Source organism: Rhynchophorus ferrugineus, unplaced genomic scaffold (assembly GCF_030347505.1).
Source record: "Rhynchophorus ferrugineus isolate W39M unplaced genomic scaffold, kcgeb_rfMv2 rfM17, whole genome shotgun sequence".
NCBI lineage: Eukaryota > Metazoa > Arthropoda > Insecta > Coleoptera > Curculionidae > Rhynchophorus > Rhynchophorus ferrugineus.
This window is the reverse complement of record NW_027472596.1, coordinates 1,929,066-2,136,163: the sequence shown is the minus strand read 5'-3', so window position 1 is coordinate 2,136,163 and position 207,098 is coordinate 1,929,066. Positions and strand designations below refer to the sequence as shown.

General features: G+C 35.6%; 11 protein-coding genes, 6 long non-coding RNA genes and 1 pseudogene across 22 annotated transcripts; all 18 read left to right on the top strand.

Annotated features, from left to right (window-relative positions):
• The first annotated feature begins 2,108 nt into the window (after positions 1-2,108).
• Positions 2,109-14,845, top strand: LOC143205854 (piwi-like protein Siwi). Its single transcript, XM_076418871.1, is given in 14 exon segments — positions 2,109-2,235; positions 2,336-2,633; positions 2,693-2,759; positions 2,819-2,935; positions 2,999-3,244; positions 4,182-4,438; positions 4,496-4,679; positions 4,742-4,975; positions 7,925-8,236; positions 10,233-10,457; positions 10,510-10,609; positions 11,022-11,215; positions 11,269-11,734; positions 14,520-14,845. Coding segments are annotated over 13 exon segments (2,736 nt in total). The 5' UTR covers positions 2,109-2,235; positions 2,336-2,342; the 3' UTR covers positions 14,563-14,845.
• Positions 14,846-16,432: 1,587 nt separating this feature from the next.
• LOC143205819 (piwi-like protein Siwi) lies at positions 16,433-31,083 on the top strand. Its single transcript, XM_076418839.1, has 16 exons — positions 16,433-16,711; positions 16,768-17,001; positions 17,061-17,313; positions 17,372-18,871; positions 18,931-18,997; positions 19,057-19,173; positions 19,237-19,482; positions 20,420-20,676; positions 20,734-20,917; positions 20,980-21,213; positions 24,163-24,474; positions 26,471-26,695; positions 26,748-26,847; positions 27,260-27,453; positions 27,507-27,972; positions 30,758-31,083. The coding sequence occupies exons 4-16, from the start codon at positions 18,581-18,583 to the stop codon at positions 30,798-30,800; spliced, it is 2,736 nt and encodes a 911-aa protein (XP_076274954.1). The 5' UTR covers positions 16,433-16,711; positions 16,768-17,001; positions 17,061-17,313; positions 17,372-18,580; the 3' UTR covers positions 30,801-31,083.
• Positions 31,084-32,575: 1,492 nt separating this feature from the next.
• On the top strand, positions 32,576-33,384 carry LOC143205820 (uncharacterized). Its single transcript, XR_013007936.1, has 3 exons — positions 32,576-32,858; positions 32,915-33,148; positions 33,208-33,384. It is a non-coding gene; the product is annotated as an uncharacterized LOC143205820 (long non-coding RNA).
• A 1,210-nt stretch (positions 33,385-34,594) lies between these two features.
• Positions 34,595-52,917, top strand: LOC143205853 (piwi-like protein Siwi). Its single transcript, XM_076418870.1, has 15 exons — positions 34,595-35,018; positions 35,078-35,144; positions 35,204-35,320; positions 35,384-35,629; positions 36,569-36,723; positions 39,185-39,198; positions 41,376-41,389; positions 42,993-43,184; positions 43,232-43,306; positions 46,213-46,524; positions 48,521-48,745; positions 48,798-48,897; positions 49,310-49,503; positions 49,557-50,022; positions 52,809-52,917. Exons 1-15 carry the CDS (start codon positions 34,728-34,730, stop codon positions 52,849-52,851), a joined length of 2,511 nt encoding a protein of 836 aa, XP_076274985.1. The 5' UTR covers positions 34,595-34,727; the 3' UTR covers positions 52,852-52,917.
• Positions 52,918-54,747: 1,830 nt separating this feature from the next.
• On the top strand, positions 54,748-55,993 carry LOC143205818 (uncharacterized). Its single transcript, XR_013007935.1, has 4 exons — positions 54,748-55,047; positions 55,104-55,337; positions 55,428-55,649; positions 55,708-55,993. It is a non-coding gene; the product is annotated as an uncharacterized LOC143205818 (long non-coding RNA).
• A 798-nt stretch (positions 55,994-56,791) lies between these two features.
• LOC143205852 (piwi-like protein Siwi) lies at positions 56,792-60,379 on the top strand. Its single transcript, XM_076418869.1, has 5 exons — positions 56,792-57,210; positions 57,270-57,336; positions 57,396-57,512; positions 57,576-57,821; positions 58,761-60,379. Exons 1-5 carry the CDS (start codon positions 56,920-56,922, stop codon positions 59,003-59,005), a joined length of 966 nt encoding a protein of 321 aa, XP_076274984.1. The 5' UTR covers positions 56,792-56,919; the 3' UTR covers positions 59,006-60,379.
• A 1,729-nt stretch (positions 60,380-62,108) lies between these two features.
• Positions 62,109-75,819, top strand: LOC143205817 (piwi-like protein Siwi). Its single transcript, XM_076418838.1, has 13 exons — positions 62,109-63,608; positions 63,668-63,734; positions 63,794-63,910; positions 63,974-64,219; positions 65,157-65,413; positions 65,471-65,654; positions 65,717-65,950; positions 68,900-69,211; positions 71,208-71,432; positions 71,485-71,584; positions 71,997-72,190; positions 72,244-72,709; positions 75,494-75,819. The coding sequence occupies exons 1-13, from the start codon at positions 63,318-63,320 to the stop codon at positions 75,534-75,536; spliced, it is 2,736 nt and encodes a 911-aa protein (XP_076274953.1). The 5' UTR covers positions 62,109-63,317; the 3' UTR covers positions 75,537-75,819.
• A 1,612-nt stretch (positions 75,820-77,431) lies between these two features.
• LOC143205816 (uncharacterized) lies at positions 77,432-78,702 on the top strand. Of its 2 annotated transcripts, none has more exons than XR_013007932.1 (4): positions 77,432-77,713; positions 77,770-78,003; positions 78,063-78,315; positions 78,374-78,672. It is a non-coding gene; the product is annotated as an uncharacterized LOC143205816 (long non-coding RNA). The 2 variants fall into 2 exon arrangements; XR_013007933.1 differs by having other exon boundaries at positions 77,435-77,713; positions 78,094-78,315; positions 78,374-78,702.
• A 739-nt stretch (positions 78,703-79,441) lies between these two features.
• On the top strand, positions 79,442-83,435 carry LOC143205851 (piwi-like protein Siwi). Its single transcript, XM_076418868.1, has 6 exons — positions 79,442-79,873; positions 79,933-79,999; positions 80,059-80,175; positions 80,239-80,484; positions 81,424-81,737; positions 83,110-83,435. The coding sequence occupies exons 1-5, from the start codon at positions 79,583-79,585 to the stop codon at positions 81,666-81,668; spliced, it is 966 nt and encodes a 321-aa protein (XP_076274983.1). The 5' UTR covers positions 79,442-79,582; the 3' UTR covers positions 81,669-81,737; positions 83,110-83,435.
• A 1,040-nt stretch (positions 83,436-84,475) lies between these two features.
• Positions 84,476-98,498, top strand: LOC143205815 (piwi-like protein Siwi). 2 transcript variants are annotated; one of them, XM_076418837.1, is made up of 15 exons: positions 84,476-84,728; positions 84,787-84,829; positions 85,989-86,286; positions 86,346-86,412; positions 86,472-86,588; positions 86,652-86,897; positions 87,835-88,091; positions 88,149-88,332; positions 88,395-88,628; positions 91,578-91,889; positions 93,886-94,110; positions 94,163-94,262; positions 94,675-94,868; positions 94,922-95,387; positions 98,173-98,498. In XM_076418837.1, the coding sequence occupies exons 3-15, from the start codon at positions 85,996-85,998 to the stop codon at positions 98,213-98,215; spliced, it is 2,736 nt and encodes a 911-aa protein (XP_076274952.1). In that variant the 5' UTR covers positions 84,476-84,728; positions 84,787-84,829; positions 85,989-85,995; the 3' UTR covers positions 98,216-98,498. The 2 variants fall into 2 exon arrangements, with proteins under 2 accessions (XP_076274952.1, XP_076274951.1); XM_076418836.1 differs by lacking the exons at positions 84,476-84,728; positions 84,787-84,829 and adding an exon at positions 85,753-85,888.
• Positions 98,499-99,991: 1,493 nt separating this feature from the next.
• On the top strand, positions 99,992-114,667 carry LOC143205813 (piwi-like protein Siwi). Its single transcript, XM_076418835.1, has 16 exons — positions 99,992-100,293; positions 100,350-100,585; positions 100,676-100,897; positions 100,956-102,455; positions 102,515-102,581; positions 102,641-102,757; positions 102,821-103,066; positions 104,004-104,260; positions 104,318-104,501; positions 104,564-104,797; positions 107,747-108,058; positions 110,055-110,279; positions 110,332-110,431; positions 110,844-111,037; positions 111,091-111,556; positions 114,342-114,667. Exons 4-16 carry the CDS (start codon positions 102,165-102,167, stop codon positions 114,382-114,384), a joined length of 2,736 nt encoding a protein of 911 aa, XP_076274950.1. The 5' UTR covers positions 99,992-100,293; positions 100,350-100,585; positions 100,676-100,897; positions 100,956-102,164; the 3' UTR covers positions 114,385-114,667.
• Positions 114,668-116,163: 1,496 nt separating this feature from the next.
• On the top strand, positions 116,164-130,787 carry LOC143205812 (piwi-like protein Siwi). Of its 3 annotated transcripts, XR_013007930.1 has the most exons (16): positions 116,164-116,442; positions 116,499-116,732; positions 116,823-117,044; positions 117,103-118,602; positions 118,662-118,728; positions 118,788-118,904; positions 118,968-119,213; positions 120,125-120,381; positions 120,439-120,622; positions 120,685-120,918; positions 123,868-124,179; positions 126,176-126,400; positions 126,453-126,552; positions 126,965-127,158; positions 127,212-127,677; positions 130,462-130,787. XR_013007930.1 is itself a non-coding variant. In XM_076418834.1 (14 exons), the coding sequence occupies exons 4-14, from the start codon at positions 118,312-118,314 to the stop codon at positions 127,218-127,220; spliced, it is 2,289 nt and encodes a 762-aa protein (XP_076274949.1). In that variant the 5' UTR covers positions 116,168-116,442; positions 116,499-116,732; positions 116,823-117,044; positions 117,103-118,311; the 3' UTR covers positions 127,221-127,371. The 3 variants fall into 3 exon arrangements, 1 of the variants encoding a protein (XP_076274949.1); XM_076418834.1 differs by lacking the exon at positions 130,462-130,787 and having other exon boundaries at positions 116,168-116,442; positions 126,965-127,371; XR_013007931.1 differs by lacking the exons at positions 116,164-116,442; positions 116,499-116,732; positions 116,823-117,044 and having other exon boundaries at positions 118,078-118,204; positions 118,305-118,602.
• On the top strand, positions 127,233-128,103 carry LOC143205850 (piwi-like protein Siwi pseudogene; annotated as a pseudogene).
• A 1,602-nt stretch (positions 130,788-132,389) lies between the features above and the next one.
• LOC143205811 (piwi-like protein Siwi) lies at positions 132,390-147,032 on the top strand. 2 transcript variants are annotated; one of them, XM_076418832.1, is made up of 16 exons: positions 132,390-132,667; positions 132,724-132,951; positions 133,042-133,263; positions 133,322-134,821; positions 134,881-134,947; positions 135,007-135,123; positions 135,187-135,432; positions 136,370-136,626; positions 136,684-136,867; positions 136,930-137,163; positions 140,113-140,424; positions 142,421-142,645; positions 142,698-142,797; positions 143,210-143,403; positions 143,457-143,922; positions 146,707-147,032. In XM_076418832.1, the coding sequence occupies exons 4-16, from the start codon at positions 134,531-134,533 to the stop codon at positions 146,747-146,749; spliced, it is 2,736 nt and encodes a 911-aa protein (XP_076274947.1). In that variant the 5' UTR covers positions 132,390-132,667; positions 132,724-132,951; positions 133,042-133,263; positions 133,322-134,530; the 3' UTR covers positions 146,750-147,032. The 2 variants fall into 2 exon arrangements, with proteins under 2 accessions (XP_076274947.1, XP_076274948.1); XM_076418833.1 differs by lacking the exons at positions 132,390-132,667; positions 132,724-132,951; positions 133,042-133,263 and having other exon boundaries at positions 134,255-134,423; positions 134,524-134,821.
• Positions 147,033-149,284: 2,252 nt separating this feature from the next.
• LOC143205810 (uncharacterized) lies at positions 149,285-149,627 on the top strand. Its single transcript, XR_013007928.1, has 2 exons — positions 149,285-149,419; positions 149,478-149,627. It is a non-coding gene; the product is annotated as an uncharacterized LOC143205810 (long non-coding RNA).
• A 6,084-nt stretch (positions 149,628-155,711) lies between these two features.
• On the top strand, positions 155,712-156,054 carry LOC143205809 (uncharacterized). The gene is made up of 2 exons (XR_013007927.1): positions 155,712-155,846; positions 155,905-156,054. It is a non-coding gene; the product is annotated as an uncharacterized LOC143205809 (long non-coding RNA).
• An 818-nt stretch (positions 156,055-156,872) lies between these two features.
• Positions 156,873-169,582, top strand: LOC143205808 (piwi-like protein Siwi). Its single transcript, XM_076418831.1, has 14 exons — positions 156,873-157,006; positions 157,107-157,404; positions 157,464-157,530; positions 157,590-157,706; positions 157,770-158,015; positions 158,956-159,212; positions 159,270-159,453; positions 159,516-159,749; positions 162,699-163,010; positions 165,000-165,224; positions 165,277-165,376; positions 165,789-165,982; positions 166,036-166,501; positions 169,257-169,582. Exons 2-14 carry the CDS (start codon positions 157,114-157,116, stop codon positions 169,297-169,299), a joined length of 2,736 nt encoding a protein of 911 aa, XP_076274946.1. The 5' UTR covers positions 156,873-157,006; positions 157,107-157,113; the 3' UTR covers positions 169,300-169,582.
• A 5,890-nt stretch (positions 169,583-175,472) lies between these two features.
• LOC143205806 (uncharacterized) lies at positions 175,473-186,401 on the top strand. The gene is made up of 4 exons (XR_013007926.1): positions 175,473-175,522; positions 186,183-186,196; positions 186,256-186,322; positions 186,382-186,401. It is a non-coding gene; the product is annotated as an uncharacterized LOC143205806 (long non-coding RNA).
• The last annotated feature ends 20,697 nt before the right edge of the window (positions 186,402-207,098 follow it).

Below are 207,098 nucleotides of genomic sequence, written 5' to 3'. Positions count from 1 at the left end.
ATATACAGCTGGCGGCAAATGTATAAATCCGCCACTATACCCCCATTTATATATATATATATATATATATATATATATATATATATATATATATATATATATATATATATATATATATATATATGTATATATATATTTATATATAATATAATAATACTAATTTAACATATCGGCAACATTGCAGATGGCCCTCGAATGACAGTGTTTCAATGGTGTAAACAGCCGCTAGTATTCTTTTGTTTATAACCATACTTTTCACGATGGCATACCATAATAAAATGCCTTGTGAAACATTTTTCGACGGTACGTGTAGTTTTCTTTTCCTAAAAAACAATGTTTATTGCTAAAATAATATGTACCGTCTAAGAGTTTTTAAAAGAGTATGAAATTATTGTAAGTATGGCTGGTAGCATAATAAACAGTTATGATAAGGAAGAAAATACTAATAATATTGAAATTCACCAGGTTTGAAGTTTATGGTAAGAATATAACATAAAACTCTTATGTTTATACGGCTTTAGTATTCTATTTATAGATTCGTGAAGAGATTTCAAACATATACATTTCTGTAACAATTACAAAATGATCCAAATTCACCAGAGGAGTCCCAAGAGAAAATAATGTATATGTGTAAATTTCCCGATGAGGTAGACATAATGAAACCTTAAATTTAGAATATTACTTTTATGTTGTGGCACAAAATGTATAAATGTCAATCAGGCAATTCATCCGTCAATGATATGGACAAAAATTATATAAACTAGTATGAATTTATATTTACTGCATGATGTATTTTGTATATATTTTATTGCTATTTTGTAGATAATTGTTTACTGGGTTTAAATTATTTCAGACACTATTGCTATGTAGTATGAAAAAATAAAAGCTATCAAGTGCAAGATGATTTGGATGGAAGAGTGACAGTCCTTATAAGAGGATATTATGCTAGAATCCTTTCAAACCATAAAGTAAAAAATAAACTTCATAACAAGCACATTTGAGACATACCTTGGAGAAAATGAAGGATTAACACCTTGAAACCAGTGATATATTTGCTGTCTAAAGAATAACATAGGCAAGTGACTCTTTTCTCTAAAACTGTTGTGTTTAATAATTTTTATTTTATATTTTAGGTTGAAGATATGGCTCTTTTTATAAAAAAGCTAAGAAGCGATTGTTAAGTATAGTGCGTTTAATGGGTGGTTATTTTTACATGTTGATCTGTTCGTCACATTTTAAAATGTTTGCATTGCTTACAATATTTTAATTAATATTGCAAACTTAATATTTTCATGTTGTTAATAATTATTTTATATGGGGCTATTATTAAACATCTTTTCTCGTACTACTTGTGTAATACTTTTTCCATATTATTGTAACAAATTTCAAAGTTAAATATTCCAGATTCCTGCAAGTTATATATAAATATTTTAATTTTTCGTATTTTTATGGGGTTTTTATATAATTATATGTTTTATTATTATTAATCATTAATAGATATAAAACACGTAGTTATCATTCAAAATCATCTTTATAGTAATCATTAAATTAAAAGGAAAAACAGGGTTACTTTCTCGAAATCAAAACATGTCATTCATAATCGCCAATATTTTCCACGTTCACTCAAATTTGTTAACTAAATCCGTTCGTCCTGTTTGTTCTGTATCCTGCGTTCTGTTTGTCGCCAAGCGCCGAAAGTTATTGTGGCGAACACTGGAACTAAGCAAAGAGAATTCAGTTCTGCTCGTGCGCATTTTCAATTTTCACAGGAAATTCGCCCCGAATGCTCAAGTCTGTACCCACCATTCTATATCCTAAAATTGTTCATTTGGTTCTAAATGTATTGTTTGATATTTTGAGATATTTAATTTAAATATCATCTGTGGTGGTGTATATATCTGAGATACATTGGAAAATCGGGTTTATAACTTATAAACTAAATTATAATCATATTATTATTATCAGAATGAAGGAATTACAATTGAAATATTTTAATTTATTCGAATCTATATATTATGTCCAGCGCTAATTGCTAACTTCATTAGAAAGAAAAGTAAGAAAACTTATTTACCGACTGAAACGCGAGGGAATTGTCATTCATTTTCCCTCGCTTCCGTATAAGGGCTGATTGTATTTTTGTATTATTCGCCTATTTATATTAATATTTGCTGAGATTTACATGATTAATGAGTTTAAAAACTTGTGAGGGTTTAGTTTTGTTTGTTTCTTTAACAGGTAAGCAGTTTTCTAATATTTTTGTCCGTTAAGCAGCTTTGTTCTTTCTTAAAATTTATTCGTTTCTATTTACGCGTTAAAATCAACGAAATTTGTATAGGTTTGTAATGGAAAACAGACCGAGGGGCAGGGCTCACGGCCGAGCCAGAGGCGAACATCAGCAGGGCCGAGGCAGCGGCCCCAGACCGGGTCCCTCGCAAGGCTCATCTCGTCAAGGTGGCTCCAGAACTTTTGCACCGCAAGGAGCCTGGGGCACCCGAGGAGCTTCGCAACAACATCAAGCACCACAGGGCCAGTGGGGCCCCAAAGTCCAACAATCTCAGTCCCAGCCCCCGCCGCAAGCGTCAGGTCAACAGAGTCAGTGGGGCGCTCGCGGACCTCCAGATTCCCTTCCGCAGGTGAGACGTTGTTGATAACGTTATGAGTTATTGTGGGTGATATTATGCATAATTTGCAGCAATCTGCGGGACGTGATCCAGGAACTATATGCGTTGAAGAACAACAACAAGCCTTGACAGCTCAAGGTAAGATTGTCTCTGATTCATTTTGTAGATGAGTAGTATTAGACATTATTGATTTATAGTTCGACAGACTGGTGGTACAGGCGACGAGAAACGTGGCGGCGGTAGGGGAGTTAAAGGAAGAACTAATCGGAAAGGAATCGTGGACTCGAAGCCCAAACATTATGCGACCAAACAAGGTTAGGACCTCTAAACGTACTTAAGACACAACAGATGATGGTTGGTGATTTTCTATTTTGTAGGCTCGGATGGAGAGAAAATCTTGCTCAAAGCGAACATTTTTCCGCCGCTGAGCGCGACCAAGTGGGGACTGAATCAGTACCGTGTCGATTTTAAACCGGAACTGGACAATACAAAAACACGACGGGCCCTAGTTCGCAGAGCCTTCGTAAACAAACTTTCTTCAGGCATATTGTTTGATGGTGCTGCTCTCTACACCCCAACCAAGCTCCAGCCAGATCCCTTGGAATTGGCTGTTGCTGATGATGGTAAGTGCTAAAGGACTACAGATTGTTTTTCATGATTTTAAAAGCGAATATATTTATACATTTATTGAGCGTATCAATTTGATCGATGAGCTTTTCCCACTTTTCTGGTAATATCATGATTTTGGCAATTTCTGGATTTTCTGAGCGAAAATCTAAACCAAATGATCTTCACAAGATCCTTTTAAAGTGAGATTTGCTCCGTTAGTATGAATAAATAACAATCTTTCTAGTTTAGGTTATATAGTAAACATATGGTTGCGCCAACCGATTTTTCCGGAGCTACTAAAGATGTGTATGATCTAGGATGTCTGTGATGGAATATTTTTTAATCCCATATTTCAATCGCGTCATTTGTTGATAGCAGAAAGTCAAATTAATGGTATAAAACATATGAATATGTGTCAATGGTTCAAAACCTTTTCGTTGTGCACATTTGGTTGACTGGATCTACACCGATATGTTTAAAAATGGCCAGCTAGTAACTCAATGATTCTGTAGCTAATTTAGCTACCAATTAGTCCCTTCGTCCTATAATTCAACATTATCCAATATCAATAACTGCAAACCTTCAACTCGACTCTCCTCTTGTTTTTTAATTTGGTATCAGTTTTATATATTTCCTCTCCCACGATGAGAAATCTATTCACTTCCAGTCTTTTAGCTAGTTCTGTGCTCTTACAGGCTATAGATTTTTGGAGTATTATTAAAAAAAAATTAAAAGCATGATCGCTAGTCTTTACATGCTGATACCAACATTGGAAGGTCTTTGTTATTTCTGTATGATATATTTTTGAAAATACCGAGCAGGTCATGTTTCGTCAAAAGAAGCATTAATCAAGAGGGATAACGTCTGGTAAATACGCCAGGTCATGCCGATTGTGTTAGCCGGGTTTATTTTCAAGTTTCCGTCGACTCATTGGCGAGTGATGTTTTGCAGATAACGTGAAATACTTGGTGTCCATTCGCTTGGTGGGAGAGGTGAACTGGGGCGACTGGCACTACCTGCAGATCTTCAATCTCATCGTCAGGCGTTGCCTGGAGTCGCTCGAGTTCAAGCTGCTGGGGAGAAATTATTTCGATCCTATGTACAAGGTGACTATACCGCAGTATAATCTGGAGCTGTGGCCCGGTTATATCACGTCGATGAGGCAGCATGAAAAACAGATCATGTTGAACATCGATCTAAACTTTAAGGTGCGTTCTAGGATATTTCGGCCAAGACTGAAGCTTATCACGTTCGTATATTTGCAGGTCCTCCGTACCGACAACGTCTATGACCTTCTATTGGAGTGTCAGAACGATCGTAACGCCAGGAAAGAGTTCCAGCAACGGGTGATGGGCTGCATCGTCATGACCTACTACAACAACAAGACCTACCGGATAGACGACGTCGATTACGATCAGAACCCAGATAGCAAATTCAAGAAACGCGATGGTAAGATTATCGGCGCGATTCGGGGACTCGTCGTGTGATTATGCCGTGCCCGTTGTTTGTAGGAACCGAAATTAGTTACCGCCAATATTTCGAAGAGAGATACCGCGTCCGCATAACCCGCAATAATCAGCCAATGCTCATTTCCCGGTCCAAACCGCGAGAAATCCGAGCCGGAATGCCAGAGATCGTCATGCTGGTGCCCCAGCTATGCACGATGACGGGTCTGACGGAGAAACAGAGAGAGAACTTCCAGCTGATGAAGTCCCTGAGCGAACACACCCGTATCGGATCAAGTGGTAAGTATAGTCTATTCAAAGTGTTTTTAGTAATGCGTCATAGATATTTGTGACATCGAAAATAAATGAAATAATTGAACAAAAATGTCATTAAATATAATTTATTTTAACATTCAATACATATATTATCGAAGGACTTAAAACTACAATTTGGAACACAGGTATAAGTTTGTACGTTAGATTTGTTTTGCTTCCATTAAACTCTTTTCCACAACACCCACCCAATTAACAATTGTATACATTAGAGACGTATTTTACTTTCATTCGAGAGCATATTTACCTTTTTTAGAAGTCATCTTGGTATCACTGTATATTTTATTTCTTCTGCTACCATCTATGTACACCATTCTTCATAAAATTAATCACTGAATTATGTCTAATACATCTACCATATCTACAAAGCAGTATTTATTCTCTCCTTATACGTTATAACCTAATGCCCATATTTAATTTTGAACAATTACAATCATATCTGTGCATACAAACCTTTCACGCCCTACAATACCATTTTCTACAGTTATATTCAGTTAATATATAATTAATTACCATGCATACCTTTAGCTTTTTCCACTCCCATCACACTGTCTCAGGAATTTCCAACATTGCACAGCATTACCTCATATCCTTAAAGTTTCCTTCAGTCAATTTCACTTTCCGACTCACTGTCCAATCCAATTACCAAACTGTTAATTTCTAATCACAATTTATCAATTTCTTCCTATGTATGTCTTATCGAGTTCATCCAAATCGAAAGTGCTATGGTTGACTATGCTTTCTTCCACATACCTAAACAGTTTTTGATGGAATATCCTTCTCCACTAGCAATATATCTGCAATTAATTGTTAATAAATATAATGACTAACTAAACCTAATCGAATACTATTGCAACTTTTACCTTTTTCCTTTTTCCATCAATTTTTGTTGTCTCTACACTTTTTTGTTACTTTCTTGCCAAGAGTGCCACAATGAACCTTTATGAAATATTCAATATAAGTTTCATCAAGATAAACACAAATTCAAATAGTTTAAAAAATTGAATTATTTTTACAACTGGCAGTGGATCTTCACAGCATTTAAACCATATGCCCTTGTAAGAGTGTATGAAAGGATGTCTTACATCCCTCAAAAAGCTGCATGTCCTTTATGTATATCTGAGAAGTGAAGATTGGAACTTTGTAAAATGGTAGAAACTAATGGGATTATTTATGGTTTATTCGAGTGATTGACCTTTTTCATAGTTGACGACATAGCTATTCGAGGGAGCCCGGAGAAAGAGACCGTCGAACTTTGCACATTAATATTTGGGTCTGAACCCGTGTTGTTCGTCTGATATGATATGGTTCTGCTCTGCAAAAAGCTGAGAGCTTTTTCAGTTGGAATACTGATATTTCATCGTATCCAGGTGCCTTTTTGGGCTTCAGTTTGCTGATGATTTTTTGTAGCATTTTTGGTGAGACTAGATGGTTTTGGAGAGAGTTTGGAGGCATTATTTTCACTAGATTATTGGCCTCTCTGATGACGTTTTTGTTTCGAGTGGCGCCACTTCCTTTTTTAAAAGGTAGGCATCCCATTAGTTTTTCGAAGGATTCGGCAAGGAGACTACGAAATTTCCTGACCATGCAGATTTCAGGGGGGTGAATGTCTTTTTTGACTTTTCGAGATTCTCCAGATGTCTGCGGGCGCTGCTGGGTTTCCAGTCTCAGCTGCATAAAGATGAGGAAAATAGAATTACTAGCTCTCTAGATTCGCCATTTCAAATGGATTTAGCGCACGAGAAATTAAGGGTCAATAAAGTTGCCATAAAGCCAATGAAACAAAATCAACGCATATAACGTTTACCCTGCGTGGAAGAACATGTCCACCAGTGAATATCAATCATCGTCAACTCCCCCAAGCAGAGCATGTTAAATATCTTGGTATGCACTTAGATCGACGCCTAACCTGGAAGAAGCATATACTCTCTAAACGGAAACAACTGGGACTAAAATTATATCAAATGTATTGGCTCATCGGGCGCAAATCCAAATTATCATTAGATAACAAGGTATTGCTGTGTGAGTCTATACTCAAGTCCATTTGGACATATGGAATCCAACTATGGGGTACCGCTAGCAATTCTAATATACCCATCATTCAACGGTTCCAAAATAAGGTGTTGCGTGTCATTGTTGATGCTCCGTACTATATTTCAAATAAAATGATACAACGCGATATTCCTCTAGAACCTATAACGAGTGTAATTCAACGTGTTTGTGTGAAGTACTTCGAAGGAGTGTCAGTGCATCCCAATGTACTCGCTAATCAGCTAAATATGCGACGTGATAGTGAAGTGCGTAGACTAAAACGTTTAACACCACCTGATCGGATTACTAGACATATGTAGACTTTAGAATAAGACTAATTAATTAAGATAATATTTTATACAGAAGATTGCTTAATGAAGTGATTTTCTACATGCCATGTATATATAATATAGACATAAGAAATACTTATTGCCAATAGGGCAGATTGTGGACTCACGAGGAGTAATAAAAAAATATATTGAGACATTTTTTCGGTAAAGTCCAACTTAACCCAATCCAAAATGGTTGTCGGCTCCGCATCGAGTTGCAATATTGCGTTCTAGGGATGCAGAAAATATATCGATATTTTCTGAAAAAAATATCCATATTTTTGGTCGATCTATCGATATTTTTTGATATTTGTTCGAAATAGATTAAATATCGTTATATTAGTAATATATTAACTATATTATTACAATTGTAAAGGTTTAGTGAATTTTGGTAGTTAATTTTAAAGTTCCGCCAAACATTTTTATTATTTAAAAGAAATATATATTTCTTTACTCTAATATTTAACTGTTTTTGCTTTTTCTTAGAAATATCGATATTTTTTTCGGTGGCTAACACCCCCAATAGCGTTCTCATTCTCTATCTGCTCCACTCTAGCCCGGATGAACAAACTGCGCGAGTTCAGCGCGAAGCTGCAAAAATGCCCGAAGGCTATTGAAGAACTCAAGAAATGGGACCTGAAGCTGGCCCAGGACCTGGTCCAGTTCACAGGACGCGTGTTACCGCAGGAAACCCTCGCTGGCGGCTCGGGTTCGCTCATGCCCGGACCTCGTGCCGATTGGACCGGCAACCTGAAGACTGCCACCATGTTCGCGCCTGCCAAGTTGGACGCGCTGGTGGTGGTGTGTCCGGTACGGCTCAAGAAAGCCACCGGCGAGTTTGTCGCCAGCATACAACAGGTCGCCCGAGGTGAGTAATTTATCACCCCATACCATGTTGATTTGAGTGTTCAACTTTGCCAGTTCTCGCAAGTCATATGTAAATTCGAAGAATGTAGTATAAATAAAATAAATTATCTCGAATTTTTTAAAGTAGTGTAGGTACCCAGAAACTAAGATTGTGGCGTATATCAGACACATCCTGTATTTTTGACCTTGTTTACCCATGCTTCAACACTTGTAGCATCGCTTTTATATTTTGTACCTGTGATATTCAATTGATTTGCTTGCTGAATATTATATAAATCTTTATGAGTCAATAAGTCCAATCTTTTCAAATTGCCACTGGTCAGGTTTATTAGCTCGGGTTTCATACAATATGATATCTATTGCAATTTTAGCAGGGAGACTTGGCTTTGGCTTTGGTTAAAATGATACTTTTATCTTATTTTATTAACGCTCACCTCCCACCTTTGGATACAGTCTTATGAATTCCAGATCGATTAAGCTAAAATTTATAAATGCTAATATTTTTATGATTTTAGTTTGCTTTATGATCAACGAGCTGGGATTTTGATGGGATATACTCACGTAAAGAACATTGAGTCATATTTATGTGAACTTTTATATTCGTATGGTCAATTATATATATAGTGGGTGAAAGTTTTTTAACACTATTTACAGGTCATTGGTTTATATATTAATATCTACTATTTATGATTAAAATATGAAGTGTACAAAAGTAAATAAATTATAAACAACAAGATTCTTAACCTTACAAAACAATATAACAAGCCTAGGAACTATCGACTGAAAACAGACGATAGTCGTAAAACAGAAAAAAAAAGTCGATAGTCAAAAAACTAGCGACTAAAATTAGTAATTACTATTCAAAAATTCAAATGCACGGTTCGACATTTTTTTTCCAATTCGTGATGTCGACGAAGATGTACTGTGATTATATTTTCTAACGGTAGTATAAGCGAGTCGGAGATGTAAATATTCCCTTACGTAATACCTTTAAAAAAGACGAGAAGGAAAAAAATAATTACTGAATACTATTAACATGCAATTTAATATTTCATTTTAAACGAAATAGAATTACTTTTATATTGGAATGTTCTGTGGATATGTAAAAACGAATTGAATTTTTCTATAGAATGGTATAAGACCCCACACATGTTTTATCGTATTTTAATATGTTAGTTTTAAAAATGATCCCACAATAACTACTAGAGCTTTTTTAAATAAAGTAAATACTTTATTATTGAACGAAAGTATTTTTTAACAAAAATCGAGGGAGTAATCGAAATATTACCTATTAGTGCCGTAAAAAGTCAAAAATATTTTACTATTTATCATTCACAATTTTAATCTTTTTGCCCTATTACATTAACAATCTTGAAAAATATCGTTCCAAAATGCTGCTATATTAATATACAACATATTGTTATTTACAAGCAAATTACCACAAAATTATAAAACTATATATATTACATATAAATCTATGGAAGCATAAACTGGGTAAATGTTTGTCAAGGTCGCGGCTACTACGACAGAGCCAGAAGAATCAGTCGAATGAAATTAGTAGAACCAAAAATAGTAACTAAAAGTACCCGACAAAAAAGTCGATAGTAAATAATGACAAAATCAGTCGGGCCGAAAATAACGATTGAAACAGTCGATAGTAAAAAGTAGTCAATTATTAAAAAGTCGATAGTCGTTTTCATTCGATAGTTCCCAACGCTAAATATAACGCTTAAGCTAACTTAATGTATGAATATATAATATAATAATATAGGATACCATACAAACAATTAAGTGATACTAAAACTCCAACCAGCGCCAGGTTTGAAACAAAAGTGGCTGCCGCAGTCGTTGTTGGATTCAACCTTTCGATCGCTTGTGAACGGCAACGCCGCAAAATCAAGCGTAAACTGTGGAAACTCGCCGAATGCTGACTATGATCATGCAAAATCAGCTGCTACTGTCGCTTACGGCTAATGAATGTCTGTTTCGTTTTCCAGTGATGAAATTCCAAATCTCGGGGGTAAAAACCGTCGATTTGGGGGACGATCGGGCGCAGAGCTACCTGGGCGGTTTGGAATACGCCATGTCGACCCTCCACGCCCAGCTGGTGTTCGTGGTACTCACCAGTAATTCCCACGATAAATACACCGCGGTGAAGAAGAAATGCTACGTGGATAGGGCGATGCCGTGCCAGGTGGCCGTAGCGAAGACCGTTCAGAAGAGTAGGTGCTCATGGAATTCGTGATATCGGCGCTCAGTCTCGTTTGATTTCAGATAATCGGTCGGTAGCTATGAAGATCGCCATACAGATGAACTGTAAGCTTGGCGGGTCGCCGTGGGGTTCTACCATGCCTAGATTTACGATGGTCGTAGGGTAAGTGACGTAACGTTGTTTCAAACGATGACGGTACTCAAATGAGTACCCATATTTTCAAAACTCCCATGGGTACGAATTAAAACCCGCTGTTTTAACATAAGATGGCTCCAGGGAAACCTGGCCATGATATGTCAAGGGAAGACTGTAATATGACGTGATGTTTTTTAGGATCGAATTTTTCCACTATTTGTTTTCTCTGCAATTCTGTTAGCGACTCATCTACTACTTATTTTAGACGACTTTCTGTAATATTGCCGTATATTTAAACAACGGCGCACTACAACGGTATAATTATTATAGCCTCTTTTATCTTTTTATATGTATCGGAACAATACAGGCTATTTACCAAACTTGCGGTATTTATTCCTTTTCCCATACTCCATACTAATTCTTTTGCGCCTCCTTTCAGTTACGACGTCTGCCGTGATACTGCCAACAAAGGGAAGAGTTTCGCCGGAATGGTGGCCTCCATTGATGTAGGATGCTCACAGTATTTCAGCATGGCAGTGGAGCACGCGCAAGAGCAAGAGCTCAGCAGTAACAGAGCCGCCTTTGTCACGTTGGCCTGCGAACACTTCCAGTCGCGGAATGGTGTATATCCATGTAAGGACGCGGTGTCCGGTACCACCGACGATTTTCATCTTATATCGTTTCAGAACGCATAGTGGTATACAGAGATGGTGTGGGCGACGGTCAGATAAAATACGTGAAGGAACACGAGGTGGAATTGCTGAAGGAGAAGCTGAAGAGCGATCTGTTCAAGGACCGACCCCTGAAGCTGGCCTTCATCATAGTATCGAAGCGTATTAACACCAAAATTTTTAGGGCCCAAGCGGACGGGCTGAGCAGCAATCCACCGGCGGGTACGGTCGTCGACGACGTCATCACGTTGCCGGAACGGTACGACTTCTTCCTGGTGTCCCAGTGTGTCAATCAGGGAACCGTAGCGCCTACCAGTTACAACATCATCGAGGATACATTGGGCATAGACGCCAACAGGATCCAGAGGTTCACCTTCAAGCTCACGCACATGTACTTCAATTGGTCCGGTACCATCCGCGTGCCGGCTCCCTGTCAGTACGCCCACAAACTTGCTTTCATGACGGCCCAATATCTGCACAGGTGAGTTTTTGTGTCGATTAAATCTTTGTGTCTTGCCGCCGCATTCACTATTTTATTTAATAGTATTGTGACTTCTCTTAAAAGTATAGTCTATTCAAAGTTTTTTGTCATGGATATTTGTGACGTCGAAACATTGCAACGTTGCCGCATCAACTCTGTGTTTTAATTCAATTTAGCTTTGACATACAAGAAAATTCTAATCTAAATAAAATAATTGAACAAAAATGTTACGAATACAATTTATTTTAACATTATAGTACATAACATAATACATATACTATTGAAAGACTTAAAACTATAATTAAGAACATTGGTATAATAGTTTGTAGGTTAGATTTGTTTTGTTTACATTGAACTCCTTCCACGCCACCCATGAGGCAGAATTTCTAGGCGCGTTTTTTTTTATGTAGTGGTATCCCCTGGTAGAGGCCTAATCATCTACCTAATTAACAATTATATATCTCAGAAGCGAGTTCATTCTAGAGCATATTTACCTTTTTACGTTTAGTTCTTCCTTCGATGGTGTGTTTACTTGTTAAGTCATCTTGGCATCACTGTATATTTTATTTCTTCTGCTACTATCTGTGTACACCATTCTTCATAAACTTAGTCACTGAATTCCGTCTAATGCATTTACCATATCTACAAAACCAGTTGTATTCAATCTCTACTCATACATTCTAACTTATTGCACATGTTTAATTTTGAACAATTACAATCATATCTGTGCACACAAATCTTTCACGCCCTACAATACCATTTTCTACAGTTATATTCAATTAATTATGTGCATACCTTTAGTTGATTACACTCTCATCACTCTGTCTCAGGAATTTCTGGCACTGCACATTCCAGCATTATCACATATCCTGAATGTTTCCTTCAGTCACTTTCACTTTCCGACGCAATCACTAAACTGTTAATTTCTAATCTGTCTAAAACATGTTCACGATTCCACCATTTATCAATTACTTCCTCTGTATGTCTTACCAAGTTCATCCAAACTGAAGGTGTTATAGTTGACAATGCTTCCTTCCACATATCCAAACAGTTTTTGTTGGATTATCCTTCTTGACCAGCAATATATCTGCAATTAATTATTAATAAATATAATACGCGACATCGGTAATTCATAAGACCATTTTCCAATTTTGGCCCAAGTTAGAAGCAGAGCCAAAATTGTAAAATTTCGATAGTCCATATCTCGGAAACTATAAGAGATAATGCAATTTGGTAATCGACAACGTACTTACCATGCCGAATTAGCAATATATCTGCAATTAACTATTAATAAGTATATATAACCAACAAAACCTAATCGAATACTATTGAAACTTTTACCTTTTTCCATCAATATTTGTTGTCTTTACACTTTTTTTGTTACTGTCTTGCCAAGAGTGCCACAATGAACCATTTTGAAATATTCAAGTTTCTTATATTATTTTAATTTTAAGGTAATATCTGGAAGTTCCATTAAACCTATCCGAGGGTTATCTTTACACCGTTTAAAATCTATACCCTGTAAGAGTGTATACCTCAAAAAGCTACATGTCCCTAATTCTTTTATGTATACTTTCCAGAGAGACAATTTTCTCTAACGTATTATTCTTCATTTTGTAAGCGATGTTATTCACACTACCCACAGTAATATTTAGCACGCCGGCACACTGCTAAAACACATATTCATTAAAATTGTAGGGGCTTATATTATTTAATATCATCAATAATTACCTCTCTAACGAAATTTACCGGCAAAGAGGGCCTCCGTTACCCCGTTTCTTTTCGAAATAATCTATTAAAGCCGCAATCAATTTGTGACCCTGAATATCTGAAGTAATATGATATATTACGGAGCGACTTAAAATTTATCAAAATAAAGGGCTAAAACCTGTAATAATAGGTTTATAACCTGTAATAATTATATGTAATGTTTTGAGTAATTTAGCGTACATCTGACAACCGAACGGTGACCACCTGTCAGACATATGCAAAATTCTAGAAAACAATTATGATACGAGGTTTTAACTCTTATCTATAAATTATTGTGGCTGTATAATTAACTGTAGTTTTTAGATATATTATAATGTTAAAATAAATTATATTTGGTAACATTTTTGTTCAATTATTTTATTTAGATTAGATTTTTTTTATGTCAGTGCCAAACTGAATTATAACTTAAGAGTTGTTAAGAGGTTTTAACCCTTACCTATAAATTATTGTTGCTTTATTTTTGTTCAATTATTCTATGTAGAATAGAATATTCTTGTATGTCAAAGTCAAACTGAACTAAAACTCAGAGTTGATGTGGTAACATTGCGATGTTTCGACAACACAAATATACATGGCGCTTTACTAAAAAAGCTTTGAATAGACATTATATTAAGTTGCTTTTGTTCAAAATAACCGATTATAGATCTAGTCTTTTTCTGACTATCTAATGGTAATCATAATATGTAAATTATCATAAATATTTTGTATTGTACTGCATTGCCCATCAGAAAGTCATAAGGAAACCAAGGCTCATTATCCCTGAGATATTTGGAATATTGACATTATTTTAAAAAATTACAGTTCCAAAAAAAAAGTTAATTTAATTTAATCTACTGTTGTTGTTTAGGAAGAGTGGAGGAAGGTTAACGGAAATGATCACCGAAAGGGGTCACCATGTTTATAATATTGTATTTGCCATATTATTTGATAATTTCGCATTCACCATATTATTTATAATTTAGCATTCGTCATATTATTAAATAGTTGATGAAATCGTTTTTTTTTTCTTTAATAGACCTGCCATAGCCGGATTGAACGAGACCCTATATTTCATGTGATGGATCTATGCATGTGAACAAAGTTGTTTCTTTTAGGAGAAGAATTTTTTGTTTTGTTTTTAAGAGATCTCAGGTTTTGTTTTTATTCACACATACCTAAACGATGTAGTTCATAAAGGCACTTTGGAAGTTCGTCCACCGTACCTGATTTAAAGTTATATGTTAGTTAATATAGGATTACATTTTAGAATTAAGACATGAATGTACATTCTTTTTTAATATCATAAGAGTTTTGACATTATTTTCATAATAATAAAAACTATATAACAATAAACAACAAAAATATTTGTTTTATTCGAACTTCCAGTCCAGGATCTTCAGGTAGGCGGCCTCGGCCCTCTCGTTTACTTGCCAAGCCTCCAGGTGCATCTAAAACTATAAGAAAAAACGCTACGCTCTATAGCTATAGGGTTATAGTGAGTACAGACATGAAGGAAGCGAATGGTTCTGTCTCTGGGCGTATATTGTAATCGGCAAACGTATTCTCCGTAGCGGTATTTTCTCGTGATCGAAATTAACTCGAAAATTCGGGTCCACCAAATTTATTTAAAGGTTTGGTTCGGAGGCGCGTATACTTTTCACAATAGCATAAGAAAGAAATTATGATTGGTTATGGTAAGATAGAAAATACGAATAATATTGAAATCTAACTCATTTGAAGATTATGGTAATAAGACATAACACTCTTATGTTTATACAACTTTAGTATTCTACTTATCGATTCCTAAAGATATTTCAAACATTTACAATTCTGTAATGACTAAAAAATAATCTAAATCATCAGAAGATATATTCAGCCGAAAATAAAATACCGTATATGTTGAAATTTCACTATGAGGTAGACATTATAAAAATATAAATTAAAAATATTACCTTTATTACTTTATACCTTTACTTTATTACTTTACAAAAGTCCTTTTGAAATTCATTTATAGTATTTCTGGTCAAAAACATAAGTGAAAAATGAAGTTCGTTAAATAAACAAAGTATGTATTTTATTTTTTTATCCTCTGAGTATGTTGCATTGTTGCTTTAGGCGAGTTAGATGGTATGGCCTGTTTTGGTGACTGTAAGTTCCTTTTTTCTCCCAGTGCTGGATACATTTTTTTTGCAACACTTTATGGACTAGGCATCCCCTATAATTTGCAGGATGGTCACCGTCAGAGTTAACACATTTTACTTTGTCGTCACGTGTTTTGCGTGTGCAATTATTGGTCGCATGCTCTCCTACGCATTTCACGCATCTACACGACTTGCAACAATATGTTTTAATTTCCCATATGCTTGACATCTGGCGCATTGTGGGTTGATTCTTTTTGTGTTTGGTGGCTCACATTTAATGACATTGTGGTCCAAATCATCAATCTCCTAAACATGTTTATTATTTCCTTTTGGCTTCAAATCAATATAAAATATTGGTAGTTGCACGACCGGTCACAAATCTATTGTAGGCAAATTTAGATTATTTGCGATGATACATTTTAGTTCAATTGATTCAATTGTGTTATTTTTGTGCTTGGTTGCACAGGACCATTTTTTTACTATCAAATATAATAAATAATCCAATTTAAATCGAAGCGCCCTAAAATTTTAAATGTTGGAATGCGGAAAAATAGAGAAAACGAGACTAAAACAATAAATACAAATCTTACTACTATGCAAAACTATATTTTATTGAATATTGCAGTTATTCAATATACAGCTGGCGGCAAATGTATAAATCCGCCACTATACCACCATTTATATATATATATATATATATATATATATATATATATATATATATATATATATGTATATATATATTTATATATAATATAATAATACTAATTTAACATATCGGCAACATTGCAGATGCCCCTCGAATGACAGTGTTTCAATGGTGTAAACAGCCGCTAGTATTCTTTTGTTTATAACCATACTTTTCACGATGGCATACCATAATAAAATGTCTTGTGAAACATTTTTCGACGGGACGTGTAGTTTTCTTTTCCTAAAAAACAATGTTTATTGCTAAAATAATATGTACCGTCTAAGAGTTTTTAAAAGAGTATGAAATTATTGTAAGTATGGCTGGTAGCATAATAAACAGTTATGATAAGGAAGAAAATACGAATAATATTGAAATTCACCACGTTTGAAGTTTATGGTAAGAATATAACATAAAACTCTTATGTTTATACGGCTTTAGTATTCTATTTATAGATTCGTGAAGAGATTTCAAACATATACATTTCTGTAACAATTACAAAATGATCCAAATTCACCAGAGGATATACAGTCCCAAGAGAAAATAATGTATATGTGTAAATTTCCCGATGAGGTAGACATAATGAAACCTTAAATTTAGAATATTACTTTTATGTTGTGGCACAAAATGTATAAATGTCAATCAGGCAATTCATCCGTCAATGATATGGACAAAAATTATATAAACTAGTATGAATTTATATTTACTGCATGATGTATTTTGTATATATTTTATTGCTATTTTGTAGATAATTGTTTACTGGGTTTAAATTATTTCAGACACTATTGCTATGTAGTATGAAAAAATAAAAGCTATCAAGTGCAAGATGATTTGGATGGAAGAGTGACAGTCCTTATAAGAGGATATTATGCTAGAATCCTTTCAAACCATAAAGTAAAAAATAAACTTCATAACAAGCACATTTGAGACATACCTTGGAGAAAATGAAGGATTAACACCTTGAAACCAGTGATATATTTGCTGTCTAAAGAATAACATAGGCAAGTGACTCTTTTCTCTAAAACTGTTGTGTTTAATAATTTTTATTTTATATTTTAGGTCGAAGATATGGCTCTTTTTATAAAAAAGCTAAGAAGCGATTGTTAAGTATAGTGCGTTTAATGGGTGGTTATTTTTACATGTTGATCTGTTCGTCACATTTTAAAATGTTTGCATTGCTTACAATATTTTAATTAATATTGCAAACTTAATATTTTCATGTTGTTAATAATTATTTTATATGGGGCTATTATTAAACATCTTTTCTCGTACTACTTGTGTAATACTTTTTCCATATTATTGTAACAAATTTCAAAGTTAAATATTCCAGATTCCTGCAAGTTATATATAAATATTTTAATTTTTCGTATTTTTATGGGGTTTTTATATAATTATATGTTTTATTATTATTAATCATTAATAGATATAAAACACGTAGTTATCATTCAAAATCATCTTTATAGTAATCATTAAATTAAAAGGAAAAACAGGGTTACTTTCTCGAAATCAAAACATGTCATTCATAATCGCCAATATTTTCCACGTTCACTCAAATTTGTTAACTAAATCCGTTCGTCCTGTTTGTTCTGTATCCTGCGTTCTGTTTGTCGCCAAGCGCCGAAAGTTATTGTGGCGAACACTGGAACTAAGCAAAGAGAATTCAGTTCTGCTCGTGCGCATTTTCAATTTTCACAGGAAATTCGCCCCGAATGCTCAAGTCTGTACCCACCATTCTATATCCTAAAATTGTTCATTTGGTTCTAAATGTATTGTTTGATATTTTGAGATATTTAATTTAAATATCATCTGTGGTGGTGTATATATCTGAGATACATTGGAAAATCGGGTTTATAACTTATAAACTAAATTATAATCATATTATTATTATCAGAATGAAGGAATTACAATTGAAATATTTTAATTTATTCGAATCTATATATTATGTCCAGCGCTAATTGCTAACTTCATTAGAAAGAAAAGTAAGAAAACTTATTTACCGACTGAAACGCGAGGGAATTGTCATTCATTTTCCCTCGCTTCCGTATAAGGGCTGATTGTATTTTTGTATTATTCGCCTATTTATATTAATATTTGCTGAGATTTACATGATTAATGAGTTTAAAAACTTGTGAGGGTTTAGTTTTGTTTGTTTCTTTAACAGGTAAGCAGTTTTCTAATATTTTTGTCCGTTAAGCAGCTTTGTTCTTTCTTAAAATTTATTCGTTTCTATTTACGCGTTAAAATCAACGAAATTTGTATAGGTTTGTAATGGAAAACAGACCGAGGGGCAGGGCTCACGGCCGAGCCAGAGGCGAACATCAGCAGGGCCGAGGCAGCGGCCCCAGACCGGGTCCCTCGCAAGGCTCATCTCGTCAAGGTGGCTCCAGAACTTTTGCACCGCAAGGAGCCTGGGGCACCCGAGGAGCTTCGCAACAACATCAAGCACCACAGGGCCAGTGGGGCCCCAAAGTCCAACAATCTCAGTCCCAGCCCCCGCCGCAAGCGTCAGGTCAACAGAGTCAGTGGGGCGCTCGCGGACCTCCAGATTCCCTTCCGCAGGTGAGACGTTGTTGATAACGTTATGAGTTATTGTGGGTGATATTATGCATAATTTGCAGCAATCTGCGGGACGTGGTCCAGGAACTATATGCGTTGAAGAACAACAACAAACCTTGGCAGCTCAAGGTAAGATTGTCTCTGATTCATTTTGTAGATGAGTAGTATTAGACATTATTGATTTATAGTTCGACAGACTGGTGGTACAGATGACGAGACACGTGGCGGAGGAGGGGGGGTTAAAGGAAGAACTAATCGGAAAGGAATCGTGGACACGAAGCCCAAACATTATGCGACCAAACAAGGTTAGGACCTCTAAACGTGCTTAAGACACAACAGATGATGGTTGATGATTTTCTATTTTGTAGGCTCGGATGGAGAAAAGATCTTGCTCAAAGCGAACTTTTTTCCGCTGCTGAGCGCGACCAAGTGGGGACTGAATCAGTACCGTGTCGATTTTAAACCGGAACTGGACAATACAAAAACACGACGGGCCCTAGTTCGCAGAGCCTTCGTAAACAAACTTTCTTCAGGCATATTGTTTGATGGTGCTGCTCTCTACACCCCAACCAAGCTCCAGCCAGATCCCTTGGAATTGGCTGTTGCTGATGATGGTAAGTGCTAAAGGACTACAGATTGTTTTTCATGATTTTAAAAGCGAATATATTTATACATTTATTGAGCGTATCAATTTGATCGATGAGCTTTTCCCACTTTTCTGGTAATATCATGATTTTGGCAATTTCTGGATTTTCTGAGCGAAAATCTAAACCAAATGATCTTCACAAGATCCTTTTAAAGTGAGATTTGCTCCGTTAGTATGAATAAATAACAATCTTTCTAGTTTAGGTTATATAGTAAACATATGGTTGCGCCAACCGATTTTTCCGGAGCTACTAAAGATGTGTATGATCTAGGATGTCTGTGATGGAATATTTTTTAATCCCATATTTCAATCGCGTCATTTGTTGATAGCAGAAAGTCAAATTAATGGTATAAAACATATGAATATGTGTCAATGGTTCAAAACCTTTTCGTTGTGCACATTTGGTTGACTGGATCTACACCGATATGTTTAAAAATGGCCAGCTAGTAACTCAATGATTCTGTAGCTAATTTAGCTACCAATTAGTCCCTTCGTCCTATAATTCAACATTATCCAATATCAATAACTGCAAACCTTCAACTCGACTCTCCTCTTGTTTTTTAATTTGGTATCAGTTTTATATATTTCCTCTCCCACGATGAGAAATCTATTCACTTCCAGTCTTTTAGCTAGTTCTGTGCTCTTACAGGCTATAGATTTTTGGAGTATTATTAAAAAAAAATTAAAAGCATGATCGCTAGTCTTTACATGCTGATACCAACATTGGAAGGTCTTTGTTATTTCTGTATGATATATTTTTGAAAATACCGAGCAGGTCATGTTTCGTCAAAAGAAGCATTAATCAAGAGGGATAACGTCTGGTAAATACGCCAGGTCATGCCGATTGTGTTAGCCGGGTTTATTTTCAAGTTTCCGTCGACTCATTGGCGAGTGATGTTTTGCAGATAACGTGAAATACTTGGTGTCCATTCGCTTGGTGGGAGAGGTGAACTGGGGCGACTGGCACTACCTGCAGATCTTCAATCTCATCGTCAGGCGTTGCCTGGAGTCGCTCGAGTTCAAGCTGCTGGGGAGAAATTATTTCGATCCTATGTACAAGGTGACTATACCGCAGTATAATCTGGAGCTGTGGCCCGGTTATATCACGTCGATGAGGCAGCATGAAAAACAGATCATGTTGAACATCGATCTAAACTTTAAGGTGCGTTCTAGGATATTTCGGCCAAGACTGAAGCTTATCACGTTCGTATATTTGCAGGTCCTCCGTACCGACAACGTCTATGACCTTCTATTGGAGTGTCAGAACGATCGTAACGCCAGGAAAGAGTTCCAGCAACGGGTGATGGGCTGCATCGTCATGACCTACTACAACAACAAGACCTACCGGATAGACGACGTCGATTACGATCAGAACCCAGATAGCAAATTCAAGAAACGCGATGGTAAGATTATCGGCGCGATTCGGGGACTCGTCGTGTGATTATGCCGTGCCCGTTGTTTGTAGGAACCGAAATTAGTTACCGCCAATATTTCGAAGAGAGATACCGCGTCCGCATAACCCGCAATAATCAGCCAATGCTCATTTCCCGGTCCAAACCGCGAGAAATCCGAGCCGGAATGCCAGAGATCGTCATGCTGGTGCCCCAGCTATGCACGATGACGGGTCTGACGGAGAAACAGAGAGAGAACTTCCAGCTGATGAAGTCCCTGAGCGAACACACCCGTATCGGATCAAGTGGTAAGTATAGTCTATTCAAAGTGTTTTTAGTAATGCGTCATAGATATTTGTGACATCGAAAATAAATGAAATAATTGAACAAAAATGTCATTAAATATAATTTATTTTAACATTCAATACATATATTATCGAAGGACTTAAAACTACAATTTGGAACACAGGTATAAGTTTGTACGTTAGATTTGTTTTGCTTCCATTAAACTCTTTTCCACAACACCCACCCAATTAACAATTGTATACATTAGAGACGTATTTTACTTTCATTCGAGAGCATATTTACCTTTTTTAGAAGTCATCTTGGTATCACTGTATATTTTATTTCTTCTGCTACCATCTATGTACACCATTCTTCATAAAATTAATCACTGAATTATGTCTAATACATCTACCATATCTACAAAGCAGTATTTATTCTCTCCTTATACGTTATAACCTAATGCCCATATTTAATTTTGAACAATTACAATCATATCTGTGCATACAAACCTTTCACGCCCTACAATACCATTTTCTACAGTTATATTCAGTTAATATATAATTAATTACCATGCATACCTTTAGCTTTTTCCACTCCCATCACACTGTCTCAGGAATTTCCAACATTGCACAGCATTACCTCATATCCTTAAAGTTTCCTTCAGTCAATTTCACTTTCCGACTCACTGTCCAATCCAATTACCAAACTGTTAATTTCTAATCACAATTTATCAATTTCTTCCTATGTATGTCTTATCGAGTTCATCCAAATCGAAAGTGCTATGGTTGACTATGCTTTCTTCCACATACCTAAACAGTTTTTGATGGAATATCCTTCTCCACTAGCAATATATCTGCAATTAATTGTTAATAAATATAATGACTAACTAAACCTAATCGAATACTATTGCAACTTTTACCTTTTTCCTTTTTCCATCAATTTTTGTTGTCTCTACACTTTTTTGTTACTTTCTTGCCAAGAGTGCCACAATGAACCTTTATGAAATATTCAATATAAGTTTCATCAAGATAAACACAAATTCAAATAGTTTAAAAAATTGAATTATTTTTACAACTGGCAGTGGATCTTCACAGCATTTAAACCATATGCCCTTGTAAGAGTGTATGAAAGGATGTCTTACATCCCTCAAAAAGCTGCATGTCCTTTATGTATATCTGAGAAGTGAAGATTGGAACTTTGTAAAATGGTAGAAACTAATGGGATTATTTATGGTTTATTCGAGTGATTGACCTTTTTCATAGTTGACGACATAGCTATTCGAGGGAGCCCGGAGAAAGAGACCGTCGAACTTTGCACATTAATATTTGGGTCTGAACCCGTGTTGTTCGTCTGATATGATATGGTTCTGCTCTGCAAAAAGCTGAGAGCTTTTTCAGTTGGAATACTGATATTTCATCGTATCCAGGTGCCTTTTTGGGCTTCAGTTTGCTGATGATTTTTTGTAGCATTTTTGGTGAGACTAGATGGTTTTGGAGAGAGTTTGGAGGCATTATTTTCACTAGATTATTGGCCTCTCTGATGACGTTTTTGTTTCGAGTGGCGCCACTTCCTTTTTTAAAAGGTAGGCATCCCATTAGTTTTTCGAAGGATTCGGCAAGGAGACTACGAAATTTCCTGACCATGCAGATTTCAGGGGGGTGAATGTCTTTTTTGACTTTTCGAGATTCTCCAGATGTCTGCGGGCGCTGCTGGGTTTCCAGTCTCAGCTGCATAAAGATGAGGAAAATAGAATTACTAGCTCTCTAGATTCGCCATTTCAAATGGATTTAGCGCACGAGAAATTAAGGGTCAATAAAGTTGCCATAAAGCCAATGAAACAAAATCAACGCATATAACGTTTACCCTGCGTGGAAGAACATGTCCACCAGTGAATATCAATCATCGTCAACTCCCCCAAGCAGAGCATGTTAAATATCTTGGTATGCACTTAGATCGACGCCTAACCTGGAAGAAGCATATACTCTCTAAACGGAAACAACTGGGACTAAAATTATATCAAATGTATTGGCTCATCGGGCGCAAATCCAAATTATCATTAGATAACAAGGTATTGCTGTGTGAGTCTATACTCAAGTCCATTTGGACATATGGAATCCAACTATGGGGTACCGCTAGCAATTCTAATATACCCATCATTCAACGGTTCCAAAATAAGGTGTTGCGTGTCATTGTTGATGCTCCGTACTATATTTCAAATAAAATGATACAACGCGATATTCCTCTAGAACCTATAACGAGTGTAATTCAACGTGTTTGTGTGAAGTACTTCGAAGGAGTGTCAGTGCATCCCAATGTACTCGCTAATCAGCTAAATATGCGACGTGATAGTGAAGTGCGTAGACTAAAACGTTTAACACCACCTGATCGGATTACTAGACATATGTAGACTTTAGAATAAGACTAATTAATTAAGATAATATTTTATACAGAAGATTGCTTAATGAAGTGATTTTCTACATGCCATGTATATATAATATAGACATAAGAAATACTTATTGCCAATAGGGCAGATTGTGGACTCACGAGGAGTAATAAAAAAATATATTGAGACATTTTTTCGGTAAAGTCCAACTTAACCCAATCCAAAATGGTTGTCGGCTCCGCATCGAGTTGCAATATTGCGTTCTAGGGATGCAGAAAATATATCGATATTTTCTGAAAAAAATATCCATATTTTTGGTCGATCTATCGATATTTTTTGATATTTGTTCGAAATAGATTAAATATCGTTATATTAGTAATATATTAACTATATTATTACAATTGTAAAGGTTTAGTGAATTTTGGTAGTTAATTTTAAAGTTCCGCCAAACATTTTTATTATTTAAAAGAAATATATATTTCTTTACTCTAATATTTAACTGTTTTTGCTTTTTCTTAGAAATATCGATATTTTTTTCGGTGGCTAACACCCCCAATAGCGTTCTCATTCTCTATCTGCTCCACTCTAGCCCGGATGAACAAACTGCGCGAGTTCAGCGCGAAGCTGCAAAAATGCCCGAAGGCTATTGAAGAACTCAAGAAATGGGACCTGAAGCTGGCCCAGGACCTGGTCCAGTTCACAGGACGCGTGTTACCGCAGGAAACCCTCGCTGGCGGCTCGGGTTCGCTCATGCCCGGACCTCGTGCCGATTGGACCGGCAACCTGAAGACTGCCACCATGTTCGCGCCTGCCAAGTTGGACGCGCTGGTGGTGGTGTGTCCGGTACGGCTCAAGAAAGCCACCGGCGAGTTTGTCGCCAGCATACAACAGGTCGCCCGAGGTGAGTAATTTATCACCCCATACCATGTTGATTTGAGTGTTCAACTTTGCCAGTTCTCGCAAGTCATATGTAAATTCGAAGAATGTAGTATAAATAAAATAAATTATCTCGAATTTTTTAAAGTAGTGTAGGTACCCAGAAACTAAGATTGTGGCGTATATCAGACACATCCTGTATTTTTGACCTTGTTTACCCATGCTTCAACACTTGTAGCATCGCTTTTATATTTTGTACCTGTGATATTCAATTGATTTGCTTGCTGAATATTATATAAATCTTTATGAGTCAATAAGTCCAATCTTTTCAAATTGCCACTGGTCAGGTTTATTAGCTCGGGTTTCATACAATATGATATCTATTGCAATTTTAGCAGGGAGACTTGGCTTTGGCTTTGGTTAAAATCATACTTTTATCTTATTTTATTAACGCTCACCTCCCACCTTTGGATACAGTCTTATGAATTCCAGATCGATTAAGCTAAAATTTATAAATGCTAATATTTTTATGATTTTAGTTTGCTTTATGATCAACGAGCTGGGATTTTGATGGGATATACTCACGTAAAGAACATTGAGTCATATTTATGTGAACTTTTATATTCGTATGGTCAATTATATATATAGTGGGTGAAAGTTTTTTAACACTATTTACAGGTCATTGGTTTATATATTAATATCTACTATTTATGATTAAAATATGAAGTGTACAAAAGTAAATAAATTATAAACAACAAGATTCTTAACCTTACAAAACAATATAACAAGCCTAGGAACTATCGACTGAAAACAGACGATAGTCGTAAAACAGAAAAAAAAAGTCGATAGTCAAAAAACTAGCGACTAAAATTAGTAATTACTATTCAAAAATTCAAATGCACGGTTCGACATTTTTTTTCCAATTCGTGATGTCGACGAAGATGTACTGTGATTATATTTTCTAACGGTAGTATAAGCGAGTCGGAGATGTAAATATTCCCTTACGTAATACCTTTAAAAAAGACGAGAAGGAAAAAAATAATTACTGAATACTATTAACATGCAATTTAATATTTCATTTTAAACGAAATAGAATTACTTTTATATTGGAATGTTCTGTGGATATGTAAAAACGAATTGAATTTTTCTATAGAATGGTATAAGACCCCACACATGTTTTATCGTATTTTAATATGTTAGTTTTAAAAATGATCCCACAATAACTACTAGAGCTTTTTTAAATAAAGTAAATACTTTATTATTGAACGAAAGTATTGTTTAACAAAAATCGAGGGAGTAATCGAAATATTACCTATTAGTGCCGTAAAAAGTCAAAAATATTTTACTATTTATCATTCACAATTTTAATCTTTTTGCCCTATTACATTAACAATCTTGAAAAATATCGTTCCAAAATGCTGCTATATTAATATACAACATATTGTTATTTACAAGCAAATTACCACAAAATTATAAAACTATATATATTACATATAAATCTATGGAAGCATAAACTGGGTAAATGTTTGTCAAGGTCGCGGCTACTACGACAGAGCCAGAAGAATCAGTCGAATGAAATTAGTAGAACCAAAAATAGTAACTAAAAGTACCCGACAAAAAAGTCGATAGTAAATAATGACAAAATCAGTCGGGCCGAAAATAACGATTGAAACAGTCGATAGTAAAAAGTAGTCAATTATTAAAAAGTCGATAGTCGTTTTCATTCGATAGTTCCCAACGCTAAATATAACGCTTAAGCTAACTTAATGTATGAATATATAATATAATAATATAGGATACCATACAAACAATTAAGTGATACTAAAACTCCAACCAGCGCCAGGTTTGAAACAAAAGTGGCTGCCGCAGTCGTTGTTGGATTCAACCTTTCGATCGCTTGTGAACGGCAACGCCGCAAAATCAAGCGTAAACTGTGGAAACTCGCCGAATGCTGACTATGATCATGCAAAATCAGCTGCTACTGTCGCTTACGGCTAATGAATGTCTGTTTCGTTTTCCAGTGATGAAATTCCAAATCTCGGGGGTAAAAACCGTCGATTTGGGGGACGATCGGGCGCAGAGCTACCTGGGCGGTTTGGAATACGCCATGTCGACCCTCCACGCCCAGCTGGTGTTCGTGGTACTCACCAGTAATTCCCACGATAAATACACCGCGGTGAAGAAGAAATGCTACGTGAATAGGGCGATGCCGTGCCAGGTGGCCGTAGCGAAGACCGTTCAGAAGAGTAGGTGCTCATGGAATTCGTGATATTGGCGCTCAGTCTCGTTTGATTTCAGATAATCGGTCGGTAGCTATGAAGATCGCCATACAGATGAACTGTAAGCTTGGCGGGTCGCCGTGGGGTTCTACCATGCCTAGATTTACGATGGTCGTAGGGTAAGTGACGTAACGTTGTTTCAAACGATGACGGTACTCAAATGAGTACCCATATTTTCAAAACTCCCATGGGTACGAATTAAAACCCGCTGTTTTAACATAAGATGGCTCCAGGGAAACCTGGCCATGATATGTCAAGGGAAGACTGTAATATGACGTGATGTTTTTTAGGATCGAATTTTTCCACTATTTGTTTTCTCTGCAATTCTGTTAGCGACTCATCTACTACTTATTTTAGACGACTTTCTGTAATATTGCCGTATATTTAAACAACGGCGCACTACAACGGTATAATTATTATAGCCTCTTTTATCTTTTTATATGTATCGGAACAATACAGGCTATTTACCAAACTTGCGGTATTTGTTCCTTTTCCCATACTCCATACTAATTCTTTTGCGCCTCCTTTCAGTTACGACGTCTGCCGTGATACTGCCAACAAAGGGAAGAGTTTCGCCGGAATGGTGGCCTCCATTGATGTAGGATGCTCACAGTATTTCAGCATGGCAGTGGAGCACGCGCAAGAGCAAGAGCTCAGCAGTAACATAGCCGCCTTTGTCACGTTGGCCTGCGAACACTTCCAGTCGCGGAATGGTGTATATCCAGGTAAGGACGCGGTGTCCGGTACCACCGACGATTTTTATCTTATATCGTTTCAGAACGCATAGTGGTATACAGAGATGGTGTGGGCGACGGTCAGATAAAATACGTGAAGGAACACGAGGTGGAATTGCTGAAGGAGAAGCTGAAGAGCGATCTGTTCAAGGACCGAGCCCTGAAGCTGGCCTTCATCATAGTATCGAAGCGTATTAACACCAAAATTTTTAGGGCCCAAGCGGACGGGCTGAGCAGCAATCCACCGGCGGGTACGGTCGTCGACGACGTCATCACGTTGCCGGAACGGTACGACTTCTTCCTGGTGTCCCAGTGTGTCAATCAGGGAACCGTAGCGCCTACCAGTTACAACATCATCGAGGATACATTGGGCATAGACGCCAACAGGATCCAGAGGTTCACCTTCAAGCTCACGCACATGTACTTCAATTGGTCCGGTACCATCCGCGTGCCGGCTCCCTGTCAGTACGCCCACAAACTTGCTTTCATGACGGCCCAATATCTGCACAGGTGAGTTTTTGTGTCGATTAAATCTTTGTGTCTTGCCGCCGCATTCACTATTTTATTTAATAGTATTGTGACTTCTCTTAAATGTATAGTCTATTCAAAGTTTTTTGTCATGGATATTTGTGACGTCGAAACATTGCAACGTTGCCGCATCAACTCTGTGTTTTAATTCAATTTAGCTTTGACATACAAGAAAATTCTAATCTAAATAAAATAATTGAACAAAAATGTTACGAATACAATTTATTTTAACATTATAGTACATAACATAATACATATACTATTGAAAGACTTAAAACTATAATTAAGAACATTGGTATAATAGTTTGTAGGTTAGATTTGTTTTGTTTACATTGAACTCCTTCCACGCCACCCATGAGGCAGAATTTCTAGGCGCGTTTTTTTTATGTAGTGGTATCCCCTGGTAGAGGCCTAATCATCTACCTAATTAACAATTATATATCTCAGAAGCGAGTTCATTCTAGAGCATATTTACCTTTTTACGTTTAGTTCTTCCTTCGATGGTGTGTTTACTTGTTAAGTCATCTTGGCATCACTGTATATTTTATTTCTTCTGCTACTATCTGTGTACACCATTCTTCATAAACTTAGTCACTGAATTCCGTCTAATGCATTTACCATATCTACAAAACCAGTTGTATTCAATCTCTACTCATACATTCTAACTTATTGCACATGTTTAATTTTGAACAATTACAATCATATCTGTGCACACAAATCTTTCACGCCCTACAATACCATTTTCTACAGTTATATTCAATTAATTATGTGCATACATTTAGTTGATTACACTCTCATCACTCTGTCTCAGGAATTTCCGGCACTGCACATTTCAGCATTATCACATATCCTGAATGTTTCCTTCAGTCACTTTCACTTTCCGACGCAATCACTAAACTGTTAATTTCTAATCTGTCTAAAACATGTTCACGATTCCACCATTTATCAATTACTTCCTCTGTATGTCTTACCAAGTTCATCCAAACTGAAGGTGTTATAGTTGACAATGCTTCCTTCCACATATCCAAACAGTTTTTGTTGGATTATCCTTCTCGACCAGCAATATATCTGCAATTAATTATTAATAGATATAATACGCGACATCGGTAATTCATAAGACCATTTTCCAATTTTGGCAAGTTAGAAGCAGAGCCAAAATTGTAAAATTTCGATAGTCCATATCTCGGAAACTATAAGAGATAATGCAATTTGGTAATCGACATCGTAATTACCATGCCTAATTAGCAATATATCTGCAATTAACTATTAATAAGTATATATGACCAACAAAACCTAATCGAATACTATTGAAACTTTTACCTTTTTCCATCAATATTTGTTGTCTTTACACTTTTTTTGTTACTGTCTTGCCAAGAGTGCCACAATGAACCATTTTGAAATATTCAAGTTTCTTATATTATTTTAATTTTAAGGTAATATCTGGAAGTTCCATTAAACCTATCCAAGGGTTATCTTTACACCGTTTAAAATCTATACCCTGTAAGAGTGTATACCTCAAAAAGCTACATGTCCCTAATTCTTTTATGTATACTTTCCAGAGAGACAATTTTCTCTAACGTATTATTCTTCATTTTGTAAGCGATGTTATTCACAGTACCCACAGTAATATTTAGCACGCCGGCACACTGCTAAAAAACATATTCATTAAAATTGTAGGGGCTTATATTATTTAATATCATCAATAATTACCTCTCTAACGAAATTTACCGGCAAAGAGGGCCTCCGTTACCCCGTTTCTTTTCGAAATAATCTATTAAAGCCGCAATCAATTTGTGACCCTGAATATCTGAAGTAATATGATATATTACGGAGCGACTTAAAATTTATCAAAATAAAAGACTAAAACCTGTAATAATAGGTTTATAACCTGTAATAATTATATGTAATGTTTTGAGTAATTTAGCGTACATCTGACAACCGGACGGTGACGACCACCTGTCAGACATATGCAAAATTCTAGAAAACAATTATGATACGAGGTTTTAACTCTTATCTATAAATTATTGTGGCTGTATAATTAACTGTAGTTTTTAGATATATTATAATGTTAAAATAAATTATATTTGGTAACATTTTTGTTCAATTATTTTATTTAGATTAGATTTTTTTTATGTCAGTGCCAAACTGAATTATAACTTAAGAGTTGTTAAGAGGTTTTAACTCTTACCTATAAATTATTGTTGCTTTATTTTTGTTCAATTATTCTATGTAGAATAGAATATTCTTGTATGTCAAAGTCAAACTGAACTAAAACTCAGAGTTGATGTGGTAACATTGCGATGTTTCGACAACACAAATATACATGGCGCTTTACTAAAAAAGCTTTGAATAGACATTATATTAAGTTGCTTTTGTTCAAAATAACCGATTATAGATCTAGTCTTTTTCTGACTATCTAATAGTAATCATAATATGTAAATTATCATAAATATTTTGTATTGTACTGCATTGCCCATCAGAAAGTCATAAGGAAACCAAGCCTCATTATCCCTGAGATATTTGGAATATTGACATTATTTTAAAAAATTACAGTTCCAAAAAAAAAGTTAATTTAATTTAATCTACTGTTGTTGTTTAGGAAGAGTGGAGGAAGGTTAAGGGAAATGATCACCGAAAGGGGTCACCATGTTTATAATATTGTATTTGCCATATTATTTGATAATTTCGCATTCACCATATTATTTATAATTTAGCATTCGTCATATTATTAAATAGTTGATGAAATCGTTTTTTTTTTCTTTAATAGACCTGCCATAGCCGGATTGAACGAGACCCTATATTTCATGTGATGGATCTATGCATGTGAACACAGTTGTTTCTTTTAGGAGAAGAATTTTTTGTTTTGTTTTTAAGAGATCTCAGGTTTTGTTTTTATTCACACATACCTAAACGATGTAGTTCATAAAGGCACTTTGGAAGTTCGTCCACCGTACCTGATTTAAAGTTATATGTTAGTTAATATAGGATTACATTTTAGAATTAAGACATGAATGTACATTCTTTTTTAATATCATAAAAGTTTTGACAATATTTTCATAATAATAAAAACTATATAACAATAAACAACAAAAATATTTGTTTTATTCGAACTTCCAGTCCAGGATCTTCAGGTAGGCGGCCTCGGCCCTCTCGTTTACTTGCCAAGCCTCCAGGTGCATCTAAAACTATAAGAAAAAACGCTACGCTGTATAGCTAGAGGGTTATACTGAGTACAGACATGAAGGAAGCGAATAGTTCTGTCTCTGGGCGTATATTGTAATCGGCAAACGTATTCTCCGTAGCGGTATTTTCTCGTGATCGAAATTAACTCGAAAATTCGGGTCCATCAAATTTATTTAACGGTTTGGTTCGGAGGCGCGTATACTTTTCACAATAGCATAAGAAAGAAATTATGATTTGGTTATGGTAAGATAGAAAATACGAATAATATTGAAATCTAACTCATTTGAAGATTATGGTAATATGACATAACACTCTTATGTTTATACAACTTTAGTATTCTACTTATCGATTCCTAAAGATATTTCAAACATTTACAATTCTTTAATGACTAAAAAATAATCTAAATCATCAGAAGATATATTCAGCCGAAAATAAAATACCGTATATGTTGAAATTTCGCTATGAGTTAGACATTATAAAAATATAAATTAAAAATATTACCTTTATTACGTTACACCTTTACTTTATTACTTTACAAAAGTCCTTTTGAAATTCATTTATAGTATTTCTGGTCAAAAACTAGTGTAAGAAATAATACGTAAGTGAAAAATGAAGTTCGTGAAATAAATAAAGTATGTATTTTATTTTTTTATCCTCTGAGTATGTTGCATTGTTGCTTTAGGCGAGTTAGATGGTATGGCCTGTTTTGGTGACTGTAAGTTCCTTTTTTCTCCCAGTGCTGGATACATTTTTTTTGCAACACTTTATGGACTAGGCATCCCCTATAATTTGCAGGATGGTCACCGTCAGAGTTAACACATTTTACTTTGTCGTCAAGTGTTTTGCGTGTGCAATTATTGGTCGCATGCTCTCCTGCGCATTTCACGCATCACACAACTTGCAACAATATGTTTTAATTTCCCATATGCTTGACATCTGGCGCATTGTGGGATGATTCTTTTTGTGTTTGGTGGCTCACATTTAATGACATTGTGGTCCAAATCATCAATCTCCTAAACATGTTTATTATTTCCTTTTGGCTTCAAATCAATATAAAATATTGGTAGTTGCACGACCGGTCACAAATCTATTGTAGGCAAATTTAGATTATTTGCGATGATACATTTTAGTTCAATTTATTCAATTGTGTTATTTTTGTGCTTAGTTGCACAGAACCATTTTTTTACTATCAAATATAATAAATAATCCAATTTAAATCGAAGCGCCCTAAAATTTTAAATATTGGAATGCGGAAAAATAGAGAAAACGAGACTAAAACATTAAATACAAATCTTACTACTATGCAAAACTATATTTTATTGAATATTGCAGTTATTCAATATACAGCTGGCGGTAATAATACTAATTTAACATATCGGCAACGTTGCAGATGGCCCTCGAATGACAGTGTTTCAATGGTGTAAACAGCCGCTAGTATTCTTTTGTTTATAACCATACTTTTCACGATGGCATACCATAATAAAATGTCTTGTGAAACATTTTTCGACGGGACGTGTAGTTTTCTTTTCCTAAAAAACAATGTTTATTGCTAAAATAATATGTACCGTCTAAGAGTTTTTAAAAGAGTATGAAATTATTGTAAGTATGGCTGGTAGCATAATAAACAGTTATGATAAGGAAGAAAATACGAATAATATTGAAATTCACCACGTTTGAAGTTTATGGTAAGAATATAACATAAAACTCTTATGTTTATACGGCTTTAGTATTCTATTTATAGATTCGTGAAGAGATTTCAAACATATACATTTCTGTAACAATTACAAAATGATCCAAATTCACCAGAGGATATACAGTCCCAAGAGAAAATAATGTATATGTGTAAATTTCCCGATGAGGTAGACATAATCAAACCTTAAATTTAGAATATTACTTTTATGTTGTGGCACAAAATGTATAAATGTCAATCAGGCAATTCATCCGTCAATGATATGGACAAAAATTATATAAACTAGTATGAATTTATATTTACTGCATGATGTATTTTGTATATATTTTATTACTATTTTGAAGATAATTGTTTACTGGGTTTAAATTATTTCAGACACTATTGCTATGTAGTATGAAAAAATAAAAGCTATCAAGTGCAAGATGATTTGGATGGAAGAGTCACAGTCCTTATAAGAGGATATTATGCTAGAATCCTTTCAAATCATAAAGTAAAAAATAAACTTCATAACAAGCACATTTGAGACATACCTTTTAGAAAATGAAGGATTAACACCTTGAAACCAGTGATATATTTGCTGTCTAAAGAATAACATAGGCAAGTGACTCTTTTCTCTAAAACTATTGTGTTTAATAATTTTTATTTTATATTTTAGGTCGAAGATATGGCTCTTTTTATAAAAAAGCTAAGAAGCGATTGTTAAGTATAGTGCGTTTAATGGGTGGTTATTTTTACATGTTGATCTGTTCGTCACATTTTAAAATGTTTGCATTGCTTACAATATTTTAATAAATATTGCAAACTTAATATTTTCATGTTGTTAATAATTATTTTATATGGGGCTATTATTAAACATCTTTTCTCGTACTAGTTGTGTAATACTTCTTCCATATTATTGTAACAAATTTCAAAGTTAAATATTCCAGATTCCTGCAAGTTATATATAAATATTTTAATTTTTCGTATTTTTATGGGGTTTTTATATAATTATATGTTTTATTATTATTAATCATTAATAGATATAAAACACGTAGTTATCATTCAAAATCATCTTTATAGTAATCATTAAATTAAAAGGAAAAACAGGGTTACTTTCTCGAAATCAAAACATGTCATTCATAATCGCCAATATTTTCCACGTTCACTCAAATTTGTTAACTAAATCCGTTCGTCCTGTTTGTTCTGTATCTTGCATTCTGTTTGTCGCCAAGCGCCGAAAGTTATTGTGGCGAACACTGGAACTAAGCAAAGAGAATTCAGTTCTGCTCGTGCGCATTTTCAATTTTCACAGGAAATTCGCCACGAATGCTCAAGTCTGTACCCACCATTCTATATCCTAAAATTGTTCATTTGGTTCTAAATGTATTGTTTGATATTTTGAGATATTTAATTTAAATATCATCTGTGGTGGTACATATATCTGAGATACATTGGAAAATCTCGGGTTTATGACTTATAAGTTAAATTATAATCATATTATTATTATCAGAATGAAGGAATTACAATTGAAATATTTTAATTCATTCGAATCTATATATTATGTCCAGCGCTAATTGCTAACTTCATTAGAAAGAAAAGTAAGAAAACTTATTTACCGACTGAAACGCGAGGGAATTGTCATTCATTTTCCCTCGCTTCTGTATAAGGGCTGATTGTATTTTTGTATTATTCGCCTATTTATATTAATATTTGCTGAGATTTACATGATTAATGAGTTTAAAAACTTGTGAGGGTTTAGTTTTGTTTGTTTCTTTAACAGGTAAGCAGTTTTCTAATATTCTTGTCCGTTAAGCAGCTTTGTTCTTTCTTAAAATTGATTCGTTTCTATTTACGTTAAAATCAACGAAATTTGTATAGGTTTGTAATGGAAAATAGACCGGGGGGCAGGGCTCACGGCCGAGCCAGAGGCGAACATCAGCAGGGCCGAGGGAGCGGCCCCAGACCGGGTCTCTCGCAAGGCCCATCTCGTCAATGTGGCTCCAGAACTTTTGCACCGCAAGGAGCCTGGGGCACCCGAGGAGCTTCGCAGCAACATCAAGCACCACAGGGCCAGTGGGGCCCCAAAGTCCAACAATCTCAGTCCCAGCCCCCGCCGCAAGCGTCAGGTCAACAGAGTCAGTGGGGCGCTCGCGGACCTCCAGATTCCCTTCCGCAGGTGAGACGTTGTTGATAACGTTATGAGTTATTGTGGGTGATATTATGCATAATTTGCAGCAATCTGCGGGACGTGATCCAGGAACTATATGCGTTGAAGAACAACAACAAGCCTTGACAGCTCAAGGTAAGATTGTCTCTGATTCATTTTGTAGATGAGTAGTATTAGACATTATTGATTTATAGTTCGACAGACTGGTGGTACAGGCGACGAGAAACGTGGCGGCGGTAGGGGAGTTAAAGGAAGAACTAATCGGAAAGGAATCGTGGACTCGAAGCCCAAACATTATGCGACCAAACAAGGTTAGGACCTCTAAACGTACTTAAGACACAACAGATGATGGTTGGTGATTTTCTATTTTGTAGGCTCGGATGGAGAGAAAATCTTGCTCAAAGCGAACATTTTTCCGCCGCTGAGCGCGACCAAGTGGGGACTGAATCAGTACCGTGTCGATTTTAAACCGGAACTGAACAATACAAAAACACGACAGGTCCTAGTTCGCAGAGCCTTCGTAAACAAACTTTCTTCAGGCATATTGTTTGATGGTGCTGCTCTCTACACCCCAACCAAACTCCAGCCGGATCCCATGGAACTGGCTGTTGCTGATGATAGTAAGTGCTAAATGACTACAGATTGTTTTTCATGCTTTTAAAAGCGAATATATTTATACATTTATTGAGCGTATCAATTTGATCGATGAGCTTTTCCCACTTTTCTGGTAATATCATGGTTTTGGCAATTTCTGGATTTTCTGAGCCTAAATCTAAACCAAATGATCTTCACAAGATCCTTTTAAAGTGAGATTTGCTCCGTTAGTATGAATAAATAGCAATCTTTCTAGTTTAGGTTATATAGTAGATATATAGTTGCGCCAACCGATTTTTCCGGAGCTACTAAAGATGTGTGTGATCTAGGATGCCTGCGATGGAATATTTTTTAATCCCATATTTCAATCGCGTCATTTGTTGATAGCAGAAAGTCAAATTAATGGTATAAAACATATTCATATGTGTCAATGGTTCAAAACATTTTCGTTGTGCACATTTGGTTGTCTGGATCTACACCGATATGTTTAAAAGTGGCCAGCTAGTAACTCAATGATTATGTAGCTAATTTAGCTACCAATTAGTCCCTTCGTTCTATAATTCAACATTATCCAACATCAGTAACTGCAAACCTTTAACTCGACTCTCATCTTGTTTTTTAATTTGGTATCAGTTTTATATATTTTCTTTCCTATGATGACAAATCTATTAACTTCCAGTCTTTTAGCTAGTTCTGTGCTCTTACAGGCTATAGATTTTTGGAGTACTATTAAAAAAAAATTAAAAGCATGATCGCTAGTCTTTACATGCTGATACCAACATTGGAAGGTCTTTGTTGTTTCTGTGTGATATATTTTTGAAAATACCGAGCAGGTCATGTTTCGTCAAAAGAACAAGCATTAATAAAGAGGAATAACGTCTGGTAAATACGCCGGTAATGCCGATTGTGTTAGCTGGGTTTATTTTCAAGTTTCCGTCGACTCATTGGCGAGTGATGTTTTGCAGATAACGTGAAATACTTGGTGTCCATTCGCTTGGTGGGAGAGGTGAACTGGGGCGATTGGCACTACCTGCATATCTTCAATCTCATTGTCAGGCGTTGCCTGGAGTCGTTCGATTTCAAGCTGCTGGGGAGAAATTATTTCGATCCTATGTACAAGGTGACTATACCGCAGTATAATCTGGAGCTCTGGCCCGGTTATATCACGTCGATGAGGCAGTTATATCACGTCGCTGGTGCTGAGATCTGACGGAGAAACAGAGAGAGAACTTCCAGCTGATAAAGTCCCTGAGCGAACACACCTGTATCGGATCAAGTGGTAAGTATAGTCTATTCAAAGTGTTTTTAGTAATGCGTCATTGATATTTGTGTAGTATTTTTAGTATTAGTATTTTTTTAAGGCCGGAATCAATTTGTAACCCTGAATATCTGAATTAATATGATATATTACGGAGCGACTTAAAATTTATCAAAATAAAGGGCTAAAACCTGTAATAATAGGTTTATAACCTGTAATAATTATAAGTAATGTTTTGAGTAATTTAGCGTACATCTGACAACCGGACGGTGACCCGCTGTCAGACATATGCAAAGTTCTTGAAAACAATTATGATACGAGGTTTTAACTCTTACCTATAAATTATTGTGGCTGTATAATTAACTGTAGTTTTTAGATATAGTATAATGTTAAAATAAATTATATTTGGTAACATTTTTGTTCAATTATTTTATTTAGATTAAATTTTAAAATTTTTTTATGTCAATGTTTCTTTTCGAAATAACCTATTAAAGCCGAAATCAATTTGTGACCCTAAGTATCTATTGTTTTCGACATTTTCAAACTAGGTAAAATATTACGGAGCGACTTAAAATCAAAATATTCAAAGAAACAAAATAATGTTTGCCGGTTTATATCCTGGAGTAAACTCTAGTAATTATAACTAATGTTTTCAACATTTTAACGTACATTTGACAACCGGGCGGCGACCAGTTCTCAGACGAATGCAAAATTCCTGAAAGCAATTAATGATAAAAGTGATAAGAGGTTTTAACTCTTACCTATAAATTATTGTTGCTTTATAATTAACTTTTTTTATGTATACTATAATATTAAAATAAATTATATTTGATAACGTTTTTGTTCAATTATTTTATTTAGAATAGAATATTCTGGTATGTCAACGTCAAACTGAACTAAAACTCAGAGTTGATGCGGCAACATTGCGATGTTTCGATAACACAAATATACATGGTGCTTTACTGAAAAAAACTTTGAATAGACAATATATTAAGTTGCTTTTGTTCAAAATAACCGATTATAGATGTAGTCTTTTTCTGACCATCTAATGGCAATCGCAATATGTAAATTATCATATATATTTTGTATTGTATTGCATTGCCCATCAGAAAGTCATAAGGAAACCAAGCCTCATTATCCCTGAGATATTTGGAATATTGACATTATTTAAAAAAATTACAGTTTCAAAAAAAGTTAATTTAATTTAATCTACTGTTGTTATTTAGGAAGAGTGGAGGAAGGTTAAGGGAAATGATCACCGAAAGGGGTCACCATGTTTATAATATTGTATTTGCCATATTATTTGATAATTTCGCATTTACCATATTATTTGTAATTTATCATTCGTCATATTATTAAATAGTTGATGAAATTGTTTTTTTTTTCTTTAACAGACCTGCCATAGCCGGATTGAACGAGACCCTATATTTCATGTGATGGATCTATGCATGTGAACAAAGTTGTTTCTCTTAGGATAAGAATTTTTTGTTTTGTTTTTAAGAGATCTCAGGTTTTGTTTTTATTCACACATACCTAAACGATGTAGTTCATAAAGGCACTTTGGAAGTTCGTCCACCGTACCTGATTTAAAGTTAAATGTTAGTTAATATAGGATTACATTTTAGAATTAAGACATGAATGTACATTCTTTTTTAATATCCTAAAAGTTTTGACAATATTTTCATAATAATAAAAACTATATGACAATAAACAACAAAAATATTTGTTTTATTCGAACTTCCAGTCCAGGATCTTCAGGTAGGCGGCCTCGGCCCTCTCGTTTACTTGCCAAGCCTCCAGGTGCATCTAAAACTATAAGAAAAAACGCTACGCTGTATAGCTAGAGCGTTATAGTGAGTACAGACATGAATTTCGAAATTTTCGAAAACGAGACTAAAACAATAAATACAAATCTTACTACTATGCAAAACTATATTTTATTGAATATTGCAGTTATTCAATATACAGCTGGCGGCAAATGTATAAATCCGCCACTATACCCCCATTTATATATATATATATATATATATATATATATATATATATATATATATATATATATATATATATATATATATATTTATATATAATATAATAATACTAATTTAACATATCGGCAACATTGCAGATGGCCCTCGAATGACAGTGTTTCAATGGTGTAAACAGCCGCTAGTATTCTTTTGTTTATAACCATACTTTTCACGATGGCATACCATAATAAAATGTCTTGTGAAACATTTTTCGACGGGACGTGTAGTTTTCTTTTCCTAAAAAACAATGTTTATTGCTAAAATAATATGTACCGTCTAAGAGTTTTTAAAAGAGTATGAAATTATTGTAAGTATGGCTGGTAGCATAATAAACAGTTATGATAAGGAAGAAAATACGAATAATATTGAAATTCACCACGTTTGAAGTTTATGGTAAGAATATAACATAAAACTCTTATGTTTATACGGCTTTAGTATTCTATTTATAGATTCGTGAAGAGATTTCAAACATATACATTTCTGTAACAATTACAAAATGATCCAAATTCACCAGAGGATATACAGTCCCAAGAGAAAATAATGTATATGTGTAAATTTCCCGATGAGGTAGACATAATCAAACCTTAAATTTAGAATATTACTTTTATGTTGTGGCACAAAATGTATAAATGTCAATCAGGCAATTCATCCGTCAATGATATGGACAAAAATTATATAAACTAGTATGAATTTATATTTACTGCATGATGTATTTTGTATATATTTTATTACTATTTTGAAGATAATTGTTTACTGGGTTTAAATTATTTCAGACACTATTGCTATGTAGTATGAAAAAATAAAAGCTATCAAGTGCAAGATGATTTGGATGGAAGAGTCACAGTCCTTATAAGAGGATATTATGCTAGAATCCTTTCAAATCATAAAGTAAAAAATAAACTTCATAACAAGCACATTTGAGACATACCTTGGAGAAAATGAAGGATTAACACCTTGAAACCAGTGATATATTTGCTGTCTAAAGAATAACATAGGCAAGTGACTCTTTTCTCTAAAACTGTTGTGTTTAATAATTTTTATTTTATATTTTAGGTCGAAGATATGGCTCTTTTTATAAAAAAGCTAAGAAGCGATTGTTAAGTATAGTGCGTTTAATGGGTGGTTATTTTTACATGTTGATCTGTTCGTCACATTTTAAAATGTTTGCATTGCTTACAATATTTTAATTAATATTGCAAACTTAATATTTTCATGTTGTTAATAATTATTTTATATGGGGCTATTATTAAACATCTTTTCTCGTACTACTTGTGTAATACTTTTTCCATATTATTGTAACAAATTTCAAAGTTAAATATTCCAGATTCCTGCAAGTTATATATAAATATTTTAATTTTTCGTATTTTTATGGGGTTTTTATATAATTATATGTTTTATTATTATTAATCATTAATAGATATAAAACACGTAGTTATCATTCAAAATCATCTTTATAGTAATCATTAAATTAAAAGGAAAAACAGGGTTACTTTCTCGAAATCAAAACATGTCATTCATAATCGCCAATATTTTCCACGTTCACTCAAATTTGTTAACTAAATCCGTTCGTCCTGTTTGTTCTGTATCCTGCGTTCTGTTTGTCGCCAAGCGCCGAAAGTTATTGTGGCGAACACTGGAACTAAGCAAAGAGAATTCAGTTCTGCTCGTGCGCATTTTCAATTTTCACAGGAAATTCGCCCCGAATGCTCAAGTCTGTACCCACCATTCTATATCCTAAAATTGTTCATTTGGTTCTAAATGTATTGTTTGATATTTTGAGATATTTAATTTAAATATCATCTGTGGTGGTGTATATATCTGAGATACATTGGAAAATCGGGTTTATAACTTATAAACTAAATTATAATCATATTATTATTATCAGAATGAAGGAATTACAATTGAAATATTTTAATTTATTCGAATCTATATATTATGTCCAGCGCTAATTGCTAACTTCATTAGAAAGAAAAGTAAGAAAACTTATTTACCGACTGAAACGCGAGGGAATTGTCATTCATTTTCCCTCGCTTCCGTATAAGGGCTGATTGTATTTTTGTATTATTCGCCTATTTATATTAATATTTGCTGAGATTTACATGATTAATGAGTTTAAAAACTTGTGAGGGTTTAGTTTTGTTTGTTTCTTTAACAGGTAAGCAGTTTTCTAATATTTTTGTCCGTTAAGCAGCTTTGTTCTTTCTTAAAATTTATTCGTTTCTATTTACGCGTTAAAATCAACGAAATTTGTATAGGTTTGTAATGGAAAACAGACCGAGGGGCAGGGCTCACGGCCGAGCCAGAGGCGAACATCAGCAGGGCCGAGGCAGCGGCCCCAGACCGGGTCCCTCGCAAGGCTCATCTCGTCAAGGTGGCTCCAGAACTTTTGCACCGCAAGGAGCCTGGGGCACCCGAGGAGCTTCGCAACAACATCAAGCACCACAGGGCCAGTGGGGCCCCAAAGTCCAACAATCTCAGTCCCAGCCCCCGCCGCAAGCGTCAGGTCAACAGAGTCAGTGGGGCGCTCGCGGACCTCCAGATTCCCTTCCGCAGGTGAGACGTTGTTGATAACGTTATGAGTTATTGTGGGTGATATTATGCATAATTTGCAGCAATCTGCGGGACGTGGTCCAGGAACTATATGCGTTGAAGAACAACAACAAACCTTGGCAGCTCAAGGTAAGATTGTCTCTGATTCATTTTGTAGATGAGTAGTATTAGACATTATTGATTTATAGTTCGACAGACTGGTGGTACAGATGACGAGACACGTGGCGGAGGAGGGGGGGTTAAAGGAAGAACTAATCGGAAAGGAATCGTGGACACGAAGCCCAAACATTATGCGACCAAACAAGGTTAGGACCTCTAAACGTACTTAAGACACAACAGATGATGGTTGGTGATTTTCTATTTTGTAGGCTCGGATGGAGAGAAAATCTTGCTCAAAGCGAACATTTTTCCGCCGCTGAGCGCGACCAAGTGGGGACTGAATCAGTACCGTGTCGATTTTAAACCGGAACTGAACAATACAAAAACACGACAGGTCCTAGTTCGCAGAGCCTTCGTAAACAAACTTTCTTCAGGCATATTGTTTGATGGTGCTGCTCTCTACACCCCAACCAAACTCCAGCCGGATCCCATGGAACTGGCTGTTGCTGATGATAGTAAGTGCTAAATGACTACAGATTGTTTTTCATGCTTTTAAAAGCGAATATATTTATACATTTATTGAGCGTATCAATTTGATCGATGAGCTTTTCCCACTTTTCTGGTAATATCATGGTTTTGGCAATTTCTGGATTTTCTGAGCCTAAATCTAAACCAAATGATCTTCACAAGATCCTTTTAAAGTGAGATTTGCTCCGTTAGTATGAATAAATAGCAATCTTTCTAGTTTAGGTTATATAGTAGATATATAGTTGCGCCAACCGATTTTTCCGGAGCTACTAAAGATGTGTGTGATCTAGGATGCCTGCGATGGAATATTTTTTAATCCCATATTTCAATCGCGTCATTTGTTGATAGCAGAAAGTCAAATTAATGGTATAAAACATATGAATATGTGTCAATGGTTCAAAACCTTTTCGTTGTGCACATTTGGTTGACTGGATCTACACCGATATGTTTAAAAATGGCCAGCTAGTAACTCAATGATTCTGTAGCTAATTTAGCTACCAATTAGTCCCTTCGTCCTATAATTCAACATTATCCAATATCAATAACTGCAAACCTTCAACTCGACTCTCCTCTTGTTTTTTAATTTGGTATCAGTTTTATATATTTCCTCTCCCACGATGAGAAATCTATTCACTTCCAGTCTTTTAGCTAGTTCTGTGCTCTTACAGGCTATAGATTTTTGGAGTATTATTAAAAAAAAATTAAAAGCATGATCGCTAGTCTTTACATGCTGATACCAACATTGGAAGGTCTTTGTTATTTCTGTATGATATATTTTTGAAAATACCGAGCAGGTCATGTTTCGTCAAAAGAAGCATTAATCAAGAGGGATAACGTCTGGTAAATACGCCAGGTCATGCCGATTGTGTTAGCCGGGTTTATTTTCAAGTTTCCGTCGACTCATTGGCGAGTGATGTTTTGCAGATAACGTGAAATACTTGGTGTCCATTCGCTTGGTGGGAGAGGTGAACTGGGGCGACTGGCACTACCTGCAGATCTTCAATCTCATCGTCAGGCGTTGCCTGGAGTCGCTCGAGTTCAAGCTGCTGGGGAGAAATTATTTCGATCCTATGTACAAGGTGACTATACCGCAGTATAATCTGGAGCTCTGGCCCGGTTATATCACGTCGATGAGGCAGTTATATCACGTCGCTGGTGCTGAGATCTGACGGAGAAACAGAGAGAGAACTTCCAGCTGATAAAGTCCCTGAGCGAACACACCTGTATCGGATCAAGTGGTAAGTATAGTCTATTCAAAGTGTTTTTAGTAATGCGTCATAGATATTTGTGACATCGAAAATAAATGAAATAATTGAACAAAAATGTCATTAAATATAATTTATTTTAACATTCAATACATATATTATCGAAGGACTTAAAACTACAATTTGGAACACAGGTATAAGTTTGTACGTTAGATTTGTTTTGCTTCCATTAAACTCTTTTCCACAACACCCACCCAATTAACAATTGTATACATTAGAGACGTATTTTACTTTCATTCGAGAGCATATTTACCTTTTTTAGAAGTCATCTTGGTATCACTGTATATTTTATTTCTTCTGCTACCATCTATGTACACCATTCTTCATAAAATTAATCACTGAATTATGTCTAATACATCTACCATATCTACAAAGCAGTATTTATTCTCTCCTTATACGTTATAACCTAATGCCCATATTTAATTTTGAACAATTACAATCATATCTGTGCATACAAACCTTTCACGCCCTACAATACCATTTTCTACAGTTATATTCAGTTAATATATAATTAATTACCATGCATACCTTTAGCTTTTTCCACTCCCATCACACTGTCTCAGGAATTTCCAACATTGCACAGCATTACCTCATATCCTTAAAGTTTCCTTCAGTCAATTTCACTTTCCGACTCACTGTCCAATCCAATTACCAAACTGTTAATTTCTAATCACAATTTATCAATTTCTTCCTATGTATGTCTTATCGAGTTCATCCAAATCGAAAGTGCTATGGTTGACTATGCTTTCTTCCACATACCTAAACAGTTTTTGATGGAATATCCTTCTCCACTAGCAATATATCTGCAATTAATTGTTAATAAATATAATGACTAACTAAACCTAATCGAATACTATTGCAACTTTTACCTTTTTCCTTTTTCCATCAATTTTTGTTGTCTCTACACTTTTTTGTTACTTTCTTGCCAAGAGTGCCACAATGAACCTTTATGAAATATTCAATATAAGTTTCATCAAGATAAACACAAATTCAAATAGTTTAAAAAATTGAATTATTTTTACAACTGGCAGTGGATCTTCACAGCATTTAAACCATATGCCCTTGTAAGAGTGTATGAAAGGATGTCTTACATCCCTCAAAAAGCTGCATGTCCTTTATGTATATCTGAGAAGTGAAGATTGGAACTTTGTAAAATGGTAGAAACTAATGGGATTATTTATGGTTTATTCGAGTGATTGACCTTTTTCATAGTTGACGACATAGCTATTCGAGGGAGCCCGGAGAAAGAGACCGTCGAACTTTGCACATTAATATTTGGGTCTGAACCCGTGTTGTTCGTCTGATATGATATGGTTCTGCTCTGCAAAAAGCTGAGAGCTTTTTCAGTTGGAATACTGATATTTCATCGTATCCAGGTGCCTTTTTGGGCTTCAGTTTGCTGATGATTTTTTGTAGCATTTTTGGTGAGACTAGATGGTTTTGGAGAGAGTTTGGAGGCATTATTTTCACTAGATTATTGGCCTCTCTGATGACGTTTTTGTTTCGAGTGGCGCCACTTCCTTTTTTAAAAGGTAGGCATCCCATTAGTTTTTCGAAGGATTCGGCAAGGAGACTACGAAATTTCCTGACCATGCAGATTTCAGGGGGGTGAATGTCTTTTTTGACTTTTCGAGATTCTCCAGATGTCTGCGGGCGCTGCTGGGTTTCCAGTCTCAGCTGCATAAAGATGAGGAAAATAGAATTACTAGCTCTCTAGATTCGCCATTTCAAATGGATTTAGCGCACGAGAAATTAAGGGTCAATAAAGTTGCCATAAAGCCAATGAAACAAAATCAACGCATATAACGTTTACCCTGCGTGGAAGAACATGTCCACCAGTGAATATCAATCATCGTCAACTCCCCCAAGCAGAGCATGTTAAATATCTTGGTATGCACTTAGATCGACGCCTAACCTGGAAGAAGCATATACTCTCTAAACGGAAACAACTGGGACTAAAATTATATCAAATGTATTGGCTCATCGGGCGCAAATCCAAATTATCATTAGATAACAAGGTATTGCTGTGTGAGTCTATACTCAAGTCCATTTGGACATATGGAATCCAACTATGGGGTACCGCTAGCAATTCTAATATACCCATCATTCAACGGTTCCAAAATAAGGTGTTGCGTGTCATTGTTGATGCTCCGTACTATATTTCAAATAAAATGATACAACGCGATATTCCTCTAGAACCTATAACGAGTGTAATTCAACGTGTTTGTGTGAAGTACTTCGAAAGAGTGTCAGTGCATCCCAATGTACTCGCTAATCAGCTAAATATGCGACGTGATAGTGAAGTGCGTAGACTAAAACGTTTAACACCACCTGATCGGATTACTAGACATATGTAGACTTTAGAATAAGACTAATTAATTAAGATAATATTTTATACAGAAGATTGCTTAATGAAGTGATTTTCTACATGCCATGTATATATAATATAGACATAAGAAATACTTATTGCCAATAGGGCAGATTGTGGACTCACGAAGAGTAATAAAAAAATATATTGAGACATTTTTTCAGTAAAGTCCAACTTAACCCAATCCAAAATGGTTGTCGGCTCCGCATCGAGTTGCAATATTGCGTTCTAGGGATGCAAAAAATATATCGATATTTTTTGATATTTGTTCGAAATAGATTAAATATCGTTATATTAGTAATATATTAACTATATTATTACAATTGTAAAGGTTTAGTGAATTTTGGTAGTTAATTTTAAAGTTCCGCCAAACATTTTTATTATTTAAAAGAAATATATATTTCTTTACTCTAATATTTAACTGTTTTTGCTTTTTCTTAGAAATATCGATATTTTTTTCGGTGGCTAACACCCCCAATAGCGTTCTCATTCTCTATCTGCTCCACTCTAGCCCGGATGAACAAACTGCGCGAGTTCAGCGCGAAGCTGCAAAAATGCCCGAAGGCTATTGAAGAACTCAAGAAATGGGACCTGAAGCTGGCCCAGGACCTGGTCCAGTTCACAGGACGCGTGTTACCGCAGGAAACCCTCGCTGGCGGCTCGGGTTCGCTCATGCCCGGACCTCGTGCCGATTGGACCGGCAACCTGAAGACTGCCACCATGTTCGCGCCTGCCAAGTTGGACGCGCTGGTGGTGGTGTGTCCGGTACGGCTCAAGAAAGCCACCGGCGAGTTTGTCGCCAGCATACAACAGGTCGCCCGAGGTGAGTAATTTATCACCCCATACCATGTTGATTTGAGTGTTCAACTTTGCCAGTTCTCGCAAGTCATATGTAAATTCGAAGAATGTAGTATAAATAAAATAAATTATCTCGAATTTTTTAAAGTAGTGTAGGTACCCAGAAACTAAGATTGTGGCGTATATCAGACACATCCTGTATTTTTGACCTTGTTTACCCATGCTTCAACACTTGTAGCATCGCTTTTATATTTTGTACCTGTGATATTCAATTGATTTGCTTGCTGAATATTATATAAATCTTTATGAGTCAATAAGTCCAATCTTTTCAAATTGCCACTGGTCAGGTTTATTAGCTCGGGTTTCATACAATATGATATCTATTGCAATTTTAGCAGGGAGACTTGGCTTTGGCTTTGGTTAAAATCATACTTTTATCTTATTTTATTAACGCTCACCTCCCACCTTTGGATACAGTCTTATGAATTCCAGATCGATTAAGCTAAAATTTATAAATGCTAATATTTTTATGATTTTAGTTTGCTTTATGATCAACGAGCTGGGATTTTGATGGGATATACTCACGTAAAGAACATTGAGTCATATTTATGTGAACTTTTATATTCGTATGGTCAATTATATATATAGTGGGTGAAAGTTTTTTAACACTATTTACAGGTCATTGGTTTATATATTAATATCTACTATTTATGATTAAAATATGAAGTGTACAAAAGTAAATAAATTATAAACAACAAGATTCTTAACCTTACAAAACAATATAACAAGCCTAGGAACTATCGACTGAAAACAGACGATAGTCGTAAAACAGAAAAAAAAAGTCGATAGTCAAAAAACTAGCGACTAAAATTAGTAATTACTATTCAAAAATTCAAATGCACGGTTCGACATTTTTTTTCCAATTCGTGATGTCGACGAAGATGTACTGTGATTATATTTTCTAACGGTAGTATAAGCGAGTCGGAGATGTAAATATTCCCTTACGTAATACCTTTAAAAAAGACGAGAAGGAAAAAAATAATTACTGAATACTATTAACATGCAATTTAATATTTCATTTTAAACGAAATAGAATTACTTTTATATTGGAATGTTCTGTGGATATGTAAAAACGAATTGAATTTTTCTATAGAATGGTATAAGACCCCACACATGTTTTATCGTATTTTAATATGTTAGTTTTAAAAATGATCCCACAATAACTACTAGAGCTTTTTTAAATAAAGTAAATACTTTATTATTGAACGAAAGTATTTTTTAACAAAAATCGAGGGAGTAATCGAAATATTACCTATTAGTGCCGTAAAAAGTCAAAAATATTTTACTATTTATCATTCACAATTTTAATCTTTTTGCCCTATTACATTAACAATCTTGAAAAATATCGTTCCAAAATGCTGCTATATTAATATACAACATATTGTTATTTACAAGCAAATTACCACAAAATTATAAAACTATATATATTACATATAAATCTATGGAAGCATAAACTGGGTAAATTTTTGTCAAGGTCGCGGCTACTACGACAGAGCCAGAAGAATCAGTCGAATGAAATTAGTAGAACCAAAAATAGTAACTAAAAGTACCCGACAAAAAAGTCGATAGTAAATAATGACAAAATCAGTCGGGCCGAAAATAACGATTGAAACAGTCGATAGTAAAAAGTAGTCAATTATTAAAAAGTCGATAGTCGTTTTCATTCGATAGTTCCCAACGCTAAATATAACGCTTAAGCTAACTTAATGTATGAATATATAATATAATAATATAGGATACCATACAAACAATTAAGTGATACTAAAACTCCAACCAGCGCCAGGTTTGAAACAAAAGTGGCTGCCGCAGTCGTTGTTGGATTCAACCTTTCGATCGCTTGTGAACGGCAACGCCGCAAAATCAAGCGTAAACTGTGGAAACTCGCCGAATGCTGACTATGATCATGCAAAATCAGCTGCTACTGTCGCTTACGGCTAATGAATGTCTGTTTCGTTTTCCAGTGATGAAATTCCAAATCTCGGGGGTAAAAACCGTCGATTTGGGGGACGATCGGGCGCAGAGCTACCTGGGCGGTTTGGAATACGCCATGTCGACCCTCCACGCCCAGCTGGTGTTCGTGGTACTCACCAGTAATTCCCACGATAAATACACCGCGGTGAAGAAGAAATGCTACGTGGATAGGGCGATGCCGTGCCAGGTGGCCGTAGCGAAGACCGTTCAGAAGAGTAGGTGCTCATGGAATTCGTGATATCGGCGCTCAGTCTCGTTTGATTTCAGATAATCGGTCGGTAGCTATGAAGATCGCCATACAGATGAACTGTAAGCTTGGCGGGTCGCCGTGGGGTTCTACCATGCCTAGATTTACGATGGTCGTAGGGTAAGTGACGTAACGTTGTTTCAAACGATGACGGTACTCAAATGAGTACCCATATTTTCAAAACTCCCATGGGTACGAATTAAAACCCGCTGTTTTAACATAAGATGGCTCCAGGGAAACCTGGCCATGATATGTCAAGGGAAGACTGTAATATGACGTGATGTTTTTTAGGATCGAATTTTTCCACTATTTGTTTTCTCTGCAATTCTGTTAGCGACTCATCTACTACTTATTTTAGACGACTTTCTGTAATATTGCCGTATATTTAAACAACGGCGCACTACAACGGTATAATTATTATAGCCTCTTTTATCTTTTTATATGTATCGGAACAATACAGGCTATTTACCAAACTTGCGGTATTTGTTCCTTTTCCCATACTCCATACTAATTCTTTTGCGCCTCCTTTCAGTTACGACGTCTGCCGTGATACTGCCAACAAAGGGAAGAGTTTCGCCGGAATGGTGGCCTCCATTGATGTAGGATGCTCACAGTATTTCAGCATGGCAGTGGAGCACGCGCAAGAGCAAGAGCTCAGCAGTAACATAGCCGCCTTTGTCACGTTGGCCTGCGAACACTTCCAGTCGCGGAATGGTGTATATCCAGGTAAGGACGCGGTGTCCGGTACCACCGACGATTTTTATCTTATATCGTTTCAGAACGCATAGTGGTATACAGAGATGGTGTGGGCGACGGTCAGATAAAATACGTGAAGGAACACGAGGTGGAATTGCTGAAGGAGAAGCTGAAGAGCGATCTGTTCAAGGACCGACCCCTGAAGCTGGCCTTCATCATAGTATCGAAGCGTATTAACACCAAAATTTTTAGGGCCCAAGCGGACGGGCTGAGCAGCAATCCACCGGCGGGTACGGTCGTCGACGACGTCATCACGTTGCCGGAACGGTACGACTTCTTCCTGGTGTCCCAGTGTGTCAATCAGGGAACCGTAGCGCCTACCAGTTACAACATCATCGAGGATACATTGGGCATAGACGCCAACAGGATCCAGAGGTTCACCTTCAAGCTCACGCACATGTACTTCAATTGGTCCGGTACCATCCGCGTGCCGGCTCCCTGTCAGTACGCCCACAAACTTGCTTTCATGACGGCCCAATATCTGCACAGGTGAGTTTTTGTGTCGATTAAATCTTTGTGTCTTGCCGCCGCATTCACTATTTTATTTAATAGTATTGTGACTTCTCTTAAATGTATAGTCTATTCAAAGTTTTTTGTCATGGATATTTGTGACGTCGAAACATTGCAACGTTGCCGCATCAACTCTGTGTTTTAATTCAATTTAGCTTTGACATACAAGAAAATTCTAATCTAAATAAAATAATTGAACAAAAATGTTACGAATACAATTTATTTTAACATTATAGTACATAACATAATACATATACTATTGAAAGACTTAAAACTATAATTAAGAACATTGGTATAATAGTTTGTAGGTTAGATTTGTTTTGTTTACATTGAACTCCTTCCACGCCACCCATGAGGCAGAATTTCTAGGCGCGTTTTTTTTATGTAGTGGTATCCCCTGGTAGAGGCCTAATCATCTACCTAATTAACAATTATATATCTCAGAAGCGAGTTCATTCTAGAGCATATTTACCTTTTTACGTTTAGTTCTTCCTTCGATGGTGTGTTTACTTGTTAAGTCATCTTGGCATCACTGTATATTTTATTTCTTCTGCTACTATCTGTGTACACCATTCTTCATAAACTTAGTCACTGAATTCCGTCTAATGCATTTACCATATCTACAAAACCAGTTGTATTCAATCTCTACTCATACATTCTAACTTATTGCACATGTTTAATTTTGAACAATTACAATCATATCTGTGCACACAAATCTTTCACGCCCTACAATACCATTTTCTACAGTTATATTCAATTAATTATGTGCATACCTTTAGTTGATTACACTCTCATCACTCTGTCTCAGGAATTTCTGGCACTGCACATTCCAGCATTATCACATATCCTGAATGTTTCCTTCAGTCACTTTCACTTTCCGACGCAATCACTAAACTGTTAATTTCTAATCTGTCTAAAACATGTTCACGATTCCACCATTTATCAATTACTTCCTCTGTATGTCTTACCAAGTTCATCCAAACTGAAGGTGTTATAGTTGACAATGCTTCCTTCCACATATCCAAACAGTTTTTGTTGGATTATCCTTCTCGACCAGCAATATATCTGCAATTAATTATTAATAGATATAATACGCGACATCGGTAATTCATAAGACCATTTTCCAATTTTGGCCCAAGTTAGAAGCAGAGCCAAAATTGTAAAATTTCGATAGTCCATATCTCGGAAACTATAAGAGATAATGCAATTTGGTAATCGACATCGTAATTACCATGCCTAATTAGCAATATATCTGCAATTAACTATTAATAAGTATATATGACCAACAAAACCTAATCGAATACTATTGAAACTTTTACCTTTTTCCATCAATATTTGTTGTCTTTACACTTTTTTTGTTACTGTCTTGCCAAGAGTGCCACAATGAACCATTTTGAAATATTCAAGTTTCTTATATTATTTTAATTTTAAGGTAATATCTGGAAGTTCCATTAAACCTATCCGAGGGTTATCTTTACACCGTTTAAAATCTATACCCTGTAAGAGTGTATACCTCAAAAAGCTACATGTCCCTAATTCTTTTATGTATACTTTCCAGAGAGACAATTTTCTCTAACGTATTATTCTTCATTTTGTAAGCGATGTTATTCACAGTACCCACAGTAATATTTAGCACGCCGGCACACTGCTAAAAAACATATTCATTAAAATTGTAGGGGCTTATATTATTTAATATCATCAATAATTACCTCTCTAACGAAATTTACCGGCAAAGAGGGCCTCCGTTACCTCGTTTCTTTTCGAAATAATCTATTAAAGCCGCAATCAATTTGTGACCCTGAATATCTGAAGTAATATGATATATTACGGAGCGACTTAAAATTTATCAAAATAAAGGACTAAAACCTGTAATAATAGGTTTATAACCTGTAATAATTATATGTAATGTTTTGAGTAATTTAGCGTACATCTGACAACCGGACGGTGACGACCACCTGTCAGACATATGCAAAATTCTAGAAAACAATTATGATACGAGGTTTTAACTCTTATCTATAAATTATTGTGGCTGTATAATTAACTGTAGTTTTTAGATATATTATAATGTTAAAATAAATTATATTTGGTAACATTTTTGTTCAATTATTTTATTTAGATTAGATTTTTTTTATGTCAGTGCCAAACTGAATTATAACTTAAGAGTTGTTAAGAGGTTTTAACTCTTACCTATAAATTATTGTTGCTTTATTTTTGTTCAATTATTCTATGTAGAATAGAATATTCTTGTATGTCAAAGTCAAACTGAACTAAAACTCAGAGTTGATGTGGTAACATTGCGATGTTTCGACAACACAAATATACATGGCGCTTTACTAAAAAAGCTTTGAATAGACATTATATTAAGTTGCTTTTGTTCAAAATAACCGATTATAGATCTAGTCTTTTTCTGACTATCTAATGGTAATCATAATATGTAAATTATCATAAATATTTTGTATTGTACTGCATTGCCCATCAGAAAGTCATAAGGAAACCAAGGCTCATTATCCCTGAGATATTTGGAATATTGACATTATTTTAAAAAATTACAGTTCCAAAAAAAAAGTTAATTTAATTTAATCTACTGTTGTTGTTCAGGAATAGTGGAGGACTGTTAAGGGAAATGATCACCGAAAGGGGTCACCATGTTTATAATATTGTATTTGCCATATTATTTGATAATTTCGCATTCACCATATTATTTATAATTTAGCATTCGTCATATTATTAAATAGTTGATGAAATCGTTTTTTTTTCTTTAATAGACCTGCCATAGCCGGATTGAACGAGACCCTATATTTCATGTGATGGATCTATGCATGTGAACAAAGTTGTTTCTCTTAGGATAAGAATTTTTTGTTTTGTTTTTAAGAGATCTCAGGTTTTGTTTTTATTCACACATACCTAAACGATGTAGTTCATAAAGGCACTTTGGAAGTTCGTCCACCGTACCTGATTTAAAGTTAAATGTTAGTTAATATAGGATTACATTTTAGAATTAAGACATGAATGTACATTCTTTTTTAATATCATAAGAGTTTTGACATTATTTTCATAATAATAAAAACTATATAACAATAAACAACAAAAATATTTGTTTTATTCGAACTTCCAGTCCAGGATCTTCAGGTAGGCGGCCTCGGCCCTCTCGTTTACTTGCCAAGCCTCCAGGTGCATCTAAAACTATAAGAAAAAACGCTACGCTGTATAGCTATAGGGTTATAGTGAGTACAGACATGAAGGAAGCGAATGGTTCTGTCTCTGGGCGTATATTGTAATCGGCAAACGTATTCTCCGTAGCGGTATTTTCTCGTGATCGAAATTAACTCGAAAATTCGGGTCCACCAAATTTATTTAACGGTTTGGTTCGGAGGCGCGTATACTTTTCACAATAGCATAAGAAAGAAATTATGATTGGTTATGGTAAGATAGAAAATACGAATAATATTGAAATCTAACTCATTTGAAGATTATGGTAATAAGACATAACACTCTTATGTTTATACAACTTTAGTATTCTACTTATCGATTCCTAAAGATATTTCAAACATTTACAATTCTGTAATGACTAAAAAATAATCTAAATCATCAGAAGATATATTCAGCCGAAAATAAAATACCGTATATGTTGAAATTTCACTATGAGGTAGACATTATAAAAATATAAATTAAAAATATTACCTTTATTACTTTATACCTTTACTTTATTACTTTACAAAAGTCCTTTTGAAATTCATTTATAGTATTTCTGGTCAAAAACATAAGTGAAAAATGAAGTTCGTTAAATAAACAAAGTATGTATTTTATTTTTTTATCCTCTGAGTATGTTGCATTGTTGCTTTAGGCGAGTTAGATGGTATGGCCTGTTTTGGTGACTGTAAGTTCCTTTTTTCTCCCAGTGCTGGATACATTTTTTTTGCAACACTTTATGGACTAGGCATCCCCTATAATTTGCAGGATGGTCACCGTCAGAGTTAACACATTTTACTTTGTCGTCACGTGTTTTGCGTGTGCAATTATTGGTCGCATGCTCTCCTGCGCATTTCACGCATCTACACAACTTGCAACAATATGTTTTAATTTCCCATATGCTTGACATCTGGCGCATTGTGGGTTGATTCTTTTTGTGTTTGGTGGCTCACATTTAATGACATTGTGGTCCAAATCATCAATCTCCTAAACATGTTTATTATTTCCTTTTGGCTTCAAATCAATATAAAATATTGGTAGTTGCACGACCGGTCACAAATCTATTGTAGGCAAATTTAGATTATTTGCGATGATACATTTTAGTTCAATTGATTCAATTGTGTTATTTTTGTGCTTGGTTGCACAGGACCATTTTTTTACTATCAAATATAATAAATAATCCAATTTAAATCGAAGCGCCCTAAAATTTTAAATGTTGGAATGCGGAAAAATAGAGAAAACGAGACTAAAACTATAAATACAAATCTTACTACTATGCAAAACTATATTTTATTGAATATTGCAGTTATTCAATATACAGCTGGCGGCAAATGTATAAATCCGCCACTATACCACCATTTATATATATATATATGTATATATATATATATATATATATATATATATATATATATATATATATATATATATATATATGTATATATATATATTTATATATAATATAATAATACTAATTTAACATATCGGCAACATTGCAGATGGCCCTCGAATGACAGTGTTTCAATGGTGTAAACAGCCGCTAGTATTATTTTGTTTATAACCATACTTTTCACGATGGCATACCATAATAAAATGTCTTTTTGCTTTAATAAAATGTCTTGTGAAACATTTTTCGACGGGACGTGTAGTTTTCTTTTCCTAAAAAACAATGTTTATTGCTAAAATAATATGTACCGTCTATGAGTTTTTAAAAGAGTATGAAATTATTGTAAGTATGGCTGGTAGCATAATAAACAGTTATGATAAGGAAGAAAATACGAATAATATTGAAATTCACCACGTTTGAAGTTTATGGTAAGAATATAACATAAAACTCTTATGTTTATACGGCTTTAGTATTCTATTTATAGATTCGTGAAGAGATTTCAAACATATACATTTCTGTAACAATTACAAAATGATCCAAATTCACCAGAGGATATACAGTCCCAAGAGAAAATAATGTATATGTGTAAATTTCCCGATGAGGTAGACATAATGAAACCTTAAATTTAGAATATTACTTTTATGTTGTGGCACAAAATGTATAAATGTCAATCAGGCAATTCATCCGTCAATGATATGGACAAAAATTATATAAACTAGTATGAATTTATATTTACTGCATGATGTATTTTGTATATATTTTATTGCTATTTTGTAGATAATTGTTTACTGGGTTTAAATTATTTCAGACACTATTGCTATGTAGTATGAAAAAATAAAAGCTATCAAGTGCAAGATGATTTGGATGGAAGAGTTACAGTCCTTATAAGAGGATATTATGCTAGAATCCTTTCAAATCATAAAGTAAAAAATAAACTTCATAACAAGCACATTTGAGACATACCTTGGAGAAAATGAAGGATTAACACCTTGAAACCAGTGATATATTTGCTGTCTAAAGAATAACATAGGCAAGTGACTCTTTTCTCTAAAACTGTTGTGTTTAATAATTTTTATTTTATATTTTAGGTCGAAGATATGGCTCTTTTTATAAAAAAGCTAAGAAGCGATTGTTAAGTATAGTGCGTTTAATGGGTGGTTATTTTTACATGTTGATCTGTTCGTCACATTTTAAAATGTTTGCATTGCTTACAATATTTTAATTAATATTGCAAACTTAATATTTTCATGTTGTTAATAATTATTTTATATGGGGCTATTATTAAACATCTTTTCTCGTACTACTTGTGTAATACTTTTTCCATATTATTGTAACAAATTTCAAAGTTAAATATTCCAGATTCCTGCAAGTTATATATAAATATTTTAATTTTTCGTATTTTTATGGGGTTTTTATATAATTATATGTTTTATTATTATTAATCATTAATAGATATAAAACACGTAGTTATCATTCAAAATCATCTTTATAGTAATCATTAAATTAAAAGGAAAAACAGGGTTACTTTCTCGAAATCAAAACATGTCATTCATAATCGCCAATATTTTCCACGTTCACTCAAATTTGTTAACTAAATCCGTTCGTCCTGTTTGTTCTGTATCTTGCATTCTGTTTGTCGCCAAGCGCCGAAAGTTATTGTGGCGAACACTGGAACTAAGCAAAGAGAATTCAGTTCTGCTCGTGCGCATTTTCAATTTTCACAGGAAATTCGCCACGAATGCTCAAGTCTGTACCCACCATTCTATATCCTAAAATTGTTCATTTGGTTCTAAATGTATTGTTTGATATTTTGAGATATTTAATTTAAATATCATCATACGTGGTGGTACATATATCTGAGATACATTGGAAAATCTCGGGTTTATGACTTATAAGTTAAATTATAATCATATTATTATTATCAGAATGAAGGAATTACAATTGAAATATTTTAATTCATTCGAATCTATATATTATGTCCAGCGCTAATTGCTAACTTCATTAGAAAGAAAAGTAAGAAAACTTATTTACCGACTGAAACGCGAGGGAATTGTCATTCATTTTCCCTCGCTTCTGTATAAGGGCTGATTGTATTTTTGTATTATTCGCCTATTTATATTAATATTAGCTGAGATTTACATGATTAATGAGTTTAAAAACTTGTGAGGGTTTAGTTTTGTTTGTTTCTTTAACAGGTAAGCAGTTTTCTAATATTCTTGTCCGTTAAGCAGCTTTGTTCTTTCTTAAAATTGATTCGTTTCTATTTACGTTAAAATCAACGAAATTTGTATAGGTTTGTAATGGAAAATAGACCGGGGGGCAGGGCTCACGGCCGAGCCAGAGGCGAACATCAGCAGGGCCGAGGGAGCGGCCCCAGACCGGGTCTCTCGCAAGGCCCATCTCGTCAATGTGGCTCCAGAACTTTTGCACCGCAAGGAGCCTGGGGCACCCGAGGAGCTTCGCAGCAACATCAAGCACCACAGGGCCAGTGGGGCCCCAAAGTCCAACAATCTCAGTCCCAGCCCCCGCCGCAAGCGTCAGGGCAACAGAGTCAGTGGGGCGCTCGCGGACCTCCAGATTCCCTTCCGCAGGTGAGACGTTGTTGATAACGTTATGAGTTATTGTGGGTGATATTATGCATAATTTGCAGCAATCTGCGGGACGTGATCCAGGAACTATATGCGTTGAAGAACAACAACAAGCCTTGACAGCTCAAGGTAAGATTGTCTCTGATTCATTTTGTAGATGAGTAGTATTAGACATTATTGATTTATAGTTCGACAGACTGGTGGTACAGGCGACGAGAAACGTGGCGGCGGTAGGGGAGTTAAAGGACGAACTAATCGGAAAGGAATCGTGGACTCGAAGCCCAAACATTATGCGACCAAACAAGGTTAGGACCTCTAAACGTACTTAAGACACAACAGATGATGGTTGGTGATTTTCTATTTTGTAGGCTCGGATGGAGAGAAAATCTTGCTCAAAGCGAACATTTTTCCGCCGCTGAGCGCGACCAAGTGGGGACTGAATCAGTACCGTGTCGATTTTAAACCGGAACTGAACAATACAAAAACACGACAGGTCCTAGTTCGCAGAGCCTTCGTAAACAAACTTTCTTCAGGCATATTGTTTGATGGTGCTGCTCTCTACACCCCAACCAAACTCCAGCCGGATCCCATGGAACTGGCTGTTGCTGATGATAGTAAGTGCTAAATGACTACAGATTGTTTTTCATGCTTTTAAAAGCGAATATATTTATACATTTATTGAGCGTATCAATTTGATCGATGAGCTTTTCCCACTTTTCTGGTAATATCATGGTTTTGGCAATTTCTGGATTTTCTGAGCCTAAATCTAAACCAAATGATCTTCACAAGATCCTTTTAAAGTGAGATTTGCTCCGTTAGTATGAATAAATAGCAATCTTTCTAGTTTAGGTTATATAGTAGATATATAGTTGCGCCAACCGATTTTTCCGGAGCTACTAAAGATGTGTGTGATCTAGGATGCCTGCGATGGAATATTTTTTAATCCCATATTTCAATCGCGTCATTTGTTGATAGCAGAAAGTCAAATTAATGGTATAAAACATATTCATATGTGTCAATGGTTCAAAACATTTTCGTTGTGCACATTTGGTTGTCTGGATCTACACCGATATGTTTAAAAGTGGCCAGCTAGTAACTCAATGATTATGTAGCTAATTTAGCTACCAATTAGTCCCTTCGTTCTATAATTCAACATTATCCAACATCAGTAACTGCAAACCTTTAACTCGACTCTCATCTTGTTTTTTAATTTGGTATCAGTTTTATATATTTTCTTTCCTATGATGACAAATCTATTAACTTCCAGTCTTTTAGCTAGTTCTGTGCTCTTACAGGCTATAGATTTTTGGAGTACTATTAAAAAAAAATTAAAAGCATGATCGCTAGTCTTTACATGCTGATACCAACATTGGAAGGTCTTTGTTGTTTCTGTGTGATATATTTTTGAAAATACCGAGCAGGTCATGTTTCGTCAAAAGAACAAGCATTAATAAAGAGGAATAACGTCTGGTAAATACGCCGGTAATGCCGATTGTGTTAGCTGGGTTTATTTTCAAGTTTCCGTCGACTCATTGGCGAGTGATGTTTTGCAGATAACGTGAAATACTTGGTGTCCATTCGCTTGGTGGGAGAGGTGAACTGGGGCGATTGGCACTACCTGCATATCTTCAATCTCATTGTCAGGCGTTGCCTGGAGTCGTTCGATTTCAAGCTGCTGGGGAGAAATTATTTCGATCCTATGTACAAGGTGACTATACCGCAGTATAATCTGGAGCTCTGGCCCGGTTATATCACGTCGATGAGGCAGTTATATCACGTCGCTGGTGCTGAGATCTGACGGAGAAACAGAGAGAGAACTTCCAGCTGATAAAGTCCCTGAGCGAACACACCTGTATCGGATCAAGTGGTAAGTATAGTCTATTCAAAGTGTTTTTAGTAATGCGTCATTGATATTTGTGTAGTATTTTTAGTATTAGTATTTTTTTAAGGCCGGAATCAATTTGTAACCCTGAATATCTGAATTAATATGATATATTACGGAGCGACTTAAAATTTATCAAAATAAAGGGCTAAAACCTGTAATAATAGGTTTATAACCTGTAATAATTATAAGTAATGTTTTGAGTAATTTAGCGTACATCTGACAACCGGACGGTGACCCGCTGTCAGACATATGCAAAGTTCTTGAAAACAATTATGATACGAGGTTTTAACTCTTACCTATAAATTATTGTGGCTGTATAATTAACTGTAGTTTTTAGATATAGTATAATGTTAAAATAAATTATATTTGGTAACATTTTTGTTCAATTATTTTATTTAGATTAAATTTTAAAATTTTTTTATGTCAATGTTTCTTTTCGAAATAACCTATTAAAGCCGAAATCAATTTGTGACCCTAAGTATCTATTGTTTTCGACATTTTCAAACTAGGTAAAATATTACGGAGCGACTTAAAATCAAAATATTCAAAGAAACAAAATAATGTTTGCCGGTTTATATCCTGGAGTAAACTCTAGTAATTATAACTAATGTTTTCAACATTTTAACGTACATTTGACAACCGGGCGGCGACCAGTTCTCAGACGAATGCAAAATTCCTGAAAGCAATTAATGATAAAAGTGATAAGAGGTTTTAACTCTTACCTATAAATTATTGTTGCTTTATAATTAACTTTTTTTATGTATACTATAATATTAAAATAAATTATATTTGATAACGTTTTTGTTCAATTATTTTATTTAGAATAGAATATTCTGGTATGTCAACGTCAAACTGAACTAAAACTCAGAGTTGATGCGGCAACATTGCGATGTTTCGATAACACAAATATACATGGTGCTTTACTGAAAAAAACTTTGAATAGACAATATATTAAGTTGCTTTTGTTCAAAATAACCGATTATAGATGTAGTCTTTTTCTGACCATCTAATGGCAATCGCAATATGTAAATTATCATATATATTTTGTATTGTATTGCATTGCCCATCAGAAAGTCATAAGGAAACCAAGCCTCATTATCCCTGAGATATTTGGAATATTGACATTATTTAAAAAAATTACAGTTTCAAAAAAAGTTAATTTAATTTAATCTACTGTTGTTATTTAGGAAGAGTGGAGGAAGGTTAAGGGAAATGATCACCGAAAGGGGTCACCATGTTTATAATATTGTATTTGCCATATTATTTGATAATTTCGCATTTACCATATTATTTGTAATTTATCATTCGTCATATTATTAAATAGTTGATGAAATTGTTTTTTTTTTCTTTAAAAGACCTGCCATAGCCGGATTGAACGAGACCCTATATTTCATGTGATGGATCTATGCATGTGAACAAAGTTGTTTCTCTTAGGATAAGAATTTTTTGTTTTGTTTTTAAGAGATCTCAGGTTTTGTTTTTATTCACACATACCTAAACGATGTAGTTCATAAAGGCACTTTGGAAGTTCGTCCACCGTACCTGATTTAAAGTTAAATGTTAGTTAATATAGGATTACATTTTAGAATTAAGACATGAATGTACATTCTTTTTTAATATCCTAAAAGTTTTGACAATATTTTCATAATAATAAAAACTATATGACAATAAACAACAAAAATATTTGTTTTATTCGAACTTCCAGTCCAGGATCTTCAGGTAGGCGGCCTCGGCCCTCTCGTTTACTTGCCAAGCCTCCAGGTGCATCTAAAACTATAAGAAAAAACGCTACGCTGTATAGCTAGAGCGTTATAGTGAGTACAGACATGAATTTCGAAATTTTCGAAAACGAGACTAAAACAATAAATACAAATCTTACTACTATGCAAAACTATATTTTATTGAATATTGCAGTTATTCAATATACAGCTGGCGGCAAATGTATAAATCCGCCACTATACCACCATTTATATATATATATATATATATATATATATATATATATGTATATATTTATATATAATATAATAATACTAATTTAACATATCGGCAACATTGCAGATGGCCCTCGAATGACAGTGTTTCAATGGTGTAAACAGCCGCTAGTATTCTTTTGTTTATAACCATACTTTTCACGATGGCATACCATAATAAAATGTCTTGTGAAACATTTTTCGACGGTACGTGTAGTTTTCTTTTCCTAAAAAACAATGTTTATTGCTAAAATGATATGTACTGTCTAAGAGTTTTTAAAAGAGTATGAAATTATTGTAAGTATGGCTGGTAGCATAATAAACAGTTATGATAAGGAAGAAAATACGAATAATATTGAAATTCACCACGTTTGAAGTTTATGGTAAGAATATAACATAAAACTCTTATGTTTATACGGCTTTAGTATTCTATTTATAGATTCGTGAAGAGATTTCAAACATATACATTTCTGTAACAATTACAAAATGATCCAAATTCACCAGAGGATATACAGTCCCAAGAGAAAATAATATATATGTGTAAATTTCCCGATGAGGTAGACATAATGAAACCTTAAATTTAGAATATTACTTTTATGTTGTGGCACAAAATGTATAAATGTCAATCAGGCAATTCATCCGTCAATGATATGGACAAAAATTATATAAACTAGTATGAATTTATATTTACTGCATGATGTATTTTGTATATATTTTATTGCTATTTTGTAGATAATTGTTTACTGGGTTTAAATTATTTCAGACACTATTGCTATGTAGTATGAAAAAATAAAAGCTATCAAGTGCAAGATGATTTGGATGGAAGAGTCACAGTCCTTATAAGAGGATATTATGCTAGAATCCTTTCAAATCATAAAGTAAAAAATAAACTTCATAACAAGCACATTTGAGACATACCTTGGAGAAAATGAAGGATTAACACCTTGAAACCAGTGATATATTTGCTGTCTAAAGAATAACATAGGCAAGTGACTCTTTTCTCTAAAACTGTTGTGTTTAATAATTTTTATTTTATATTTTAGGTCGAAGATATGGCTCTTTTTATAAAAAAGCTAAGAAGCGATTGTTAAGTATAGTGCGTTTAATGGGTGGTTATTTTTACATGTTGATCTGTTCGTCACATTTTAAAATGTTTGCATTGCTTACAATATTTTAATTAATATTGCAAACTTAATATTTTCATGTTGTTAATAATTATTTTATATGGGGCTATTATTAAACATCTTTTCTCGTACTACTTGTGTAATACTTTTTCCATATTATTGTAACAAATTTCAAAGTTAAATATTCCAGATTCCTGCAAGTTATATATAAATATTTTAATTTTTCGTATTTTTATGGGGTTTTTATATAATTATATGTTTTATTATTATTAATCATTAATAGATATAAAACACGTAGTTATCATTCAAAATCATCTTTATAGTAATCATTAAATTAAAAGGAAAAACAGGGTTACCTTCTCGAAATCAAAACATGTCATTCATAATCGCCAATATTTTCCACGTTCACTCAAATTTGTTAACTAAATCCGTTCGTCCTGTTTGTTCTGTATCCTGCGTTCTGTTTGTCGCCAAGCGCCGAAAGTTATTGTGGCGAACACTGGAACTAAGCAAAGAGAATTCAGTTCTGCTCGTGCGCATTTTCAATTTTCACAGGAAATTCGCCCCGAATGCTCAAGTCTGTACCCACCATTCTATATCCTAAAATTGTTCATTTGGTTCTAAATGTATTGTTTGATATTTTGAGATATTTAATTTAAATATCATCTGTGGTGGTGTATATATCTGAGATACATTGGAAAATCGGGTTTATAACTTATAAACTAAATTATAATCATATTATTATTATCAGAATGAAGGAATTACAATTGAAATATTTTAATTTATTCGAATCTATATATTATGTCCAGCGCTAATTGCTAACTTCATTAGAAAGAAAAGTAAGAAAACTTATTTACCGACTGAAACGCGAGGGAATTGTCATTCATTTTCCCTCGCTTCCGTATAAGGGCTGATTGTATTTTTGTATTATTCGCCTATTTATATTAATATTTGCTGAGATTTACATGATTAATGAGTTTAAAAACTTGTGAGGGTTTAGTTTTGTTTGTTTCTTTAACAGGTAAGCAGTTTTCTAATATTTTTGTCCGTTAAGCAGCTTTGTTCTTTCTTAAAATTTATTCGTTTCTATTTACGCGTTAAAATCAACGAAATTTGTATAGGTTTGTAATGGAAAACAGACCGAGGGGTAGGGCTCACGGCCGAGCCAGAGGCGAACATCAGCAGGGCCGAGGCAGCGGCCCCAGACCGGGTCCCTCGCAAGGCTCATCTCGTCAAGGTGGCTCCAGAACTTTTGCACCGCAAGGAGCCTGGGGCACCCGAGGAGCTTCGCAACAACATCAAGCACCACAGGGCCAGTGGGGCCCCAAAGTCCAACAATCTCAGTCCCAGCCCCCGCCGCAAGCGTCAGGTCAACAGAGTCAGTGGGGCGCTCGCGGACCTCCAGATTCCCTTCCGCAGGTGAGACGTTGTTGATAACGTTATGAGTTATTGTGGGTGATATTATGCATAATTTGCAGCAATCTGCGGGACGTGGTCCAGGAACTATATGCGTTGAAGAACAACAACAAACCTTGGCAGCTCAAGGTAAGATTGTCTCTGATTCATTTTGTAGATGAGTAGTATTAGACATTATTGATTTATAGTTCGACAGACTGGTGGTACAGATGACGAGAAACGTGGCGGAGGAGGGGGGGTTAAAGGAAGAACTAATCGGAAAGGAATCGTGGACACGAAGCCCAAACATTATGCGACCAAACAAGGTTAGGACCTCTAAACGTGCTTAAGACACAACAGATGATGGTTGATGATTTTCTATTTTGTAGGCTCGGATGGAGAAAAGATCTTGCTCAAAGCGAACTTTTTTCCGCTGCTGAGCGCGACCAAGTGGGGACTGAATCAGTACCGTGTCGATTTTAAACCGGAACTGAACAATACAAAAACACGACAGGTCCTAGTTCGCAGAGCCTTCGTAAACAAACTTTCTTCAGGCATATTGTTTGATGGTGCTGCTCTCTACACCCCAACCAAGCTCCAGCCAGATCCCTTGGAATTGGCTGTTGCTGATGATGGTAAGTGCTAAAGGACTACAGATTGTTTTTCATGATTTTAAAAGCGAATATATTTATACATTTATTGAGCGTATCAATTTGATCGATGAGCTTTTCCCACTTTTCTGGTAATATCATGATTTTGGCAATTTCTGGATTTTCTGAGCGAAAATCTAAACCAAATGATCTTCACAAGATCCTTTTAAAGTGAGATTTGCTCCGTTAGTATGAATAAATAACAATCTTTCTAGTTTAGGTTATATAGTAAACATATGGTTGCGCCAACCGATTTTTCCGGAGCTACTAAAGATGTGTGTGATCTAGGATGTCTGTGATGGAATATTTTTTAATCCCATATTTCAATCGCGTCATTTGTTGATAGCAGAAAGTCAAATTAATGGTATAAAACATATGCATATGTGCCAATGGTTCAAAACCTTTTCGTTGTGCACATTTGGTTGACTGGATCTACACCGATATGTTTAAAAATGGCCAGCTAGTAACTCAATGATTCTGTAGCTAATTTAGCTACCAATTAGTCCCTTCGTCCTATAATTCAACATTATCCAATATCAATAACTGCAAACCTTCAACTCGACTCTCCTCTTGTTTTTTAATTTGGTATCAGTTTTATATATTTCCTCTCCCACGATGAGAAATCTATTCACTTCCAGTCTTTTAGCTAGTTCTGTGCTCTTACAGGCTATAGATTTTTGGAGTAGTATTAAAAAAAAATTAAAAGCATGATCGCTAGTCTTTACATGCTGATACCAACATTGGAAGGTCTTTGTTATTTCTGTATGATATATTTTTGAAAATACCGAGCAGGTCATGTTTCGTCAAAAGAAGCATTAATCAAGAGGGATAACGTCTGGTAAATACGCCAGGTCATGCCGATTGTGTTAGCCGGGTTTATTTTCAAGTTTCCGTCGACTCATTGGCGAGTGATGTTTTGCAGATAACGTGAAATACTTGGTGTCCATTCGCTTGGTGGGAGAGGTGAACTGGGGCGACTGGCACTACCTGCAAATCTTCAATCTCATCGTCAGGCGTTGCCTGGAGTCGCTCGAGTTCAAGCTGCTGGGGAGAAATTATTTCGATCCTATGTACAAGGTGACTATACCGCAGTATAATCTGGAGCTGTGGCCCGGTTATATCACGTCGATGAGGCAGCATGAAAAACAGATCATGTTGAACATCGATCTAAACTTTAAGGTGCGTTCTAGGATATTTCGGCCAAGACTGAAGCTTACCACGTTCGTATATTTGCAGGTCCTCCGTACCGACAACGTCTATGACCTTCTATTGGAGTGTCAGAACGATCGTAACGCCAGGAAAGAGTTCCAGCAACGGGTGATGGGCTGCATCGTCATGACCTACTACAACAACAAGACCTACCGGATAGACGACGTCGATTACGATCAGAACCCAGATAGCAAATTCAAGAAACGCGATGGTAAGATTATCGGCGCGATTCGGGGACTCGTCGTGTGATTATGCCGTGCCCGTTGTTTGTAGGAACCGAAATTAGTTACCGCCAATATTTCGAAGAGAGATACCGCGTCCGCATAACCCGCAATAATCAGCCAATGCTCATTTCCCGGTCCAAACCGCGAGAAATCCGAGCCGGAATGCCAGAGATCGTCATGCTGGTGCCCCAGCTATGCACGATGACGGGTCTGACGGAGAAACAGAGAGAGAACTTCCAGCTGATGAAGTCCCTGAGCGAACACACCCGTATCGGATCAAGTGGTAAGTATAGTCTATTCAAAGTGTTTTTAGTAATGCGTCATAGATATTTGTGACATCGAAAATAAATGAAATAATTGAACAAAAATGTCATTAAATATAATTTATTTTAACATTCAATACATATATTATCGAAGGACTTAAAACTACAATTTGGAACACAGGTATAAGTTTGTACGTTAGATTTGTTTTGCTTCCATTAAACTCTTTTCCACATCACCCACCCAATTAACAATTGTATACATTAGAGACGTATTTTACTTTCATTCGAGAGCATATTTACCTTTTTTAGAAGTCATCTTGGTATCACTGTATATTTTATTTCTTCTGCTACCATCTATGTACACCATTCTTCATAAAATTAATCACTGAATTATGTCTAATACATCTACCATATCTACAAAGCAGTATTTATTCTCTCCTTATACGTTATAACCTAATGCCCATATTTAATTTTGAACAATTACAATCATATCTGTGCATACAAACCTTTCACGCCCTACAATACCATTTTCTACAGTTATATTCAGTTAATATATAATTAATTACCATGCATACCTTTAGCTTTTTCCACTCCCATCACACTGTCTCAGGAATTTCCAACATTGCACAGCATTACCTCATATCCTTAAAGTTTCCTTCAGTCAATTTCACTTTCCGACTCACTGTCCAATCCAATTACCAAACTGTTAATTTCTAATCACAATTTATCAATTTCTTCCTATGTATGTCTTATCGAGTTCATCCAAATCGAAAGTGCTATGGTTGACTATGCTTTCTTCCACATACCTAAACAGTTTTTGATGGAATATCCTTCTCCACTAGCAATATATCTGCAATTAATTGTTAATAAATATAATGACTAACTAAACCTAATCGAATACTATTGCAACTTTTACCTTTTTCCTTTTTCCATCAATTTTTGTTGTCTCTACACTTTTTTGTTACTTTCTTGCCAAGAGTGCCACAATGAACCTTTATGAAATATTCAATATAAGTTTCATCAAGATAAACACAAATTCAAATAGTTTAAAAAATTGAATTATTTTTACAACTGGCAGTGGATCTTCACAGCATTTAAACCATATGCCCTTGTAAGAGTGTATGAAAGGATGTCTTACATCCCTCAAAAAGCTGCATGTCCTTTATGTATATCTGAGAAGTGAAGATTGGAACTTTGTAAAATGGTAGAAACTAATGGGATTATTTATAGTTTATTCGAGTGATTGACCTTTTTCATAGTTGACGACATAGCTATTCGAGGGAGCCCGGAGAAAGAGACCGTCGAACTTTGCACATTAATATTTGGGTCTGAACCCGTGTTGTTCGTCTGATATGATATGGTTCTGCTCTGCAAAAAGCTGAGAGCTTTTTCAGTTGGAATACTGATATTTCATCGTATCCAGGTGCCTTTTTGGGCTTCAGTTTGCTGATGATTTTTTGTAGCATTTTTGGTGAGACTAGATGGTTTTGGAGAGAGTTTGGAGGCATTATTTTCACTAGATTATTGGCCTCTCTGATGACGTTTTTGTTTCGAGTGGCGCCACTTCCTTTTTTAAAAGGTAGGCATCCCATTAGTTTTTCGAAGGATTCGGCAAGGAGACTACGAAATTTCCTGACCATGCAGATTTCAGGGGGGTGAATGTCTTTTTTGACTTTTCGAGATTCTCCAGATGTCTGCGGGCGCTGCTGGGTTTCCAGTCTCAGCTGCATAAAGATGAGGAAAATAGAATTACTAGCTCTCTAGATTCGCCATTTCAAGTGGATTTAGCGCACGAGAAATTAAGGGTCAATAAAGTTGCCATAAAGCCAATGAAACAAAATCAACGCATATAACGTTTACCCTGCGTGGGAGAACATGTCCACCAGTGAATATCAATCATCGTCAACTCCCCCAAGCAGAGCATGTTAAATATCTTGGTATGCACTTAGATCGACGCCTAACCTGGAAGAAGCATATACTCTCTAAACGGAAACAACTGGGACTAAAATTATATCAAATGTATTGGCTCATCGGGCGCAAATCCAAATTATCATTAGATAACAAGGTATTGCTGTATGAGTCTATACTCAAGTCCATTTGGACATATGGAATCCAACTATGGGGTACCGCTAGCAATTCTAATATACCCATCATTCAACGGTTCCAAAATAAGGTGTTGCGTGTCATTGTTGATGCTCCGTACTATATTTCAAATAAAATGATACAACGCGATATTCCTCTAGAACCTATAACGAGTGTAATTCAACGTGTTTGTGTGAAGTACTTCGAAGGAGTGTCAGTGCATCCCAATGTACTCGCTAATCAGCTAAATATGCGACGTGATAGTGAAGTGCGTAGACTAAAACGTTTAACACCACCTGATCGGATTACTAGACATATGTAGACTTTAGAATAAGACTAATTAATTAAGATAATATTTTATACAGAAGATTGCTTAATGAAGTGATTTTCTACATGCCATGTATATATAATATAGACATAAGAAATACTTATTGCCAATAGGGCAGATTGTGGACTCACGAAGAGTAATAAAAAAATATATTGAGACATTTTTTCGGTAAAGTCCAACTTAACCCAATCCAAAATGGTTGTCGGCTCCGCATCGAGTTGCAATATTGCGTTCTAGGGATGCAGAAAATATATCGATATTTTCTGAAAAAAATATCCATATTTTTGGTCGATCTATCGATATTTTTTGATATTTGTTCGAAATAGATTAAATATCGTTATATTAGTAATATATTAACTATATTATTACAATTGTAAAGGTTTAGTGAATTTTGGTAGTTAATTTTAAAGTTCCGCCAAACATTTTTATTATTTAAAAGAAATATATATTTCTTTACTCTAATATTTAACTGTTTTTGCTTTTTCTTAGAAATATCGATATTTTTTTCGGTGGCTAACACCCCCAATAGCGTTCTCATTCTCTATCTGCTCCACTCTAGCCCGGATGAACAAACTGCGCGAGTTCAGCGCGAAGCTGCAAAAATGCCCGAAGGCTATTGACGAACTCAAGAAATGGGACCTGAAGCTGGCCCAGGACCTGGTCCAGTTCACAGGACGCGTGTTACCGCAGGAAACCCTCGCTGGCGGCTCGGGTTCGCTCATGCCCGGACCTCGTGCCGATTGGACCGGCAACCTGAAGACTGCCACCATGTTCGCGCCTGCCAAGTTGGACGCGCTGGTGGTGGTGTGTCCGGTACGGCTCAAGAAAGCCACCGGCGAGTTTGTCGCCAGCATACAACAGGTCGCCCGAGGTGAGTAATTTATCACCCCATACCATGTTGATTTGAGTGTTCAACTTTGCCAGTTCTCGCAAGTCATATGTAAATTCGAAGAATGTAGTATAAATAAAATAAATTATCTCGAATTTTTTAAAGTAGTGTAGGTACCCAGAAACTAAGATTGTGGCGTATATCAGACACATCCTGTATTTTTGACCTTGTTTACCCATGCTTCAACACTTGTAGCATCGCTTTTATATTTTGTACCTGTGATATTCAATTGATTTGCTTGCTGAATATTATATAAATCTTTATGAGTCAATAAGTCCAATCTTTTCAAATTGCCACTGGTCAGGTTTATTAGCTCGGGTTTCATACAATATGATATCTATTGCAATTTTAGCAGGGAGACTTGGCTTTGGCTTTGGTTAAAATCATACTTTTATCTTATTTTATTAACGCTCACCTCCCACCTTTGGATACAGTCTTATGAATTCCAGATCGATTAAGCTAAAATTTATAAATGCTAATATTTTTATGATTTTAGTTTGCTTTATGATCAACGAGCTGGGATTTTGATGGGATATACTCACGTAAAGAACATTGAGTCATATTTATGTGAACTTTTATATTCGTATGGTCAATTATATATATAGTGGGTGAAAGTTTTTTAACACTATTTACAGGTCATTGGTTTATATATTAATATCTACTATTTATGATTAAAATATGAAGTGTACAAAAGTAAATAAATTATAAACAACAAGATTCTTAACCTTACAAAACAATATAACAAGCCTAGGAACTATCGACTGAAAACAGACGATAGTCGTAAAACAGAAAAAAAAAGTCGATAGTCAAAAAACTAGCGACTAAAATTAGTAATTACTATTCAAAAATTCAAATGCACGGTTCGACATTTTTTTTCCAATTCGTGATGTCGACGAAGATGTACTGTGATTATATTTTCTAACGGTAGTATAAGCGAGTCGGAGATGTAAATATTCCCTTACGTAATACCTTTAAAAAAGACGAGAAGGAAAAAAATAATTACTGAATACTATTAACATGCAATTTAATATTTCATTTTAAACGAAATAGAATTACTTTTATATTGGAATGTTCTGTGGATATGTAAAAACGAATTGAATTTTTCTATAGAATGGTATAAGACCCCACACATGTTTTATCGTATTTTAATATGTTAGTTTTAAAAATGATCCCACAATAACTACTAGAGCTTTTTTAAATAAAGTAAATACTTTATTATTGAACGAAAGTATTGTTTAACAAAAATCGAGGGAGTAATCGAAATATTACCTATTAGTGCCGTAAAAAGTCAAAAATATTTTACTATTTATCATTCACAATTTTAATCTTTTTGCCCTATTACATTAACAATCTTGAAAAATATCGTTCCAAAATGCTGCTATATTAATATACAACATATTGTTATTTACAAGCAAATTACCACAAAATTATAAAACTATATATATTACATATAAATCTATGGAAGCATAAACTGGGTAAATTTTTGTCAAGGTCGCGGCTACTACGACAGAGCCAGAAGAATCAGTCGAATGAAATTAGTAGAACCAAAAATAGTAACTAAAAGTACCCGACAAAAAAGTCGATAGTAAATAATGACAAAATCAGTCGGGCCGAAAATAACGATTGAAACAGTCGATAGTAAAAAGTAGTCAATTATTAAAAAGTCGATAGTCGTTTTCATTCGATAGTTCCCAACGCTAAATATAACGCTTAAGCTAACTTAATGTATGAATATATAATATAATAATATAGGATACCATACAAACAATTAAGTGATACTAAAACTCCAACCAGCGCCAGGTTTGAAACAAAAGTGGCTGCCGCAGTCGTTGTTGGATTCAACCTTTCGATCGCTTGTGAACGGCAACGCCGCAAAATCAAGCGTAAACTGTGGAAACTCGCCGAATGCTGACTATGATCATGCAAAATCAGCTGCTACTGTCGCTTACGGCTAATGAATGTCTGTTTCGTTTTCCAGTGATGAAATTCCAAATCTCGGGGGTAAAAACCGTCGATTTGGGGGACGATCGGGCGCAGAGCTACCTGGGCGGTTTGGAATACGCCATGTCGACCCTCCACGCCCAGCTGGTGTTCGTGGTACTCACCAGTAATTCCCACGATAAATACACCGCGGTGAAGAAGAAATGCTACGTGGATAGGGCGATGCCGTGCCAGGTGGCCGTAGCGAAGACCGTTCAGAAGAGTAGGTGCTCATGGAATTCGTGATATCGGCGCTCAGTCTCGTTTGATTTCAGATAATCGGTCGGTAGCTATGAAGATCGCCATACAGATGAACTGTAAGCTTGGCGGGTCGCCGTGGGGTTCTACCATGCCTAGATTTACGATGGTCGTAGGGTAAGTGACGTAACGTTGTTTCAAACGATGACGGTACTCAAATGAGTACCCATATTTTCAAAACTCCCATGGGTACGAATTAAAACCCGCTGTTTTAACATAAGATGGCTCCAGGGAAACCTGGCCATGATATGTCAAGGGAAGACTGTAATATGACGTGATGTTTTTTAGGATCGAATTTTTCCACTATTTGTTTTCTCTGCAATTCTGTTAGCGACTCATCTACTACTTATTTTAGACGACTTTCTGTAATATTGCCGTATATTTAAACAACGGCGCACTACAACGGTATAATTATTATAGCCTCTTTTATCTTTTTATATGTATCGGAACAATACAGGCTATTTACCAAACTTGCGGTATTTGTTCCTTTTCCCATACTCCATACTAATTCTTTTGCGCCTCCTTTCAGTTACGACGTCTGCCGTGATACTGCCAACAAAGGGAAGAGTTTCGCCGGAATGGTGGCCTCCATTGATGTAGGATGCTCACAGTATTTCAGCATGGCAGTGGAGCACGCGCAAGAGCAAGAGCTCAGCAGTAACATAGCCGCCTTTGTCACGTTGGCCTGCGAACACTTCCAGTCGCGGAATGGTGTATATCCAGGTAAGGACGCGGTGTCCGGTACCACCGACGATTTTCATCTTATATCGTTTCAGAACGCATAGTGGTATACAGAGATGGTGTGGGCGACGGTCAGATAAAATACGTGAAGGAACACGAGGTGGAATTGCTGAAGGAGAAGCTGAAGAGCGATCTGTTCAAGGACCGACCCCTGAAGCTGGCCTTCATCATAGTATCGAAGCGTATTAACACCAAAATTTTTAGGGCCCAAGCGGACGGGCTGAGCAGCAATCCACCGGCGGGTACGGTCGTCGACGACGTCATCACGTTGCCGGAACGGTACGACTTCTTCCTGGTGTCCCAGTGTGTCAATCAGGGAACCGTAGCGCCTACCAGTTACAACATCATCGAGGATACATTGGGCATAGACGCCAACAGGATCCAGAGGTTCACCTTCAAGCTCACGCACATGTACTTCAATTGGTCCGGTACCATCCGCGTGCCGGCTCCCTGTCAGTACGCCCACAAACTTGCTTTCATGACGGCCCAATATCTGCACAGGTGAGTTTTTGTGTCGATTAAATCTTTGTGTCTTGCCGCCGCATTCACTATTTTATTTAATAGTATTGTGACTTCTCTTAAAAGTATAGTCTATTCAAAGTTTTTTGTCATGGATATTTGTGACGTCGAAACATTGCAACGTTGCCGCATCAACTCTGTGTTTTAATTCAATTTAGCTTTGACATACAAGAAAATTCTAATCTAAATAAAATAATTGAACAAAAATGTTACGAATACAATTTATTTTAACATTATAGTACATAACATAATACATATACTATTGAAAGACTTAAAACTATAATTAAGAACATTGGTATAATAGTTTGTAGGTTAGATTTGTTTTGTTTACATTGAACTCCTTCCACGCCACCCATGAGGCAGAATTTCTAGGCGCGTTTTTTTTTATGTAGTGGTATCCCCTGGTAGAGGCCTAATCATCTACCTAATTAACAATTATATATCTCAGAAGCGAGTTCATTCTAGAGCATATTTACCTTTTTACGTTTAGTTCTTCCTTCGATGGTGTGTTTACTTGTTAAGTCATCTTGGCATCACTGTATATTTTATTTCTTCTGCTACTATCTGTGTACACCATTCTTCATAAACTTAGTCACTGAATTCCGTCTAATGCATTTACCATATCTACAAAACCAGTTGTATTCAATCTCTACTCATACATTCTAACTTATTGCACATGTTTAATTTTGAACAATTACAATCATATCTGTGCACACAAATCTTTCACGCCCTACAATACCATTTTCTACAGTTATATTCAATTAATTATGTGCATACCTTTAGTTGATTACACTCTCATCACTCTGTCTCAGGAATTTCTGGCACTGCACATTCCAGCATTATCACATATCCTGAATGTTTCCTTCAGTCACTTTCACTTTCCGACGCAATCACTAAACTGTTAATTTCTAATCTGTCTAAAACATGTTCACGATTCCACCATTTATCAATTACTTCCTCTGTATGTCTTACCAAGTTCATCCAAACTGAAGGTGTTATAGTTGACAATGCTTCCTTCCACATATCCAAACAGTTTTTGTTGGATTATCCTTCTTGACCAGCAATATATCTGCAATTAATTATTAATAAATATAATACGCGACATCGGTAATTCATAAGACCATTTTCCAATTTTGGCCCAAGTTAGAAGCAGAGCCAAAATTGTAAAATTTCGATAGTCCATATCTCGGAAACTATAAGAGATAATGCAATTTGGTAATCGACAACGTACTTACCATGCCGAATTAGCAATATATCTGCAATTAACTATTAATAAGTATATATAACCAACAAAACCTAATCGAATACTATTGAAACTTTTACCTTTTTCCATCAATATTTGTTGTCTTTACACTTTTTTTGTTACTGTCTTGCCAAGAGTGCCACAATGAACCATTTTGAAATATTCAAGTTTCTTATATTATTTTAATTTTAAGGTAATATCTGGAAGTTCCATTAAACCTATCCGAGGGTTATCTTTACACCGTTTAAAATCTATACCCTGTAAGAGTGTATACCTCAAAAAGCTACATGTCCCTAATTCTTTTATGTATACTTTCCAGAGAGACAATTTTCTCTAACGTATTATTCTTCATTTTGTAAGCGATGTTATTCACACTACCCACAGTAATATTTAGCACGCCGGCACACTGCTAAAACACATATTCATTAAAATTGTAGGGGCTTATATTATTTAATATCATCAATAATTACCTCTCTAACGAAATTTACCGGCAAAGAGGGCCTCCGTTACCCCGTTTCTTTTCGAAATAATCTATTAAAGCCGCAATCAATTTGTGACCCTGAATATCTGAAGTAATATGATATATTACGGAGCGACTTAAAATTTATCAAAATAAAGGGCTAAAACCTGTAATAATAGGTTTATAACCTGTAATAATTATATGTAATGTTTTGAGTAATTTAGCGTACATCTGACAACCGAACGGTGACCACCTGTCAGACATATGCAAAATTCTAGAAAACAATTATGATACGAGGTTTTAACTCTTATCTATAAATTATTGTGGCTGTATAATTAACTGTAGTTTTTAGATATATTATAATGTTAAAATAAATTATATTTGGTAACATTTTTGTTCAATTATTTTATTTAGATTAGATTTTTTTTATGTCAGTGCCAAACTGAATTATAACTTAAGAGTTGTTAAGAGGTTTTAACCCTTACCTATAAATTATTGTTGCTTTATTTTTGTTCAATTATTCTATGTAGAATAGAATATTCTTGTATGTCAAAGTCAAACTGAACTAAAACTCAGAGTTGATGTGGTAACATTGCGATGTTTCGACAACACAAATATACATGGCGCTTTACTAAAAAAGCTTTGAATAGACATTATATTAAGTTGCTTTTGTTCAAAATAACCGATTATAGATCTAGTCTTTTTCTGACTATCTAATGGTAATCATAATATGTAAATTATCATAAATATTTTGTATTGTACTGCATTGCCCATCAGAAAGTCATAAGGAAACCAAGGCTCATTATCCCTGAGATATTTGGAATATTGACATTATTTTAAAAAATTACAGTTCCAAAAAAAAAGTTAATTTAATTTAATCTACTGTTGTTGTTTAGGAAGAGTGGAGGAAGGTTAACGGAAATGATCACCGAAAGGGGTCACCATGTTTATAATATTGTATTTGCCATATTATTTGATAATTTCGCATTCACCATATTATTTATAATTTAGCATTCGTCATATTATTAAATAGTTGATGAAATCGTTTTTTTTTCTTTAATAGACCTGCCATAGCCGGATTGAACGAGACCCTATATTTCATGTGATGGATCTATGCATGTGAACAAAGTTGTTTCTTTTAGGAGAAGAATTTTTTGTTTTGTTTTTAAGAGATCTCAGGTTTTGTTTTTATTCACACATACCTAAACGATGTAGTTCATAAAGGCACTTTGGAAGTTCGTCCACCGTACCTGATTTAAAGTTATATGTTAGTTAATATAGGATTACATTTTAGAATTAAGACATGAATGTACATTCTTTTTTAATATCATAAGAGTTTTGACATTATTTTCATAATAATAAAAACTATATAACAATAAACAACAAAAATATTTGTTTTATTCGAACTTCCAGTCCAGGATCTTCAGGTAGGCGGCCTCGGCCCTCTCGTTTACTTGCCAAGCCTCCAGGTGCATCTAAAACTATAAGAAAAAACGCTACGCTCTATAGCTATAGGGTTATAGTGAGTACAGACATGAAGGAAGCGAATGGTTCTGTCTCTGGGCGTATATTGTAATCGGCAAACGTATTCTCCGTAGCGGTATTTTCTCGTGATCGAAATTAACTCGAAAATTCGGGTCCACCAAATTTATTTAAAGGTTTGGTTCGGAGGCGCGTATACTTTTCACAATAGCATAAGAAAGAAATTATGATTGGTTATGGTAAGATAGAAAATACGAATAATATTGAAATCTAACTCATTTGAAGATTATGGTAATAAGACATAACACTCTTATGTTTATACAACTTTAGTATTCTACTTATCGATTCCTAAAGATATTTCAAACATTTACAATTCTGTAATGACTAAAAAATAATCTAAATCATCAGAAGATATATTCAGCCGAAAATAAAATACCGTATATGTTGAAATTTCACTATGAGGTAGACATTATAAAAATATAAATTAAAAATATTACCTTTATTACTTTATACCTTTACTTTATTACTTTACAAAAGTCCTTTTGAAATTCATTTATAGTATTTCTGGTCAAAAACATAAGTGAAAAATGAAGTTCGTTAAATAAACAAAGTATGTATTTTATTTTTTTATCCTCTGAGTATGTTGCATTGTTGCTTTAGGCGAGTTAGATGGTATGGCCTGTTTTGGTGACTGTAAGTTCCTTTTTTCTCCCAGTGCTGGATACATTTTTTTTGCAACACTTTATGGACTAGGCATCCCCTATAATTTGCAGGATGGTCACCGTCAGAGTTAACACATTTTACTTTGTCGTCACGTGTTTTGCGTGTGCAATTATTGGTCGCATGCTCTCCTGCGCATTTCACGCATCTACACAACTTGCAACAATATGTTTTAATTTCCCATATGCTTGACATCTGGCGCATTGTGGGTTGATTCTTTTTGTGTTTGGTGGCTCACATTTAATGACATTGTGGTCCAAATCATCAATCTCCTAAACATGTTTATTATTTCCTTTTGGCTTCAAATCAATATAAAATATTGGTAGTTGCACGACCGGTCACAAATCTATTGTAGGCAAATTTAGATTATTTGCGATGATACATTTTAGTTCAATTGATTCAATTGTGTTATTTTTGTGCTTGGTTGCACAGGACCATTTTTTTACTATCAAATATAATAAATAATCCAATTTAAATCGAAGCGCCCTAAAATTTTAAATGTTGGAATGCGGAAAAATAGAGAAAACGAGACTAAAACAATAAATACAAATCTTACTACTATGCAAAACTATATTTTATTGAATATTGCAGTTATTCAATATACAGCTGGCGGCAAATGTATAAATCCGCCACTATACCACCATTTATATATATATATATATATATATATATATATATATATATATATATATATATATATATATATATATATATATATATATATGTATATATATATATTTATATATAATATAATAATACTAATTTAACATATCGGCAACATTGCAGATGCCCCTCGAATGACAGTGTTTCAATGGTGTAAACAGCCGCTAGTATTCTTTTGTTTATAACCATACTTTTCACGATGGCATACCATAATAAAATGTCTTGTGAAACATTTTTCGACGGGACGTGTAGTTTTCTTTTCCTAAAAAACAATGTTTATTGCTAAAATAATATGTACCGTCTAAGAGTTTTTAAAAGAGTATGAAATTATTGTAAGTATGGCTGGTAGCATAATAAACAGTTATGATAAGGAAGAAAATACGAATAATATTGAAATTCACCACGTTTGAAGTTTATGGTAAGAATATAACATAAAACTCTTATGTTTATACGGCTTTAGTATTCTATTTATAGATTCGTGAAGAGATTTCAAACATATACATTTCTGTAACAATTACAAAATGATCCAAATTCACCAGAGGATATACAGTCCCAAGAGAAAATAATGTATATGTGTAAATTTCCCGATGAGGTAGACATAATGAAACCTTAAATTTAGAATATTACTTTTATGTTGTGGCACAAAATGTATAAATGTCAATCAGGCAATTCATCCGTCAATGATATGGACAAAAATTATATAAACTAGTATGAATTTATATTTACTGCATGATGTATTTTGTATATATTTTATTGCTATTTTGTAGATAATTGTTTACTGGGTTTAAATTATTTCAGACACTATTGCTATGTAGTATGAAAAAATAAAAGCTATCAAGTGCAAGATGATTTGGATGGAAGAGTTACAGTCCTTATAAGAGGATATTATGCTAGAATCCTTTCAAATCATAAAGTAAAAAATAAACTTCATAACAAGCACATTTGAGACATACCTTGGAGAAAATGAAGGATTAACACCTTGAAACCAGTGATATATTTGCTGTCTAAAGAATAACATAGGCAAGTGACTCTTTTCTCTAAAACTGTTGTGTTTAATAATTTTTATTTTATATTTTAGGTCGAAGATATGGCTCTTTTTATAAAAAAGCTAAGAAGCGATTGTTAAGTATAGTGCGTTTAATGGGTGGTTATTTTTACATGTTGATCTGTTCGTCACATTTTAAAATGTTTGCATTGCTTACAATATTTTAATTAATATTGCAAACTTAATATTTTCATGTTGTTAATAATTATTTTATATGGGGCTATTATTAAACATCTTTTCTCGTACTACTTGTGTAATACTTTTTCCATATTATTGTAACAAATTTCAAAGTTAAATATTCCAGATTCCTGCAAGTTATATATAAATATTTTAATTTTTCGTATTTTTATGGGGTTTTTATATAATTATATGTTTTATTATTATTAATCATTAATAGATATAAAACACGTAGTTATCATTCAAAATCATCTTTATAGTAATCATTAAATTAAAAGGAAAAACAGGGTTACTTTCTCGAAATCAAAACATGTCATTCATAATCGCCAATATTTTCCACGTTCACTCAAATTTGTTAACTAAATCCGTTCGTCCTGTTTGTTCTGTATCTTGCATTCTGTTTGTCGCCAAGCGCCGAAAGTTATTGTGGCGAACACTGGAACTAAGCAAAGAGAATTCAGTTCTGCTCGTGCGCATTTTCAATTTTCACAGGAAATTCGCCACGAATGCTCAAGTCTGTACCCACCATTCTATATCCTAAAATTGTTCATTTGGTTCTAAATGTATTGTTTGATATTTTGAGATATTTAATTTAAATATCATCTGTGGTGGTACATATATCTGAGATACATTGGAAAATCTCGGGTTTATGACTTATAAGTTAAATTATAATCATATTATTATTATCAGAATGAAGGAATTACAATTGAAATATTTTAATTCATTCGAATCTATATATTATGTCCAGCGCTAATTGCTAACTTCATTAGAAAGAAAAGTAAGAAAACTTATTTACCGACTGAAACGCGAGGGAATTGTCATTCATTTTCCCTCGCTTCTGTATAAGGGCTGATTGTATTTTTGTATTATTCGCCTATTTATATTAATATTTGCTGAGATTTACATGATTAATGAGTTTAAAAACTTGTGAGGGTTTAGTTTTGTTTGTTTCTTTAACAGGTAAGCAGTTTTCTAATATTCTTGTCCGTTAAGCAGCTTTGTTCTTTCTTAAAATTGATTCGTTTCTATTTACGTTAAAATCAACGAAATTTGTATAGGTTTGTAATGGAAAATAGACCGGGGGGCAGGGCTCACGGCCGAGCCAGAGGCGAACATCAGCAGGGCCGAGGGAGCGGCCCCAGACCGGGTCTCTCGCAAGGCCCATCTCGTCAATGTGGCTCCAGAACTTTTGCACCGCAAGGAGCCTGGGGCACCCGAGGAGCTTCGCAACAACATCAAGCACCACAGGGCCAGTGGGGCCCCAAAGTCCAACAATCTCAGTCCCAGCCCCCGCCGCAAGCGTCAGGTCAACAGAGTCAGTGGGGCGCTCGCGGACCTCCAGATTCCCTTCCGCAGGTGAGACGTTGTTGATAACGTTATGAGTTATTGTGGGTGATATTATGCATAATTTGCAGCAATCTGCGGGACGTGATCCAAGAACTATATGCGTTGAAGAACAACAACAAGCCTTGACAGCTCAAGGTAAGATTGTCTCTGATTCATTTTGTAGATGAGTAGTATTAGACATTATTGATTTATAGTTCGACAGACTGGTGGTACAGATGACGAGAAACGTGGCGGAGGAGGGGGGGTTAAAGGAAGAACTAATCGGAAAGGAATCGTGGACACGAAGCCCAAACATTATGCGACCAAACAAGGTTAGGACCTCTAAACATGCTTAAGACACAACAGATGATGGTTGATGATTTTCTATTTTGTAGGCTCGGATGGAGAAAAGATCTTGCTCAAAGCGAACTTTTTTCCGCTGCTGAGCGCGACCAAGTGGGGACTGAATCAGTACCGTGTCGATTTTAAACCGGAACTGAACAATACAAAAACACGACAGGTCCTAGTTCGCAGAGCCTTCGTAAACAAACTTTCTTCAGGCATATTGTTTGATGGTGCTGCTCTCTACACCCCAACCAAACTCCAGCCGGATCCCATGGAACTGGCTGTTGCTGATGATAGTAAGTGCTAAATGACTACAGATTGTTTTTCATGCTTTTAAAAGCGAATATATTTATACATTTATTGAGCGTATCAATTTGATCGATGAGCTTTTCCCACTTTTCTGGTAATATCATGGTTTTGGCAATTTCTGGATTTTCTGAGCCTAAATCTAAACCAAATGATCTTCACAAGATCCTTTTAAAGTGAGATTTGCTCCGTTAGTATGAATAAATAGCAATCTTTCTAGTTTAGGTTATATAGTAGATATATAGTTGCGCCAACCGATTTTTCCGGAGCTACTAAAGATGTGTGTGATCTAGGATGCCTGCGATGGAATATTTTTTAATCCCATATTTCAATCGCGTCATTTGTTGATAGCAGAAAGTCAAATTAATGGTATAAAACATATTCATATGTGTCAATGGTTCAAAACATTTTCGTTGTGCACATTTGGTTGTCTGGATCTACACCGATATGTTTAAAAGTGGCCAGCTAGTAACTCAATGATTATGTAGCTAATTTAGCTACCAATTAGTCCCTTCGTTCTATAATTCAACATTATCCAACATCAGTAACTGCAAACCTTTAACTCGACTCTCATCTTGTTTTTTAATTTGGTATCAGTTTTATATATTTTCTTTCCTATGATGACAAATCTATTAACTTCCAGTCTTTTAGCTAGTTCTGTGCTCTTACAGGCTATAGATTTTTGGAGTACTATTAAAAAAAAATTAAAAGCATGATCGCTAGTCTTTACATGCTGATACCAACATTGGAAGGTCTTTGTTGTTTCTGTGTGATATATTTTTGAAAATACCGAGCAGGTCATGTTTCGTCAAAAGAACAAGCATTAATAAAGAGGAATAACGTCTGGTAAATACGCCGGTAATGCCGATTGTGTTAGCTGGGTTTATTTTCAAGTTTCCGTCGACTCATTGGCGAGTGATGTTTTGCAGATAACGTGAAATACTTGGTGTCCATTCGCTTGGTGGGAGAGGTGAACTGGGGCGATTGGCACTACCTGCATATCTTCAATCTCATTGTCAGGCGTTGCCTGGAGTCGTTCGATTTCAAGCTGCTGGGGAGAAATTATTTCGATCCTATGTACAAGGTGACTATACCGCAGTATAATCTGGAGCTCTGGCCCGGTTATATCACGTCGATGAGGCAGTTATATCACGTCGCTGGTGCTGAGATCTGACGGAGAAACAGAGAGAGAACTTCCAGCTGATAAAGTCCCTGAGCGAACACACCTGTATCGGATCAAGTGGTAAGTATAGTCTATTCAAAGTGTTTTTAGTAATGCGTCATTGATATTTGTGTAGTATTTTTAGTATTAGTATTTTTTTAAGGCCGGAATCAATTTGTAACCCTGAATATCTGAATTAATATGATATATTACGGAGCGACTTAAAATTTATCAAAATAAAGGGCTAAAACCTGTAATAATAGGTTTATAACCTGTAATAATTATAAGTAATGTTTTGAGTAATTTAGCGTACATCTGACAACCGGACGGTGACCCGCTGTCAGACATATGCAAAGTTCTTGAAAACAATTATGATACGAGGTTTTAACTCTTACCTATAAATTATTGTGGCTGTATAATTAACTGTAGTTTTTAGATATAGTATAATGTTAAAATAAATTATATTTGGTAACATTTTTGTTCAATTATTTTATTTAGATTAAATTTTAAAATTTTTTTATGTCAATGTTTCTTTTCGAAATAACCTATTAAAGCCGAAATCAATTTGTGACCCTAAGTATCTATTGTTTTCGACATTTTCAAACTAGGTAAAATATTACGGAGCGACTTAAAATCAAAATATTCAAAGAAACAAAATAATGTTTGCCGGTTTATATCCTGGAGTAAACTCTAGTAATTATAACTAATGTTTTCAACATTTTAACGTACATTTGACAACCGGGCGGCGACCAGTTCTCAGACGAATGCAAAATTCCTGAAAGCAATTAATGATAAAAGTGATAAGAGGTTTTAACTCTTACCTATAAATTATTGTTGCTTTATAATTAACTTTTTTTATGTATACTATAATATTAAAATAAATTATATTTGATAACGTTTTTGTTCAATTATTTTATTTAGAATAGAATATTCTGGTATGTCAACGTCAAACTGAACTAAAACTCAGAGTTGATGCGGCAACATTGCGATGTTTCGATAACACAAATATACATGGTGCTTTACTGAAAAAAACTTTGAATAGACAATATATTAAGTTGCTTTTGTTCAAAATAACCGATTATAGATGTAGTCTTTTTCTGACCATCTAATGGCAATCGCAATATGTAAATTATCATATATATTTTGTATTGTATTGCATTGCCCATCAGAAAGTCATAAGGAAACCAAGCCTCATTATCCCTGAGATATTTGGAATATTGACATTATTTAAAAAAATTACAGTTTCAAAAAAAGTTAATTTAATTTAATCTACTGTTGTTATTTAGGAAGAGTGGAGGAAGGTTAAGGGAAATGATCACCGAAAGGGGTCACCATGTTTATAATATTGTATTTGCCATATTATTTGATAATTTCGCATTTACCATATTATTTGTAATTTATCATTCGTCATATTATTAAATAGTTGATGAAATTGTTTTTTTTTCTTTAACAGACCTGCCATAGCCGGATTGAACGAGACCCTATATTTCATGTGATGGATCTATGCATGTGAACAAAGTTGTTTCTCTTAGGATAAGAATTTTTTGTTTTGTTTTTAAGAGATCTCAGGTTTTGTTTTTATTCACACATACCTAAACGATGTAGTTCATAAAGGCACTTTGGAAGTTCGTCCACCGTACCTGATTTAAAGTTAAATGTTAGTTAATATAGGATTACATTTTAGAATTAAGACATGAATGTACATTCTTTTTTAATATCCTAAAAGTTTTGACAATATTTTCATAATAATAAAAACTATATGACAATAAACAACAAAAATATTTGTTTTATTCGAACTTCCAGTCCAGGATCTTCAGGTAGGCGGCCTCGGCCCTCTCGTTTACTTGCCAAGCCTCCAGGTGCATCTAAAACTATAAGAAAAAACGCTACGCTGTATAGCTAGAGCGTTATAGTGAGTACAGACATGAATTTCGAAATTTTCGAAAACGAGACTAAAACAATAAATACAAATCTTACTACTATGCAAAACTATATTTTATTGAATATTGCAGTTATTCAATATACAGCTGGCGGCAAATGTATAAATCCGCCACTATACCACCATTTATATATATATATATATATATATATATATATATATATATATATATATATATATGTATATATTTATATATAATATAATAATACTAATTTAACATATCGGCAACATTGCAGATGGCCCTCGAATGACAGTGTTTCAATGGTGTAAACAGCCGCTAGTATTCTTTTGTTTATAACCATACTTTTCACGATGGCATACCATAATAAAATGTCTTGTGAAACATTTTTCGACGGTACGTGTAGTTTTCTTTTCCTAAAAAACAATGTTTATTGCTAAAATGATATGTACTGTCTAAGAGTTTTTAAAAGAGTATGAAATTATTGTAAGTATGGCTGGTAGCATAATAAACAGTTATGATAAGGAAGAAAATACGAATAATATTGAAATTCACCACGTTTGAAGTTTATGGTAAGAATATAACATAAAACTCTTATGTTTATACGGCTTTAGTATTCTATTTATAGATTCGTGAAGAGATTTTAAACATATACATTTCTGTAACAATTACAAAATGATCCAAATTCACCAGAGGATATACAGTCCCAAGAGAAAATAATATATATGTGTAAATTTCCCGATGAGGTAGACATAATGAAACCTTAAATTTAGAATATTACTTTTATGTTGTGGCACAAAATGTATAAATGTCAATCAGGCAATTCATCCGTCAATGATATGGACAAAAATTATATAAACTAGTATGAATTTATATTTACTGCATGATGTATTTTGTATATATTTTATTGCTATTTTGTAGATAATTGTTTACTGGGTTTAAATTATTTCAGACACTATTGCTATGTAGTATGAAAAAATAAAAGCTATCAAGTGCAAGATGATTTGGATGGAAGAGTCACAGTCCTTATAAGAGGATATTATGCTAGAATCCTTTCAAATCATAAAGTAAAAAATAAACTTCATAACAAGCACATTTGAGACATACCTTGGAGAAAATGAAGGATTAACACCTTGAAACCAGTGATTTATTTGCTGTCTAAAGAATAACATAGGCAAGTGACTCTTTTCTCTAAAACTGTTGTGTTTAATAATTTTTATTTTATATTTTAGGTCGAAGATATGGCTCTTTTTATAAAAAAGCTAAGAAGCGATTGTTAAGTATAGTGCGTTTAATGGGTGGTTATTTTTACATGTTGATCTGTTCGTCACATTTTAAAATGTTTGCATTGCTTACAATATTTTAATTAATATTGCAAACTTAATATTTTCATGTTGTTAATAATTATTTTATATGGGGCTATTATTAAACATCTTTTCTCGTACTAGTTGTGTAATACTTTTTCCATATTATTGTAACAAATTTCAAAGTTAAATATTCCAGATTCCTGCAAGTTATATATAAATATTTTAATTTTTCGTATTTTTATGGGGTTTTTATATAATTATATGTTTTATTATTATTAATCATTAATAGATATAAAACACGTAGTTATCATTCAAAATCATCTTTATAGTAATCATTAAATTAAAAGGAAAAACTGGGTTACCTTCTCGAAATCAAAACATGCCATTCATAATCGCCAATATTTTCCAATTTCACTCAAATTTGTTAACTAAATCCGTTCGTCCTGTTTGTTCTGTATCCTGCGTTCTGTTCGTCGCCAAGCGCCGAAAGTTATTGTGGCGAACACTGGAACTAAGCAAAGAGAATTCAGTTCTGCTCGTGCGCATTTTCAATTTTCACAGGAAATTCGCCCCGAATGCTCAAGTCTGTACCCACCATTCTATATCCTAAAATTGTTCATTTGGTTCTAAATGTATTGTTTGATATTTTGAGATATTTAATTTAAATATCATCTGTGGTGGTGTATATATCTGAGATACATTGGAAAATCGGGTTTATAACTTATAAACTAAATTATAATCATATTATTATTATCAGAATGAAGGAATTACAATTGAAATATTTTAATTTATTCGAATCTATATATTATGTCCAGCGCTAATTGCTAACTTCATTAGAAAGAAAAGTAAGAAAACTTATTTACCGACTGAAACGCGAGGGAATTGTCATTCATTTTCCCTCGCTTCCGTATAAGGGCTGATTGTATTTTTGTATTATTCGCCTATTTATATTAATATTTGCTGAGATTTACATGATTAATGAGTTTAAAAACTTGTGAGGGTTTAGTTTTGTTTGTTTCTTTAACAGGTAAGCAGTTTTCTAATATTTTTGTCCGTTAAGCAGCTTTGTTCTTTCTTAAAATTTATTCGTTTCTATTTACGCGTTAAAATCAACGAAATTTGTATAGGTTTGTAATGGAAAACAGACCGAGGGGCAGGGCTCACGGCCGAGCCAGAGGCGAACATCAGCAGGGCCGAGGCAGCGGCCCCAGACCGGGTCCCTCGCAAGGCTCATCTCGTCAAGGTGGCTCCAGAACTTTTGCACCGCAAGGAGCCTGGGGCACCCGAGGAGCTTCGCAACAACATCAAGCACCACAGGGCCAGTGGGGCCCCAAAGTCCAACAATCTCAGTCCCAGCCCCCGCCGCAAGCGTCAGGTCAACAGAGTCAGTGGGGCGCTCGCGGACCTCCAGATTCCCTTCCGCAGGTGAGACGTTGTTGATAACGTTATGAGTTATTGTGGGTGATATTATGCATAATTTGCAGCAATCTGCGGGACGTGGTCCAGGAACTATATGCGTTGAAGAACAACAACAAACCTTGGCAGCTCAAGGTAAGATTGTCTCTGATTCATTTTGTAGATGAGTAGTATTAGACATTATTGATTTATAGTTCGACAGACTGGTGGTACAGATGACGAGAAACGTGGCGGAGGAGGGGGGGTTAAAGGAAGAACTAATCGGAAAGGAATCGTGGACACGAAGCCCAAACATTATGCGACCAAACAAGGTTAGGACCTCTAAACATGCTTAAGACACAACAGATGATGGTTGATGATTTTCTATTTTGTAGGCTCGGATGGAGAAAAGATCTTGCTCAAAGCGAACTTTTTTCCGCTGCTGAGCGCGACCAAGTGGGGACTGAATCAGTACCGTGTCGATTTTAAACCGGAACTGGACAATACAAAAACACGACGGGCCCTAGTTCGCAGAGCCTTCGTAAACAAACTTTCTTCAGGCATATTGTTTGATGGTGCTGCTCTCTACACCCCAACCAAGCTCCAGCCAGATCCCTTGGAATTGGCTGTTGCTGATGATGGTAAGTGCTAAAGGACTACAGATTGTTTTTCATGATTTTAAAAGCGAATATATTTATACATTTATTGAGCGTATCAATTTGATCGATGAGCTTTTCCCACTTTTCTGGTAATATCATGATTTTGGCAATTTCTGGATTTTCTGAGCGAAAATCTAAACCAAATGATCTTCACAAGATCCTTTTAAAGTGAGATTTGCTCCGTTAGTATGAATAAATAACAATCTTTCTAGTTTAGGTTATATAGTAAACATATGGTTGCGCCAACCGATTTTTCCGGAGCTACTAAAGATGTGTGTGATCTAGGATGTCTGTGATGGAATATTTTTTAATCCCATATTTCAATCGCGTCATTTGTTGATAGCAGAAAGTCAAATTAATGGTATAAAACATATGAATATGTGTCAATGGTTCAAAACCTTTTCGTTGTGCACATTTGGTTGACTGGATCTACACCGATATGTTTAAAAATGGCCAGCTAGTAACTCAATGATTCTGTAGCTAATTTAGCTACCAATTAGTCCCTTCGTCCTATAATTCAACATTATCCAATATCAATAACTGCAAACCTTCAACTCGACTCTCCTCTTGTTTTTTAATTTGGTATCAGTTTTATATATTTCCTCTCCCACGATGAGAAATCTATTCACTTCCAGTCTTTTAGCTAGTTCTGTGCTCTTACAGGCTATAGATTTTTGGAGTAGTATTAAAAAAAAATTAAAAGCATGATCGCTAGTCTTTACATGCTGATACCAACATTGGAAGGTCTTTGTTATTTCTGTATGATATATTTTTGAAAATACCGAGCAGGTCATGTTTCGTCAAAAGAAGCATTAATCAAGAGGGATAACGTCTGGTAAATACGCCAGGTCATGCCGATTGTGTTAGCCGGGTTTATTTTCAAGTTTCCGTCGACTCATTGGCGAGTGATGTTTTGCAGATAACGTGAAATACTTGGTGTCCATTCGCTTGGTGGGAGAGGTGAACTGGGGCGACTGGCACTACCTGCAGATCTTCAATCTCATCGTCAGGCGTTGCCTGGAGTCGCTCGAGTTCAAGCTGCTGGGGAGAAATTATTTCGATCCTATGTACAAGGTGACTATACCGCAGTATAATCTGGAGCTGTGGCCCGGTTATATCACGTCGATGAGGCAGCATGAAAAACAGATCATGTTGAACATCGATCTAAACTTTAAGGTGCGTTCTAGGATATTTCGGCCAAGACTGAAGCTTATCACGTTCGTATATTTGCAGGTCCTCCGTACCGACAACGTCTATGACCTTCTATTGGAGTGTCAGAACGATCGTAACGCCAGGAAAGAGTTCCAGCAACGGGTGATGGGCTGCATCGTCATGACCTACTACAACAACAAGACCTACCGGATAGACGACGTCGATTACGATCAGAACCCAGATAGCAAATTCAAGAAACGCGATGGTAAGATTATCGGCGCGATTCGGGGACTCGTCGTGTGATTATGCCGTGCCCGTTGTTTGTAGGAACCGAAATTAGTTACCGCCAATATTTCGAAGAGAGATACCGCGTCCGCATAACCCGCAATAATCAGCCAATGCTCATTTCCCGGTCCAAACCGCGAGAAATCCGAGCCGGAATGCCAGAGATCGTCATGCTGGTGCCCCAGCTATGCACGATGACGGGTCTGACGGAGAAACAGAGAGAGAACTTCCAGCTGATGAAGTCCCTGAGCGAACACACCCGTATCGGATCAAGTGGTAAGTATAGTCTATTCAAAGTGTTTTTAGTAATGCGTCATAGATATTTGTGACATCGAAAATAAATGAAATAATTGAACAAAAATGTCATTAAATATAATTTATTTTAACATTCAATACATATATTATCGAAGGACTTAAAACTACAATTTGGAACACAGGTATAAGTTTGTACGTTAGATTTGTTTTGCTTCCATTAAACTCTTTTCCACAACACCCACCCAATTAACAATTGTATACATTAGAGACGTATTTTACTTTCATTCGAGAGCATATTTACCTTTTTTAGAAGTCATCTTGGTATCACTGTATATTTTATTTCTTCTGCTACCATCTATGTACACCATTCTTCATAAAATTAATCACTGAATTATGTCTAATACATCTACCATATCTACAAAGCAGTATTTATTCTCTCCTTATACGTTATAACCTAATGCCCATATTTAATTTTGAACAATTACAATCATATCTGTGCATACAAACCTTTCACGCCCTACAATACCATTTTCTACAGTTATATTCAGTTAATATATAATTAATTACCATGCATACTTTTAGCTTTTTCCACTCCCATCACACTGTCTCAGGAATTTCCAACATTGCACAGCATTACCTCATATCCTTAAAGTTTCCTTCAGTCAATTTCACTTTCCGACTCACTGTCCAATCCAATTACCAAACTGTTAATTTCTAATCAGAATTTATCAATTTCTTCCTATGTATGTCTTATCGAGTTCATCCAAATCGAAAGTGCTATGGTTGACTATGCTTTCTTCCACATACCTAAACAGTTTTTGATGGAATATCCTTCTCCACTAGCAATATATCTGCAATTAATTGTTAATAAATATAATGACTAACTAAACCTAATCGAATACTATTGCAACTTTTACCTTTTTCCTTTTTCCATCAATTTTTGTTGTCTCTACACTTTTTTGTTACTTTCTTGCCAAGAGTGCCACAATGAACCTTTATGAAATATTCAATATAAGTTTCATCAAGATAAACACAAATTCAAATAGTTTAAAAAATTGAATTATTTTTACAACTGGCAGTGGATCTTCACAGCATTTAAACCATATGCCCTTGTAAGAGTGTATGAAAGGATGTCTTACATCCCTCAAAAAGCTGCATGTCCTTTATGTATATCTGAGAAGTGAAGATTGGAACTTTGTAAAATGGTAGAAACTAATGGGATTATTTATGGTTTATTCGAGTGATTGACCTTTTTCATAGTTGACGACATAGCTATTCGAGGGAGCCCGGAGAAAGAGACCGTCGAACTTTGCACATTAATATTTGGGTCTGAACCCGTGTTGTTCGTCTGATATGATATGGTTCTGCTCTGCAAAAAGCTGAGAGCTTTTTCAGTTGGAATACTGATATTTCATCGTATCCAGGTGCCTTTTTGGGCTTCAGTTTGCTGATGATTTTTTGTAGCATTTTTGGTGAGACTAGATGGTTTTGGAGAGAGTTTGGAGGCATTATTTTCACTAGATTATTGGCCTCTCTGATGACGTTTTTGTTTCGAGTGGCGCCACTTCCTTTTTTAAAAGGTAGGCATCCCATTAGTTTTTCGAAGGATTCGGCAAGGAGACTACGAAATTTCCTGACCATGCAGATTTCAGGGGGGTGAATGTCTTTTTTGACTTTTCGAGATTCTCCAGATGTCTGCGGGCGCTGCTGGGTTTCCAGTCTCAGCTGCATAAAGATGAGGAAAATAGAATTACTAGCTCTCTAGATTCGCCATTTCAAGTGGATTTAGCGCACGAGAAATTAAGGGTCAATAAAGTTGCCATAAAGCCAATGAAACAAAATCAACGCATATAACGTTTACCCTGCGTGGAAGAACATGTCCACCAGTGAATATCAATCATCGTCAACTCCCCCAAGCAGAGCATGTTAAATATCTTGGTATGCACTTAGATCGACGCCTAACCTGGAAGAAGCATATACTCTCTAAACGGAAACAACTGGGACTAAAATTATATCAAATGTATTGGCTCATCGGGCGCAAATCCAAATTATCATTAGATAACAAGGTATTGCTGTGTGAGTCTATACTCAAGTCCATTTGGACATATGGAATCCAACTATGGGGTACCGCTAGCAATTCTAATATACCCATCATTCAACGGTTCCAAAATAAGGTGTTGCGTGTCATTGTTGATGCTCCGTACTATATTTCAAATAAAATGATACAACGCGATATTCCTCTAGAACCTATAACGAGTGTAATTCAACGTGTTTGTGTGAAGTACTTCGAAGGAGTGTCAGTGCATCCCAATGTACTCGCTAATCAGCTAAATATGCGACGTGATAGTGAAGTGCGTAGACTAAAACGTTTAACACCACCTGATCGGATTACTAGACATATGTAGACTTTAGAATAAGACTAATTAATTAAGATAATATTTTATACAGAAGATTGCTTAATGAAGTGATTTTCTACATGCCATGTATATATAATATAGACATAAGAAATACTTATTGCCAATAGGGCAGATTGTGGACTCACGAGGAGTAATAAAAAAATATATTGAGACATTTTTTCGGTAAAGTCCAACTTAACCCAATCCAAAATGGTTGTCGGCTCCGCATCGAGTTGCAATATTGCGTTCTAGGGATGCAGAAAATATATCGATATTTTCTGAAAAAAATATCCATATTTTTGGTCGATCTATCGATATTTTTTGATATTTGTTCGAAATAGATTAAATATCGTTATATTAGTAATATATTAACTATATTATTACAATTGTAAAGGTTTAGTGAATTTTGGTAGTTAATTTTAAAGTTCCGCCAAACATTTTTATTATTTAAAAGAAATATATATTTCTTTACTCTAATATTTAACTGTTTTTGCTTTTTCTTAGAAATATCGATATTTTTTTCGGTGGCTAACACCCCCAATAGCGTTCTCATTCTCTATCTGCTCCACTCTAGCCCGGATGAACAAACTGCGCGAGTTCAGCGCGAAGCTGCAAAAATGCCCGAAGGCTATTGAAGAACTCAAGAAATGGGACCTGAAGCTGGCCCAGGACCTGGTCCAGTTCACAGGACGCGTGTTACCGCAGGAAACCCTCGCTGGCGGCTCGGGTTCGCTCATGCCCGGACCTCGTGCCGATTGGACCGGCAACCTGAAGACTGCCACCATGTTCGCGCCTGCCAAGTTGGACGCGCTGGTGGTGGTGTGTCCGGTACGGCTCAAGAAAGCCACCGGCGAGTTTGTCGCCAGCATACAACAGGTCGCCCGAGGTGAGTAATTTATCACCCCATACCATGTTGATTTGAGTGTTCAACTTTGCCAGTTCTCGCAAGTCATATGTAAATTCGAAGAATGTAGTATAAATAAAATAAACTATCTCGAATTTTTTAAAGTAGGGTAGGTACCCAGAAACTAAGATTGTGGCGTATATCAGACACATCCTGTATTTTTGACCTTGTTTACCCATGCTTCAACACTTGTAGCATCGCTTTTATATTTTGTACCTGTGATATTCAATTGATTTGCTTGCTGAATATTATATAAATCTTTATGAGTCAATAAGTCCAATCTTTTCAAATTGCCACTGGTCAGGTTTATTAGCTCGGGTTTCATACAATATGATATCTATTGCAATTTTAGCAGGGAGACTTGGCTTTGGCTTTGGTTAAAATCATACTTTTATCTTATTTTATTAACGCTCACCTCCCACCTTTGGATACAGTCTTATGAATTCCAGATCGATTAAGCTAAAATTTATAAATGCTAATATTTTTATGATTTTAGTTTGCTTTATGATCAACGAGCTGGGATTTTGATGGGATATACTCACGTAAAGAACATTGAGTCATATTTATGTGAACTTTTATATTCGTATGGTCAATTATATATATAGTGGGTGAAAGTTTTTTAACACTATTTACAGGTCATTGGTTTATATATTAATATCTACTATTTATGATTAAAATATGAAGTGTACAAAAGTAAATAAATTATAAACAACAAGATTCTTAACCTTACAAAACAATATAACAAGCCTAGGAACTATCGACTGAAAACAGACGATAGTCGTAAAACAGAAAAAAAAAGTCGATAGTCAAAAAACTAGCGACTAAAATTAGTAATTACTATTCAAAAATTCAAATGCACGGTTCGACATTTTTTTTCTAATTCGTGATGTCGACGAAGATGTACTGTGATTATATTTTCTAACGGTAGTATAAGCGAGTCGGAGATGTAAATATTCCCTTACGTAATACCTTTAAAAAAGACGAGAAGGAAAAAAATAATTACTGAATACTATTAACATGCAATTTAATATTTCATTTTAAACGAAATAGAATTACTTTTATATTGGAATGTTCTGTGGATATGTAAAAACGAATTGAATTTTTCTATAGAATGGTATAAGACCCCACACATGTTTTATCGTATTTTAATATGTTAGTTTAAAAAATGATCCCACAATAACTACTAGAGCTTTTTTAAATAAAGTAAATACTTTATTATTGAACGAAAGTATTGTTTAACAAAAATCGAGGGAGTAATCGAAATATTACCTATTAGTGCCGTAAAAAGTCAAAAATATTTTACTATTTATCATTCACAATTTTAATCTTTTTGCCCTATTACATTAACAATCTTGAAAAATATCGTTCCAAAATGCTGCTATATTAATATACAACATATTGTTATTTACAAGCAAATTACCACAAAATTATAAAACTATATATATTACATATAAATCTATGGAAGCATAAACTGGGTAAATTTTTGTCAAGGTCGCGGCTACTACGACAGAGCCAGAAGAATCAGTCGAATGAAATTAGTAGAACCAAAAATAGTAACTAAAAGTACCCGACAAAAAAGTCGATAGTAAATAATGACAAAATCAGTCGGGCCGAAAATAACGATTGAAACAGTCGATAGTAAAAAGTAGTCAATTATTAAAAAGTCGATAGTCGTTTTCATTCGATAGTTCCCAACGCTAAATATAACGCTTAAGCTAACTTAATGTATGAATATATAATATAATAATATAGGATACCATACAAACAATTAAGTGATACTAAAACTCCAACCAGCGCCAGGTTTGAAACAAAAGTGGCTGCCGCAGTCGTTGTTGGATTCAACCTTTCGATCGCTTGTGAACGGCAACGCCGCAAAATCAAGCGTAAACTGTGGAAACTCGCCGAATGCTGACTATGATCATGCAAAATCAGCTGCTACTGTCGCTTACGGCTAATGAATGTCTGTTTCGTTTTCCAGTGATGAAATTCCAAATCTCGGGGGTAAAAACCGTCGATTTGGGGGACGATCGGGCGCAGAGCTACCTGGGCGGTTTGGAATACGCCATGTCGACCCTCCACGCCCAGCTGGTGTTCGTGGTACTCACCAGTAATTCCCACGATAAATACACCGCGGTGAAGAAGAAATGCTACGTGGATAGGGCGATGCCGTGCCAGGTGGCCGTAGCGAAGACCGTTCAGAAGAGTAGGTGCTCATGGAATTCGTGATATCGGCGCTCAGTCTCGTTTGATTTCAGATAATCGGTCGGTAGCTATGAAGATCGCCATACAGATGAACTGTAAGCTTGGCGGGTCGCCGTGGGGTTCTACCATGCCTAGATTTACGATGGTCGTAGGGTAAGTGACGTAACGTTGTTTCAAACGATGACGGTACTCAAATGAGTACCCATATTTTCAAAACTCCCATGGGTACGAATTAAAACCCGCTGTTTTAACATAAGATGGCTCCAGGGAAACCTGGCCATGATATGTCAAGGGAAGACTGTAATATGACGTGATGTTTTTTAGGATCGAATTTTTCCACTATTTGTTTTCTCTGCAATTCTGTTAGCGACTCATCTACTACTTATTTTAGACGACTTTCTGTAATATTGCCGTATATTTAAACAACGGCGCACTACAACGGTATAATTATTATAGCCTCTTTTATCTTTTTATATGTATCGGAACAATACAGGCTATTTACCAAACTTGCGGTATTTGTTCCTTTTCCCATACTCCATACTAATTCTTTTGCGCCTCCTTTCAGTTACGACGTCTGCCGTGATACTGCCAACAAAGGGAAGAGTTTCGCCGGAATGGTGGCCTCCATTGATGTAGGATGCTCACAGTATTTCAGCATGGCAGTGGAGCACGCGCAAGAGCAAGAGCTCAGCAGTAACATAGCCGCCTTTGTCACGTTGGCCTGCGAACACTTCCAGTCGCGGAATGGTGTATATCCAGGTAAGGACGCGGTGTCCGGTACCACCGACGATTTTTATCTTATATCGTTTCAGAACGCATAGTGGTATACAGAGATGGTGTGGGCGACGGTCAGATAAAATACGTGAAGGAACACGAGGTGGAATTGCTGAAGGAGAAGCTGAAGAGCGATCTGTTCAAGGACCGACCCCTGAAGCTGGCCTTCATCATAGTATCGAAGCGTATTAACACCAAAATTTTTAGGGCCCAAGCGGACGGGCTGAGCAGCAATCCACCGGCGGGTACGGTCGTCGACGACGTCATCACGTTGCCGGAACGGTACGACTTCTTCCTGGTGTCCCAGTGTGTCAATCAGGGAACCGTAGCGCCTACCAGTTACAACATCATCGAGGATACATTGGGCATAGACGCCAACAGGATCCAGAGGTTCACATTCAAGCTCACGCACATGTACTTCAATTGGTCCGGTACCATCCGCGTGCCGGCTCCCTGTCAGTACGCCCATAAACTTGCTTTCATGACGGCCCAATATCTGCACAGGTGAGTTTTTGTGTCGATTAAATCTTTGTGTCTTGCCGCCGCATTCACTATTTTATTTAATAGTATTGTGACTTCTCTTAAATGTATAGTCTATTCAAAGTTTTTTGTCATGGATATTTGTGACGTCGAAACATTGCAACGTTGCCGCATCAACTCTGTGTTTTAATTCAATTTAGCTTTGACATACAAGAAAATTCTAATCTAAATAAAATAATTGAACAAAAATGTTACGAATACAATTTATTTTAACATTATAGTACATAACATAATACATATACTATTGAAAGACTTAAAACTATAATTAAGAACATTGGTATAATAGTTTGTAGGTTAGATTTGTTTTGTTTACATTGAACTCCTTCCACGCCACCCATGAGGCAGAATTTCTAGGCGCGTTTTTTTTATGTAGTGGTATCCCCTGGTAGAGGCCTAATCATCTACCTAATTAACAATTATATATCTCAGAAGCGAGTTCATTCTAGAGCATATTTACCTTTTTACGTTTAGTTCTTCCTTCGATGGTGTGTTTACTTGTTAAGTCATCTTGGCATCACTGTATATTTTATTTCTTCTGCTACTATCTGTGTACACCATTCTTCATAAACTTAGTCACTGAATTCCGTCTAATGCATTTACCATATCTACAAAACCAGTTGTATTCAATCTCTACTCATACATTCTAACTTATTGCACATGTTTAATTTTGAACAATTACAATCATATCTGTGCACACAAATCTTTCACGCCCTACAATACCATTTTCTACAGTTATATTCAATTAATTATGTGCATACATTTAGTTGATTACACTCTCATCACTCTGTCTCAGGAATTTCCGGCACTGCACATTTCAGCATTATCACATATCCTGAATGTTTCCTTCAGTCACTTTCACTTTCCGACGCAATCACTAAACTGTTAATTTCTAATCTGTCTAAAACATGTTCACGATTCCACCATTTATCAATTACTTCCTCTGTATGTCTTACCAAGTTCATCCAAACTGAAGGTGTTATAGTTGACAATGCTTCCTTCCACATATCCAAACAGTTTTTGTTGGATTATCCTTCTCGACCAGCAATATATCTGCAATTAATTATTAATAGATATAATACGCGACATCGGTAATTCATAAGACCATTTTCCAATTTTGGCAAGTTAGAAGCAGAGCCAAAATTGTAAAATTTCGATAGTCCATATCTCGGAAACTATAAGAGATAATGCAATTTGGTAATCGACATCGTAATTACCATGCCTAATTAGCAATATATCTGCAATTAACTATTAATAAGTATATATGACCAACAAAACCTAATCGAATACTATTGAAACTTTTACCTTTTTCCATCAATATTTGTTGTCTTTACACTTTTTTTGTTACTGTCTTGCCAAGAGTGCCACAATGAACCATTTTGAAATATTCAAGTTTCTTATATTATTTTAATTTTAAGGTAATATCTGGAAGTTCCATTAAACCTATCCGAGGGTTATCTTTACACCGTTTAAAATCTATACCCTGTAAGAGTGTATACCTCAAAAAGCTACATGTCCCTAATTCTTTTATGTATACTTTCCAGAGAGACAATTTTCTCTAACGTATTATTCTTCATTTTGTAAGCGATGTTATTCACACTACCCACAGTAATATTTAGCACGCCGGCACACTGCTAAAAAACATATTCATTAAAATTGTAGGGGCTTATATTATTTAATATCATCAATAATTACCTCTCTAACGAAATTTACCGGCAAAGAGGGCCTCCGTTACCCCGTTTCTTTTCGAAATAATCTATTAAAGCCGCAATCAATTTGTGACCCTGAATATCTGAAGTAATATGATATATTACGGAGCGACTTAAAATTTATCAAAATAAAAGACTAAAACCTGTAATAATAGGTTTATAACCTGTAATAATTATATGTAATGTTTTGAGTAATTTAGCGTACATCTGACAACCGGACGGTGACGACCACCTGTCAGACATATGCAAAATTCTAGAAAACAATTATGATACGAGGTTTTAACTCTTATCTATAAATTATTGTGGCTGTATAATTAACTGTAGTTTTTAGATATATTATAATGTTAAAATAAATTATATTTGGTAACATTTTTGTTCAATTATTTTATTTAGATTAGATTTTTTTTATGTCAGTGCCAAACTGAATTATAACTTAAGAGTTGTTAAGAGGTTTTAACTCTTACCTATAAATTATTGTTGCTTTATTTTTGTTCAATTATTCTATGTAGAATAGAATATTCTTGTATGTCAAAGTCAAACTGAACTAAAACTCAGAGTTGATGTGGTAACATTGCGATGTTTCGACAACACAAATATACATGGCGCTTTACTAAAAAAGCTTTGAATAGACATTATATTAAGTTGCTTTTGTTCAAAATAACCGATTATAGATCTAGTCTTTTTCTGACTATCTAATAGTAATCATAATATGTAAATTATCATAAATATTTTGTATTGTACTGCATTGCCCATCAGAAAGTCATAAGGAAACCAAGCCTCATTATCCCTGAGATATTTGGAATATTGACATTAGTTTAAAAAATTACAGTTCCAAAAAAAAAGTTAATTTAATTTAATCTACTGTTGTTGTTTAGGAAGAGTGGAGGAAGGTTAAGGGAAATGATCACCGAAAGGGGTCACCATGTTTATAATATTGTATTTGCCATATTATTTGATAATTTCGCATTCACCATATTATTTATAATTTAGCATTCGTCATATTATTAAATAGTTGATGAAATCGTTTTTTTTTTCTTTAATAGACCTGCCATAGCCGGATTGAACGAGACCCTATATTTCATGTGATGGATCTATGCATGTGAACACAGTTGTTTCTTTTAGGAGAAGAATTTTTTGTTTTGTTTTTAAGAGATCTCAGGTTTTGTTTTTATTCACACATACCTAAACGATGTAGTTCATAAAGGCACTTTGGAAGTTCGTCCACCGTACCTGATTTAAAGTTATATGTTAGTTAATATAGGATTACATTTTAGAATTAAGACATGAATGTACATTCTTTTTTAATATCATAAAAGTTTTGACAATATTTTCATAATAATAAAAACTATATAACAATAAACAACAAAAATATTTGTTTTATTCGAACTTCCAGTCCAGGATCTTCAGGTAGGCGGCCTCGGCCCTCTCGTTTACTTGCCAAGCCTCCAGGTGCATCTAAAACTATAAGAAAAAATGCTACGCTGTATAGCTAGAGGGTTATACTGAGTACAGACATGAAGGAAGCGAACAGTTCTGTCTCTGGGCGTATATTGTAATCGGCAAACGTATTCTCCGTAGCGGTATTTTCTCGTGATCGAAATTAACTCGAAAATTCGGGTCCATCAAATTTATTTAACGGTTTGGTTCGGAGGCGCGTATACTTTTCACAATAGCATAAGAAAGAAATTATGATTTGGTTATGGTAAGATAGAAAATACGAATAATATTGAAATCTAACTCATTTGAAGATTATGGTAATATGACATAACACTCTTATGTTTATACAACTTTAGTATTCTACTTATCGATTCCTAAAGATATTTCAAACATTTACAATTCTTTAATGACTAAAAAATAATCTAAATCATCAGAAGATATATTCAGCCGAAAATAAAATACCGTATATGTTGAAATTTCGCTATGAGTTAGACATTATAAAAATATAAATTAAAAATATTACCTTTATTACGTTACACCTTTACTTTATTACTTTACAAAAGTCCTTTTGAAATTCATTTATAGTATTTCTGGTCAAAAACTAGTGTAAGAAATAATACGTAAGTGAAAAATGAAGTTCGTGAAATAAATAAAGTATGTATTTTATTTTTTTATCCTCTGAGTATGTTGCATTGTTGCTTTAGGCGAGTTAGATGGTATGGCCTGTTTTGGTGACTGTAAGTTCCTTTTTTCTCCCAGTGCTGGATACATTTTTTTTGCAACACTTTATGGACTAGGCATCCCCTATAATTTGCAGGATGGTCACCGTCAGAGTTAACACATTTTACTTTGTCGTCAAGTGTTTTGCGTGTGCAATTATTGGTCGCATGCTCTCCTGCGCATTTCACGCATCACACAACTTGCAACAATATGTTTTAATTTCCCATATGCTTGACATCTGGCGCATTGTGGGATGATTCTTTTTGTGTTTGGTGGCTCACATTTAATGACATTGTGGTCCAAATCATCAATCTCCTAAACATGTTTATTATTTCCTTTTGGCTTCAAATCAATATAAAATATTGGTAGTTGCACGACCGGTCACAAATCTATTGTAGGCAAATTTAGATTATTTGCGATGATACATTTTAGTTCAATTTATTCAATTGTGTTATTTTTGTGCTTAGTTGCACAGAACCATTTTTTTACTATCAAATATAATAAATAATCCAATTTAAATCGAAGCGCCCTAAAATTTTAAATATTGGAATGCGGAAAAATAGAGAAAACGAGACTAAAACATTAAATACAAATCTTACTACTATGCAAAACTATATTTTATTGAATATTGCAGTTATTCAATATACAGCTGGCGGTAATAATACTAATTTAACATATCGGCAATGTTGCAGTCCCTCGAATGACAGTGTTTCAATGATGCAAACAGCTGCTAGTATTTTTTGTTTATAACCATACTTTTCACGATGGCATATCGCAAAAAAATGTTCTTTTTTTGCTATGATAAAATGTCTTGTGAAACATTTCTTGATGGGACGTGTAGTTTTCTTTTCCTAAAAAGCAATGTTTATTGCTAAAATAATATGTACCGTCTAAGAGTTTTTAAAAGAGTATGAAATTATTGTAAGTATGGCTGGTAGCATAATAAACAGTTATGATAAGGAAGAAAATACGAATAATATTGAAATTCACCACGTTTGAAGTTTATGGTAAGAATATAACATAAAACTCTTATGTTTATATGGCTTTAGTATTCTATTTATAGATTCGTGAAGAGATTTCAAACATATACATTTTTGTAACAATTACAAAATGATCCAAATTCACCAGAGAATATATACAGTCCCAAGAAAAAATAATGTATATGTGTAAATTTCCCGATGAGGTAGACATAATCAAACCTTAAATTTAGAATATTACTTTTATGTTGTGGCACAAAATGTATAAATGTCAATCAGGCAATTCATCCGTCAATGATATGGACAGAAATTATATAAACTAGTATGAATTTATATTTACTGCATGATGTATTTTGTATATATTTTATTACTATTTTGAAGATAATTGTTTACTGGGTTTAAATTATTTCAGACACTATTGCTATGTAGTATGAAAAAATAAAAGCTATCAAGTGCAAGATGATTTGGATGGAAGAGTCACAGTCCTTATAAGAGGATATTATGCTAGAATCCTTTCAAATCATAAAGTAAAAAATAAACTTCATAACAAGCACATTTGAGACATACCTTGGAGAAAATGAAGGATTAACACCTTGAAACCAGTGATATATTTGCTGTCTAAAGAATAACATAGGCAAGTGACTCTTTTCTCTAAAACTGTTGTGTTTAATAATTTTTATTTTATATTTTAGGTCGAAGATATGGCTCTTTTTATAAAAAAGCTAAGAAGCGATTGTTAAGTATAGTGCGTTTAATGGGTGGTTATTTTTACATGTTGATCTGTTCGTCACATTTTAAAATGTTTGCATTGCTTACAATATTTTAATTAATATTGCAAACTTAATATTTTCATGTTGTTAATAATTATTTTATATGGGGCTATTATTAAACATCTTTTCTCGTACTAGTTGTGTAATACTTTTTCCATATTATTGTAACAAATTTCAAAGTTAAATATTCCAGATTCCTGCAAGTTATATATAAATATTTTAATTTTTCGTATTTTTATGGGGTTTTTATATAATTATATGTTTTATTATTATTAATCATTAATAGATATAAAACACGTAGTTATCATTCAAAATCATCTTTATAGTAATCATTAAATTAAAAGGAAAAACAGGGTTACCTTCTCGAAATCAAAACATGTCATTCATAATCGCCAATATTTTCCACGTTCACTCAAATTTGTTAACTAAATCCGTTCGTCCTGTTTGTTCTGTATCCTGCGTTCTGTTTGTCGCCAAGCGCCGAAAGTTATTGTGGCGAACACTGGAACTAAGCAAAGAGAATTCAGTTCTGCTCGTGCGCATTTTCAATTTTCACAGGAAATTCGCCCCGAATGCTCAAGTCTGTACCCACCATTCTATATCCTAAAATTGTTCATTTGGTTCTAAATGTATTGTTTGATATTTTGAGATATTTAATTTAAATATCATCTGTGGTGGTGTATATATCTGAGATACATTGGAAAATCGGGTTTATAACTTATAAACTAAATTATAATCATATTATTATTATCAGAATGAAGGAATTACAATTGAAATATTTTAATTTATTCGAATCTATATATTATGTCCAGCGCTAATTGCTAACTTCATTAGAAAGAAAAGTAAGAAAACTTATTTACCGACTGAAACGCGAGGGAATTGTCATTCATTTTCCCTCGCTTCCGTATAAGGGCTGATTGTATTTTTGTATTATTCGCCTATTTATATTAATATTTGCTGAGATTTACATGATTAATGAGTTTAAAAACTTGTGAGGGTTTAGTTTTGTTTGTTTCTTTAACAGGTAAGCAGTTTTCTAATATTTTTGTCCGTTAAGCAGCTTTGTTCTTTCTTAAAATTTATTCGTTTCTATTTACGCGTTAAAATCAACGAAATTTGTATAGGTTTGTAATGGAAAACAGACCGAGGGGCAGGGCTCACGGCCGAGCCAGAGGCGAACATCAGCAGGGCCGAGGCAGCGGCCCCAGACCGGGTCCCTCGCAAGGCTCATCTCGTCAAGGTGGCTCCAGAACTTTTGCACCGCAAGGAGCCTGGGGCACCCGAGGAGCTTCGCAACAACATCAAGCACCACAGGGCCAGTGGGGCCCCAAAGTCCAACAATCTCAGTCCCAGCCCCCGCCGCAAGCGTCAGGTCAACAGAGTCAGTGGGGCGCTCGCGGACCTCCAGATTCCCTTCCGCAGGTGAGACGTTGTTGATAACGTTATGAGTTATTGTGGGTGATATTATGCATAATTTGCAGCAATCTGCGGGACGTGGTCCAGGAACTATATGCGTTGAAGAACAACAACAAACCTTGGCAGCTCAAGGTAAGATTGTCTCTGATTCATTTTGTAGATGAGTAGTATTAGACATTATTGATTTATAGTTCGACAGACTGGTGGTACAGATGACGAGAAACGTGGCGGAGGAGGGGGGGTTAAAGGAAGAACTAATCGGAAAGAAATCGTGGACACGAAGCCCAAACATTATGCGACCAAACAAGGTTAGGACCTCTAAACGTGCTTAAGACACAACAGATGATGGTTGATGATTTTCTATTTTGTAGGCTCGGATGGAGAAAAGATCTTGCTCAAAGCGAACTTTTTTCCGCTGCTGAGCGCGACCAAGTGGGGACTGAATCAGTACCGTGTCGATTTTAAACCGGAACTGGACAATACAAAAACACGACGGGCCCTAGTTCGCAGAGCCTTCGTAAACAAACTTTCTTCAGGCATATTGTTTGATGGTGCTGCTCTCTACACCCCAACCAAGCTCCAGCCAGATCCCTTGGAATTGGCTGTTGCTGATGATGGTAAGTGCTAAAGGACTACAGATTGTTTTTCATGATTTTAAAAGCGAATATATTTATACATTTATTGAGCGTATCAATTTGATCGATGAGCTTTTCCCACTTTTCTGGTAATATCATGATTTTGGCAATTTCTGGATTTTCTGAGCGAAAATCTAAACCAAATGATCTTCACAAGATCCTTTTAAAGTGAGATTTGCTCCGTTAGTATGAATAAATAACAATCTTTCTAGTTTAGGTTATATAGTAAACATATGGTTGCGCCAACCGATTTTTCCGGAGCTACTAAAGATGTGTGTGATCTAGGATGTCTGTGATGGAATATTTTTTAATCCCATATTTCAATCGCGTCATTTGTTGATAGCAGAAAGTCAAATTAATGGTATAAAACATATGAATATGTGTCAATGGTTCAAAACCTTTTCGTTGTGCACATTTGGTTGACTGGATCTACACCGATATGTTTAAAAATGGCCAGCTAGTAACTCAATGATTCTGTAGCTAATTTAGCTACCAATTAGTCCCTTCGTCCTATAATTCAACATTATCCAATATCAATAACTGCAAACCTTCAACTCGACTCTCCTCTTGTTTTTTAATTTGGTATCAGTTTTATATATTTCCTCTCCCACGATGAGAAATCTATTCACTTCCAGTCTTTTAGCTAGTTCTGTGCTCTTACAGGCTATAGATTTTTGGAGTAGTATTAAAAAAAAATTAAAAGCATGATCGCTAGTCTTTACATGCTGATACCAACATTGGAAGGTCTTTGTTATTTCTGTATGATATATTTTTGAAAATACCGAGCAGGTCATGTTTCGTCAAAAGAAGCATTAATCAAGAGGGATAACGTCTGGTAAATACGCCAGGTCATGCCGATTGTGTTAGCCGGGTTTATTTTCAAGTTTCCGTCGACTCATTGGCGAGTGATGTTTTGCAGATAACGTGAAATACTTGGTGTCCATTCGCTTGGTGGGAGAGGTGAACTGGGGCGACTGGCACTACCTGCAGATCTTCAATCTCATCGTCAGGCGTTGCCTGGAGTCGCTCGAGTTCAAGCTGCTGGGGAGAAATTATTTCGATCCTATGTACAAGGTGACTATACCGCAGTATAATCTGGAGCTGTGGCCCGGTTATATCACGTCGATGAGGCAGCATGAAAAACAGATCATGTTGAACATCGATCTAAACTTTAAGGTGCGTTCTAGGATATTTCGGCCAAGACTGAAGCTTATCACGTTCGTATATTTGCAGGTCCTCCGTACCGACAACGTCTATGACCTTCTATTGGAGTGTCAGAACGATCGTAACGCCAGGAAAGAGTTCCAGCAACGGGTGATGGGCTGCATCGTCATGACCTACTACAACAACAAGACCTACCGGATAGACGACGTCGATTACGATCAGAACCCAGATAGCAAATTCAAGAAACGCGATGGTAAGATTATCGGCGCGATTCGGGGACTCGTCGTGTGATTATGCCGTGCCCGTTGTTTGTAGGAACCGAAATTAGTTACCGCCAATATTTCGAAGAGAGATACCGCGTCCGCATAACCCGCAATAATCAGCCAATGCTCATTTCCCGGTCCAAACCGCGAGAAATCCGAGCCGGAATGCCAGAGATCGTCATGCTGGTGCCCCAGCTATGCACGATGACGGGTCTGACGGAGAAACAGAGAGAGAACTTCCAGCTGATGAAGTCCCTGAGCGAACACACCCGTATCGGATCAAGTGGTAAGTATAGTCTATTCAAAGTGTTTTTAGTAATGCGTCATAGATATTTGTGACATCGAAAATAAATGAAATAATTGAACAAAAATGTCATTAAATATAATTTATTTTAACATTCAATACATATATTATCGAAGGACTTAAAACTACAATTTGGAACACAGGTATAAGTTTGTACGTTAGATTTGTTTTGCTTCCATTAAACTCTTTTCCACAACACCCACCCAATTAACAATTGTATACATTAGAGACGTATTTTACTTTCATTCGAGAGCATATTTACCTTTTTTAGAAGTCATCTTGGTATCACTGTATATTTTATTTCTTCTGCTACCATCTATGTACACCATTCTTCATAAAATTAATCACTGAATTATGTCTAATACATCTACCATATCTACAAAGCAGTATTTATTCTCTCCTTATACGTTATAACCTAATGCCCATATTTAATTTTGAACAATTACAATCATATCTGTGCATACAAACCTTTCACGCCCTACAATACCATTTTCTACAGTTATATTCAGTTAATATATAATTAATTACCATGCATACTTTTAGCTTTTTCCACTCCCATCACACTGTCTCAGGAATTTCCAACATTGCACAGCATTACCTCATATCCTTAAAGTTTCCTTCAGTCAATTTCACTTTCCGACTCACTGTCCAATCCAATTACCAAACTGTTAATTTCTAATCAGAATTTATCAATTTCTTCCTATGTATGTCTTATCGAGTTCATCCAAATCGAAAGTGCTATGGTTGACTATGCTTTCTTCCACATACCTAAACAGTTTTTGATGGAATATCCTTCTCCACTAGCAATATATCTGCAATTAATTGTTAATAAATATAATGACTAACTAAACCTAATCGAATACTATTGCAACTTTTACCTTTTTCCTTTTTCCATCAATTTTTGTTGTCTCTACACTTTTTTGTTACTTTCTTGCCAAGAGTGCCACAATGAACCTTTATGAAATATTCAATATAAGTTTCATCAAGATAAACACAAATTCAAATAGTTTAAAAAATTGAATTATTTTTACAACTGGCAGTGGATCTTCACAGCATTTAAACCATATGCCCTTGTAAGAGTGTATGAAAGGATGTCTTACATCCCTCAAAAAGCTGCATGTCCTTTATGTATATCTGAGAAGTGAAGATTGGAACTTTGTAAAATGGTAGAAACTAATGGGATTATTTATGGTTTATTCGAGTGATTGACCTTTTTCATAGTTGACGACATAGCTATTCGAGGGAGCCCGGAGAAAGAGACCGTCGAACTTTGCACATTAATATTTGGGTCTGAACCCGTGTTGTTCGTCTGATATGATATGGTTCTGCTCTGCAAAAAGCTGAGAGCTTTTTCAGTTGGAATACTGATATTTCATCGTATCCAGGTGCCTTTTTGGGCTTCAGTTTGCTGATGATTTTTTGTAGCATTTTTGGTGAGACTAGATGGTTTTGGAGAGAGTTTGGAGGCATTATTTTCACTAGATTATTGGCCTCTCTGATGACGTTTTTGTTTCGAGTGGCGCCACTTCCTTTTTTAAAAGGTAGGCATCCCATTAGTTTTTCGAAGGATTCGGCAAGGAGACTACGAAATTTCCTGACCATGCAGATTTCAGGGGGGTGAATGTCTTTTTTGACTTTTCGAGATTCTCCAGATGTCTGCGGGCGCTGCTGGGTTTCCAGTCTCAGCTGCATAAAGATGAGGAAAATAGAATTACTAGCTCTCTAGATTCGCCATTTCAAGTGGATTTAGCGCACGAGAAATTAAGGGTCAATAAAGTTGCCATAAAGCCAATGAAACAAAATCAACGCATATAACGTTTACCCTGCGTGGAAGAACATGTCCACCAGTGAATATCAATCATCGTCAACTCCCCCAAGCAGAGCATGTTAAATATCTTGGTATGCACTTAGATCGACGCCTAACCTGGAAGAAGCATATACTCTCTAAACGGAAACAACTGGGACTAAAATTATATCAAATGTATTGGCTCATCGGGCGCAAATCCAAATTATCATTAGATAACAAGGTATTGCTGTGTGAGTCTATACTCAAGTCCATTTGGACATATGGAATCCAACTATGGGGTACCGCTAGCAATTCTAATATACCCATCATTCAACGGTTCCAAAATAAGGTGTTGCGTGTCATTGTTGATGCTCCGTACTATATTTCAAATAAAATGATACAACGCGATATTCCTCTAGAACCTATAACGAGTGTAATTCAACGTGTTTGTGTGAAGTACTTCGAAGGAGTGTCAGTGCATCCCAATGTACTCGCTAATCAGCTAAATATGCGACGTGATAGTGAAGTGCGTAGACTAAAACGTTTAACACCACCTGATCGGATTACTAGACATATGTAGACTTTAGAATAAGACTAATTAATTAAGATAATATTTTATACAGAAGATTGCTTAATGAAGTGATTTTCTACATGCCATGTATATATAATATAGACATAAGAAATACTTATTGCCAATAGGGCAGATTGTGGACTCACGAGGAGTAATAAAAAAATATATTGAGACATTTTTTCGGTAAAGTCCAACTTAACCCAATCCAAAATGGTTGTCGGCTCCGCATCGAGTTGCAATATTGCGTTCTAGGGATGCAGAAAATATATCGATATTTTCTGAAAAAAATATCCATATTTTTGGTCGATCTATCGATATTTTTTGATATTTGTTCGAAATAGATTAAATATCGTTATATTAGTAATATATTAACTATATTATTACAATTGTAAAGGTTTAGTGAATTTTGGTAGTTAATTTTAAAGTTCCGCCAAACATTTTTATTATTTAAAAGAAATATATATTTCTTTACTCTAATATTTAACTGTTTTTGCTTTTTCTTAGAAATATCGATATTTTTTTCGGTGGCTAACACCCCCAATAGCGTTCTCATTCTCTATCTGCTCCACTCTAGCCCGGATGAACAAACTGCGCGAGTTCAGCGCGAAGCTGCAAAAATGCCCGAAGGCTATTGAAGAACTCAAGAAATGGGACCTGAAGCTGGCCCAGGACCTGGTCCAGTTCACAGGACGCGTGTTACCGCAGGAAACCCTCGCTGGCGGCTCGGGTTCGCTCATGCCCGGACCTCGTGCCGATTGGACCGGCAACCTGAAGACTGCCACCATGTTCGCGCCTGCCAAGTTGGACGCGCTGGTGGTGGTGTGTCCGGTACGGCTCAAGAAAGCCACCGGCGAGTTTGTCGCCAGCATACAACAGGTCGCCCGAGGTGAGTAATTTATCACCCCATACCATGTTGATTTGAGTGTTCAACTTTGCCAGTTCTCGCAAGTCATATGTAAATTCGAAGAATGTAGTATAAATAAAATAAACTATCTCGAATTTTTTAAAGTAGGGTAGGTACCCAGAAACTAAGATTGTGGCGTATATCAGACACATCCTGTATTTTTGACCTTGTTTACCCATGCTTCAACACTTGTAGCATCGCTTTTATATTTTGTACCTGTGATATTCAATTGATTTGCTTGCTGAATATTATATAAATCTTTATGAGTCAATAAGTCCAATCTTTTCAAATTGCCACTGGTCAGGTTTATTAGCTCGGGTTTCATACAATATGATATCTATTGCAATTTTAGCAGGGAGACTTGGCTTTGGCTTTGGTTAAAATCATACTTTTATCTTATTTTATTAACGCTCACCTCCCACCTTTGGATACAGTCTTATGAATTCCAGATCGATTAAGCTAAAATTTATAAATGCTAATATTTTTATGATTTTAGTTTGCTTTATGATCAACGAGCTGGGATTTTGATGGGATATACTCACGTAAAGAACATTGAGTCATATTTATGTGAACTTTTATATTCGTATGGTCAATTATATATATAGTGGGTGAAAGTTTTTTAACACTATTTACAGGTCATTGGTTTATATATTAATATCTACTATTTATGATTAAAATATGAAGTGTACAAAAGTAAATAAATTATAAACAACAAGATTCTTAACCTTACAAAACAATATAACAAGCCTAGGAACTATCGACTGAAAACAGACGATAGTCGTAAAACAGAAAAAAAAAGTCGATAGTCAAAAAACTAGCGACTAAAATTAGTAATTACTATTCAAAAATTCAAATGCACGGTTCGACATTTTTTTTCTAATTCGTGATGTCGACGAAGATGTACTGTGATTATATTTTCTAACGGTAGTATAAGCGAGTCGGAGATGTAAATATTCCCTTACGTAATACCTTTAAAAAAGACGAGAAGGAAAAAAATAATTACTGAATACTATTAACATGCAATTTAATATTTCATTTTAAACGAAATAGAATTACTTTTATATTGGAATGTTCTGTGGATATGTAAAAACGAATTGAATTTTTCTATAGAATGGTATAAGACCCCACACATGTTTTATCGTATTTTAATATGTTAGTTTTAAAAATGATCCCACAATAACTACTAGAGCTTTTTTAAATAAAGTAAATACTTTATTATTGAACGAAAGTATTGTTTAACAAAAATCGAGGGAGTAATCGAAATATTACCTATTAGTGCCGTAAAAAGTCAAAAATATTTTACTATTTATCATTCACAATTTTAATCTTTTTGCCCTATTACATTAACAATCTTGAAAAATATCGTTCCAAAATGCTGCTATATTAATATACAACATATTGTTATTTACAAGCAAATTACCACAAAATTATAAAACTATATATATTACATATAAATCTATGGAAGCATAAACTGGGTAAATTTTTGTCAAGGTCGCGGCTACTACGACAGAGCCAGAAGAATCAGTCGAATGAAATTAGTAGAACCAAAAATAGTAACTAAAAGTACCCGACAAAAAAGTCGATAGTAAATAATGACAAAATCAGTCGGGCCGAAAATAACGATTGAAACAGTCGATAGTAAAAAGTAGTCAATTATTAAAAAGTCGATAGTCGTTTTCATTCGATAGTTCCCAACGCTAAATATAACGCTTAAGCTAACTTAATGTATGAATATATAATATAATAATATAGGATACCATACAAACAATTAAGTGATACTAAAACTCCAACCAGCGCCAGGTTTGAAACAAAAGTGGCTGCCGCAGTCGTTGTTGGATTCAACCTTTCGATCGCTTGTGAACGGCAACGCCGCAAAATCAAGCGTAAACTGTGGAAACTCGCCGAATGCTGACTATGATCATGCAAAATCAGCTGCTACTGTCGCTTACGGCTAATGAATGTCTGTTTCGTTTTCCAGTGATGAAATTCCAAATCTCGGGGGTAAAAACCGTCGATTTGGGGGACGATCGGGCGCAGAGCTACCTGGGCGGTTTGGAATACGCCATGTCGACCCTCCACGCCCAGCTGGTGTTCGTGGTACTCACCAGTAATTCCCACGATAAATACACCGCGGTGAAGAAGAAATGCTACGTGGATAGGGCGATGCCGTGCCAGGTGGCCGTAGCGAAGACCGTTCAGAAGAGTAGGTGCTCATGGAATTCGTGATATCGGCGCTCAGTCTCGTTTGATTTCAGATAATCGGTCGGTAGCTATGAAGATCGCCATACAGATGAACTGTAAGCTTGGCGGGTCGCCGTGGGGTTCTACCATGCCTAGATTTACGATGGTCGTAGGGTAAGTGACGTAACGTTGTTTCAAACGATGACGGTACTCAAATGAGTACCCATATTTTCAAAACTCCCATGGGTACGAATTAAAACCCGCTGTTTTAACATAAGATGGCTCCAGGGAAACCTGGCCATGATATGTCAAGGGAAGACTGTAATATGACGTGATGTTTTTTAGGATCGAATTTTTCCACTATTTGTTTTCTCTGCAATTCTGTTAGCGACTCATCTACTACTTATTTTAGACGACTTTCTGTAATATTGCCGTATATTTAAACAACGGCGCACTACAACGGTATAATTATTATAGCCTCTTTTATCTTTTTATATGTATCGGAACAATACAGGCTATTTACCAAACTTGCGGTATTTGTTCCTTTTCCCATACTCCATACTAATTCTTTTGCGCCTCCTTTCAGTTACGACGTCTGCCGTGATACTGCCAACAAAGGGAAGAGTTTCGCCGGAATGGTGGCCTCCATTGATGTAGGATGCTCACAGTATTTCAGCATGGCAGTGGAGCACGCGCAAGAGCAAGAGCTCAGCAGTAACATAGCCGCCTTTGTCACGTTGGCCTGCGAACACTTCCAGTCGCGGAATGGTGTATATCCAGGTAAGGACGCGGTGTCCGGTACCACCGACGATTTTTATCTTATATCGTTTCAGAACGCATAGTGGTATACAGAGATGGTGTGGGCGACGGTCAGATAAAATACGTGAAGGAACACGAGGTGGAATTGCTGAAGGAGAAGCTGAAGAGCGATCTGTTCAAGGACCGACCCCTGAAGCTGGCCTTCATCATAGTATCGAAGCGTATTAACACCAAAATTTTTAGGGCCCAAGCGGACGGGCTGAGCAGCAATCCACCGGCGGGTACGGTCGTCGACGACGTCATCACGTTGCCGGAACGGTACGACTTCTTCCTGGTGTCCCAGTGTGTCAATCAGGGAACCGTAGCGCCTACCAGTTACAACATCATCGAGGATACATTGGGCATAGACGCCAACAGGATCCAGAGGTTCACATTCAAGCTCACGCACATGTACTTCAATTGGTCCGGTACCATCCGCGTGCCGGCTCCCTGTCAGTACGCCCATAAACTTGCTTTCATGACGGCCCAATATCTGCACAGGTGAGTTTTTGTGTCGATTAAATCTTTGTGTCTTGCCGCCGCATTCACTATTTTATTTAATAGTATTGTGACTTCTCTTAAATGTATAGTCTATTCAAAGTTTTTTGTCATGGATATTTGTGACGTCGAAACATTGCAACGTTGCCGCATCAACTCTGTGTTTTAATTCAATTTAGCTTTGACATACAAGAAAATTCTAATCTAAATAAAATAATTGAACAAAAATGTTACGAATACAATTTATTTTAACATTATAGTACATAACATAATACATATACTATTGAAAGACTTAAAACTATAATTAAGAACATTGGTATAATAGTTTGTAGGTTAGATTTGTTTTGTTTACATTGAACTCCTTCCACGCCACCCATGAGGCAGAATTTCTAGGCGCGTTTTTTTTATGTAGTGGTATCCCCTGGTAGAGGCCTAATCATCTACCTAATTAACAATTATATATCTCAGAAGCGAGTTCATTCTAGAGCATATTTACCTTTTTACGTTTAGTTCTTCCTTCGATGGTGTGTTTACTTGTTAAGTCATCTTGGCATCACTGTATATTTTATTTCTTCTGCTACTATCTGTGTACACCATTCTTCATAAACTTAGTCACTGAATTCCGTCTAATGCATTTACCATATCTACAAAACCAGTTGTATTCAATCTCTACTCATACATTCTAACTTATTGCACATGTTTAATTTTGAACAATTACAATCATATCTGTGCACACAAATCTTTCACGCCCTACAATACCATTTTCTACAGTTATATTCAATTAATTATGTGCATACATTTAGTTGATTACACTCTCATCACTCTGTCTCAGGAATTTCCGGCACTGCACATTTCAGCATTATCACATATCCTGAATGTTTCCTTCAGTCACTTTCACTTTCCGACGCAATCACTAAACTGTTAATTTCTAATCTGTCTAAAACATGTTCACGATTCCACCATTTATCAATTACTTCCTCTGTATGTCTTACCAAGTTCATCCAAACTGAAGGTGTTATAGTTGACAATGCTTCCTTCCACATATCCAAACAGTTTTTGTTGGATTATCCTTCTCGACCAGCAATATATCTGCAATTAATTATTAATAGATATAATACGCGACATCGGTAATTCATAAGACCATTTTCCAATTTTGGCAAGTTAGAAGCAGAGCCAAAATTGTAAAATTTCGATAGTCCATATCTCGGAAACTATAAGAGATAATGCAATTTGGTAATCGACATCGTAATTACCATGCCTAATTAGCAATATATCTGCAATTAACTATTAATAAGTATATATGACCAACAAAACCTAATCGAATACTATTGAAACTTTTACCTTTTTCCATCAATATTTGTTGTCTTTACACTTTTTTTGTTACTGTCTTGCCAAGAGTGCCACAATGAACCATTTTGAAATATTCAAGTTTCTTATATTATTTTAATTTTAAGGTAATATCTGGAAGTTCCATTAAACCTATCCGAGGGTTATCTTTACACCGTTTAAAATCTATACCCTGTAAGAGTGTATACCTCAAAAAGCTACATGTCCCTAATTCTTTTATGTATACTTTCCAGAGAGACAATTTTCTCTAACGTATTATTCTTCATTTTGTAAGCGATGTTATTCACACTACCCACAGTAATATTTAGCACGCCGGCACACTGCTAAAAAACATATTCATTAAAATTGTAGGGGCTTATATTATTTAATATCATCAATAATTACCTCTCTAACGAAATTTACCGGCAAAGAGGGCCTCCGTTACCCCGTTTCTTTTCGAAATAATCTATTAAAGCCGCAATCAATTTGTGACCCTGAATATCTGAAGTAATATGATATATTACGGAGCGACTTAAAATTTATCAAAATAAAAGACTAAAACCTGTAATAATAGGTTTATAACCTGTAATAATTATATGTAATGTTTTGAGTAATTTAGCGTACATCTGACAACCGGACGGTGACGACCACCTGTCAGACATATGCAAAATTCTAGAAAACAATTATGATACGAGGTTTTAACTCTTATCTATAAATTATTGTGGCTGTATAATTAACTGTAGTTTTTAGATATATTATAATGTTAAAATAAATTATATTTGGTAACATTTTTGTTCAATTATTTTATTTAGATTAGATTTTTTTTATGTCAGTGCCAAACTGAATTATAACTTAAGAGTTGTTAAGAGGTTTTAACTCTTACCTATAAATTATTGTTGCTTTATTTTTGTTCAATTATTCTATGTAGAATAGAATATTCTTGTATGTCAAAGTCAAACTGAACTAAAACTCAGAGTTGATGTGGTAACATTGCGATGTTTCGACAACACAAATATACATGGCGCTTTACTAAAAAAGCTTTGAATAGACATTATATTAAGTTGCTTTTGTTCAAAATAACCGATTATAGATCTAGTCTTTTTCTGACTATCTAATAGTAATCATAATATGTAAATTATCATAAATATTTTGTATTGTACTGCATTGCCCATCAGAAAGTCATAAGGAAACCAAGCCTCATTATCCCTGAGATATTTGGAATATTGACATTAGTTTAAAAAATTACAGTTCCAAAAAAAAAGTTAATTTAATTTAATCTACTGTTGTTGTTTAGGAAGAGTGGAGGAAGGTTAAGGGAAATGATCACCGAAAGGGGTCACCATGTTTATAATATTGTATTTGCCATATTATTTGATAATTTCGCATTCACCATATTATTTATAATTTAGCATTCGTCATATTATTAAATAGTTGATGAAATCGTTTTTTTTTTCTTTAATAGACCTGCCATAGCCGGATTGAACGAGACCCTATATTTCATGTGATGGATCTATGCATGTGAACACAGTTGTTTCTTTTAGGAGAAGAATTTTTTGTTTTGTTTTTAAGAGATCTCAGGTTTTGTTTTTATTCACACATACCTAAACGATGTAGTTCATAAAGGCACTTTGGAAGTTCGTCCACCGTACCTGATTTAAAGTTATATGTTAGTTAATATAGGATTACATTTTAGAATTAAGACATGAATGTACATTCTTTTTTAATATCATAAAAGTTTTGACAATATTTTCATAATAATAAAAACTATATAACAATAAACAACAAAAATATTTGTTTTATTCGAACTTCCAGTCCAGGATCTTCAGGTAGGCGGCCTCGGCCCTCTCGTTTACTTGCCAAGCCTCCAGGTGCATCTAAAACTATAAGAAAAAATGCTACGCTGTATAGCTAGAGGGTTATACTGAGTACAGACATGAAGGAAGCGAACAGTTCTGTCTCTGGGCGTATATTGTAATCGGCAAACGTATTCTCCGTAGCGGTATTTTCTCGTGATCGAAATTAACTCGAAAATTCGGGTCCATCAAATTTATTTAACGGTTTGGTTCGGAGGCGCGTATACTTTTCACAATAGCATAAGAAAGAAATTATGATTTGGTTATGGTAAGATAGAAAATACGAATAATATTGAAATCTAACTCATTTGAAGATTATGGTAATATGACATAACACTCTTATGTTTATACAACTTTAGTATTCTACTTATCGATTCCTAAAGATATTTCAAACATTTACAATTCTTTAATGACTAAAAAATAATCTAAATCATCAGAAGATATATTCAGCCGAAAATAAAATACCGTATATGTTGAAATTTCGCTATGAGTTAGACATTATAAAAATATAAATTAAAAATATTACCTTTATTACGTTACACCTTTACTTTATTACTTTACAAAAGTCCTTTTGAAATTCATTTATAGTATTTCTGGTCAAAAACTAGTGTAAGAAATAATACGTAAGTGAAAAATGAAGTTCGTGAAATAAATAAAGTATGTATTTTATTTTTTTATCCTCTGAGTATGTTGCATTGTTGCTTTAGGCGAGTTAGATGGTATGGCCTGTTTTGGTGACTGTAAGTTCCTTTTTTCTCCCAGTGCTGGATACATTTTTTTTGCAACACTTTATGGACTAGGCATCCCCTATAATTTGCAGGATGGTCACCGTCAGAGTTAACACATTTTACTTTGTCGTCAAGTGTTTTGCGTGTGCAATTATTGGTCGCATGCTCTCCTGCGCATTTCACGCATCACACAACTTGCAACAATATGTTTTAATTTCCCATATGCTTGACATCTGGCGCATTGTGGGATGATTCTTTTTGTGTTTGGTGGCTCACATTTAATGACATTGTGGTCCAAATCATCAATCTCCTAAACATGTTTATTATTTCCTTTTGGCTTCAAATCAATATAAAATATTGGTAGTTGCACGACCGGTCACAAATCTATTGTAGGCAAATTTAGATTATTTGCGATGATACATTTTAGTTCAATTTATTCAATTGTGTTATTTTTGTGCTTAGTTGCACAGAACCATTTTTTTACTATCAAATATAATAAATAATCCAATTTAAATCGAAGCGCCCTAAAATTTTAAATATTGGAATGCGGAAAAATAGAGAAAACGAGACTAAAACATTAAATACAAATCTTACTACTATGCAAAACTATATTTTATTGAATATTGCAGTTATTCAATATACAGCTGGCGGTAATAATACTAATTTAACATATCGGCAACGTTGCAGATGGCCCTCGAATGACAGTGTTTCAATGGTGTAAACAGCCGCTAGTATTCTTTTGTTTATAAGCATACTTTTCACGATGGCATACCATAATAAAATGTCTTGTGAAACATTTTTCGACGGGACGTGTAGTTTTCTTTTCCTAAAAAACAATGTTTATTGCTAAAATAATATGTACCGTCTAAGAGTTTTTAAAAGAGTATGAAATTATTGTAAGTATGGCTGGTAGCATAATAAACAGTTATGATAAGGAAGAAAATACGAATAATATTGAAATTCACCACGTTTGAAGTTTATGGTAAGAATATAACATAAAACTCTTATGTTTATACGGCTTTAGTATTCTATTTATAGATTCGTGAAGAGATTTCAAACATATACATTTCTGTAACAATTACAAAATGATCCAAATTCACCAGAGGATATACAGTCCCAAGAGAAAATAATGTATATGTGTAAATTTCCCGATGAGGTAGACATAATCAAACCTTAAATTTAGAATATTACTTTTATGTTGTGGCACAAAATGTATAAATGTCAATCAGGCAATTCATCCGTCAATGATATGGACAAAAATTATATAAACTAGTATGAATTTATATTTACTGCATGATGTATTTTGTATATATTTTATTGCTATTTTGTAGATAATTGTTTACTGGGTTTAAATTATTTCAGACACTATTGCTATGTAGTATGAAAAAATAAAAGCTATCAAGTGCAAGATGATTTGGATGGAAGAGTCACAGTCCTTATAAGAGGATATTATGCTAGAATCCTTTCAAATCATAAAGTAAAAAATAAACTTCATAACAAGCACATTTGAGACATACCTTGGAGAAAATGAAGGATTAACACCTTGAAACCAGTGATATATTTGCTGTCTAAAGAATAACATAGGCAAGTGACTCTTTTCTCTAAAACTGTTGTGTTTAATAATTTTTATTTTATATTTTAGGTCGAAGATATGGCTCTTTTTATAAAAAAGCTAAGAAGCGATTGTTAAGTATAGTGCGTTTAATGGGTGGTTATTTTTACATGTTGATCTGTTCGTCACATTTTAAAATGTTTGCATTGCTTACAATATTTTAATTAATATTGCAAACTTAATATTTTCATGTTGTTAATAATTATTTTATATGGGGCTATTATTAAACATCTTTTCTCGTACTAGTTGTGTAATACTTTTTCCATATTATTGTAACAAATTTCAAAGTTAAATATTCCAGATTCCTGCAAGTTATATATAAATATTTTAATTTTTCGTATTTTTATGGGGTTTTTATATAATTATATGTTTTATTATTATTAATCATTAATAGATATAAAACACGTAGTTATCATTCAAAATCATCTTTATAGTAATCATTAAATTAAAAGGAAAAACAGGGTTACCTTCTCGAAATCAAAACATGTCATTCATAATCGCCAATATTTTCCACGTTCACTCAAATTTGTTAACTAAATCCGTTCGTCCTGTTTGTTCTGTATCCTGCGTTCTGTTTGTCGCCAAGCGCCGAAAGTTATTGTGGCGAACACTGGAACTAAGCAAAGAGAATTCAGTTCTGCTCGTGCGCATTTTCAATTTTCACAGGAAATTCGCCCCGAATGCTCAAGTCTGTACCCACCATTCTATATCCTAAAATTGTTCATTTGGTTCTAAATGTATTGTTTGATATTTTGAGATATTTAATTTAAATATCATCTGTGGTGGTGTATATATCTGAGATACATTGGAAAATCGGGTTTATAACTTATAAACTAAATTATAATCATATTATTATTATCAGAATGAAGGAATTACAATTGAAATATTTTAATTTATTCGAATCTATATATTATGTCCAGCGCTAATTGCTAACTTCATTAGAAAGAAAAGTAAGAAAACTTATTTACCGACTGAAACGCGAGGGAATTGTCATTCATTTTCCCTCGCTTCCGTATAAGGGCTGATTGTATTTTTGTATTATTCGCCTATTTATATTAATATTTGCTGAGATTTACATGATTAATGAGTTTAAAAACTTGTGAGGGTTTAGTTTTGTTTGTTTCTTTAACAGGTAAGCAGTTTTCTAATATTTTTGTCCGTTAAGCAGCTTTGTTCTTTCTTAAAATTTATTCGTTTCTATTTACGCGTTAAAATCAACGAAATTTGTATAGGTTTGTAATGGAAAACAGACCGAGGGGCAGGGCTCACGGCCGAGCCAGAGGCGAACATCAGCAGGGCCGAGGCAGCGGCCCCAGACCGGGTCCCTCGCAAGGCTCATCTCGTCAAGGTGGCTCCAGAACTTTTGCACCGCAAGGAGCCTGGGGCACCCGAGGAGCTTCGCAACAACATCAAGCACCACAGGGCCAGTGGGGCCCCAAAGTCCAACAATCTCAGTCCCAGCCCCCGCCGCAAGCGTCAGGTCAACAGAGTCAGTGGGGCGCTCGCGGACCTCCAGATTCCCTTCCGCAGGTGAGACGTTGTTGATAACGTTATGAGTTATTGTGGGTGATATTATGCATAATTTGCAGCAATCTGCGGGACGTGGTCCAGGAACTATATGCGTTGAAGAACAACAACAAACCTTGGCAGCTCAAGGTAAGATTGTCTCTGATTCATTTTGTAGATGAGTAGTATTAGACATTATTGATTTATAGTTCGACAGACTGGTGGTACAGATGACGAGAAACGTGGCGGAGGAGGGGGGGTTAAAGGAAGAACTAATCGGAAAGAAATCGTGGACACGAAGCCCAAACATTATGCGACCAAACAAGGTTAGGACCTCTAAACGTGCTTAAGACACAACAGATGATGGTTGATGATTTTCTATTTTGTAGGCTCGGATGGAGAAAAGATCTTGCTCAAAGCGAACTTTTTTCCGCTGCTGAGCGCGACCAAGTGGGGACTGAATCAGTACCGTGTCGATTTTAAACCGGAACTGGACAATACAAAAACACGACGGGCCCTAGTTCGCAGAGCCTTCGTAAACAAACTTTCTTCAGGCATATTGTTTGATGGTGCTGCTCTCTACACCCCAACCAAGCTCCAGCCAGATCCCTTGGAATTGGCTGTTGCTGATGATGGTAAGTGCTAAAGGACTACAGATTGTTTTTCATGATTTTAAAAGCGAATATATTTATACATTTATTGAGCGTATCAATTTGGTAATATCATGATTTTGGCAATTTCTGGATTTTCTGAGCGAAAATCTAAACCAAATGATCTTCACAAGATCCTTTTAAAGTGAGATTTGCTCCGTTAGTATGAATAAATAACAATCTTTCTAGTTTAGGTTATATAGTAAACATATGGTTGCGCCAACCGATTTTTCCGGAGCTACTAAAGATGTGTGTGATCTAGGATGTCTGTGATGGAATATTTTTTAATCCCATATTTCAATCGCGTCATTTGTTGATAGCAGAAAGTCAAATTAATGGTATAAAACATATGCATATGTGCCAATGGTTCAAAACCTTTTCGTTGTGCACATTTGGTTGACTGGATCTACACCGATATGTTTAAAAATGGCCAGCTAGTAACTCAATGATTCTGTAGCTAATTTAGCTACCAATTAGTCCCTTCGTCCTATAATTCAACATTATCCAATATCAATAACTGCAAACCTTCAACTCGACTCTCCTCTTGTTTTTTAATTTGGTATCAGTTTTATATATTTCCTCTCCCACGATGAGAAATCTATTCACTTCCAGTCTTTTAGCTAGTTCTGTGCTCTTACAGGCTATAGATTTTTGGAGTAGTATTAAAAAAAAATTAAAAGCATGATCGCTAGTCTTTACATGCTGATACCAACATTGGAAGGTCTTTGTTATTTCTGTATGATATATTTTTGAAAATACCGAGCAGGTCATGTTTCGTCAAAAGAAGCATTAATCAAGAGGGATAACGTCTGGTAAATACGCCAGGTCATGCCGATTGTGTTAGCCGGGTTTATTTTCAAGTTTCCGTCGACTCATTGGCGAGTGATGTTTTGCAGATAACGTGAAATACTTGGTGTCCATTCGCTTGGTGGGAGAGGTGAACTGGGGCGACTGGCACTACCTGCAGATCTTCAATCTCATCGTCAGGCGTTGCCTGGAGTCGCTCGAGTTCAAGCTGCTGGGGAGAAATTATTTCGATCCTATGTACAAGGTGACTATACCGCAGTATAATCTGGAGCTGTGGCCCGGTTATATCACGTCGATGAGGCAGCATGAAAAACAGATCATGTTGAACATCGATCTAAACTTTAAGGTGCGTTCTAGGATATTTCGGCCAAGACTGAAGCTTACCACGTTCGTATATTTGCAGGTCCTCCGTACCGACAACGTCTATGACCTTCTATTGGAGTGTCAGAACGATCGTAACGCCAGGAAAGAGTTCCAGCAACGGGTGATGGGCTGCATCGTCATGACCTACTACAACAACAAGACCTACCGGATAGACGACGTCGATTACGATCAGAACCCAGATAGCAAATTCAAGAAACGCGATGGTAAGATTATCGGCGCGATTCGGGGACTCGTCGTGTGATTATGCCGTGCCCGTTGTTTGTAGGAACCGAAATTAGTTACCGCCAATATTTCGAAGAGAGATACCGCGTCCGCATAACCCGCAATAATCAGCCAATGCTCATTTCCCGGTCCAAACCGCGAGAAATCCGAGCCGGAATGCCAGAGATCGTCATGCTGGTGCCCCAGCTATGCACGATGACGGGTCTGACGGAGAAACAGAGAGAGAACTTCCAGCTGATGAAGTCCCTGAGCGAACACACCCGTATCGGATCAAGTGGTAAGTATAGTCTATTCAAAGTGTTTTTAGTAATGCGTCATAGATATTTGTGACATCGAAAATAAATGAAATAATTGAACAAAAATGTCATTAAATATAATTTATTTTAACATTCAATACATATATTATCGAAGGACTTAAAACTACAATTTGGAACACAGGTATAAGTTTGTACGTTAGATTTGTTTTGCTTCCATTAAACTCTTTTCCACATCACCCACCCAATTAACAATTGTATACATTAGAGACGTATTTTACTTTCATTCGAGAGCATATTTACCTTTTTTAGAAGTCATCTTGGTATCACTGTATATTTTATTTCTTCTGCTACCATCTATGTACACCATTCTTCATAAAATTAATCACTGAATTATGTCTAATACATCTACCATATCTACAAAGCAGTATTTATTCTCTCCTTATACGTTATAACCTAATGCCCATATTTAATTTTGAACAATTACAATCATATCTGTGCATACAAACCTTTCACGCCCTACAATACCATTTTCTACAGTTATATTCAGTTAATATATAATTAATTACCATGCATACCTTTAGCTTTTTCCACTCCCATCACACTGTCTCAGGAATTTCCAACATTGCACAGCATTACCTCATATCCTTAAAGTTTCCTTCAGTCAATTTCACTTTCCGACTCACTGTCCAATCCAATTACCAAACTGTTAATTTCTAATCACAATTTATCAATTTCTTCCTATGTATGTCTTATCGAGTTCATCCAAATCGAAAGTGCTATGGTTGACTATGCTTTCTTCCACATACCTAAACAGTTTTTGATGGAATATCCTTCTCCACTAGCAATATATCTGCAATTAATTGTTAATAAATATAATGACTAACTAAACCTAATCGAATACTATTGCAACTTTTACCTTTTTCCTTTTTCCATCAATTTTTGTTGTCTCTACACTTTTTTGTTACTTTCTTGCCAAGAGTGCCACAATGAACCTTTATGAAATATTCAATATAAGTTTCATCAAGATAAACACAAATTCAAATAGTTTAAAAAATTGAATTATTTTTACAACTGGCAGTGGATCTTCACAGCATTTAAACCATATGCCCTTGTAAGAGTGTATGAAAGGATGTCTTACATCCCTCAAAAAGCTGCATGTCCTTTATGTATATCTGAGAAGTGAAGATTGGAACTTTGTAAAATGGTAGAAACTAATGGGATTATTTATAGTTTATTCGAGTGATTGACCTTTTTCATAGTTGACGACATAGCTATTCGAGGGAGCCCGGAGAAAGAGACCGTCGAACTTTGCACATTAATATTTGGGTCTGAACCCGTGTTGTTCGTCTGATATGATATGGTTCTGCTCTGCAAAAAGCTGAGAGCTTTTTCAGTTGGAATACTGATATTTCATCGTATCCAGGTGCCTTTTTGGGCTTCAGTTTGCTGATGATTTTTTGTAGCATTTTTGGTGAGACTAGATGGTTTTGGAGAGAGTTTGGAGGCATTATTTTCACTAGATTATTGGCCTCTCTGATGACGTTTTTGTTTCGAGTGGCGCCACTTCCTTTTTTAAAAGGTAGGCATCCCATTAGTTTTTCGAAGGATTCGGCAAGGAGACTACGAAATTTCCTGACCATGCAGATTTCAGGGGGGTGAATGTCTTTTTTGACTTTTCGAGATTCTCCAGATGTCTGCGGGCGCTGCTGGGTTTCCAGTCTCAGCTGCATAAAGATGAGGAAAATAGAATTACTAGCTCTCTAGATTCGCCATTTCAAGTGGATTTAGCGCACGAGAAATTAAGGGTCAATAAAGTTGCCATAAAGCCAATGAAACAAAATCAACGCATATAACGTTTACCCTGCGTGGGAGAACATGTCCACCAGTGAATATCAATCATCGTCAACTCCCCCAAGCAGAGCATGTTAAATATCTTGGTATGCACTTAGATCGACGCCTAACCTGGAAGAAGCATATACTCTCTAAACGGAAACAACTGGGACTAAAATTATATCAAATGTATTGGCTCATCGGGCGCAAATCCAAATTATCATTAGATAACAAGGTATTGCTGTATGAGTCTATACTCAAGTCCATTTGGACATATGGAATCCAACTATGGGGTACCGCTAGCAATTCTAATATACCCATCATTCAACGGTTCCAAAATAAGGTGTTGCGTGTCATTGTTGATGCTCCGTACTATATTTCAAATAAAATGATACAACGCGATATTCCTCTAGAACCTATAACGAGTGTAATTCAACGTGTTTGTGTGAAGTACTTCGAAGGAGTGTCAGTGCATCCCAATGTACTCGCTAATCAGCTAAATATGCGACGTGATAGTGAAGTGCGTAGACTAAAACGTTTAACACCACCTGATCGGATTACTAGACATATGTAGACTTTAGAATAAGACTAATTAATTAAGATAATATTTTATACAGAAGATTGCTTAATGAAGTGATTTTCTACATGCCATGTATATATAATATAGACATAAGAAATACTTATTGCCAATAGGGCAGATTGTGGACTCACGAAGAGTAATAAAAAAATATATTGAGACATTTTTTCGGTAAAGTCCAACTTAACCCAATCCAAAATGGTTGTCGGCTCCGCATCGAGTTGCAATATTGCGTTCTAGGGATGCAGAAAATATATCGATATTTTCTGAAAAAAATATCCATATTTTTGGTCGATCTATCGATATTTTTTGATATTTGTTCGAAATAGATTAAATATCGTTATATTAGTAATATATTAACTATATTATTACAATTGTAAAGGTTTAGTGAATTTTGGTAGTTAATTTTAAAGTTCCGCCAAACATTTTTATTATTTAAAAGAAATATATATTTCTTTACTCTAATATTTAACTGTTTTTGCTTTTTCTTAGAAATATCGATATTTTTTTCGGTGGCTAACACCCCCAATAGCGTTCTCATTCTCTATCTGCTCCACTCTAGCCCGGATGAACAAACTGCGCGAGTTCAGCGCGAAGCTGCAAAAATGCCCGAAGGCTATTGACGAACTCAAGAAATGGGACCTGAAGCTGGCCCAGGACCTGGTCCAGTTCACAGGACGCGTGTTACCGCAGGAAACCCTCGCTGGCGGCTCGGGTTCGCTCATGCCCGGACCTCGTGCCGATTGGACCGGCAACCTGAAGACTGCCACCATGTTCGCGCCTGCCAAGTTGGACGCGCTGGTGGTGGTGTGTCCGGTACGGCTCAAGAAAGCCACCGGCGAGTTTGTCGCCAGCATACAACAGGTCGCCCGAGGTGAGTAATTTATCACCCCATACCATGTTGATTTGAGTGTTCAACTTTGCCAGTTCTCGCAAGTCATATGTAAATTCGAAGAATGTAGTATAAATAAAATAAATTATCTCGAATTTTTTAAAGTAGTGTAGGTACCCAGAAACTAAGATTGTGGCGTATATCAGACACATCCTGTATTTTTGACCTTGTTTACCCATGCTTCAACACTTGTAGCATCGCTTTTATATTTTGTACCTGTGATATTCAATTGATTTGCTTGCTGAATATTATATAAATCTTTATGAGTCAATAAGTCCAATCTTTTCAAATTGCCACTGGTCAGGTTTATTAGCTCGGGTTTCATACAATATGATATCTATTGCAATTTTAGCAGGGAGACTTGGCTTTGGCTTTGGTTAAAATCATACTTTTATCTTATTTTATTAACGCTCACCTCCCACCTTTGGATACAGTCTTATGAATTCCAGATCGATTAAGCTAAAATTTATAAATGCTAATATTTTTATGATTTTAGTTTGCTTTATGATCAACGAGCTGGGATTTTGATGGGATATACTCACGTAAAGAACATTGAGTCATATTTATGTGAACTTTTATATTCGTATGGTCAATTATATATATAGTGGGTGAAAGTTTTTTAACACTATTTACAGGTCATTGGTTTATATATTAATATCTACTATTTATGATTAAAATATGAAGTGTACAAAAGTAAATAAATTATAAACAACAAGATTCTTAACCTTACAAAACAATATAACAAGCCTAGGAACTATCGACTGAAAACAGACGATAGTCGTAAAACAGAAAAAAAAAGTCGATAGTCAAAAAACTAGCGACTAAAATTAGTAATTACTATTCAAAAATTCAAATGCACGGTTCGACATTTTTTTTCCAATTCGTGATGTCGACGAAGATGTACTGTGATTATATTTTCTAACGGTAGTATAAGCGAGTCGGAGATGTAAATATTCCCTTACGTAATACCTTTAAAAAAGACGAGAAGGAAAAAAATAATTACTGAATACTATTAACATGCAATTTAATATTTCATTTTAAACGAAATAGAATTACTTTTATATTGGAATGTTCTGTGGATATGTAAAAACGAATTGAATTTTTCTATAGAATGGTATAAGACCCCACACATGTTTTATCGTATTTTAATATGTTAGTTTTAAAAATGATCCCACAATAACTACTAGAGCTTTTTTAAATAAAGTAAATACTTTATTATTGAACGAAAGTATTGTTTAACAAAAATCGAGGGAGTAATCGAAATATTACCTATTAGTGCCGTAAAAAGTCAAAAATATTTTACTATTTATCATTCACAATTTTAATCTTTTTGCCCTATTACATTAACAATCTTGAAAAATATCGTTCCAAAATGCTGCTATATTAATATACAACATATTGTTATTTACAAGCAAATTACCACAAAATTATAAAACTATATATATTACATATAAATCTATGGAAGCATAAACTGGGTAAATGTTTGTCAAGGTCGCGGCTACTACGACAGAGCCAGAAGAATCAGTCGAATGAAATTAGTAGAACCAAAAATAGTAACTAAAAGTACCCGACAAAAAAGTCGATAGTAAATAATGACAAAATCAGTCGGGCCGAAAATAACGATTGAAACAGTCGATAGTAAAAAGTAGTCAATTATTAAAAAGTCGATAGTCGTTTTCATTCGATAGTTCCCAACGCTAAATATAACGCTTAAGCTAACTTAATGTATGAATATATAATATAATAATATAGGATACCATACAAACAATTAAGTGATACTAAAACTCCAACCAGCGCCAGGTTTGAAACAAAAGTGGCTGCCGCAGTCGTTGTTGGATTCAACCTTTCGATCGCTTGTGAACGGCAACGCCGCAAAATCAAGCGTAAACTGTTGAAACTCGCCGAATGCTGACTATGATCATGCAAAATCAGCTGCTACTGTCGCTTACGGCTAATGAATGTCTGTTTCGTTTTCCAGTGATGAAATTCCAAATCTCGGGGGTAAAAACCGTCGATTTGGGGGACGATCGGGCGCAGAGCTACCTGGGCGGTTTGGAATACGCCATGTCGACCCTCCACGCCCAGCTGGTGTTCGTGGTACTCACCAGTAATTCCCACGATAAATACACCGCGGTGAAGAAGAAATGCTACGTGGATAGGGCGATGCCGTGCCAGGTGGCCGTAGCGAAGACCGTTCAGAAGAGTAGGTGCTCATGGAATTCGTGATATCGGCGCTCAGTCTCGTTTGATTTCAGATAATCGGTCGGTAGCTATGAAGATCGCCATACAGATGAACTGTAAGCTTGGCGGGTCGCCGTGGGGTTCTACCATGCCTAGATTTACGATGGTCGTAGGGTAAGTGACGTAACGTTGTTTCAAACGATGACGGTACTCAAATGAGTACCCATATTTTCAAAACTCCCATGGGTACGAATTAAAACCCGCTGTTTTAACATAAGATGGCTCCAGGGAAACCTGGCCATGATATGTCAAGGGAAGACTGTAATATGACATGATGTTTTTTAGGATCGAATTTTTCCACTATTTGTTTTCTCTGCAATTCTGTTAGCGACTCATCTACTACTTATTTTAGACGACTTTCTGTAATATTGCCGTATATTTGAACAACGGCGCACTACAACGGTATAATTATTATAGCCTCTTTTATCTTTTTATATGTATCGGAACAATACAGGCTATTTACCAAACTTGCGGTATTTGTTCCTTTTCCCATACTCCATACTAATTCTTTTGCGCCTCCTTTCAGTTACGACGTCTGCCGTGATACTGCCAACAAAGGGAAGAGTTTCGCCGGAATGGTGGCCTCCATTGATGTAGGATGCTCACAGTATTTCAGCATGGCAGTGGAGCACGCGCAAGAGCAAGAGCTCAGCAGTAACAGAGCCGCCTTTGTCACGTTGGCCTGCGAACACTTCCAGTCGCGGAATGGTGTATATCCATGTAAGGACGCGGTGTCCGGTACCACCGACGATTTTCATCTTATATCGTTTCAGAACGCATAGTGGTATACAGAGATGGTGTGGGCGACGGTCAGATAAAATACGTGAAGGAACACGAGGTGGAATTGCTGAAGGAGAAGCTGAAGAGCGATCTGTTCAAGGACCGACCCCTGAAGCTGGCCTTCATCATAGTATCGAAGCGTATTAACACCAAAATTTTTAGGGCCCAAGCGGACGGGCTGAGCAGCAATCCACCGGCGGGTACGGTCGTCGACGACGTCATCACGTTGCCGGAACGGTACGACTTCTTCCTGGTGTCCCAGTGTGTCAATCAGGGAACCGTAGCGCCTACCAGTTACAACATCATCGAGGATACATTGGGCATAGACGCCAACAGGATCCAGAGGTTCACCTTCAAGCTCACGCACATGTACTTCAATTGGTCCGGTACCATCCGCGTGCCGGCTCCCTGTCAGTACGCCCACAAACTTGCTTTCATGACGGCCCAATATCTGCACAGGTGAGTTTTTGTGTCGATTAAATCTTTGTGTCTTGCCGCCGCATTCACTATTTTATTTAATAGTATTGTGACTTCTCTTAAAAGTATAGTCTATTCAAAGTTTTTTGTCATGGATATTTGTGACGTCGAAACATTGCAACGTTGCCGCATCAACTCTGTGTTTTAATTCAATTTAGCTTTGACATACAAGAAAATTCTAATCTAAATAAAATAATTGAACAAAAATGTTACGAATACAATTTATTTTAACATTATAGTACATAACATAATACATATACTATTGAAAGACTTAAAACTATAATTAAGAACATTGGTATAATAGTTTGTAGGTTAGATTTGTTTTGTTTACATTGAACTCCTTCCACGCCACCCATGAGGCAGAATTTCTAGGCGCGTTTTTTTTTATGTAGTGGTATCCCCTGGTAGAGGCCTAATCATCTACCTAATTAACAATTATATATCTCAGAAGCGAGTTCATTCTAGAGCATATTTACCTTTTTACGTTTAGTTCTTCCTTCGATGGTGTGTTTACTTGTTAAGTCATCTTGGCATCACTGTATATTTTATTTCTTCTGCTACTATCTGTGTACACCATTCTTCATAAACTTAGTCACTGAATTCCGTCTAATGCATTTACCATATCTACAAAACCAGTTGTATTCAATCTCTACTCATACATTCTAACTTATTGCACATGTTTAATTTTGAACAATTACAACCATATCTGTGCACACAAATCTTTCACGCCCTACAATACCATTTTCTACAGTTATATTCAATTAATTATGTGCATACCTTTAGTTGATTACACTCTCATCACTCTGTCTCAGGAATTTCTGGCACTGCACATTCCAGCATTATCACATATCCTGAATGTTTCCTTCAGTCACTTTCACTTTCCGACGCAATCACTAAACTGTTAATTTCTAATCTGTCTAAAACATGTTCACGATTCCACCATTTATCAATTACTTCCTCTGTATGTCTTACCAAGTTCATCCAAACTGAAGGTGTTATAGTTGACAATGCTTCCTTCCACATATCCAAACAGTTTTTGTTGGATTATCCTTCTTGACCAGCAATATATCTGCAATTAATTATTAATAAATATAATACGCGACATCGGTAATTCATAAGACCATTTTCCAATTTTGGCCCAAGTTAGAAGCAGAGCCAAAATTGTAAAATTTCGATAGTCCATATCTCGGAAACTATAAGAGATAATGCAATTTGGTAATCGACAACGTACTTACCATGCCGAATTAGCAATATATCTGCAATTAACTATTAATAAGTATATATAACCAACAAAACCTAATCGAATACTATTGAAACTTTTACCTTTTTCCATCAATATTTGTTGTCTTTACACTTTTTTTGTTACTGTCTTGCCAAGAGTGCCACAATGAACCATTTTGAAATATTCAAGTTTCTTATATTATTTTAATTTTAAGGTAATATCTGGAAGTTCCATTAAACCTATCCGAGGGTTATCTTTACACCGTTTAAAATCTATACCCTGTAAGAGTGTATACCTCAAAAAACTACATGTCCCTAATTCTTTTATGTATACTTTCCAGAGAGACAATTTTCTCTAACGTATTATTCTTCATTTTGTAAGCGATGTTATTCACACTACCCACAGTAATATTTAGCACGCCGGCACACTGCTAAAACACATATTCATTAAAATTGTAGGGGCTTATATTATTTAATATCATCAATAATTACCTCTCTAACGAAATTTACCGGCAAAGAGGGCCTCCGTTACCCCGTTTCTTTTCGAAATAATCTATTAAAGCCGCAATCAATTTGTGACCCTGAATATCTGAAGTAATATGATATATTACGGAGCGACTTAAAATTTATCAAAATAAAGGGCTAAAACCTGTAATAATAGGTTTATAACCTGTAATAATTATATGTAATGTTTTGAGTAATTTAGCGTACATCTGACAACCGAACGGTGACCACCTGTCAGACATATGCAAAATTCTAGAAAACAATTATGATACGAGGTTTTAACTCTTATCTATAAATTATTGTGGCTGTATAATTAACTGTAGTTTTTAGATATATTATAATGTTAAAATAAATTATATTTGGTAACATTTTTGTTCAATTATTTTATTTAGATTAGATTTTTTTTATGTCAGTGCCAAACTGAATTATAACTTAAGAGTTGTTAAGAGGTTTTAACCCTTACCTATAAATTATTGTTGCTTTATTTTTGTTCAATTATTCTATGTAGAATAGAATATTCTTGTATGTCAAAGTCAAACTGAACTAAAACTCAGAGTTGATGTGGTAACATTGCGATGTTTCGACAACACAAATATACATGGCGCTTTACTAAAAAAGCTTTGAATAGACATTATATTAAGTTGCTTTTGTTCAAAATAACCGATTATAGATCTAGTCTTTTTCTGACTATCTAATGGTAATCATAATATGTAAATTATCATAAATATTTTGTATTGTACTGCATTGCCCATCAGAAAGTCATAAGGAAACCAAGGCTCATTATCCCTGAGATATTTGGAATATTGACATTATTTTAAAAAATTACAGTTCCAAAAAAAAAGTTAATTTAATTTAATCTACTGTTGTTGTTTAGGAAGAGTGGAGGAAGGTTAACGGAAATGATCACCGAAAGGGGTCACCATGTTTATAATATTGTATTTGCCATATTATTTGATAATTTCGCATTCACCATATTATTTATAATTTAGCATTCGTCATATTATTAAATAGTTGATGAAATCGTTTTTTTTTCTTTAATAGACCTGCCATAGCCGGATTGAACGAGACCCTATATTTCATGTGATGGATCTATGCATGTGAACAAAGTTGTTTCTTTTAGGAGAAGAATTTTTTGTTTTGTTTTTAAGAGATCTCAGGTTTTGTTTTTATTCACACATACCTAAACGATGTAGTTCATAAAGGCACTTTGGAAGTTCGTCCACCGTACCTGATTTAAAGTTATATGTTAGTTAATATAGGATTACATTTTAGAATTAAGACATGAATGTACATTCTTTTTTAATATCATAAGAGTTTTGACATTATTTTCATAATAATAAAAACTATATAACAATAAACAACAAAAATATTTGTTTTATTCGAACTTCCAGTCCAGGATCTTCAGGTAGGCGGCCTCGGCCCTCTCGTTTACTTGCCAAGCCTCCAGGTGCATCTAAAACTATAAGAAAAAACGCTACGCTCTATAGCTATAGGGTTATAGTGAGTACAGACATGAAGGAAGCGAAAGGTTCTGTCTCTGGGCGTATATTGTAATCGGCAAACGTATTCTCCGTAGCGGTATTTTCTCGTGATCGAAATTAACTCGAAAATTCGGGTCCACCAAATTTATTTAATGGTTTGGTTCGGAGGCGCGTATACTTTTCACAATAGCATAAGAAAGAAATTATGATTGGTTATGGTAAGATAGAAAATACGAATAATATTGAAATCTAACTCATTTGAAGATTATGGTAATAAGACATAACACTCTTATGTTTATACAACTTTAGTATTCTACTTATCGATTCCTAAAGATATTTCAAACATTTACAATTCTGTAATGACTAAAAAATAATCTAAATCATCAGAAGATATATTCAGCCGAAAATAAAATAACGTATATGTTGAAATTTCACTATGAGGTAGACATTATAAAAATATAAATTAAAAATATTACCTTTATTACTTTATACCTTTACTTTATTACTTTACAAAAGTCCTTTTGAAATTCATTTATAGTATTTCTGGTCAAAAACATAAGTGAAAAATGAAGTCCGTTAAATAAACAAAGTATGTATTTTATTTTTTTATCCTCTGAGTATGTTGCATTGTTGCTTTAGGCGAGTTAGATGGTATGGCCTGTTTTGGTGACTGTAAGTTCCTTTTTTCTCCCAGTGCTGGATACATTTTTTTTGCAACACTTTATGGACTAGGCATCCCCTATAATTTGCAGGATGGTCACCGTCAGAGTTAACACATTTTACTTTGTCGTCACGTGTTTTGCGTGTGCAATTATTGGTCGCATGCTCTCCTGCGCATTTCACGCATCTACACAACTTGCAACAATATGTTTTAATTTCCCATATGCTTGACATCTGGCGCATTGTGGGTTGATTCTTTTTGTGTTTGGTGGCTCACATTTAATGACATTGTGGTCCAAATCATCAATCTCCTAAACATGTTTATTATTTCCTTTTGGCTTCAAATCAATATAAAATATTGGTAGTTGCACGACCGGTCACAAATCTATTGTAGGCAAATTTAGATTATTTGCGATGATACATTTTAGTTCAATTGATTCAATTGTGTTATTTTTGTGCTTGGTTGCACAGGACCATTTTTTTACTATCAAATATAATAAATAATCCAATTTAAATCGAAGCGCCCTAAAATTTTAAATGTTGGAATGCGGAAAAATAGAGAAAACGAGACTAAAACAATAAATACAAATCTTACTACTATGCAAAACTATATTTTATTGAATATTGCAGTTATTCAATATACAGCTGGCGGCAAATGTATAAATCCGCCACTATACCACCATTTATATATATATATATATATATATATATATATATATATATATATATATATATATATATATATATATATGTATATATATATTTATATATAATATAATAATACTAATTTAACATATCGGCAACATTGCAGATGGCCCTCGAATGACAGTGTTTCAATGGTGTAAACAGCCGCTAGTATTCTTTTGTTTATAACCATACTTTTCACGATGGCATACCATAATAAAATGCCTTGTGAAACATTTTTCGACGGTACGTGTAGTTTTCTTTTCCTAAAAAACAATGTTTATTGCTAAAATAATATGTACCGTCTAAGAGTTTTTAAAAGAGTATGAAATTATTGTAAGTATGGCTGGTAGCATAATAAACAGTTATGATAAGGAAGAAAATACTAATAATATTGAAATTCACCAGGTTTGAAGTTTATGGTAAGAATATAACATAAAACTCTTATGTTTATACGGCTTTAGTATTCTATTTATAGATTCGTGAAGAGATTTCAAACATATACATTTCTGTAACAATTACAAAATGATCCAAATTCACCAGAGGAGTCCCAAGAGAAAATAATGTATATGTGTAAATTTCCCGATGAGGTAGACATAATGAAACCTTAAATTTAGAATATTACTTTTATGTTGTGGCACAAAATGTATAAATGTCAATCAGGCAATTCATCCGTCAATGATATGGACAAAAATTATATAAACTAGTATGAATTTATATTTACTGCATGATGTATTTTGTATATATTTTATTGCTATTTTGTAGATAATTGTTTACTGGGTTTAAATTATTTCAGACACTATTGCTATGTAGTATGAAAAAATAAAAGCTATCAAGTGCAAGATGATTTGGATGGAAGAGTGACAGTCCTTATAAGAGGATATTATGCTAGAATCCTTTCAAACCATAAAGTAAAAAATAAACTTCATAACAAGCACATTTGAGACATACCTTGGAGAAAATGAAGGATTAACACCTTGAAACCAGTGATATATTTGCTGTCTAAAGAATAACATAGGCAAGTGACTCTTTTCTCTAAAACTGTTGTGTTTAATAATTTTTATTTTATATTTTAGGTTGAAGATATGGCTCTTTTTATAAAAAAGCTAAGAAGCGATTGTTAAGTATAGTGCGTTTAATGGGTGGTTATTTTTACATGTTGATCTGTTCGTCACATTTTAAAATGTTTGCATTGCTTACAATATTTTAATTAATATTGCAAACTTAATATTTTCATGTTGTTAATAATTATTTTATATGGGGCTATTATTAAACATCTTTTCTCGTACTACTTGTGTAATACTTTTTCCATATTATTGTAACAAATTTCAAAGTTAAATATTCCAGATTCCTGCAAGTTATATATAAATATTTTAATTTTTCGTATTTTTATGGGGTTTTTATATAATTATATGTTTTATTATTATTAATCATTAATAGATATAAAACACGTAGTTATCATTCAAAATCATCTTTATAGTAATCATTAAATTAAAAGGAAAAACAGGGTTACTTTCTCGAAATCAAAACATGTCATTCATAATCGCCAATATTTTCCACGTTCACTCAAATTTGTTAACTAAATCCGTTCGTCCTGTTTGTTCTGTATCCTGCGTTCTGTTTGTCGCCAAGCGCCGAAAGTTATTGTGGCGAACACTGGAACTAAGCAAAGAGAATTCAGTTCTGCTCGTGCGCATTTTCAATTTTCACAGGAAATTCGCCCCGAATGCTCAAGTCTGTACCCACCATTCTATATCCTAAAATTGTTCATTTGGTTCTAAATGTATTGTTTGATATTTTGAGATATTTAATTTAAATATCATCTGTGGTGGTGTATATATCTGAGATACATTGGAAAATCGGGTTTATAACTTATAAACTAAATTATAATCATATTATTATTATCAGAATGAAGGAATTACAATTGAAATATTTTAATTTATTCGAATCTATATATTATGTCCAGCGCTAATTGCTAACTTCATTAGAAAGAAAAGTAAGAAAACTTATTTACCGACTGAAACGCGAGGGAATTGTCATTCATTTTCCCTCGCTTCCGTATAAGGGCTGATTGTATTTTTGTATTATTCGCCTATTTATATTAATATTTGCTGAGATTTACATGATTAATGAGTTTAAAAACTTGTGAGGGTTTAGTTTTGTTTGTTTCTTTAACAGGTAAGCAGTTTTCTAATATTTTTGTCCGTTAAGCAGCTTTGTTCTTTCTTAAAATTTATTCGTTTCTATTTACGCGTTAAAATCAACGAAATTTGTATAGGTTTGTAATGGAAAACAGACCGAGGGGCAGGGCTCACGGCCGAGCCAGAGGCGAACATCAGCAGGGCCGAGGCAGCGGCCCCAGACCGGGTCCCTCGCAAGGCTCATCTCGTCAAGGTGGCTCCAGAACTTTTGCACCGCAAGGAGCCTGGGGCACCCGAGGAGCTTCGCAACAACATCAAGCACCACAGGGCCAGTGGGGCCCCAAAGTCCAACAATCTCAGTCCCAGCCCCCGCCGCAAGCGTCAGGTCAACAGAGTCAGTGGGGCGCTCGCGGACCTCCAGATTCCCTTCCGCAGGTGAGACGTTGTTGATAACGTTATGAGTTATTGTGGGTGATATTATGCATAATTTGCAGCAATCTGCGGGACGTGGTCCAGGAACTATATGCGTTGAAGAACAACAACAAACCTTGGCAGCTCAAGGTAAGATTGTCTCTGATTCATTTTGTAGATGAGTAGTATTAGACATTATTGATTTATAGTTCGACAGACTGGTGGTACAGATGACGAGACACGTGGCGGAGGAGGGGGGGTTAAAGGAAGAACTAATCGGAAAGGAATCGTGGACACGAAGCCCAAACATTATGCGACCAAACAAGGTTAGGACCTCTAAACGTGCTTAAGACACAACAGATGATGGTTGATGATTTTCTATTTTGTAGGCTCGGATGGAGAAAAGATCTTCCTCAAAGCGAACTTTTTTCCGCTGCTGAGCGCGACCAAGTGGGGACTGAATCAGTACCGTGTCGATTTTAAACCGGAACTGGACAATACAAAAACACGACGGGCCCTAGTTCGCAGAGCCTTCGTAAACAAACTTTCTTCAGGCATATTGTTTGATGGTGCTGCTCTCTACACCCCAACCAAGCTCCAGCCAGATCCCTTGGAATTGGCTGTTGCTGATGATGGTAAGTGCTAAAGGACTACAGATTGTTTTTCATGATTTTAAAAGCGAATATATTTATACATTTATTGAGCGTATCAATTTGATCGATGAGCTTTTCCCACTTTTCTGGTAATATCATGATTTTGGCAATTTCTGGATTTTCTGAGCGAAAATCTAAACCAAATGATCTTCACAAGATCCTTTTAAAGTGAGATTTGCTCCGTTAGTATGAATAAATAACAATCTTTCTAGTTTAGGTTATATAGTAAACATATGGTTGCGCCAACCGATTTTTCCGGAGCTACTAAAGATGTGTGTGATCTAGGATGTCTGTGATGGAATATTTTTTAATCCCATATTTCAATCGCGTCATTTGTTGATAGCAGAAAGTCAAATTAATGGTATAAAACATATGAATATGTGTCAATGGTTCAAAACCTTTTCGTTGTGCACATTTGGTTGACTGGATCTACACCGATATGTTTAAAAATGGCCAGCTAGTAACTCAATGATTCTGTAGCTAATTTAGCTACCAATTAGTCCCTTCGTCCTATAATTCAACATTATCCAATATCAATAACTGCAAACCTTCAACTCGACTCTCCTCTTGTTTTTTAATTTGGTATCAGTTTTATATATTTCCTCTCCCACGATGAGAAATCTATTCACTTCCAGTCTTTTAGCTAGTTCTGTGCTCTTACAGGCTATAGATTTTTGGAGTATTATTAAAAAAAAAATAAAAGCATGATCGCTAGTCTTTACATGCTGATACCAACATTGGAAGGTCTTTGTTATTTCTGTATGATATATTTTTGAAAATACCGAGCAGGTCATGTTTCGTCAAAAGAAGCATTAATCAAGAGGGATAACGTCTGGTAAATACGCCAGGTCATGCCGATTGTGTTAGCCGGGTTTATTTTCAAGTTTCCGTCGACTCATTGGCGAGTGATGTTTTGCAGATAACGTGAAATACTTGGTGTCCATTCGCTTGGTGGGAGAGGTGAACTGGGGCGACTGGCACTACCTGCAGATCTTCAATCTCATCGTCAGGCGTTGCCTGGAGTCGCTCGAGTTCAAGCTGCTGGGGAGAAATTATTTCGATCCTATGTACAAGGTGACTATACCGCAGTATAATCTGGAGCTGTGGCCCGGTTATATCACGTCGATGAGGCAGCATGAAAAACAGATCATGTTGAACATCGATCTAAACTTTAAGGTGCGTTCTAGGATATTTCGGCCAAGACTGAAGCTTATCACGTTCGTATATTTGCAGGTCCTCCGTACCGACAACGTCTATGACCTTCTATTGGAGTGTCAGAACGATCGTAACGCCAGGAAAGAGTTCCAGCAACGGGTGATGGGCTGCATCGTCATGACCTACTACAACAACAAGACCTACCGGATAGACGACGTCGATTACGATCAGAACCCAGATAGCAAATTCAAGAAACGCGATGGTAAGATTATCGGCGCGATTCGGGGACTCGTCGTGTGATTATGACGTGCCCGTTGTTTGTAGGAACCGAAATTAGTTACCGCCAATATTTCGAAGAGAGATACCGCGTCCGCATAACCCGCAATAATCAGCCAATGCTCATTTCCCGGTCCAAACCGCGAGAAATCCGAGCCGGAATGCCAGAGATCGTCATGCTGGTGCCCCAGCTATGCACGATGACGGGTCTGACGGAGAAACAGAGAGAGAACTTCCAGCTGATGAAGTCCCTGAGCGAACACACCCGTATCGGATCAAGTGGTAAGTATAGTCTATTCAAAGTGTTTTTAGTAATGCGTCATAGATATTTGTGACATCGAAAATAAATGAAATAATTGAACAAAAATGTCATTAAATATAATTTATTTTAACATTCAATACATATATTATCGAAGGACTTAAAACTACAATTTGGAACACAGGTATAAGTTTGTACGTTAGATTTGTTTTGCTTCCATTAAACTCTTTTCCACAACACCCACCCAATTAACAATTGTATACATTAGAGACGTATTTTACTTTCATTCGAGAGCATATTTACCTTTTTTAGAAGTCATCTTGGTATCACTGTATATTTTATTTCTTCTGCTACCATCTATGTACACCATTCTTCATAAAATTAATCACTGAATTATGTCTAATACATCTACCATATCTACAAAGCAGTATTTATTCTCTCCTTATACGTTATAACCTAATGCCCATATTTAATTTTGAACAATTACAATCATATCTGTGCATACAAACCTTTCACGCCCTACAATACCATTTTCTACAGTTATATTCAGTTAATATATAATTAATTACCATGCATACCTTTAGCTTTTTCCACTCCCATCACACTGTCTCAGGAATTTCCAACATTGCACAGCATTACCTCATATCCTTAAAGTTTCCTTCAGTCAATTTCACTTTCCGACTCACTGTCCAATCCAATTACCAAACTGTTAATTTCTAATCACAATTTATCAATTTCTTCCTATGTATGTCTTATCGAGTTCATCCAAATCGAAAGTGCTATGGTTGACTATGCTTTCTTCCACATACCTAAACAGTTTTTGATGGAATATCCTTCTCCACTAGCAATATATCTGCAATTAATTGTTAATAAATATAATGACTAACTAAACCTAATCGAATACTATTGCAACTTTTACCTTTTTCCTTTTTCCATCAATTTTTGTTGTCTCTACACTTTTTTGTTACTTTCTTGCCAAGAGTGCCACAATGAACCTTTATGAAATATTCAATATAAGTTTCATCAAGATAAACACAAATTCAAATAGTTTAAAAAATTGAATTATTTTTACAACTGGCAGTGGATCTTCACAGCATTTAAACCATATGCCCTTGTAAGAGTGTATGAAAGGATGTCTTACATCCCTCAAAAAGCTGCATGTCCTTTATGTATATCTGAGAAGTGAAGATTGGAACTTTGTAAAATGGTAGAAACTAATGGGATTATTTATGGTTTATTCGAGTGATTGACCTTTTTCATAGTTGACGACATAGCTATTCGAGGGAGCCCGGAGAAAGAGACCGTCGAACTTTGCACATTAATATTTGGGTCTGAACCCGTGTTGTTCGTCTGATATGATATGGTTCTGCTCTGCAAAAAGCTGAGAGCTTTTTCAGTTGGAATACTGATATTTCATCGTATCCAGGTGCCTTTTTGGGCTTCAGTTTGCTGATGATTTTTTGTAGCATTTTTGGTGAGACTAGATGGTTTTGGAGAGAGTTTGGAGGCATTATTTTCACTAGATTATTGGCCTCTCTGATGACGTTTTTGTTTCGAGTGGCGCCACTTCCTTTTTTAAAAGGTAGGCATCCCATTAGTTTTTCGAAGGATTCGGCAAGGAGACTACGAAATTTCCTGACCATGCAGATTTCAGGGGGGTGAATGTCTTTTTTGACTTTTCGAGATTCTCCAGATGTCTGCGGGCGCTGCTGGGTTTCCAGTCTCAGCTGCATAAAGATGAGGAAAATAGAATTACTAGCTCTCTAGATTCGCCATTTCAAATGGATTTAGCGCACGAGAAATTAAGGGTCAATAAAGTTGCCATAAAGCCAATGAAACAAAATCAACGCATATAACGTTTACCCTGCGTGGAAGAACATGTCCACCAGTGAATATCAATCATCGTCAACTCCCCCAAGCAGAGCATGTTAAATATCTTGGTATGCACTTAGATCGACGCCTAACCTGGAAGAAGCATATACTCTCTAAACGGAAACAACTGGGACTAAAATTATATCAAATGTATTGGCTCATCGGGCGCAAATCCAAATTATCATTAGATAACAAGGTATTGCTGTGTGAGTCTATACTCAAGTCCATTTGGACATATGGAATCCAACTATGGGGTACCGCTAGCAATTCTAATATACCCATCATTCAACGGTTCCAAAATAAGGTGTTGCGTGTCATTGTTGATGCTCCGTACTATATTTCAAATAAAATGATACAACGCGATATTCCTCTAGAACCTATAACGAGTGTAATTCAACGTGTTTGTGTGAAGTACTTCGAAGGAGTGTCAGTGCATCCCAATGTACTCGCTAATCAGCTAAATATGCGACGTGATAGTGAAGTGCGTAGACTAAAACGTTTAACACCACCTGATCGGATTACTAGACATATGTAGACTTTAGAATAAGACTAATTAATTAAGATAATATTTTATACAGAAGATTGCTTAATGAAGTGATTTTCTACATGCCATGTATATATAATATAGACATAAGAAATACTTATTGCCAATAGGGCAGATTGTGGACTCACGAGGAGTAATAAAAAAATATATTGAGACATTTTTTCGGTAAAGTCCAACTTAACCCAATCCAAAATGGTTGTCGGCTCCGCATCGAGTTGCAATATTGCGTTCTAGGGATGCAGAAAATATATCGATATTTTCTGAAAAAAATATCCATATTTTTGGTCGATCTATCGATATTTTTTGATATTTGTTCGAAATAGATTAAATATCGTTATATTAGTAATATATTAACTATATTATTACAATTGTAAAGGTTTAGTGAATTTTGGTAGTTAATTTTAAAGTTCCGCCAAACATTTTTATTATTTAAAAGAAATATATATTTCTTTACTCTAATATTTAACTGTTTTTGCTTTTTCTTAGAAATATCGATATTTTTTTCGGTGGCTAACACCCCCAATAGCGTTCTCATTCTCTATCTGCTCCACTCTAGCCCGGATGAACAAACTGCGCGAGTTCAGCGCGAAGCTGCAAAAATGCCCGAAGGCTATTGACGAACTCAAGAAATGGGACCTGAAGCTGGCCCAGGACCTGGTCCAGTTCACAGGACGCGTGTTACCGCAGGAAACCCTCGCTGGCGGCTCGGGTTCGCTCATGCCCGGACCTCGTGCCGATTGGACCGGCAACCTGAAGACTGCCACCATGTTCGCGCCTGCCAAGTTGGACGCGCTGGTGGTGGTGTGTCCGGTACGGCTCAAGAAAGCCACCGGCGAGTTTGTCGCCAGCATACAACAGGTCGCCCGAGGTGAGTAATTTATCACCCCATACCATGTTGATTTGAGTGTTCAACTTTGCCAGTTCTCGCAAGTCATATGTAAATTCGAAGAATGTAGTATAAATAAAATAAATTATCTCGAATTTTTTAAAGTAATGTAGGTACCCAGAAACTAAGATTGTGGCGTATATCAGACACATCCTGTATTTTTGACCTTGTTTACCCATGCTTCAACACTTGTAGCATCGCTTTTATATTTTGTACCTGTGATATTCAATTGATTTGCTTGCTGAATATTATATAAATCTTTATGAGTCAATAAGTCCAATCTTTTCAAATTGCCACTGGTCAGGTTTATTAGCTCGGGTTTCATACAATATGATATCTATTGCAATTTTAGCAGGGAGACTTGGCTTTGGCTTTGGTTAAAATCATACTTTTATCTTATTTTATTAACGCTCACCTCCCACCTTTGGATACAGTCTTATGAATTCCAGATCGATTAAGCTAAAATTTATAAATGCTAATATTTTTATGATTTTAGTTTGCTTTATGATCAACGAGCTGGGATTTTGATGGGATATACTCACGTAAAGAACATTGAGTCATATTTATGTGAACTTTTATATTCGTATGGTCAATTATATATATAGTGGGTGAAAGTTTTTTAACACTATTTACAGGTCATTGGTTTATATATTAATATCTACTATTTATGATTAAAATATGAAGTGTACAAAAGTAAATAAATTATAAACAACAAGATTCTTAACCTTACAAAACAATATAACAAGCCTAGGAACTATCGACTGAAAACAGACGATAGTCGTAAAACAGAAAAAAAAAGTCGATAGTCAAAAAACTAGCGACTAAAATTAGTAATTACTATTCAAAAATTCAAATGCACGGTTCGAAATTTTTTTTCCAATTCGTGATGTCGACGAAGATGTACTGTGATTATATTTTCTAACGGTAGTATAAGCGAGTCGGAGATGTAAATATTCCCTTACGTAATACCTTTAAAAAAGACGAGAAGGAAAAAAATAATTACTGAATACTATTAACATGCAATTTAATATTTCATTTTAAACGAAATAGAATTACTTTTATATTGGAATGTTCTGTGGATATGTAAAAACGAATTGAATTTTTCTATAGAATGGTATAAGACCCCACACATGTTTTATCGTATTTTAATATGTTAGTTTTAAAAATGATCCCACAATAACTACTAGAGCTTTTTTAGATAAAGTAAATACTTTATTATTGAACGAAAGTATTGTTTAACAAAAATCGAGGGAGTAATCGAAATATTACCTATTAGTGCCGTAAAAAGTCAAAAATATTTTACTATTTATCATTCACAATTTTAATCTTTTTGCCCTATTACATTAACAATCTTGAAAAATATCGTTCCAAAATGCTGCTATATTAATATACAACATATTGTTATTTACAAGCAAATTACCACAAAATTATAAAACTATATATATTACATATAAATCTATGGAAGCATAAACTGGGTAAATTTTTGTCAAGGTCGCGGCTACTACGACAGAGCCAGAAGAATCAGTCGAATGAAATTAGTAGAACCAAAAATAGTAACTAAAAGTACCCGACAAAAAAGTCGATAGTAAATAATGACAAAATCAGTCGGGCCGAAAATAACGATTGAAACAGTCGATAGTAAAAAGTAGTCAATTATTAAAAAGTCGATAGTCGTTTTCATTCGATAGTTCCCAACGCTAAATATAACGCTTAAGCTAACTTAATGTATGAATATATAATATAATAATATAGGATACCATACAAACAATTAAGTGATACTAAAACTCCAACCAGCGCCAGGTTTGAAACAAAAGTGGCTGCCGCAGTCGTTGTTGGATTCAACCTTTCGATCGCTTGTGAACGGCAACGCCGCAAAATCAAGCGTAAACTGTGGAAACTCGCCGAATGCTGACTATGATCATGCAAAATCAGCTGCTACTGTCGCTTACGGCTAATGAATGTCTGTTTCGTTTTCCAGTGATGAAATTCCAAATCTCGGGGGTAAAAACCGTCGATTTGGGGGACGATCGGGCGCAGAGCTACCTGGGCGGTTTGGAATACGCCATGTCGACCCTCCACGCCCAGCTGGTGTTCGTGGTACTCACCAGTAATTCCCACGATAAATACACCGCGGTGAAGAAGAAATGCTACGTGGATAGGGCGATGCCGTGCCAGGTGGCCGTAGCGAAGACCGTTCAGAAGAGTAGGTGCTCATGGAATTCGTGATATCGGCGCTCAGTCTCGTTTGATTTCAGATAATCGGTCGGTAGCTATGAAGATCGCCATACAGATGAACTGTAAGCTTGGCGGGTCGCCGTGGGGTTCTACCATGCCTAGATTTACGATGGTCGTAGGGTAAGTGACGTAACGTTGTTTCAAACGATGACGGTACTCAAATGAGTACCCATATTTTCAAAACTCCCATGGGTACGAATTAAAACCCGCTGTTTTAACATAAGATGGCTCCAGGGAAACCTGGCCATGATATGTCAAGGGAAGACTGTAATATGACGTGATGTTTTTTAGGATCGAATTTTTCCACTATTTGTTTTCTCTGCAATTCTGTTAGCGACTCATCTACTACTTATTTTAGACGACTTTCTGTAATATTGCCGTATATTTAAACAACGGCGCACTACAACGGTATAATTATTATAGCCTCTTTTATCTTTTTATATGTATCGGAACAATACAGGCTATTTACCAAACTTGCGGTATTTGTTCCTTTTCCCATACTCCATACTAATTCTTTTGCGCCTCCTTTCAGTTACGACGTCTGCCGTGATACTGCCAACAAAGGGAAGAGTTTCGCCGGAATGGTGGCCTCCATTGATGTAGGATGCTCACAGTATTTCAGCATGGCAGTGGAGCACGCGCAAGAGCAAGAGCTCAGCAGTAACATAGCCGCCTTTGTCACGTTGGCCTGCGAACACTTCCAGTCGCGGAATGGTGTATATCCAGGTAAGGACGCGGTGTCCGGTACCACCGACGATTTTTATCTTATATCGTTTCAGAACGCATAGTGGTATACAGAGATGGTGTGGGCGACGGTCAGATAAAATACGTGAAGGAACACGAGGTGGAATTGCTGAAGGAGAAGCTGAAGAGCGATCTGTTCAAGGACCGACCCCTGAAGCTGGCCTTCATCATAGTATCGAAGCGTATTAACACCAAAATTTTTAGGGCCCAAGCGGACGGGCTGAGCAGCAATCCACCGGCGGGTACGGTCGTCGACGACGTCATCACGTTGCCGGAACGGTACGACTTCTTCCTGGTGTCCCAGTGTGTCAATCAGGGAACCGTAGCGCCTACCAGTTACAACATCATCGAGGATACATTGGGCATAGACGCCAACAGGATCCAGAGGTTCACCTTCAAGCTCACGCACATGTACTTCAATTGGTCCGGTACCATCCGCGTGCCGGCTCCCTGTCAGTACGCCCACAAACTTGCTTTCATGACGGCCCAATATCTGCACAGGTGAGTTTTTGTGTCGATTAAATCTTTGTGTCTTGCCGCCGCATTCACTATTTTATTTAATAGTATTGTGACTTCTCTTAAATGTATAGTCTATTCAAAGTTTTTTGTCATGGATATTTGTGACGTCGAAACATTGCAACGTTGCCGCATCAATTCTGTGTTTTAATTCAATTTAGCTTTGACATACAAGAAAATTCTAATCTAAATAAAATAATTGAACAAAAATGTTACGAATACAATTTATTTTAACATTATAGTACATAACATAATACATATACTATTGAAAGACTTAAAACTATAATTAAGAACATTGGTATAATAGTTTGTAGGTTAGATTTGTTTTGTTTACATTGAACTCCTTCCACGCCACCCATGAGGCAGAATTTCTAGGCGCGTTTTTTTTATGTAGTGGTATCCCCTGGTAGAGGCCTAATCATCTACCTAATTAACAATTATATATCTCAGAAGCGAGTTCATTCTAGAGCATATTTACCTTTTTACGTTTAGTTCTTCCTTCGATGGTGTGTTTACTTGTTAAGTCATCTTGGCATCACTGTATATTTTATTTCTTCTGCTACTATCTGTGTACACCATTCTTCATAAACTTAGTCACTGAATTCCGTCTAATGCATTTACCATATCTACAAAACCAGTTGTATTCAATCTCTACTCATACATTCTAACTTATTGCACATGTTTAATTTTGAACAATTACAATCATATCTGTGCACACAAATCTTTCACGCCCTACAATACCATTTTCTACAGTTATATTCAATTAATTATGTGCATACCTTTAGTTGATTACACTCTCATCACTCTGTCTCAGGAATTTCTGGCACTGCACATTCCAGCATTATCACATATCCTGAATGTTTCCTTCAGTCACTTTCACTTTCCGACGCAATCACTAAACTGTTAATTTCTAATCTGTCTAAAACATGTTCACGATTCCACCATTTATCAATTACTTCCTCTGTATGTCTTACCAAGTTCATCCAAACTGAAGGTGTTATAGTTGACAATGCTTCCTTCCACATATCCAAACAGTTTTTGTTGGATTATCCTTCTCGACCAGCAATATATCTGCAATTAATTATTAATAGATATAATACGCGACATCGGTAATTCATAAGACCATTTTCCAATTTTGGCAAGTTAGAAGCAGAGCCAAAATTGTAAAATTTCGATAGTCCATATCTCGGAAACTATAAGAGATAATGCAATTTGGTAATCGACATCGTAATTACCATGCCTAATTAGCAATATATCTGCAATTAACTATTAATAAGTATATATGACCAACAAAACCTAATCGAATACTATTGAAACTTTTACCTTTTTCCATCAATATTTGTTGTCTTTACACTTTTTTTGTTACTGTCTTGCCAAGAGTGCCACAATGAACCATTTTGAAATATTCAAGTTTCTTATATTATTTTAATTTTAAGGTAATATCTGGAAGTTCCATTAAACCTATCCGAGGGTTATCTTTACACCGTTTAAAATCTATACCCTGTAAGAGTGTATACCTCAAAAAGCTACATGTCCCTAATTCTTTTATGTATACTTTCCAGAGAGACAATTTTCTCTAACGTATTATTCTTCATTTTGTAAGCGATGTTATTCACAGTACCCACAGTAATATTTAGCACGCCGGCACACTGCTAAAAAACATATTCATTAAAATTGTAGGGGCTTATATTATTTAATATCATCAATAATTACCTCTCTAACGAAATTTACCGGCAAAGAGGGCCTCCGTTACCTCGTTTCTTTTCGAAATAATCTATTAAAGCCGCAATCAATTTGTGACCCTGAATATCTGAAGTAATATGATATATTACGGAGCGACTTAAAATTTATCAAAATAAAGGACTAAAACCTGTAATAATAGGTTTATAACCTGTAATAATTATATGTAATGTTTTGAGTAATTTAGCGTACATCTGACAACCGGACGGTGACGACCACCTGTCAGACATATGCAAAATTCTAGAAAACAATTATGATACGAGGTTTTAACTCTTATCTATAAATTATTGTGGCTGTATAATTAACTGTAGTTTTTAGATATATTATAATGTTAAAATAAATTATATTTGGTAACATTTTTGTTCAATTATTTTATTTAGATTAGATTTTTTTTATGTCAGTGCCAAACTGAATTATAACTTAAGAGTTGTTAAGAGGTTTTAACTCTTACCTATAAATTATTGTTGCTTTATTTTTGTTCAATTATTCTATGTAGAATAGAATATTCTTGTATGTCAAAGTCAAACTGAACTAAAACTCAGAGTTGATGTGGTAACATTGCGATGTTTCGACAACACAAATATACATGGCGCTTTACTAAAAAAGCTTTGAATAGACATTATATTAAGTTGCTTTTGTTCAAAATAACCGATTATAGATCTAGTCTTTTTCTGACTATCTAATGGTAATCATAATATGTAAATTATCATAAATATTTTGTATTGTACTGCATTGCCCATCAGAAAGTCATAAGGAAACCAAGGCTCATTATCCCTGAGATATTTGGAATATTGACATTATTTTAAAAAATTACAGTTCCAAAAAAAAAGTTAATTTAATTTAATCTACTGTTGTTGTTCAGGAATAGTGGAGGACTGTTAAGGGAAATGATCACCGAAAGGGGTCACCATGTTTATAATATTGTATTTGCCATATTATTTGATAATTTCGCATTCACCATATTATTTATAATTTAGCATTCGTCATATTATTAAATAGTTGATGAAATCGTTTTTTTTTCTTTAATAGACCTGCCATAGCCGGATTGAACGAGACCCTATATTTCATGTGATGGATCTATGCATGTGAACAAAGTTGTTTCTTTTAGGAGAAGAATTTTTTGTTTTGTTTTTAAGAGATCTCAGGTTTTGTTTTTATTCACACATACCTAAACGATGTAGTTCATAAAGGCACTTTGGAAGTTCGTCCACCGTACCTGATTTAAAGTTATATGTTAGTTAATATAGGATTACATTTTAGAATTAAGACATGAATGTACATTCTTTTTTAATATCATAAGAGTTTTGACATTATTTTCATAATAATAAAAACTATATAACAATAAACAACAAAAATATTTGTTTTATTCGAACTTCCAGTCCAGGATCTTCAGGTAGGCGGCCTCGGCCCTCTCGTTTACTTGCCAAGCCTCCAGGTGCATCTAAAACTATAAGAAAAAACGCTACGCTGTATAGCTATAGGGTTATAGTGAGTACAGACATGAAGGAAGCGAATGGTTCTGTCTCTGGGCGTATATTGTAATCGGCAAACGTATTCTCCGTAGCGGTATTTTCTCGTGATCGAAATTAACTCGAAAATTCGGGTCCACCAAATTTATTTAACGGTTTGGTTCGGAGGCGCGTATACTTTTCACAATAGCATAAGAAAGAAATTATGATTGGTTATGGTAAGATAGAAAATACGAATAATATTGAAATCTAACTCATTTGAAGATTATGATATTATGACATAACATGTTTATACAACTCTTATGTTTATACAACTTTAGTATTCTACTTATCGATTCCTAAAGATATTTCAAACATTTACAATTCTGTAATGACTAAAAAATAATCTAAATCATCAGAAGATATATTCAGCCGAAAATAAAATACCGTATATGTTGAAATTTCACTATGAGGTAGACATTATAAAAATATAAATTAAAAATATTACCTTTATTACTTTATACCTTTACTTTATTACTTTACAAAAGTCCTTTTGAAATTCATTTATAGTATTTCTGGTCAAAAAATAGTGTAAGAAATAATACGTAAGTGAAAAATGAAGTTCGTGAAATAAATAAAGTATGTATTTTATTTTTTTATCCTCTGAGTATGTTGCATTGTTGCTTTAGGCGAGTTAGATGGTATGGCCTGTTTTGGTGACTGTAAGTTCCTTTTTTCTCCCAGTGCTGGATACATTTTTTTTGCAACACTTTATGGACTAGGCATCCCCTATAATTTGCAGGATGGTCACCGTCAGAGTTAACACATTTTACTTTGTCGTCAAGTGTTTTGCGTGTGCAATTATTGGTCGCATGCTCTCCTGCGCATTTCACGCATCACACAACTTGCAACAATATGTTTTAATTTCCCATATGCTTGACATCTGGCGCATTGTGGGATGATTCTTTTTGTGTTTGGTGGCTCACATTTAATGACATTGTGGTCCAAATCATCAATCTCCTAAACATGTTTATTATTTCCTTTTGGCTTCAAATCAATATAAAATATTGGTAGTTGCACGACCGGTCACAAATCTATTGTAGGCAAATTTAGATTATTTGCGATGATACATTTTAGTTCAATTTATTCAATTGTGTTATTTTTGTGCTTAGTTGCACAGAACCATTTTTTTACTATCAAATATAATAAATAATCCAATTTAAATCGAAGCGCCCTAAAATTTTAAATATTGGAATGCGGAAAAATAGAGAAAACGAGACTAAAACATTAAATACAAATCTTACTACTATGCAAAACTATATTTTATTGAATATTGCAGTTATTCAATATACAGCTGGCGGTAATAATACTAATTTAACATATCGGCAACGTTGCAAATGGCCCTCGAATGACAGTGTTTCAATGGTGTAAACAGCCGCTAGTATTCTTTTGTTTATAACCATACTTTTCACGATGGCATACCATAATAAAATGTCTTGTGAAACATTTTTCGACGGAACGTGTAGTTTTCTTTTCCTAAAAAACAATGTTTATTGCTAAAATAATATGTACCGTCTAAGAGTTTTTAAAAGAGTATGAAATTATTGTAAGTATGGCTGGTAGCATAATAAACAGTTATGATAAGGAAGAAAATACGAATAATATTGAAATTCACCACGTTTGAAGTTTATGGTAAGAATATAACATAAAACTCTTATGTTTATACGGCTTTAGTATTCTATTTATAGATTCGTGAAGAGATTTCAAACATATACATTTCTGTAACAATTACAAAATGATCCAAATTCACCAGAGGATATACAGTCCCAAGAGAAAATAATGTATATGTGTAAATTTCCCGATGAGGTAGACATAATGAAACCTTAAATTTAGAATATTACTTTTATGTTGTGGCACAAAATGTATAAATGTCAATCAGGCAATTCATCCGTCAATGATATGGGCAAAAATTATATAAACTACTATGAATTTATATTTACTGCATGATGTATTTTGTATATATTTTATTGCTATTTTGTAGATAATTGTTTACTGGGTTTAAATTATTTCAGACACTATTGCTATGTAGTATGAAAAAATAAAAGCTATCAAGTGCAAGATGATTTGGATGGAAGAGTCACAGTCCTTATAAGAGGATATTATGCTAGAATCCTTTCAAATCATAAAGTAAAAAATAAACTTCATAACAAGCACATTTGAGACATACCTTGGAGAAAATGAAGGATTAACACCTTGAAACCAGTGATATATTTGCTGTCTAAAGAATAACATAGGCAAGTGACTCTTTTCTCTAAAACTGCTGTGTTTAATAATTTTTATTTTATATTTTAGGTCGAAGATATGGCTCTTTTTATAAAAAAGCTAAGAAGCGATTGTTAAGTATAGTGCGTTTAATGGGTGGTTATTTTTACATGTTGATCTGTTCGTCACATTTTAAAATGTTTGCATTGCTTACAATATTTTAATAAATATTGCAAACTTAATATTTTCATGTTGTTAATAATTATTTTATATGGGGCTATTATTAAACATCTTTTCTCGTACTAGTTGTGTAATACTTTTTCCATATTATTGTAACAAATTTCAAAGTTAAATATTCCAGATTCCTGCAAGTTATATATAAATATTTTAATTTTTCGTATTTTTATGGGGTTTTTATATAATTATATGTTTTATTATTATTAATCATTAATAGATATAAAACACGTAGTTATCATTCAAAATCATCTTTATAGTAATCATTAAATTAAAAGGAAAAACAGGGTTACTTTCTCGAAATCAAAACATGTCATTCATAATCGCCAATATTTTCCACGTTCACTCAAATTTGTTAACTAAATCCGTTCGTCCTGTTTGTTCTGTATCTTGCATTCTGTTTGTCGCCAAGCGCCGAAAGTTATTGTGGCGAACACTGGAACTAAGCAAAGAGAATTCAGTTCTGCTCGTGCGCATTTTCAATTTTCACAGGAAATTCGCCACGAATGCTCAAGTCTGTACCCACCATTCTATATCCTAAAATTGTTCATTTGGTTCTAAATGTATTGTTTGATATTTTGAGATATTTAATTTAAATATCATCTGTGGTGGTACATATATCTGAGATACATTGGAAAATCTCGGGTTTATGACTTATAAGTTAAATTATAATCATATTATTATTATCAGAATGAAGGAATTACAATTGAAATATTTTAATTCATTCGAATCTATATATTATGTCCAGCGCTAATTGCTAACTTCATTAGAAAGAAAAGTAAGAAAACTTATTTACCGACTGAAACGCGAGGGAATTGTCATTCATTTTCCCTCGCTTCTGTATAAGGGCTGATTGTATTTTTGTATTATTCGCCTATTTATATTAATATTTGCTGAGATTTACATGATTAATGAGTTTAAAAACTTGTGAGGGTTTAGTTTTGTTTGTTTCTTTAACAGGTAAGCAGTTTTCTAATATTCTTGTCCGTTAAGCAGCTTTGTTCTTTCTTAAAATTGATTCGTTTCTATTTACGCGTTAAAATCAACGAAATTTGTATAGGTTTGTAATGGAAAATAGACCGGGGGGCAGGGCTCACGGCCGAGCCAAAGGCGAACATCAGCAGGGCCGAGGGAGCGGCCCCAGACCGGGTCTCTCGCAAGGCCCATCTCGTCAATGTGGCTCCAGAACTTTTGCACCGCAAGGAGCCTGGGGCACCCGAGGAACTTCGCAGCAACATCAAGCACCACAGGGCCAGTGGGGCCCCAAAGTCCAACAATCTCAGTCCCAGCCCCCGCCGCAAGTGTCAGGGCAACAGAGTCAGTGGGGCGCTCGCGGACCTCCAGATTCCCTTCCGCAGATGAGACGTTGTTGATAACGTTATGAGTTATTGTGGGTGATATTATGCATAATTTGCAGCAATCTGCGGGACGTGATCCAGGAACTATATGCGTTGAAGAACAACAACAAGCCTTGACAGCTCAAGGTAAGATTGTCTCTGATTCATTTTGTAGATGAGTAGTATTAGACATTATTGATTTATAGTTCGACAGACTGGTGGTACAGGCGACGAGAAACGTGGCGGCGGTAGGGGAGTTAAAGGAAGAACTAATCGGAAAGGAATCGTGGACTCGAAGCCCAAACATTATGCGACCAAACAAGGTTAGGACCTCTAAACGTACTTAAGACACAACAGATGATGGTTGGTGATTTTCTATTTTGTAGGCTCGGATGGAGAGAAAATCTTGCTCAAAGCGAACATTTTTCCGCCGCTGAGCGCGACCAAGTGGGGACTGAATCAGTACCGTGTCGATTTTAAACCGGAACTGAACAATACAAAAACACGACAGGTCCTAGTTCGCAGAGCCTTCGTAAACAAACTTTCTTCAGGCATATTGTTTGATGGTGCTGCTCTCTACACCCCAACCAAACTCCAGCCGGATCCCATGGAACTGGCTGTTGCTGATGATAGTAAGTGCTAAATGACTACAGATTGTTTTTCATGCTTTTAAAAGCGAATATATTTATACATTTATTGAGCGTATCAATTTGATCGATGAGCTTTTCCCACTTTTCTGGTAATATCATGATTTTGGCAATTTCTGGATTTTCTGAGCCTAAATCTAAACCAAATGATCTTCACAAGATCCTTTTAAAGTGAGATTTGCTCCGTTAGTATGAATAAATAGCAATCTTTCTAGTTTAGGTTATATAGTAGATATATAGTTGCGCCAACCGATTTTTCCGGAGCTACTAAAGATGTGTGTGATCTAGGATGCCTGCGATGGAATATTTTTTAAACCCATATTTCAATCGCGTCATTTGTTGATAGCAGAAAGTCAAATTAATGGTATAAAACATATTCATATGTGTCAATGGTTCAAAACATTTTCGTTGTGCACATTTGGTTGTCTGGATCTACACCGATATGTTTAAAAGTGGCCAGCTAGTAACTCAATGATTATGTAGCTAATTTAGCTACCAATTAGTCCCTTCGTTCTATAATTCAACATTATCCAACATCAGTAACTGCAAACCTTTAACTCGACTCTCATCTTGTTTTTTAATTTGGTATCAGTTTTATATATTTTCTTTCCTATGATGACAAATCTATTAACTTCCAGTCTTTTAGCTAGTTCTGTGCTCTTACAGGCTATAGATTTTTGGAGTACTATTAAAAAAAAATTAAAAGCATGATCGTTAGTCTTTACATGCTGATACCAACATTGGAAGGTCTTTGTTGTTTCTGTGTGATATATTTTTGAAAATACCGAGCAGGTCATGTTTCGTCAAAAGAACAAGCATTAATAAAGAGGAATAACGTCTGGTAAATACGCCGGTAATGCCGATTGTGTTAGCTGGGTTTATTTTCAAGTTTCCGTCGACTCATTGGCGAGTGATGTTTTGCAGATAACGTGAAATACTTGGTGTCCATTCGCTTGGTGGGAGAGGTGAACTGGGGCGATTGGCACTACCTGCATATCTTCAATCTCATTGTCAGGCGTTGCCTGGAGTCGTTCGATTTCAAGCTGCTGGGGAGAAATTATTTCGATCCTATGTACAAGGTGACTATACCGCAGTATAATCTGGAGCTCTGGCCCGGTTATATCACGTCGATAAGGCAGTTATATCACGTCGCTGGTGCTGAGATCTGACGGAGAAACAGAGAGAGAACTTCCAGCTGATAAAGTCCCTGAGCGAACACACCTGTATCGGATCAAGTGGTAAGTATAGTCTATTCAAAGTGTTTTTAGTAATGCGTCATTGATATTTGTGTAGTATTTTTAGTATTAGTATTTTTTTAAGGCCGGAATCAATTTGTAACCCTGAATATCTGAATTAATATGATATATTACGGAGCGACTTAAAATTTATCAAAATAAAGGGCTAAAACCTGTAATAATAGGTTTATAACCTGTAATAATTATAAGTAATGTTTTGAGTAATTTAGCGTACATCTGACAACCGGACGGTGACCCGCTGTCAGACATATGCAAAGTTCTTGAAAACAATTATGATACGAGGTTTTAACTCTTACCTATAAATTATTGTGGCTGTATAATTAACTGTAGTTTTTAGATATAGTATAATGTTAAAATAAATTATATTTGGTAACATTTTTGTTCAATTATTTTATTTAGATTAAATTTTAAAATTTTTTTATGTCAATGTTTCTTTTCGAAATAACCTATTAAAGCCGAAATCAATTTGTGACCCTAAGTATCTATTGTTTTCGACATTTTCAAACTAGGTAAAATATTACGGAGCGACTTAAAATCAAAATATTCAAAGAAACAAAATAATGTTTGCCGGTTTATATCCTGGAGTAAACTCTAGTAATTATAACTAATGTTTTCAACATTTTAACGTACATTTGACAACCGGGCGGCGACCAGTTCTCAGACGAATGCAAAATTCCTGAAGGCAATTAATGATAAAAGTGATAAGAGGTTTTAACTCTTACCTATAAATTATTGTTGCTTTATAATTAACTTTTTTTATGTATACTATAATATTAAAATAAATTATATTTGATAACGTTTTTGTTCAATTATTTTATTTAGAATAGAATATTCTGGTATGTCAACGTCAAACTGAACTAAAACTCAGAGTTGATGCGGCAACATTGCGATGTTTCGATAACACAAATATACATGGTGCTTTACTGAAAAAAACTTTGAATAGACAATATATTAAGTTGCTTTTGTTCAAAATAACCGATTATAGATGTAGTCTTTTTCTGACCATCTAATGGCAATCGCAATATGTAAATTATCATATATATTTTGTATTGTATTGCATTGCCCATCAGAAAGTCATAAGGAAACCAAGCCTCATTATCCCTGAGATATTTGGAATATTGACATTATTTAAAAAAATTACAGTTTCAAAAAAAGTTAATTTAATTTAATCTACTGTTGTTATTTAGGAAGAGTGGAGGAAGGTTAAGGGAAATGATCACCGAAAGGGGTCACCATGTTTATAATATTGTATTTGCCATATTATTTGATAATTTCGCATTCACCATATTATTTATAATTTAGCATTCGTCATATTATTAAATAGTTGATGAAATCGTTTTTTTTTCTTTAATAGACCTGCCATAGCCGGATTGAACGAGACCCTATATTTCATGTGATGGATCTATGCATGTGAACAAAGTTGTTTCTCTTAGGATAAGAATTTTTTGTTTTGTTTTTAAGAGATCTCAGGTTTTGTTTTTATTCACACATACCTAAACGATGTAGTTCATAAAGGCACTTTGGAAGTTCGTCCACCGTACCTGATTTAAAGTTAAATGTTAGTTAATATAGGATTACATTTTAGAATTAAGACATGAATGTACATTCTTTTTTAATATCATAAGAGTTTTGACATTATTTTCATAATAATAAAAACTATATAACAATAAACAACAAAAATATTTGTTTTATTCGAACTTCCAGTCCAGGATCTTCAGGTAGGCGGCCTCGGCCCTCTCGTTTACTTGCCAAGCCTCCAGGTGCATCTAAAACTATAAGAAAAAACGCTACGCTGTATAGCTAGAGCGTTATAGTGAGTACAGACATGAATTTCGAAATTTTCGAAAACGAGACTAAAACAATAAATACAAATCTTACTACTATGCAAAACTATATTTTATTGAATATTGCAGTTATTCAATATACAGCTGGCGGCAAATGTATAAATCCGCCACTATACCACCATTTATATATATATATATATATATATATATATATATATATATATATATATATATATATATATATATATATGTATATATATATTTATATATAATATAATAATACTAATTTAACATATCGGCAACATTGCAGATGGCCCTCGAATGACAGTGTTTCAATGGTGTAAACAGCCGCTAGTATTCTTTTGTTTATAACCATACTTTTCACGATGGCATACCATAATAAAATGTCTTGTGAAACATTTTTCGACGGTACGTGTAGTTTTCTTTTCCTAAAAAACAATGTTTATTGCTAAAATAATATGTACCGTCTAAGAGTTTTTAAAAGAGTATGAAATTATTGTAAGTATGGCTGGTAGCATAATAAACAGTTATGATAAGGAAGAAAATACGAATAATATTGAAATTCACCAGGTTTGAAGTTTATGGTAAGAATATAACATAAAACTCTTATGTTTATACGGCTTTAGTATTCTATTTATAGATTCGTGAAGAGATTTCAAACATATACATTTCTGTAACAATTACAAAATGATCCAAATTCACCAGAGGAGTCCCAAGAGAAAATAATGTATATGTGTAAATTTCCCGATGAGGTAGACATAATGAAACCTTAAATTTAGAATATTACTTTTATGTTGTGGCACAAAATGTATAAATGTCAATCAGGCAATTCATCCGTCAATGATATGGGCAAAAATTATATAAACTACTATGAATTTATATTTACTGCATGATGTATTTTGTATATATTTTATTGCTATTTTGTAGATAATTGTTTACTGGGTTTAAATTATTTCAGACACTATTGCTATGTAGTATGAAAAAATAAAAGCTATCAAGTGCAAGATGATTTGGATGGAAGAGTCACAGTCCTTATAAGAGGATATTATGCTAGAATCCTTTCAAATCATAAAGTAAAAAATAAACTTCATAACAAGCACATTTGAGACATACCTTGGAGAAAATGAAGGATTAACACCTTGAAACCAGTGATATATTTGCTGTCTAAAGAATAACATAGGCAAGTGACTCTTTTCTCTAAAACTGTTGTGTTTAATAATTTTTATTTTATATTTTAGGTCGAAGATATGGCTCTTTTTATAAAAAAGCTAAGAAGCGATTGTTAAGTATAGTGCGTTTAATGGGTGGTTATTTTTACATGTTGATCTGTTCGTCACATTTTAAAATGTTTGCATTGCTTACAATATTTTAATAAATATTGCAAACTTAATATTTTCATGTTGTTAATAATTATTTTATATGGGGCTATTATTAAACATATTTTCTCTTACTAGTTGTGAAATACTTTTTCCATATTATTGTAACAAATTTCAAAGTTAAATATTCCAGATTCCTGCAAGTTATATATAAATATTTTAATTTTTCGTATTTTTATGGGGTTTTTATATAATTATATGTTTTATTATTATTAATCATTAATAGATATAAAACACGTAGATATCATTCAAAATCATCTTTATAGTAATCATTAAATTAAAAGGAAAAACAGGGTTACTTTCTCGAAATCAAAACATGTCATTCATAATCGCCAATATTTTCCACGTTCACTCAAATTTGTTAACTAAATCCGTTCGTCCTGTTTGTTCTGTATCTTGCATTCTGTTTGTCGCCAAGCGCCGAAAGTTATTGTGGCGAACACTGGAACTAAGCAAAGAGAATTCAGTTCTGCTCGTGCGCATTTTCAATTTTCACAGGAAATTCGCCACGAATGCTCAAGTCTGTACCCACCATTCTATATCCTAAAATTGTTCATTTGGTTCTAAATGTATTGTTTGATATTTTGAGATATTTAATTTAAATATCATCTGTGGTGGTGTATATATCTGAGATACATTGGAAAATCGGGTTTATAACTTATAAACTAAATTATAATCATATCATTATTATCAGAATGAAGGAATTACAATTGAAATATTTTAATTTATTCGAATCTATATATTATGTCCAGCGCTAATTGCTAACTTCATTAGAAAGAAAAGTAAGAAAACTTATTTACCGACTGAAACGCGAGGGAATTGTCATTCATTTTCCCTCGCTTCCGTATAAGGGCTGATTGTATTTTTGTATTATTCGCCTATTTATATTAATATTTGCTGAGATTTACATGATTAATGAGTTTAAAAACTTGTGAGGGTTTAGTTTTGTTTGTTTCTTTAACAGGTAAGCAGTTTTCTAATATTTTTGTCCGTTAAGCAGCTTTGTTCTTTCTTAAAATTTATTCGTTTCTATTTACGCGTTAAAATCAACGAAATTTGTATAGGTTTGTAATGGAAAACAGACCGAGGGGCAGGGCTCACGGCCGAGCCAGAGGCGAACATCAGCAGGGCCGAGGCAGCGGCCCCAGACCGGGTCCCTCGCAAGGCTCATCTCGTCAAGGTGGCTCCAGAACTTTTGCACCGCAAGGAGCCTGGGGCACCCGAGGAGCTTCGCAACAACATCAAGCACCACAGGGCCAGTGGGGCCCCAAAGTCCAACAATCTCAGTCCCAGCCCCCGCCGCAAGCGTCAGGTCAACAGAGTCAGTGGGGCGCTCGCGGACCTCCAGATTCCCTTCCGCAGGTGAGACGTTGTTGATAACGTTATGAGTTATTGTGGGTGATATTATGCATAATTTGCAGCAATCTGCGGGACGTGGTCCAGGAACTATATGCGTTGAAGAACAACAACAAACCTTGGCAGCTCAAGGTAAGATTGTCTCTGATTCATTTTGTAGATGAGTAGTATTAGACATTATTGATTTATAGTTCGACAGACTGGTGGTACAGATGAGGAGAAACGTGGCGGCGGAGGGGGGGTTAAAGGAAGAACTAATCGGAAAGGAATCGTGGACACGAAGCCCAAACATTATGCGACCAAACAAGGTTAGGACCTCTAAACGTGCTTAAGATACAACAGATGATGGTTGATGATTTTCTATTTTGTAGGCTCGGATGGAGAAAAGATCTTGCTCAAAGCGAACTTTTTTCCGCTGCTGAGCGCGACCAAGTGGGGACTGAATCAGTACCGTGTCGATTTTAAACCGGAACTGGACAATACAAAAACACGACGGGCCCTAGTTCGCAGAGCCTTCGTAAACAAACTTTCTTCAGGCATATTGTTTGATGGTGCTGCTCTCTACACCCCAACCAAGCTCCAGCCAGATCCCTTGGAATTGGCTGTTGCTGATGATGGTAAGTGCTAAAGGACTACAGATTGTTTTTCATGCTTTTAAAAGCGAATATATTTATACATTTATTGAGCGTATCAATTTGATCGATGAGCTTTTCCCACTTTTCTGGTAATATCATGATTTTGGCAATTTCTGGATTTTCTGAGCCTAAATCTAAACCAAATGATCTTCACAAGATCCTTTTAAAGTGAGATTTGCTCCGTTAGTATGAATAAATAGCAATCTTTCTAGTTTAGGTTATATAGTAGATATATAGTTGCGCCAACCGATTTTTCCGGAGCTACTAAAGATGTGTGTGATCTAGGATGCCTGTGATAGAATATTTTTTAATCCCATATTTCAATCGCGTCATTTGTTGATAGCAGAGAGTCAAATTAATGGTACAAAACATATGCATATGTGTCAATGGTTCAAAACCTTTTCGTTGTGCACATTTGGTTGACTGGATCTACACCGATATGTTTAAAAATGGCCAGCTAGTAACTCAATGATTCTGTAGCTAATTTAGCTACCAATTAGTCCCTTCGTCCTATAATTCAACATTATCCAACATCAATAACTGCAAACCTTCAACTCGACTCTCCTCTTGTTTTTTAATTTGGTATCAGTTTTATATATTTTCTCTCCCACGATGAGAAATCTATTCACTTCCAGTCTTTTAGCTAGTTCTGTGCTCTTACAGGCTATAGATTTTTGGAGTAGTATTAAAAAAAAATTAAAAGCATGATCGCTAGTCTTTACATGCTGATACCAACATTGGAAGGTCTTTGTTATTTCTGTATGATATATTTTTGAAAATACCGAGCAGGTCATGTTTCGTCAAAAGAACAAGCATTAATCAAGAGGGATAACGTCTGGTAAATACGCCAGGTCATGCCGATTGTGTTAGCCGGGTTTATTTTCAAGTTTCCGTCGACTCATTGGCGAGTGATGTTTTGCAGATAACGTGAAATACTTGGTGTCCATTCGCTTGGTGGGAGAGGTGAACTGGGGCGACTGGCACTACCTGCAGATCTTCAATCTCATCGTCAGGCGTTGCCTGGAGTCGCTCGAGTTCAAGCTGCTGGGGAGAAATTATTTCGATCCTATGTACAAGGTGACTATACCGCAGTATAATCTGGAGCTGTGGCCCGGTTATATCACGTCGATGAGGCAGCATGAAAAACAGATCATGTTGAACATCGATCTAAACTTTAAGGTGCGTTCTAGGATATTTCGGCCAAGACTGAAGCTTACCACGTTCGTATATTTGCAGGTCCTCCGTACCGACAACGTCTATGACCTTCTATTGGAGTGTCAGAACGATCGTAACGCCAGGAAAGAGTTCCAGCAACGGGTGATGGGCTGCATCGTCATGACCTACTACAACAACAAGACATACCGGATAGACGACGTCGATTACGATCAGAACCCAGATAGCAAATTCAAGAAACGCGATGGTAAGATTATCGGCGCGATTCGGGGACTCGTCGTGTGATTATGCCGTGCCCGTTGTTTGTAGGAACCGAAATTAGTTACCGCCAATATTTCGAAGAGAGATACCGCGTCCGCATAACCCGCAATAATCAGCCAATGCTCATTTCCCGGTCCAAACCGCGAGAAATCCGAGCCGGAATGCCAGAGATCGTCATGCTGGTGCCCCAGCTATGCACGATGACGGGTCTGACGGAGAAACAGAGAGAGAACTTCCAGCTGATGAAGTCCCTGAGCGAACACACCCGTATCGGATCAAGTGGTAAGTATAGTCTATTCAAAGTGTTTTTAGTAATGCGTCATAGATATTTGTGACATCGAAAATAAATGAAATAATTGAACAAAAATGTCATTAAATAAAATTTATTTTAACATTCAATACATATATTATCGAAGGACTTAAAACTACAATTTGGAACACAGGTTTAAGTTTGTACGTTAGATTTGTTTTGCTTCCATTAAACTCTTTTCCACAACACCCACCCAATTAACAATTGTATACATTAGAGACGTATTTTACTTTCATTCGAGAGCATATTTACCTTTTTTAGAAGTCATCTTGGTATCACTGTATATTTTATTTCTTCTGCTACCATCTATGTACACCATTCTTCATAAAATTAATCACTGAATTATGTCTAATACATCTACCATATCTACAAAGCAGTATTTATTCTCTCCTTATACGTTATAACCTAATGCCCATATTTAATTTTGAACAATTACAATCATATCTGTGCATACAAACCTTTCACGCCCTACAATACCATTTTCTACAGTTATATTCAGTTAATATATAATTAATTACCATGCATACCTTTAGCTTTTTCCACTCCCATCACACTGTCTCAGGAATTTCCAACATTGCACAGCATTACCTCATATCCTTAAAGTTTCCTTCAGTCAATTTCACTTTCCGACTCACTGTCCAATCCAATTACCAAACTGTTAATTTCTAATCACAATTTATCAATTTCTTCCTATGTATGTCTTATCGAGTTCATCCAAATCGAAAGTGCTATGGTTGACTATGCTTTCTTCCACATACCTAAACAGTTTTTGATGGAATATCCTTCTCCACTAGCAATATATCTGCAATTAATTGTTAATAAATATAATGACTAACTAAACCTAATCGAATACTATTGCAACTTTTACCTTTTTCCTTTTTCCATCAATTTTTGTTGACTCTACACTTTTTTGTTACTTTCTTGCCAAGAGTGCCACAATGAACCTTTATGAAATATTCAATATAAGTTTCATCAAGATAAACACAAATTCAAATAGTTTAAAAAATTGAATTATTTTTACAACTGGCAGTGGATCTTCACAGCATTTAAACCATATGCCCTTGTAAGAGTGTATGAAAGGATGTCTTACATCCCTCAAAAAGCTGCATGTCCTTTATGTATATCTGAGAAGTGAAGATTGGAACTTTGTAAAATGGTAGAAACTAATGGGATTATTTATGGTTTATTCGAGTGATTGACCTTTTTCATAGTTGACGACATAGCTATTCGAGGGAGCCCGGAGAAAGAGACCGTCGAACTTTGCACATTAATATTTGGGTCTGAACCCGTGTTGTTCGTCTGATATGATATGGTTCTGCTCTGCAAAAAGCTGAGAGCTTTTTCAGTTGGAATACTGATATTTCATCGTATCCAGGTGCCTTTTTGGGCTTCAGTTTGCTGATGATTTTTTGTAGCATTTTTGGTGAGACTAGATGGTTTTGGAGAGAGTTTGGAGGCATTATTTTCACTAGATTATTGGCCTCTCTGATGACGTTTTTGTTTCGAGTGGCGCCACTTCCTTTTTTAAAAGGTAGGCATCCCATTAGTTTTTCGAAGGATTCGGCAAGGAGACTACGAAATTTCCTGACCATGCAGATTTCAGGGGGGTGAATGTCTTTTTTGACTTTTCGAGATTCTCCAGATGTCTGCGGGCGCTGCTGGGTTTCCAGTCTCAGCTGCATAAAGATGAGGAAAATAGAATTACTAGCTCTCTAGATTCGCCATTTCAAATGGATTTAGCGCACGAGAAATTAAGGGTCAATAAAGTTGCCATAAAGCCAATGAAACAAAATCAACGCATATAACGTTTACCCTACGTGGAAGAACATGTCCACCAGTGAATATCAATCATCGTCAACTCCCCCAAGCAGAGCATGTTAAATATCTTGGTATGCACTTAGATCGACGCCTAACCTGGAAGAAGCATATACTCTCTAAACGGAAACAACTGGGACTAAAATTATATCAAATGTATTGGCTCATCGGGCGCAAATCCAAATTATCATTAGATAACAAGGTATTGCTGTATGAGTCTATACTCAAGTCCATTTGGACATATGGAATCCAACTATGGGGTACCGCTAGCAATTCTAATATACCCATCATTCAACGGTTCCAAAATAAGGTGTTGCGTGTCATTGTTGATGCTCCGTACTATATTTCAAATAAAATGATACAACGCGATATTCCTCTAGAACCTATAACGAGTGTAATTCAACGTGTTTGTGTGAAGTACTTCGAAGGAGTGTCAGTGCATCCCAATGTACTCGCTAATCAGCTAAATATGCGACGTGATAGTGAAGTGCGTAGACTAAAACGTTTAACACCACCTGATCGGATTACTAGACATATGTAGACTTTAGAATAAGACTAATTAATTAAGATAATATTTTATACAGAAGATTGCTTAATGAAGTGATTTTCTACATGCCATGTATATATAATATAGACATAAGAAATACTTATTGCCAATAGGGCAGATTGTGGACTCACGAAGAGTAATAAAAAAATATATTGAGACATTTTTTCGGTAAAGTCCAACTTAACCCAATCCAAAATGGTTGTCGGCTCCGCATCGAGTTGCAATATTGCGTTCTAGGGATGCAGAAAATATATCGATATTTTCTGAAAAAAATATCCATATTTTTGGTCGATCTATCGATATTTTTTGATATTTGTTCGAAATAGATTAAATATCGTTATATTAGTAATATATTAACTATATTATTACAATTGTAAAGGTTTAGTGAATTTTGGTAGTTAATTTTAAAGTTCCGCCAAACATTTTTATTATTTAAAAGAAATATATATTTCTTTACTCTAATATTTAACTGTTTTTGCTTTTTCTTAGAAATATCGATATTTTTTTCGGTGGCTAACACCCCCAATAGCGTTCTCATTCTCTATCTGCTCCACTCTAGCCCGGATGAACAAACTGCGCGAGTTCAGCGCGAAGCTGCAAAAATGCCCGAAGGCTATTGAAGAACTCAAGAAATGGGACCTGAAGCTGGCCCAGGACCTGGTCCAGTTCACAGGACGCGTGTTACCGCAGGAAACCCTCGCTGGCGGCTCGGGTTCGCTCATGCCCGGACCTCGTGCCGATTGGACCGGCAACCTGAAGACTGCCACCATGTTCGCGCCTGCCAAGTTGGACGCGCTGGTGGTGGTGTGTCCGGTACGGCTCAAGAAAGCCACCGGCGAGTTTGTCGCCAGCATACAACAGGTCGCCCGAGGTGAGTAATTTATCACCCCATACCATGTTGATTTGAGTGTTCAACTTTGCCAGTTCTCGCAAGTCATATGTAAATTCGAAGAATGTAGTATAAATAAAATAAATTATCTCGAATTTTTTAAAGTAGTGTAGGTACCCAGAAACTAAGATTGTGGCGTATATCAGACACATCCTGTATTTTTGACCTTGTTTACCCATGCTTCAACACTTGTAGCATCGCTTTTATATTTTGTACCTGTGATATTCAATTGATTTGCTTGCTGAATATTATATAAATCTTTATGAGTCAATAAGTCCAATCTTTTCAAATTGCCACTGGTCAGGTTTATTAGCTCGGGTTTCATACAATATGATATCTATTGCAATTTTAGCAGGGAGACTTGGCTTTGGTTAAAATCATACTTTTATCTTATTTTATTAACGCTCACCTCCCACCTTTGGATACAGTCTTATGAATTCCAGATCGATTAAGCTAAAATTTATAAATGCTAATATTTTTATGATTTTAGTTTGCTTTATGATCAACGAGCTGGGATTTTGATGGGATATACTCACGTAAAGAACATTGAGTCATATTTATGTGAACTTTTATATTCGTATGGTCAATTATATATATAGTGGGTGAAAGTTTTTTAACACTATTTACAGGTCATTGGTTTATATATTAATATCTACTATTTATGATTAAAATATGAAGTGTACAAAAGTAAATAAATTATAAACAACAAGATTCTTAACCTTACAAAACAATATAACAAGCCTAGGAACTATCGACTGAAAACAGACGATAGTCGTAAAACAGAAAAAAAAGTCGATAGTCAAAAAACTAGCGACTAAAATTAGTAATTACTATTCAAAAATTCAAATGCACGGTTCGACATTTTTTTTCCAATTCGTGATGTCGACGAAGATGTACTGTGATTATATTTTCTAACGGTAGTATAAGCGAGTCGGAGATGTAAATATTCCCTTACGTAATACCTTTAAAAAAGACGAGAAGGAAAAAAATAATTACTGAATACTATTAACATGCAATTTAATATTTCATTTTAAACGAAATAGAATTACTTTTATATTGGAATGTTCTGTGGATATGTAAAAACGAATTGAATTTTTCTATAGAATGGTATAAGACCCCACACATGTTTTATCGTATTTTAATATGTTAGTTTTAAAAATGATCCCACAATAACTACTAGAGCTTTTTTAAATAAAGTAAATACTTTATTATTGAACGAAAGTATTGTTTAACAAAAATCGAGGGAGTAATCGAAATATTACCTATTAGTGCCGTAAAAAGTCAAAAATATTTTACTATTTATCATTCACAATTTTAATCTTTTTGCCCTATTACATTAACAATCTTGAAAAATATCGTTCCAAAATGCTGCTATATTAATATACAACATATTGTTATTTACAAGGAAATTACCACAAAATTATAAAACTATATATATTACATATAAATCTATGGAAGCATAAACTGGGTAAATTTTTGTCAAGGTCGCGGCTACTACGACAGAGCCAGAAGAATCAGTCGAATGAAATTAGTAGAACCAAAAATAGTAACTAAAAGTACCCGACAAAAAAGTCGATAGTAAATAATGACAAAATCAGTCGGGCCGAAAATAACGATTGAAACAGTCGATAGTAAAAAGTAGTCAATTATTAAAAAGTCGATAGTCGTTTTCATTCGATAGTTCCCAACGCTAAATATAACGCTTAAGCTAACTTAATGTATGAATATATAATATAATAATATAGGATACCATACAAACAATTAAGTGATACTAAAACTCCAACGAGCGCCAGGTTTGAAACAAAAGTGGCTGCCGCAGTCGTTGTTGGATTCAACCTTTCGATCGCTTGTGAACGGCAACGCCGCAAAATCAAGCGTAAACTGTTGAAACTCGCCGAATGCTGACTATGATCATGCAAAATCAGCTGCTACTGTCGCTTACGGCTAATGAATGTCTGTTTCGTTTTCCAGTGATGAAATTCCAAATCTCGGGGGTAAAAACCGTCGATTTGGGGGACGATCGGGCGCAGAGCTACCTGGGCGGTTTGGAATACGCCATGTCGACCCTCCACGCCCAGCTGGTGTTCGTGGTACTCACCAGTAATTCCCACGATAAATACACCGCGGTGAAGAAGAAATGCTACGTGGATAGGGCGATGCCGTGCCAGGTGGCCGTAGCGAAGACCGTTCAGAAGAGTAGGTGCTCATGGAATTCGTGATATCGGCGCTCAGTCTCGTTTGATTTCAGATAATCGGTCGGTAGCTATGAAGATCGCCATACAGATGAACTGTAAGCTTGGCGGGTCGCCGTGGGGTTCTACCATGCCTAGATTTACGATGGTCGTAGGGTAAGTGACGTAACGTTGTTTCAAACGATGACGGTACTCAAATGAGTACCCATATTTTCAAAACTCCCATGGGTACGAATTAAAACCCGCTGTTTTAACATAAGATGGCTCCAGGGAAACCTGGCCATGATATGTCAAGGGAAGACTGTAATATGACGTGATGTTTTTTAGGATCGAATTTTTCCACTATTTGTTTTCTCTGCAATTCTGTTAGCGACTCATCTACTACTTATTTTAGACGACTTTCTGTAATATTGCCGTATATTTAAACAACGGCGCACTACAACGGTATAATTATTATAGCCTCTTTTATCTTTTTATATGTATCGGAACAATACAGGCTATTTACCAAACTTGCGGTATTTGTTCCTTTTCCCATACTCCATACTAATTCTTTTGCGCCTCCTTTCAGTTACGACGTCTGCCGTGATACTGCCAACAAAGGGAAGAGTTTCGCCGGAATGGTGGCCTCCATTGATGTAGGATGCTCACAGTATTTCAGCATGGCAGTGGAGCACGCGCAAGAGCAAGAGCTCAGCAGTAACATAGCCGCCTTTGTCACGTTGGCCTGCGAACACTTCCAGTCGCGGAATGGTGTATATCCAGGTAAGGACGCGGTGTCCGGTACCACCGACGATTTTCATCTTATATCGTTTCAGAACGCATAGTGGTATACAGAGATGGTGTGGGCGACGGTCAGATAAAATACGTGAAGGAACACGAGGTGGAATTGCTGAAGGAGAAGCTGAAGAGCGATCTGTTCAAGGACCGACCCCTGAAGCTGGCCTTCATCATAGTATCGAAGCGTATTAACACCAAAATTTTTAGGGCCCAAGCGGACGGGCTGAGCAGCAATCCACCGGCGGGTACGGTCGTCGACGACGTCATCACGTTGCCGGAACGGTACGACTTCTTCCTGGTGTCCCAGTGTGTCAATCAGGGAACCGTAGCGCCTACCAGTTACAACATCATCGAGGATACATTGGGCATAGACGCCAACAGGATCCAGAGGTTCACCTTCAAGCTCACGCACATGTACTTCAATTGGTCCGGTACCATCCGCGTGCCGGCTCCCTGTCAGTACGCCCACAAACTTGCTTTCATGACGGCCCAATATCTGCACAGGTGAGTTTTTGTGTCGATTAAATCTTTGTGTCTTGCCGCCGCATTCACTATTTTATTTAATAGTATTGTGACTTCTCTTAAATGTATAGTCTATTCAAAGTTTTTTGTCATGGATATTTGTGACGTCGAAACATTGCAACGTTGCCGCATCAACTCTGTGTTTTAATTCAATTTAGCTTTGACATACAAGAAAATTCTAATATAAATAAAATAATTGAACAAAAATGTTACGAATACAATTTATTTTAACATTATAGTACATAACATAATACATATACTATTGAAAGACTTAAAACTATAATTAAGAACATTGGTATAATAGTTTGTAGGTTAGATTTGTTTTGTTTACATTGAACTCCTTCCACGCCACCCATGAGGCAGAATTTCTAGGCGCGTTTTTTTTATGTAGTGGTATCCCCTGGTAGAGGCCTAATCATCTACCTAATTAACAATTATATATCTCAGAAGCGAGTTCATTCTAGAGCATATTTACCTTTTTACGTTTAGTTCTTCCTTCGATGGTGTGTTTACTTGTTAAGTCATCTTGGCATCACTGTATATTTTATTTCTTCTGCTACTATCTGTGTACACCATTCTTCATAAACTTAGTCACTGAATTCCGTCTAATGCATTTACCATATCTACAAAACCAGTTGTATTCAATCTCTACTCATACATTCTAACTTATTGCACATGTTTAATTTTGAACAATTACAATCATATCTGTGCACACAAATCTTTCACGCCCTACAATACCATTTTCTACAGTTATATTCAATTAATTATGTGCATACCTTTAGTTGATTACACTCTCATCACTCTGTCTCAGGAATTTCTGGCACTGCACATTCCAGCATTATCACATATCCTGAATGTTTCCTTCAGTCACTTTCACTTTCCGACGCAATCACTAAACTGTTAATTTCTAATCTGTCTAAAACATGTTCACGATTCCACCATTTATCAATTACTTCCTCTGTATGTCTTACCAAGTTCATCCAAACTGAAGGTGTTATAGTTGACAATGCTTCCTTCCACATATCCAAACAGTTTTTGTTGGATTATCCTTCTCGACCAGCAATATATCTGCAATTAATTATTAATAAATATAATACGCGACATCGGTAATTCATAAGACCATTTTCCAATTTTGGCCCAAGTTAGAAGCAGAGCCAAAATTGTAAAATTTCGATAGTCCATATCTCGGAAACTATAAGAGATAATGCAATTTGGTAATCGACAACGTACTTACCATGCCGAATTAGCAATATATCTGCAATTAACTATTAATAAGTATATATAACCAACAAAACCTAATCGAATACTATTGAAACTTTTACCTTTTTCCATCAATATTTGTTGTCTTTACACTTTTTTTGTTACTGTCTTGCCAAGAGTGCCACAATGAACCATTTTGAAATATTCAAGTTTCTTATATTATTTTAATTTTAAGGTAATATCTGGAAGTTCCATTAAACCTATCCGAGGGTTATCTTTACACCGTTTAAAATCTATACCCTGTAAGAGTGTATACCTCAAAAAGCTACATGTCCCTAATTCTTTTATGTATACTTTCCAGAGAGACAATTTTCTCTAACGTATTATTCTTCATTTTGTAAGCGATGTTATTCACAGTACCCACAGTAATATTTAGCACGCCGGCACACTGCTAAAACACATATTCATTAAAATTGTAGGGGCTTATATTATTTAATATCATCAATAATTACCTCTCTAACGAAATTTACCGACAAAGAGGGCCTCCGTTACCTCGTTTCTTTTCGAAATAATCTATTAAAGCCGCAATCAATTTGTGACCCTGAATATCTGAAGTAATATGATATATTACGGAGCGACTTAAAATTTATCAAAATAAAGGGCTAAAACCTGTAATAATAGGTTTATAACCTGTAATAATTATATGTAATGTTTTGAGTAATTTAGCGTACATCTGACAACCGGACGGTGACCACCTGTCAGACATATACAAAATTCTAGAAAACAATTATGATACGAGGTTTTAACTCTTACCTATAAATTATTGTGGCTGTATAATTAACTGTAGTTTTTAGATATATTATAATGTTAAAATAAATTATATTTGGTAACATTTTTGTTCAATTATTTTATTTAGATTAGATTTTTTTTATGTCAGTGCCAAACTGAATTATAACTTAAGAGTTGTTAAGAGGTTTTAACCCTTACCTATAAATTATTGTTGCTTTATTTTTGTTCAATTATTCTATGTAGAATAGAATATTCTTGTATGTCAAAGTTAAACTGAACTAAAACTCAGAGTTGATGTGGTAACATTGCGATGTTTCGACAACACAAATATACATGGCGCTTTACTAAAAAAGCTTTGAATAGACATTATATTAAGTTGCTTTTGTTCAAAATAACCGATTATAGATCTAGTCTTTTTCTGACTATCTAATGGTAATCATAATATGTAAATTATCATAAATATTTTGTATTGTACTGCATTGCCCATCAGAAAGTCATAAGGAAACCAAGGCTCATTATCCCTGAGATATTTGGAATATTGACATTATTTTAAAAAATTACAGTTCCAAAAAAAATTAATTTAATTTAATCTACTGTTGTTGTTTAGGAAGAGTGGAGGAAGGTTAAGGGAAATGATCACCGAAAGGGGTCACCATGTTTATAATATTGTATTTGCCATATTATTTATAATTTAGCATTCGTCATATTATTAAATAGTTGATGAAATTGTTTTTTTTTTCTTTAACAGACCTGCCATAGCCGGATTGAACGAAACCCTATATTTCATGTGATGGAACTATGCATGTGAACAAAGTTGTTTCTCTTAGGATAAGAATTTTTTGTTTTGTTTTTAAGAAATCTCAGGTTTTGTTTTTATTCACACATACCTAAACGATGTAGTTCATAAAGGCACTTTGGAAGTTCGTCCACCGTACCTGATTTAAAGTTAAATGTTAGTTAATATAGGATTACATTTTAGAATTAAGACATGAATGTACATTCTTTTTTAATATCCTAAAAGTTTTTACAATATTTTCATAATAATAAAAACTATATGACAATAAACAACAAAAATATTTGTTTTATTCGAACTTCCAGTCCAGGATCTGCAGGTAGTCGACCTCGGCCCTCTCATTTACTTGCCAAGCCTCCAGGTGCATCTAAAACTATAAGAAAAAACGCTACGCTGTATAGCTAGAGCGTGATAGTGAGTACCGACATGAACGAAGCGAATGGTTCTGTTTCTGGGCGTATATAGTAATCGGCGAGCGTAGCGTATTCTCCGTAGCGGTATTTTCTGGTGATCGAAATTAACTCGAAAATTCGGGTCCCCCAAATTCATTTAACGGTTTGGTTCGGAGGAACGTATACTTTTCACAATAGCATAAGAAAGAAATTATGATTGGTTATGGTAAGATAGAAAATACGAATAATATTGAAATCTAACTCATTTGAAGATTATGGTAATATGACATAACACTCTTATGTTTATACAACTTTAGTATTCTACTTATCGATTCCTAAAGATATTTCAAACATTTACAATTGTGTAATGACTAAAAAATAATTTAAATGATCATAAGATATATACAGCCGAAAAAAAACGGTATTTGTTGAAATTTCACTATGAGGTAGACATTATAAGAATATAAATTATGAATATTACCTTTATTTGGTAGTTCAGTTCCAAACTTCGTGGGGTGAAGACGTATTTTCAATACGCTCCAAGCTCTAGAAAGATACCTTTCTATAAAAAAAACCCAGTATTTTATTACGGTTATTTAATTGAGAGTTAAAAACGCATAACAGATGCGGCTATTCGTCTCTCAGCGGGCCTAAAGTGTAGTTAATAGGTGTTTACGTGACCAGACAAAAAGACTGCATCTCAATTTTATTAGTGTTTTAAAACTATTTCCCCTTACTTTACAACAGTCCTTTTGAAATTTATTTATAGTATTTTTGGTCAAAAACTAGTGCAAAAATAACGAAATTAAATAAAATATTAAAAATATAAACATGGCAAACCACAACGATTCAACCAAATCACCTGCACACTTTGATATAAAATTAGAACAATCAGCAATAACGCAAACTCCACCATCAGAATGGACTACACTCATTAATAAAAAGCAACTGGGAAGCCCAGAAGAAGAAATTGCGAGAAAACAAACAAGGATCAGTGACTATTGGTTACAGAAACCAATAGAGACAAAAAACAGCTTTAGCAACCTATCAGAAGAAATTGAAGGGAATAGACAAACAAGCCCTGAAAAAGTTGTTCCCAAACCACCACCAATCACAATCTATAAGGTAGGTGTAATAAAACACATCCATGACCTATTGGAAACCATCACTACGAACTACACAATTAAAACAGTGAGCTATGAAATAATAAAAATTCAATTGTTCGAAGCGGAGCACTTTAAAGTTTCAGTAAAAGAACTAGACGAAAGAAACACCCAGTACCATACATTCAAGTCTAAATTAAAGAGAACATTTAAATTCGTGTTAAAAGGATTACATCACGGGACGGACTTTAACACCATCAAGATAGCCCTAGCTGCACACAAAAACTTACTGTCGAAAATCATTTAGATGCGTAAAATGTACAGGAGAACACAATACAGGAGATTGTACTCGATGATGAAGTGAAATGTGCTAACTCTAACTGAAATCATCCAGCGAACTACAAGGGTTGCGCAGTTCACAAACAACTACAGTAGAAATTCTATCCTGCCTTACAAACTACTGAAACTAGCAGTCACATTTCTAGATTAGAAAATATGATGGCCTACTCACGACCGTCGTCAGCAAACTTACCTAATGCCTGAAACCATTAGCTATAAAATCGCCATCTGGAATGCCAATGGGCTCCGACAACACGCAAGGGAACTAAAAATTTTCGTAACTTAACAAAATATTGACGTTATGATGGTTTCCGAAACACATTTTACGGACAAACATTATTTGAAAATTCCCAAATATAAACTTTATCATACAAATCATCCTGAAAAAAAAATTCATTTCGAAAAAGAAAGATTCCGCAAAGACTACCTGCAAGCAACCAGTATAACCATAGAGGAAGTCCATGGACCATTAACAATATCTGCAATTTATTGCCCACCCAAACATAACAACAAGGCAGAACACTTTCAAGAATTCTTCAGTACGCTAGGTAATTGATTTATAGCCGGAGGAGATTATAATGCAGAACATTTAATGTGGGGTTCAAGAATAATAAACTCAAAAGGTAGAGAACTGTTAAAAGCAATAAAGACAGGTAATTTACAACATATCTCTACTGGTGAACCAACATATTGGCCTTCAGACAAATAAAAAGCCAGATACTATAGATTTCTGTATTACAAAAAATATTGATAAAAAAAAGTGTCATGCAGGATCATGTTTTGACCTGTTCTCTGATCATTCACCAATAATAGTAACACTTTTTCAAAAATTACCATCAAAGATAAACCCCCTTCTGTGTGCAATAATGGAACTAACTGGTCCTCACTTAGAGAAAACTTAGACCGAAACATCTCTCTAAACTTACCGTTACAAACTGAAATTGACATAGAAATGCGACTCTTAACAATTAAACATTTCCAAGAAAAAATACACATATATCATGTACAATACAGAAAAAGATAGCAGATAAAAGAAAGCTTAAGAGACCCCTGCAGCATAACCCACCTATTAAAACAAGCGAAAATATTCGAACTAGAAGCAATAAAGAGAAGGCTTACATTTTCTCAAAACACTTAAAAAATGTTTTTAAACCTTTCCAATCTCAGCTACATAAAGATGAGGAAAATAAAATTACAAGCTTTCTAGATTCGCCATTTCAAATGGACTTGCCGCACGAGAAATTAACTGTCAAAAAAGTTAATCAAACAATAATGAGAAAAATTAATACTAAAAAAGCTCCTGGTTATGACTTAATTTTTTTTTAATGACTTAATTTAAAATTTTAAAAGAACTACCAGAAAAGACCGATCTTCCCACCACAAAAATAACTACTGTGGCAACATACGCAGACGACACAGCAATATTGGCATCCCATGAAGATCCGGCCACAGCATCAATATACCTACAAACCCACCTGGATCAAATACAATTATGGTTGAAGACATGGCGCATTAAAGTCAATGAAATAAAATCCACCTATTTACCGCCATATAAGTGTTTACCCTGCGTAGAAGAACATGTCCACCAGTGAATATCAATCACCGTCAACTTCCACAAGCAGAGCAAGTTAAATATCTTGGTTTGTACTTAGACCGACGCCTAACCTGGAATAAGCACATACTCTATAAACGAAAACAACTTCGTCTGAAATTATATCAAATGTATTGGCTCATCGGGCGCAAATCCAAGTTATCATTAAATAACAAGGTGTTGCTGTATGAGCCTATACTCAAGCCTATTTGGCCATATGGAATCCAACTATGGGGTACTGCTAGCAAATCGAATATATCCATCATTCAACGGTTCCAAAATAAAGTGTTGCGTGCCATTGTTGATGCTCCGTACTATATTTCAAATAAAGTGATACAACGCGATATTCCTCTAGAACCTATAACGAGTGTAATTCAACGTGTTTGTGTGAAGTACTTCGATAGAGTGTCGGTGCATCCCAATGTACTCTCTAATCAGCTAAATTTGCCACGTTATAGTGAAGTCGTAGACTAAAACGTTTAACACCATCTGATCTGATTACTGGACATGTATAAATTTTAGAATAAGCTTTAGAATAAGACTAATTAATAAAGATAATATTTTATACAGAAGATCGCTTAATGAAGTGATTTTCTGTATGCAATGTAAATATAATATAGACAAAAGAAATACTTATTGCCTATAGGGCAGATTGTAGAATCACAAAAAGTAAAAAAAAAATTATTTGGTGGCACAAAATTTACAAATCGAGTCATCAGGCATAATCCATTAAGGATAGAGATAAATAATGTATAAATAGGTACAAAATTGTATTTACTGCATGGGGTATGATTATATTCTAGTAATGTAATTACTGTTTTGAAGGTGTAATATTTATTAACTGTGTTTAAACTTAGACATAACTATCAAGTAGTATGAAAAAATAAAAGCTGCCCTGTATAGGATAATTTGGAGTCATTGATCTTACAAGAAGATATTATGCTTTCTTTTTTTTGTTCTGGCCTAAAACCAGGCGGTGGAATGCATAACGCATACCTGGTCGCGGAGACTTGCCCTGTAGTGACAAGTTGGACCGGGTTATGTGGGACTGCCTCTGGGCTTACCAATACACTAAACCGAAATCGCCTCACAGTTGACCCCTATGGATCGCTACTGCTACTGCATTAAATTTGGGGATGTGGCACCCGCTGATGGGGCAGCCGTTATTGGGCACGAGGACCCGGGGATTCTATTGATTCGCGAACCTGAGTTAACACACAACTGAATACTGTTATATGTGGGCAAAAGTTTTGACTGTAGCGAGGGATGAGGCCATTTTAGCTTGGAAAAGCGGGAAAGCTTAGCGGTGACGCGGTGCTAAGCTCCCAGTATGTCGACCAGCTCGCGAACAAGCGCGTTTTCAGAAGAACTTGAGCTGAGTCGTTGTTTGTGGAATGATTGAGATATGAAGTGCTTGATTTCTGGAGTGTCAGTTTCCTTATGAATTTGAAGATTTCTTACAAACCATGGAGCGTTTAATATTCTCCTAAGGAGGTTATTTTTGAAAACTTGAAGCCGTTTGATCTGGTTGGGTGTAACAAACTTGTAGTCGAAGTGGAGACCTAGGTACGTGAAGTGGCCGTGAAGAAAGCAGTGTCGTTAGCGTAAAACGCGATGTCAATGTGCTTTTTTCTCGGCAGATCTGAAATAAAGTGGTTAAATAAGGCTGGGACCAGCGGGGAACCTTGAGGTACGCCAGCATCGATTTGTTTACGACTGGAAAATGATTCCCTGATCTTAACCTGGAAAGATCTTTCCGAGAAATAGGACTTGATGAGAGCGGTTAGGTCTTCTGGGAGGCCTATCCGCACGCACTTTGCGATTAATCCGTCATGCCAGACTTTGTCGAAGGCTTTGGTTAGGCCCAGAAGAACTGCTCCAAGCTTTTTACGTTGGTCAAGAGCGTGATGGATATGTGAGGCTAGACGGGAGCCTGATGGACGGATGCGTGGTGAGCGCAAAAGCCGAATTGTTCATCAGGAACGATGTTGTTTTCCTTTGTAAAAGAGTTAAGAGCGTAGAGTATTACCCTCTCGGCAAGCTTCGAAATGGCGCTGAGAAGGCTGATAGGCCTGTAATCACATGAAGATGATTTTGCTCCTTTCTTGGAAAGGCTGGGGTTACTGGTCTTTTGATGGAGTTGGATTCGTTGATGTCGTTGTCTTTAGCATTAGTGTTCTCTGCGGGTGGGGGACATTTCATTTGAGCTTCGTAGGTCTCTGCAAGGAGCTCGACTTTTTCTTGGTCAGTGACTGCGAAATTTTCTGTAACCGCTGACTTCAAGGGGTGGATGACATTATGCGTCTTCCTCATGAGGCATTTGGAGACACGCCAGAAGGAAGGGGGGCCATCCAGTCTTTGGTCCGCGAGAATTGAGTTCCATTTCATTGGTCGCCAAGTTGAGACGGCCGCCCTTATCACCTGCATGCTCTGTTCGCCTCCCTTTTGCCTGTAGCATCAAGGGTAAATTGAGCTAATCTGCATAAACCATTTTTGATACGAATTTCACGTTTAAGAGAGACGGGATGGTTGTTTTTCCACGGCTGGGGTTCTGATGAAATTTTGACTGTAGCAGATTCGTGAGCAGACTGAATATCACGAGTTAGCTTGAGTACGCCTTCCTCGAGCTGCTCTGGTGTGTTAATTTTCGGAATTGAAACGGATTTCAGGAGAAGAGGTTGGTAATTTTTCCAGTCGGTTTTTTTCCTGAATCTTGTTAGTTGGACTTGAGTGGTTAGTTGAGACTTGAGAAACTGTACTAGGGTGATGGGTGGGTTCATCTAGCAGGGCAAGACCGTAGCCCAGATCTGCCCTTAGAGCTACGATGGTGTTACCTGCGGGTTCGCTCTGGAACACCCCAGGTGGAGTGGTAGGCGTTGAAATCGCCACCTATTATTTAAGATCCGGTGTATTGATTGGAGAAGGAGTTTGACTTGGAGCAAGCTGGGTGGCGCTGGCTAGTTTTTGGGCTAGCTTCCTGCCACCTTGGTTACTACATGTGTGGAGGCGGCCTTAAGGTGGAGGATAACCTTGTGGAGGCCTGGGTTCGGTCGGAATTTTTTGTTTTCTTGGAGCAGGACGGCAGCTGCAACCGGTGAAATTTGCGGTGTGAATTTCACCGCAATTGCTGCACTTTGGAGGTGATTCTGGGATTTTTGTACAGGATCTAGTGTCGTGAGGCTCGGAACATTTGACGTACCGTGGGGGGGCTCGGCAATACGAGCTGAAATGCCCGAAAAGCTGGCAGTTGAAACACTGCACTGGCTGGCCGTTTCCTCTCTGGACCTTGACCTTCACTATGATGATGCCGAATTTGGTCATATATATGATATGTCGTTCTTCGCGAGGGACAACTACCTGAACAATTGGTAGTTCTATCCCGGATTTTAATTTCCATCTTTGCACAAATTTCGGATGGAAGCCTTGATCAAAGAGAAGTTCACGTACCTCGTCAATGCAAAGTGATCCTGGGATGTTTCTTATTATTACCCGGAATGCTCTCTCCTCCGAATGACAGAAGGAGTAAGGGTAATTCCTTTCCTCGAGCAGAGTAGTGAGTTTTCGGTAATTGTCGCTTGTGGTTACGAATAAGAAAACGCCCTACTTTTTGTTTCGGGTTATAATATCAATTAATTGTGCCTTAGTAATTCTAATGAGCTCCATGAACCTCTTCTTGTCACGGAGCACTATAGGCGGATTGTTTTCCTCTGGGGAGTTGCGTTTGGCACTGTTTTTGCTGTGGAGGTTAAGGTTTGTTTAGTGGCCTGGCTACTTACCTGTGCAGGCTGGGTTGGCCTTGTGGTAACTTGTTTCGGTAGCGGCTGTGGGACCTTCCTGGTGGTCGGTTTGTTTCGCACTGGTCTAGTGGAAAATTTTGTAATCGAAGGCTGTACGTTAGCCTTGGCTTTCGATTGGTTAGATTGAATGGCCGGCTTGGGTTGTGATTTGGAAGCAGTTGCCTGTTTCCCCTTGTTGCCGTCCTTCGGCAGCTGGCTTTCCTGAGGTGGAGTGATGGGCCCTCTCTTCCTTCTTCCCACCAAGGTGAAACCGTAGTCTGGGTCTTCAGTTTGGTCTGACCGTTGCGCCCGTTTAGCTAGTGTCTGGGTCCGGGTTTCTGTGGCAGCGCCAGTCTTTATTTCCATGGTATCTTTTTGATACTTCATGAAGTCTGTAATTGTAGCAGTGAGAATTTTGATTTCTCCTTTAAGATCGGAAGCCTATTCGCTCTTTTCCAGCTTTTCCGTCTGCTTGTTCAGAGCGTCTGTCTGTGCTTGAATGAACATTTTCATTTCGGCTATCTGCTTTCGCAGGTCTTCATTCTGTTTTCTTAAATCTTCTATGAGCTATTCTCGGCTGTCTTCGGAAGATGGTCCATTAGAATGAGGAAAGCTACGATAATGGTTAGGAGGCGACGTCTTCTCTGACGTACATGACGCCATTGCCTATAAATTGCCATTGTTTGTAAATGTGTAATAATAAATAAATCTCTGAGAAAATGATGGAATAATGCCATGAAACCGCAGTGATATCATAGCTGCTATCTGAAGAACAACATAGGTAAGTAACAAATCTTGGTAAGCTTATTTTTTTATTTTAATAGTTATTTTATAAGCTTATAATTGAACATCTTTTCCCCCATTAGTTGTGAAATAGTTTCTCCATGTTATTTGACAAGTTTGGTGCTACGGGGGGTGCCAATAAATGTAATTCCCTTCAATTCAACCAGAAATAAGAAAAGCAACTCATATTTTTACGACATTATTTTATTTTTATGACACGTTTTTGATAACTGCCATTTGCAAGATAGAAATCCAAGTTAAATATTATTTCACATTTTCATATATAGAATAATATTTTTGCACGGAAAATATAAATATTTTAAGTTTTGATGTTTTTTTTATAACGCTTTTATATAATTTTATATATTATTATTAATAAATAGATATTAGGGAAATACGTATTAATCAAAAACATCTAATAAGTATAAACTAAATGACAAGGAAAAAATGGCGTTATTTCTTCGAAACCAAAAACCTATGCCGTTCATAATCCCGCTAATTCTACTCACTCTACACACCTGCTGCAACATTCCGTTCGTATCCAAGCGCTGAGTCATACGGCGAACACCGAAACTGAACAAAGTGAATGGACACTAAAACTTTGAACCAATTTTGAAATTTTTCTTTCCATTTTCAATTTTCTCTTTAAATTCGCCTCTAGTACCTTTTTTTCAGCACGTCGATCAGCAATATTTGTTTCTTGAAACCGTTTAACAGTTCGAATTTTTGCTTCTCGTGTTTTTTGACGGCGCCGTTCAGTTCGTTCACTTGTTTCCTGTAGGTCTGCTTTAGTTCTCTCTCTTAGCCCTTCGCGCTCTTCAGTGCCGCCCTCAACTTGTTGTTGTCCTCGGTTGTCCGCGACAAACGGACTTCGGCACTGCTTAAATTAAAATCGACGGCTTTCTGGTCCTTTTTGATGCTGGTCCAGTTCTTTCTTTCAGGCTGTTAGTTCTTCATTCTTGGCCTGGATTCTCAATTGATTCTAAATTCTCACAATGTAAAAATAGAATAGCTCTAAGTACAAGCTAATCGTTATGTGTATAAAGTAATAGTTTTGTTCTGGCAATTTAAATGTATTTATGCAGTTTTTGTTTATTTTCTTAATTAGGTTAAGTTCACGAAATATACAGAATATATTATGTTTTGTGATTAAGTTGTTAGGTACATTTAAATTGAGATGGAGTGATACCAGGGATCAAAATAAAGTTTATCTTTTGTTCCAAGACCCTAAGTGGTGTTATTAATTCCGTCCCATCCCGAATTATAAGTGATTCGTAACATTTTGTGTTTAGATTTTGTTAGGGTAATAAATGTATTTTAGATTTTGAATTCTCATCGCTTATAAATGGAGAAAGCTATCAACTATTTTCAATCAAGGCCAATTCTTATCCAAATATTCATCCATTCATTATTAAAGACGCAAAGAAGCAAATTATGTGAAATAATTTTTCAACAAAATATGTAAATTTTGATTTACAAAATAATACTAAAAATGTAAGAATGATATTTAATTAGATAATCATAGAATATCGCCATGAAATTCTCAAATTTGGGTAGTGCAAAAATACTTATCCAACTAACAAAATTAAATCCTTGGTAATTTCGTATACCAAGAAATGAAAATGTATTAAAATAAAATTATTAATAGGTCTTTTTGAATATTATAGAAAATTTTATTAAAATTTTGCTGAAAATGTGAAATTCCTGATAGTATTTTAATGTATCGTAACTTTGATAAATAATTCGTATTAAAAACATATGCTTCAAATTTTGTGTGTAGTACTTTCCGATTTGAGGGATAATTATAAAATGGAACGACCGAAAGCTTCTCAAATATTAACAAAAACGGAAATAAAATACTCAACAACCGAAATGTGATCATTGTCCATTGTTTGGAACGCTTTAGATTTTAAATCATTATGGGCCTTATCTTTTCGGAGTCAGTTCTGTTCAAACTACCGCGGAGTGTAGACGTATCTTTCAGAACGCTCGCTTGTAAAATAATCTGTGTTACTGTTAGTGTCATAAAACTGCCGGTCAAAAAAGTCTAAACCTAGTCTCAACCATTGTAGGACGAGAACGTGATTTAAAACGTGTACTATTGGACGTGAAATTTATAATTTATTTTTTATAAGCAAGGAAGACTTTCTGGGAATTTTCTTTGTTATTTTCGGAACGGTAAATCGAGTGAACAAAATGTGACGCGCGTAATTTTTTTTTAAATGAAACATTTAATAACTCCTTAGTGATCTCTATTGTTAATTTCAATACGTAATGTCTAATCCACAACATATTTCTGTCAGTTCATTAATTGAATCACCCGTTATTTGAAATAACAATCAACTGCCAATAACTGAAACCCCTGAAATGAATGAATGGAACACGGTTACAAGCAAAAAACGCTTACGAAATCCCGAAGAACAATTAGTGCGGAAACAGACGAAAATCAGCGACTATTGGCTTCAAAAACCCCTCCCAACATACAACAGTTTCAGTGCCCTAACAGAAGAGACAGAAGAAAACGAGGACAACAAAGAAAACCAACCAAAAGCAATTTCCAGACCACCCCCAATAAAGTATGTAAGGTAGGTGCTGTTAAACATCTGTATGGTTTGCTCAAGACAATATCCAATCATTATACTATAAAAACAATCGGATTTGAAACAATAAAGATTCAAATGTTTGACCCTGAACATTTCAAAATTCAAATAAAAGAGTTGGACAATAGAAACACGCAATATCAAACTTTTCGACCAAAATCCGAAAATACTTTTAAATTTGTCACAAAAGGACTACTGAACAAGTCCACGAAGTTGCAAATATACATAACATAAAACTTCGTGCAACAAAGGGCCACTGCCAATGTTTTATATTGATTTGAAGCCAAAAGTAATAAATATATTTACGTGATTAAGTATTTGAACTACAATATCATTAAATGTGAGCCAAAAAAACACAAAAAGAATCATCCCACAATGCGCCAGATGCCAAGCATATGGGCATACCAAAACATATTGTCGCAAGTTGTATAGATGCGTGAATTGTGCTGGAGAACATGCGATCAATAATTGCACACGCAAAGCACGTGATGACAAAGTAAAATGTGTTAACTCTGACGGTGATCATCTTACAAATTATAGGGGATGCCTAGTTCATAAAGCGTTGGAACAAAAACCATATGCAGCACTAAAAGAATAAAGAAACTTACAGCCATCCAAAAGAAACATACCATCTAACTCGCCTAAAGCAACAATACAACATCCTCACATCTCATACGCACTCGTAGTAACCAACAGTCAGACCCAACCTGATACGCCGACAATGCCAATCTAACTTATAAGTACTATTAGTAAATTAGAGGAAATGATGGAAAACTTATGGAACAAATGAGTATAATAATGAATTTACTCATCGTGTTCGTTACCAAGTTAGCCTAATGACTGATAGCCACTACAGGAAATACAAAATAGCGGTCTAGAATGCTAATGGACTCCAACAACATATCAGAGAGCTTAAAATATTTTTATATATTTTTATATGAACAATATATTGATATCATGATGGTATCCGAAGCACATTTCACGGATAGAAATTATTTACGGATTCCGAAATACAAGCAGTATCACACAAAACACCCAGAAGATAAAACACATAGAGGAACATTAATAATTATCCGTGAAAATATAAGATACTGTGAAAGAGAGAAATTCAACGAGGAATATTTACAAGCCACCAATGTAACTATTGAAGAAGTGCAAGGGCTATTAACAATTAGTGCTATATATTGTCCACCTATACACAACAACAAGGCAGAACAATACCAAGGTTTCTTTAAGGCCCTGGGTAATAGATTCATTGTCAGAGGAGACTACAATGCAAAACATGTTATGTGGGGTTCTGGACTAATAACACCAAAAGGCATGCTTCGATCTATCATCTGATCACTCTCCAGTTATTATAACAGTGGACTCAAATATTCTCAACAAAACAAAATCACCTCCTCTGCATAACACTAAAACCAACCGGCCATTATTTAGAGAAAAATTAGACAGTATGTTATTACTAAATTTAAATCTCAAAACAGAAAGAGATACAGAAATAGCAGCAAAAAATTTAACAAAAACAATACAAGAGGCCTCATGGTACGCAACACCTAATAGAGCGGCATATCAAAAGTCTAATTATACTTATATTTCATCTACAATTAAACAAAAATTGCTTAAAAGGGAAAACTGCGTAAAGCCTGTCAACAAATCAGAACAGAACAAAACAAGAGAAAATTCAACAAGGCCACAAAAGAGCTGAAAGAGCTAATAAATATGGAACAAAATCAAGGAATTCAAAACTATTTAGAAAACTTAACGCCAACTGATCCAACGGAATATTCTCTACGGAAAGTAATAAAAAAGATTAAAAAACCTCAACAACATAATCCGCCCATTAAAATTGACAACAATACCGGGGCTAGGAAAGATAAAGATAAAGCGGAAGTTTTCTCTAAACACTTTAAAACCGTTCATAATGCGTACCCATCTGAAATACCCGCAACAGAAGAAAATAACATAATTGACTTTCTTAACACTTCGTTTCAAATGGATCTGCCACATGAGAAATTTACTGTAATTACTGGAAGAATCTTGAAGGAGCTCTCATGAAAGTGCATCAAATTAATAACATTCATATTTAATGCCATGCTGAGACTTAATTATTTTCCTAGCGCTTGGAAAGTGACTCAGATCATTATGATTCTTAAACCTGGGAAAAATTCAGAAGACGTCTCCTCTTATCGTCCTATAAGCATGTTAACTGTCATCTCAAAACATTTCGAAAAACTATACATTGAGAGATTAAAATTAATCGCAAAGGAAAGAAATATTATTCCAGACCATCAGTTTGGCTTCCGTAATAAACACGGAACAACTTTTCAAAAAAAATCTTTTTGGAGTAAAATTTCAATTAGCCACTGATCACAAATCAGAAACAATCAAAATCTTGAGATTTACAAAGAGACTTGTTAACAAACTATTTTTTTTATTAATCTCTTGGATCGTCAACAATCTATCTGTGGGCAATAAGAATTATTATTTGATTTCCGTTATATAATATAGCCATCCTAACATGTAGAAGATCACTTCAATATCTGATCTGCTGTACAATTTATAATCTAAATCTTTTTCTAGATACTATTTTAACTTATTTTAAAGTCTCTTCTAACTTATTCTAATGACTATTCTAACTTATTCTAGAAATTATTAAATCTATCACTCTATGTGTCTATTAACCAGTTCGTAAGGTAGTTTGCGTTTAAGCCTACGCACTTCAGTGTCATCACGCACATCAGCCAATATATTTGGCTTGGTTTAAGCCCAAACTGCTTGTGTTTTGTAACTATATGTTTTTTCAATGTCAAACGTCAATCGAAATGCATTCCCAGATAGTTAACGTTGTCTGCTTGTGGAAGTTCATGATTATTCAATTTTACTGAGGTACATGTTCTTCTACAAAGGGTGAATGTCATGTGTAGATTTTCTCTCATTTTCTTTGATACGCCACGTTTTCAACCAGAATTCGACTTTGTTAAGATGAAGTTGGTGGTTTCTTGTGGCTGATATTGGATCCTCGTGCGATGATAAATCCGCTGTATCGTCAGCATATGTTGCTACAGTAGTGTTTCTTGAGGTCGGTAGTTCAGCTGTATATATAAGATATAACAATGGGCCGAGAACACTGATCTCGGAATACCCGAATACATGGGCTGTAGGTCAGTATATTCGTCACCCTGTTTGACAATAAAATGTCTGTCTGAGAGGTACGATTTCATCAATTGAAAGTGCGTATGTGGCGAAAGCTTTATCAATGTAACGTGAAGTCTAGTGTGCCACACCTTGTCGAAGGCCTGAGAAATATCGAGAAATGCAGTAGAGCAATATTTTTTATCGTCTAAGTTTTTGTTATTTTGGTTGACTACTCTATATTTTTTTCTATTGTTTCTGAAGCCAAATTGATGGTCCCGAATAATATTTCTTTCCTCTGCGATTAATTTTAACCTCTTAATGTATAGTTTTTAGAAAAGTTTTGAGATGACAGTTAACATGCTTATAGGACGATAAGAGGAGACGTCTTCTGAATTATTCCCAGGTTTAAGAATCATAATGATTTGAGTTTCCTAATGTCCTTTCCCAGTGCTATGAAAATAATTAAGTCTTAGAATGGCATTAAATATGAATGTTATTAATTTAATGCACTTTCCTGAGAGCTCTTTCAAGATTCTTCCAGTAATTAGGTCAAAACCAGGAGCTTTTTTTATCATTGATTTCTTTACGTATTGTTTGTTTTAGTTCCAGTAAATTTCTTATGTGGAAGATCCATTTGAAACGGTGTGTTAAGAAAGTCAATTATGTTATTTTCTTCTGTTGCGGGTATTTCAGACGGGTACGGATTAAATACGGTTTTTAAGTGTTTAAAGAAAACTTCCGCTTTATTATTGTCAATTTCAATGGGTGGATTATGTTGTTGAGTTTTTTAAACTTTTTTGTTATTTTCCATAGAGAATATTCCGTTGGATCAATTAGCGTTAAGTTTTCTAAATAGTTTTGAATTTGATTTTGTTCCTTATTTATTATCTCTTTCAGCTCTTTTGTCACCTTGTTAAATTTTCTCTTATTTTCTTCTGTTCTGATTTGTTGCCAGCTTTTTCGCAGTTTTCTCTTTTCAGTAATTTTTTGTTTTATTGTAGATGAAATATAAGTTTAATTAAACTTTTGATATGTCGCTCTATTAGGTGTTGCGTACCATGCGGCCTCTTGTATAGTTTTTGTTATATTTTTTACTGCTATTTCTGTATCTTTCTGCTTTGAAAGATACATTTAGTCATAACAAACTGTCTAATTTTTCTCTAAATAATGGCTAGTTGGTTTTAGTGTTATAAAAAAGGTGATTTTGTTTTGTTGAGAATATTTGAGTTCACTGTTATAATAACAGATCAGTGATCAGATGACAGGTCGAAGCATGATTCAGCTTTGCATGTTTTGGTATCAACATTTTTTGTAACACAAAATTCTATGTTATCGAGAATTTTATTTCTATCTGACGGCCTTGTTGTTTTGTTTAGGTGGACGATGTATAGCACTAATTATTAATGGCCCATGCACTTCTTCAATAGTTACACTGGTGGCTTGTAAATATTTCTCGCTCAATTTCTCTCTTTTACAGTGTCTAATGTTTTCACAGATAATTATAGGTGTTCCTCCATGTGCTTTATCATCTGGGCGCTTTCTGTGGTACATCTTGTATTTCGGAATCCGTATCATGATTTATCATGATATCAATATTTTGTTTATATAAAAACATTTTAAGCTCCCTGGCATGTTGCTGGAGTCCACTAGCATTCCAGACGGTTATTTTGTATATGCTGTAGTAGCTATCAGTTATTAGGATAGCTTGGTAACGAACACGGTGAGTAAATTCATCATTATACTCATTTGTTCCATAAATTTTCCATCTAATATCTAATTTACTAATAGTGCTTATAGGTTCAGTGATGATTGGCGTTGTCTGCGTATCAGGTTGGGTTGGCTACTACGAGTGCGTATGAGATGTGAGGATGTGTATTGTTACTTTAGGCGAGTTAGATTACTATCTAAATCATCTGGTCTGTTTTAGTGGCTGTAAGTCTCTTTTTTCTCTCAGTGCTGGATACAGTTTTTGTTGCGATTTATGGACTAGGCATCCCTTTTAATTTGCAGGAAGATCACCGTCAGAGTTAGCGCATTTTACTTTGTCGTCACGTGTTTTGCGTGAGCAATTATTGGTCGCATGCTCTCCTGCGCATTTCACGCATCTACACAACTTTTAACAGTATGTTTTGATTTGCCCATATGCTTGACATCTGGCGCATTGTGGGATGATTCTCTTTGTGTTTGGTGGCTCACATTTAATGACATTGTGGTCCAAATCAATAATCTCGTAAACATGTTTATTATTTCCTTTTGGCTTCAAATCAATATGAAATATTGGCAGTGGCTCTTTTGTTACACTACCAATCACAAATCTATTGTAGGTATATTTATTGCCTTGATACATTTTAGTTCAATTTATTCAATTGTTCTTTTTGTGCTTGGTTGTACACAACCATTTTTTTACTATCAAATTTAATTTAATAAATAATCCAAATTAAATCGAAGCGCCCTAAAATTTTAAATGTTGGAATTCGGAAAAATAGAGAAAACGAGACTAAAACATTAAATACAAATCTTACTACTATGCAAAACTATATTTTATTTAATATATATATATATATATATATATATATATATATATATATATATATATATATATATATATATATATATATATATATATATATATATATATATATATATATATATATATATATATATATATATATAGTGTTGCAATGGTGCAAACAATGTCTTTACGCTATGATAAAATGTCTTGTGAAACATTTTTCGACGCGACGTGTAGTTCCATTTTCCTACAAAGCAATGTTTATTGCTAAAATAATATGTACAGCAAAATTAAATCTACCAAGTGCAAGATGATTTGGATGGAAGAGTTACAGTCCTTATAAGAGGAAATTATGCTAGTATCCTTTCAAATCATAAAGTAAAAATAAACTTCTTAACAAGCACATTAAAGACATACCTTGGAGAAAATGAAGGATTAAAACTTTGAAACCAGTGATATATTTGCTGTCTAAAGAATAACATAGGCAAGTGACTCTCCAAAACTACTGTGTTTAATGATTTTTACTTCATACTTTAGGCCGAAGATATGGCTCTTTTATATAATAGAGTTTAAAAACTTGTGAGGGTTTAGTTTATTTGTTTCTTTAACAGATAACATTCCTTAAACAGTGGGGCACTCGCGGACCTCAGATTCCCTTCCGCAGGTGAGACGTTGTTGATAACGTTATGAGTAATTGTAGGTGATATTATGTATAATTTGCAGCAATCTGCGGGACGTGGTCTAGGAACTAAATGCCTTGAAGAACAACAACAAACCTTGGCAGCTCAAGGTAAGATTGTCTCTGATTCATTTTGTAGATGAATAGTATTAGACATTATTGATTTATAGTTCGACAGACTGGTGGTACAGATGACGAGAAACGTGGCGGCGAAGGGGGGGTTAAAGGAAGAACTAATCGGAAAGGAATCGTGGACACGAAGCCCAAACATTATGCGACCAAACAAGGTTAGGATCTCTAAACGTGCTTAAGACACAACAGATGATGGTTGGTGATTTTCTATTTTGTAGGCTCGGATGGAGACAAGATCTTATTCAAAGCGAACTTTTTTACGCTGCTGAGCGCGACCAAATGGGGACTGAATCAGTACCGTGTCGATTTTAAACCTGAACTGGACGATACACAAACACGACGGGCCCTAGTTCGCAGAGCCTTCAAATACGAACTTTCTTCAAGCATATTGATTCATGGTGCTGCTCTCTACACCCGAATCAAGCTCCAGCCGGATCCCATGGAATTGGCTGTTGCTGATGATAGTAAGTGCTAAAGGACTACAGATTGTTTTTCATGCTTTTAAAAGCGAATATATTTATACATTTATTGAGCGTATCAATTTGATCGATGAGCTTTTCCCACTTTTCTGGTATTATCATGATTTTGGCAATTTCTGGATTTTCTGAGCGAAAATCTAAACCAAATGATCTTCACAAGATCCTTATAAAGTGAGATTTGCTCCGTTAGTATGAATAAATGTCAATCATTTTAGTTTAGGTTATATAGTTGATATGTGGTTATGCTAACCGATTTTTCCAGAGCTACTAAAGATGTGTGTGATCTAGCATGCTTGTGATGGAATATTTTATAATCCCATATTTCAATCGCGTCATTTGTTGATAGCGGAATGTCAAATTAATGGTATAAAACATATGCATGTGTGTCAATGATTCAAAACCTTTTCGTTGTGCACATTTGGTTGTCTGGATCTACACCGATATGTTTAAAAATGGCCAGCTAGTAACTCAATGATTCTGTAGCTAATTTAGATACCAATTAGTACCCTCGTCCTATAATTCAACATTATCCAACATCAATAGTTGCAAACATTTAACTCGACTCTCATCTTGTTTTTTAATTTGGTATCAGTTTTATATATTTTCTTTCCTACGATGACAAATCTATTCACTTCCAGCCTTTTAGCTAGTTCCGTGCTCTTACAGGCTATAGATTTTTGGAATAGTATTAAAAAAAATTAAAAGCATGATCGCTAGTCTTTACATGCTGATACCAACATTGGAAGGTTTTTGTTATTTCTGTATGATATATTTTCGAAAATACCGAGCAGGTCATGTTTCGTCAAAAGAACAAGCATTAGTCAAGAGGGATAACGTCTGGTAAATACGCCAGGTCATGCCGATTGTGTTAGCCGGGTTTATTTTCAAGTTTCCGTCGATTCATTGGCGAGTGATGTTTTGCAGATAACGTGAAATACTTGGTGTCCATTCGCTTGGTGGGAGAGGTGAACTGGGGCGACTGGCACTACCTGCAGATCTTCAATCTCATCGTCAGGCGTTGCCTGGAGTCGCTCGAGTTCAACCTGCTGGGCAGAAATTATTTCGAACCTATGTACAAGGAGACTATACCGGAGTGTAATATGGAGCTGTCATATGTATATGTAATATGAACATCGATCTAAACTTTAAGGTGCGTTCTAGGATATTTCCGCCAAGGCTGAAGCTTAACACGCTCGTATATTTGCAGGGCTTCCGTACCGACAATGTCTATGACCTTCTATTGAAATATCAGAATTGGAATTCCAGCAACGGGTGATAGGCTGCATCGTCATGATCTAATACAACAACAAGACCTATCGGATAGACGACTTCGATTACAATCAGAATCCAGATAGCAAATTCAAGAAACGCTATGTTAAGATTATCGGCTCGATTTGGGGACTCGTCGTGTGATTATGCCGTGCCCGTTGTTTTCAGGAACCGAAATTAGTTACCGCCAATATTTCGAGGAGAAATACCGCGTCCGTATAACCGGTAATAACCAGCCAATGTTCCTTTCCTGGTCTAAAACGCTAGAAATCCGAGCCAGCATGCCAGAGATCGTCATGCTGGTGTGAGAAACAGAGAGAGAACTTCCAGCTGATGAAGTCCCTGAGCGGACACACCCGTATCGGATCAAGTGGTAAGTATAGTCTATTCAAAGTGTTTTTAGTAATGCGTTATAAATATTTGTGACGTCGAAACGTTGCGATGTTGCCGCATCAACTTTGGGTTTTTGTTCAATTTGGCTTTGATATACAACAAAATTCTAATCTAAATAAATAATTGAACAAAAATGTTATCAAATATAATTTATTTTAACATTCAATACATATATTATCGAAGGACCTAAAACTACAATTTGGAACAGAGGTATAAGTTTGTACATTAGATTTGTTTTGCTTACATTAAACTCTTTTCCACAACACCCATGAGGTATAGTTTCTATACGTGCTTTTTTATGTAGTGGTATTCCTTTGGAGGCCTAACCCACCCAATTATCAATTATATATATTAGAGGTGTATTTTACTTTCATTCTAGAGCATATTTACCTTTTTTAAAAGTTATCTTGGTATCACTGTATTGTTATTTCTTCTGCTACTATCTATGTACACCATTCTTCATAAAATTAATCACTGAATTATGTCTAATACATTTACCATATCTACAAAGCAATATTCATTCTCTCCTTATACGTTATAACCTAATGCTCATGTTTAATTTATGCGGCTATCCGACTCTCAGTGGACCTAAAGTGTAGTGAATACGTGTTTACGTGACCAGACAAAAGGACTGCATCTCATTTTTATTAGTGTTTAAAATTATTTCATCTTATTTTACAACAGTCCTTTTGAAATTTATTTATAGTATTTATAGTAAAAAACTAGTGCTAAAATAACGTAAGTGAAATATGAAGTGCGTGAAATAAACAATGTATTTATTTTATTTTTTTTATCCTCTGGAAGTAAATTAAATAAAATATTAAAAATTAAAAAATGGCAAAACATAGCGATTCAACCAAATCACCTGCACACTTTGATATAAGATTAGAACAAACAGCAATAACGCAAACTCCACCATCAGAATGGACTACAGTCATTAACAAAAAACGATTGAGAAGTCCAGAAGAAGAAATCGCGAGGAAACAAACAAGAATCAGTGACTATTGGTTGCAGAAACCGATAGAGACAAAAAACAGTTTTAGCAACCTGTCGGAAGAAATTGAAGAGAACATACAACCAAGCCGTGAAAAAGTTATTCCCAAACCACCACCAATAACAGTCTATAAGGTAGGAATAATAAAAAACATCCATGATTTATTGAAAACCATTACTACGAACTACACAATTAAAACAGTGAGCTATGAATCAATTAAAATCCAATTGTTCGAAGCGGATCACTTTAAAGTTCTTATAAAAGAATTAGATGAAAGAAACACCCAATACCATACATTCAGGCCAAAATCCGAGAGAACATTTAAATTCGTATTAAAAGGATTACATCACGGGACGGACTTTAACACCATCAAGGTAGCACTAGCTGAAAAAAGCCACGAGGTAGTAAATATTCACAATATACGACATCACACGACAAAAAAACCTCTGCCTATGTTTTATATAGACATAAAACCTAATGGAAATAATAAGGCGGTGTATGAAATCACCAAATTGGAAAATAATATTATTAAATGCGAACCACCACATATAAAAAGAATTATACCACAATGCACAAGGTGTCAAGCGCACGGGCACACAAAGACTTACTGTCGCAAATCATATAGATGCGTAAAATGTGCAGGAGAACATAAGACAGGAGATTGTACTCGTAAAGTTCGCGATGAAAAAGTGAAATGTGTTAACTGTAACGGAAATCATCCAGCGAACTACAGGGGTTGCGCAATTCACAAGCAACTACAGCAGAAACTCTATCCTGCCTTAAGGGAAAAAAGACATCAACAAAAACAATCCACTGCTACCAATCTACCACTACCCACCAGAACAAGTCAACCAGACATAACTTATGCCCAAATAGTGGAAAATGGTTCAGCACAAAAACGAGAGACAATATCTCAACCTACTGAAACTAGCAACATCTCAAGATTAGAAAATATGATGGCCAAGCTAATGGATCAAATGAGTACGATGCTTGGTCTACTCACAACCGTCGTAAGCAAACTTGCCTAATGCCTGAAACCAATAGCTACAAAATTGCCGTCTGGAATGCCAATGGGCTCCAACAACACGCCAGGGAACTAAAAATGTTCGTAAATGAACAAAATATTGACGTTATGATGGTTTCCGAAACACACTTTACGGACAAGAATTATCTGAAAGTTCCTAAATATAAGCTTTATCATACAAATCACCCTGATGATAAAGCACATGGAGGTACAGCCATAATAATTCGAGATGATATAAAGCATTTCGAAAAAGAAAAATTCCGCAAAGACTACCTGCAAGCCACCAGTATAACCATAGAGGAAGCCCATGGACCATTAACAATTTCTGCGATTTATTGCCCACCCAAACATAACAACAAGGCAGAACAATTTCAAGAATTCTTCAGTACGCTAGGTAATAGATTTATAGCAGGAGGAGATTATAATGCAAAACAATTAATGTGGGGTTCAAGAATAATAACCTCAAAAGGTAGAGAACTGCTCAAAGCCATAAGGAAAGATAACTTACAACATATCTCTACTGGTGAACCAACATATTGGCCTTCAGACAGAAATAAAAAACCAGATACAATAGATTTCTGTATTACAAAAAATATTGATCCAAAAAAGTGTCAGGCAGAATCATGTTTCGACCTGTCTTCTGATCATTCACCAATAATAGTAACAATTTCTTCAAAAATTACCATCAAAGATAAACCCCCTTCTCTGTGCAATAATAGAACTAACTGGCCCTCATTTAGAGAAAACTTAGACCAAAATATCTCCCTAAACATACCGTTACAAACTGAAATGGATATAGAAATAGCAGCAATAAATCTTACAAAAAATATACAGGAGGCAGCATATTCCGCGACTCCAAACAGAAACATTTCCAAGAAAAAATACACATATGTCATGTACAATACAGAAAAAGATAGCAGAAAAAAGAAAGTTACGACGAAATTGGCAACAGCAAAGGACTGAAGAGAATAAAAGAAAATTTAATAGGGCCATAAAAGAGCTGAGAGATCTAATCCAAATTGAACAAAACCAAGGCATTCAAGAATACCTAGAAAACTTGACATCAACTGAGGCTACAGACTATTCGTTGTGGAAAGCAACAAAAAAGCTTAGGAGATCCCAGCAGCATAACCCACCTATTAAAACAAGCGAAAATAATTGGGCGAGAAGCAATAAAGAGAAGGCCGACATTTTCTCAAAACACTTAAAAAATGTTTTTAAACCTTTCCAGTCTCAGCTACATAAAGATGACGAAAATAAAATTACTAGCTTTCTAGATTCGCCATTTCAAATGGATTTACCGCACGAGAAACTAACGGTCAAAAAAGTTAAACATACAATAATGAGAGAGATTAATATTAAAAAAGCTCCTGGTTATGACTTAATTACTGGCAAAATTTTAAAAGAACTATCAGAAAAGGCTATAAAACTATTAACATATATATTTAATGCTATGCTACGAATTAATTACTTCCCTAGTATCTGGAAAGTAGCTAAAATATTAATGATACTTAAACCAGGAAAAATACCAGAAGATGTGACCTCCTACCGACCTATAAGTTTATTACCAATAATCTCGAAAGTTTTCGAGAAATTATACATAAAAAAACTAAACTATATAATAGAAAAAAGAAAAATTATTCCAGAACATCAGTTTGGCTTTCGCAATAAGCATGGGACTATAGAACAAGTGCATAGACTTGTAAACCAAATAAACGCTGACCTAAATGCCAAAAGATATTGTTCGGCTGCTTTCCTAGACATATCTCAGGCTTTTGACAAAGTATGGCATACGGGCTTGCAGGTTAAACTAAAGAAACTTCTCCCTCATCCGGACTATCAGCTACTAAAATCGTATCTCACTGACAGACATTTTATTGTAAATCAAGGCGATGAACATACCAAATTAAATCCCATATATTCAGGAGTTCCGCAAGGTAGTGTACTGGGTCCAGTACTGTATCTTCTGTATACGGCTGATCTGCCCACCACAAAAATAACTACTGTGGCAACATATGCAGACGATACAGCAATCTTAGCAACCCATGAAGATCCAGTCACAGCATCAATAATCCTACAAACCCACCTGGAGCAAATACAATTATGGTTGAAGACATGGCGCATTCAAGCCAACGAATCAAAATCCACGCATATAACGTTTACCCTGCGTAGAAGAACATGTCCACCAGTAAATATCAATCATCGTCAACTCCCCCAAGCAGAGCATGTTAAATATCTTGGTATGCATTTAGATCGACGCCTAACCTGGAAGAAGCACATACTCTCTAAACGGAAACAACTAGGACTAAAATTATATCAAATGTATTGGCTCATCGGGCGCAAATCCAAGTTATCATTAGATAACAAGGTATTGCTGTACTGTATTGAGTCTATACTCAAGCCCATTTGGACATATGGAATTCAACTATGGGGTACCGCTAGCAAATCTAATATATCCACCATTCAACGGTTCCAAAATAAGGTGTTGCGTGCCATTGTTGATGCTCCGTACTATATTTCAAATAAAGTGATACAACGCGATATTCCTCTAGAACCTATAACGAGTGTAATCCAACGTGTTTGTGTGAAGTACTTCGAAAGAGTGTCAGTGCATCCCAATGTACTCGCTAATCAGCTAAATATGCGACGTGATAGTGAAGTGCGTAGACTAAAACATTTAACACCACCTGATCTGATTACTGGACATATGTAGAGTTTAGAATAAGCATTAGAATAAGACTAATTAATTAAGATAATATTTTATACAGAAGATTGCTTAATGAAGTGATTTTCTACATGCCATGTATATATAATATAGACATAAGAAATACTTATTGCCAATAGGGCAGATTGTGGACTCACGAAGGGTAATAAAAAAAAATAAAAAAAAAATGTTTAATTTAGAACATATCTGTGCATACAACTCTTTCACGCCCTACATTTATAATCGATTTTCTACAATTATATTCAATTAATACATAATTAATTACCATGCATACCTTTAGCTTTTTCCTCTCCCATCACACTGTCTCAGGAATTTCCAGCATTGCATAGCATTACCTAATATCCTTAAAGTTTCTTTTAGTCACTTTCACTTTCCGACTCACTGTCCGATTCAATTACCAAACTGTTAATTTCTAATCACAATTTATCAATTTCTTCCTATGTACGGCTTATCGAGTTCATCCAAACCACAAGTGCTATGGTTGACTATGTTTTCTTCCACATACCCAAATAGTTTTTGATGGAATATCCTTCTCTACCAGCAATATATCTGCAATTAATTGTTAACAAATATAATGACTAACTAAACCTGATCGAATACTATTGCAACTTTTACCTTTTTCCATCAATTTTTGTTGTCTCTACACTTTTTTGTAACTTTCTTGCCAAGAGTGTCACAATAAACCTTTATGAAATATTCAATATAAGTTTCATCAAGATAAACACAAATTCAAATAGTTTAAAAATTGAATTCTTTGAAATTTTACGGCAATGTCTGGAAGTTCAATTAAACCTGTCAAAGGGCTATCTTCACAGCATTTAAACCATATGGCCTTGTAAGAGTGTATGAAAGGTTGTCTTATAAAATGATAGAAAGTAATGGGATTATTTATGGTTTATTCGAGTGATTGACATTTTATAGTTGACGACATAGCTACTCGAGGGAGCCCGGAGAAGAAGAGACCGTCGAACTTTGCAAATTAATATTTGGGTCTGAACCCGTGTTGTTCGTCTGATATGATATGGTTCTGCTCTGCAAAAAGCTGGGAGCTTTTTCAGTTGGAATACTGAAATTTCATCGTATTCAGTTGCCTTTTTGGGCTTCAGTTTGCTGATGATTTTTTGTAGCATTTTTGGTGAGACTAGATGGTTTTGGAGACAGTTTGGGGGCATTATTTTCACTAGTTTGTTGGCCTCTCTGATGACGTTTTTGTTTCGAGTAGCGCCACTTCCTTTTTTAAAAGGTAGGCATCCCATTAGTTTTTCGAAGGATTCGGCAAGGAGACTACGAAATTTCCTGACCATGCAGATTTCAGGGGGGTGAATGTCTTTTTTGACTTTTCGAGATTCTCCAGATGTCTGCGGGCGCATCAAGTCTTTGATTGAAGAGAAGTGAGTCCCACTTCTCCTCTCCACACTTTGACTGTCTCACACACTTGGTTGAATGCCTAGTTGGCCTCCGTTTTATCGTCGGGGTCTGAGGTTACACGAGCTCTTCTGTGGAGTCTGTACTTGTGGCGAACTAATTTCCTGAGATTCGGCGGTGATTCGGCTGTATTGCAATTACCTTGCGGAGGTGGGATTGTGACAGTTGCCTGTTTGTGAGCATTTTGAATGTTATTTGTGAATTGGTAACTCAACTTTTCAGTAGGATCTCTTGTAATAGTTTCCGGTCGATTTTTCGGATCAACACTCCGAATCACACTCGTTATGGGTTCTATGGAGATATCACGCTGAATTAGTTTATTGGACACGTAATAAGGGGCATCGACGATGACTAGCGAAATTTTGGAAATTCCGAAAAACTTAATTCTGGAACTTCTGGAGAACATCTATGTTAGATTTGCTAGTAGTGTTCCACAGTTCAATACCACGTTTTCAACCACAATTCGACTTTGTTATGATGAAGTTGGAGGTTTCTCGTGGCTGATATTGGATATTCGTGTGATGATAAAACCTATGTTTCGTCAGCATATGTTGTAATAGTAGTGTTTCTTGAGGTCAGTGGGTCAGCTGTATACAATAGATATAACAATGGGCCGAGAACACTGCCCTGCGCAACACCCGAATATATTGGGTGTAGGCCAGTATATTCGTCACCCTGTTTGACAATAAATGTGTGTCTGTTAGGTACGATTTCAGCAATTGAAAATGCGTAGTAGGCAAAAGCTTTTTCAATTTAATATGCAGTCCAGTGTGCCACACCTTGTCGAGTGCCTGAGAAATATCGAGAAATGCTGCAAAGCGGATCAATATTTTTTTGTCGTTCAAGTTTTTGTTAATTTGGTTGACTAATCTATGTATTTGTTCTGTTGTTTCGTGTTTATTACGGAAGCCAAATTGATGGTCTGGAATAATATTTCTCTCCTCAGCGATTATTTTAAATCTCTTAATGTATAAGTTTTCGATTAGTTTAGAGATCAAAGGTATCATACTTATAGGACGATAAGAGGAAATGTCTTCTGATTTTTTCCTAGGTTTAAGAATCGTAATGATTTGACCCACTTTCCAAGTGCTAGAAAAGTAATTAAGTCATAACATGGCATTAAAAATTTTACTTGTTTAACAGTAAATTTCTTATGTGGCGGATTCATTTGAAATCGAGTGCAAAGAAAGTCAACTGTGTTATTTTCTTCTGTACCGGATATTTCAGACGGTTATGGATTAAATAGATCATTCCTAGCCCAAGTATTGTTGTCAATTTTAATGAGTGGATTATGTTGTTGAGGTTTTATGTTTGTTGTTGCTTTTCAGAGAGAATATTCCGTTACGTCAGCTGGCGTTAAGTTTTCTAAATAGTTTTGAATTCCTTTATTTTGTTCCTTATTTATCAGGTCTTTCAGCTCTTTTGTGGCCTTGTTGAATTTTCTCTTGTTTTCTTCTGTTCTGCTTTGCTGCCAGGTTTTTCGCAGTAATATAAATATAATCGTAAATATAATTAAACTTTTGATATGTCGCGCTATTAGGTGTTGCGTAACATGCGACCTCTTATATATATTTTGCTGCTATTTCTGTATCTCTTTCTGTTTTGAGAGGCAAATTTAGAGATATTAAACTGTCTAATTTCTCTCTAAACAATGGCCAGTTGGTTTTGGTGTTATGCAAAGAAGGTGATTTTGTTTTGTTGAGAATATTTGAGTTCGCTGTTATAATAACTGGTGAGTGATCATGTGATAGATCGAAGCATGATTCAGCTTTGCACGTTTTGGTATTAATATTGTTTGTAACACAATGGTCTATGATATCGGGAATTGTATTTCTCCCTGACGGCCAATATGTTGGCTCACCAGTAGAGATATGCTGTAAGTTATTATCCTTCATTGCTTTGACCAATTCTCTGCCTTTTGCTGTTATTAATCGCGAACCCCACATTACATGTTTTGCGTTATAGTGTCTTCCGGAAATGAATCTATTATCCAGCGTGTTAAAGAAACCGTGGCATTGTTCTGCCTTGTTGTGGTGTTTAGGTGGACAATAGATTACACTCACCGTTAATGGCCCGTTCACATCTTCAGTGGTTACACTGGTGGCTTGTAAATATTCCTAGCAGAATTTCTCTCTTTCGCAGTGTTTTATGTTTTCATGAATAATTATAGATAATTTTTATCAGTGAAATGTGTTTCGGATATCATCATGATATCAATATTTTGTTATTATAAGACCATTTAAGCTACCTGGCATGTTGCTGGTGTCCATTAGCATTCTTCGAGACAGCTATTTTGTATTAGGCTAGCTTGGTAACAACGACGGTGGGTAAATTCATCATTGTAAACTCATTTGTTCCATAAGTGTACCTATCATTTCCTCTAATTTACAAAGAATACTTACAGAGTCAGTGGTGATTGGCGTTGTCTGCGTGTTAGGTTGAGTCTGACTGTTGGTTACTGCATGTGCGTATGATATATGAAGGTGTTGTATTGGTGCTTTAGGCGAGTTAAATGGTATGGGCTGTTTCGGTGGCTGTAAGTTTCTTTTTTTTTCAATGTTGGATAAAATTTTTGTTGCAACGCTTTATGGACTAGGCATCCCCTATAATTTGCAGGATAGTTACCGTCACAGTTGACTCATTACTTTATCGACTCGTGTTTTGCGGGTGCAATCATTGGTCGCATGCTCTCCTGCCAATTTCACACATATATACAACTTGCGACAGTATGTTTTGGTATGCCCATATGCTTGGCATCTAGCGCATTGTGGGATGATTCTTTTTGTGTGGCTCACATTCAATAACATAGTGGTCCAAGTGCTTAATCTCGTAAACATGCTTATTATATTCTTTTGGGTTCAAATTAATATAAAACATTGGTAATGGCTTCTTTGTTGCATGGAGCTTAATATTATATATATTGACAACCTCGTGGCCTTGTTCAGCTAGGTCTGTTTTAATTGTATTCGAATTGGTGGCCTGATACAAAAATATGGTACTGTGTGTTTCTATTGTCCAATTCTCTTATTAAAACTTTAAAATGTTCAGGGTCAAACACTTGAACCTTCAAGTTTCAAGAATTTATTACAATTGTTTTTATGGTGTAATTATTACAAATTGCTTTGAGCATGTCAGGAAGATGTTTAACAACACCTACCTTATATGTTGTTATTAGGTGTGACCTGGAAATTGCTTTCGGTTGGTTTTCTTTGTTCTTTTGGTTATCTTCTGTCTCTTCTGCCAGGGCACTGAAACTGTTGTATGTTTGGATAGGTTTTTGAAGGCAATAGTCGCTGATTTTCATCTGTTTTTGGACGACTTGTTATTCAGGACTTCTCAAACGCTTTTTGTTTGTAACAATATTCTATTCGTCCATTTGAGGGGTTTCAGTTATTGGCAGTTGATTGTTATTTCGAATAGTGGGTGATTAAATTGATAAATCGACAGAAATATGTTGTGGATTAGCAATTATGTATTGAAATTAACGTCTCTTTTTAACGCGCCTTATTCTCCTCGTTCGATTTACCGTACCAAAAATAAGAAAGAAAATTTCTAGAAGAGCCTTTCTTATAAAAAATATATTTTAAATTTCACATTCAATAGTTCACTTTTTAAATCACGTTATCACCCTACAATAGTCGGTACTAGCCTTTCAGTTTTTATGACCGGCACTTTTATGACACCAACAGTAATACAGATTTTTTTAAATTATTTTTTAATTTTTTACAAAAGAGCTTCTGAAAGGTAGGTCTGTATTACGCGGTTATTTGAACCGAACTGAGAGCTCGTACGTCAACGGGGTTTTGTGTGTTTTGGATTATGAAGAAATCACTAGTTCATGGAAGTGAGTGCATGTTGTGGTAGGCTCTCGGTTCTGCTGAGATTATCAGTCCGAGACTCAGGTCCGAGCTTAGTCGGTCGATATCAACGCCCGCCTGATTAACTCGGAGGCTGTCCTATGGAGTGTGTGTGCGTTAAAGTCGCCGCCAATAATTTTAGCTACGTTACCGTCGAACAGGATCCTGGATTCGGAAGGGTCATAATCCGTGCATTTCCGATACATAGAAGTGATTTTGACTGGCCTGTCCGATAAAAAATTGAGATGGAGATTGATTCAAAACTGTTCGTATGTATGACGGCAATTAGAAATGAGGGATTCCCTTTTTAATTAGGATTGCGGTTCCACCACCATTGCCAGTGGTTCTATCGTTCCTGTAGATTTTATAATTTGGTATCGAAAAGCGGATGATTTGAGGAGCTTCCTGAGATATTTCCTGGTGCAGAAGTATGTTGATGTTGTGACTGGTCACTACGTCAGCAAGTTCCTCCTTTCTCTTACGTACTGATTGCATTATTGTAATTATTGTCCGGAGGCATCTTTCCTCCGGGAGGCAGAACGAACGATATTAATATTTCCGCTCATTTAAAATTTTAGTCAACCAATGCAAATCCCATTCTCTTGGGGGGTAAAAGAACTCTCAACTCAGAGAAATATCGCTGGTCGCATGATAATACCGGCATTATTTTTGATTTTGATTGCCGCGGTGAAGGCGGTTGCGAGGAAGTAGAAGGCGAAGTGGTCGCGTTTGAATTGGAAATAGGTGCTTCTGTGGCGTTATTTATCAACTTTTGATCGGGAAAATTACTCTTACGTCAGATAGTTGCGGTTCTTTCCATCGCTTCAGCTGATGTTTTTAGATCTTCGCTAGCGCTAAGTGTGGGAGTTAGCCATGGTCTTGACAAGGGTTGGTTTTTTCCTTGGTGGATTGATGGTGAAGTCATCTGTCACAGTCTGCCCGGTTAACTTTGGTTTCTTCTCTTGGTGGCTCATTAGCGTGAGCCCCTTTTTCTTTCGGCTATTGGGTATTTGGAACCTGTCTTCGGATCTAGTATCATCATCTGTCGACTGTGTTTATTTGGTATATCTTGATCGCTCATTGCTTTCGAGTTAATATTTGATGTTCCGGTTTTCTGCGCTGGTTTTTATTAGTTCCTGTTTGTTGGATAGTTATTGCCCATGGCCTGGATTGTCTTGTCAGTAGTTCTATTAGTGTGGAGAGATGGGCTACTTGTTCCTTAAGCCGTTCACTCTCCTTGGGCGACTCCTCGTACATTTGTTTCCAATCGACTTGATTATGATTATCGCCGGCTTCAAACACCATTTACCAGTGTTTTCACTGTGTTTTTGGGTTCTTCTGTTTTTTTTTTGTTTTCAATATATTTCCACTCGGAAAACTGAATTGTACTCGACGCGGATGGGCTAAATAGGTAGCGCGAATATCTACACATGTTCACGTTTTATAGGTCCAGCTCCATCGTTGGGTCCTTCGTGTTGGGAATTCCGTAATTCTGTAAAATTCTTAGGTCTCCTGGGGAATACCGTATTATTTATAATTACCAATTCAGATTGTTGTTATCGCTAATTGTTCAGATACAGGATGGATGCTCACATATACTTTCCAGACAGCCAATTATCTCAAAAATAATTTTATTAAATTATGTTTATATCAATAAAATATGTTGTGTAGTCACTGTTGTTATACATGTCGTATATTTGAGATATAAGCCTATATCAAGATGCTCAATATTCGTCACCCACTTTGTATGTAGACGGGTTCTCTTGGGTGAATCTAACGTATTATTTTTCATTTTGTAAACGATGTTATTCACGGTACCCACACTAATATTAAGCGCAGCAGCAACGCGCTAAAACATTTTCAATAAAATTGTATTGACTTATATTATTTAATATCATCAATAATTACCACTCTAACGGAAGTTATAGGCAAAAGTGGGCCTCCATTATCTCCTTACTTTTCGAAATATTTTCATTAAAGTAAATTTGTGATCTGGGCTATCTATTGTTTTCGGCATTTTCAAATGAAATGATATCGTATATTACGGAATGATTTAAAATTCATCAAATTAATCAAAGCTCTAAAATAACGTTTGTAGGTTTTTAATCTGTAGTAATAATAACTAATATTTTGGAGGATTTTACGTACATCTGACAACCGATCGCCTTTCATTTGTCAGACGTATGTACAATTCTTTAATTCAATTGTGTTACGAAGTTTTAACTCTTACCTATAAATTATTGTGGCTTTATAATTAACTGTAGTTTCCAGATATACCATAATGTTAAAATAAATTTTATTTGATAACATATCAACTACGTCAGCTAGATACTCTTCGAGAGACTCTAAGAATTTATATGATTCTCGGTCAAGGCGCCGGCCTTTATATACAAAAAGTATACATCTCAGCTTTCCCATCGTCCGAGCCCGATACCACGCCCGCCTCTATTAGCGAATTAGTAATCAGCTGCCCTTTCGTAATTTCTCAACAACTTACGATGGTAAGTGCTGTGAATTCATTTAAAGTCTAGCAAATATAGTTAAATGAGGAGTTGTCATTGATTTGTTCTGAAATATTTTAAATTAAAAGACTAATTAAGATGCACATATTAATAATTGTAAGTGTTGTAATTTTGTTTATCAATTAAATAAAATTTAGGAAACATTTGGAAACAACTACTCATATTGTACTAGAAAATATTATTTTATTATCATATTGAGACATTTTTTCAGTAAAGTTCAACTTAACCCAATCCAAAATGGTTGTCGGCTCCCCATCGAGTTGCAATATTGCTTTGTAGGGATGCAGAAAACATAGCGATATATCGATATTTTCTGAAAAAATTATCTATATTTTTAGCCGATCTATCGATATTTTTTGATATTTGTTCGAAATAGATTAAATATAGTTATATTATTAATATATTAACTATATTATTACAACTTTAAAGATTTAGTGAATTTTGGTAGTTAATTTTAACGTTCCGCCAAAAATTTTTATTATTTAGAAAAAATATATAACTCTTTACTTCATTATTTAACTGTTTTTGCTATTTCTTAGAAATATCGATATTTTTTTCGGTGGCAAACACCCCCAACAGCGTTCTCATTCTCTATCTGCTCCACTCTAGCCCGGATGAACAAATTGCGCGAGTTCAGCCCGAAGCTGCAAAAATGCCCGAAGGCCATTGAAGAACACAAGAAATGGGACCTCAAGCTGGCCCAGGACCTGGTCCAGTTCATAGTACGCGTGTTGCCTCAAGAACGCCACCAGCGAGTTTGTCGCTAGCATACAACAGTTCACCCGAGGTAAGTAATTTATCACCGCATACCAACTTGATTTGAGTTTTCAACCTGGAGAGTTCCCGCAAGTCATATATAAATTCGAAGAATGTAATATAAATAAAATAAATTATCTTGAATTTTTTAAAGTAGGGTAGGTACCCAGAAACTAGTTCCGTGCTAGCTCTCGAAGAGAACGGTCGTGTCCGGTCCGCCGAACCTACCTGCGCTTCCGAAAATTACCCGAAACTTTCTCTAAGACGGTTGATCCGTTATCACGATTCCACCTATGCCTACGTCAAAAAAGCTTCTGTAAGCGCCGAAAATGCGCATTTACAGACAAGGCAATGGCGACATGTACATCAGAGCCGACATCGCCTCCTGAGCATAATCCCAGCTTTCCTAACTCAAATGGACCATCTTTGGAAGACAGCCTAGAGGTGCTCATAATAGATTTAAGAAGACAGAATGAAGACCTGCGAAAGCAGGTAGCAGAAGTTAAAATGTTCGCTAAAGCACAAACAGACGTCCTGAATAAACAGACGGAAATGCTGGAAAAGAGCGAAAAGGCTTCTGAAGATCTCAAAGAAAAAATCAAAATTCTCACAGCCACGATAACAGACTTCATGAAGTATCAAAAAGTTGCCATGGAAATAAAGTTTCCCGCTGCCACAGAAACCCAGACCCAGATTCCAGCTAAATCGGCACAACGGTCAGACGAAATTGAAGACCCAGACGACGGTTTCACCTTGGTGGGAAAAAGAAAGAGAGGGCCCATCACTCCACCTCAGGAAAGTCAGCTGCCGAAGGCCGACAACAAGGGAAAACAGGCTCCCAAGTAACAACCCAATCCGGTAGCCAAGCCGGCCACTCAATCTACCCATTCGAAAGCCAAGGCAAACGCACAGCCTTCGATTACAACATTTGCAACCAGACCGGTGCGAAACAAACCCACCACCAGGACGGCCCCACAGCCACTACAGAAATAAGTTACCACAAGACCAACCCAGCCTGCGCAGGTAAGTAGCCAGGCCACTAAACAAATCTTAACCTCCACAGCAAAAAGAGTACCAACCGTTTCGGCGACTGTTTCTCAAACTCCCCCAAAGGAAAAAATTCCGCCTATAGTGCTCCGTGACAAGAAGAGGTTCATGGAGCTCATTAGAATTACTAAGGCACAATTAATAGATATATAACCTGAAACAAAAAGGAGGGCATTTTCTTATTCGTCGCCACAAGCGACGATTACCGAAAACTCACTAAGCTGCTCGAGGAAAGGAATTACCCTTACCATTCCTTCTGTCATCCGGAGGAGAGAGCATTCCGGGTAATATTAAGAAACATCCCAGAATCACTCTGCAATGACGAGGTACGTGAACTTCTCTTTGATCAAGGCTTCCATCCCAAATTTGTGCAAAGATAGAAATTAAAATCCGGGATAGAACTACCAATTGTTCAGGTAGTTGTCCTTCGCGAAGAGCGACAAATCATATATATATGACCAAACTCGGCGTCATCACAGTGAAGGTCGAGGTCCAGAGGAGAAACGGCCAGCCAGTGCAATGCTTTAACTGCCAGCTTTTCGGGTACTCCAGCTCGTATTGCCGAGCCCCCTACGGTGCATCAAATGTGCCGGGCATCACGACACTAAATCCTGTACCTAAATCCCAGTAGCACCTCCAAAGTGCAGCAATTACGGTGAAATTCATACCGCAAACTTCACCGGTTGCAGATGCCGTTCTGCTCCAAGAAAACCAAAAATTCCTACCGAATACAGGCCTCCACAAGGTTCTGCATGGAGTAACCAAGGTGGCAGGAAGCTAGCCCAAATATTAGCCAGCGCCACCTAGCCTGCTTCAACTCAAACTCCTGCTCCAACCAATACACCGGACCTTAACTCCCCAATGCAGGCGTTTACTGACCCGCAGGCTTTCCTGCCATTGATCGCCCTGGCTCACCAACTTGCTCATCTTTTTCCAAATGTCGCCGCCTAAGCGGCAACATTTACCTGTTTCTTTAACTTCCAGCAGCCTTTTAATTCATCGAAATGACTGTTCCGAAATATGTTTACCGATGACATGAAATGCAAACAGCTTACGCGAAAAGCAAGCGGAATTGGAAGACGTCATGACATTCTATGACGTCGACATCGTTCTTATCCAGGAAACTTTCCTGAAACCTTCGCAGTGTCTCTCTTTCGGACACTTTTTTGTCTACAGAAACGATAGAACTCCAGGTTGAGGCGGTGGAACCGCCATTCTCGTCAGAAAAGGAGTCAACCACGAGCTCCTTCCATCGTTGTCAGTAAACAACTTCGAAACAACCTCAATTAAAATCGATATCCAAGAACGTCCCTTCGTGATTACATCCCTGTACAGGAAATCAACTGCATTCAACTATGCTGAATACCGATCACTCGTCGAAGGACAATTTCCAAAAATAATAGCTTCAACCAACTTCAACGCCCACCATCCCATTTGGGGGTGTTCCAGATCGAATCCCGCAGGTAACGCCATCGTAGCTCTAAGTGCAGGTCTCGGCTACGGTCTTGCCTTGCCAGATGAACCCACCCATCACCCTAGTACAGTCTCTCAAGATCCTTGATTTCTTTATTCTTCAAGACGTAAATCGCCATTCCGAAGTTTGAGTTCTGGACGAACTAGACTCTGATCATCGTCCTGTCCTTCTCAAACTCGAAAACTGCGCCACCACTCAAGTCCCACAAACAAGATTCAGGAAAAAATCCGACTGGAAAAACTATCAATATCTTTTCCTAAAATCCGATCCAATTCCGAAAATTAACACACCAGAACAGCTCGAGGAAGCCGTCCTCAAGCTAACTCGCGATATTCAGTCTGCTCACGAATCTGCATAGTCAAAATTTTATCACAACCCCAGCCGTGGAAAAACAACCTTCTCGCTTCTCATAATCGTGAAATTCGCATCAAAAACGATTTATGCAGATTAACTCGATTCACCCTTGATGCTGCAGACAAAAGGGAGGCGAACAGAGCATGCAAGAGGGTAAGGGCGGCCGTCTCCACTATGCGAGCAATTAAATTGAACTCATTTCTCGCGGACCAAAGGCTGGATGGCCCCTCTTCCTTCTGGCGTATCACCAAATGCCTCGTGGGGAAGATGCATAATGTCATCCCCACCTGAAGTCAGCGGTTACAGGAAATTTCGCAGTCACTGACCAAGAAAAGTCAAGCTCCGTGCAGAGACATACGAAGTTCAAATGAAATGCCTCCTACCCGCACAGAACACTAAAGCTAAAGACAATGACACTCTCATCAACGAATCCAACTCCGTCAAAAGACCAGTAATCCCAGCCTTTCTTCTCAACTATTTCGTGTCTCCAAAGTCTTAGACTATGATCGGCAAACTACAAACCAAAAAATCTCCAGGTTTCGATGGAATATCGATTACCCAGTTAAAAAAGCTTCCGCATAAGCAGCTCGAAGAACTGGCAAACATTTTTAACTAAATCATGAGGCTGCAACATTTCCCGGCGTCTTGGAAACACGCACATATAGCGGTTATACCCAAGAAAGGAGCAAAATCATCTCCATCTGATTACAGGCCTATCAGCCTTCTCAGCGCTATTTCGAAGCTTGCCGAGAGTTCAATACTTTACGCTCTCAATTCTTTTACAAAGGAAAACAACATCATTCCAGATGAACAATTCGGCTTTCGCGCTCACCACTTATCCGTCCATCAGGCTACCCGTCTGGCCGCACACATCCATTACGCTCTTGACCAACGTAAAAAGCTTGGAGCAGTTCTTCTCGATCTAACCAAAGCCTTCGACATGGTCTGGCACGACGGATGATCGCAAAGTGCGTGCGGTTGGGCCTCCCCAAAGACCTAACCGCTCTCATCAAGTCCTATCTCTCGGACATATCTTTCCAGGTCAAGATCAGGGAATCACTTTCCAGTCGTAAACAAATCGATCAAGGTTCCCCGCTGGCCTCCCTTATTTAACCTCTTTATTTCAAATCTGACGTGAAAAGAGCACATTGACGTCGCGTTTTACGCTGACGACACTGCTTTCTTCACGGCTGCCAGGTTCGAAGTTACAATTCATGACCGTTTACATTTTTTTCATTGTTATTTCTTTTGCTTAAAATCGCTTTTGCAGTTATTATTGATTGTTAAATTAGTTTAGGTGGTTATAATAGGTAGTCTGGTGTGTAAATATTATATATGTGGGTCCTAGGACTATTGGGAGGATAGGGTTAAGGACTTCTTCCTCTACGTAGCACCATACTAAGGGAAGAGCGATTAGCTAGAGGCGAATTTCCATTATCCGAAATAAAAAACAAGCGCGGGGTGCAGACGTACTTTTTAAAATACCCTGTTTAAAAAAAATCTGTGTTACTATTAGTGTCATAAAAGTACCGGTCATAAAAGTGTAAACCTAGTCTCAACCATTGTAGGGTGAGAACATGATTTAAAACGTGAAATTTAAAATTAATTTTTTATAAGCAAGACTCTTTCACCTTCACACCTTCTGGGAATTTTTTTTGTTATTTTTGGAACGTTAAAAGTAATCGAGCGAGTAAAATGGAACGCGCGTCAAAAAAATTTACATTTAATAACTATTAATTGATTTGTATTGTTAATTTCAATACGTAATGGTCAATCCACAAAATCTTTCTGTCGATTCATTAATTGAATCAATTGTTATTCGAAATAATAATCAACTGCCAATAACTGAAACCCTTCAAATGCACAAATGGAATACGGTTACAAACAAGAAACGCTTAAAAAGTCTCTAAGAAAAATTAGCCCAAGAAAAAACGAAAATCAGCGACTATTGGCTTCAAAAAACCCTCCCAACACACCACAGTTTCAGTGCCCTGGCAGAAGAGACAGAGAAAAACCAGAGCAACAAAGAAAACCAACAAAAAGCAATTCCCAGACCATCCCAATAACAGTATATAAGGTAAGTGTTGTTAAACATCTGCCATGACTTGCTCAAGACAAAATCTAACCATTATACAATAAAAACAAGCGAATCTGAAACAATGAAGATTCAAATGTTTGACTCTGAACACTTTAAAATTTCAATAAAATGTTGGACAATAGAAACACACAATATCATACTTTTTGACCAAAATCCGAAAAAACTTTTAAATTCGCCATAAAACGACTACATCACGCAACGGCTACAAACACAATTAAAACATCCCTAGCTGAACAAGGCAACGAAGTTGTAAATATAAATAACGTAAAACGTCGTGCAACAAAGGAGCCACTAGCAATATTTTATATTGATTTGAAGCCGAAAGAAAGTAATAAATA

Coding starts and splice junctions, on each gene's coding strand:
- LOC143205812 (XM_076418834.1), top strand. CDS start 118,312: ATGGAAAACAGACCGAGGGGCAGGGCTCACGGCCGAGCCAGAGGCGAA. Junction 118,905..118,967: donor ACATTATGCGACCAAACAAG/GTTAGGACCTCT, acceptor TCTATTTTGTAG/GCTCGGATGGAGAAAAGATC. Junction 126,401..126,452: donor AGCGAAGACCGTTCAGAAGA/GTAGGTGCTCAT, acceptor GTTTGATTTCAG/ATAATCGGTCGGTAGCTATG.
- LOC143205819 (XM_076418839.1), top strand. CDS start 18,581: ATGGAAAACAGACCGAGGGGCAGGGCTCACGGCCGAGCCAGAGGCGAA. Junction 19,483..20,419: donor ATTGGCTGTTGCTGATGATG/GTAAGTGCTAAA, acceptor GATGTTTTGCAG/ATAACGTGAAATACTTGGTG. Junction 20,918..20,979: donor CAAATTCAAGAAACGCGATG/GTAAGATTATCG, acceptor CGTTGTTTGTAG/GAACCGAAATTAGTTACCGC.
- LOC143205808 (XM_076418831.1), top strand. CDS start 157,114: ATGGAAAACAGACCGAGGGGCAGGGCTCACGGCCGAGCCAGAGGCGAA. Junction 158,016..158,955: donor ATTGGCTGTTGCTGATGATG/GTAAGTGCTAAA, acceptor GATGTTTTGCAG/ATAACGTGAAATACTTGGTG. Junction 159,213..159,269: donor ACATCGATCTAAACTTTAAG/GTGCGTTCTAGG, acceptor GTATATTTGCAG/GTCCTCCGTACCGACAACGT.
- LOC143205811 (XM_076418832.1), top strand. CDS start 134,531: ATGGAAAACAGACCGAGGGGCAGGGCTCACGGCCGAGCCAGAGGCGAA. Junction 134,822..134,880: donor CTCCAGATTCCCTTCCGCAG/GTGAGACGTTGT, acceptor CATAATTTGCAG/CAATCTGCGGGACGTGGTCC. Junction 137,164..140,112: donor CACCCGTATCGGATCAAGTG/GTAAGTATAGTC, acceptor GCTCCACTCTAG/CCCGGATGAACAAACTGCGC.
- LOC143205851 (XM_076418868.1), top strand. CDS start 79,583: ATGGAAAATAGACCGGGGGGCAGGGCTCACGGCCGAGCCAGAGGCGAA. Junction 79,874..79,932: donor CTCCAGATTCCCTTCCGCAG/GTGAGACGTTGT, acceptor CATAATTTGCAG/CAATCTGCGGGACGTGATCC. Junction 80,000..80,058: donor ACAAGCCTTGACAGCTCAAG/GTAAGATTGTCT, acceptor ATTGATTTATAG/TTCGACAGACTGGTGGTACA.
- LOC143205813 (XM_076418835.1), top strand. CDS start 102,165: ATGGAAAACAGACCGAGGGGCAGGGCTCACGGCCGAGCCAGAGGCGAA. Junction 110,432..110,843: donor AGATTTACGATGGTCGTAGG/GTAAGTGACGTA, acceptor GCCTCCTTTCAG/TTACGACGTCTGCCGTGATA. Junction 111,038..111,090: donor GCGGAATGGTGTATATCCAG/GTAAGGACGCGG, acceptor ATATCGTTTCAG/AACGCATAGTGGTATACAGA.
- LOC143205815 (XM_076418837.1), top strand. CDS start 85,996: ATGGAAAACAGACCGAGGGGCAGGGCTCACGGCCGAGCCAGAGGCGAA. Junction 86,413..86,471: donor ACAAACCTTGGCAGCTCAAG/GTAAGATTGTCT, acceptor ATTGATTTATAG/TTCGACAGACTGGTGGTACA. Junction 88,629..91,577: donor CACCCGTATCGGATCAAGTG/GTAAGTATAGTC, acceptor GCTCCACTCTAG/CCCGGATGAACAAACTGCGC.
- LOC143205853 (XM_076418870.1), top strand. CDS start 34,728: ATGGAAAATAGACCGGGGGGCAGGGCTCACGGCCGAGCCAGAGGCGAA. Junction 35,321..35,383: donor ACATTATGCGACCAAACAAG/GTTAGGACCTCT, acceptor TCTATTTTGTAG/GCTCGGATGGAGAGAAAATC. Junction 48,746..48,797: donor AGCGAAGACCGTTCAGAAGA/GTAGGTGCTCAT, acceptor GTTTGATTTCAG/ATAATCGGTCGGTAGCTATG.
- LOC143205852 (XM_076418869.1), top strand. CDS start 56,920: ATGGAAAATAGACCGGGGGGCAGGGCTCACGGCCGAGCCAGAGGCGAA. Junction 57,211..57,269: donor CTCCAGATTCCCTTCCGCAG/GTGAGACGTTGT, acceptor CATAATTTGCAG/CAATCTGCGGGACGTGATCC. Junction 57,822..58,760: donor ACTGGCTGTTGCTGATGATA/GTAAGTGCTAAA, acceptor GATGTTTTGCAG/ATAACGTGAAATACTTGGTG.
- LOC143205817 (XM_076418838.1), top strand. CDS start 63,318: ATGGAAAACAGACCGAGGGGTAGGGCTCACGGCCGAGCCAGAGGCGAA. Junction 64,220..65,156: donor ATTGGCTGTTGCTGATGATG/GTAAGTGCTAAA, acceptor GATGTTTTGCAG/ATAACGTGAAATACTTGGTG. Junction 71,433..71,484: donor AGCGAAGACCGTTCAGAAGA/GTAGGTGCTCAT, acceptor GTTTGATTTCAG/ATAATCGGTCGGTAGCTATG.